This window comes from Panthera pardus, unplaced genomic scaffold (assembly GCF_024362965.1).
Source record: "Panthera pardus isolate Hobbes unplaced genomic scaffold, ASM2436296v1 HiC_scaffold_3, whole genome shotgun sequence".
Lineage (NCBI taxonomy): Eukaryota > Metazoa > Chordata > Mammalia > Carnivora > Felidae > Panthera > Panthera pardus.
The window spans coordinates 10,724,797-10,995,176 of NW_026526876.1; the positions used below are offsets into that span (position 1 = coordinate 10,724,797).

Sequence of the window (270,380 nt, forward strand, 5' to 3'; positions counted from 1 at the left end):
TTCCCTGGGTCTCGTTTAATCCATTCCACATTTTTGGGGGGCGTCAGATTGGAGAGGATGGAATTATGCACACCCGCTAAGGTTGCCCGGGCCTCCCTGCACTTCACTGCAGGGGAGGGGCGGTGAATACAGAATTCTTTACCATTTATTCAGCCTGGGCAGGTTCCATCTCTACCACCTACCTGCAGGGTAGTTGACTGACTTGGCCACCGCTGACCTCACGTTCATCAGGACGACTTGCACTATTTTGAGAATCATTAAAAAACCTTTTTAAAAAATGCTTATCTACTTTTAAGAGAGAGAGACAGAGCACGAGCAGGGGAGGGGCAGAGAGCGAGGGAGACCCAGAATCCGAAGCGGGCTCCGGGCTCCGAGCTGTCAGCCCAGAGCCCGAAGCGGGGCTCGAACTCACGAACCACAAGATCATGACCTGAGCCGAAGTGGGACGCTGAACCGACTGAGCTGCCCAGGGGCCCCCTGCCCGCCCAGTGCGGAATTTAACCGCTGATGAGTGGGGTCCGTTCTCATTCTCGTGTCTTTGTAGGGGATTTCCCTCCCTCTCCAGTGGCTTCCAGAACCTTCCCTGGTATTCTGAAATTTCACAATGGCACCCTTCGGGTCATTCTTCAGTGACTGACCTGAGCAATTAGTTGGTGATCTGAATTAGAGGCCTCAATGTTTTCATTCTAACATTCTTGCACCATTTCTTTGATAACTTTCTCCCTTTTAGTTCCCTGTTTTTCCTTCTAGAACTTCTCCCAGGGGGTTGTTCGCTCTCCACGTTGATCTCTCACGGCAAATAAGGAGGTTTTACAGGGCCGATGAAGGAAAAGCCCTCTCTCCTCTGAACTAAGTCTCAGTAGACAGATATACGGATATTGAGATATCGTCTTTTTTGCTGATAAGCAGTGAAAGGTGGGTTTCGCTTAAAATCTTAAATCAAAAGGACTTATTAAGATTTCATCCCAGAATTAGGCAGACCTATGTGCCTGGGAGCTGGGGGGCTGGGGTGGAGGCCCAGAGAGTTTCCCTAATGAGAAACGTACGTGGAAACACGAGGCCAGAGGGGGGAAAAGAGTCCCCCTAATTTAGCTATTTTCTTATTAAAACTTTTTTTCTTTTTATCTCTTTGTCCTTTTGCGCGTGCTCTCTCTTTCTCTCTCTCTCTCTCTGTCCCTCTCTTTCCTGGAAGCTTTCCTAAAATTTATCTTCCAAAGCTTCTCCTAAGTTTTTTGACTTCAACAATACTATGGTTATTACTTTTTTATTTTCGAAAGAGCTTTCTTGTTTTTTGAACAAGCGTCTAGAATACACCAGAAATCCTGGTTAATCCACAAAGTGGGTTCAGGAAACCCGATAGGAAAATAGACAAAGGATATGAAAAGAGCAGTTCTTGGGGTGCCTGGGTGGCTCAGTCGGTTAAGCGTCCGACTTCGGCTCAGGTCATGATCTCATGGTCCGTGAGTTCGAGCCCCGCGTCGGGCTCTGTGCTGACAGCTCAGAGCCCGGAGCCTGTTTCAGATTCTGTGTCTCCCTCTCTCTCTGACCCTCCCCCGTTCATGCTCTGTCTCTCTCTGTCTCAAAAATAAATAAACATTAAAAAAAAAAAATTTAAAAAAAAATAAAAAAAATAAAAAAGAAAAGAGCAGTTCTTACAAGGGGAAACTCAGATGATCACCACACAGATGAGGAAGTATCCAAGCCCACTCTTAACTGGAAATGTGAAATAAGAAACTGGGAAGAAGGTGTCAGATCTGCAGTAACTGGGAAGTTGAATAGTGTCAAAGGTTGAGAAGGATGAACCAGATAGGGGTTGGAGGGGTGGGGGTGGGGGGGACTGTCATGGGCCAGTGGGGGGGGGGGCGGTATCCTCGGGCATAGCCATTCTGGAAAACGTGTGCCCTGACGGGACTCAGGCAAATCAAGCCTGAGAATAGTCTGTGATCTCGTGATTTGACCGTATTATACAGGGAAGGTCTCGCCTAGATCTGCGCAGGGACATGGTGACCAGCAGAGAGAAGACAGAAAGATAATTCTGGGTTATTACTATTCTCATAGAAGGCTCAGGGATGGGAGAGACAGTAAGGGGGGGAGGGGGGAGGGGGAGGATCTCAGGCAAGCAGAAAAAAGAAAAGGGGGACAAAGACCACCAAAAAAAAAAAAAAAAAAAATTGTGGCTCCGATCTCATCCGCGCAAAAACGTGCGTGTGCCTGGAATGAAGCGCGTGAATATCCCGTGACCCAGCGATTTCATTCTTGGATATAGTTCCGAGAGAACTTCTCACGTACGTCCGCGTGGAAACGTGTTGGGAACATCAGCCGCGGTGTAGACGGTGGCAGTTGGGAGCTGGCGACAGCCTCGGGTTCCTCGCTAGGGGACTGGGTAAATAAACCGCGATCGACACACACCAGTGACTTCGTAGCAACAAGCCAGATGTGCTGATAGCAACGCGGACGGATCTTAAACATTTGTTGCTGGGCGAGGAAGGTCAGGAACAAAACATTTATGAAAGTCCCATTTACGCACCTGACGGACAAATAGACACGCACACATTTGACAAGGATGCATATTGAAGAGTAAATATTGTTGTGGTTACCCGTTGATACATAACATACATCCACCCCCAACTTCAGCGGTTGAAAACAAACGACCGTTTATTATGTCTCAAGACTCTCTGGGGCCAGAAATTAGGGCAGGCCCGGCCGGGGGGCCCATGTCGCATTGGCTAGGGTTACGCACTCGGGTGTATTCAGCTGTTGGGCTGGGCTGGGCTGGGCTGGAAGCTCCCGGAAGGCTTTGTTCACATGTCCTCAGGCCTCAGCATTTCCCCGTGTGGTCTCTCTCTCTCTCTCTCTGTCCCTCTCTCTCTCGATCTCTCAATGTCCGTATGGTGTCTTGCTTCCCCACCTCCAGCCCAAGCCTCTGTCTCTGTAGCAGGGTAGCTGGGCTCCCATAAAACATGGTGGCTGGCTTCCAAGACTGAGAGCTGAAGCCTGGGCCCAGAACTGGCAGATTGTCCCTTCTAGCGCTTTCCATCGGCCACGGCAAGTCACCCGGTGAGCCCAGCTCCGCAGGGAGGGGAAGCAGACTGTAGCTCTGGAAGGGTGTTGCGACTTGCGTGCCCATCAGAGAGTTGATGGCCGCCATCTTTGAAGGTTGTCCCATGCAGCAAAGACACCATTCTGGCTGCCCGTGGAGAGTAGGAGGATTGGCTTTGGGGGAACAGGGGAAGTAGGAGGGAAGATTGGGTGTCACCAACTCAGGAATACAGCTAACCTAAGTTTCTGTGCCTGAGGTACCCCCCCCAAAAAAAATTCCAAGCCAAAATCAACCAACTAAAAACAGGATTCCATAACCCAAATCAGAAAAACCCAAGAAAAAAGTGGTAAGACAATATAAAACCTTCAGAAATAATCCAAGTATATGTCAGCTATCGGTAAATTAAAACCTGATTTTCAAGATTAAAAAAAAGTTTTTTAATGTTTATTTTTGAGAGAGAGAGAGAGAGAGAGAGAGAGAGAGAGACAGAGCATGAACAGATGAACAGGGGAGGGGCAGAGAGAGGGAGACGCGGAATCCAAAGCAGGCTCCAGGCTCCGAGCTGTCAGCACAGAGCCCGCCGCGGGGCTCGAACTCACAAGCCGTGAGATCATGACCTCAGCAGAAGTCAGATGCGTAACTGACTGACCCACCCAGGCGCCCCTCAAGATTTTATTTTTAAGTAATCCCTACATCTAACGTGGCGCTCGGACTCACAACCCTGAGACCAAGAGTTGCACGCTCTACTGACTCAGCCAGCCAGGCGTCCCTAAAATGCTGATTTTGGAACAGGGAGAAAGAGAAGGACGCAGCGAATGTCTCTCGTGTCCCCTGTCCTATCTCGCCAGTGGGGGGGGGGGGGCTGTTGAACCCAGTTCCGTGGAGGTGGGTGGCCAGTGAGAATCCCCCCCATCCCCGGATGGCAGCTGGCCCACCTCGACAGGCAGTGGATAATCCACTTGGCAAAGTTCTTGCCCAAATCTTGGAACTGAAACCACCTCCTTGCCCAGACTGGGGCCTCCCAGCCCTGATTTCCAAGCCTGGGGGCGTGGCCCGTGAGCCGACCGGGAAAGTTCGCGTAGCTGGTCACGAAGTAGGATGCGGGGAGCGAGGTGAGCACTGTTGTAGGAAACCGTCGCGTCCACAACGCATGTACCAATTCATTCCTTCATCCGCTCGTTTCTTCAGCAAATACTCGTCAAGCACCTGCTATGCGGCAGGTGCTGGGGCATCAGAACAAAGTGAAGGCACAGTGTATGTGTGTGTGGGGGGGTGCGTGTGTCTGACTGAGGGATATGGTCACAAAACCAAAGCAGCCACCACTGCCTTGGGGACCTGGCAGGAAGGCAGGAGGTCAGAATGTGTGGCTGTCCCGTGCGTCTGCAAGTTCCCGCCGGAAAACACAGGCCCCTGATACCTTTTCAGCTCAAGGACTTAGCTGCATCAGAGAAACTCTGTCCTCGGCCAGCAGGCGTTTGGTGAGGGTCACAAAATCAGGGACGAAAGCTGTTTTCTTTCTCAAGCTATGGTGAGCTCCGGTGACTTTTCCCCTCTTATTTTTTTTCTTTTAAGTTTATTTATTTACCTTGAGAGACAGAGAGAGAGGAATAAACCGGTGAGCGGCAGAGAGAAGGAGAGACAGAACCCCAAGCCGTTTCCCCGCCATCAGCACAGAGCCCGAGGCGGGGCTCGAACGCACGAACTGTGAGATCATGACCTGAGCTGAGATCAAGACGCTTAACCGGCTGAGCCCCCGGGGAGCCCCTGACTTCTCCCCTCTTTTACGCTGGGCTGCTTCTCTCTGCCTGCCCAGGGAAGGTCCCTTCATCTTCCCGAGGCCCCATTCCCTCCCCTGGGAGGTGGGGGCCACAGAAGTGCCAGCCCTGGGGGGCCGCCTTGGGACCCATTCAGCACAGGAGGGCGAAGCTGGTCCTGAGGGGCTTTATTCCCAGGAGAGTGAGGTGAGTCAGCCCAGAGCTGGGGGGCCTGGTGCTGAGCCCGCACGTTGGGCAAGAACAGGGAACTGGCGCCTCTGATCCGGGCCCGGGCATATTTGGAGACACCAACAATTCTGGGAAATTCAGGGGCAGGGCGTGGAAGGGGGGAGGGGCAGAGGGGAAACAGTGAACTGAGCCCCAGCCCCCTCCTGGCCCGCACCCCTCCCGAACGGTGCAGCGAGGCGCGAGGTGACCGGCGTGCGGGGGTGAGGGGGACAGGCCAGGAGACCCCTTTCTCTGGGAAGAATAGAGACAGTCGTGTCCCCCGCCCCCACGACACTTTGCCTGAGTTCCAACCCTGTTTCCACTTCTGTTTACTGTCCAAAGTCCCAGGGACAAGAGAGGCCAGGTTAGAACCACTTGGACACTCAGACACACGGACTCGGGGCCCTCGCCTGGGCCAGCCCTCCTGGTACCACCTGGCCCACTTTTCCGGGGTCTAGCCCCTCCTCGCCCTGGGGCCGGGCTGCCCGAGGGACTCGGGCGTCAGCCCTCCATACCCCTGACAGGTAACCAAAGTCAGGGGCAGGTGGGACTGGGGATGTTTGGTATGGAGGAGACCCTAGCGCAGGGACCGTGGGGGCTGGTGGAAGAGGGGGGTTTGGTCCATGAAAGCAGGGAAGGAGGGTTCCTGGCCGGGTCCCGGCCCAAGCAGTGTCCTGAGAAGGGACGAGACCCAGCTGCATTTCAGCCCCAAACTCCCCTCCAACCTTAGACCGAACCCAGACGGTAGCCTCGATGTGCTCGGGTCCTCCGCCCACCCCCCCATCGGCCTCTGCCCGAATTCACATCTTAGCTCAAGCTTCAGCCCGAACTCAGCCCCAGTCCTCAGAGGAGCCTCAACCGCCCAGGCTCCAGCCCTGCACCCAGCATGGCCAAGGACTTTCAAAACATCCAGCAGCTGGACTCCGAGGGAAACGACCACCAGCCGGGTGGAGGGGAGGGGCCAGGCCGTCATGGGCACAACCCCAGGAGAGAAGACCCTTTCCACGCAGGTGAGCACCCAGCTTCCCGGGCTTTGCTCCCTTTCCCCCAGCTGCCGATTTCTCTGTCTCCCCGAGGCCTCTGTCCCTTTCACAGTGGTGGGACTTTTTAAGTATCTTCTTTGATGTGTACTTACATTTTTTATTATTAAAAAATTTTTAATATTTACTTATTTTTGAGAGAGAAAGAGACAGAGTACTTGTGGGGGAGGGGCAGAGAGAGAGGGAGACACAGAATCCGAAGCAGGCTCCAGGCTCCGAGCTGTCAGCACCGAGCCCGACGCTGGGCTCGAACTCACAAACTGTGAGATCATGACCTGAGCCGGAGTCAGATGCTTAACTGACTGAGCCCCCAGGTGCCCCTGTAGTTACATTTTTAAGAATCTAGAATATTTTTACAATATCTGTTTTAATGCCCTTGTCTGCTAATTCTAATGTCTGCATCCATTCTGGATTTTTTTTTAGGTTTATTTATTTACTTTGAGAGAGATAGAGAGACCACCTGAACGAGGGAGGGGCAGAGAGAGAGAGAGAGAGAGAGAGAGGGAGAGAGAGAATCCCAAGCAGGCTCCTAGCTGTCAGTGCAGAGCCCAATATGGGGCTTGAACCCATGAACCATGAGATCATGACCTGAACCAAAATCAAGAGTCATGTGTGAGTGACTGACTGAGCCACACAGGTGCCTCTGGCTTGGTGTTGATAGATTTATGAACCTCCTCAACATGAGTTGTGTTTTCCTGCCTCTTTGTCTGGTAATCTTTGAGTGCAGGCTAGACATTGTGAACTTTACTGTGTTGTGTGCTAGATATAGTTATATTCCTCTGAATATTCTTGAGCTTTGTTCTGGGGTGCAGTTAAGCAACTTGGAGTCGATCTGATCCTTTTGGGTTTTGCTTTTATGAATTTTTGAAAAGAAAATTTGTTACCTTATTTTTTTAAGTTTATTTAATTTTTTTCTTTAGTAATCTCTACACCCAACTCAGGGCTTGAACTCATGACTCAGACCAAGAGTCACGTGCTCTTCCAGCGGAGACAGCCAGGCGTCCCCACTTTTATGATTTGTCAGGCGGGTCTGGAGCCCTCCCAAGGTACCATTCCCAGTCCTGTATGAGTGCCACACAGGGTTCCTTTGCCCTTCCAGGTTGGTTTTATCTTGCCTGGCCTTGGGTAGTTTTCCTGACATGCACGTGTTGATCAGTGTGCAGCCCTCCGCAGACCAGAATTCTCTGGGCATCTCTCTCCTGTCTGAACTCTGCCCTTGTGGTCTCCCCAAACTCTCGCTTCCTCAGCTCGGAGAGTCCGCCGGGCCCTGCTGGGATTTCCCCTCCCTGCCCAAGGCCTGAAAACTGTCTCCTAGAAGCAGGCGGGTGACCACTGGGGCCCATATCATTTTTCCCGTCTCCCCGGACCCTTGCCCTTTGTTGCCTGAGGTTCAAGTGTCTTGAGAGAGGTGGCTGATTTATGTCTTGGTTGTTTCTGGCGGGGTGGGTGAATATAGCCTCTGTTTTTCCACGTCTGGCAGACCCTTGCTTTTTTTTTTTTTTTTTAATGTTTATTTATTTTTGAGAGAGAGAAACAGAGTGCAAGCAAGGGAGGGGCAGAGAGAGAGGGAGACGCATAATCCGAAGCAGGCTCCAGGCTCCGAGCCGTCAGCACAGATACAGACGCGGGGCTCGAACTCACGAACTGTGAGATCCCCACCCGAGCCGAAGTCGGATGCTTAACCGACTGAGCCACCCAGGCGCCCCTGGCAGACCTTCGCTTTTACCTTGAAACTTGCCTGGGCAGCACCTTTTATATTTGACCTCATTGTGTTCTCAGAACCATCCAGTCAGGTGGCTCGTCTTCTGACCTCCATGTTTCTTATGTGGTAAGAACCTTGAATCCGAGTCCTACCCTCTTAGCCAGCGGCTCAGGGCACGACAGCGTGCTGTTAGCTACGGGCACGGAGCTGTACGGCAGATGTCCGGATCTTACTCGTCTTGCATAAGCGCAACTTTGTACCCGTCGAACAGCGACTCCCCATTTCCTTGGACCCCGGCAACCGTCGTCTTAGACTTCTGTGAGTCTGGCGATTTGGGGTCCCTCACAGAAGCGGGCACGAGAACGTTGAGGCACCAAGACTTGTCCGTGTCGGCCGCGGGCGGTCTGATTTGAGCGGGGGTGTGGGGACGGGTTGCCGCCCTCGCCCAGGATTGGGGTCTATGGGTCCTAGGTCAGGCTGGGAAGCAGGACGGGGGCCTGAGCAGCGGACGGGGCTGGAGAGAGCGGCCGGACTCAGCCCCGGGAACCTACCTGGCTGGGGAAGACTGCGGGTCAGGGACAGCTTCTGGATGGAGAGACGCCCCGGGCATCAGGAGGGCGTGAGGGGGAGGGTGTCGGGCACAGGGGAGGCTGTGTTCACAGTGGAGTGTGGAGACGTGGCCTCCCTGGCTCAGGATGGAGTCCCGAGTGGGAAGGGGAGGAGGTGACAGTCATTGGAGTCAGGATCTCAGGATTTCTGGCTGGTCACTCACAGGGAGTGTCCACTTCGGGATGGTGGCAGGAGGGAGACTGGGGAGGAAGCCTCCGGGCCTCTGGCTGACCTCCCCCCCCCACCCCTCCAGGGTGCAGGGGTGTCAAGGTATCATGGCGATGGGGACAGAGGAAAGTGGGGTGTGAGGCAAAGAAGTGTTGTTGCAGGTGAAGGTGCCTGAGCGGGGCTTCGGCCTGGAGGACAGCGCTGTCCCAGGCCAGGGGACGCTGGGCGGGGCGAAGCCAGCTCAGTGCCTGTGAAGCTGGGGCGCGTTTGTGACAGAGTGTGCGAGAATGTGTGCTAATGAGAGTGTGTGCTCACCCTGGGCCTGCACGTCCCGCTGCGGGCGCCCGGCCGCGCGATCGGGTCCCAAAGCGAGGGTGGCGGGGGCCAGACGGGATCGGGCTGCGCTGGGGGCAACAGCGAATGGGCAGCAGTCAGGGTGCAACGAGTGCAAGGGTGAACTGAGAAATGTGTGTGCCCGTGTGTGGGGGTCCTAGTTTCTGTGAAGTGACTGAGGCTACGGGGGAGAGTTCACAGCGGAGGGAGGGACTGGGGTGGGGGGGGTCGAGTGCAGCAGGAAACGGACAAGGGGCTGGGAGGGCGCGGTCTGCGGTGGAATGACCTGGACTGAGGGGGGGCGGGGGCCCTTCTTCGGGTGCGGGACGTGTCCGAGCGGCCCAGGCGCGCGTTGCAAGAACACGGAGGCGGGCCTCCGGGTCCCCGGGTCCGAGAGCGGGGCTTTGCCCACGGATGACGTGAACACCGCGCGCCCCGTGCACCTGCGGCGGCACGTGTGCACGTGGGGTGAGCGTGCGGATGCGTGTGTGCAGGGCCTGAGCCCTGGGGTCAAAGCCCAGTGACTCCCTCCCCGGCTACCCCCACCCACTCTCCTCCCGGCCACCGGGGCTCCGCTCCCCCGGCGCCCCCACCGTGCGCTAGGCCTCCTGCGCCCCAGGCCCTTCCCTCTGACGCCCCTTCTCCGCCAGGGCCCCCTCCTCGCCCGCCGTGGCTGCTGCAGCGTCTATGCTCCAGGCTCCGCCTCAGTCTGCTCATCCTGGGCCTCAACGTCCTGCTGCTGGTGGCCGTCTGCGTCATCGGGTCCCAGAGTGAGGGTCGCGGGGGCCGGGCGGGGCCGGGGCGGGGAGGGGCTGTCCTTGGGGACACAGCCCGCTCCACTTTGCCCTGTCCCTTCTGTCCCCCGCCCCCGACAAGGAGCCCAGCTTCAAGAGGAGCTGCGGATCCTGAAAGAGAACTTCAGCCACTTCTCCTCCGGCGTCTTCACGGAGATGGGCGCTCTCAGCTCGCATGGTGAGGGGGCGCCTCCCCGGGGGGAGCAGGAGGGGGGCGTGTTTGGGGTGCTGGGGGTAGGGGGCCCCCAGGCTTCCAGGGACGGGATCCCTGGGCGGAGGGACCCGGAAGGATGATCAGGCAGGTGCAGAGGATGGGGGTTAGTGCCGGGTGGAGGGAACAGAAGCTGCGAGGCCAGCGGGTGAGGAAGACCCTGCGAGGCGGGGGCTAAGTGGTGAGGGGTCATGCCGGCAGGCCCTGCTAATGAAGTGGGGGGTCTGTTTTGGGAACGTGGGGACCCTGCTTAGGCTTAGAAAGCCTCTGTGGGGACGGGGTGGAGGCGGGGAGGCCAGGGGCCGGGACGCAGGGTGGAGGCGGGGCGGGGGAGGGGGGGGCGGGAATGCCTGAGCCGTCCTCCTTTTCAGGGGGCAATGCCAGTGACCTGCTGACCTCTCTGGAGGCCAAGCTGGAGAAACAGCAGAAGGACCTGGAAGCAGGTCAGAGACCCTCCCCGGGGGGGTGTGCGCGCGTGCGAGTGGGGCGTCGCGTGGGTGCGCGCGCAGCGTGTGTGCGTGAGCGCGCGGAGTCCCGCGTGGGGTCCCGGGGGGTTGGCGCCGGCACTGCCCGCCACGCGATGCCCACCGTGCCCGTCGCCCGGTGCCCTAGATCACGCCACCCTGCTCCTTCATCTGAAGCACTTCCCCGTGGATCTGCGCATCCTGACGTGTCAGATGGCCTTCTTCCGGAGCAACGGTAGGGCCCGGGCACGGGGTCCCCCGTCCCGGGGCGCCTGTGCCCTCCTGCCGGGGCTCATCTCCCCGCGCCCCCGGCCCCTCAGGCACAGAATGCTGCCCAGTCAACTGGCTGGAGTTCGAGGGCAGCTGCTACTGGTTCTCGCGCTCCGGGAAGACCTGGCCGGAGGCCGAGAAGCACTGCCGGCTGGAGAACGCGCACCTGGTGGTCGTCAACTCCAGGGAGGAGCAGGTGAGCGCGGCCCAGGGTATGCCCGGGGGGCTGGGCAGGCTGCTTTAGTATTATTTTCTAACCAAAGGAAGCGTCCAGAAGCAGAGGTGTGGCCGAGCGCCGGGAAGTTCATGGCGAAGTGGCCACTGATTCTAAGAGGTGGGACGTTAGCGCCAGGAGCTCGGGCACAGGTGCTCCGACGGCGCAGTGTGGACGCCGGGGCCCTTCTTGCTGGCCTTGGGGTGGGGTCGGTCATGGGCTGAAAGGGACAGAGTGGGCAGGGTTCCTGGGTCCCTCCAAAGCGCTTCAGGTCTCCCCTGCCCACCGCTGCCACCAGCCACAGCCGCGAACACGTGTTTCCAGGGGAGGACCAAGCCATTAGAAGGGGGGGGGGGGGGGGCGGCGGCGATTTTCTGAAAAGGGGGATGAGACTGGGATCGGTCATTGAGTCTTTGCTGCGTGCGAGGAGTTTTCATGCGTTCACCTGTAATCCTCACGACCCTGTGGGGCCGGCGCTCGGACCCCCCTTTGAGGGAGGGAGAGATGAGGGGACTAAGAAAAAGGGGGGGTCAAGTGATTTGCCCCTAATGCAGGACAGAGCCAGAATTCAGATTCGCTCACCTCCTTAGCCAGTGTTTTCAACTCGACATATTGCCAGAATATATTTACTGAATATGTATATTGAATATATATTTATCAATATATTGATAATATATATATAAATTTGATAATATAAATTATCGTATATATTTTTTATTATTAATATATTAATATATATTAATATAATGATAATATATAATAATATAATGATAATATATTAAATTTGATAATATAAATCTATATCAAATATATATATTTATATATGAACATATATAAAGATATCAATATGCCAATATATCAAACATATAGACATTGATCAACATAGCAAATATATATATTTATATACGAACATATATAAAGATATCAATATGCCAATATATCAAACGTATAGACATTGATCAATATATCAAATATATATATTTATATATCAACATATATAAAGATATCAATATATCAAACATATCGACATCGATCAATATGTCAGCTATGTATGTTTATATATCAACATATATAAAGATATCAATATATCAAACATATCGACATCGATCAATATGTCAGCTATGTATGTTTATATATCAACATATATAAAGATATCAACATATTATATCAATATGCCAATGTATCAAATTTATATATATTAATATATCAAATTTATCAGTGTATATATGTATTTATACGGTAGAATAATTACAAACATATTTCGCTTTGCCGATCAGGTTGAAACTGCCCATGTGCAAGCACTTTTGACTTGAAAAAAAAAAATGCCCGTTTCACGTGGGTCAGCCTGAGATCTCTGTGCTCTGTGCTCTGACCCACAGTAAGTTCGTGATGGCCCCAGCTTTGCGGTGGCCCTGGCTGACTGCCCTTGTGACGGCGTGACTGTCAGGGTCTGCTTTCAGGCCTGGCATGTGGATAAAAGTAGATGGTCCTTCCTTTCTTCTTCCTTGCATTTGCTTCACCTGCCTCTGTCCATGCTTTTGGAGTCTCTGTTTTAAATTGGTGATTCTCAGCCTCGGATGTATAATGCCAGACTTTACACGGGAGGAGTTTAAAAAATAGTGACCTTGGTCTCACACCCCAAAATTCTGTTAAAATTTCTTTTAATGTTTATTTATTTTTTTGACGGAGAGAGAGTCAGAGTGCGAGCAGGGGAGGGTCAGAGAGAGAGGGAGACACAGAATCCGAAGCAGGCTCCAGGCTCCGAGCTGTCAGCACAGAGCCTGACAAGGGGCTCGAACCCACAGACTGTGCGATCATGACCTGAGCCGAAGTTGGATACTTAGCCAACTGAGCCACCTGGGTTCCCCTGAGACTGAGATCCTGAATGGGTGTTGGGGTCCATGGGGGCAGCAGGGGCAGGGGCCAGAATCAGAATTCCCAGAGTCAGAGCTCACGGGTAGGAGACAAGGAAAGGGCTCGAGTCGGGGTAGCAACTGTGAGCTGGGAATGAAATGGGCGTCAGGTCAGGGGGCGGAGGTCCCACCCCCCCATCCCCCCCCCCCACCTCCCCACCCCTGGGCACTGGACTTCCTGAGCTCTGCAGCTACCTCAAGTTCATTAATCTCGTTTATGTGAAGTGTGAATCACCAGGACGCCCAATTTAGAGACTTTGTAAGGATCAGATAAGAGAATCTTCGTAAAGCACTTAGCACGACGTTTAGCCCAGCCAACGTCCACCAAATAATAACTCCAGTTACAGAAGGAAAGACAGGAATAGTTGTGCTGAGAGCTGGTGCTTCAGATCGAGCTGGAGGAGACTCAAGGAGTCACAGCTATGCCTGAATGGAGGTCCCAGGGACTAGAACCTTCCTCCCCGCTTGTGAGACGCCAGCCCGCTGCCCCAATCTAAGCGGCGACGCGGAGACTCCGAGCGCAGTGAAGCGAGTCTGTAATCAACGTTCCTACAAGAGCGGGCGTCTGCCGGACAGGCGCACTCCGAGCGGTTACAGCAGACGATTTATCTCCTAGCTGAAGTCCCTCCCCTGCTTCCTCATTGGCTGCGTGCTACAGAGGGTACAGCCTTACGCCGACGTGGTCCGGGCCCGCCCACGGGAGGCAAAACTAGTCTGATTAGAACAAGCGGACGTTCCCTGGGGCGACGCAGAGACGTCGGTTCGGTGGCGCGTGCTCATTGCAAAGCCTTTGAAAAAGAATCCCGCCAAACGGAGGCTGGCGGGAGGGTGGGAGAACTAGGATAGGAAGTGAGGTGTCTAAGGGTTTGGGACCCCACTGTGGGGGTGGGGAGGTCCGTGCAGATTTCCAATAGGCCGGACACTCCTGTTAACCAGATAGCCCAGCTTTTAGTTGGTGCTTCTGGAAATGAATCATCTCCCTTACTTGTCACACCACCTGTTTTCCAGAAGTTCATTTCACAGCACATAAACCCCTTTGATGCCTGGATAGGTCTCACGGACAGCGATGGCTCGTGGAAGTGGGTGGATGGCACAGACTATAATCATGGCTACAAGTAAGTGGCTCCCCCCTCGTCCTCCTTCGTCTGGCCTGGGGCCAGCCACTCCCACCCTTCCCTCGGGGACCAAAGTCCCCAGGCCTCCCGCTCCCAGGTTCCCAACCTCCAAGGCTGCAGCGTGTGCTCCCTGGCCCCCTCCTCTCCTCGGGATGTGCTTTTCCTGAGCTGGGGGCTGAGGGGGAGGCGGTGAGGGCTGCAGGGGTAGGTAAGGGTCAAAGCCTGAGCTCTAGCCTGCCTTCCTAGGAACTGGGCCGCCACTCAGCCAGACGACTGGCAGGGCCACGAGGTGGGAGGAGGCGAAGACTGCGCGGAAGTCCGCTCCAATGGCCGCTGGAATGACAATTTCTGCCAGCAGGTGCAGCGCTGGGTGTGCGAGATGAGGCAGAACATCACGGGTTAGAAGCCCCGCCCCCTGCCCCGCCCCCCAGCTCACCGGAGGATTTTGAAGAAAGGAAAAATAGAGGCCTGGGGAGGGGCGGAGCGGGTGGGGGGGGGGGGCATCACCGCCCTGGAGATGCTGAGGTCCCGCCTCCTACAGCAAGTCACCGTCACGATTATGATTCTCAGGCCGCTCAATAGGGGAAGAAGAAACGACTTGAAACTGTGTGGACTGGTCGTTGGGAGCTGGGAGAGGTGGGGAGCAAAGAAGGGGTGGGGGGTCCGGAAGAGACAGGTTCAGTCCGAGCCAGCTGCTCGTGGGGGCCCCATCCCAAGGGACATGGGTCAGGGAGGGGAGGGGGGCTTGGAGCAGAGCCGCTCAGCGGGACGCAGCCCCTGGAAACAGCGCCCTCCACCCCCCAAATCCTTGGCAGTAGGGGGGGGTCTCCTGCAGAAGAGGTTTTGGGGAACAGTCCCCCCCCCCCCCCCCCCGCCAGCCCGGGAGCTGTGGCCCAGCTGCCTGGGGGCCCGTGGAAAATACTCTCTAAGGGGAGGCAGGTCGGGAAGCCTCTGTGCCCTGTGTCCACTGCGACCGCTCCTCTCTGGACCGTAACAGATCTAGACATTTCCCCAGCGCAGGGTGTCACTGGCCGCTTCCACGGTGCCTGAACTTCACCCTTCCAAGATCATCCTGAAGGCGATATTAAGAGGGCCTTTAAACAATTGGCTGTTTTATTTTTACTAAAATAATATATGGTCTTAGTAAAAAGTGTTTCTCTCTCTCTTTCTGCCTCTCTCTCTCTCTCTCTCACACACACACACACAGGGAGGCCCCTCACTCCCCCGTCTTCTCCCAGAGTTAACCATCGTGCCCAGAGGATTAGTCAGGGCTCTCCAAAGAACCAGTCGGATGTGGATGTATGTGTGTGTATCACTTATTAAAGAGATTTGTTATAAGGATTTGGCTCGTGCGATTATGGAGGTTGACGAGTCTCGGGTCCTGCGGGTGTGCAGGCGAGCCGGACCCCCCGGAGAGCCAGTGGTGACAATTCCAGTGTGAATCCACAGCCCGGGCACCCAGGACAGCCCATGGTGGGGTTCCAGGTGAAGGCGGCGAGCTCACGACCCGGGAAGAGTGGATGTTCCCTTCCCGTGCCAGCTGATGGTGCAGGGAGAAGGGGGTCAGGCAGGGAGAAGGTTCTCTTCCTCCGGGGAGGGCCCACTGTTTATTCTAGCCGGGGGCTTAGCCCGACCTGCTCTACCAATTCCAGTGTTCACCCTATCCCCGAGCACAGACACACCCACGATGGTGTCTGACTGGCACCCTGGGGTCCGGTCAAGTGGACGCATAACATGACCCGAGCCAGGTTTCCCGTCAGGGGGTTTCCTGCATTCGTGCCTGGGTGCAACGTGGCATTTCGCTCTGGCTTCTTTTGATTTTGTGGCCGTGCACCCAGTCTCGCCTGCTCCCTGACAAGTTCTGCCTCGTGGAATCTGGCATCGAGAGTTCCCAAGCATGGATGTGCCCTGGGGGATCTGGCCATTCTCTGTGCTGGACCAGTGGCCATTTTTGTGTTCACCTATAATATTTATTTTTTAATGTTTTTATTTATTTTTGAGAGAGAGCGTGAGCAGGGGAGGGGCAGAGGATCTGAAGCGGGCTCTGTGCTGACAGCACGGAGCCCGACGCGGGGCTCGAACCCATGAACTGTGAGATGATGACCAGAGCTGAAGTCTGACGCTCAACTGACTGAGTCACCCAGGCGCCCCATATTTTCACCCGCAATATTTCAAGCAATTGCTGCTTCTGACCCCATGCTTTCTCCATTTCCTAATTTTCTTTTTAAAAAAAATTTTTAATGCTCATTTATTTTTGAGAGAGAGGCAGAACCTGAATGGGGTAGGGGCAGAGAGAGAGGGAGACAGAATCCAAAGCGGGCTCCAGGCTCTGAGCCGAGCTGTCAACACAGAGCCCGACTCGGGGCTCAAACTCTCGAACCACAAGATCGTGACCTGAGCTGAGATCTTCTGCTTTATGCTACGATGCTTTATGCTAAGTGAAATCAGTCAGAGAAAGACGAATATCATGGGACTTCACTGATATGTGGAATTTAAGATACAAGACGGATGAACATAAGGGAAGGGAAGCAAAAGTAGTATAAAAACAGGGAGGGGGACAAAACATAAGAGACTCTTAAATACGGAGAAAAAACTGAGGGTTGCTGGAGGGGCTGGGGGGGGGGTGGGCTAAATGGGGGAGGGGCATTAAGGAGGGCACCTGTTGGGACGGGCACTGGGTGTTATACGTAGGGGATGAGTCACAGGAATCTAGTCCTGAGATCATTATTGCGCTCTATGCTAACTTGGATGTAAATTAAAAAAAAACAAAACGGTCCGATGCTTAACCGACTGAGCCACCCAGGCGTCCGACCAATTTTCACTGAAATCCCAATTCAGGATCTGCATCAGTTACGCCTGCCTCCAACCTGGTACCTGCTGAGCCACGCCGCGTGATCTGGTTACGGTTCCTCTCTTGCACAACTGCTGTTTCTTCTGAAGTTAATAATTATTTCGCTTAAGAATTTTCTTCGCGTTCTTTGAACCTGTTACGAAATCATCCTTGACTGGAAAAAGCCCGGATATAATTTTCTGCACGTGGTGACAGGTCACATAACCAGTGTCTGGGTTTTCCTAGAGCCACGTGGGTGAAGCCAAGATTTATGGGGCCCGGAGCATACACAGTTTTGAGGAGCCTTCCTTAAAAAAATAACACTATGAGGGGCGCCTGGGTGGCCCGGTCGGTTAAGCATCTGACTCTTGAGATCGGCTCAGGCCGTGATCTCAAGGTTTGTGAGATCGAGCCCCAAATCGGGCTCTGTGCTGACAGCGTGGAGCCTGCTCGGGATTCTCTCTCCCTCCCTCTCTGCCCCTCCCCTGCTCACACACACTCTCTCATTCTCTTTCTATCAAAATAGATAAGTAAAACTTAAAAAAGAATAACATTATGAATATTTACTTAAGTTAGAACCCTCCTCCCCACAACTCTAAAAAGCTGAAAGCTGCCATAAACACCACAAAATCCTGAAAAAGGATATGATATTTGTAATAATATTCCCAACTTACCTCTAAAATTCATTTTCGTAGGGGCGCCTGGGTGGCTCTGTCGGTTAAGCGTCCGACTTCGGCTCAGGTCATGATCTCACGATGTGTGAGATCGAGCCCCGCTCTCTCTCAAAATAGATAAATAAGCTTTTACAAAAAAATAAAAATAAAAACTATTAAAAAAATAAAATTCATGTTCCCTACGCTTTTTTCCCCCCTGAGTACTCACTGTGTACTCGTACGCGTGGCAAAGACGTGGCAAGGTGTCTTTCCACAAGGAGAAGGGACAGGTTGTTGTGGTTTACTCTTTATCACCGATGTCAAGAGCTTCAGGGCGCATTTCGCCTCCCACCTCAGTGTCTCCCCCCGGTGCGTCTGCACAGCCCGTGGCTGAAGGACCCCTGAAAGCCACACGGATCCACGAAGTGACTGCAAACCACGTGGCCGTGGCCGTCCCGCTCAAGTCAAATGTATTTCCAGCCTAATTCTTTTTTTTCCAATGTTTATTTATTTATTTTGAGAGAGAGAAAGACAGAGAGAGAGAGAGAGAGAGAGAGAGAGAGAGCTGGCAGGGAAGGGGCAGTGAGAGAGAGAATCCCAGGCAGGTTCCACACTCACTGTGGAGTCTGATGTGTGGCTCGATCCCACCACCCTGGGATCGTGACCTGACCGGAAATCAAGAGTCGGATGCTTCGCCTGAACCACCCAGGCGTCCCCAGCCCCCTGGCACAGAGGACAGTGTGAAGGGGGGGAAGTGGCAGGGGAGAGAGACACTGGTCACCCTCACTGATTGTAGTGAGAATAACTTCTGTTTGCACAACTTACAAAAGTTTCCGATCCTGGGAAGACGTTGCCGGGGCCACTGGGGGCCCTCGTAAGGGGCCTGGTGGGGTCCTGGAGCTCAGGGCGCCGGAGGTTCCTTGTCAGTCCGCTCTGTGCCTCCCGGGGCCGCCTGCCCGCCCGCCAGGCTGGGGGCCTCGGTGTCACTGGATCTGGGGCAGTGCAGTCACCTTGGGACGTCCTGCTGTCCTGCTCATCCGGCGAGTTTTCTGGGCGAGAGAGAGAGAGAGAGAGAGAGAGAGAATCTTAAGCAAGCTCCATGCTAGCACAGAGCCTGACAAGGGGCTCGATCCCATGACCCTGGGATCATGACCCAGGCCGAAACCAAGAACTAAATGCTCAACCGACCGAGCCACCCAGGCGCTCCTGAGTCCACTGAGATTTCTTTAAAAAAAAAAAGTATCAACCTTGGCTCATCAGTTGCATCAAAGGTACCTTTGTATCAAAGGGAAGGTGAAAAAAAATGTAAGAGAAGAATAAAAAGAAAATTCCACTAAGCATAATTTTCTGTTCCCTTGTGTTGTTGGAAGGACTCACCGGAGGGGAGAGGAAATCTGAGTGGAGTGCACGGTTGTGAGCAGAACATTTGATAAAGTAAAACTGTCTTTCTGAGAGATGAACAAAACAGTGGGAGCCAATTGCTTCCTATAATAATAATAATAATAATAATAATAATACGTAAAAATGAAAGTAGCTTCCACTGTGCTTTTAGAAATAATTTTGTCACAGCAAGCTATCAAAGGAAGACCTTAATCCATGCCAAAAGGAGACATGCTTTTAAATACTTACTCTTGGATTTTATTTTTTAAAGTAATTTCTGTGCCCGACGTGGGGCTCAAACTCACGAACTGCGAGCTCATGACCCGAGCCGAAGTTGGACCCTGAACCGACTGAGCCCCCCAGGTGCCCCGTATATTACTGTGCTTTTACTTTGCATTTCGCTGATGGCCAATGGTACGTCGCACATCTCCTGTGCTTGTTTTCTATGTGTATGTCCTCTTCGGAGAAACGTCTGTGTGTTTTTTGCCCATTTTCTAATTGGTTTATTCTACTGTTGGATTTTGAGAATGCTTTAAAAAATTTTTTTTTTTTTTTTGCAGGGGGCGCCTGGGTAGCTCAGTCAGCTAAGTGCCCGACTCTGGATTTTGGTTTGGGTCACGATTTCGTGATTTGTGGGTTCGAGCCCCACGTGGGGCTCTGTGCTGATGGCAGGGAGCCTGCTTGGGATTCTTTCTCTCTCCATCTCTCTCTCTGACCCTCCCCTGCTCTCTCTCTCTCTCTCTCTCTCTTTCAAAATAAATAAACTTAAAAAAAATTTTTTTAATTAAAACAATTTACTGGCTCAGTCTGTCCAACTCTTGATTTCGGTACAGGTCATTATCTGAAAGTTGGTGGGACCAGGCACCCGTGTTGGGCTCCATGCTGACTGTGCAGAACCTGCCTGGCACTCTCTCCCCCTCTCTCTCTGCCCTTCCCCCACTTGCGTTTTCTCTCTCTCTCTCTCAAAATAAATCAACATTAAAGAAACGTTTTTTTGAGGGAGAGAGGATCCCAAGCTGGCTCCACACTCAGCATGAAGCTCGATGTGGGGCTCGAACTCACAACCAAGAAAGACATCATGACCTCAGCCAAAATCAAAGGGTTGGACCCTTAACCGACTGAGCCACCCAGATGCCCCAAGAATTCTTTTTTTGCACGTACAGTATACATATCCGTGTGTAATTATAGTTGAGTGAATTTACTTGAAGAACTTGGACAGTATTAGGGGGGATTGAATGATTTCTTTCAGCCCAGTCTGTCTGAGCACCTTCTGAGGGCAAAGCGATACATGAGCACGGAGGTGTGAAACATTAAAGCCTACGTTAGTCATCTCTCCCCCGAGTGGGGCTTGGAAGATTCTTCACATATTCTAGACACTCATCTTCTGTTTGGTGTGTGGTCTGCGAATATCTTCTCCAAGCCTGTAGTCTGTCTTTCTACCCTCTTAGCAAAAATCTGTTTACAAAAACTCTCATGTGATCAATCAAATCTTGGCAAAGCCCGATTCAGGAAGTGAGAAGAGTGACGGGGCCACATGAGAGAGATTAAACGACACTTTTCCTGTTTTTATAGAAGTTTGGCTGGATTCCCAAAGCCGAGAACGATTGTGGATAATGGCCGTGCCTTTAAAAACCAGGGGAGCTGGATGCACGTAGGCAGGATTTACCAAGAGGTGCCAAAATAGGCCACCACCATCCCTCCCTGCCTCTGTAAGAGGGGACGAGGGAGTTGAGGAGTTCATTTCAAGGGCATTCTTAGATGTGGCAGGAGATTCAAGTCTTTTTTTTTCCTCCATATGGAGGAAGGGGATGCTTCCCTGCAACCCACTGGCCAGATGCTGGAGTCCAAAGGGAGCCACAGTAGAGACGGGGGTGTCTGCGAAGGGGGGACGACAGGCATGTCACTACCGGGCCAGATGGTAGGTAAGCCGCAGACGCTGTGGGGACGGCCGTGGACTGCTATTTGACAGGGGCAAGAAGAACTTTAGGGGCGGCCGTGGATGTGTCTTCAGGATTTTTGAGGGCACTCGTGGAGACAGAGACTTGTCCTTGACAGGAGACGTCTGAAGGCAGAGAACCGGGGCTAAAGCTGCCCCGTGCATCAGTGGGTCCTGCCGCACTTGGTCATCTGTCAAGGTGAGAATGTCATGGAAAATGTGAGCCTGGTGGACCCCAGGGATGCCAGGCTTGAGCCATCCAGGAAGGACCCTGCCCAAGAGCACTTTGTGGCAGAGTGAGGCTGAAGGAGACCGTGTGTGTATGGCTGAAATCTAGGATAGTTGGCCATTGGGGCAAGAGCTGATGGTGGCTATTGGGCAAGAGCCAATGGTGGCCATTGGGGCAAGAGCTGATGGTGGTCATTGGGGCAAGAGCCGATGGTGGCCATTGGGGCAGGAGCTGATGGTGGCCATTGGGCAAGAGCCAATGGTAGCCACTGGGGCAAGAGCTGATGGTGGTCATTGGGGCAAGAGCCGATGGTGGCCATTGGGGCAGGAGCTGATGGTGGCCATTGGGCAAGAGCCAATGGTGGCCACTGGGGCAAGAGCTGATGGTGGCCATCAGAGGGTAGCCGGAGAATTTGTTGTCCTTGGGAGGGGCTCCTATGGTACAGAGGGTCCCATAAGAGTCTCAGAGGCACCACCAACAGATCCCATGGAAGGCCACTGTTGGAGGCCTGCTGTAAAGAGCGTCCTGACTGCCAGCCACAACGGCACCAGATCGCGGGCCTCTTCCTTGAATTCCTCCCTCCTTCGCCCAACCCTTGACGCTCAGTGAGGAGTAGAGGAAAGAAAGGGGAAGGAAGAACAGAACAGCCCATGACTCCTGTCCTAGATTCTCCGGTGGCAGGTCCTGTGATACGGATCTTTATGAAAGTGATTTATGAGAAAGTGTTCCCAGGAAAACAGATAGGGGGATGGGGGTGCAGGAGGAGGAGGGGGAGGAAGTTATGCAAGGGTGTGCCAGAGACTGAGATTCTTTGGAAAGTGACTCGTTAGGAAGTGTGACTAGGTGATCTTGAGCACAGTCCCAACAACCGGTCCTGTCCCGGCACAGCTTTCCCCAGTCAGGAACAAGGGACCCGGAGCCCTTCTACTCTTGCACCCAACGGCCATTGGGTCGGGTTCTGCCTGGGGTTGGCGAGAATGGGAATCCCAAGGTACATCCCACTGTGGGTTCCGAAACTGTGTTCGGGCAGCTTGAGGGCAGGCTTCTGACCAAGAGACACAGGTGCCGCCCGTGAAGAATGAGAGGGAAGGGATCCGGAAGGGATCCGAGCAAAGCCTCGGCAATGTCTGCTGAAGCCCCGTGCCTGCGAGTCCCGAGTCGGGCTGCATGAGGCTTCGCTCTGGTCTGGGCTGGGCTTTTGTGACCTGGAGTTAGACTGGTCTTAGAGCTGAATGTAAAGGAAGGATAAATCCAGGAGAGTCTATCTGATAACAACGAAATGAGGTCTTGGTGTTGATGCCCTTTTACAGGTTGAGGAGACTCCTTTCTATCTCATTTGCTGCTAGTTTTTTTGTTTGTTAAAAATTTTTTTTAATGCTTATTTATTTTTGAGAGAGAGAGAGAGAGACAGAACATGAGCAGGGGAAGGGGAGAGAGAGAGAGGGAGACACAGAATCCGAAACAGGCTCCAGGCTCCGAACTGTCGGCACAGAGCCCGACGCGGGGCTCGAACCCATGAACCTTGAGATCATGACCTGAGCCGAAGTCGGACGTTTAACCACTGAGCCACCCAGGCGCCCCTGATCTGTTGTATTTTCATTGCAGTTCAGTTTAAAATTGTTTCTAATTTTTCTTGAGACTCTCTCTTTGACCCATGGATTATTGAGAAATGTGTTGCATAATTTTGAGGGTTGGGAGATTTTTATAATTATCTTTTTTGGTTTTCCATCTAATTGTTTTCTGGCTTAATTCCATTATTATCGAGGACAGATGTAAAATTTCAATTTGCTTACATGTGTTATAAAGTTTGTTGTGCGACACGGTCTGTCTTGGGGGCAGTCCCACGTGCACTTGAACGATGCGTCTTCTGCCACTGTTGAGTGGAGCGGTCTATAAATGCCCATTAGGCCGATTACAGAAACACATATCGTGGTTTTGACCTGAATACCAACACTGTGTGTGTGTGTGGGGGGGGGGAAGGGTAGGATAAAATAATGTTAGCGTTCACATAGAAGAATAAAAGCCTAAGCCCTGAGTTCCTTCAGGATGGGTCTCATAAGGTTTTACTTATTTATTTATATTTATTTTATGTATTTGTTATTTATTTTTGAGAGAGAGAGAGTGTGGGAGGGCAGAGAGAGAGGGGGAAAGAGAGAGAGAGAGAGAGAGAGAGAATCCCAAGCAGGCTCCACACTGTCATCGCGGAGCCAGACATGGGGCTCGAACCCACGAACCGTGAGATCATGACCTGAGGGGAAACCAAGAGTCAGACACTTAACCGACTGAGCCTCCTGGGTGCCCCTGTGAGAAATATTTAGATAACGTGGGAAGTCGTAATTCATTGCCAATGTGGAAAATAGTAATTTTCTTGAAGTGTGCTTATTGTTCATCCCTGTAGATGCAATTTTAAATGAATTTGCTTAAAAACTTTCCTTGAAAAGGAGCACCTGGGTGGCCCAGTCGGTTGAGCGTCCGACTTCGGCTCAGGTTACCATCCCACAGTTTGTGGGTTCGAGCCCCGTGTCGGACTCTGTGCTGACAGCTCAGAGCCTGGAACCCGGTTCGGATTCTGTGTCTCCCTCTCTCTCTGCCACCCCCTGCTCATATTCTGTCTCTGTCTCTCTCTCAAAAATAAACATTAAAAAAAAAAACTTTAAGTAAATACAAGAGCTTCTGACAGTTTCTGAACCTCAGCAAGACAAAGCTTTGTTTCTCCCAAGCCAGTAGTCAGTTAAGCCATCGCTGAAACAACAGAGAAGGTATTTGTTTCTTGAACATCACATTGGCGAGAACTGACAGGTTTGTAGGTGAAGGTGTGGATAAATGAATATCCCTCTACACGGTAGGGAAAAGGTGGACTGATAACGACGTTTCTGCCCGTTTTACTTCTAGAAATCTAGCCAAGAGCAGTCTTCGCTTCTTAGCACCAACAGGCATTACGAGCCTGTTCACTTCAGCATCGTTAATCCAGTCGAAGGATCCGCAGCTCAAAAAGGCATCACCAGGGGAGTCATTTAACGGGCCGTTAAACAGAAGGACGTGGTGTGCGAAAACCCTCAAGACCCATTTTTCTTCTAAGTTCCAGTCTTGCTCTCTCTCTCTCTCCTCTCTTTTTTAAAAGTTTATGTCTTTTGATGGGGCGCCTGGGTGGCTCAGTCGGTTAAGCGTCCGACTTCGGCTCGGGTCACGATCTCGCGGTCCATGAGTTCGAGCCCCGCGTCGGGCTCTGGGCTGACGGCTCAGAGCCTGGAGCCTGCTTCCGATTCTGTGTCTCCCCCTCTCTCGGCCCCGCCCCCGTTCATGCTCTGTCTCTCTGGGTCTCAAAAATAAATAAACGTTAAAAGAAAATAAAAAAAATAAAGAAATCCTGGCCAGCTGAGGTGCTGGGAGAGGCAGCAGGGAGAAAGCGGTGGAAGACGGAAGCTATGATGGTCAAGAAGGCAGAAGCCTCCGAAGGCCTCAGAGGCAGAAGCATTTAGGAAAGAAAAGAGGGCAACTTGCGAAGAAGTCAGGAAGGGATCGGCCTTTGGGAGGACGGGCTCAGGGAACAGAACCTCGGGAGGGATTGGGAGGAAAGCTGCACCGTCACCAGTGTTAACAAGCTTCTAACCTGCTCATGATGACAACAAAGCACTGTTCCCACACGATGAACGCATTTGCAAAAGGTCATCACATATCTTTAGGCGTCGGCTTTGCAAAAGTCAGGGATAAAGCGGTTTTTCCTCAGGACTCAGCAATTTATGGGAAATGCTCTAAGTGTACTTTATTTTGGGGCCTGGAAGGAGAACTACTTTTGTGTGTGTGTGTGAAACCCACACGAAATTTATCAGCAGAATCCTGTTAACTCTACCTTCGCAGCCTGTCCAGGATCAGAACCCTTCTCACCGCCTCCCAGCACAACGCTCCGTTTCCGCTCTTGTCTCGTTTCGTGGGATTCACAACACAGGTGTCACACGTGCGAGTTAACATACAAGTCGGGTCATTCCCTCCTCTGCTCCGACCCCTCCAAAGTCTGCCCCTCCAACTTGGAATAAAAACACTTAACAATAGCCTAAGTGCCCTAATGAATTGGCGGCCTCCCTTCTCCCTCTGTGACTCATCTACTCCTCTTCTCTCTAGCTCATGTCTCCATAAAATGTCTGGCGAATGGAGAATCCTTGTACACCCTAGACATTCTTCCACACTTTGCACCTGCTGTGCCTTCCGTTTGGAGCCCTGTTCCTCCTGGGGCTCCTCATAACTTGCTCCCTCACCTCCTGGAGACCATTGATCATATATCACCTTCCCAGTAAGGCCTTTCTTGACACCCTACTCTTGATGGCCTTAATAAAAATTGACCCTATCTCGGGGCGCCTGGGTGGCTCGGTCGACTAAGTGTCTGACTTCGGCTCAGGTCACGATCTCACGGTCTGTGAGTTCAAGCCCGGAGTAGGGCTCTGTGCCGACAGCTCGGAGCCTGGAGCCTGCTTCGGATTCTGTGTCTCCCTCTCTCTCTGCCCCTCCCCCACTTGCTCGCGCTCTCTCTCAAAAATAAATAAACATTAAGCAAATAAAAGGAAGGAAAAGAAAAAGAAAAGACTGTGAGTGTGAATTCACACTGTGTGTGGCAATGAGATTTACAGGTGATGGGATTCAATCCAGTTCCCTCTCTTGAAGATGGCCAGGCCAGGGTGGTCTGGAATTCTGGCCCCTTGCACTCAGCACACCCATGAACTTGGGAAGCCCACGGCCCGGCTCGGAGCCTCAGTCCGCCATCCAAAGCTCCTCCCCAAGATTCTTGTGGGATCGGAACGGTTAATGTCTGGCATGCCTCCGGCACAATCCCCTGTTACAGATTCGATGCTCGGTAAAATTTCCCTTTCCTGCCTCCTTCCTCCCTTTGCAGCCAGGAAACCCCACTCTGCCGTGTCTTCTTCCCTCCCTGGGGGGGGGTGGGCGGGGCGCCCCAGGGGAAGCTCATGTGCCGGGACTTGGTGAGATTGAGCAAGACCAGAGATGCGCTCCTCTGGACCCAGCTGCGCACTGATGGAGACGGGTTCTGGGAACTTTAGATGAAGGAAGCGAAAGGGGGTGTGGGCGAGGAGAACCGACACACTGGCCTTTGGACCTTCTGGTCTGGCTCCCTTCTCCCGAATGGTAAAAATGAGGAAGTCAGGGGGGCTTAAGAGGAGGGGACAGGGAGTAGATACACCCCAGAAGAGGAGGAGAGCGGACCTGCCCCGTATCCAGCCCCTTCCTCGCGCAAGCCCTCCGATCCCTTCCCCACTCCAGTCGGGGAAACGGGAGATTCCAGCTTAGAGCCTCGTGGGCTTTGGCACACAGACACCGGCAGGACTCTGGTCGCGTAGGTGACCCCCACTCGGAATCTCCAGGATTTCGTGTTTTCCAACTCTGGGCATTGCTGCGCAAGGAGTTCCAGACGCAGGTAACCAGCCTGGCACTTAGGGGAGACCAAGAAATGGTAAGGGACAGCTTGGGGATTCAGTGGCCGAGGGGAGGTTTTACACTCTGTTCCCTTCGCTGGGTTGGGCTTGAAGTATGGGGGGGCCGAATCTCAGGCACAGACTCAGCCCCGTTCCAGCCCCGACCCCGGCCGCGGCCCTAACCGCGGTATTAACCCCAGCTTCCCCTTAAGCCCCAGCCCCAGCTTGGACCTCAGAAGCAACTGGAATCTTAACACCAGCCCCTTCCCAAAGTTGACCCCGACTCTGTTTCCAGCTTCAGCACCAGGCGTAGGCTCAGCCACATCCCCGACCCCAGCCGGCAGGACGTGCCCCTCGGTGCCAGCCCGGCGTCGGCCCCAGTCCCAGCCAGTACTGCATTTACCTCCTACTTTACCTCCTTCAATCCCCAGCTCAACGCCACCCCGCCCGACCCCCAGTCCCGACCCCACGTCCAACCTCGCCCACAAACCCAGAACCAGGCCCAAGCCTCTCTCCGACCCTGGGCGCGCCCTCAACCTGAGTTCACCTCTTCCTTGGACTCTGGGCCTGACCTGGGCTCCCACCGAGTCCCAGCCTCCCCGCTTCGCCCCAGCTCCTGCCTCAGCCTGGCCCCCCGGCCCTGCTTCCCTTTCAGCCCCAGTAGCCCCAGCGTTGGTCCAAGCATGTCTATGCAGTATGAAAAGTTCCAGCACTCGGAGACAGAGAAGCAAAGCCAGGGGTCTAGAAACGGTAAGAGGGATGGGGAAATGTTCCCTCCTTCAATACACTCTTCAGGGGTAGAGGGTTTCTGCTGTCATACGCTCACCCCTAACGTGTGTGGGCTGCAGGGGGGCCCCCATCCCGAGGGGGTCCGGCCCCAGCCTCTGGGGACCCCAGTGTGAAGACAGGGACAGAGAGGGCCACAGGGGGCCTGGGGTCCCTCTGCTCTGGAAGAGGCCGTGAGGGTTGGCATGGAGGGAAGAGTATTTGGGTTCAGAAGGAAACCCACCTGTGAGCCTGGCGGGTCTCCAGCTCTCTCTGGGTCCTTCTGCCCCTCCCCCAACTCTGATAGCGTCTTGCCCATCACCGTCCCCCTCCATCTGTGGGTCCTTGTGTCCGTGCGTCCCCACGGAGGCGCGAGGGTCCCAGGTGGCTGAGGGCTTGGGCTGGTCCCCGAGGGGTCAGAGGCCTGGGCGCACCCCGCCCCTCATGTCCTGCCTCAGCCTCCCAGCATTACCCGCGACAGCCCTCATCCCTGACTGGTCCCTGGGCCCTCTCCTCCTCCCTGTCCCGCCCTGACGCCCTCTCCCCTCGCAGGGCCGCCTCCGCCTCTCCACCACCTGCAGCGGCTCTGCTCTGGCCCCCGGCCCTTCCTGCTCTCCCTGGGCATCAGCCTCCTCCTGCTGGTTGGCATCTGTGTGATCGGATCCCAGAGTGAGGGGAGCGGAGTGGGCAGGGAGGAGAGAGCTCATGGGGGTGGGGTGGGGGTGGCGGCGGGTAGGGTGGCCGCTGGCTCTGTCACTTGGTGCGGTTGGCTGAGTAGCCCAGTGGCCTAACCCCTCCAGACCGGGACACCGGATACGGATAGGGCCCGTCCCTCTGGGTTGGGTCATGTGAGGAGACGGCGCGCGGTGAGCCCGCTGGCTGCCGGCTCACAGAGGGCCTGATAAATCCCAGCATGCTTTGTCCCCTCCCCATCAGATTCCAAGTGTCAGAGGGACCTGGTGACCCTGGGAGCCACTTTCAGCAACTTCACCTCAAGCACCGAGGCCGAGCTCCAGGCCCTGAACGCCCAGGGTGAGCCTGGGACCCGGAAGGGGCTCCGTGGGGGCGGGGGTGGGGGGTGGGGGAGGGGGTCCCGAGCACCGAGTCCCCCCCCCCCCACCACGTGTCCCCCAGGCGGCAGTTTGCAAGAAACGACAACGTCTCTGAAAGCTGAGGTGGAAAATCACAAGCGGGAGCTGCAAGCAGGTGAGAAGCCGCGGCCCCCCGGGGGGAGGGGTGGGGGTGGGGGGGGGCGGCCTCGGTGCTGACCCCCTGCCCTGCAGCCCGCAGCCTGAACGACAAGGTGTTCGCCCTGGAGAGCAAGCTGGAGAAGGACCAGCGGCAGCTGCAAGCAGGTGGGGGCCCTGTCCCCGTCACCGGGGCGTGGCGCGCACGCGGGACAGGGCGCAGAGGTCCCTAGGCTGGCCCGCGCGGGGACGCCTGGCTTCCGGGGGCTCGCTGAGCCCCCCCAGGCGCTGCCCCCGCTGCCCACCTGTGTGTGTGTCCCAGATCATTCCGATACCCTCGCTCGAGTCCAGCAGCTGGCCAAGGACCTGAGAACCCTGACCTGCCAGGTGGCCGCTCTCAAGAGCAACGGTGAGGGGCCTGGGGGTGCTGCGCCCCATTTCCTGCTCGTCCCCCCACCCCCACCCCTGGGTGGCATCTCAGACCCTCCCCGTCCCCCGCCCCTCAGGCTCTCAAAGTACCTGCTGCCCGGTCAACTGGCTGGAGTTCGAGGGCAGCTGCTACTGGTTCTCGCGCTCCGGGGAGACCTGGCCGGAGGCCGAGAAGCACTGCCGGCTGGAGAACGCGCACCTGGTGGTCGTCAACTCCAGGGAGGAGGAGGTGAGCGCCCCAGTGCCCGGGTCCCCTTGAGGGCAGCGGTTCTCCACCTCGGCCGGGCTGTCGGAATCCCCGAGGGGGCTTGGTTGAGCTCTGTCACCCGCCGAGCCACTCCCAGCAGTTTCACTGGCCGGGGGCATCGGGGTAACCGTCCCCAGTGTCCCCCAACGGGCTGAATGGACACGTCAAGTTCAGAACTGCGAGTCCAGGGAGCAGGCTGGGCTGGAGAGAAGTCACCCTTGCCCTTCTGTCGCCCCAGAACTTTGTGCAGGAACATATAGGCTCCTTACACGTCTGGATGGGCCTCAGTGATGCCGAAGGAGCCTGGAAATGGGTGGATGGGACGGACTATGCGACCAACTTCAAGTGAGTGCGGCCTGGCTTTCTGTGCCCCTCTGCCCCCTTCAGCCCCTGCCCCTCCGGGGTCTGACCCTCAGTCCCTTGTCCCCGAGCCCGGGTTCTGGGCCCTCTGGCCATTGTCCTCTCTCCGCAGGAACTGGAGGCCGGGCCAGCCGGACGACTGGCATGGGCACGGGCTGGGCGGGGGCGAGGACTGTGCCCACTTTCACCCCGACGGCTGGAACGATGATGTCTGCCAGAGACCCTACCGCTGGGTGTGCGAGGCCCGCCTGGGCGTGGCCGGCTAGCGCGGTGGCCGAGCGCTGCCCGCGGGCCACCCGGCCACCAAGCTGCAGGGAGTGGGAGGGGGCCTTCCCCTGAGACCCCCGATGGGACCCCGTGGGACAGGACTGAGCCCTGGGAGTTTGGGTCGCTGCCACCATTTTGAATGTTACCCTCCTTGGTGTTCAAAAGACCATCTAGACTTCCTTCAGGTGTTTGTGCGTTTGTTTTCATTTCAGCTTTACTGAGGTATAATCGACCCACCAAATTGCAAGGTGTTTGAGGTGTGCATCATTGCGATTTGATATTCGTATACACTGTGAAAGGGTCCCCCATGTGGTTAATCCCCTCGTGGATCCATCGCGCGCGCGCGCGCGTGTGCATGCGTGCGAGAACACGCGAATCCCACTCTCTCCGTAAATCCCAATTATACGATAGCGTTCACGACTAGCGACCGTGAGATCCTCAGACCTTAGTCATCCCGTAGCTACAACTTTGTACCCTTTACCCAACCTCTCCCTACCAACCACCCCACTCCCCAGCCCCACCAGCCTACTCTCTGTTTCTATGAATTTGACCTTCTCTTTTTGTTTTTTGATTCCACATATAAACGGTACCATGCGGTATCTGCCTTTTCTCTGGTTCATTTCACTTTGGCGGAACGCCCCCAAGGTCTATCCCTACTGTTGCAAACGGTAGACTTCCCTTCCTTCTCACGGCTGAACACGGTTCCGTTGTATTATCTACACCACATCTCTATCCGTTCATCCGTTGATGAACATGCAGGTTGTTTCCATATCTTGGTTATTGTGACGGATGCTGCAGTGAATATGGGGGTGCGGCTATCTCTTTCGTGCTCTGTTTTCATTTCCTTTGGGTATATGCCCAGAGGTGACACTGACGGATCACGTGGTCATTCTATTTTGAATTTTTTGGGCAACCGTCATCCTATTTTCCATCAGCCCGAAGTTTCCTTACGCCCCGAGCCTGCTTCCTTTATCTCCAGGTGCTAATATTTATGATCTGCTTTTTTTTCTCTATTGATTGGTTTCGCCTATCCTAGAATTTCACAGTATATTGTTTCGTGAAGCCATATGTATTTCATATTGCCTGATTTTCAGCAAACTTTATATTTTAATTGTTAAAACTTGTTTATTTTTGAGAGAGAGAGAGAGAGAGACAGAGCACCAGTGGGGGAGGGGGAGAGAGAGAGAGAGAGAGAGAGAGACATAGAATCCGAAACAGGCTCCAGGCTCTGAGCTGTCAGCACAGAGCCTGATGTGTGGCTTGAACCTGGGGACAGTGGGATCATGATCTGAGTCGAAGTTGGATGCTTAACCGACTGAGCCACCCAGGTGCCCCAATCTTTTTTTTTTCTCTTTTCGATGTTTATTTATTTCTGAGAGAGAGAGCGGGGAAGGGGCAGAGAGAGAGGGAGACACAGAATCCGAAGCAGGCTCCAGGCTCCGAGCAGTCAGCACAGAGCCCAAAGTGGGGCTTGAACTCACGGACTGTGAGATCATGACCTGAGCTGAAGTCGGACGCTCAACGGACTGAGCCACCCAGGTGCCCCTTCAACAATCTTAAAATAGCAAAATGGAGAAAGTTAGGTGAGGCCTTGGAGAGTCCTATGTTATCGTAAAACGACATTTCCTTTTTACATACAGTTGAGTTCTTTTCTCTTGCTTAAAAGCTGTATAAACCTAGGGTGATAAAAAAAAAAAAAAGGCAATTCTTTAATTTCTTTGAAGAGCCCAGAGTTGGGGAAATGTTGCTTAGATGCCCAGGTGTATTGGTTAGCTATTGCTGTGTAACATCCATCCCAATGCTCAGTAGCTTAAAACAATAAACATTTATTATAGCTCATGAGTCTAAAGGTCAGCTGGATGGTTTCTGGTCTGGCCAGAGTCGCCCACGCATTTGTGGTCAGCTGGCGGGTAGGCTGGGAGCTGGCTGGTCTAGGATAGCCTCACTCCCGTGTCTGACATTTGGTTGGCTCTGGGCTGGGACAGCGTGGACGTCTGGATCGTGTTAGGCTGGTCTGGGCTTCTTGGCACAGTGTTCGGGCTGGTTTCAAGGGAGTAAGCGGAAGAGTACAAGAAGTCTGGACTCTTAGTTCTGGAACCGAAGCATCACTTCTGTTTCAGGCTATTGGCCAAAGTAGATCACACAAGGCAGCCCACGTTCAAGGAGGTGGGAAATCGGGCTTTTGATTGAAGGAGCTGCAAATCCTATCATAGAGAGGACCGATACCGTGATGGGCGGAGATGGCTGTTTTTGCGATCCATCTAGCTCGCCATCTCAGCCACAAAGAGCCAACATCTCACTAAGGATTCCCACGAAAAGAGAGGGCAGGATCCATGGATTGCTAGATTCCCTCCACCGAGAAACCTGCCTGCATATAGGAGGATTTCCTTATTTTTTTTAATAGTTTTTCAATGTTTATTTACTTTATTTTATTTTTTTCAGAGGGAGAGAGACAGAGCATGAGCAGGGGAGGGGCAGAGAGAGAGGGAGACACAGAATCCGAAGCGGGCTCCGGGCTCCGAGCTGTCGGCACAGAGCCCGCCGCGGGGCTCGAACCCGCGAACTGTGAGGTCGTGACCTGAGCCGAAGTCGGACGCTTAACCGACTGAGCCACCCAGGTGTTCCAGGAGGATTTCAATTAGTATTAATTAAAGTCAAAGAGGGTGGCGTCAAAGGGAAGGTATGGGAAGGGCCAAGTTTAGCTCTGGGGAGGCAGCCCGCTTCCACTCCTCCCTGCCCGCATCACTTGGAAATCATCAGGCTGGAGCCGGAGGGGTCTTGGTAGGAAGTGCTCTGAGGACAGCAGGAAGTGATGGGGTCCAGAGGGCACTGCCCAGTGTGGAAGAGGTTACATAAGGAGCATCGGTACACAGCTGGTTCTGTGGGCACCAAATACTGCGACCCAGGGCGGCCAAACGCACAGAACATTAAAACGACACCAATAATATTGCAAATATATTGCAAAAAAAAAAAAAAGATGGCAAAGAAATATCGCAATAAAACTTCCAAGTATGTTTCACATATCATTTACACAACCTGACTTAATTAATTCTTGTTCTGCTGGATTTGGGGTCAACATTCAGGTTTCATGAAGTTCTCTGTGTCCGAACTAGAATAATCCGGGAAATCCCGACTCAGCCTGACGATAGAAATGAAGGGGTCGAAACATGTCTGCTCCGGAGCTCATCCTCATGAGTCTGTTCCTTGAAATAACTGCTCAAAAATACTTGGTACGATGCTTTTCGTGGGGCATACAAAATTTCTGTACACATTACGACATATAGATTGCTCTTAAATTTAACAGAAAGGAATTAATACCACGTGTTTGGTTTATTTCGTCATTTATATACTTAGTTTCAAACCTTCCCGGGCTTAGAGTATATTTCCCTGAAGGGGCGCCTGGCGGGGGGCAGTCGGTTGAGGCTCAGTCTTAATCTCAGCTCAGGTCACGATCTCACGGTTCGTGGGTTCAAGCCCCACATTGGGCTCTGAGCTGACAGTGCGGAGCCTGCTTGGAATTCTCTCCTTCTCTCTATGCCCCTCTCCTGCTTGAGTTCTATCTGTCTCAATATAAATAAACTTAAAAAAAAAAAAAAGGATAAATCAGCTCTACATGGAAAGATTGTCAGGGTATGTCATGAAATGGGAAAATTAAGGTACAGAATAATAGTGTATATGTATGCTACTCTGCATAAAAAAGAAATATGTTTGTAAATGCATAGAGTATCTCAGGAAGAATACACATGATGTGATGATTATTTGGCTTTCGGGGAAAATTGAGTGGCTAGGGGAGAAAAGGAAGGGAAAATTTTCACGGTGTGCTTTTTTCAACTTGGTGTCACGTGCAGATATTACTCATTTAAAACAAACAAAATGAGGGGCACCTGGGTGACTCAGCAGGTTGAGCGTCCGACTTCGGCTCAGGTCACAATCTCGCGGTCCGTGAGTTCGAGCCCCGCGTCAGGCTCTGGGCTGATGGCTCGGAGCCTGGAGCCTGTTTCCGATTCTGTGTCTCCCTCTCTCTCTGCCCCTCCCCCGTTCATGCTTTGTCTCTCTCTGTCTCAAAAATAAATAAACGTTAAAAAAAAAAAAATGAAAATGCAGAAGGTCCAGGTGGCAGTCCATTTATATAGCTGAATTTTATTGATCTTAAAAATAACTAGATAATTCGGGTCGCCTGACTCAGTCTTTTTTTTTTAATTAAAAAATGTTTTTTAATGTTTATTTATTTTTGAAAGAGAGACACAGAGTGTCAAGGGGAGGAGGGGCAGAGAGAGAGGGAGACACAGAATCCGAAGCAGGCTCCGGGCTCCGAGCTGTCAGCACAGAGCCCGATGTGGGGCTCGAACCCGCGAACCGTGAGATCACGACCTGAGCTGAGGTCGATGCTTAACTGATTGAGCCCCCCAGGTTCCCCTTTTTAAGTTTGTTTTTGAAAGACAGCACACACACGTGAGTGAGCGGGGTAGGGGCAGAGAGAGAGAGAGAGACAGGGGATCCGAAGCAGGCTCTGCCCTGACAGCAGAGAGCCTGATGCAGGGCTCGAGCTCACAAACAGTGAGATCATGACCTGAGCCCTTGAGCTCACGAACTGTGACATCATGACCTGAGCCGAAGTCAGACGCTTAACTGACTGAGCCACCCAGGCGCCCCAGAGCATGTGACTCTTGATCTGGGGGTTGTAAGTTTGAGCCCCATGTTGGATGTAGAGATTGCTTAAAAATAAAATCTTAAAAAAAAAAAAGAAACCTAGATAATTCCAATGTGACTTAAACCATTCTAGGTTGCAGGAAAAGATTGCTAGCTCGCTAGCTTAGTTTTCTTCTTTTTTTATTTTATTTTTTTTATTTTATTTTATTTTTTTTTTAAATTTTTTTTTCAACGTCTTTTATTTATTTTTGGGACAGAGAGAGACAGAGCATGAACGGGGGAGGGGCAGAGAGAGAGGGAGACACAGAATCGGAAACAGGCTCCAGGCTCCGAGCCATCAGCCCAGAGCCCGACGCGGGGCTCGAACTCACGGACCGCGAGATCGTGACCTGGCTGAAGTCGGACGCTTAACCGACTGCGCCACCCAGGCGCCCCTATTTTCTTCTTTTTTTAAAGTGGGTGTTACACCCAGTGTGGGGCTTGAACTCATGACCCTGAGGTCGAGCATCTCATGTTCTACCGTAAAGAGAGTAAACATGCAAAAGTTCTAGCTGAAATACCGGCCAGTAGAAACCACCAGTGCATCCAAAGAATACTGTGCAATAAATGGCAAAGTAGGATTTTTTCCAGATACACAAGGGTGGTTCAGCATCTAGATTCTAACATCTAACTTTCTAACTTTCCAGCTCAACACAACCATGGAGAAAGAGAAATCCATAGGACGCTGGCTTCCAGAAGATATTGCATAAAATCCACAAGCCATTCTTGAACTGTGAAAACTTGAGTCGAAACAGAAGAAAATCCAAAAGCCATCAGCAAACGATCTACTGATCAGCAGAGGGCTGAAACATTTCATTAAAAATCAGGTCTCGCCATCCCAGGGGAAGAGACTGTATCAGTGAAGGGGCAGGTGAGGGCTTCCTTCTCACGGCCTCACCTGTCAGTGGGACAGAATTTGAATTACTAACTACAAGTGAATGACAGCCCAGAGGGTGAAAACACAGATTTACGGAAGGATTTAGAACTGGGGGGGTTTCCAAGCAGCCCGCCCTGAAGAAGTGAGATTTAAGTGATATTTGAAGGATGAGCAGATTTTTTTTTAATGTTTATTTATTTTGAGAGAAGAGAGGGAGACAGAGAGAGAGAAAGCATGAGTGGGGGAGAGGAGCAGAGAGAGAAGAGACAGAATCCCAAGCAGGTTCCAAGCTGTCAGTCCAGAGCCCGACTCAGGGCTCGATCCCACAAACCATGAGATCATGACCTGAGCCGAGATCAAGAGTCTGAGGCTTAATGGACTGAGCCACCCAGGTGCCTCTTTTCAGTTAATGTCTTTCTGCACCGCTTGGATTTTCTAACTGCATAAAGCGTATTATTTTTTTTTATTAAAAAAGACCAACAAACATATGACATTGAAGAATACTAGTGAGGGGGCACCTGGGGGGCTCAGTCGGTTGAGGGCTCGACTCTTGATCTCAGCTCAGGTCACGATCTCACGGTTCTTGAGATTGAGCCCCGCTTTGGGCTCTGCCCTGACAGCATGGAGCCTGCTTGGGATTCTCTCTCTCTCTTCCTCTCCCTCTGCCCCTCCCCTGCTCACATGTGCATGCTCTCTCTCTCTCTCTCTCAAAAAGAAATAAACTTAAAAAAAAAAAAGGAAAAATACTAATTAGAAAATTTCACTAGCTCTCACAAGCCCTCCAAGTTTGGAATGAGCGAGTCAAGGTCATGCTGTAACTGTCGCCCCCCCCCCCCCGCCTCCCCGCGTCCCCCACAGCAAAGACAAAATCAAGTACAGCCTGATTGGGATGTGGCAGTGTTTCCAGAGTCACAAAGAGGAGGCTGTCCCAGCTCTGAAAAGTCAGAATCCTTGGAGGGGGCTTGGTTAGATGAGGGTGTACAATTGGTTGTAGGTTCTGAATATTAAGACTATCCATGTCCAGGGGCACCTGGCTGGCTCAGAAGAACGTGCCACTCTTGATCTTGGGGTTGTGAGTTCCAGTCCCACGTTGGGTGTAGAGATTACTTAAAAATAAAATCTTAATTTTTAAAAATTTTATTTTAGAAAGAGAGCAGGGGAGGGGGGCAGAGGGAGAGAGAGAGACTCCCAAGCAGGCTCTATGGTCAGCACAGAGCCCAACCTGGGGCTCAGTCCCACGACCCTGGGATCACGATCCGAGCCCCAAATCAAGAGTTGGACGCTGAACCGACTGAGCCACCCAGGCGCCCCCAAAATAAAACCCGACTCTTGATTTCAGCTCGGGTCATGATCTGGTGGTTCGTGGGTTCGAGCTCTGCATTGGGCTCCACGCTGAGAGTGCAGAGCCTGCTTGGGATTCTCTTTCTCTCTCTCTGTCTGTCTCTCTCAAAACAAACAAACACACTTAAATGATTTTTAAAAAGTCAATGTCCAGAAAGCAGGCAGGGACTAGGAGGAAGTACAAATACCCAATGGCATTGGAAATTTCCCATGCTGGCTCTCTAACTTTGCAAGCAAACCCTCTGTATTCAGAGTTACACAAGACCTTCTTCTGAAGAAGGACTTTGGTTCGAAAGAGAGAAAACTGCCCTCTGGTGATTATGTAAGCTTCTCTAAGTTGTTTCCGGAAACAAGGAGGCTCAGGTAAGGAGGTGATGCGCGACACCTGTTTCTTTGGACCCGTTTGAACCCCTATCAGAATCCTGTATTGGAAGGACTCTTTGGTTATAAGCTACAGAAAAATCTCCGGGTTTAGGTAATGCAAAAAGACCATTTGTTCTATAAGGGAATCTCACACAACCTGTTAAGGGCTGAATTGGGTGCTCCCAAAAAGAGATGTTGAAGTCCTAACACCGGGACCCGTGCCTGTGACCTCCTTTGGAAATAGAATGGCTGCGGATGTAAGCAGTTTAGATGAGGTCACAGTAGGGTACGGTGGGTCTTTAACCCAATATGCCCGCTGTCCACATCCGGAGAGGAGAGGCCCAGACACCCAGGGGAGAAAGCCACGTGGCCACCCAGGTGGCAGGTCAAGGACTGCCCACCAACCACTGGCAGCTGGGAATTGGGGAGGAAGGCTCCTCGCCTCCAGGCTTCAGAGGGAGCGCGCTGACACCTGGATTTCGGGCTTCGGCCTCCACAACCGTGAGACCATCCACTTCTGTCGTTCGGGGGGGGGGGGGGGGGGGTTCTGGGGTAAGCCAACAGGCCAGCCCAGGGCTGGGGAGGGGCTGAAGCCCTGGGACGGACTGGAAAGGGGAGCTGGAGCCCCGAGGGTCTCTTTCCCCTCCCTGCCATCCGCTTCACCCCTCTTTCTCCCTGCAGACCATCATTCTCTGGGGTCCCGGGCCGCTCTTTCCCCGCCCCGCTCGGGGTTGCAGGTCTGGGACAGCGGCCCGTCCAGGGTTAGCCCCGCCTCCGTCCTCTAGGAAGCGCTGGATTAGGATTGGCTGCAGCCCGTTAGGGCACGCCTACTCTCTATTGCCTCCGATTGGCTTTAGGGGTGGACATGTGACTCCGTCCTGGCCAATGAAACGTGAGGATCCGGAAACCGGCTGGGGCTCTGCGAAAGAGTTTGCCTTCCAGGAGGGGAGCTCCGCTGGTTTCCCGGCTGCTCGGGGTACTTCCTTGGGGGAGGACAGGATGTTTGCGGTAGTGACGGGTGGCTCACGACTGTGGAGGGAAAGCCAAGGGTCAGGCGTGTACTTAGCTGCTGTAGCAGGACGAGCCAGCTACCTGACCCCTCGGGGGAAGGCGGAGAGCTGGGTGTTGGGTGCGTCCAGTACCAGCTTCATGCCATGCGCGGAGCGAGGTGCCCTGCACAGCCGGCGTCTCATGTGGCGTGAAATACACGTTGCACCCAGAGTTGCCTCACCTGGAGCTTTGAGGAAAAGAAGGACAAGAGTCCGAACAGAATCTGGAGAGCAATGCACGCATCACTGGCTACGAAGGAAGACAAGTGCCTCTAAGCAGTGCCCTGAGCATGACTAGGATTTGAAATGCCAGCGTGAGTCATAACCGGTCAGGTTTTATAAATGGAAAAGCGATCCGGCTGCGTATCGTTCACAGGGTGCGTGATTGCTTCGCAGGGGTGGATGGACACCGTCTGTTGTCATTCGACGGAATGGTTTCAGAACGAGAGCGGAAAATCATTAGACAAACGAGGCTAAGCCGTGCCCCGCCCTCCTAACTCCATCCGTTTCCTACAGGTTGATTTGCACCGCCGGAGAATAGGGGACAAAATGCCAATCCACCCAGGCGTAGCCAATACTGCCTAAAATTAGCCACTTCAGAAGTTAATGCGTGAACTCTCTGGTTTCGTACCCTGACCACGCCCCTAGGAATGGAGTCCTTCTGTCCCAGAAAGTCATAGAAACAGAATGTGTACGAGCCGCCTGCCCTTGACGTCTGTAAGAAATCCTACACATGGCGGTTGCAAAAAAATTTTTAAAATAAAAAAGATCGTTCCCTCTGTCCGCAAAACGTTTGTCTAGCTGTGCTCTGCTGAAGCCCCTTGGGATTCTGTCCATCCAGCAGTGGGACAGGACGGGATGGGAAGTTACCTTGTTTCCATTACATCGGCCCCTTGCCGGGGGATAATCCTGAGATCTTTACCAGTTCCCTGACCACCAGTCACAGCCAGTCCCGAGATGCAGGCAGGTCTATTCTCAACTGTAGGGACTGGGGTTAACCCCTTCCAGCCTCTGCTGTCCTCATCCAACCACTGCTCTTCAGGTTTTTCTGGATTCTCAGGATGTCTCCTCTCTTAAACCGCAAGATCTTCTCTTCTTAAAGTCAAAGAAGGATTGGGTCACCTGCCTTCTGGCTCTTTCTGCTTGAGAATTACCCCCATTACCTTACCTGGCCCTGGAAACGGCTCGAATCAACATTGTCCTGTCCCAATTGTGCATGTTGTGAATCACAGTGAAGTAGGCAACGAATCAAACTCCTGATCTTCTGTTTGGGACCCGAGGACACTCAACGCCCCTAGTCTACTCCTTTTAGGGGAAGCCATCCACCATGGCCATCGCTACACCAACATGCTGAGACACTGTTGCCACATGGAACCCCACCAGCCCCAGCACCGTTGCAGTGGACCAGCTCAGGTCCCAACCTCACTACTGTGCCCAAAACGGTGGCAGCAGCTGTGGACCCTCTCTGCTGGAAATCGTTCTAATAGTTTTGATAGTTTTTTTTTTTTTCTTGTTCATATTTTTTAAAATATTTTTTTTTGTTTATTTGTTTTTGAGAGACAGAAAAAGACGGAGCACGCGCGGGGGAGGGGCAGAGAGAGAGGGAGACACGGAACCGAAGCAGGCTCCGGGCTCCGAGCTGTCCGCACAGAGCCCGAGGCGGAGCTCGCACTCACGAACCGAACGGTGAGATCATGACCTGAGCGGAAGTCGGACACTTAACCGATTGGGCCACCCAGGTGCCCCTTCTTATTCATATTTTAAAATTATCTTCTCTTTATTCAAACATATTAGATTTAGTTATTTTGTATTTTCCCAATAATTCTAACATGTAAATACACAGGTCTAATTCTGATGTTTGCTATTTCTGCTGACTCTTACTTCTGATGCCTCGTTATCTTTGTGTGTTATGATTTCTGGGCGTGTGTCACCATGCTGAAGCTGAGGATAAGAGAACTCACAAGGTTTTCAGGGTGGATTGAAATGATAAAGGGACTCGGCTCGGGCCTAAGGAATCTGGCGCTTGTCCTGAGGGCAGTGGAGAGCCTTTGAAGGCAGATAAGATTTGAATTTTGAAACAAATCACTCTGCGGGCTGTGAAGAGACTGGATTGCCCGGGCCAGCTGGAGGCAGGGAGACCAGTTAGGATGTGGGTGTGGTCATCTGCGCTGGGGGAAGGGAGCTATGCATTTACTTATTGCTGCTGTATTGATGTCCACTTCCTGCCGCACATTATGTGAGGTCCTTTACCCAGAGTCTAGGTGTTTCTTCCCGTTGTGTGTATGTGCGGTGGAGGACGGCGGAGCTTGTGGTAAAAATCAGAGGGGACAAGTCACATCAATAGTAACCAAGGAACCCCCCAGCAGAGGCTGGCCCTCTAGAATAATCTTGGGTTTTTCAACCTTCCCAAGTTGGCATTCATAAATGGCTCCAACGATACGCTTGGCTTCCTACACAGCGACAATTCTAACGTTTCCTTTCTTCCTACCTGACCCCGAATGGTGTGTAGGGACCCACCCTGTTCCATATGGCCGTGTGCTTCAGGTGAGGCTGGCTCCAGCCCAGCCCCAGAGGTAGTTAATCAGGGTGGTCCCATCCGCCTTGTCAGCGACTGGTTTAATCATGGGATACCAATCTGGCCACTTCTGGGGCCGTAAGAAAAGATTTCCTTCCTGCTAAGCGGGACACATCGGGAGAGATGTTACGCCTGGAAGCCATGCTGTAACGGTAAAAGGAAAAGGCTAAAACACGGAGGGCAACAGAATGAGAACACAGGGAGAACATGGTGCCCTGATGATGTCGTGCCGCTGATGCGCTAGCCCTGGGTATTCCTACCTCCAGTTTCATCGATACGCGAGATAATATACTTTCTTATTGTCTAAGCCAAGTTTTTGCTACTCGCAGCCAACGAGCACGCGTCTTATGCTTTCCCGAAGGGTCTGTGATCCTAAGCAACACAATCTTCCCTTCCTTCTGGGGCTCATATTACCAAGAACTGCCATCCGCTGGGATCTCCGGGTACGGCCACTTCTCATCACCATCCCCAATACCCGGTGACATCACGGGGAAGTTGGACCCGTAACTGGAGACAAAGACAAACGTGAAAGGGAGAGAGCCCCGACTGGGGCGGGGGTGTGGGATAACGGGTGGAGTGTATGGTGTAGGGCAGGGCGGCAGGGCCGAAGGCTGCTTGAGCCCCGGAGGTCGGTTGGTTGGCAACTTCGGGAGCTCCCCAGGTGAGATCTGAATCTGGCTCCTGGACACGGAGGACAGGGAGAGACCAAAGAAAGAGGTGGCCACCCCGGGTTGTTAGATGACAGTTTTTTTTTATGAGAATTTTTTTTTAACGTTTTTTTTTTTAATTTTTGAGACAGAGAGAGAGACAGAGCATGAACGGGGGAGGGTCAGAGAGAGGGAGACACAGAATCTGAAACAGGCTCCAGGCTCTGAGCTGTCAGCCCAGAGCTCGACGCGGGGCTCGAACTCACGGACCGCGAGATCGTGACCTGAGCCGAAGTCGGCCGCTTAACCGACTGAGCCACCCAGGTGCCCCGATGACAGTTTTAATAAGCAGGGAAAACTCCTATGCAAGGCTGGTCTTGGGCGGCAGCAAGATGAGTAGGTCTCAGCACTTGCCCGCCAGACTCTTAAACGTTTACACAGAAGCCTTAACAGGGTTCACTCATGTGTCCGGGCCAGATGGTCTCAACGACACATCGCTCTCTCAAGGCCGCATCCTTGAAAATGGCAGAATGTGTGCTCTAAGGACAGGAGAGTGGGTAAGGAGGCTCTGATTGCTGGGGTCAAGCTCCAGGGTCCCTTGCCCGTCGGGTCCTCTTGATGACCTTCTCCAGCAAGGTCAGTGCCAAAATGGATAATCACATTCGGGAGGACTTAGGAAGACAGCCTCCTCAATAAAGCCAAGCTAGAAACTCCATGGGTTAGTCCGAACAGGCAGAACACAAAAACTAAGCACTAACTCTCTGGGCCGAGTTTCCCCTTTTCCTTGGGGCCCCTCTCACTCGGCCTCCATCCTGAGGGCCCAGGTGCACATGGTTCCTCTCACGGCTGTGGCCTGAGGCCGCACACAACACTCTCCTTGGGTTCTCTAGCCCCGGTGAACTGGGATAGGATTTTCTTAAAGACCTAAGCAAACACTCGGGGATCCACAGCTTTCCCCCATGTGTTTGTTTAGACAAACAAACCCTTAAATGAGCTTCCTTCCTGCTAGGAATTGTTCCAAATGCTTTACAAATCCCCACAACAACCTGAGAAGTTGTGCCGATAATAACAAGGTATTGCCATCATCATGTTTTCTTCTCTGAAGTAGGTGCTATTTTACCATGGTGTGTTTTACGGACGAGGGAGCCGCTGCACAGATAGGTTACATAATTTGTCCCAGGGGCGCCTGGATGGCTCAGTCCTTGAAGCGTCCGACTTCAGCTCAGGTTACGATCTCACAGTTCGTGGGTTCGCGCCCCGCCTCGGGCTCTGTGCTGACAGCTCAGGGCCTGGAACCTGCTTCGGATGCTGTGTCTCCCTCTCTCTCTGTGCCTCCCCCCGCCTCAAGAATACATAAACATGAAAAACAATTCAAAATAATTTGTTCTAGGTGATTCAGCTGGTAAGTGGCAAAGCCAGAATTTAAACCTAGGCAGTCTGGTTACAGGGTCCCTGTTCCTCCCACCAGACCGTATTACCTTTCAATATCGAGTATATTAAAATACACTTACATTGCACACAAAACATAATATGTTTGCTGTTAAGGTGTTTGAAAGGGTTTTCTTTTTTAGAATTGCCTACAAGGAACGGATTGAATCCACGAACACTCAGGAAATTCTAGGAAGTGAGAAAAACTAATCTACAAATTGTGTGCCGATGTAATGAAACTTTAGGAATATGAAATTTAACCAAGATGTTGATTGGCTACCATTGTATTTTGCACACATTTCCTTAGACGTTTATTAATTTAGATTTTTGTAGTTTGTGGCTTTTAGAATATACTTTTTTTTCAGGTCTGTAACATATCTGTAAGCACTCGGAAAGCTTCTGGTCCTGAGCCCTGTGTACTCAGGGGATGAATCAGCTCTCCTCAAGGACAACAGGGAAATAAACCCACAAGCCACAAAGAACAACCCGGCTTTATGTACCATGGAGCTCAGGCTCCAGTCTTACCCCACACTGCTGCTCACTGTTCCCAGCAATCACTGGCTGCTGTCCCAAGACATCTGAGCCCTGGGCACCAACTTGTCACCTCCCGGATCTCTGGGTCCAGGACGGGTAAGCTCATAACCCGTCAGTCACATGCCTCTGCTAGGCAGCTGGTCGACCGGATGCCCAAGGCCTCGCCTCCACCTCTGTAGGCCCAGCCCGATGTGACTTCCTTTCAGGCCAGCCCCTGCCACCACCCTGTTCAAATAGACAGTAGACACTAGACTCACAAATGTGCTTTGGGTCGGTCCCACTGCGAGAAGTTCCTGGTTGTAAACCAAGAAAGAGAGACACGCCCGGACTTGAGACCGGGGGAAGAAAGTTGGGTAAAGGCCGCCTGCCTGAATGGAAGAGAGAGAAGGAAGGGACCCTTTGGGGGAAACACTGCTCAGGACTGAAAATGCTTTGCAAGTAGGGAGAGGCTGGAGAAGGCTTTGCAGAGGAAATGACCCTGAAGTGTGGGCCGGGACAAAGGAGATTTGGGCAGACAAGAGGGGCTCTGTGAGAGGCCGGGACCCCGAAGGGAAAGACCCACCCTGCACACAAGCCAGAGGTCCTGTGGCCTCAGGGTCACAGAGACTTCGGGACTTGCCCACCCACTGCTCCTGGTGTCTGTGCAGGGAGCTCTTCCTGGGGCGGAAGAAGACAGCCCCCCCTCCCGCTTACTTGATCCCCAAAGCTCTGCCTTACACACGTTTGGCTCTAGGATGTCCCAGTGACATCCCGGCAGGGGCGGGAAAACCTGTTCTCTCACTCCCTGTCTCCTCCCACCTTGGCTTTGGTCCTGGAAGACGGTGCTCCGCAGGGAAGCAGAATCCCAACCAAGGAGGGTCCCGGTAGCCCTAGGCAGATGTGAAGGGTTGTCGGGTTGTCAGCTTCGGGAGTCCCCTAAGGGGCGAGTCCTTTAAGTCCAATGCAAGGTCGCAGGCTGGGGCTGGGAAGGCAGACAGCAGCCCAGAGGATGCAGAGGTAGCTAAGAATTTGGGTTACTGCAGAGGGGAAATGACAGCCCTCACCTCTGGCCCTTTCTGGCGTGACTCCCCCTCTGGAATCAAGACAGGAGGCCTGCAGGGAGCTGGAGACCACACTGGACCGAGAGAAGATGAAAGGGTGGCTGCCTGTGGCCAGAAGAACGGGAGGAGACGGAACGAAGGGTCACCCACACTTGGTCTACGCTTTGCTGAGACATGATTGACGTGTGCCTCGTTATTTTTTCTAATTGTTTTTTAATGTTTTTATTTTTGACAGAGAGAGAGAGAGAGAGACAGAGTGCATGTGGGGGAGGGGCAGAGAGAGAGGGAGACACAGAATCGGAAGCGGGCTCCAGGCTCCGAGCTGTCCGCACAGAGCCAGATGCGGGGCTCGAACTCATGAGCTGTGAGATCATGACCTGAGCCGAAGTTGGACGCTCAACCAACTGAGCCACCCGGGGAACCCCGCCTCATTATTTTTGATGGAGACAAGAATCCACCTACCTAGGGACGCTGAGGGCACAGGTGCTCTTTCCCGGTGTCCCTTCCAGCTAGGACGAGAGCACGTGACTGGGGTTCAGGTGGTCAGGAGCACAGACCCTGGGCTTGGGTTTAGGCCCGGTGGTGGCAGAGAGCCAGAAGCAACGTCTAGTGGCCCGCGGTGACAGCAGTGGCCCTTGTAAGTCATCTAGGCCCTCGGCAGGCCATTTTCTGCCAAAGTTCTGTAGCCTTCTGGGTAATTCCGAGACTACCTGGTGTCCTGTAATCCGCCATTTCTCTCCTTCAGTAAGTCAGAGTTAGCACCCATGGCCTGTAATTAAGAGCTTTGACACAGACGTGAGCCAAAGTCCCAGAACCAGAAAATGCCAGGTAAGACACTTTTGGACATTTAGACACACAGACCAGGCTCAAAGCCTTCAGCGGAGTGCTCTGGCTCTCCCGATCCCTTCTCATTGGAAACTGGGCTTCCAGAAAGACCCAGGAGCCAGAGGCTGCCGGCCTTCCCCTTGGGAAGGGGTCTGGGGAGGCAGGGGTAGTGGCAGAGGGACAGGATGGGGCTGGGCTGCAAGAGGCACGGGTTGGTAGGGGAAGTCAGTGAGGAGGAAGGGAGGGTAGGATCCGGCCCGGCCCAGGCTCCAGCCTCAGCTCTGTCTTGCGGGTTCTGACTGTGACCCCGTCACCAGGCTCCTTCAGCCACAGACTCAGCAAATCCCTTACCCAGGCCCAGCCCCCCACAGGCAGTTCAGGGGACCCGGCCTCGTTCTCCGTTCACATGTGGTCACCCAAGGGGACTCGTTCCCTGCACACCACGAGCCCCACCGTCCTGGGTGGGCGCCTTTGCCCCCTGCTTTGTTACCTACCACCCCCCTCTTTTCAGAGCATCTCAGCCCATGTGCTGGCCTGGCCCTGACCCACAAATCCGGACCTTTGCGTCCCCATCCTCTTCCTGGGTCATGTATCCTTCCACTTTTCCAGGCCTTGGCTCTGGGCTTTGAGGTCTGTGCTGACTTCCCAAAGCCTGGTCTCTGGGTGCGCTGAAGGAGAAGATTTTGGGGGTGATGGGGTAAGAGGCAGCTCTGAAATTTATTTTTAATGTTTATTTATTTTTGAGAAAGAGAAGGAGAGAGAGAGAGTGAGCAGGGGAGGGGCAGAGAGAGACAGGGAGACACAGAATCCGAAACAGCTCCAGGCTCTGAGCTGTCCGCACAGAGCCCGACGCGGGGCTCGAACTCACGAGCCCCGAACTCACCCAGGCGCCCCAAGAGGCAGCTTTGTTAGGCACGCGGAAGCCCAAGGTCAGCTGGGCCAAACTCCAGAAAGCGTCAGACTTTGCCTACCTGGAGTACAGCCCTGTGTCCCTGCCTGCCCCCTTCCCTCCCACCGGCCTTCCGCAGAAGGATCCCACCCGGCAGGTGGCCCCAGGGGATGGCTGGGCCCAGCTCAGGACTTCCCTGGGGCTTCAGACCGCTGGGGCCCCGAGAACCTCCTGCAGGTGCTGCCTTGGGAAAGTCCCAGAGCTATTTTATAGTTACAGCCCCCCACGCTCCTGGATCCCAAATTACGAGCAGACTTTGACCCTCTCTTTTGATCTCCCTGGCTCAGCGCCTGTGTCTGGGGCTTTCTCCCTGTGGGCAGGCAGCGGCACCCAGGCCCATCACAGCCACCGCTTGGGATGCCGCCCCACCCCCATCCAGTCTGCTCAGCCCATGAATCCCCTGTTCCGTGTTTTCTCTGGATTAGTTGTCACCTTGCACCTTGGGGTCAAAGACCCGGAGATCAATAGTGCCGGGGCCTGCCTCCCAGGCAACGTGGGGGTGAGGGGCAGAAGACAAACAACGGTGAGTGTTGTTCCTGCAGGCCCAGAAGATTCCATGGGGGTTAAGTAGGCAGGGGAAGCAACCATTGCTGATTAGCGGTGGGTGGGGTCGGGGCCGACTTCCCCCAGGGGCTTGGCTGCACCCTCAGTGGAGACTTGGTGGAGAAAAACTTAAATGCTTTGCTTTGTCACTTAAAGCATTATTTTCCCGTGAAAATATGCGTCGAAGGTTATGAAGCAGAGGGGGCGCCCGGCTGGCTGAGTGGGTGCATCGTGAGTCTCTTGATCGCGGGGTTGTGAATTCGAGCCGCATGTTGGGTGTAGAGATGACCTAGAGAAAACTTGGGGGCACCTGGGTGGCTCAGTCTTTTCGGCGTCCGACTTCGGCTCAGGTCACGATCTCGCGGTTCGTGAGTTCGAGCCCCGCGTCGGGCTCTGTGTGACAGCTCGCAGCCTGGAGCCTGCTTCGGATTCTGGGTCTCCCTCTCTCTCTCCGCCCCTCCCCTGCTCACCCTCTGTTTCTCTCCGTCTCTCAGAAGATAAAATAAAATGTTTAAAAAAATCAAAAATAAAATAAAACTTAAAAGATTAGAATGAGGTAGGCTGCAGACCTTCACGTGAATTTTCAGCGTAAAACAAGATATTTCAGAGAAATTTCCCACCTCAAAAAAAGGTGTCTCGCCCCGGACTCTCCTGCCACCCCCCCCCCGCCCCCGACTGGGGTGTTCCGTCATCCTCTGTGTTCAGCTTCTGATGTTCGCGAATGCTACTACGTCAGTGGAAATTTTCAAGAGGCATCGGTCCCTGGGAAAACGTCTCAACCCTCCAGTCTGGTCTTCAAGACCTGGGATGACGGGAGCCTCTTCTACCCTGGCGGCTTTGTCCTGCGCTGTTCTGTATGCTCTCTCGTCTCCGCACAGTCGCTTGTCACGGCCCCCCAAACAATAAATAATATGCCAAGCTGGTGCCTGCATTTGTGATTTTCCACAAGCCGCTCCCTTTGCCTGGAGTGTCCCCGCCCACGGCAACCATCTGGCAAACTCCTACTCATCCTTCAAGACCCAGCTTCAAGGGCTCCTCTTCTGTGAAGCCTTCCCAGCAGACCTGAGCGAATGAATGAGTCAGCTCCTCCCGTGCACCGCTCGGTGGGGTCTGTGTCCCTCTCCCTGTGTCGGGCTCTCTGTATCTCACCTTTGCCCTAATTTGAGTGTGGGGGCTCGGAAGGGAGAGACGGCAACATTCGACCGAGCAGGGGCCCCGTGGGGTCCAGCCGGGGTCCCCCAGGGCAACCGAGACCAACATTCTCGAGGTCCTGTCCTCATAGGTGTAGACACACAGCGACTCATTTAATCCCCTACCAACGCTACCACGTAGCCACTATCATTACCCCCATTTTAGAGATGGGGAAACTGAGGCACAGGGAAGCTGCGTAACTTGCTCACCATCATACGGTTAATCAGCGGCTGAGCTGAGAAAGTCCAGCTTGGAGTCCGTTCTCCCGACCTCCGACGCTGTGTTGGCCCCATAAGCAGAAGCTGTAAAGTGATGGTCACTTTGGCTAAGAATATAGGGAGCGTGAGACAGAAAATGACCGTGCGCTTTCACCGCCCATCGGCCCAGTCCCAGGCCCTGGGATGCCCTCTAGGTTCACAGGTGGCCCGTAAAGGTGCTTAGGGTCACTTTGTACAACCGCCGGACCCAGGGGCGCCGGCCTCCTCTTTGAGCGCTGCGTGTTTACTCCACCACGGAGAGTGGACAGTGCGAGCTTTGTTTCAGAGGGGGTACAGCTTGCAGCAGAGTCCTCAGCAGCAGGCTTGGGAAGTGGGGGTCTGCCGGCTCCGCCTTTCAGGTGCCTCTCACAACAGCAGCCCTGGCTGGAGGGAAACCAGTGAGACCACTTTCCTAGGGTGCACGGGGAAAGACCACTTTCCTAGGGTGCATGGGGTAAGACCACTTTCCTGGGGTGCACGGGGTAAGACCACTTTCCTGGGGTCCACGGGGCAGGACCACTTTCCTGGGGTGCACGGGGTAAGACCACTTTCCTGGGGTCCACGGGGCAGGACCACTTTCCTAGGGTGCATGGGGAAAGACCACTTTCCTAGGGTGCACGGGGCAGGACCACTTTCCTAGGGTGCACGGGGCAGGACCACTTTCCTAGGGTGCGCAGGGAAAGACTACTTTCCTGGGGTGCACGGGGTAAGACCACTTTCCTAGGGTGCATGGGGCAGGACCACTTTCCTAGGGTGCACGGGGAAAGACCACTTTCCTAGGGTCCATGGGGCAGGACCACTTTCCTGGGGTGCACAGGGCAGGACCACTTTCCTGGGGTGCACGGGGCAGGACCACTTTCCTGGGGTGCACAGGGAAATTCCACTTTCCTAGGGTCCACGGGGCAGGACCACTTTCCTGGGGTCCACGGGGCAGGACCACTTTCCTAGGGTGCACAGGGAAAGACCACTTTCCTGGGGTGCACGGGGCAAGACCACTTTCCTAGGGTCCATGGGGCAGGACCACTTTCCTGGGGTGCACAGGGAAAGACCACTTTCCTGGGGTGCACGGGGCAGGACTGTAAACCTTCAGGGACTCCTGCTCCCCATCCAGGACATTTCAAGGAGTGGGCATCGCACCTGCAAAAATTCACAAGCGAGAAAAAGCCAGGCATGTCCTCGGAGCAGGTGAGGCACCGATGGCTGTAAGGGCACAGGAGAGAGGGGAGAGGGGGAGTCTACTTTCGACTGTTACAGGCCTAATCCCCAAAGTAGAGAAACGTGGTCGTTTTCCTCCAATTTGCAGATACTCTCTCAACAATTAGGGAACACTGCCCCCACGTGGCTCTCGGGTGACGCCTGCTCCAAACTGGAGATTGCCACATTTTCTATGATATTGCGCAATGATTAAACCAAAGAACACATCTCTTGATTCACTTTTTTTTTTTTTAACGTTTATTCACTTTTGAGAGACAGAGCATGAGCAGGGAAGGGGCAGAGACGGAGACACAGAATCCGAAGCAGGCTTCAGGCTCCGAGCTGTCAGCACAGTGCCCGACGCGGGGCTGCAACTCACGAACTGTTGAGATCATGACCTGAGCCGAAGTCTCCGCTTAGCTGACTGAGCCCCCCAGGCGCCCCACAGATCTCTTGATTCAAATACCTGAAGTAAAGCAATGGTAACCTTAATCCTGGTGTAAAAAGTATACTTTTAAATAAAGTTCCCCCATGAAATCAGTACCTGGGTCCAATTCTCAGATTTCTTACTTTGTTTTTAAAATTTGAGGGGCGTCTGGGTGGCTCAGTCGGTTGAGCATCCGACTTTGGCTCAGGTCATGATCTCGCGGTCCGCGAGTTCGAGCCCTGCGTGGGGGCTCTGTGCTGACGGCTCAGAGCCTGCAGCCTGTTTCAGATTCTGTGTCTCCTTCTCTCTGACCCTCCCCTATTCATGCTCTGTCTCTGTCTCAAAAATAAATAAACGTTAAAAAAAAAAATTTTTTTTAATTCGAATCTGAATCTTCCGGGAGTCTGATCCCAAGGATCCTTTCTCTTCCCAGTGACGCTTATCTTAGAATCACGAACTCCATGGCCCTGCAGAAGCTCTGCCATTTCCAGGCTAGTCAGCCATCATACTGTCCCCAGGCCCTTCCCTCCACTGTGGTATCCTATCACAATCCTAGGCCTGTTCTCCATTCACCGTCTGCAGTTGGACAGATCCAACCAAATTCAAGTATTTCCACCATCTTTTAGCTGGGTTGCTTTGATGCAACGCACCTAGCCTCTCCAAGTTTCAGTAGCTTCATCTGTAAATTGGGCACAACACCTTCACGGGTTTACTGGGAGCGTGTACAGGTGACATGGGTAAAGGGCATCTGGCTCATCACAGCGTCTCCTAGTAAAGGAATCTTCTTCCTCCCCCTGGGTCCTTGAGGGCCCGTTACTGCTGAGCAAGAAATGAGCACTCAGTGGAGGTCAGTGATTTGATATCCAAGAATTGCCTGGCCCTCCAGCAATGTTCCCTGAGAGCAAAAGTACTCAGCGCCCCTGGCCTTGGGGGTCACGCCTATTTCCACGTGTTGCCTACCGACCTTGGGTTTGCCCTGGATTGCAATCCACGGGTCTCCTCCAGGAGAAGCAGGTGGCAGGTGCGTGGACTTGAGCCGGGCGGGGCCGCGTTCATTCTTCCCGCCCCCCTCCCTGGTGAGGAGGTAGAGAAGTGTGTGTGTGTGTGTGTGTGTGTGTGTGTGTAGGCGTGTGTATATAATTCAATCCCCGTGGGACTCAGCGTCTGGCCTCACCAGCGGCTAGGCCATTGGCTGACAGTCAGCTCCCCCGCCCTCCTTACCCCCCCCCCCACCCCCCGCGTCCCAGGTGGCTCAGGCCCCGGTGGCCAGCTCTGTTTACCGAGAGAGCCGGTCCAGGTGGGGTTCCATCTCGGCGCTCGCTCCCCTCCGGGGCCCCGCCCGCCCAGGAAGCAGGCAGAAAACCTGGCCGGGGTGTCCTCGCCTTTCCCCTTCCCTCACCGCCCGGAGGGGCCGGGTAAGGGGGGAGGGGTGGGCGTGGGAGGGGGAGCCCCAGGCCTGGGGGATCCGGCTGTCACCCCGTCCCGGGAGCCCGCGCGGACCGGGGGTGGGGATGGGGGTGGGGGTTATCCCTAGGCCTGACTCCTGCTCCCTCCGCCCCGCCGTATCGTGCTCAGGGGGCCGTGCCCACCCTGGCCAGCAGCCAGAACCTGCATCTCGGGGATGCCCAGGTCTCCTAGAGGAGGCGCCGACGCTGTGTGTCCCCCCTTCCCCAGACGGCGATGACCTCCAAGCCTGCCGGACCCCCCGACGGGGGCTGGGGCTGGGTGGTGGCCGCCGCAGCCTTCGCGGTAAATGGGCTCTCCTACGGGCTGTTACGCTCTCTGGGCCTCGCCCTCCCTGACCTCGCGGAGCACTTTGACCGAAGCACTCAGGACACTGCGTGGGTCAGCGCCCTGGCCCTGGCGGTGCAGCAGGCAGCCAGTGAGGGGGACCCCCAGGTGGGAGGCGGGGACCGGGGTGGAGTGGCGGAGAGTGTGTGCGGTGGCGGAGGACCCACCTGCTCACCAGACAGCCCTTGAGAAAGGGCGACCGGTGGGGACCGGGGGGAATGAGTTCTAGAAAAGAGAGGGTCTCGTCTTGAGGTCAAGGACAGGAGCTATTAGGCGGGGTGGGGGTGGGGGGCGAGCAGAGAGACGCTTTAGGCCTGGCAAGCCGCCAAAGAGGAGTGCTGGATGGAGTTTGGGGGTCCAGAGGCGTGTCTTCCGTTGACTCCGCCCCCTTCCAGGCCCAGTGGGCAGCGCCCTGAGCACCCGCTGGGGGGCGCGCCCCGTGGTGATGGTTGGGGGCGTCCTCACCTCGCTGGGCTTCGTCTTCTCCGCTTTCGCCCGCAGTCTGCTGCACCTCTACCTTGGCCTGGGCGTCCTTGCTGGTGAGGGGAGAGGGACACCCGGGTCCTTAAGGGGTGATGGTGGAGGTGGGCGCTTCCTGGGGGCTGGAGGCCAAAGGGGCGGGGCCTCCTGCGAGGATCCGGGCTGGGATTGCTGGCGCAGAGCATCCCGGGTCCCTGTCGTCACCCCGTCCTGTCCGTTCGCAGGCTCCGGCTGGGCCCTGGTGTTCGCCCCTGCCCTGGGAACCCTGTCCCGTTACTTCTCCCGCCGTCGAGTCTTGGCCGTGGGGCTGGCGCTCACGGGCAACGGGGCCTCCTCGCTGCTCCTGGCGCCCACCCTGCAGCTCCTCCTTGACACCTTCGGCTGGCGGGGCGCCCTGCTCGTCCTCGGCGCCATCACCCTCCACCTCGCCCCCTGTGGCGCCCTGCTGCGACCCCTGGTGCTCCCTGGCGACCCCCCGGCGCCACCCCGCGGGCCCTTAGCTGCCCTCGGCCTGGGTCTCTTCGCGCGCCGGGCCTTCTCAGTTTTTGCTCTGGGCACAGCCCTGGTTGGGGGCGGCTACTTCGTCCCCTACGTGCACTTGGCCCCCCACGCTTTAGACCAGGGCCTGGGCGGGTATGGGGCAGCGCTGGTGGTGGCCGTGGCTGCGGTGGGGGACGCGGGCGCGCGGCTGATCAGCGGCTGGCTGGCGGACCAGGGCTGGGTGCCCCTCTCGCGGCTTCTGCTGGTGTTCGGGGCTCTGACCGGGCTGGGGGTGCTGGCCGTGGGACTGGCGCCCTTGGCGGGGAGCCAGGAGGGCTGCCGGGGGGCCCTGCTGGCCGCGGCTGGGGGCCTACGGGCTGAGCGCCGGAAGCTACGCCCCCCTGGTTTTCGGTGTGCTCCCGGGGCTAGTGGGCGTCGGAGGTGTCGTACAGGCCACAGGGCTGGTGATGATGCTGATGAGTCTGGGGGGGCTTCTGGGCCCTCCCCTGTCAGGTAAGGGCCCGAGCGAGCAGATCCGCTCCCAACCATCCTCTGTCCCCCGCTTACCGCCTCCCCCCACCCCTGGGTCCCAGGCCTCTAAATTCCTTTCCCCTTCCTTGCAGGCTTCCTAAGGGACGAGACCGGAGACTTCACCGCCTCCTTCCTCGCCTGCGGCTCTTTCATTCTTTCCGGCAGCTTCATCTACATGGGGCTGCCGGGGGCGCTGCCCTCCTGCCCACCGGCCTCCCCCTCCCCGCAGGCCACCCCTCCTCCCGAGAGGGGGGAGCTGCTCCCGGTTCTTCCGGTCGCCCTGCTCTCCTCCTCGGGAGGCCCTCCATCCACTCTGGACACTACGTGTTGACCATTTTGTTTGGGCCACTCCCCCAATAAAGAATTTCTATCCGGTTTCCTGCAAGCTCCAGCTGTTAGCCAATCTAGGGCGCTGCAAACATTCTGCTGAAGATATTTAAGAAGGCTGACTCAAACGGACGGGGTCCCACTGAACTCTGGGCTGTTTTTCCGTCCGTCCAGCTGGTCCACCTGTCTTTGCCCAAGCTGTTGCCATTTTGACAGGGAGTCTCTGAAAAGCTGTTCCTAAGCTTCCGTGCGTTCGGGGTGGGGAGCTCATGAGGGACCTATCAGCCCCCTCCAGCCCTCCCGGCTGAGTCTTTCCTGTATTTCTGGCTCCTTTGGCCTGTGGGAAATGCTAGACCCAGACCTTAGCTCTTTAAGCTTCTGCTGCCCCTCCCAGACTCCCCCCACCCTGTGTCCTCACTGCTGTCTTCGTTTCTGAGTCACGGGGGGGGGGACTGGGAAAGAGGTCAGTGGACAAGGCAGAGGAACCGTGGCCCAGAGAGCAGAGTCCAGGGTTCATATAGATACTTCCCCTCCCCGCTTCCTAGCCATGAACCCATTCAGCCAACCCAAGCACATGCGCCCCAGCTCTTTGTGAGGTTCTCGTTATTATCCAGTTTCCTTCTTTAGGTTTATCTCAGAAGGGCTTCCCTCTCTCCCAAACATCGGTCTTCAGAGAAGAAAGCTGCAAGGGCAGCAAAGTAGAAATCACATGTAAGGCACGCGAAGATCTTGGCTTTGGGTGTTCACGGCTGATTCACAGCGCAGGGGAGCAGACTGAGCTCCGGGATCCTCCAGGAAAGGTCGTGGGAGCCAGGAAGAGCCACGAGTCCTCGACGAGACAAGAAAGGTTGGCACAGGCAACACACTGCCCCGGGGGGAGGCGGGCCAAGAGGCCTTGTTCTTGGGCACTGCGGTTCTGTGGGCACCAGGATGGGACAGAAGGCCCTGAGAGCTTGCGCCCTCTGGCTTTCTGGGTCTGACAGTCCCTTTGCAGAGTTCAGTCCTCCTGCAGCCCTTCCTTGGTGAGAGAGACCTGGGTATCCACTGCATCCATCTTGGGGTCCTGGGGCTTGGAGGCAGAGGCCGAGAAGCAGAAGACGTGAGGCAGCGTGATGAGAATCCCACTCCCCACGAGAAGGAAGGCCCCGGCCACCACAAAAGAAGCTGTGTAGTTGCCTGTCGTATCTCGGAGGTAGCCTAGATCCAAGAGAGAAAAAGAACACACATGGGTGACCCGTTTCCCAAGACCGGTGGAGGGAAAAGAGAATCCTGAACGCATCATCTCGGAAGAATCAGGACTCACAAGGCAGGACCGGAGGAGCTCCAGAACTCTGGGACCCCGAGGTTTCTAAAGCTAACGTCCACCCCCTTCCTGCCTTTGGAAAGGGCCTCCAAACCAGCCAGCAGAGACCTGGGTGTCCACATCGAGCCAGGCACACCTATGCCTTTCTTTCAAGCAACAGCGGTCCTTCTTTTACACTTTGAGTTAATAGTTAGGAGAAATTTAAGGGTCTGAAGGTTTTGGCATCTGGGGCATGGAGAACTTTGACCCGACGGCTCAGACACCTGGGCTGGGGCCCAGTAGGCCAGGGGAACGGGCAGACGCTGGTGAGCTATGTCTGGCCAGGTCCAGCCAGGTCCTCTGAAAGCCCAAGCTGCAGACACCCTGCCAAGGGCTCCTCATAGCTCCCCTTAATCCTCCCACAGTCCCCGATTTCTTTGCGCCATGGACCCACTCCGGGGCTGCTCTGACGGACCCGTGCTCCGTGCCATCCCGGAGGGCAGTATTCACAGACACTGGAATTTAAATAGTCCCCTCCCCGAATCACAATACATGCAGCCCTGACCGCCCTGGAAGCCCAGTCCCCCTTACCTGACAGAGGAGCCCCCAGCAGCCCCCCGATGCTCTCTACCATCTGCACCAGTCCCAGGCCACAGTATATCCTTCCAGTGCCCACCAGTTCAGGCAACACGGAGAAGGCCACGGGGGTCAGGGCCCCTGATGTGAAGCCGTAGGCCACGGCCAGAACCATCAGGGCCGTGGGAGTCCGAGCCACGGGGAACAGGGCCAGTGACACCCCGGTCAGGGCGGTCCAAAGCATTAGGAGTCGAGCCACAGGTCCTGGGGCGGTGTCCCCTAGCCACCCAGAAGCCACACGTCCCACGAGGTCAGACACGGCCACCACCGAGAGGAGGAAGGCAGCAGACAGAGGTTCCCAGTCCAGGTCCTGGAGATGGGCCATCAAGTGCACATAGGGGATGAAGTAGCCAGTGTTGATCAGGGTGAGGGCCACAGTGTAACGAAGGAAGGGGCCATGGCGGAGGAGGGAAGAGAGCTGGGCCCCAGGGCCGCCCACAGCAGGGTCCTCCGTCAGGGAGAGTGGGCGGAGGAGTGCTCCGCAGGCCACCAGGTGGAGGGAGAGGGCAGACACCAGCAACAGTGCCCCCCGCCAGGCGTAGCGGCTGACCAGCCACTGGAAAAGTGGGGCAAAGGCAAAGGAGGAGAGACCCACGCCGGTCAGTGCCAGCCCCGTGGCCAGGGATCGCCTCCGAGAGAAGTAACGGGACAGGCAAGCCAGGGTCGGAGTGAAGGTCAAGGCCCAGCCAGAGCCTGTCAGAAAGGAACAAATAGGGGTTGGGGGACCCAGAAATCCCACCACTGCCCAGGATGTAGCACAGGCTTGGGTTACAGCCCCTAGCATCGATTTCCTGCATTTTGTTCAATCGCCCAGCCTTGGGCTCGCCGTCTGGCAGATGGGGTGATACACCTCAGGGGACTGCAGAGGCTTAGAAACACCGTTTGCCGGGTAGTAGCTCAGAACTTTGCAGTTGGGCTTGGGCTATATATCACTTCTGGCTACGGTGAGCTCCAGCTGCCAAGTTACATAAGCTTCGGAAGCCTTCCTTGGTCTGTATGCAAATTGGACAATGAGATCTATTTCACAGCCACAGAAGCTGGCACAAGTGTAGGGTGATTCTGACACTCCAGCCCCGGGCTTGCATTTGCTGGATCCGTCATCTTTGAATTTCTCAATATCCCCCACGCCGCGCTTTATCAAGTTAGTCATCCCTCTTCAACCCTCCCTTGCGGGCACAGGTGCTAGCAGAAACTTTCTCTGAGCCTCCCCGAGCCTCTGGGAAGGGGCACGAAGCAGGTGAAAGCCCGGAGGCCCTTTCCCTCCCCTGCCCTAGTCCTGGGCCTCACCTGACAGCAGCCCAATGCTCAGGTATAGGTGGGTCACGGAGGTAGCAAAGGAGGCGAGCAGCATCCCCGACGCAGCCAAGATGCCCCCAGCCATCACCACGGGCCTGGGCCCGTACTTCGTGCTCAGGGCGCTGCCCACGGGGCCTGAGAAAGAGGAAGAGGTTCTGCGAGATCTCCGGCGTCCTTCCCAGCCCCGCCCTGCCTCTCTGGCGCCCCCTTCACCCCCTGCCCCCCTCATCCCCCTATCCCTTCCGAGGGAGGGTCGCCTGCACGCCGGACCCGGGCGCGGCACTCACTCCCGAACTGCTGCACGGCGATCCCTATGGAGGCGATCCAGGAGACCCGCGCCGCCTGCTCTTGGAACGCCGCCACTAACTCCACGAAGAAGACGCCGAAAGAACGGAGCACCCCGAACACCAGCGCCGACTGGAAGAAGGCGGACAGCACCACCATCCACCCCCAGCCCCCGTCGGGGGGCTCGGCCCTGCGCGCCATCGGGGAGGGGACGCGGCCGCAGCCAGTGCGCGCCGCCCGGGCGGGAGCAGGGCGCGGGGACGCTCCACCTCGGCCCCGCGAGCCGCCCAGCCTGCGGAGGGCAGGCTGCTGAAGAGGAAGGCACCGACGAGGGCTTTTAAGCGGCTGGGAGGCTGCGTGAGGCGCCTGCGCCTCTCCCCTAGGGGGGCGACCTAGGTGGGGAGGGCGGGCGAGCGGCGCCCGGGGGCGTGGCTCCGCGGGCAGCGCGCGGCGGGTCGAGGCCGGGGCGGGACGGGCCCGCGCGGGGGCCCGACGTTCAGCGGAGGAGCCGCGAGGCGGCCCCGGGTGCGGGCCCAGCCCTGCGGCGCGCCAGCCCCCGTGTGGGTTATCGCTCTCGTCACTGGAAGTGTCAGCTACGCGGCCATCGCGGCCGGCACCCCCGGGCACGGCTCGCTGGTGGGGACGCGCGACTCCGGAGCACGGGGGGTGGGGCCAGGAGGGCGGGGCGGGGCTTAGAGCCGCGTCCCGGACCCGGACAGCGAGTGGGGCGCATGCGTAAAGAGGGGACCCGAGGCGGCCTACCGGGTGGGCCCCACGGGGACTCCGGGGTGTGCGGGGAGGCCGTTGCGTCCCCCGCCCACTTTTATCCGTGCGGATTTCCGCACCAAGACCCTCCCGTTGGCAGTTTCGTGCGGGAAGGTGGTGGGTGAACTGGTTCGGGAGAGGAAGACACCCACTTGCTCAACGAGGGGCCTAGCTGCAAGGCCAGGTCGCCCGGTGGGCGCAGGGGTTCTGAGATGAGAGTGTCAGACGAAGACACCTGCCCGAGCGCCCGAGGACGCTAGAAGCTACATGCCTGGATCCCGGAGGTCTCCAAGGCCCCGGAAGAGACCAGGGGAAGGACAGGCTGTTGGACTGCGGGCGTTCATTTCTGCAGTGGGAACTCAGTTCCTGTTGCTTCTGTTTTCACCAGCAGGAAACCCACAGGTCACAGAGACCAAAAATAACTGGGAAGAGGAAGGGCGGCTGTGAGCTCACCCGGGGCCCCACAAACATCACCTACACCCCTTCCTCGGTGGGGCTGGAACCTTTTCTTTCACCCTCTGGTAACAACTTCTACGCAGTATTTGATCTCCTGGTGGGGTTGACTAAAGAGCCAAGTTCTGACCACCGGAGCGGTCAGCCCCTCCTACCCATCCAGTACCCAGTGGGTCCACCTAAGACAGCACCGAGGGCTTGGCTTCCTGTTTCTTCATTATAATTCACGCTCCCCAAGACCCTGACCTGGCAACTTGGGTTCAAGGGCTCATACCCAGACAAATGGGGGTGGGGAGGGGGGAGGCTGCCTGGGTGGCTCAGTGGGTAGGGCATCCGGTTCTCGATCTCAGCTCAGATCTTGATCTCAGGGTCGTAAGTTCGAGGCCTGCATTGGGTTCCATGCTGGGTGTGCCGCCTACTTAAAAAAAAAAAAAAAAAAGAGCCTTGGGTGGCTCACTTGGTTAAGCGTGGGACTCGGTTTCAGCTCAGGTCATGATCTCACAGTTCGTGGGTTCGAGCCCCGCATCTGCTTGGGATTCTCTCCCCCCCCTCTCTCTCTCTCTCCCCCCTCCCCTGCTCTTTCTGTCTCTCTCAAAAGAAAGAAAAGCAAGCAAGCAAGCAGGAGCGCCTGGGTGGCTCAGTTGGTTGAGCTTTGGACTTGAGCTCAGGTCATGATCTCGCGGTTCACGAGTTTGAGCCCCACATTGGGCTCACTGCTGTCGGCCTGTTAGCACAGAGCCTGTTTAGGGATCCTCTGTCCCCCTCTCTCTGCCCCTTTCCACTTGCGCTTTCCCAAAACTACTTTTCTTAAGAAAAGCATTTTGAGCCTTATAATTTTGTGTGGTTAATAAAAATAATCATGCCCCCCCCCCCAAGATTTTGTTAAGTGGAATCAAAACTTCGGCTGGCGGGAAATAATGCCAAGACGTAGAAATTGATGTGGCTGTATAACATAGTGCAGGAACATAATCTTTAGGAGCAAATCAAGGCTCCAATCTTGGTTTCATCACATACTGCCTAAGCCACTGAGCCTCTCAGGTGGCTTTCCTAACTGTAAACTGGGGATAAGATTAGTACCTACTTTTTCGGGTTGTCAGGGGAATTGAATTAGAAAATCTATGTATGCACTAAAATAAAATGCTTAGTTTAGGACCTGACAGGTAGCAGGGGATAAGTAATATTAGCTGGTCTCATTTTCAACAGGACATAAGCTATAGTGAGAGGAGGAAGAGAGGTTTTAGTTTGGGTTGTTTCATTATTTTACTTAAAAAAAAAAATCTAATCTAGATCATGAGTTTTCAGATTGAGAAATACAACCACAAACTGTAAATATTGGAAGGAACGGCAGACCATGTTAATGGACTTCTTTCACAGATGAGGAATTTAAATCCAAAAGGGAGGTAACCTAACAGAATCAGTGACCCTCTGCCTACGGGCAGAGCGGAGCTGGGCACCCAGGCCACGCATAGGGTGGGGAAGAAGCACGAACTGGGCAGTGGATACATTCCAAGGCACCATCGCTGGGGGAGGGGTGGAGCTCTCACATGGGCTCCAACCACATACATGGCCTTGTCACTGCCACCTGCATCCTGTACGGTCCTCATGGGACCCAAGTCCTATCTATTTTCCTTGGTGGCGGTGGTGGTGGTAGGCAGGGGGTGTCCCAAGCATTAGGACCCCAGCACAGATGCATATTCCCCCCACACCCCCCCCCCCCCCCCCGCTCTCGGCATTATTCGTGGCTTCCAGGTTTCTCGAGGCTGCCCCCACACCTCGACCAGGAAGTGACTTCAGAACAGCAGGATGCAGGTGGCTCCGGAGAAACTTCATGAAGTCACTGGTTCTCACACAATGAGCCGGAAGGCAAGGGCAGGGAAAGGGAGAACAAGGGCCATTCTAAGGGTCTGATGTGATGGGGGCAGTGGAATGGTCACAAAATCCAAGATGGAGTCCAGCAGGGAAGAACCTTCTTTCCCTGGCTGCACCCTGCTCCCAGATCCTCCCAGGCAAGAACCTTAGACACAGCAGGCAGCACAGAGAGGCTTCTTTATTCCAACATTCTGATCTTGCAGGATCTAACATTTCCACCCCTGGGCGCTCTCCACCTGCCCATCCAGTTGGCTTAAAAAAAAAAAAAAATCATGTTCCTTCTCCTATCTCTCTTCTGCTCTCAACTCTGTGGCGGGGAGTAAGAGGGAAAGATCAAGAAAAGTTGCTTTCTCACCTGGCCTCAAGCAGAAGCGATTAGTACTGACCTATCTTGAGCCAGCTCCACGCCGCACCCTGCAATCGAAGAGCTCCCAAGGAGGGGAAGGACTGTAAATCAAGGCTCCAGGGTATCATCTCACATTCCAGACATCCCATCCAGTTAAGAGGCAACTCCATTCCCAATTTTCTACCTGCTTGGCCTGCACCGGAGACCGTGCCCCTCAACCAACCTACCAATCTCTCAGTCCTACCCGGATACTCCGTCAGCTGGAAGGTCCATCAGTCAATTAATCTTTTAAATCTCTAATCCCAACAGCAATCCCAATCATAATCCCAAACTCTAGCAAATCCAGAATGGAACTCAGCCCCATTTCTCTCCCTGTGGAAGGTCCTGCTGCCTTCGCTGGTTTCAGACAGGAACACAGTGGCAGGAAGGCCAGGTCACAGACCTGGCTTCTCTAAAGTAACAAAGCTACCAAGCACCTGTGACTCCTCAAGGCAAAGACGTTTCTGGAATCAGAACCCTTGCCACAAATGCCCAAAAGCTCACCGAAGGGAGAAGGGGTTTGTCTCAGGTAGACAGAATCCCCAGGGACATTCAAATCCAGACACATCTACAGTAAAGGACTGGTCGTGACTCAGCTGTTAGTCAAGATAAAGAGTTTCATAATTCCCCTGCAGCTCATGCCATTCTTAGAGGCTGGGCAGAACCCGAAAAGCTTGCATCATCTCTGATAAGGAATTTCAGATCTCTCCCTCATGGAGGGGTCAACTCAGTGCTAAGCACAAGCCCCCGTGGGAAGATTCTGGGCTCAAATACAGTCCAGTTCATGCCAGACAGACATAGTGCAGCCAAACCCAGGTGGCCAGACTCTTGGGAAGGTTAGGGCCATAAGAGAAAGCCTCTCCAATCATTCCCCCTAACTCCAACACTGACAAAGCTCCCACATCCACAGCCCCCAGGAAACACTTCCTACTTCCCCGTCAGGCTCACCATGAAGCTTCCTCGAAGTCTTGGAAACAGAGAAAAAAGTCTATAGCCAGCTCCAGCCCGCTAGAGAACCTACATTATCCAGAATACCGGAGAGGGTTCCTGACCCAATGCCACAAACTCACACGTGCCCAGTGCTGCCCTAGAAAATTAAGGTTCCAGACCTACAATCGGGAGAGACAGGACACACAGAAACCTTTCCTCCATTTTACACACACCAACAAGCAAACAGATTGAAGAAACGAGACGATTCCGCAGATAAAAGTTAATGACAATAATAATCATAAAACACTCAAGCCTAAGGACGCGGCCAAGTGCTAATCTCTGCCAGCAGAGCTGTGACCTCGCATACTGTGCTTCAGGTCACCTTGGATCACACTTGTGGAAGAGGGAGGTGGGAAATGCAATCGAATGGAGGCCCCGGTGCCACCCACGGGCCTCAATAAATTATATTTACAGACAAACCAAACGGAGAGGGGGCCGCGTGTGTGGAGGACTGTTCCCTCAGGGAATCCAGGCCTCCAGTCGCTCCCCTCCCTCAGCTCCCAGCTTGCTGTCTCCTCCAGGACAATTTCGATTGTGGGGAAGAGGTTTTGACCAGCAAAACAGGCAGATCAAGCCACGACCTGCCATCCCTGTTCCCCCCGCCCCCGCCCCCCCATGAGAATTTAAGGCGGTGGCTGTTTCTGATACCAGAGGGGCCTCGCACACCACCCCTCTCCTCATGCCCAAGGCCGACCGGGAGGCCGGGCCTGAGCGCAGCTTTCCCGGCTTCCAGGAGGCGAGTGGGATCCGGGCGGCGCTCAGCTAGGGCCCCCCCAGAATGTGGTAGTGCACTTTAGTGTTGGTGGCAGCCCCGTGCTTCTGGCGCAGATGCAGCCGAAGTTGACTCTTGTGCCGGAAATGCAGCCCGCAGGGGTCGCACTGTGGGGGGGGGGGGGGGGGGGACAGCCGGGTCAGCGCCCGCCCCCTTCCACCAGCACCTTTTAGGCGGGGCGCGCGGGGCAACTGTCCGGCTCCCCGCGGAAGACCAGCTCTTCGGTCCTCGCGTCTTCCCAGATCCTCCGCGGAGGCCGAGGAGGCGGGCCCCGCCCTCAGACCCCCCCCCCCCACCAAGCTCCTCTTGGGGGCGCGGGGTGGGGGACGGACGGCGCCCAGTCCGGGGGCCTGACTCGGGTGCCTGAGCCTCCCCGGCCCCGCCCCTTGATCTCTCAGGACTCCGCCCACTTCCAGGTGCTCCCCTCGGGGCCCCGCCCCTAGGTCAACGCGAGGCCCGGCTCAGGCTTCGGGCGAGGCCGGGGCGGGGCGGGGCGGGTACTCACGTGGTAAGGCTTCTCCCCGGTGTGGATGCGAACGTGGCTCTTGAGGGTCTGTAGGTGGCGGAAGCGAGTGCCGCAGGTGGGGCAGGGATAGGGCTTCTCCCCGGTGTGGATGAGCACGTGCGCGCGCAGGTGCGCTACCTGGGAGGGGAGGGCGACCTCAGACCGCGCCGGCCGGAGGGACCCTCCCCGCGGCCCCGCCCCGCGCTCCGGCCAGTTGGCCTCCGAGCTTGGCCTCGGAGCCGGCTGGGTACCTGCACGAAGCGCGAGCCGCACGTCTCACACTTGTACGGCTTCTCTCCGGAGTGGATGCGGCTGTGCGTTTTCAGGTTGGCCGGCCGGTTGAAGCGGGCCCCGCAGATGGAACAGTGGTAGGGCTTCTCCCCTGGAGGCAGGGAGGAAGGGAGGTCGGGGACTGGGCCCTAGGACACCTGCGGGCACGAAGCCCCGGGGAGGGCCCTCTCCTCCCCTACCTGTGTGCACCGTGCGGTGACTGGCCAGGTTGCCTTTGTAGCGGAAGGCGGACCGGCACATCTGACACTTGTAAGGTTTGTCCTCATCCCCAGGAGCCAAGGGGTCCAGCCCCGACGAGCACCCGGCCACAGCCTCGCAGTTCTGGCAGCTGAAAAATTCACTTCCTGGGAGGGGAGGTGGGTCATGACAACAATACCAATGAATGCTCAAACCACATCGGTAAAGTGGGTTTTCTCTTTCCCAATTTACTGTAAAGGCTTCTGGGGCTCGTCTGACTTACTCAAGGTCACATGGTTAATGAGAGGACAAGCCAAGATCTGACTTCATGTCTGTCTGACTCCAGAATACTCTGCTAACCTCTTCGGTAGAGGCGGTGGTACCGGGAGGCCTCAGTTACTGGCCCCTGTTGCTCCCCTCTTGCACCACGATGGTTGACAGCTTGCCAGAGAGGCAGGCCCTGCCGAGCTCTGGGCCCACCGTTCCTCCCCGAGGGGAACAGGCCAGAACTTCGCTGCTCACTGGAAGCTTTAAAGAGCACTGATACCTGGTGCCCTCTTCCAGACATTCTGATCTTCGGGGATGTGACCTGGGCGATGGGATTGTTCAAAGCTCCGCACGTGACTCTACGTTGCAGTAATTGGAAAGGGCCTTTCCTTTTGGCCCAGACTTGGCCTTGAGCAGACCCAGGAGAAAAGCCAAGAAGGAAGAAACCGAAAGGGCTCTTGTACCTGGTGGGGGACAAGCCGGCCCAGAGTGTGAGCCAGGGGTCTCTTGAGCCGGGGCTGTGAGGAGATGGCGGGTATGGACTGGAGCCCCACACTTGAACTGGCCCGTGACAGCAGTTGGAGACAGCCTAGGCAGATGGCAAGCCCAGAGAAAAGGGTTAGGAGAGCTTCTACTGAGGGGGGGGTTCTACCCCGGAGGACTTGGAGCCAAAGGTCTGCCCCCTGGAGGTGAGCCAATACTGACCAATGAGCCACGCCCTTTGTGCGGCCGAAGCCCCACCCCTCCCTCTCCACTCCTGACCACCCAGGCCCGCCCAGTGGCTCGGTCTCCTAGCTGAGGCTAGCCTCTACCAATTCTTGAGGTTCCAGTTTCTGTACCTGCTCTGGGGACCAGGAATGGGTCCTTCTTCACTGCCACTGCTGCTGGAAGCCTCATCTCCACTGGGGAGCCCGGCTTGGGGGCAAAGTTGACCGGAACTCCTCTCCCCCGCCAGGCTCCCCGCTTGGGAGGCCTGAGAGTTTAACACGATGAACTTGTATTTTTTCCAGTTGCAGGCCTTGGGGTCTGGGCTACCTTGACTGCAGCTGCGAGACTCCGTAGGTGGGTCCGGGTGTCCTTCGGAGCGCCTGGGACTGCCCGGGGGAGGGGCCATTGGCGGCGTGGGGGGTTCTGCCTCCAAAGGCCGCAGAGAGATGCCCAGAGGTTCATAGCTGGGAACAGTGCGATGGATCTCAGTGCCATTTCCAAATCTCGGCCTCTGCCCTTGACACCCGGGATGCCACCTCACCCCCACGGAGCTGGGGCTCCCTCACCTGGCCTGGATGAAGCGGTGGCATGCCTGGACCACATGTTCCATCTGCAAGTAGGTGGCGGCCGCAAGGACCGCGGGCGCAGTGGCGGGAGAGAGGCGGAGGCGTGAGGTGTACATGAAGTCCAGAAGGGGAGCGAAGCCTCCGGCTTCGGGGCCCCCGGGCAGGGAGAGCACGTCCACCCCCACTCCTGCGCGGCCTCGGAAAATTGAATAGAAGAAGCCGCTGGACAGAGGGCAGATAGGCTATGTTAGCGCCTGGGAGCCTCTGGGAGACACGCGCCACGTCCTCCCCACTGTCGCCCCAATCCCGGGGTGCTCAGCCTCCTGCTTCCGGAAGGCTAGGCTTCGGATCCCCTTCAGAAGGCCTCATGGCTCCGCCCCTTTCCCATTTGGCCCCACCCCATCCCCTGAGTCACCCGTCCAACCTGCAGGCGATAAGAACCGCCTTGTGGGCGCGGAGGGGTTGCCCGCCAACCAGCAGCGTGACGTCAGTGAGGATCCCGCGCAGGCGCAGCTCATTCAGGTTGCCGAGCACGTCGGAGGAGTGGCGCGTGAACTCGCGGACGTAGCCCAGCGCCCCCTCCGGGGTGGCGGTGGAGCCCATCGCGACGCAGGCCTGCGGGTGCAGAGCAAGGAGCTCAGGCACCCGGGCCGACCTCAGACGCCTGCCCTCCGCGCTTCGCCCCTTCTGCTGACGCGCAGCTAGAGCCGAGCCCCTAGGCCGGCTCGCGCAGCCTGGCTCGAGCCGTCTAGTTGTTTCTGGCCTCAGTTCACCGGCGCTCGCTGCAACCCCCCCCCGCCCCCCCCCCGAGACGCCACAGTGCCTGCAGCGAGCTGGAGGTTCCCGCGCCGTCGATGGCCCGCGTGGGGAATCCGGCCGCAGCGCCCTTGGTCCCCACTGCTCGTGCCCTTCCAGCACCCCGCTCCCCTCTGCTTCGCCGCGCGCCTGGCTCTCGGGTGTCCCACCTGCCTGGAGACCCTAGACGGCCCGCGGTCCACACCTCTCCAAATCCCAGTCGAAGCTCCCTTTCCGAAGCACTGAATTCCCACTACTATCTGGTCCCCGACCCCTAGCGCAGCCCGAGTAGTGGGCCTCAGTCTTCCTACCATCCAGAACCCTTCGCGGGGACCCCGGAGTCTGGGTCCCTCAGTCTGTCGTTCTTACCCCCGTCCTGCAGGGGCTGCGGCTTCTCTTCTCAGGGGGGCGGGGTCCCTCTCCCCTCCTGGACTCGGCTCCTTTATCTGGCCGGGATGGCGGGGGCGGGGGTGGAGGTGGGGTGAACGCCTGGGTCTGTATCCTTCCTTCCTCCCTTGCTCTCCAGATGGCGAGCCCGGGGCGGGGTCTCCGGCTTGAGGGCGGGACCTCAGAAACCCTGGGTGGTCGTAACGTCAGGGGTCTTGGGCCACTGAAAGTGGAACCGGGGATGGGACGGTGGAATTGGGGGAGGGGGTCGTGGAATCTCGAGATCGGAAACATGGGTGACCCGGGTCGTCGAGGGGCCTGGGGCAGCGAAAATTGGTGTGTTGGCTTTTGCAAGGGGGTGCCTGTTCCCGGAGAGTGAATACAGGGAAACTCCCCCCCTTCCAACGTAAGGTATCCAGGAGATAAAGGGGCGCCCGACAAGGCACCAGGTGTGGGGAGGCGATGGTGGACTCGCGTGGGGTCTCAAGACAGCGGGAGGGCGTCGTGTGAATGGCAGGCTCCTCTAGCGGTGCCTACAAGAAGGGGGGCTCTGATCGGGCGGGTTAGGGAGGGGACGGATATGATTTCTAGTTCGTTTCCTTCCATTGTCCTGCGACCGGACGGCTCCGCCAGCTGCTTCCCCTCGAGGAGGTGGGGAAAGCCCCGGGTGGGGGCCCAGAGACGCTCAGGAGACCTGGGCGTCCGGATTCTCGCTCCCAACTCTCTCCTGAATCCTTTTAGGGATCCAGAGAGACAGACTCCCGCCCAAAGCCCGCTCGCCCTCCCCCAATCCCAGCTCACTAGGGCCTCGGGCACCCGCCCGTCGGCTACGCTCGGAGGCTGGCGGGACGCCGGGGTCCAGCGCGGCAAGTAGGCAAAACCCGGCAATGTTTGACTCCTTCCACGAGGGGGCGGACGAGCACTAGCCTCGCCTCGCCGTCTCCACCCGGCTGGGGTCCACTCGGACCGGGGCGCAGGATCCACTCGGTCTGAGCGGCTGAAACCTTCGTTCTCCCCTTTGCGCTGGTTAATTTTGTCCCTCTGTCTCCTAGGAGGGGACTGGGGTTGGGCGGAGGGAGGGAGAGTTAGGTGACAGCGGGGACTTTCCTCCGAGGCCGGGGTTAGAAATCCGCGGGCTCTGGGTCTGAGCCCTGGGTGCTCAGGGTTTTCTTTTCTAATTAGCTAGACCCTATCAATCTGTCTGTAGGGGTGAATTTTTAGTGAACATTAATATGAAATTTGGGTGCGGTGGACGGAGAAAGGAAAGCAGGGAGGGAGGGTCTCAGGGTAGCAGGAGGGAGAGAGGGAAGGAGGGGCCGATAACCCTAAATTTAGGTCCCCGCATCTGGGAGATAGGCACGGGTCACACCCTCATATTTTGTTTGGGGAGACGTTGGGGGCGGCAGTGTTTATTCGGCGGGGGCGGGGGAGGCAGAGCTGAGGCTAGCTGCAAAGCAGGGCTTGCATTTGTGTTCAGGACAGTCTACAGGTGCCCAGGGACATCTACCCGTCATCCATGGAGCTGCCTATCCGGGCCTGGGGTCCTCCTCTTCAGATCTGAGGGTGTCTTTATTTGGGTGCAGGAAAGAGCAGCTGAGAAATGGAGAATCCAGGACCACTAGGGATGGGGTGGGGGTCGGTGTGGCCTTTGTCTGTGACGGTTACTTGGTCGCTGCTCCATTTGGAGTTGGGAGGTCGCCTGGGGGCTCCCTTGGGGATCAGGCTGGAGTCGATTTTGCGCTATCTGGTCAGTTGATGGAGAGTGCACGTTTATGACCGGGTATTGAGTTCATTTGACTGTTTTGGGCACTGGCGGCTGAATTCAGGCCCCGAGGGCCAATGGTAAGTTGGAGGGAGCTGAGTCTGAAGCTACATTCGTTTGGGGGGATTCTGACACCCATAATTTGGAGATTGTCAGCTTGGAATATGAGGACAAACCGCTAGATGGTCTTCAGGGGGTGGGTGAGGGTTTTGTTTTGGGGATTCATAGTCATCGGTGCATATGGACCATCTGATTTCCAGTAGAGCAGTCATGCTGACTTTGGGGTACAGTCTGTTTGGGGAAGCCGTATGCGTTTCGAGGCTCAGGTTAGATTTGGGGGGCGTGAAATTTAACTTTGAGGGTTTTTTATTAGCCTGAGGCAGGACATAATAGGGACCTGGGAGCAAGTTTGAAGGCCTTCTGCTACCAGGGGTCACTGAGGGGAAGCAAAGCTTTATATCTGAATGTTGTGGAAACTTACTTTGAGGGGAACAGTCCACTGTTTACATAGATAGCCATGAAAGTTTTTCCAGGGGGAGAAACAAGGTGAGGGCCCAGGGTGAGAGACTAAAGTTTTGGGGTGTCCTTATTTTGGGGTGTTTTTTTTTGCCACTCTTTGGGTGTGTTTGATGAAGTGGAGGGATGGGTCTCAAGGTGAGATTGATCTGAAGGTTCACTTAATTTGGAGCATGATGCTGATGTGGGATGTCCTTTGCCCAGAGCTCCCTCTCACCCTGGATTCTAGAAATCTCTTTTTCTGGTGGACCCCCAATTACGCCCAGGATGTGAAGGGAGAGATTTGGAAAGGTAGTGCGTAGGGTGTCTCCTCTTATTTCTATGTGGCCTGGATAGATCTGTGGGAGAAAAGGTGGTTTCAGACTCGGAACCCCAATTTCTTAAGGGAGCACACCTCACTTTCCGGGAAGGTGGGGGGACATGGGGTGTCCCGTGGTAAAGTGGACATCCCGGGCTTGGGCAGTGCTGTTGGAACTTTGGCAAGGAGAGGTGGTGGTGGGGGGGGGGGGGTACGAGGAGGTGATTCTTGTACCCAGAGTTTCCAGGATAAGAGCCCCAAACGGGAAGCAGACAGAGCACTGGGAATGTGGGTGAGGTGGGGAGGGGGGAGGGGTGCCCCACGGCAGCAGGGGCGAGGGGGTGACTCAGGCCAGCTCTGCACGCCTGGGTCCCTGCTCTCTTCGGCTCTCCTCCCCTCTCTCCCTCCCACCGCCCACCCCCCCAACCCAAGGAAAAAAACCTGCCTGTGCAACAGCAATGGCAGATTCCAATCCTCCAGACTTTCCTTAAACCACCGCGGAGACCAGCCAGGGGGGAGGGGAGGGGAGGATCGGGCTTTCCTGCTTCCCTGAGACTGGGGCTATGAGCTTGACCTCCTGGCCCCTAGCCCTTCGAGGAGTGCCCCCCGGTCTGGAAGCCAGGTTTCCTGGACCCTAGCCCCCGAGCGGGGGGGCCTGGAGAGCCGGGGAGGAGGAAGGAGGGAGTGACTTCCAAAATTGGCATCGGGACAGAGCAGGGCTGGCGGGAGGCAGGTGAAAGACGGAATTTTCCTGAAAAAACGGGGGTATCTGAGGACCCCAAATTTGGGGTGCTGGTCCAGGACCGTCCTGCCAACATCCTAGATTTTTTTGGGATTTTTTGGGGCCCCCGGGACCCCTCTAGATGGGGTGAGGAATGTAGTGTTGGGGGAATCTGACTGGGGCATTGCAGCTGCCTCTCCCGCCGAGTTGGAGACGGATGGGCTGGGACGGGTTTGGGGGGGTGTCCCCAATTCTGACTGGGAATGGAGGAACCCCCTTCTGAGCTCTCTTGTGGGGGTCCCCCCTCCCTAGGGCACTCCCCACTCCCTGAGCCAGCCGAGAGGAAGGAGGCCAGCGATGCGACTGGGGCGGCTCCTTTCTCCTGCGCCCCAAATGTGAGGGATGCACCCCAAATTTTGCTCCCTTCAAAATAGGGGACCAGGATCTCAGGGGAGAGTAGCTGAGGTAAGTGGGGAGGAAAGTGTCCCCTGTTTTCAGGAGAGACGTGGCGGTTGGGGGGGAGGTTTGGAGGTGCGTGTTGGGGTGGGGTTGGGCTTTGTCAGTCCTGGAAGTGGGGGGACGATTGGAGAGGCTTTCTCTTGTGCCCCTCGAGTGCAGTCCGCCAGGTGGAAACCAAAGGCTGAGTCCCGAAGGCCCCCCAACATCCCCGGCCGTTAGCATGGTGTTTGATTTCTGTTTCACCCCCACAAAGGCTCTGCCGAGAATTGGGAGCTGGGGACAGCTGCTCAGTTTGGGGGGCTATGGAGGGTGGGGTGAGGACCAGGAGGCCCTGGCGGGATTTGGTAGAGGACAGACAGGGGTCTCAAGGCAGGGGGTCTGGCACACCCCGGGGCCCAAGCAGACTGCTTACACCCACCATTTTAGATCTTTTTGATTGCTAAGAGTTTTGGGGGGTGTGTCGGCAGGGGGGTGGTGGTAAAGGGTGGAATGGGACGAAGGAAGACTTCAGGGTTTCAGAGGATGTTATTTTGATTTGTGGAAGGCCTCTGGGCCCCTAGATTGTGCTTCCTGTGGGGTGCTTCTAAAAATCAAGTCCTGGGCAGGAGGAAGAGGCTGAGGGGAGGCCTAGGGTGGGGGTGGGGACAGGCATGTGTGTCTCAGCTTAAACGTGGCTTTCTGGGGTGGGCCCGCCTTCCTGGGCCTGCTGGATGGGCTGATGGGGGTGGTCGCAGGGGGCAGGGCGGGGGTCCTGGGGGGCGGCGGGGAGCTGGAGCAGTGCTGGGGGTTGAGTACCTGGCCCCCAGGTCCAGGCAGCCCTCTTCCTGGGCCCTGCTGCTCCCCTTTTCCCCCTGGCCTCCATTTCCTGCCTTGGACCTCCATCTTGTGGCAGGCCCAGGGCCCAGGGCGACTTCCGGCCCCCCTCTCCCGACCATGTTCCGGCCCCACCACCTCTGGACTGCCAACTCCCAACCCTGCTGTCCTTGGCCTTCTGTCTCTCCTTGCTTTCTCTTGGGTTCTGACCCAGGGAGGGGAGGAACGGACACAGGAAGCCTCGGGGCCCTGCCCTCGCCGAGTCGGCAGGCAGTGTGTTGGCCCCCACGGTCATTCCCCGCTTCCTCTGCCCCTGACCCCACCCTAGGGATCCCCTGAGCAGAGCTCCTGCAGAGGGAAGATGGCTCCAGTCTTATCACCACTGCGAGCTCGCCCCATAGGCCCCCGTTTCTTATTTTCCCCAACCCCTCTTGGGGCCACGTTTGCCTTGTGAGCCTTGTCTATGTCCCTGCTCTGGGTGCCGGGGTCTTCACAGCCCCGTCCCATGCTCTCAACCCACCCCGGTCCTGCCCCCGCCCCAGCAGCACACTGTGGTTTGTACGGCACTGTGGCCACGTCCAAACCACACTGTGGTGTTAGAGCGAGGGTGGGGGAGGCACCGCTGAGGCTTGGCCCGGGGAGGCCACCCCGGAGAAGCGACACGGAAAACATCTGGGCCTTCTTGTGAGGTGTTGTGGGGGTGAGGATGAAAGCACCGGAAATACGCCCCTCTGAGATCCCCAGGGCAGCCTCAGGAATACTGACCGCCAGAGACCCTGGGAGCTCAGTTCTGCCTTCGGAGAGCAAAGTGGAGTCTTTGTTGCCCACGCCCAGCTCCCCTGGCTCTAGCAGCACAGAAATATTGGCACTGGGAAGAGAGCCTGCCAATATTGGCTGTGCTGCTCTAGGCAGGGTGGTGAGAACTTCCAGAAGGGGCTGAGCCCCGTGGGGGTGAGGGGAGAGGCACCCGCCCGCGGCGCTCCAGTGATGTTAGGCTGCAGGCACGGAGCTGAGAGGAGAATCTTTATTGTTTTCGGTATAAAAACGTCCGTCTGATGGAGGTCAAAGGGGCTGGGGGTAGACGCTCATACGGGAACAGCAGAGTGCGCAGCCCCAGCGGCCTCGTGGGCCGTGCTCTGCGGGCCCGCTCGGAGTCCCAGGCGATCCACAGGTCCAGGGTGAACAGTGAGAGGGGTCAGAGGTGGAAGGCTCAGCGAGAGAGCAGAGGAGGGTCAGCAGAGGTCACGAGAAGGCCAGAATCCAGGGTCAGGCTGTCTGGAACAGGAAGCAAGATGGCCCGAGATGGGGTGAGCCCCAAGTATGCCTCCAAGGCGACTCCTACCCCCCCACATCACCCGGCTCTTTGCTGAGCCCGTCCCCCGCAGCGTGGACTGGAGGACCTTCTCTTCCAGAACCTCTGTACGAGGGGGCAGGGGGCTCCTGTGGAGACCCTCCCCTACCATCCGAGTGAGCGCTTCCCCCCTGCCCCCAGCCCCGTCGCTGGTGTGGGAGGAGGACGCCTACCCTGGTCGAAGTTGAGTTTCTTGGCCGGAGGGGTTTCTCCTAGCCCTTCGATGTCCACCAGGTCACTATTGGCGTCCGAGTCGTTCAGAGCGCTGAGTGTCACATCTGGGGGGGGGGGTGGGGACATCAACTGGGTTCTAGGTTCTCTGACTGCCCCCCAGCTTCCCAGAGCCTCGAGCTCCCCCTCCCTCTGCCCTCTCAGCCACTCTCTGGGAACCCTGACGGGGAGAGGAAGGGACATTTGTCCTTCCCTGGCCCAAGCCCGATTCTCCCACTGAACCTTCAGCCCCAGAGCCCTCACCGGCCTTCTGTTTCTTTACGGGGGGGGCCCCGGCCTCAGGGACACTCGAGCTGCTTGGTGGAGGGGCGGCTGGAGGAGGCGACAAGACACCAGATGGCACCTTCTTGGGCCCTTTCTTGGGTGACTCGGCCGGAAGAGGGATGCCGGAGTCTTCGTACACCTTACGCTTCACGGTGGCCTTTATCTGGGCCCTGAAGAGAAGACAGAGCAGGTTAGGGAGGGAGTCCCGGGGAGACTGAAGGAAGAAGGGAGGGGAGGGAAGGGGTAATGGGCCATTCTGAAGGAACACTGGGAGCCCCTCCATAAGAATCTGGTTAGGGCCCTGGCCCTTTGGTAGGGTTCTCGTTTTCCTGAGGCTCTGCACGCGCTTAGGGCGGATGGAATCTGAAGAGTGGACTCCCTGAGCTGAGTGGCGGAAAGGCCCGCGTCCTAATTCTCTTCCGGGGTGTGGAAGGCTCCCAGGTGAACCTTGGTGGCTGACCGACAGGTAGAGGGGGACTTATTAGCGGATCCTGATCAACTCGTTCGGAATCACAATGTCCCCTCCAAGGAGCCGCGCAAACAACCAGAGAAGTTCCGGTTGTTGGGGATCTCAGGCGGCCCCCGCCCCGAGATTAAATTCTTGGGAGGTCCTGTTACCCCGGCGGTTCAGTTAACTTCTGACCAAACTCTTCGCGGAGGTGCTAACAGAGCCGGCAGCGAGGCAGGAGGGCTGTCGAGCTGGAAGGGAGTTCTCGGGAAGGTGGACCTCGGGCTGGCGCGGGTGCGGTGGAAGACAGTGCCCACCCGCCCCCCCCTCCTCTGCCGGCCACCCTCCCTCACACTGTCCGTTCCTTGATGACACAGCTGATGTGATTAAGATCGTCCCCAAACCGCTTCACAGCAGCCCTCAGCATCTCTATCTCCGTCTCCGTCCACTTGGCGCTGTCAGAGGGGAAAGGGGGAACAGCGAAAGTGGGAAGGGGGGTGCGCAGCCAGCCCCCAAGCCTCCCCCGCAGGCGCTGGGGCCCCTTCCGTGGATCCCTAAAGAGGGCTTTCTTAAAAAATAAACAAACAAAAGCTCTTAACGCCCCGTGGGAATCCTGAGGACCCCCAAGCCTCTCCCCCAGGCACGTGAAGCGGCGGCTGTGAGCAGCCGGCGCAGACCCATCCGACCCGCGGGGGTCTCACGGACAGAACCCCGCGCGCGGTGCGCAGGGGACCCCCCCGGCTCTGCGGCCGCCGGCTCGCGGCAGGGGTTCCGGGTCTGGAGCCTCCAGTCTGCGCTGCTACCTGTCATTCCCTCATCCGACAGTCTTTATTCACACCGGCGAGCTGCCACCTGTCCCGGCCCCACGGAGTCCGCGCGCCCCGCGCTCACGTACCCCGCGGGGGAAGAGTCGGCCACGGGATGCAGCTGCATCGTCAGCTCCCCGAGCTTCGTGAAGGCGGCGCCCGCCGCCGAGAAGATCTCCCCGACCTGGGGGCGGGGCAGCGTCACGGGGGGCCGGCGCACCCCCCCCGCCCCGCGCCCGCCCGCCCGCCCCGAGCCCCTGGCCCCACCCCGGCCCGGCTCCCGCCCGCCCCCCGCCTCGGGCGGAAGAGTCGGCACCAACGGGGGAGGGGGGGCCGCCCTCCCGTGGCCGCCAGGGAGCGCTGTCCGCGAGCGAGGGCGAACCTTCGTGGACGCTGACGTCATGGTCCCGCGCGCCTCCACACGGAGACGCCGCCGCCGCCGCCGCCGCCGCCGCCGCCTGGCCGGGACCACGGAGCCGGGCGACCGAGGCGCTCGGGCCCCCGCGCAGGAAGTCCCGCCCCCTCCGCCGCCGCCGATTGGCTCCCGCTCGGCCGCTCCCCCCCCCCCCCCCCTCGCCAGCAGCCGAGGCTCGGGCGGCCCCGGGCGAGCCGAGGGCCGACGGTGGAAGAAGACACCGCCTCACTTCCGGCCCGGCCTCACTCCACTTCCGTCGGTGCGTCGAGACTCCGGGTGTGGACACCGGCCTCCAGCCCCCGTGCCCGCCCCCCCCCTCACTCCGACCCAAGCACAGACACGAGGCTGAAGGGAGCGGTTTCGCTTTATTGTGGGGGGGGGGGGGTCAGGGAGGCCGCCTCCCTCCGCCGGGGAAGGAGCGATTCAATCTCGGCGCAGGGAAACCCGGTCCCGCAGGGGGCGCCGGAGTGGGGACGCGGGTGGGAGGGCTGGGAGAGTCTTTAAATAGAGGAGGGGGCCGCAGAGGGGAGGCGCGACGATGCTCTAGCGCACCATGTACTCCTTGCGCTTATTGAGTCGAACTTGGCAGAAGGAGAAGCCCCCGAGGAGGAGATAAAGGCCCGCGGCGATGAAACAGTTGTAGCTGACTCGCTCGTAAAGGTCATATATTTTCTGGGGGTCTTTCCTAGGGGGGAGGAGATTAGGTAGTGAAGTGTCAGAAACCGTCCAGTAGCCAACATTTACTGGGCACGGTGTGCCAGCCACCATTCTAGGCGCTTCTACACGTACTATTCGGGCTTCCTCCTAACCCTCCGGGGTGACCCCTATGATAGCATCCCCTTGGCAGAGGTGGATGGCGGCGCAGAGAAGTCAAGGAATATACCTAAGAAGCCACGCCTAAAGCGGTGGGCTTAGCATGGCCACTCAGGTCCGACTCCGCGACCGCTAGGGAGACTAGCCGTCTGCACTCAGCTCCCTCGCCTCGGGGCCCCAAGCACCCCGCCACCTGTAATCCCCCGCCTACCGTTCTACTGCGGTTCAGCCGCCTCCCACCCGCCCCCAGCCCCGCCGCTCCCACCTGACTTACTCAAAATCTTTCTCGGTGAAAGGGACGTCCTCTATTAGCACAGCGGAATGGACGTTGAAAAAGATTCCGAGCATTATCTGAAAAGAGGGAATGGTCTGGTGGGTGAACCCAGGCACCGAACCTGCTCGCTGTCTAAACTCCTCCCACTTCTAATGTTGCCACAACATCTGGATTTGGGCACTACCGGAACGAGCTGGGATTCGAGTAGTTGTTGCCGGATTCGGACTCCGTCACCCGGAATAGGGCGCTGAGTCGGTGACGGAGACGGCTCGGCTGGTGCAAGGGCAGGAATAGTGAGCAACCCAGATTATCCTCTTGTCCAGGGGCGTCATTATCACGGGACGGGGAGGAAACCGGCCCTTCTGAGTATTTCTTCCTGGAGGGGGGCGGGTAGTCGTGGGGAAACAAGGGCCCCGCTACCCATTTCGGGAACAAGCGCTCCCTTGCCCCACTGCCCTCTACTCAGCGCAGGCGTCTCTCAAGACCCCAGCTCGTCTTCCTCCTACCTTGAGGGGTCTCCAAATTTACCAGCCGCGGCTCCCGTTCCCAGCTTCGTCTCCCTCCCGCCCCTTTAAGTTCCCCATTTCTCAAGCTCCAGTGTCTCGTCCTCCAGCGGGTAATCAGCCTCCCCCTTCAGCCTGCCTGCTGCTTCCTACGGCCCGGACTCTCCCAGCCTTCCAGCCCTCCAACACTGGGGCGCGTCGGGCCCTCTCCGGCTCTCGCCGGCGGTCCCCTCACCAACATGATCACTCCCCAGGCGCTGAGGACGATGCCGCAGGCGGCCAGCTTGGGCCCACAGCACAGAAGCGACGCCATGGAGAAGGGGGTCGGGGGAACACCTAGTCGCGTGCCGAGCGGAAAGGCGGCGAGACGGAGGCCCGGATGCGCCCGGGGGAAGCGAACCGGACTTGGGGGCTCGCGCGGCGGAGGACGGGCCGCCGGGAGCGCAGCCGAGGGGGCGTGGCCTCCGGTCCCAACCATCGCGCCGGGGGACGCCGGGCGGACTTCTCTGGGCGCCTCCAGGCTCTCCCGGATCTCCGGCGGAGCGGGAGGCGTGTGAGGCCGAGACGGCCCCCCAGGAACCCCTCATGGTCCATGTAGCCGGGACGCGGGTTATTGTCGGAGCAACGCCTCCGCTTTCTTGGTCACCCCCCGGCCCAGGCTGGAATGGGAGGACCCAGCGCGCCACGTGACCGAATACTGCGCGTCACGTGACGAGGAAGCAGCGCAGCGGCGCCTGGGGAAGGAGTAGCTCTGGCGGAGCTTTCAGTAACCGTGGCGTCGGGCTCTGAGGCGCGGAGGATTGGAGCTGCTCGAATTTTCCCCCTCAGTTACGCTAGTTGCGGGTGGTGTCCCGTGATGGGGGGCATGGTAAGTGACACAGGGATTTACACCGAGAAAGACCGCCTCTATCACCTTTTTTCTCATCCCCGCCTTTAAAAATAGATATTCCGACACGATGAAAGGAGATAGGAGCCCCGTCCCGAGGCCAAGCGTGCAGTCGTGGCCAGGAGGCTTCAGAATTGCCAAGGGCTCTTCGCAACGGGAATCCTTAAGTCACGTTTTGTTACCAAACGCAGAATACTGAATAGTTCTGGATGCCCAAACCCAGGAGGAATGCGGGGCGTTAGGAAAAGTCTCGGGAAAACAGACTCCGTGAACATGCTGTGTGTGTAGGGGGAGTGGTCTTGCTCAATGCATTTGGAGAGAGGAGTAAGTACACCAAAGTGATGCCACTTTGCTTCCCTGCTGCGTGCGAACCACGGAAAGTGATCATAGGCCCCTTGAATAAGGTGTAGGGCACGAGACTTTAACAATGGGAATCGATCACCCACTCCGAGGAGAAAGCTCGTCTACTTCACTGGCGAGAGGCAGGTTTGTGAGAATTGTTTAGGGAGCTAGGGTGTTTGGAGAACACCATTTTCTACTGAGCCCGTTGTACCCATTCTAGTGAGGGCAGTGATCCACCGCATAATCGAGAGGGGCCATTTTGATCCCGAGACCCCAAGGGCTCTTAGCATCTGGAATCCTTAAGTCACGTTTCGTTACCAAACGCAAAGAAACACTGTGTCCCTGATTAGAACAACTTTGTGGTACTTTTTCCCCCCATTTATTTAATGCATATCATTCTCAAACAGGTTGTGAGAACGAACTTGAATCCTGGGAAACACAGACCCTGGGATACCAAAGGGGCTGGGAAAAGTGGCCTTGGGACATGAATTTCATGCCTCTCGTGCTTGAGACTGGCGGAGGTGGGGGGGGGGGGGGAAGCCATCAAGGCACGCGGGTGTTTATTTTGCCCAGGAGCATCATTGTTACTCAAGGGCCTTCCGGGTAGGTGTGCAAATAGGGGGAACAGGGTGGACGGGACGTTGCCAAAAAAACAGAGGCAGGAAGATTTAAGTTGGCCACTGCACAGGAAGTCTAGCTCCCGGGAAAGGAGAATTAGTTGAAGTAGTTGATTTATCCAAGAAACCTCTGCCCCACCTCCGAGAGGTTCTCTGGAACCGTTTTCGCAGAGTAGGGGCGGTGCCTCAGGCTAGCGCAGAGCAGCCCCAGGCAGGTCCCCCCACTGCGGGTTAAATCGAGCCCACAGTCTGTGCGGGTCCATCCAGCAAAACACCAGGTTTTCTTGCATTTCTAAATGGTTGACTAAGCCAAAAGAAGAAGACCGTTTTGTGACACTTTGAAGTTCATATTTCACGGCTCATAAGTACAGTTTTTTTTTTTTTTTTAATTTTTTTTTTTTCAACGTTTATTTATTTTTGGGACAGAGAGAGACAGAGCATGAACGGGGGAGGGGCAGAGAGAGAGGGAGACACAGAATCGGAAACAGGCTCCAGGCTCTGAGCCATCAGCCCAGAGCCTGACGCGGGGCTCGAACTCACGGACCGTGAGATCGTGACCTGGCTGAAGTCGGACGCTTAACCGACTGCGCCACCCAGGCGCCCCTCATAAGTACAGTTTTACAGGAGCCCAGTGACCCCTCATTTCAGTGACCTATCGTCTGTGGCTGCTTTTGTGCCGCTTCGGGACCGTTAAGTGGTTGTGACAGAGACCGCGTGGCCTGCAAAGCCTGAGACATTTATTGCTGGCCCTTTACAGAAAAGGTTTGCAGCCCCCCGGACTGGTGGGATACTGACGTGGGGGCTTTAGTTGCGGGGAGAGAGTAGAGCTTTAGCAGCAGAGACTGGACTCCTGGAAATTCAAGATGAAGCCTCAGCACTAGCGCGGATCTGAAGGCCTCCAGGCGGGGGCGCCCTAGAGCTCAGATGGTAACACTGTTCTCTATGCGGCTGGGCCTCAGGTAGTCGTAGGGCAGGTCCACTTGTGCATTCCGGGCTGTGATCTCTCTTTCTAAGTTTTCCAGATCTGTTTGGAATTGTCTTAGTACAGCCTGGGCCTTGGGGCTTGAGAAATACTTTTCTTTGTGGTGCCCCAGAGGTACCTGGGAAAGAACAAAGCGTCGATCAATTTCTAGTCCAAAGGCAGAAGCATGCAGACCCTCACTCTCATGTCTCCCTTCTGACTTTTCCCAGAGTCCTGTCTCACCATGTCTGGCTGGCGGCGACCCAGGTGCCACGTGATGGTCATTTGAAGACAGGCCTGTCGGATGTCAGGTAGTGAGCCCATCACTGTGGCCATTTTCACGTCTTCCTTGGTCGTGGGTGGGGGCATCCGCATGGTGCACGGGGCGTTAGGGACCCAGGCGTACCAGTCCAGCTGGGGGAAGAAACTGCAAGCCTAGGATCCTGGTACTTCTGCTTGGAACCCCCGTCTTTCCCTCGGGAATCCCAAGGTCCGACACTTGCCTTCGGGGACCCGGGCTGCCGGCTGTCATACCTGGCCCTGGTTGATGGCCCCGTGCTGGGCAGTGCAAGTGAAGACGCACATGGTAAGGAAATGACAGAGCTGACTCTGGGACTGGAAGGAGGCAGGGAAACCTGGGCAGAGAGGAAGGGGGTTTGGAGGCTACGGCCTGAGAGGAGAAACCTGAAGGCTGACGTCTTGGGATGTCTGCACCACTCGGGGTTGAACTGCACGGGTCCGCTTATGTGTGGGTTATTTACCGTACGGTATTACAAATGTATGCTCCTTACGGTTTTCTTGACGTTTTCTTCTCCCTAGCTCGTTTTACCGTCAGAATACAGCATACGATACATAGACTAACACACAAAATACATGCTAATTGACCGTTTATGTTACTGGTAAAGCTTCCGGTCAACGGTAGGCTCTTGGTAGTGAAGTTTTGGGGGGAGTCAGAACGTAGATGCAGATTTTTAACTGCTGGGTATGTGGGGGAGGGTCGGTGCCCTCACCCCTGCGTTATTTAAGGGTCACCTGTGTTTTGGCATTGATGGGTATTTGTTCCTTTATTCAAATATATTTGCATTAGATGTGAGTTTCAGTTCAAGTTCAAGCAATAATATTTGGGTGCCTTAGACCAATGACTTAATCTCTCTGAACCCCGGTTTCTTCACCTGTAAAGTGTGGATGCCACCTACCTTATAAAAGAGATAATGCATTGAAGCCACCTAATACATTATAAATTCTCAATAAATAATAATTATTATTACGGAAGGGTTGGGGGTGAACAGCTCTGACTGATGGAATATCTTCTGCCTCAAAAAGGGGTTAAGAATTTAGGGATGTTTCCTCCTACTCTGGAACAAGGGCATTATAAGTGTCTGAGTTACAAGGTGAGGATTACGAGAAGTCCCGTGTTCGTGGTGTCATGGCCGAGAGAGGGTTTCCACAAAGGTGGTCTCGGGCCACTGGTTTTACAGCGGAGGTGGGGACTCAGAGACCCAATTATCCTGTTAAGAGGAACATATATAATCACTCCCCTTCTGTAGATTAAAAAAAAATCAAAGACCAGAGAGATTAACCTGCTGGGCAGGATCCCATCTTTGGGAAAAGGCAGAGGCTGACCTTGAACTCCGGGTCCTGACTGCTTTTCTCAAGCTGTTTTTAATTTTGGCACATTTCCTCTAGAAAGGCTATCGGGAAAATTAGGCAACGAGCACCATGAGAACTGGGGTGGGGTGGGGGGGGAGAGGGGAAAAGAGAGAATGAGAGGCAGTTGGTGGAGATTAAAGCTGCCATATGAGTGTTTATTTTTATCTTCCAGATGTAGATGGTGGTTGGGAGGAGATGGCCAGGGAGAGGAAGAAGGGTCTTCTGGGACTGAGGTGGACCAGGGCAAGTTTGCCCCGGAAGGGGGAGTGCAGGCATTGGTTTATCGCCCACTGTACCCCCGGGGCCTGGCCAGAGCGGCTCCCCGGACGCAGGATGCCCGAAGGATGATTTCAAGCGGTCCCTGCTGGCCCGTGTGTGCTGGAGAGGGAGGATGGACCCGCGAAAAGCTGAGAAAAGCTGTGTCTTCCCCAGAGGTTAAAGAGCAGGTGGGGGTGCCAACGGCGGAGGCTAGATCTCGGCCGAGGGGAAGGGAGGCCAGATTGGCCTCGGAACTGGGACCCCGAGGGGCAGTGCATGGAGTTCAGGTCTGTGCCAAGGCGCGGACGGTGCTGAGGGTGCCCCAGATGTGACCGCGCACCGTGGGTGTGTGCAGTACGCCCAGAGCGTGTGCACAGAAGCAGGAGGAGAAGGCCGGGAAGCTGAGTGCCGGACCCCGGGCCTCGGTGGAAAACTCACCCTGTTTGTATCGCATGTAGGAAAATAACCACAAGGAGAGCACGGGAGCCCCAGCGGGACCCGGGCACGTCCCACCCTGGCTGTGGTCCTGGTCTTATCGGGCCCCCGTGCTGTGGCGGATTAGGGGCATCTGTGACTTGGGCTAGGGGATGGCAGTAAAGATTGATGGCCAGGGTCTCTGCGGAGGACAGTCCCTGGGTATCTGGAATTGTCTTCAGTAGGAGGAGGTGGGAACGGGATTCCGAAGCTTCATGCGTGGCTGGAGAGGGGGGTGTGGTGAGGGGTTGGGGCCTGAACCCAGAGGGGCAGGACCGAGATGGGGCTCCTGTCTCTGGGGAGGGTCCTACCTCGGTCCTGGGCCTGGCACAGCCCCACCTCGGTGATCTCCCGGCACCAGGCCTGCAGCTCAGGGTCCCCTCTCACGACGTCGTCCCTGTGGTAGAAAAGGCGGACGATGCCCTGCACGTACCTGCCCAGAGGAGAAGGGGCTGAGCTCCTTGAGGGGAGAAGGCGCCAGCCTCTGACCTCTACTCCCTTCCTGTGGCCTCTGCCCAGCTGATGCTCACTGTTTGTAGGGACAGGTCTTATCGGAGTTGTCTTGGGGGACGTTCCCTAGCTCTTTCCAAACGCTAGTTTAGAAAGGAAGGAAACGTGTGCCATTAGTTTTAAGAGTTCTGGACTCGTGGGGCACCTGGGTGCTCAGTCGGTTGAGCATCCGACTTCGGCCCGGGTCATGATCTCACGGTTCATGGGTTCGAGCCCCGCGTCGGGCTGTGTGCCGACAGCTCGGAGCCTGGAGCCTCCTTCAGATTCTGTGTCTCCCTCTCTCTCTGCCCCTCCCCCTCCCCCGCTCTTGCTCTGTCTCTGTCTCTCTCTCAAAAATACAAATAAACGTTAAAACAAATATCTAAACAAACAAACACGGGAAAAGAAAAAAAAGAATTCTGGACCCATGGCTGAAAAAGGCATTCTTCTGACAGAATCCCTGACTCCGCCAGACCCCGTGGTTTACCTGCCCACCCTTCCTGCACGTCCGCTGCCTCCCGACTCTTCCTGTCTCCCCAGGACTGAGTTCCTGCGCCTCCTGTCTGGACCTTCCAAAGTCGGACGCTTAACCGACTGAGCCCCCAGGCGCCCCTGGACCTTCTAGGTTTCATGTGGGAGGTTTGCCCCATGCTGACCTCAGGTCAGAGCCCCGCTGGCCCCCTCCCCGAAGCCCCTGCATTTCCCAGCCGCCACTCTCACCCACCGGGCAATGATCTCCCAGAGCCGTAGGGCGTCGTGGGCGTAGAGGGCACTTGGGATTCCCAGCAGGCCCCGCGCAGCCAGGTCGTCAGGAGGACAGAGGGAGCGGTAGGTCAGCTGGGCCATGGCCCGACGGAGCAAGTGCACGTGGCCCCCTCCGCCAGTGCTCACCGCCTGCGACAAGAGAGAAGAGAGGCCTTGAGGGAAAAGACCGAGCACGGTGTGCAGGGGCTCGGAGGTGGGGTTCCACATTTAAAGACACGAGCTTAGAGGGACAGGCGCGTGGGTTTAGGGCCAGGACACTCCCACCGTCTGGGATCCTGAAAGTAGCGGGAGGTCACGGAATGCTGGGTGATGAGCCCCACCCCGTGGCCCGTCACCTCCTTACCTTATCAAATATTCCTCCTTCCGAGATGAGCTGGGATCTGGCCCGGGTGTTGATTTCCAAGGTATAGCGGATGTGCGGGATCAGGAGCTGGGGTGGAGGGGGTTGGGGGGGGGGTTAGGGAGGCCACGCCGGGGTCTCTCCTCCTGGGGTGTGGCGCCAGGCCTGGTGGCCCTCTCCCCCTTGGACGCTTTCCTCCCTGGTGCTGCGGGGACAGGCCTGTCTGTGCGTCCCTGAGCACTTGCTCTCGTGCCCTCTGCTGCCCCGGGAGTCAGGCTGCGGCTGTTACCACTGCTCTTCATTACTCCCGCCTTGAGTGTATGTGTCCTTTTTATTTGCTTTTATATTTGTGTCGTGCACATACTCCTAGCTTAAATTAGCCTCTCTGCTCGTTTGCAGAGCCACGCCCCCATCTGGCGCTGCAGTCCAGGGGAGGCGCCTTTTGGGGGGGGGGGTTCCGTGAGTCGTGGGAGGGGCCATACTGAGCTGCCTGCTTACACTGGGGGGGGGGGGGGCGTCATCACATCTGCCCCAGCCCCAGGTTGGCGGTTAGGCCCCTCTAATCTCAATAGCTTTAAGAAACTGCTTTTTATTAGGCATGAAAAAGGCCGTCTGACCCCCACACGCGTTTCTTTGATCTCAGACTGTTTTGTGTTACTTCCGCCCAGGTCACGTGCAGGTTTCCTGAAGTGTGGGGTTCATCTGCGCTGTAGATGCTGCACGCGGGGAATGACCCCGGTGATCCCTGAGTGTCCTAGAAAGCCCCAAGTCCACAGGGGGAGAGAAGATCCCCGAGGGCCAACAACCCTCATAACAGCCACAATAATCACAAGAGCGAATGTGCTTTGTGGCTTTCAGCCTGTGGCACGCTGTGGCGTTACGTCCTCTTATCCCGTCACAAACCCACAGCGGAGCTCCCGTCATCCCCGCTTGGAGTCAAGGACTCTGAGCGCGCATCTGGGAGGTGCCAAGGTCAGGATTCCAGTCTGTCCCTGCATCCAGATCCAGAGGCTGCGGGAGGAACCTTTGTGACGTTAGCAGCTTCGCTCTCCCGTGGGGCTGACGTGCCTCGGGGCAGCGTAGTGATGAGCGGGGCGAGGCGGGGACAGGGCTGCGCTAGTGATTGGGGGGGGGGTCGCGAGCGTGAACAGAAGCCTAACCCATTCCAGAAGAGCGGAAGACGGCGACACGGGGGCATCACGAGATCGGCAAGATCTGAGACTCAATTGCGCACGCTGGTGTCCCTCTTGTCTGTGTTGTCCCGGACTCGCGGGGGCCGCGGCTGCGCCCGGCCAGGCTTGGGGGAGGGGTGGAAGCCCCCAGCTGAAACCCCACGGCGGGGACTCACGTGCCAACCTGCCGACCCTTCGGCGCCCCGTTTTTAAAACTGGACACCCCGTCTTTGCTTCCAGACCGGCTCTTCTCCTGACCTTGCCGTTGCTGACAACCAGCCTCGTTCGGAAGCTGGTATCAGCTTTGTCCCTCCCCGCCACGTCCCTGTACCTAAAGTGCCATCAAGACGTTGAGAACATTTTTAAGCGAGCACGAGGCTTACTTTGCTGCCTTCTGCCTAGCCATGGATCCTGAACTCGCTGTTTTATAGAATTTCACCACCTTCTAGGGCGTCCCCCCCACCTTGTGGGCTCCCAGGTGTCGTGGGAGCGTGGACCTCCAGCCCGTCTCCAGTCTCACACCCGGGATCACTGCAGCCGTTGGCCCCTCCCTCCACAAAGTCTCTGACTTCTTTTCGCTTTTCATTCACGCCCCCACCTTGCCAGCACGTGTCTCTGTGTGCCGGTCCCGGGCAGGTACAGGTAGCCTGCTGGGGCGTTCTCCCGGCCTTTGGATCTGTTCCGACTCAGCACGCTCTTCGGTGGCAGCAGAACATTCCCCGTGAGTTCCGTGGCGCTCGTAGGCTGTCTCTGGCGACGTCAAATTCCAGGCCCGGTTACTGTTCTCCCGGGTGGCTCTCTGGGGCGTCACTTGCCTTCCTGGCCGAACGGTGACTCTCCAAAGGCAGGGACGGGGCTGCTGTCTTACTAACAACATTCCAGCTGTACTCCAGGCTCATCGCTACATCGTCAGCGTCCTGGGAATTTCAGAGCGTTCCCGAGGAAACGTTAAGTGACTTGACGTCACGGACACACGGGTGTCAAGCTGTACGGTCTTGCTCCTCGTCTCCCCGCTTTCGTTCACAGACTGGCGTAAACGTTTTTGTGTTCCTGCGGCGCCGCTTGGCATTGGGCTCTCTCCTCTCTCTGGGGTTGTGAACTGGGGCTCGGGGGGGAGGGCACGTACCTTGAAGACGGGGTGCAGCCCTGGGAGGCACCTCATGGTGGCCACGGCGATGACCTCGGCCACCAGGTGAGTGCTGAGCAGATGGTACTGGAGCTGGTGCACTTGGAAATCGGAATTGCGGACCCAGATCTTGGCCAGGAGCCAGGCGAGCGGGGGATCCGAGGGCAGGAACAGCGGGGGCGCGGGGCAGCTGGGGCTGGGGGGCTGGATCTGCAAGAAGGAAAGCAGACACCTACTGACCCTCCGCCCGCTGTGTGGCATTCTGCTCGGCCCCGGGGGCGGCCACGGCCGAGTACGGAAGGCGTTGCTCCCTGCAGGTTAGGGTCTAGGAGGAAGACCGAGGCCCCCTCCTGCCCTGCCTCCCGCCGGCACTGCGCGCCGCTGCCCAGATGGTGGGGCGAGTGCAGGGGTGTTGGAAGCAGGGGGCCCAGCAAGCCTGGGCCCGAGCAAGGGCGGGCAATGGGAAGGAGAAGCTGGGTGTGTGAGACGGTGAGCAGCACTCGGTGACGGACCGGACCGTCGAGAACCGTGGGAGGAAGGGACTCGCGGGACGACGGGTGTTGAGTCAGGGGCCCCAGAGAGAGGAGAGGTCTCTCAGAGTGTGGCCCCCAAACCAGCAGCAGCTTTGGAACTTGTTAGAAGTGCAGATTCCCAGTTCCTACCCCCAGACCTACTGGACCCGAAAGTCTGGTGGGGGGAACCGGCCACCTGTGTTTGAACAGGCCCTCCCGTGACTGTGATGCCCACAAAAGTTTGAGAACCACCGGGTACAGGATGAGAATCCAGAAGGCCAGTATGGCTCTCGAACAGAACGGGAACTTCCAGTTGGGTGAGCCAGCAAGCCAAGAGTGACAGGCGGACCGGCCGCTCTGAGTGAGGTGGGGGTGAGGGACAAAGAAGCTGGGAGCAGAGGTCGGGCGGACAGAGCCGTGTGGGGAGGGGGTGCCCGGGGCGCCTCACCTGGATGACCACGGGCAGCAGCTTCCCCTCGGGCCGCATCTGGAGCATGACGAGGGGGGCGGCCAGGTACTGCTTCTCTCCTCGGATCACGTTGGCCGGGATTCCGTCCAGCAGGCTGAAGTCAGCCTCAAACAGGGAACCGCTCTGCGGGGAGGAGGAGGGACGCGCCCAAGGTTACGGTTGACGGCGCACCCCCGGGGGGCCCAGGCAGAGGCCAGGCGACGGCCCTGATCTAGTTTCTTGCCATCATCCTGTGTCGGCACCGGAGCCCCGCTGGCAGGCCCGGAGCGTCTGATCCCACCCCGTCAGGTTCGCTGAGCCAAGAAACGGAGCGTCATGCGGTTAGCGGATCTGGGCTCAGAGCCGGGCCCGCGTCCGGCCCGGTCTGCGTTACGGGTACCGGAAGCTGTCCTTTTGCCAGGCTGGCCGGTCCCCTTCGCCGTCACCCCTCGGTGCTCTGCTCCCTGTGTTTGGTCCCCACCAGCTCGGCAAACGCTCTTTCGCTTCCCGTCCAAATGTCTCCTTTTCGTCCGAGCGCCGCACAGAGGGCCCCCGGCCACGGCCGCCGCCGAATCCAGCCGGCACGTGCGCACACCCGCGCGGCCCTTCCAGACCCTGCTCTCCTCCAGGCAGCCTCCCCAGGTCTCGCCCGCTGGCGGCGCCCGTGTCGGGAGTATGACGTCAGCCAGGGAACGTCATCGTCCCTGCTAACGTCTCCGGCCCCGCCGGGGCCCTGGGAATTCGTCCCGTTTCCCCTCCGTGCCGGGAGCTCCTCGCGGCACCCGTCTCCACGCTTTGTCATCCTTAGGCTCTCTGCACGGGGCCCCGCAGCCCAGCACAGTGGGCGACCAGGCCTCCCTTCCCCTGACCCATCTTTGGTCCCTTGCCTTTACCACTTCCCCCGCCCACACGGCCACGGAGACCGAGTACCTGGAGTTCTCTCTCCAGCTGGGCCCCCAGCGCCTCGGTCCCCGAGGGCAGCACCAGCCGGGAGGGCAGGGAGGCGGAGCGTCTCAGCACCATGGGGTTGGCGCCGTTGAGGAACTGGTAGCCGAAAAGTTCATCGTCCCGCCAGCAGCGGTGAACCCTCTCTGTGGGGCCAGGGGGAGTGGAGGAGGGAGTATTTGTCACCTCCCGGATGTCCCTCCCCTCCAGGCCCTACCGGGGCAGTTCAGGCACGTGACCACCCTGTCTGCGGCCCCTGGCTCGTCACTCTGGAGGCCTCTGTGACCTGGTCGGCCGACAGGGTCTGAGGAGTCAAGGGGACTATGGGGTGTGAAGGGCGGGTCACCGAACGGGGCCATCGGGGACGTATCGAGACCTGGGGGAACCACTGACCAGCCAGGTCGCTCTTCTGGCCCCAGAAGATCTGGTCAAAATCCTCCAGGCGGCTCCAGGAGCTCAGGAGGGTGTAAACGCGCTTGAGGACCGTCTCCAGAGCCCTAGGACGGGTGTGGGGACGTGAGCCCAGCCCCTCGCGCGCTCCCGCCGTCGTCCGGTCTCCCCGCCCTGCTCCGCTCCGAGCCCCAGGCTTCCTCACCCTGCCTTCAGCGCCCACTCGAAGTCCAGCCTCTTTTCCTCATGGAACCTCGAGTTTGGAGGCAGATCGTCCTGGCGTTCTGCCGCTATCGTCCGGGGTAACCCTTCCTTCCAGGTGGCCCAGCTGGGAGACAGGAGGGGACTTCAGGGAGGGTGTCTCCGTCAGCGAGAGGGGCGGGGCCCAGGGAGGGGGGACAGGGCTCACCAGTACAGTCTTCGTCTCTCCTTCAGCTCTTTCTCCCGATGCTTCTGGAACACGTCCAAGGCATTGTCTCCTGCCAGGCGCGCTGGGGAGACACGAAGGTGATTGGCCACACGGTTTTGCGTGGCCCTGGGCTCTCCCCTGCTTGTCCTCGTCTTAGCCACGGTGGTCAGGGCCCGAGGGCCCCGTTCTGCTTTGTCGCTTCTGTCTCTCCCTGTGCCTCACGTGATCAGTCGCCCAGACGAGCGCTTCCCAGACCTGCCGACCTTGCACCCCCCGGGGGCCCTCACCTCTGCGCTCAGCCCTTGCCCTGAGACACAAACGTCATGGTTGTCCCCCATGTTTGTGAGCCTGTCTTTCCCTCCCTGACCCTATTTCATCAATACCGGGGGTTGGATTCATCACCTTAATTAAGCTGACAAAATCTGAATCACTCGTGTGACCGCACCTCTTTCTACCATGTATCAGCTTTGCTCAGTTTCACACGTCTGCACCCTCACCTGTCACACCTGCGGCTGTCTTCAGAAGCCGTCGAGGAGCTGCTGGGTTGGCCTTCTCTCCCTCACTTCACCTTTCTTAGCCTCAGAGGCACAGCCTGTGTGTTGACGGGTTCTAGCTCTTCTCCGTGCCCGCACTCACCTGTGTCGGATCCCCCTCTCAGGCGCCCATCCTTACTGTCCTTGTCCGTGTTGGTCTCAGGACTCGTCTGGAACAGTGACCAATCCGAACTGCCTCCTCCTCCTCCGGCCCGCTGTCGGGGTGCGCCCTGTCCCTCCCAGGGGTCTGCGTGCTTTCTCGGCCTGGTTCGTGGTCTTCCCCGAGCGGTCCCCTGCTGCGCGTGCTGTCCTGACTGTCGCTGCCCTCACTTGTCCAGCCACACAGAGACCTGCCTTCCACTCTGTTTTCCACCAGTGCTGCAGCCCCCAGGCCCCTTCCCCTCATTGGAAGAGGGCTCTCCAGATCCTTCTTCCCCTCCAGTCGCCTTACTCTGTGTCACTCGGGGACTGAGAACTTTTCCCTGATCCTTGTCTTCTCCCTACCTCCTCTGCTGAGCCCCCACTGTTTTCAAGCCCCTCCTGGGGACCCCCGAGGTCCCCAGTGTCCATACCGCTTCCCCGCCCCCACCCCCACCCCTCACCGGTGCCCTCGGGCAGGCTCAGCACGTCCTGGCCTTGCACCCAGCGGTAGCAGGGGAAGAAGGTGGCCTCCTCGCAGGCTCCGGGGCCGCGCACGGTGATGCAGTCGCAGAACCAAGCGTCGTCCACCAGCGAGTGGTGTTTGCGCAGCTTCACGAACTGCAGGGGCCCCAGGTCCTTGGGGACGTCGCGCTCGAACTCCTCCTCCTGCGGGGGCCACAGTCCGCGACACTTAGGAGCAGGGGCCCGGGAGAGGCCGTCTTTGTGGGGGTCGGGGGCGCCTTTGCGGAGCCCCCGCTGCCCAGGGCCTCCAGAGACGGCAGCCCTTGTTCCCCTCTCCGGACACCTGCGCGGCGCGGGCCCGGGAGGACGAGGGCGCGCGGGGCACGGCCCGCGGGGTCAGCGATCAGTGACTGAGCGTCGTCGCCCACGTGGGCCCAGCCCTGAGCTGTCACCGAGCCCGCCCTCGGGGCAGCCTCTGGCGGGACCTCCGATCCCGCATTGACACCGGCTCTGGGGTCACTTGGGGAAGCCCAGTGGGGAGGCTGCGAGGACCGGAGGGAGAAGGGACTTGAGCCCGGCCCGGGCTCCGGCTCCTGTCTCCGCCGGCGCGACCTCGCCGTCGCCTGCCGCCCGCGTCCCCGCCGCCCTCCCGCCGCGAGCCCAGGCCCGGCCAAGGTCGGGGTCCCCGCTCGGGGCGTCTGACCTGGCCCCGCGCCGGCCGCAGCCGCAGCTCCAGCCGCGCCTCCCCGCGCGCCCCGACCAGCCACAGCTGCACGCGGTTGTGCGACCCGGAGAAGAGCCAGGCGCCGGTGGCCACGCCGATGCGGTAGCGGCCCATGGCGGTCCCGCCGCAGCTCGGGCTCCGGGGCCTGAGCGTCGGGATCGCCCGGGGCCTCCGGCGGCTGTCGGGGCGCCTCCGGGCCGGTCGCGGGCCTTTAAAGAGGGGCCTGCGTCCCCGCCCCCTCGCAACTCTCGGGCGCTCCCCAGTCCCCGCCCCAGGCGAGCCCGAACCTGTGCGCGGAGGAGACGGCTGGGGGGTGGGGGGGGGCTCGGCTGGGGCGGGGCTGCGGGAAGATAAAGGGGGCCCGGTGGGCGGGGCCGAGAGTCTGGAGGCGCCCGCCGCGCCCGGCCTGGGGGGGAGGGGTGGGGAGCTGGGGGCCGCAGGGTCGGGGGCTTCAGGGATGAGGCTCCAGGCCTTCGGGAAAGCGGGGAGGGAGAGGGGGTGAGGGGGTCTCGGCCCCCCTGGGCTGGCACCTGGGGAAGGCTGGCTGGGGGGCCGCGCTGGCCTCCGGTAGAAGGACCCCGGCGGGCCCGCGGCGCCTGGTTTCTACCGCGTTGGAGCCCGGCCCTGCGAGAAATGACCAGGAGTTCGTTCCCTAGAACCTGGAAAAGTGACAGGTCAAAGACTGGCCCCCCTCCTTCCCGGGGCCGTTTTCACACGTCCTGGCTGCAGGACCCGGGGACACCAGAAACAGAGGCCTCACCGAGGCAGGGCGGCGCAAACTCCTGGCGTCCACCCTTCGGAGTGCGTGCGGATGTTAGGGACGCAGGTGTCAGGGTGCAGCGTGGAGTCGGGCGGGAACCCGGCATAGGCGGGCAGTTCCCGTGACCTTGGTCCTTTCCGGGTGAACGGAGTCCCTTAGCCTTCAGTATGTAACAGGTTAATTTTGTCGTCACTGACCCTGATGCCTTCTTCCCTTAACCAGAATTGTTCTCTTCTCAAACCTTATATGTAAGTGGCTTTTGTTAGGCATTAAGTTCCACTTTTGTCCTCTTCCCTGCTGTCCTTATCTTTCCTCCTCCCCCCAGCTATTTCCTGAGTGGCTCTCCTGGCTCTCGGGGCAGGAAACTAGGGAACTGCGGTGGGGCCGGTGCTGCTTAGGGACTCTGTAGACCCCAGGACTGGGGCTTTGTCATCCAGGAATCTGAAGACGCCTCCCGCAGGTCCCTGTCTAGACCTGGCTCCAGGTCACTCATAAGCGTTTGGCCCCCAGGGTGTATGTCTGGTGGCCTGGGCCAGAGCAAAGTAAGTCTGCTTTCTTGAGCCTGACCCTCAAAAATGATTTGGTCTGTTGGTTATTGGGGGTAAGAGGGCTTCTAGACCCGCAGAACAGCCTCCAAACCGCACGGAAGTGTCTGATCTGCACTGGGTGTCGTCCTCCCTCGTATTTTCGAGACTCCTCTCCACCTGTGTCCTCTGTGCTCAGCACCGTGCGTCTGCCATTCGCAGGCTCCCGGTTCCTCCAGTTTGGGGGACCGCCCCGCTCTGTAATACCCAAATAAAATGGCTCGCGTTCCCAGCCTGTGTAGTGGCTGGCTCTGACCTTTTCCACACACACCCCCTTCAAAGGTCGCTTTTGCCTATAAAAGAATTTGTCTCATACCTACTTCCCAAGTCAGTCCACACTTGAACCTGCTTCTCTGCCCCTTTGTGACGCCCCTTCTGCCCTGTCTGGTGCATTGCAAGGTCACGTGGCAGAGGGGGAAGTAAATATTTAAGAATAGGCCCACGTAGGGCGTATGTTACATGAGTTTATACGTTTAAAACACTTAGACGATGCCAGTGTGTTTTATCTGCTACCATTCTGTTATTTACAGACTGGAAACAATTCCCAGTTGAATGTTGTCCGCATCACTCCTGGACATTTCCTCTCCCCTTCCCTGCCCTGTTTTCCGTGTCCCTCCAAAGACCCCAGTTTCCCATGAGGGGTCTTACTCCTCTAGGCCCTTCCTCCCGCTTCCTTTCTTTTTCCTTTTTTTTTTTTTTTTTTTTTAATTTTTTTTTTTTTTTTCAACGTTTATTTATTTTTGGGACAGAGAGAGACAGAGCATGAACGGGGGAGGGGCAGAGAGAGAGGGAGACACAGAATCTGAAACAGGCTCCAGGCTCTGAGCCATCAGCCCAGAGCCTGATGCGGGGCTCGAACTCACGGACCGCGAGATCGTGACCTGGCTGAAGTCGGACGCTTAACCGACTGCGCCACCCAGGCGCCCCCTTTTTCCTTTTTTAAGCATGTGGGTTATGTTGGGGAAATATAGTTAAAAACCCAAATTCCCAGCCCAGGAGAACCCCTCCACAAAGATTGCAGAGAAAGAAACAGTTTTATTATTTAAAAAAGTCTTTTTGTTAAATGTTTATTTATTTCTGAGAGACACAGAGAGACAGAGCATGAGCAGGGGAGGGGCAGAGAGAGAGAGAGACAGAATCCAAAGCAGGCTCCAGGCTCCAGGCTGTCGGCACAGAGCCCGACGCGGGGCTCAAACTCACCGACCGCGAGATCATGACCCGAGCCGAAGTCGGACGCTCAACCGACTGAGCCCCCCAGGCGCCCCCAAACAGTTTTGTTATTGACTACGCTTTAAACCAGAACGTGACACGTCTCACAGGCAATCTGCTAAGAGACTCACGGACAGAAGGAAATGGTCCCTTTCATACAGCCACACACACACACGTATGGTCTCAAGTTAGGAGTGACCGGTCCTCAAGTAAAAGGCTTGGTGGTACCCTTTGTCCCGCCCCATTCATCCCAAGTCCACCTGGTAACTGGTGGCGGTCTGTGTTACTGCCAGGCCTCGTCGTGAGGAAAGCAGACTTCTTGTATCTTGATGACGGCAGCTGGTTCCGCAAGTTGGAGCACGGCCCCCCCCCCCCCCAGTCAGGCTTCCAGCCTCCCACGGAAGCTAGAAGAGAGGGGCTCCGTCTCCTTTGATGTTGACCTTTCAAAGGGGTGGATCCTGGGTCCTTGGGAAAGACATTCCTGGATCTAAAGCTGACCGGAGGCTTGTTTAGCTTCTAAGAGGATTTCCATGCATCTTACGGAGATGGAGAAGGAACTTAAAACGAAAGGTTTTCTGACAGAGATGCTCTCAGACCAGGGAACAGTGGAGAGGCCTCTTGTCTTCAACAGGGAGAACTAAGCGTCTTCGTTTTTTTTTTTTGTTTTTTTTTTGTTTTTTGTCCTTACGATGATCATTTCGTTCTTAGGCCTGTCGCGGGATTGAGTTTGCCGGGCCCTCTGCGGTAGGGAGGCCCTCACCTGCCACACGGGCCCGCCGAAGCCGAGCTCCCCCCTCTTCCAGACCCCCAGGCCCCGTTCCCCGGGCCCAGCAGCCGACTGCCACATTGCCACCACCTCCCTTCACAGGGCACGTGAACTCCTTGATCAAAGCCCTCTCACTCTCCCTGGGGGCCTGTGGGGGAGGAGGATGGCCCTTACGTGTTCGAGCTGGAAAGGCTCGTTAAAGTGTTTTTCTAGGGGCGCCCGGGTGGCTCTGTCGGTTAAGGTTAAGTGTCCGTCTGACTTCGGCTCAGGTCATGATCTCACGGTTCATGAGTTCGAGGCCCAAGTCCGGCTCTGCACTGACGGTGGGCAGCCTGCTTGGGATTCCCTCTCTCCCTCTCTCTCTACCCTTCCCCCCCCCCCAAAATAAATAAACTTTTAAAAAGTGAATTTAGGGGCGCCTGGGTGGCTCAGTCGGTTGAGTGGCCGACTTCGGCTCAGGTCACGATCTCGCGGTCCGTGAGTTCGAGCCCCGCGTCGGGCTCTGTGCTGACAGCTCGGAGCCTGGAGCCTGTTTCAGGTTCTGTGTCTCCCTCTCTCTGACCCTCCCCCGTTCATGCTCTGTCTCTCTCTGTCTCAAAAATAAATAAACGTTAAAAAAAATTTTTTTTTTTTAAAAAGTGAATTTAAAAAAATAGTGTTTTTCTAAACATAAACTTAAGAATAATTGCATCCCCTCCTATCTCCCGTGCTAATGTGGTTCCGACCACAGCCAGTCTAGAGGATGACCCCCTCACCCCGGCACTATGAGCGTTTGGGGCCCACTTTGGGCACGGGGCTGTATGAATTTGTCACTGTTCCTTGAGGACAACTTGGACGTACAAACATGGCATTATAAATTATGTCACTTTAAACCGTCTAAACACGGGACCTGACTTCAGGGTAGAGATGTTGTCATCTGTTTTTCCGATTGGTCACTTGAGGGCTTGCTCGGCCTGCCTGCAGGGGCCCAGCACTTCCCTCTGAGCGCTGTCACTCGATTCTGTCCTTGTTCAGTGGGGTGACCGGGGAAACACCGTCTCGCACGGTCTGAGGGTCAGTTTCTCGGGATACAGGGATCCCTGCCTCGACCACGACATACCCTTGGGCTTCCAGACTCTTAGTTCACACAGGCTCGGGCGGGGTCCCCACTTGTGACTCTGGTGTGAGGGGGCTGTACCAGGGCCACGTCCAGCTTTAGACTATTTTCTTTTTTCAAAGCACTTTTGTGATTTAAAAAAAAAAAAATTTAAGTTTATTTATTTATTTTGAGGGAGAGGGAGAGAGAGAGAATCCTAAGAAGGCTCTGAGCTGTCAGCACAGAGCCCGACATGGGGCTCGATCCCACGAAACATGAGATCATGACCTGAGCCGAAGTCAAGAGTCGGACGCTTCACCAACTGAGCCGCCCAGGCGCCCCCAGCTTTAGGCTCTTAAACCGTCAGGACTTGGCGTTGAGCCCGGTCGAATGAACAGCCACTTTCCTCACAGGGGGTTCCCTCTTGGGACCCCCAGTGTTCCTTCCTGTTGATGGATCTCTGTTAGAACCTTCTCAGTCTTTCACAGAGGGCTTGATTAATATTGAACAATGTAAACAAGAATTCAAATCCCAGTCCCTTTCCTTCCAGGTAGTGTCTTGGGCCCTTTAGGCAAATCTCCCCCCTTCCTCCTCATCCGCCGGTCTGCACACCACGGGAGTATTGGGGTGTGGCAGAGCCTTGGTGGGGCCTCCAAAGGGTGCCGGAGAGGGGACGCTCAAAGCTCAGAGAAGAGTCCTAGAAGGTTTGCTCCCGGGGAGCTGCGTCCATTCAGAGAGAAAAAGCTGCGGGTTATTTTGCCGCCTCTCTTCCCTCCGCTTCCCGCGCCCCCGTCTCTGGCAGACGTCCCCAAGCTGAGCCCAAAGAGTCTGTGCGAATTTCTGTGCGCTCAGAGCGCTCTTAAGTCACGATGCCCTTCAAGGAGCGGTTGGTTTTGGTCGTTGAAAAAACTCTTTGCAGGGGCGCCTGGGTGTCTCAGTCGGTTAAGCGTCCGACTTCGGCTCAGGTCACGATCTCGCGGTCCGTGAGTTCGAGCCCCGTGTCGGGCTCTGGGCTGATGGCTCGGAGCCTGGAGCCTGCTTCCGATTCTGTGTCTCCTTCTCTCTCTGCCCCTCCCCCGTTCATGCTCTGTCTCTCTCTGTCTCAAAAATAAATAAATGTTAAAAAAAAAAAAATTAAAAAAAGAAAGAAAAAACTCTTTGCCAAACTATATACTTCTCCCCACAGCTTGCTTTTCTCCCTTAAGAGACGTTGCTCGCGGAAACTTCTGGGGCTCACTGGTGATTCACCCGACGGGTTCCTTCGAACAGCTGTGTGGTGCTCCACTGTCATGGGCGTACGGCTGTTTCCGGTTTGGGGGCACACGACCGACGCTACGAAGGGTGGGTTTGTGCTTATGTCTTCATGCCCTCGGTGGTTCTATTTCTGTGGATCGGAGTCCAAGAGAAAGGTGCAAAGAATAAAAGACCACAAAACAAGAATAAGATAAAACAAACAGGATGAAAACAACAAAGCCGAGCGTCTACTTGCCTGGCGGTGGAATACACCAGGGGACACACGGGCTGAATCATCCACGGACGGGGATAATCAGGAATTTTTCAGGGCTGGGAAGGGGGCGTTCGTAACGCGTACGTGAATTCACAGTTGAAAGCTTGTCCCTGGAGAGGCTATTCCTGGCCATCAAAAATCTTCAGCTGGAGAGCAACAGTTTATTTCTGCCGTCGGCGGGGCAAGTGCTGGCCGGAGCCCTTTCCCGTGGGGACCCGGGGCTCTTTGTGATCTTACGGGGAGCCGGTGCCTCCGACAGGTGGAGGCAGGGTGTAGGTCAGAGCGCAGTGCGCCAGGAAGAAGGCCGCGAAGGCGACAGAGGGGGTCGTAGCTGGAGATGGGGGCCCCGGGGACGCAGTGGGAGGGAGGTGTGGAGGTGCAGGAAAATGGGATACAGGTGATGAGGGCAGACCCCGAGGGGGCAGGTGAAGTCCAGGAAGCGTATGGAACACCCGGCCATAGATCCCGCGCACCGACAGCGGGCAGGGCAACGTCTCAGGTACCACGGCGGTTTGTGGCCCTCCGGAGGGCCACACACAGGTCCACAGATACATTAAAGCGCTAAGATTTCAACCAGGAGGGGCAGAAAGCAATTGAGAAACCAGTGTCTTAAAGGTTTCGTAAGGGGGTGATAGGAAAGCGTGGCTCAGGGGTGTGATTTCCTTAGCAGTGCTCCCTGCTTGGCTGCTAGGCACCCACACGAAAATAGAAGGTTGGAATCCTCCGGAACGTTAACGGCCGGAACGGGAACCCCGAGGCTCTGTCAGAGGCTGATACGCCCCCCCCCCCCCTCGTTCTTATCTCCCCAGCGTTGCTGGCGGAGCAGGCGCGGACACCGGGCCTGTCGTCGCGTGTCGTCAGCTTGCGTGTCAAGCAGACACGGTGTCAGGAGGGGCCTCCCGGATCTACCCCCGTGAGGCTGGCGTCTCGGGACTGCTCGGATGACTCATGCCACAGCGGGCGCTTCTCAGCATTTCTGGAAGGAGGCTGAGAGGTGCACCCTGGGCGCTCTCCCCAGCCCCCACCGCCGCCCTCTGTTTCTTGGAGAGCCAGCCTCGGATCCCTGGCTTATCTTGGCAGGACTGCAGGGGAAGGCCGCCCCCGCGGCACCTTGAGCCTCCCACTCCATCCTGGAGAGGACACCCCAGGGGCCACACAAACTCCACACCTTCTCTGGGAGCCCTGCCTACGACCCTTCACCATCCCACCCGTTGACCTTCCTCTTCGGCCCGATGTTTGTCTTGTCACCCTACGTTAGTGACATTTCTTACTCACCCCGGCTTCCAGATGGCTTCTGCGTCTTGCCTGATGGTCTCTGTTCCGCCCTGTGCTGACTGTCGGGTGGTCCGTGAGACAGACTCGTACTGAAGGTTTGAAAGGGTGACAGCCAGGGCAGGGGCTGGGGGAGGGAAGTGAGGCACTCCCCTTGGGCATGACATTTCAGGGGGTCCCCCAAAACTCAGTAATCGAGATAGAAACTATTTTGGGCGCCTGGGTGGCTCAGTCGATCAAGCGTCCCACTCTTGATCTCGGCTCAGGTCATGATCTCCTGGTTTGTGGGTTCGAGCCCCACGTTGGGCTGTGCAGTGACAGAGTGGAGCCTGCTTGGGATTCTCTCTGCCCCTCCCCCACTTGTGCATGCACGCTCCCCCCCCCCCGTCTCAAAATAAGTAAATAAACTTAAACATGTTTTTAAAAAAGATGGAAAATATTTTGATGCAGTATTTTAAAAAAAAATGAATGCAAAGAAAAATCTAGGATGAACAAGATACCAAAACGTAAAATAAATCCAGGATCAGTTGTAAGACTTAACGTTAGCCATCTGTATTCTTAACATTTTTTGCAATTGCTCCTTCCACCAGAGATTTCTCTCTGGCCGACCTCGGGACCCCCAGACCCAACCCACAGGGGCCTTGCTGTAGAAAGTTCTTACTTTCTCTTATTTCTGTTTATTTGCAGACCCTCTCACCTCCTCTCTCCACCTCCACACTCCCCTCAGCAGTGACATACTTGAGGAAAGGCCGTATTTTTCCTTATTATGTAAACAACTTATTTGTCACAAGTATCGTCTCTTCAACCTCTGCTCTGCCTCCTGGCTTTCTGAAACCAAGATGGCTCTTCAAGGTGTTTTGTAAATAATAAGCCATCTGCTACTTTAGCCACAAGAATAAGTGATTTCCCAAGATTAAATTCTCAAGCATGTTGCCTTTCCCACAAATGTCTGTAAATTGAGGGAAACAAAGATTGACTCTCTTAAGATTCATACGTGGCCAAACCATCCCCAGAGAACAGTTGGCTACAATCAAGGGGTGTGTGTGTGTGTGTCTGTGTGTGTGTGTTTGATGAAAGTAAGAGAAAGCAAGATGGATGTACACAGTTAACCCTACAAGACTCTGACAAGTAGATATTATTACCCCTGTTTTATAAACTAAGGCTCAAAGAGGGGAAGGGCTGTCCCGAAAGTCACACAAGTCACAAGCAGGTGATCAATGTTGCAACAGTCTCCGTTGCCTTAACTGGGGCTGCCCTTAGGGCGTGCCGGGTCTCCCGCAAATAACTCTTTGCGGGCCTCCTGCCTGTATAAATGGCTTGATTGATGTGGAGAAAGGGAACCCTCCTGCACTGTCGACGGCAGTGCAGACTGGTGCAGCCACTGTGAAAAACGGTATGGAGGTTCCTCAAAAAGTTAACAATAGAACTACCCTACGACCCAGCAATTGCAGTGCGAGGTATTTTACCTGTGGGTACAAAGATGCTGAGTTGAGGGGTTATATGTGCTCTGATGTTTATAGCAGCATTATCAACAATAGCCAAATTATGGAAAGAGCCCAAATGTCCATGGACTGACGAATGGATAGAGAAGATGTACACACGCGCGCGCGCACACACACACACACACACACACACACACGCACGCACAGGAATATTACTCAGCCATAAAAAATGAACCTTGCCATTTGCAACACATGGATGGATCTAGAGTGTATCATGTTCAGCAAAATGAGTCAGTCAGAGAAAGACAAATACCAAATGATTTCACTCATTTGTGGAATTTAGAAAACAAAACAGATGCACACGGGGGAAAAATAGAGAGTCAAATCATAAAACAGACTCTTAACTATAGAGAACAAACGGAGGGTCGCTGGAGGGGTGGTGGGTGGGGGGATGGGCTAAATGGGGGATGGGCATTAAGGAGGGCGCTTGGGGTGAGCACTGGGTGTTGTATGTAAGTGACGAGTCACTAAATTCTACTCCTGAGACTAATACTACACCATGTGTTAACTAGAATTTAAATAGAAACTCAAAAAAAATTTTTAAAAAATGCATTATGGAATTCACGGGTGCATGGTGATTTATCAGTGGAGACACAGAGTACTGGTTAGTGAGGAGGTACTTACGTATTTATTTATCGTGCATCTACTGCACAAGGAGTGTGGCATGAACATTTGCTCCAGTGGCTTTCTGAGAAGGAGTGCTTAAGAGGTACATTTTTTCTGAGATCTTGCATATTTGAAAATGTCTTTATTCAACTCACGTTTGCTTGGTAATTTGCCTAGGCCTAGAATCCTGGATGGGAAATTAACCGCCCTCAGAATTTTGAAACTATTTTTGTGAGTGTAAGGATAGACTAATTTCCATAACAAAGAAACCTCCGAATACAGTGACTTAAACATCCAACGAATAGTCCGCATATCACTTCTTTTTCTCTACTCTGTTTGAGGTTTCCTCAACTTCATCTCTGCTTTTTTTCTATTAAATTAAAAATATTTCTGCCAGGGCACCGGGGTGGCTCAGTCGGGTGAGCCCCCAACTTCGACTCAGGTCATGATCTCACGGTTCGTGAGTTCGCGCCCTGCATTGGGCTCACTGCTCTCAGTGCGGAGCCCGCTTCGGATCCTCTGTCCACCCCCCCGCCCCCCCCACTCGTGCACGCACAGGCACGCTCTCTCTCAAAAATAAATAAAACATTTAAAAATAAATAAACACCTCATTTAAAAAACCACTTCTGCTATTGAAACTTTTCTGTCTTGTTCTTTGTTACTTTCAAAAAACAGTTGGCTCCACCAAAAGCAATAAGATAGTTAGGAATAATCCTAGCCAAAGAGGTGAAAGACCTATACTCTGCAAACTATAAACACTGATGAAAGAAATTGAAGGTGACACAAAGAAATGGGAAGACATCCCGTGCTCATGGATTGGAAGAATAAATAGTGTTGAAATGACTATATTACCCAAAGCAATCTATACATTTAATGCAATCCCTGTCAAAATACCAACAGAATTTTTCACGGAACTAGAACAAACAATCCTAAAATTTGTATGGAACCACAGAAGACCCCGAATGGCCCAAGCAACCTTGAAAAAGCAAAGCAAAGCTCGAGGCATCATAATTTCAGACTTTAAGATATGTTACAAAGCTGTAGTAATCAAAACAGTATGGTGCTGGCATAAAAATAGACACACAGATCAATGGAGCAGAATAAAAAGCTCAGAAATGAACCCACGGCTCTGTGGCCAATTAGTCTTTGACAAAGCAGGAAAGAATATCCAACGGGAAAAAGACTCTCTTCAACAAACAATGTTGGGAAAATTGGATAGCAACACGCAGAAGAATGAAACTGGACCGCTTCCTTACACCACACACAAAAATAAATTAAAAATGGATTAAAGACTTAAATGTGAGACCTGAAACCATAAAAATCCTAGAGGAGAACATAGGCAGTAACTTCTTTGATATTGGCTGTAGCAGCTTCTTTCTAGGTATGTCTCCTGAGGCAAGGGAAACAAAAGCAAAAATAAACTATTGGTACTGCGTCAAAATAAAAGGCTGCACGGCAAAGGAAACGACAAGACTAAAAGGCAACCAATGGAGCGGGAGAAGATATTCGCAAGTGGCATATCTGGTAAAGAAATCGATAAAGAACTTATAAAACAACACCAAAAGGTGGATAATCCAATTAAAAGATGGGCAGAAGACATGAATAGGCATTTTCCCAAAGACATGTAGATGGCCAACAGACACATGAAAAGATGCCCATCGTCACTCATCATCAAGGAAACGCAAGTCAAAACTATGATGAAATACCACCTCACATCTGTCAGAGTGGCTAATACCGACAACACAAGAAACAACAGGTGTTGGCAAGGGTGTGGAGAAAGGGGAACGCTTCTGCACTGTTGGGGGGAATGCAAGCTGGTGCAGCCACTCTGGAAAACAGTATGGAGGTTCCACAAAGAGTTAAAAATAGAACTACCTTAGGATTCAGTAATTGCACTACTAGGTATTTACCCAAAGAATACAAAGATACTAATTCCAAGGGATACATGCACACTGATGTTTATAGCAGCACTATCTACAATTGTCAAACTATGGAAACAGCTCAAATGCTCATCAACTGATAAATGGGTAAAGATGTGGTGTGTGTATGTGTGTGTATATATATACACACAGGCACGTGCATGCACACACACATATGCACACACACACACACACACACACACACGCACACACAGAGGAATGCTATTCAGCCAAAAAAAAGAGTGAAATCTTGCAACAGCATGGATGGAGCTGGAGAGTATTATGCTAAGTGAAAGAAGTCAGAGAGAGACAAATACCATGATTTCACCTAGATGCGGAATTTAAGAAACAAAGCAAATGAGCAAGGGGAAAAAAAGAGAGAGAAACCAAGAAACAGGCTCTTAACTATACAGAACAAACTGATGGTTACCAGAAAGGAGGTGGGTGGGGGGATGGGTGAAGTAGGTGATGGGGATTAAGGAGTGAGCTTGTCGTGATGAGCACCAGGTATTGTATGGAGTTTGCACCTGGAACTAATATTACACTGTATGTTAACTAACTGGAATTTAAATAAAAACTTAAAAAAACCGACCTTGCTCTTGTTTCAAGGATGCTAAATCTCTAATATTTCTGAACATGATAATTACGGTTGAAAAAAATTTCTACTCCTGCACTATTCCTGTTTTCTTTGAGTCCCTTTCTCTTTTTAAATGTCTGGTGATCCTTGGCCTTCTCTTCATATTTAAGACTGAGGCACTAAAAAAGGATAGCGCCTCTTGGTGGGGCTTTCAAAGGAATGAGCAGAGACCTGGCCATTGGTGTGGGACCTCCAGTATCAGTATCTTTAGGCATTTTCTAGTGGGATGCTTGGTCTCTCCAGAGACCCAACATTCCAATTTCCTGTTTGGGGCGTGTAAGCCTGGCCACTGGCATTCTTGGCAGCATTTGGAGAAAGAGGACTGGGGATGCACCATTTGGCATGTTGGCTTTCACTTAGATTTTCTGTTTTCACTAGGACACGTCCACCTGATGTCCCAGGTCCAGAGTTCCCTTGCTCAGTCAGAGGATACACTTTTAGTCTTCTCCTGGGGGAGAGGAGGGAGAATTGCCTGAATGGGTTGATAAAGGAATATGGGGGCCATTTGCTTCCTTCTCATTCCAAATTTCAACCAGTTCTACTGTGCTCAGTCTCACCTGCAGCCCTAACTGCAATCATCATCAGTATTCCAGTTCCTGACACTTTCTGGGGGATCTGTGTTGATTGGCCCACCCACACCCTGTGGGCATTTGACTTTTAACTTTCTCTGGTCTGCTACATTAATTACCACTTGTCCATGTGCTTTCGCCTTCCAAACTGTAGATGTCATCTCTTATCTACCCTTGCACCATCTCTCTTGGGAGAGGTCATTGAGAAGATGTGATCACAGTTCACGTGAGAGTTGGACTCAGGATATTGGGGGCTCCTTGCCCTTCCCTATGCTTGGAATGTATGCTCTCCCCACCACCCCTACAGTGGGAGCCACTTTCAAGGACACAGCCTTCAGAGAACAGTGTGTCGTTTAGACCATCTGGATGGTTCATGCGACTGAACCCATTTATGGCTTCTTTATACAGTTTTAAGATATGGCAGGCAGGTGTAATCTGCTTGTTCTGCAGCCACCCAAGACAAGCCTTGTAAGTTAGTTGATTATTAAAACTGCCGCCTACCAATCTAGAATGATCTGCCACTTACTTCGAGCTTTCCTTGCTCTCTGCATACAGGGCCAGATTGTGAACCAACAATCTCCAATTCCTTTTGTCATTATGCTTTTTTAAAAAGTCCCTTAACTGACATTTCAGTGGAGAAAGGAATGAGAGCAGAGGAAGAACTCCAGCCCTTCATCATTACTTAAAAGAAGATTTTTTCCTTAAATAGTGCCGCTCTTCCATTTTTGTCCCTCATCTTTCCTTCTTGAGCTTTTGGATGGATGTTAGAACTTCTGGATTTATTCTCCATGTCCCTCAACATTTCTTCCTCACTTTATAATAAAAATGATATTTCTGGGGCGCCTGGGTGGCTCAGTCGGTTAAGCGGCTGACTTCGGCTCAGGTCACGATCTCGCGGTGCGTGAGTTCGAGCCCCGCGTCGGGCTCTGTGCTGACAGCTCAGAGCCTGGAGCCTGTTTCGGATTCTGTGTCTCCCTCTCTCTGACCCTCCCCCGTTCATGCTCTGTCTCTCTCTGTCTCAAAAATAAATAAACATTAAAAAAAAATTGAAAATGATATTTCTGTGTTTTGTACTTTGAGAGAATTCCTTGGCTGAGTCTTCCAACTCACCAATTCGCTCTTTAGCTGTGTCTGTTCTGCCACTGAGTTGTAATCTCAACAACAGCACTTGTCTTATTCCCTACTTCTCTAATTGCTTCACTTAGAAACTCCCAGTTCCTGTTTCATGATTACCTACCCTTATCTCTCCGAAGATATTATTTATCCCTATTTGAAGTCCTATTCTAACACCTTATTAATGCCATTGCCTTGGGTTTAAGTTCTCCCAGTGTTTGAACGTGTGCCTCTCTTATGAGGTGAGAAACTTCTCAACTGCCTGCTAATTCTTTCTTTGTGTGTTCCTCTTCATAGCTGATATTATCTATTAGATTGTTGCCGTCTTAGTTTTCACAGCCCAGCTGGGAAGAGGGGCTGGTGTCACTGTCAGGGTTGTACTCTGTATTTGTTTCCACTGAAAGTTGGAAGTGGACGGGTGTGCTTCTGGTGAGGCACAGAGTGTGATTGCTCCATATTCCGTAAGGATGGCTTCCACGTGGCTCCCACACCTCAGGGCACTGTTCTTGTTTCCTCCTGGGAGAAAGGAGTATATTCCTCTCTCTGTATTCCTGCTGATGTTCCAGGCTGGTATTCCCTTTCAGCCTAGTAGGACTTCTGTCTTTTAGCAAGTTCTCCCTCTCTTTCCCATGAACCATTCACTTTCTGATCTTGGAGCATCGGTCATATATTTCCTACCATGTTTATGGTTAGAATTTGGTGTGGAAAGTAGACTCCAGTTTCTATCTGTCTGCCATCTTGTAATCAGCTTTGGGTATTTATTCCTTACCAAATCTCCTTGTATTGGGGACTGGAAAGATATTTTGAAACAGTCTTGTGATTCTGAAACTATGACTCGAAGAAGCAAAAGTAGTTTAACCAATACATCCTGCTTCACCAGTTTGTTGCAAAATTGGGTTACATTCCTTTAAATATTTAGATTAAACGATTCTTTACCCCACCCTGGCCTGTTAGGATGTGTTGTTTTTCCTTCTCTAGGGTGATGTTAGTTAACAGTTCTGTACTACTTCCTTTGGGCCAGACATTCATCTAAGTGCTTTTTACATGTATGAACTCATTGTGATCCCAGACTCCTCGAGGAAGCTTATTAAGTTTAATGTGTCAGTACTTGTTACTCTTTTCTCGAGAACAAATCTGAAAACGTCAGTCTGTAAGAGATGCCTGTGTGGTGTCTTTCGTTTTTTGTTTTTTCTTTTGTTTTGTTTTCTGACTGTGGTTGCTTCGACTGGAATATGGATTGCTGGTGGGTCCCAGGGTGTTTAATGATTATGCTCCGTATCTACTGGTAACCGATCTATTGAACACCAGTCAATGATAGTGTCCTGTCTCCCGGGACAGCGATTGGCCGAGAGGTGGACACGTGGCCCAGGATGGGCTAATCGGCACCAATGAGGCTTCCTTCTGAGGCTTCGATGGAACTAGAAAGCATAGAGTCTTTGTGTTTCCACGGTGGCCGCCAAGCGTGTAGGCCATGGGCGTGTTGACTTCAGCGCCCTCCACTTGGAGAAAGTCTGCCTGTCAGAGAATAAGGCCGACATAGAGGAAAGCAAAGCCGGGTCACGGACAAGAGAGACTGAATCCTGATGAGATCGTTTGAACGCTTTGATCCCGCCACATCAGAGGTCAGACTACTTCTGGCTGTTTAAATTATAAGAACCAATAAATGTCTGTTCTTGTTTAAAAGCCGCTTTGAATTGACTTTCTGTTACATGTGAACAAAGGATCCTGGGTAACGCAAGTGGCAGGCACTGAGTGGCACGGTCTCTAGGCTGGGGCGCGGGGGCCCCTGTGGTCCGGGCCCAAGAAATAGCACCTTGAAACGGTGACCCAGCGTTCTCCCCGGACAGCCCAGGACCTGTCTGAGTGTGGATGTGGAGTGAATTTCTTCCTGCCTTCCTGGGGTCCTTTTCCAGATGGCTCTCTTCTCATAATTGCTGGGTACTGCTCTCAGGGGCAGGAACGTGGCATCCCCTGGCTTTTTTTTCACATTTCTAGAACCTCTCTAGGTGAGTCAGGTAATTTCAAGGGCACTTGCGTTTGGGTCTGGGAAAACTGTTTGCCCAGCGATCGACCTTACATTTTCACGTTGACTCACTACTTAATGTTTCCTCCCCCCGCCGCCCCCCCTCCCCATATGTAGTCTGAAGTAGAGATCGTCTTTTTTTTTCTGAAGAATTGTTTTCTGGGGAGTTGACTTTTGTCCTGGTGCCTGCCCTCAAGCTTCAGAGGGGTGGAAAGACAGTTCTGTCCATCAGCTCTCCTAGAAGACGTACTTTAAAGTAGGTCACCTTGATCTGACCTCTCCGGTTCTGTTCGTATTTGTTCACAGACAATAACATCACCAGACAGCACCCGTCTACTGACCAACTGGTTTATGTTAATTTTATAGTAACATTTGATAGCTTTTCCATTGTGTCTGGCATCCGGAAGCGTTTTTGTGAGCACTGGCAGTAACTAACCAATATTTTTTTTTGGGGGGGGTGTTGTTTTGGGTACAGTTTTCCAAACCCCCCTCCCACAAATCCACTCTAACGCATTCATCTGCGAGCAGTGGGGTGTATGCCTAGCATCAAAAAATGGCGGGTGGAGCCACTGACCTTCCTTAAGGTTTCACTGATGTGTGTTCCAGAAACGTCACAACTCCTGCTCAGGTCACAGTGTGTCCCCAACGTTAAAAAAAAAAAAAATTCAGTGATTAATCTACAAAGGAAGAGTTTTTGTTTTTATTCTCATAGACTTTTCATTTGAAAATAGTTTCCGGTTTACAGAAAAATTACAAAGACCGCGCAGAGACCCTGTCAGCAGTAGTTTGAAACTTGTTTGAAGATCCAAAGGTCGGGAGTTTCCTCCGGAGGTATTCGGTGGTGACCCTGTACGTTTGTATACTGGCCAAGTAGAGTATTTCGAGCAATAGCAGGATCTCAGTCTCTTAGAATCTGAGTGGATTATATCAAGAAACCTTCATATTGAAGAATCGTTTTGCCCTCATATTTGCAATGTGGTCACCTTCTGGTTGCCGGTGGGATGCACTTGTACGTGGTCTGTGAAGTTGTCGATCGACACCTGTAGACCTTTAAGCTTCTACGTGTCAGGCTTTGAGGATAGCAGGAGGGTATGCAGTTCATGGGCATTACTTTGGGGGGTACCTGCAGACAAAGTATGTTAGCAAGGCTTCTGTGTACACGCGGGGGTATTACAGTTGGATTGGACTTTCTCAGCCATTTTATGGATGGCCGGGTATGCCATATTCTATAACAAAAAGGTACAATTAAATATCTTTTTTCTTTTTCATGAAATTAGGTGACTTGCTGATTTTTTTGTTTTATTGTGAAGTTATTTTATTTTATTTTATTTTATTTTTTAATGTTTATTTTTGAGAGAGAGACAGACAGAGACAGAGACAGAGTGTGAGTGGGGGAGGGGTAGAGAGAGAGAGACACACAGAATCCGAAGCAGGCTCCAGGCTCCGAGCTGTCAGCACAGAGCCTGACTCGGGGCTTGAGCCAACGAACCGTGAGAGCATGACCTGAGCCAAAGTTGGATGCTTAGCCGACAGAGTCACCCAGGCGCCCCTGAAAAAAGTTTTTTTTAATATTTATTTATTTTTGAGAGACAGAGAGGACGCAAGCAGAGGAGAGGCAGAGAGAGAGAGAGAGAGAGAGAGAGAGAGAGACACATAGAATCGGAAGCAGGCTCCGGGCTCCGAACTGTCAGCACAGAGCCCGACGCGGGGCTTGAACCCACGAACCGTGAGATCATGACCGAGCCGAAGTCGGATGCTGAACCACTGAGCCACCCAGGTGCCCCTATTGTAAAGTAATTTTAAATCAGCTTTGGTGAGGTATAGTCTGTGTACGATAAAATGCATTTATGGTACGTGCCCATGAGTTTTGACAGATTTATACACCTTTATATCTACGGCCACGTAAATATATGGAATATTTTCATTACCCCAAAATGTTTCTTTGTGCTTCATGCCAGTCACCCTCCCTGACCCTAGGCAACAACTGATTTGCTTCCTGTCACCATAGATTAGATTCGTGTTATACAGGGTTATGCGTAAGTGGAATCAGATATCATATACTCTTGTATTCACCCAGCGTAATGTCTGAGTGATTTGTCCACTGTATTCTGGGTATCAGTTCATTCCTTTAAAAAGACTTTTTATTTAGAAATATTCATGGATTCACAAGAAACCGCAAAGGTAGGACAAAGAGGTCCCATGTACACATTACACACTAAGGTTAACTGTGGGACAGTTTCAAAATCGACCCTGGCACGATGGGTGTTTGTAGTTCTGTGCCACCCTGCCACACATGGAGATTTCTGCGGCCACCAATGCAGGTAAGCTACAGGGCTCTTCCGTGGCCCCAAAGCTCTCCCTGCTTTCACCCTCTCCCTCCCCCCTCACCATCCCTAACCCCTGGCAACTGCTAATCTGTTCACCATCTCTATAACTGTGTCATTTCTAGAATGTTCTGTAAATGGAATCATACAGGGGCACCTGGGTGGCTCAGTCGGTTAAGCATCCGACTTCGGCTCAGGTCACGATCTCACAGTTGGTGGGTTCCAGACTCAGGTCATGATCTCATAGTTCGTGAGTTCAAGCCCCGCGTTGGGCCCTGTGCGGACAGCTCAGAGCCTGGAGCCTGCTTCAGATTCTGTGTCTCCGTCTCTCTCCGTCCCTCCCACGCTTGCATTCTCTCTCTCTCAAAAATAAATAGATAAACGTTTAAAACATTTAAATGGAATCATACAATATATGACCTTTTGAGATCGGCTGTTTTTCACTCAACGTAATGCTGTTGTGGCATGGGTTTTAATCCACGCTGCCAATCCAGTTGGCCCCTTCTGACTTGGGGAGTGGGGTGGGGAGTGGCACCCTACGATCACCAGGTGCAGATGGAGGTCTAGGATCCCCACGTGGTCTCCCCTGACATCTTGGAAGGGTGGCCTCATCAACACCAAGTGGCGATAAAAGTCCCAGCTCTCTGCCCATTTTTTTCTGATGGCACACCAGCAGGGGGACATTAGAGGAACCTTGTTATAGCAGAGAAGAGCAGCGGTCCAGGCTGTCCATTCAGCATTTGCTGATGCAGGTGTGGATGGGGTTCTGGTTCTTTCCATGGTGTTTGGCGGGCAGAGAGCAATTGTGTCTAAAGGTCTTTCAAACTAGCAAGACTTTTTCTTCTCCTTCTCCTTCTCCTTCTCCTCCTTCTCCTTCTCCTTCTCCTTCTCCTTCTCCTTCTCCTTCTCCTTCTCCTTCTCCTTCTCCTTCTCCTTCTCCTCCTTCCCCTTCCCCTTCCCCTCCCCCTCCCCCCCTTCTCCTTCTTCTTCCTTTGACCAGAGAAATTTCTTGGGATGTTTGTTTGTTTGTTTGTACCTGTTGGTGTTCCCAGGTTGGCATCCCCTCCGGCATCTGACCCAGATACGTGAGGCAAAACCCCCCGGAACTCACCACCCTGTCATTTCTGAGGTCCCAAGGTCCCTAGCCAGTCTGTCTTCTCACCTGTACCTTTTACAGTCTTCTTATGTTTGTCTTCTGTGTAACGTTCTCAGTGTTTAGCTGTACTTAGTGGGACGTACAGGGAGAAGTGTAATCTATTCATTTTCAGTTCATCGCTTGATTTTTTGCTGAGTAATGTTCCATTGTATAGAAATACCCACGATCTGTTTATCTAATAACCTGTTGATGCAACTCAGATTGTTTCTAGTTCTCGGTTTTATGGATAATGCTGCTTTGAACGTGATTTACTGCTTCTGTTAACATACATCGCCAGGTCTTTGTGTGGACATATGTTTTCATTTCTCGGGATAAACACCTCAGGGCAGAATTGCTGAGTCATACGGTAATTGTATGTTTAACTTTACAAGAAACCGTCCAACTGTTTTCCAAAGCGGTTGTGCCATTTTACTTTCCCACCCGCCAGCCTCTAGTTGGTATTGACAGTCTTTTAAATTTTAGGCATTCTGGTTTTAATTTGCATTCCCCTGGTGACTGACGGTGATGAAAATCTTCTCGTGCGCTCATTTGCCGTTCGCAGATCTTCTTTGGGAATATGTCCGTTAAAATCTTCGGCCCATTTTGTTTTATTGAGTTGTTTGTCTCCTTATTATGGAGTTGTAAAAGTTCTTTATGTTCTGGATGCAATTCTTTTATTAGATATATGCCTTACAAATATTTGCTCCCAGCCTGTGGCTTGGCTTTTCATGGTCTTAACAGGGTCTTTTGAAGAGGGCAAGTTTCTAATTTTGATGAAGTCTGGTTTAGCAATTTTTTTTTTTTTCCTTTGGTAGCTGATACTCTTTTGTCCTATGAAAACTTCACCCAAACCAAAGTTTAAAAAAATGTCTTGTGTTTTTGTATAAAAGTATTATAGTTTCAGGGGCGCCTGGGTGGCTCAGTCAGTTAAGTGTCTGACCAGCTTTGGCTCAGGTCGTGATCTCGCGGTCCATGGGTTCGAGCCCCGGGTCGGGCTCTGTGCTGCCAGCTCAGGGCCTGGAGCCCGCTTCGGATTCTGTGTCTCCCTCTCTCTCTGCCCCTTCCCCCGCTCATGCTCACTCTCTCTCTCTCAAAAATAAACATTAAAAAAAAAAAAAGAGCAGTCTCAGGACAGTTAAAAATAAAGAGCGTGGACTGTTGGGCCAGACCAGCATTTGCCCCAGCGTTACTAGACGTGGGACTTTAGGAAACGTATATCATCTCCTTTGTGCTTTACTTTCTTCCCTTGTAAAATTGTAAAAATAACAGCGCCTCCACTATGATTGGGGGTGGGGATTAAAAGTCAGTATATGTGAAATGAGTGAATAGTGGTCGTAGGTGGTGAAGTGCCTGATGCTCCTATCGTTGTTACGGCCCGTCGTCTACCAGGAGCAGCTGTGTGGTGACCACGAAAATAAAATGCGGAAGAATTCTGACTGAGGTCTAGAGGCACAGAGACAGAGGGGTCAGGGAAGTCTCCAGAGGGGAGTTTATATTTGGGTTGACTCTTGAAGAATGAACATAGCTCGCCGGCTGTGTAAGGAGAAAGGAGCATCCTTGGCAGGGGGAAGTCCGAGTACAAAGGCAGAGAACTGATGACCCGATGTGCTTGTGATACACAGAAAATGGTCTGTGGGGCCGGAGTGTAGAATCCATGGGGGAAGACGGTCGGAGGGTGCCACGGGGGTGCCGTTGGAAGGGAAGGCAGGGGCCACGTTACCATGAACTCCTCCGTGTAGTGAAAGCCATACAAGAAAAGGCACGACCCGTGTTGAACCTGCTCATTGAACTTTGGGAGGGGATGATACCGACGAAGACGGTGAGGGTTTTCTTTTTTCTTCTATCTGAACGTGACTTTAGACTTGGGTTGACCCACAAGCAGTGGGAGAGCGTATATATCAGAGGAGCCAAGAGTAGAAGTGTCAGGAAAGGTATGCGTGGTGGCACCGTGGGGGACAGGCAGTGGCAAGAGTGACCGTGTCTGCTGGGCCGTTTCTCCGTTCCCCTAATGTTGACTGAGTGTCCCCTCTGTGGATTCCCAGATCTCGAGGGCACGGAGCAAACAGAGAGACAAAACCCCTCTCTTAACTCTGTCATCCACTGTCCATCGACTATATCACAGGTATTTTTTGAGTATTTTGAGGCACATCCCAGACACCATATCATTTCCCCTGTAAATATTTTCCTGTGTCTCTCTTACTGATGAGGATTTTAGAAAACAGCTGCCATGTTATTCTCACACCATTGTTTCTCACGTCGTGCTAGGAGATCGCGTCGTACTCTCTCACAGTCAGGGCGCACCCGCATTTCTCCCAGTGTTTCAAAAATGTCTTTTTAAAGGTTGGTTTCTTTGAATCCAGGTCCAGGCAAGGGCCGCCATAGTATTTGGTTGACCTGTCTCTCCTACTCACCTCTAGCTGGTCTCCATAGACCCTTGTAACCTCTCATGTCCCTGGAAATTTTTGTATTTTTAAATTATCGTATGGTAAAACTCACTTTTTGGTGTGCAATTCTATTTTTTTAGATCATTTTTTAAACTATTTATTTATTTATTTATTTAGAGTGCGAGCAGGGGAAGGGCAGAGAGTAAGGGAGAGAGAGGATCCCAAGCAGGCTCGAACCCATGACCCTGGGATCATGACCTGAGCCGAAATCAAGAGTCAGACGCTCAACCGACTGAGCCACCCAGGCGCCCCTACGATTCTATGTTAACCTTCGTGTAGATTCATGTAACTCATACCTCAATCGGGACACAGAGCAATTTATTCACCCCACCCCCACCCCACCGAAAACTCTGCAGCACTGTCCCTCTTAAGTCACACCTTCTGTGCCAGTGTATTTGTTGGAAAATTGAGTCACTTGCTCTGTAGACTATGTCACCTGCTGGGTTTGACCGACAGCGTTCTCGCAATGTGGCTTAGCACGTTTCTGTCTTTCCCCTGCTTTCTGTAAGCTGGTAGGAGATCTAGAGGTTTGATTAGATTTGGGTCCAGTTTTGTTTTCTTCTCTTTTGATAAGAATACTTACAGACAGGGCTGTGGGTTTCCTATCGCATCACATCAGAAGGAACGTAGTATTTGGTTGAATCACTTCTGGCGGTGCTGAAATTCATCACTGGGTTCATGTCTCAGCTGGATCCCTTCATCGGAGAGCGCCCCGTCGGCCCCTCACCTGGTGACTTTCCGAGCTGTTCGTGGCCACCAGCTCGAGCTATAACTTCATTAGGGATTACAAAGTGGTGATTTTCTAGTTCTGTCGTTTGTTTTGCACGTATCGATTTTATTCTATTCTGATATACATTTAACAGAAGGGAAGGATCAACCAGGAAGAGACTGTGCAGTCATTTCTTTAAGGAGGTGGTGGCCCCGTGTCACCTGGGTGGCTCAGTCGGTTGAACGTCCGACTTCGGCTCAGGTCATGATCTCGCGGTGAGTTCGAGCCCCGCGTCGGGCTCTGTGCTGACGGCTCGGAGCCTGGAGCCTGCTTCCGATTCTGTGTCTCCTTCTCTCTCTGCCCCTCCCCTGCTCATGCTCTGTCTCTCTCACTCTCAAAAATGAATAAATGTTAAAAAAAAATTTTAACAAAAAAGGAGGTGGTGGCCCCGTGTAGCTAAGCGTTGGTGGTATTGAATCATCTGTAGAGACCTGGGGTGCGTCTCCAGACGGAGGCTCCAGCCTCTCCTTCCCTTCCCAGCTGCACTCTGCTTGAGAAGCAGAAATGAGCCTGTGCCATGCTGTTCATGGGGTGCGGAGGAAGCACGGTGGAAGCTTCTTGGGCCACTTCGAGCGATGCTGTCTGGGGATTGGGGGCACGCAGAGGGGTGCCTGCCCGAGCCTTGCTCTTTTCTCTGTCATTCTCTGGCTCATCTGCTTCTGGGAGAGGGACGGGGGGAGACGTGGAAGAAACTGTATAAAGACACAGACCACTCCCTGCATTTTCCCCTTTGCCATGTTTCTGAGTCTAAGTCAGGCCTCAGTTGGGGGGGGGGAAGGGAAAGAGCTTTGAATTGGATGAAAAAAAAATGGGCATTTGATCACAGATTACACTTGACCTTTAAAAAAATTTTTTTTTACGTTCACTTATTTTAGAGAGAGAGAGACAGAGAGACAGAGAACAAGCAGGGGAGGGGCAGAGAGAGAGAGGGAGACACAGACTCCGAAGCAGGCTCCAGGCTCTGAGCCGTCAGCACAGAGCCTGATGTGGGGCTCAAACTCACGAACCATGAGATCGTGACCTGAGCTGAAGTCAGATGATAAACCGACCAAGTCACCCAGGCGCCCTTAGACTGGACCTTTTAATATCTAAAATTATCATTGTTCTGACAGCCGAAGTGACACAGGAAGCTATAAGATCTTAGAGGCTAATTCTGCAGATCTCTTCAGTTTGTGCAAATTCACTGAGCGTATACACATATGTGCACTTTTCTGTATGCATCTTCAATTTCAGTAAAAATTTATAAGAAAGCTGCAGATTGTAATATAATTCAGACATACAGAAGGGAGATCTTGCACAGGTTTGAGGACAGTGGAGAATTAAAAATAGAGATTTTAAGGGGCTCCTGGGTGGCTCAGTCGGTTAAGCATTGACTTCAGCTCAAGTCATGATCTCACAGTTCGTGGGTTCGAGCCCCACGTCGGGCTCTGTGCTGAAAGCTCGGAGCCTAGAGCCTGCTTCGGATTCTGTGTCTCCCTCTCTCTCTGCTCCTCCCCTGCTCTCTCTCTCTCTCAAAAATAAAGATCCAAAAATTTTTTTAAAAAATAGAGATTTTAGGATTGTGTGCTACTGAGTCCTGCCCACTTATGCCAGCGACAGGCTATTTATTATCTGACCCTCTGTTGTGTCCACAGTCCGATGTAGCCAGGGGAACACAGTATGTGTGCCTTGCTGGGAAATTCCATCATGAAATCAATGAAAGGTTTCAACCTGGGGAGTGCCATTTCGGAACATTCCCTACGGTGGCCGGGCCAGCGGATTGGAGGAGGCCACTGGAGTTTGGCCGGAGTTTCGCACGGTCAAGAGGCTGCGACACAAGTTCCGGTCGGGGAAGAGCAGTGCACAGGCTGGGGGTGGGGGGAGGGTAGGTCACACGTACACCTGCAGCCCAGCCTCTCCCCCGAGGACGCCCGCACGCAACTGCCTGCTGTCTATCCACTCCAGTATTAAGCACCTCGCCCTCACCACGTCCAACCCGGGCTCATGATATTCCAGCGTCCTACTCCGTGGATCCCGCCCATCGGACATTCGGATGTGCGAGCCAGAATCCGGGAGTTACTCTTGCCTCGTGCCTTCGCGAAGCCCTGCTAATCTTATCTGTTAAAGGTCTCCTGAGTCCTTCGTCTTCTCTGCACCCCCACAGTCCTCACCCAGTTGGAGCTGCCTCGGGGCCGGCTGCAGGCGCCCGATTGGACCCCCTTCGCCCACCGCAACCTGCATGCAGTCCATTTACCACTCTAAGTTTCTTTAATGTTCGTTTTTATTTTCGAGAGAGGAGACAGAGTGCGAGTGAGGGAGGGGCAGAGAGAGACAGGGAGGCACAGAATCCGAAGCGGGCTCCAGGCTCCGAGTTGTCCGCACAGAGCCCGACGCGGGGCTCGAACCGGCGAGCCGTGAGATCATGACCCGAGCCGAGGTCAGATGTGTAACCGGCTGAGCGACCCAGGCGCCCCTCATCTCCAAAGCCTTTCGATCTGAACCATCCAGGATGCTTGGGGCTGGATCCGTTCTCAAGAAGGGATTCCCAGGTGGCGGCTCCCAGGCCTTCATCCTGCTAGATGGGTGCCCGCTGCCCACACAGATGGTGTTGGAAGGCGTGGGGAAAGACGGGCCTCGGCAAGGACGGCTGTGCCAGGAGAAGACGACCCCAGACAGAATCCTGGGGGCGCTGGCTGCGCCCGGTTGCCAGACAGAGAGATAGGATGCTTGTCGCGCCCAGAGCGTGACCCGGCGTCATCCACCCCGGGGGGAGTGTCCAAATCAAGAAGTCTGCCCATTCCCCCACTTTTTTTACTTTTCCTTCTCTAAGTTTGATTTTTGTGGGGCTTGGGGGCGGAGTCACCCAAAGGAATCATCTGTCGCCTTGACCTCCTCGCCGGGTTTCTGGACATCTCCCTGCCTCTTCATCCACACAGGTGGGCCAGGAGAGGAGCCAGGTTCACGCCCCGTCCCGGCTGCAGTTGACTGGTCCAGAGACAAGCACCTGGCTGACGGTTGGCCAGTCGTTTCCAGGAATTGGGAAGGAAGGCTGAGACGCCGGCTCAGGCTGAGGACGTGAAGGGGACTTCCTGTGTCCCAGGCCCAGCCTCTTCCGAGCCTGCCCTTGGGCTCCGTGAGAAACGCCAGGGCCCTGGCAGTGAGCTTTCCCTTAAAATGTAAGGTGCCTTCCGTGGGCTTCTGTTACCGGGACTCAGAACAGTCCCACCTCATGACTTTCCGAGAACACGGTTTCCTTCCTCATGAGCCCTGAAGACTGCTTGACATTAGTCATAAAAGTCTTTCTTCCCTCCTGGAGATTAAAATGGAGAGATGACTGACTGTACATAGAAAACCAGAAACCACCGCGTCCTGCCCTCGTTGCAGAAAAGAAACGCCACCGCGGAGGACCTTCTCTGTTGGCAGGATTCCTACTGGAACTCTCTTTGACTATAAATCCCATGTGGCTAAGCTTCTACTTTATCGCTGCTTTTTAAGAATAAGAGGGAGTTGCCCTTGAACCTGCCCCGCGGTGTCTCCAGTGAGAGAACAGTTACAGTTCGCACCTGGAGTGGAGTCCGGTGGCCATCACCGCTGTCTCTCATTCCTCCTGAGCCAAAGGACAATCTTCAAGAAAGGGGAACGTACAGGATACCTGAAGGTTGAGAAACAAGAGAGTTATCTTGGTTGGGGAAGGTCAAAACTCACGCGGAGAGTGGCTGTCTCGTTTGAATATCTCTCAGCTCTGATTTGGCTCGATGATATAGGGAAGAATGTTAGAGAAAGGAGCCTTGACTGGCGACTGTCCCTTTTTGTCCCCAAGCAGGTACAACTCAGGAAGAGAGGTTTCCTTGGTTTGGGCAAAGTCCTAAAAGAAGCTGGGGTTCGGGTTGGTTGTGGGACTACCTCTTGGGGGCCGAGAAGACAGTGTCAGAAGGATGGGGGCGGGGTGCTGGGACAGTCTGTCCCCACCCCCGCTTTGTTGTTCCCTTGGGAGACGGCTGAGTTCCCCTCCACGGCAGCCCACGGTTGCCTGGAGTTAAGCTGGGGTAAGCCTGACTGCATTTTCACTGCTCTGTTTCTTGATGTCTCGTCCGTCCGTTGCATCAGAGCTTAGGGGCTTGAAGATTGTGCCCTCGGGTGGTTTCAGAACGCGTCCGCAAATCCTTTGACCCTCCCTCCATTGAAAGGCTGGGCTCGCGTCTCCCCCTCACCTGAAGCCGGGTGGGTTTGTGACGCCGCGTGTGAGCAGTAGAGCGGGATGGAAACGATGTGCGAGTTCGGGGGCCAGGTCGGAGAAGATGCCGCGGCTTCCCCCTTTGCCGAACACTCGTTTCTGGAGCCCTGAGCTGCAGGGTAAGAGGTCTGAGGCCAGGCCGTAGGGAGAGGCCGCGCGGAGGTGCCGCGGTCAATAACTCCAGCAAAGGTCCCGGCAGACGGCTGTCGCCGAATGCCAGCCGTGGGAGCGAAGGCACCGTCGTGTGAGTCCAGCCTCTAACGGTTGGGTCTTCCAGCTGCGGAGCCTTCCCGCCTGAGGTCCCAGAGGTCACGGAGCGGAGACGGGCCTTTTGTGCCGTGTCCCCACCTGAATTCCAGACCCACAGAGTCTGTGAGCAAAATCAAATGTACGTTCGAAGGCTTTACGTTTTGAGTTAACTTGGTGTGCAGCGAACCCGAAGTAATCAGAACACGGCCCCGGACCGAGCCTCCCCGCCCCTGTCCGTCACGGCTGCAGGCTCGGAGGGCAGTGGCCGAGCACCCGTGGTCTCCGCAGGCAGACTGGCTCCCAAGGAGAAAATGAACGGAGAGGTCGCGTCGAGCATCCTCATTTTATTCTTCCCATAATCACCAGCGAGATACGGCATCCCGTCGCCCCTGAGACCCGGAACCTTACAGGAATTAAGCTCCCTTCTCATCGAGGAACGTCAGAAGAGGGACCCAAGTATTCACCTCTGTCGAGAAGCGTATCTTAAAGGGCTTATTCTGCGTCCCCCGCCTCCCCCAATTATTTCAGTGCACTCTTCTTTTTTGATGTGTTATACTGTAGTAACTTAAATTATAGTGAAGTTAAAAGGACAAGTTGCTATAAAAATTTTAGTAAATGTCTGTTATTTAATAATGTATGCGGTATATAATAAAAATGTTACGATTAAAGAATAAAAATTCTTCCATTTGTTTTTGTTGTTTTGTTCTCTTTCATTTTAGTGGTTCTTTCGAATGTTTTGTGTTCCTTGGCCTTACGAAGCCGACTGGAAACTCTGAATACGTAGGCGAGGTTTCCAGCCGTGTGGGCCTCTCACAGGGAAACTGGAAGGCGAAAGGGCTCTGTCTTTGGGTGTACCTCCAAGTGTTAATTAGAACAAGGAGGCCTTTGCTCTGGAATAGTTTAATTCTGCAGATGAGAAGCGCCCTATCTCCTGCTTCGGAAGCGTGAACTACTTGCAAATAGCAGATTGGGGAAGGACTGGGGTCCCCATCATTCAGCGTTAAGTGTCATTGGATCTCCTGGTTCTCAGGCTGTTGGAGGGGAAAATTTTTCCCATACCCTTCGAAGGTTCTTCCAGCTGGTCTAAGAATTACATTGACATAAGACAGATGAACAGGAGACAATCAAATTTAATTTCCTACGTATGGGAACCCCACACGTACAAGAGGTTCAAAGATGTGTAAAATGGGGTACATATGCCAAGATAAGATATCTTCTCTGCCATTGGATGGGCCATTCAGATAAAATTTATCTCTGGCGATAACTCTTATTCTGGGAAAGACCCCCAGTTGAGATTCTTCTAGGTAGTTAAGGGAGGTGCTAAAGCTTCTCTTGAGCCCACAGGGTCTCCATCGGCTTCAGCTCAAAATAGTCCACATGCCAAAGGGGCACCTTTTGGGGGGAACTTGTCCTGAACCCCTTCGAGTCCCACAAGTCACCCCACTCCCTCTACCCTACCTGGTCACCCCAAGCCCAGAGTATCTCACTTCTTCAAAAAGTAAGCCTCTCATCTTGAAGTGGGAAAGGATGCTAGCCTGTGTATGTGGGATAGGAAGGCACTTGGTGGTCTGATCCCTTAGCACCACACTTACAAGCACCCCCCTCATGTCAGCCTCGTGTCTCACCACAGCTTTTGTGATCTCTTGGCTCTCCAAGGGCTGAGCCTTTCCAGATTCCGTGGAGCTTAATTGGCTCCCTTCCCAATGGGTAGCTCTCTTTTGGTTTAGGAAGATGAAATTGGCCATCTAGTCACGGAACTCAGACTCAGAACGGTCCATCTTCAAACCTCTACGTTTCTTAGTTTATTTTACGAGGTTAGAGTAACGCCTGGTAAACCTGAGAAAACAGGATTACCAGAAGAACCAGCTTCAGAATACAGATGCGGGATTCCTAAATAAAGTGTTAACAGAATCCAGCACTGAAAAAATCTATGCATGGTAGATGACTCAGTAAAGAAATGCAAAGTAAAATGAGACACACTTTTGTGTGTATGTGATGAAGTTGGCAAAGATTTTAAGGACGATATTAGCCATTGCAAGCAGTGGTAGAGGAAATAGGCACTCTCCTACGTTTCTGACATGGGACTCAATTGGCATCACCTTTCACTTTCACTGTGTGTGGCAAAAGTCTTACTATCTCACACAAGACATTAAGAAATCTGGCTATGAAGATACTCATTTCATTCTTGTTTATAGTATTGAAACATTGATAACAGTTTATCTGCCCACTAATACGGGCTTGATAGGAGAAATTAGAATCTCAGACATATAATTATGCTGAAGAATAATAGGAAAATATGATAATGATATGTTAAATGAAATCATAGGTTTAAAACAGTATGTTCCCAATTTTTTTTTTTTTTTTTTTTTTTTTTTGTATTACAAGGGATTCTTTCTGTTGCAAAAACTCAACTCAAAGTGGCTTAAGAGAAAGAAGGGGAATGTATTGATTCATAATCCTAGAAAGTCAGGGAGCATGACAATACCTTCAGGTAAGCCGGACCCATGTGCTCATGGGGCATCGCCAGGCATGTGCGTCCGTCTCCTAGTTCAGCTTTATTTTATGTTGGTTTTACTTTCAGATCCGCTTTCCACAAGTGTGGTCAAACAAGGTGTGTTAGAGTCCTCCAGGGAAATAGAGGCAGGGAGACTCGGGAGAGCGAGCCCAGGGGTGTAGTTGAAAGGCCTCAGAGCCAGAGAGCCGAGGGTGTAGGTTCCGGGCTGGGTCTGAAGGGCTGAGACCCAGGAGTGCTGAGGTCAGAAGATGAATGTGCCAGGCTGAGTAGTCGGGCAGAGTGAATTCAACCTTTCTCCACTTGTTTTGTCCTACTCAGGCCCTGGGCAGATTGGGCGAGGTCCATCCGCACTGGGGAGGACCATCTGCTTTGCTCAATCCGCCCATTCAAATGCTGATCTCTTCTGGAAACACCCTCGCAGACACACCCAGAAATTATGTTTAACCAGCACATCTTGTGGCCCAGTCAAGTTGACATGTAAAATTAACCATCACAGAGGGCCTACCAGCAGCTCCGGGATCATGTTTGACTAACCGAATAACCTAGGGGGGAAAGAAAGGAGAGTCTTTCCTTCCAAGTCATTCCAGCCCAAATCCCAGTGCTGGGTCTCTTTGGCAAGGCCTGGGCCACGTAGCCTTCTCTTCAGCTGAGAGATGGTGTGGGGCGCACCTGAACTATGTAATAATGATAGCAGTTAAAATTTATCGAGTACTAATTACATGTCGCCTGAGGAGTCGGAGTTCGAGTTCTATGGTAGATGTGTCACCCTGGGCAGTTTTGTCCCCCCACATCTGAAAAAGACTCACAGCCCGTGTCCTTGATTTGATTTCAGTCACTCCTCTTGACAACCCTACTGAAATGGAGTCTATTCTCATTTTACAGATGAAGAAACTAAGGTTCAGGCAGGGTAACTATATTATACAAAACGAAAGAATTCGCAAGTGGTGTACCCACTCATGTGGATTGAGACTGTGGGATTAGGCGGTTCCCCCCAAGAAGCATCAGATGCTCCTTCTGACATTGGAGACAGAGCCCAAAACAAAAACAAACGAAAACAAAACAAAAGAACCCCACAGAATACAGGCCTATGAAAACTCTATAAAACCATCACTAATACACTCATAAAGGCAAAAGAATATGTTGCACTGTTGTTATAAGAAGAGGGATGATGTAATCATACCTTCAAGAGGATTAAAAAAGAGCCCTTAAAGGTTAAAGCAGGAGCACAGACCGAAAAAGGTACTATAAGGGTTGGAAGATCAGTTTGAGGAAACGCCTGAAGAAGACAAAGGGATGGAAAATAGGAGAGAAAAGATAAGCCTGGGAGGTTCAATATCTGAATAATCGAGTTCTAGAAAGAGAGAACAGAGAACATTTAGGGGAGGCAGCCATCAGTAAAACAATAAAGAAGCATTTACCGGAACTGAAGGACTTGAGGTTCCGGATTGAAAGGGTCTTTCAAATGCCCATAAAAAAGGACGAGAAGAGACCCACCAAGACACATCATCATGAAATTTTGAAACACTGGACAAAGAGATCTTAAAATCAGAGAGAGAGGAGGGAGAGAAACATAAAAATCATATATAAAGGATGAGCAATCAGATTTGGCTTTAAGAGAAGCCAAGAAAGAGGAAGGCATGGGACTGCTCACATAGGAATCTGACCCAGGGGAGAGGTGGAGGGGATCCTCAGGGTGAGGGTGATGGGAGAGTCCAGGGGACAGCCATGCACTAGATGCAGAAGGAAACGGTTCCAATTGAAGCACCGTGACTGCAAAGACCTAGCCAGGGCTGCCGCCATTATTACCCTGTTACCTTCACGCTAACCTTAAACCAAGGGTGAAATGCCCAGAGAGTCCAGCCCGAGGTTTTCTCCGTGCTCACCTGATTTTGACCACATGCTGGTGACGTTCCTACTCATTCCCGCATGCCCCGCTGCCTGACGCGCTGCATGTATCATCTAGAAATGCTGGAGGGGAAGTCATGGCGACCAGAAAAGACAGAACGGCCTCTCCCTCTGGCCAAATACCTAAAACCTGGTCCATGCCATGGTGCTGCCACACGTCTCAGCTGTGCTGAGCCTGATGCCCAAGGTTACTCATCCCTTACTCGGTGATTTTCCCATCAAAGGCTTTTGTAAATGCTCAGGGAAGCTGAAGTCAGGCAACGGCCTGGAGACTGTTCAGTTTAGCTTCTCCCCCCAGCCTTCCTCCAGCAGTGGTGGTTTTAGCCTCTCCTTACAGTCCCAGATTGAAGCTCGCTGCTCCGATTTTCAAAACTTAGCAATATTTAGGGATGCGTGTGTAGGTGGAAAGCTAAAGAGGGCAAATGGGAATGGTCAACACGAAAGCCATCACAGTGGTTACTGCTGGGGGTAGAGAAGAGACTACTATTTGAGGAGGAGTAAACAGAGCTCTGGAAGGACTGGCCCTTCTTTGTATCTCCAACTGGCCCGAGGACTGTCTACCCTATTATTATATTTAAATGGCACAAGTGATTTTACTTCCTCTTTATTTGCATGGCGCATGTCACAACAAACCATTTAAAAATCAGGTGCGGGGGCGCCTGGGTGGCGCAGTCGGTTAAGCGTCCGACTTCAGCCAGGTCACGATCTCACGGTCCGTGAGTTCGAGCCCCGCATCAGGCTCTGGGCTGATGGCTCAGAGCCTGGAGCCTGTTTCCGATTCTGTGTCTCCCTCTCTCTCTGTCCCTCCCCCGTTCATGCTCTGTCTCTCTCTGTCCCAAAAATAAATAAACGTTGAAAAAAAAAAATAAAAAAAATAAAAATCAGGTGCGGTTACTCAATAAAAGGGGAAAGGAACGTGGAAAGCAGAAATAAGAGATATTCATCCAGAATCGTTGGAAAATGAAAGGACGGGGAAAAACATTTGCATCTGGCCTCTTTGTTGCAAGGAACAGACTTGTTCAATTCAACTCAAGAAAGGAAAGGGGTTGTTTTGAGCCAACATGTGGAGTGGACTGGAACGATAAAACTCAGGCAGGTTTTGACTCTCCCTAGAGGCATCCCTGGGTCTCTGTCTGCTGCGTTTCCTATTGGCCATATAGTAAACCTCCCCCAAATTCATTGGTTTAAAACGACAATCACCATTTATTTATTGGCTCATGATGCTGTAATTGGGGAAGGGATTGGCAGGAATGGCTCATCTCTGCTCCATGAAGTGTTGATGGGCCAGCGTGACTGGGGCTGGAGGAGTGGATAGCTTCACTCACGTGTCTGGCTCCTCAGCTAAGGTGCCCAGAAGAGCTAGGGGTTGGCCAGGTCAATCTTTGCAGCCAGGCTCCTTTACATGGTGGCTCAGGGCTCCAAGAGAGGCAGATCAGGAGCTGTCAGGCCCCTTAAGCACTAGGTCTAGAACTGGCACCATGTCACCGCCACTGCATTTTGTTCTAAGCAAGTCCATTTGGTGAGGAGGAGAAACAGATTTCACCTCTTGATGGGAGAAGCGGCATGTTCTCCCATAGATGGGAAGAGTACTTGGCAGCTGTTTTTGCAAACAATTTGCCGTATCTTTTTCCCCTACCCCAGAATTTTGGATCGCGTATAATTTTTATTTGCTATTGCCTTAACTTCACTCATGATTTCCTGTCACCTCCAACTTTCCTGCTAACTAGCAAATACTTTTTGTGTTTTGGGGCTCAAATGCCTAAGAACTGCTTGGTTCGGTTCATCTTTTTGTTCCGTGTGAGTGGTCAAACGTCAGAGGCCAGCCTATTTTTGTCCTCAAGTTTTAGTTTGAAAAACATTAAGTCTTCAGAATAGTGGCAAGAATAATACACTGAATGGCTATACACCCTGCACCTGGATTCACCGATCTTAACATTTGCCACATTTGCTTGGTCATACTTTGTCTTTCTATGAGTATGTGTATGGAGTTGGTTGGAGACATCATGACATTTTACCCTGGAATATTTTAGCATATATCTCCTAAGAACAAGGCGTTCTCTTACATAACCACAGTCAAATGATCACACTCATGAGATTTAACAGTTACATACAATTGTAACCTAACGTGCTACCCACATTCATATTTCCGTGGTTGCCCCAGTAATGTCTTTTATGTATGATTTTTTAATCCCTTATTGAAACTATGATGACACGTAGAAATTATGTCTCCACACGTGTCTCCTCGATGTACTTTAATTTAGACAAGTTTCCTGGCTGTCTTTCATCTTTTATGACGTTGACTTTTTTGGAAAGCCTAGGCCAGTTGTTTGCACAGCGTCTTTCGACTTTGGATTTGCATAATTATTTCCTCATGGCTAGATCCAGCTTAACTCTCTGTGGTAGGAACAGGTGATGTGTGGCCAGCCAGTTGACTGGCTACTTTTGACAGTTGCTGGATCATCGTCTATCTGTGCTCACTCCCACTGTCCCTTTCCCCACTCCCCTCCCCCGTCCTATCCCAGGTTCCTTAGTCCTGAGACCTGTGGGTGAGTTTGGCCAAGAGGAGGCAATGGCGGATGACTGGAGAGTAGGAGAAAGGGAAAGACTGGAATCTTTCTCCTATTTCTGTGTTCCTGTGAGGTCTTTGTGTCTACTCCTGTGAGTCTCCTGCTCCCTCCAAACAGACCCTCCCGCGCGCTTCAGGCTCCCCGGACATCCTCCTCCTTGGTTCTGGCTCCTGGCTGGCCCCAACTTCTGTGCTCCGATAAAACCCCCCTCTCATGCTGCCCCTTCAGCCCTGGGGAGGCAGTGTCTTCCGGCTGCTTCTAACCTCACCATCCTGTGGTTGGCCGCTCAGCTTTTCCACTTCCTGCATAACCAATTTTCTTTATTTGGAGCGAAGGGCCCAGGGTGGTGTCTGTTTTCCTGACTAAACCCTGACTAATGCCGATAGGGTGCTCATCCTTGGTCTGATCTGAGTGACGTGTGGAATGGGGTTGCATGGAATCAGCTACGGCAGCATTAGCAGTAGGGGCCCCAAGAGGGGAGATTCCTTTAGAAGGAGGAGTGAGCACAGTAGCCCCCTTCCTGTGTAGGCAAAGGTAACATCTCTGGGTGGTAGAATTTTGGATGAATTTTATAGTATTTCTTCTTCTTTTTGTGTTTACCCCAAATAACCTACATTTTCTACGATGGAAATGGATTGTTTGGGCATGGAGAAAAAAATTGCCAGCATGCCACATTTGGGAAACAAGTGAACGAGAACGGTCAACACGTTGTGCGTAACAAGATCCGTCAGAAAATACGGAAGCCGCTAACCCCCAAGAAATTACTTGGTCCCTGAATCTTTTTCTCCAGTTTTACTGAGGTATAATTAACAAATAAAATTATGATATATTTAAATTTCTTAAAATTTTATTTGAGGGAGAGAGGGAGAGAGAGAGAGAGAGAGAGAGAGAGAGAGAGAGAGAGACAGTGCGACTGGGGGAGGGGCAGAGAGAGAGAGGGAGAGAGGATCCCAAGCAGGCTCCATGCCGCCAGCACAGAGCCTGATGTGGGGCTTGAACTCATGAAACCATGAGATCGTGACTTGAGGCAAAACCCAGAGTCGACCCTTAACTGGGCGAGCCCCCCAGGAGCCGCATAATTGTGATATATTTAAAGCACCCGTGATGATTTTATATACACACACTGTGAAAGATTTTCTGCAATTGGGTTGAAGAACACATCCATCACCTCACATACTTACCTTTATTTATTTATTCGCTCTTAGTACACTTAAGTTCTACTCTCTTAGCAGATTTCAGTGACACAATTCAATATCGTCAACTCTAGTCACCACGTTCTCTGTCAGGCCTTCAGCCCTTACTCATGTCATAACCAGAAGCATGTACCCTTTACCGACGTGTCCCCTCTTGTCCCAACCCCCAGCCACTGGCATCCACCATTCTCCTCTGTTTCTGTGAATTTGACTTTAAAAAAAATATTTTTTAGGGGCGCCTGGGTGGCTCAGTCGGTTAAGCGTCCGACTTCGGCTCAGGTCAAGATCTCGTGGTCTGTGAGTTTGAGCCTCGAGTCCGGCTCTGCCCTGACAGCAAGGAGCCTGCTTCGGATTCTCTCTCTCCCTCTGCCTCTTCCCTGCTCGCAGGTGTTCTCTCTCTCTCTCTCTCTCTCTCTCTCAAAAATAAATAAACATTTAAAAAAATTTAGGGGCCCCTGGGTGGCTCAGTCGGTTAAGCGTCTGGCTTCGGCTCAGGTCATGATCTCCTGGTTCCTGGGTTCGAGCTCTGTGCTGACAGCTCGGAGCCTGGAGCCTGCTTCGGATTCTGCGTCTCCCTCTCTCTCTGCCCCTCCCCCGCTCGTGCTCTGTCTCTCTCTCTCTCAAAAATAAATAAACATAAATAAAAAAAAAATAAGAGAGTCAGTATAAGATCTAGAAGAGTAACAAGAAATTTCTCTTGTGAGATTTACACAAAATGCTTATACTCTTCTGTTTATGAGATGTAGTTCATAATACACTTTAAGAATTTTACAAAGCTGGTGCTGGAATCCTAAAAGGGGCAAATGGCTCAATTGTGGAGGGAGATTTCCCACACCCCCCCTCCCCTGGGCCCACAAAGGAACAAGTCTGTAGCGACAAGGAGAAAACCTCGCTGGCTCATATGGGTGTATTTACGTTTAACAGGTGACTTGTGCGATCGTTTGTAAGTATTGGAGGCGTGTTTCCATGTTTTACTCCTTAATCAAATAACCTGAGGGGTTTTGGAAGATGTATTAGCTGAGAGGTGGAAGGATTCATGGGGATAATAAAATAGCTAAGTTGCGGGTTCGACACATGAGAAAATGAGTAGAAAGTCACGAGAAACGGCAGTGGAAAGATTAAATAGGACCCAAGGCTAAAATAAGACAAAATTGCACGGAGCACCTGGGTGGCTCAGTCGGTTAAGCGTCCGACTTCGGCTCAGGTCACGATCTTGCAGTCCGTGAGTTCGAGCCCCACGTCGGGCTCTGTGCTGACAGCTCGGAGCCTGGAGCCTGCTTCCGATTCTGTGTCTCCCTCTCTCTCTCTGCTCCTCCCCCGCTCACATTCTCTCTCTCTCAAAAATAAACATTAAAAAAATTTTTTTAATAAAAAAATAAAACTGCATGAATGAAGACAGGAGCCATTGGAAATAAAATGAACTATTGGAAATGAGAAGAGCAAAAAATAAGTAAATAAAATTACAGGGTTCGTCGGGTAGGGCCGGGCTGGACCAGTCAACAAGCAGTTCTCACAGGAGAGCCTGGCAGAGAAAATTCGCTTGGCAAGTAAGAAGCCAAGACAAGCCTGCTTCTGCCTTTCATCTAATCCAGTGCAGTCTGGTGCAAAGGGTCTGGAAGAATCAAGACACTTTCCTAGATGCTTGACTGTTGCAATGACCGTCCACGGGTCATTGCAACAGGCTTTTGACTTCAACCTGCTGCTACCCGCCGAGGCCTGTGTTTAGCCGTGGTCTATTCACTGCTCTCTCCAGAGTGTATTCACTGGACGCCCAAGGTGCTGTGTGTAGGAAGGATAAGATCGGTAATAATGTTGCCTGAAGGGAAGCATACGGGTCAGCGAGTGAAACAAGTTGACATTTTACCACGAATCACTTAGGATGACCTGTCGGTAGCGCCTATCTAACGTTGTTACACGTTTATGAACGTAGAGGGAAGTATCCCGTCAGAGTTACGCCTGATTGTCTTTCCCGCCCACACCGAGCAAAGAATGTGTGTCGAAGAAGATCCTGGCCCCTGGGGGTTTCCTTCTCCGCGGACAGACGGGGGCAACGTGCTCCGGGCTGCGCAGTCCGTAGGCTGGAAGGTTCGGAAGGTGCTGGTGTGGTTCCTGGCCGAGATCTCTTGGTTCGTTCATTGTTCTGTTGCCTTTACCGTCTCCCAACTTTGATCCCGAGTGAATGTCTCACTAGGGCCACATCTGCTTTTTGAAAGAGGTTTCATGGAAGTTGCCCCGCTCTCGTGACATCCTCCTGACGCATCAGGAAAATTTGAGCAAACTGGTCCGGAAGGAGAGGCAGAGTCCAGGACCGGAGTGCTGGGCCTGTCCGACGAGCGTCCCCAGCTAGTGCCAAAGCCCGCGAATTACATTCCGGCTCACTCTTGGTATAGCACGTTCTACGGGTGTGAGCAAATGACCTGTGTCCACCATCATGGTGGCATACAGAGTATTTTCACTGCCCTGGGAGTCGTCTGCGTGCTACTTGTTCATCCCTGCGCCCCCCAGCCCCGGGCACCCACTGATGTTTTCATTTCTCCAGAGCGTCGCCTTCCCCAGAATGTCGTATGGGTGGCGTCCTTCGGTGTGTAGCCTGCAGACTGGCTCCTTTCTCTTAGTGACACGCGGGTGAGGTTCTTCATGTCTTTTCGTGCCTTCACAGCTCATGCAGGTTTAGCACTGAACAACATCCCCTTGTCTGGTTGTGCCACTTTGTTTATCCACACTGCCGGTATGGCCTTGATGTCTGGGGTCAGGAATGTCCCCTCCACCTTCTATCCTGTCTCTCCCACATCCTGCGTCTCTAGACCTGGAGAAAGTTTCACAAGGAGAAGTGAGACATAGACTTTTCAGGACAGCGCTTGCTGGGGAGGGAACCAGTGAGCTGGCACGTTCGGGGAGACCTGATCTGCCGTCAGGGACTTTGAAAGAAGGGTAAAGAGGGATCCTGGCCTAAGGCACGGTGTTCCTCTCCACACGCAGGTGCACGGAGATCCAGGAATCTACCCCCCGCCCCCCCCCCCCCCCCAATGAGCTGATGATCTGATGGGCCTTGGTCTCACTGCTGCCTCCTCACGGTCTCATTTTGGGATTCCCGGGGCTCAAGGCGACCAGCCTGGGACTCACTTATGCAGGTGCACAGGCCTTGGGAAGTGGGAGGGTGGGAAAGGGATCCACCCGGATGGGCATCCAGCCCTTAGGGGACCTACACGGCCCTGGGCCATTGTATTCACACCTGCTGTGCTGCTTCGCAAGCCTTTGAACACAGCAGCCATAGAAGTTTGCAAGGAAAACCAAATCAAGTTAAAGCCTTCGTTTCTGCTGGCAAGCAGGCAGGGGCCAAGCCGTGTTGTCCAGCTCTTAGGAAGGAGGGCGTGACCTGTCCTAGAGCAAAGTCAAAGTGGCTGGGGTGAAGAATACCCAGAGGCAGAGAGAATTCAGCACAAAGGGAAGGAGCCATACCAACAGGGGTGGTGACAAAGCTTCAATCATGGCGGAGGGGGGTGTGGGGGGGGGGTGGCTGGCAGGACGGGAAAGGGCAGACACTCCTAGGAGTGTTTGGGTGGCTATGTCAGCAAAGTTGGAAGTGTGGGGCCGAGAGCAGGTGGGACGGGCAGGAGGGAGCCAACTTGCACTTTCTCTTGTCTTTCCATTTCTCTTCCCTTTTCCCCCGGGCCAGATAAGTCTCCGTCATCCCTTTCCATTTAATATTGCATCGTAAGCTTTTTCCGCATCGCCAAGAGTTTTCTTGATAAACTTTGCAGTGCGGAATCTATTTTGATTGCAGAGAATTTGCAGAGGCAGTCGAGAGAGTTTGCGCACGTCCCCCACCCGATGTGTTCCCAACATTGTATCTTCTTACATCGCTGTGTCCGCGTGTCAGAACTGAGAAATGGCCATTGGTACGATTAGCCAAGCTCCAGAATTTGTGCGGATTTTTACCAGTTTTTCCCATTTATATATCCTTTGTAAATTCACGATCCAGCCCGGGACAACCACATCGAATGTTCTTGTTATGACTCCTTAGTCCCTGTGACAGCTTCTTAGCGGTTCCTTATTTGTCGTGACCTTGAGGGTTTGAGGGAGCCCTGGTTTGAAGTATTTGTAGGATGTCTCTTAAAGTGGGTTTGTCTGATATGTCCTCGTGATTAGAATGGGGTTATATGTTTTTGGAAAGACCACCACAGAGGTGACGTACCCTTCTCATCCCATCATATCAGAGTGATATTACTGGTGATGTGCCCTTGGTCACTCAGGTAAGGCAGCCCTAGCCAGGTTTCTCCACTGGAAGGTTACTGTTTCCCCTTTCCTGACTCTGTTCTGCGGACATGAGTCACTAGGTGCAGCCCATACTCAAAAAGAGGTGAAGGAAATATGCTCCTTTTCGTGGAGAGGGTAGTCTCTTCATAAATTATTTGGCGTCCTGTAAGCAACACTTGTTTCTTCTCAGCTATGTCTTTACGGAATCCCTTACTTATATCCGGAAGTATTCTTATCTTACACTTCGGGTTACAATCTAACCCTTCATCGTTTACTTTGTTGCCGAAATTGTCGTGGCTCTGGCCATTGGTGGCCTCTTCAAGGTTGGCTCCCGTGTTCCCCAGGACACGCCCCAGCCTTGTACTTACTTTTAGTTTTTAAGCACTTCTTTTCTTCTCCCACTGTGAGATGCTCCGGGCCCATCTTGCATTTCCTGTGCCCCAGCCCCAGAGTCTTGGATGGGAGGATGTTATCGGGAAGCGTGTTTCCATACCTGTTGTTCTCATTTGTCTGTTCCATTCAGTAGAGGATAACGATTGGTCCAACCATTACGAATTTTACATTTAGGAGGAATTCTTTTTCGTGGTTAAAAAAAAAAAAAAATCATTTTGCAAATAAAGTAAATTTTTTCTGGGAAGTAACTTTCCAGGAGAAGAATTGGGGGGGGGGGGGGAAGGTCGTGTATATTTGTTGTTTCTAGGTACTGACAGACACACTGCTCCCATATTATGGTACCGATGCATGCCATCTCCAAGGATTTAGAAAGGTTCTAGTTCCCCTTCAATGTTTAGAATGAGTAGCAGGGTGTGGAATGAAAACTCTTCTTCCCGTCACTGTTGTTTTAATCCCCCCCCACACACACCCCTTCCTGGAGACCATGATATTCGTTTCTTGTATATTCTTTTAGAATTTCTTTATGCACAAACAAGCGAAATGCATGCATGTGAGAGAGACCAAACTAAGCATATCTTAAAAGAAATTCTTTAATGTGTATTTTTGAGAGAGGCAGAGTATGGGCGGGGCAGGGGCAGATAGAGAGGGAGACGCAGACTCTGAAGCAGCGTCCAGGCTCTGAGGATACAGACATGTTGCCCCGTAGAGGGGACTAGTCTAGTGGGGGACACAAAAACCAAAAAGTACACGCGGCGGTGTGTGTATGAAGAAACAGCTCTGCTTACGGCACCGAGGGGCATAGAGCAGGGGGGACAGAAAGGCTCCTGGGTCCGGATATCGGAGCAGGCACCTGGTAGGTTGGCGGGGACGGAGGAGAGCCAGGGAGAGGGCGGGCGTCGCGGGCAAAGAGGCAGCAAGGGTTGCCGTGAGCTGGTGAAACTTCACGGGAATTCGTGAGCCTGGGCCGGGAGGGGACGAGGGGTGTGGTTGCAAAGAAAACGGGAGGCCCCCGAGGAGACCCCGGAGTGCTGGCGAGCTCGAGAAGGAAGGGCAGCAGAGATACGGGCGGGGGAGTGTGACAGAGATGCTGAGGAAGTGGAACCAGCACGACTTTCTGACTCAGCTGGTGGTCCTAGGGGGAGAGAGGAGAGCACGACGAGGGGGAGGCAGAGGAGAAGGAGAGAGAGGGGGGCGGACTGCTCCAGTACGACCCCCCGGCTCTCAGCTGGGACACCTGGGTATATGACGGCATCAGCTCCTGAATGCGGGACGCTTAGGAGAGAGGAAAGGTCGGGAAACGTGATACGCTTGGTCCTCGACCATCCCCGCTTCGTGAAGCGCCTCCGGGAACTGGAGAAGGGCCCCCCGCGGCCCCCTGCTTTGCACTGTCCCCTGTGCACAGTTAATTACTGTCTGTTGAGTGACTTTCTGAATGCACGAATGAATGTTTGGTAACGGGAACGCAGCGGTGAGCATCCCCCGAACCCCTCCCCGGGAGCTTGTTGTCCGAGGGGGCGAACCATGCAGAGACAGCCAGTGAAACCGCATATTACATGATGTTGGAAGTGAGGGCAGTTAGGACCCGGGGGAAGGAGACAGTCCTCTGGTGAGTTCTAAGGGACATATACAAGATGGAGAAAGGAAAAGACATTTCAGTAAGAAAGGAGGCTTTTTTGAGAGAGAGAGAGAGTGCATGAAATGCCAGGAGCACCAAAAGATATACATAGGTTGTCCAGTGTAATTAATTTATTCACTTAAAGGGTTTGATTGACTGTTGATTGGAAGGAAACAATCATAATAACCATTTTTTCCATATTTTAACAGACTTGGGACTTAAAACTTCCGACTTAGCAAAAAGTTGTTTTCTGATTCGCTGAGAGAATTTATATCTATTTTGAATGCTTTTAGTTTTATAGGAAAATTTACAGTTCAGTTTTCGATGAAAAATGTCAGTGTAGGGGCGCCCGGGTGGCTCAGGAGGTTAAGCGTCCAACTCTTGCTTTCAGCTCAGGTCGTGATCTCAGGGCCGTGAGATAGAGCCCTGTGTAGGGCTCTGCTGTCACAGCACGCAGCCTGCTTGGGATTCTCTCTCTGTCTCTCTCTCTCTCTCTCTCTCTCTCTCTCTGCTCTTCCCCTGCTGGCACACATGTTTCCGCATGCACGCACATGATCTCTCTCAAAATAAATAAATAAAACTTTTTAAAGAGTCAATGTAAATACACGAACAAAGAGAAATGCAACTGATGGTTTCTAATTCAGGAAAAAAGGGCGGGGAGGGTACTCTAAAAACATGGCAAATTAAGCAGAAAACAATAAGAAGCAATTAAAAGGTGGCAAAGCGTTACTCATTAGAAGATGGAGAAATGAGTCTAAATGTATCAATTTTTCCAATACATCCAAAATTACCTGCAAAAAGTTAGAGATGTCCTATTGGATTATAAAAATAAAATCTATGTATATGCTATTTAGAAGAGACTTCTAGAACGACACTACACTGCAGTGCTGGAAAAAAAAAAAAAAAGGATGGCGAAAGGTATGTCCTGTAAAAACTAACCAAAAAGCGTGTGGTATAACGATTTTAACATTTTATTTTTATTTTTTTATTTTTTGAGAGACAGCGCGAGCAGGGGAGGGGCAGAGAGAGAGAGGGAGACACAGAATCGGAAGCAGGCTCCGGGCTCTGAGCTGTCAGCACAGAGCCCGATACGGAGCTCCAACTCGTGAACCACAAAATCACGACCTGAGCCGAAGCCAGATGCTCAACCGACTGAGCCATCCAGGTGCCCCCGTTATAACAATTTTAATATCATGCAAAGTAGAAGGCAAGATAGCACTCATAAGGATAAAAAAAAAAGACACCGTGTCATGCCCGGAAGACCCATCACCAAAATAATATAACAATTATAAACTTGTATAGGCTCAACAGTCAAAATATACAAGGCAAAAACTAACAAAACTGGAAGGATCAATGGGTAAATCCTTAATCTCTGTGGGAGAATTTAGGCATGCCTCTTTGAGAATCCGGTAGGTGAAAGCAGACTTAAAAATCAAAAAAGCAACCTTATCTTAACCATAGCTAGCCTCCCAAGGTCCTGGAGACCTTGCTTTTTAAATATGCACAATTCTTCGGACTTACGCTATCCCTGACCCGGACTAACTAACAACTATATAATCGGCTACTCGTCACAGTCCTGGGGCAGCTCTTTCTGCTTCCAGGTCCTGTCCCTGAGCTTTAATAAAAACACCTTTTTGCTCACACGCACACACACACGCGCGCACACACACACACATACATGCATACATAATGCATAAATACATACATAAAATAAAAAATAAAAATAAAAATCAGTCACATAGGAGCTGATACTTCTTTAACATGGAAAAAATATATATACAAAGCCAACATCTTTCTTACCGGGGGAAAAATAGAGGCATTCCCACTAGTTAGAGAGAAGGCAAAATGGTTCATTATCTTCATTATAATTTAACAGTGTGTTGGAGATATTAGCCAGCATGGCAGGTGGAGAGGGGTGACAGAAATTTAAAGATAGGAAGAAGTAAATTTATCTTTATTTGCAGATTATATCATACATATCTGGGGGAAAAAACTAAATGGAAAACAAAACATGAAACAGAAATTTAGCAAAGTAGCCAAATATGATATTAAACACAGAAATCAGAAGCCTTCATATAGAAAACAACACCTAGTAGGAAAAAAAAAAACAAAACAATGAGAGACCACACTTACAATACCAATAAAGAAAGAAAAATTACTAGGGATAAACTGAACGAGAAATTTACAAAACCAACGTGAGAAAATTACAAAAGACTTTCCAAAGACAAAAGTCAGGCTTGACCAAGTGGAAAGACAGGTCACGTTTATGAACAGAAAGATTCCACGCCATGTTAATTCTCCTTAAGTTAATTTTAAAAGGTAATGCAGTCGTAATATATGTACAGCTAATTTTGTTCTACACCTAAAAGACTGGTCATAACCTTGTTTTTGGAAGAACTAAGTAGCAAAAATACCCAGAAAATCTCTGAGAAAGGAGTGCAGTGGACCATAGTCATAGCCCAAATACTAAATACGTTGTAAAGTCTCCATCGTCAAGATTGTGTTGGCGCACGAGTAAATAAATCAATGAGACATTGTACAAATATAGAAATAGATATAAAAGCATAAGACAGATTATATATATATACAGATTATATATATATACAGATTATATATATATATATATACAGATTTTATATATATCTACAGATTATATATATATGTATGTATATATATATATATATATACACATATATATATATATATATATCATCTACCCTTGTTGTGGAAAAGGACTTTTAAATAAGTGATGTTTGAGACATTTGGATAACCATATGGAAAAAAGGCAAAATTAGAACCATTCTTCAAACCATAAAGTAGGGAAATTTCGAAATGAGTCAAGTAACTACATGTGAAAAAAAAAAAGAACAACCCAGTAACCAACACCCTCCGCCCCCATAAGTGGTAATAGAAAGTGTGGGTGAATTCTTTCACAACCTGGCAGTGGGAACACTTTTGTAACCACGAATAAAACTCAGCAGCTGTAAAAAAAGAAGATGAACTTGACTTTGTAAATACAAAACAAAATAAGCAAACGAAGCTGTTACACAGCAAAACCCCACAAATGAAGTAAAAAGACAAGTGGTAAACCGGGAAATAATTAACAACTTTTGCCACAACAGGCTATTATCTTTAATATATACTGAGCTTTTAAATTTGAGAAGAAAAATACCAGTAACCCCGTAGGAAAAAAAAATGAGTGAAAGATATACACAGAGAGTTTATAGAAAAAGAAATTTAAATGGCCTTTGGATATAGGAAAAGGTTTTCAGTCTTGCTCATAATAAGGGAAATGCGAATCAGAATTACACCAAGGTATCATTTCTCTCCTCTCAGATTTGCAAAGATCCAAAAGCTTGGCAACACTCTGTTGGCCCTCATGCATGTTGGTGTGTAGGCAAAATGGGAATGTGGCAATATGTAGCAAAATCATCCTTGAATTTGCCTTTTGAAACCAAATCCCACTTGTAGGTATCCCCAAAGTACTGGACAAAAATGAGAAATGACGTACGCATAAAACTATCAATTGTAGCACTCCGTGTAATCACAGAGGACTCAGAGGAAACCCAAATATCTTCAGCAGGGGACTGGTTATAGATATGAAAATGTCAAAAGTAAAAATACAGAAAAATACAATATTAATAGCAGTAAAAAGGCTGACCTAATCTGAAGATCCACCAGGAAGATGTAGTAATTCTAGGGGCACCTGGGTGGCTCAGTCGGTTAAGCTATTAACTTTAATACAACTTGGGCTCAGGTCACAACCTCAGTTTGTGGGTTTGAGCCCCGCATCAGGCTCTGTGCTGATGGCTCAGAGCCTGGAGTCTGCCTTGTATTCTGTGTCTCCCTCTCTCTCTCTCTGTCCCTCCCCCCATTCCCACTCTGTCTCTTGCTCTCTCTCAAAAGTAAATAAATATTTAAAAGTGTTTTAAAAAGAAGATATAGTCATTCTAAATTTGTTTTGTACAAACTAACAACATAGTCTGAGAATAGGTAATGCAAAAATTGGCATAAGTATAATGAAAAAGAGACACGTCCTCTGTTTTACAAAGAAATTACATCACACCGATCTCAGTAACTGATTTTCATGACAGAAAATCCATGAGGTTATAGAAAATCTGAATGATGTAATTAACCAATTTGACCTAAAACACATTATATCCAAGTGCACATAGAACATTTCCCATAATTGATCAAATAAGGGCATAAAGTAAACCGCGGTAAACTTCAAGGATTTTAAACGACGCTGAGTAACTTTTCTGACCACAATTGTCTTGTTTGAAATAAAATAATATAATTAGAAAATCTCCAATACATGGAAATGAAGCATTATACCAAAAAAAAAATCATCAAAAAACCATGGGTCTATAAAGAAATGAAGTGAAAATTAGAAAAGCATTTTAACTAAATGTAAATGAAAATATGTATCAAAACCTGCAATTAGAACCACGTTTAAAGGAAGACTTAGAACATTAAATGAAAATAGAAAAAAAAAGCCCAGGCTCATAGCAGTCTTTTGAGCATCACCTCGTGAAGTTAGAAAAATAATAGCAAGTAAACTGAACGAAAGTAGAAATGAGCAAATAGTAATGAGAAGAAATTAATAAAATAGAAACAAACTCAAAACAGGGAATATTTAAAAAGCAAGAGTTTGTTATTTTAAAATACTGGTAAAATGTATAACACCCAGGCAAAACTTACACAGTAATGAAAATAAATATATTATTGCTAAATGCAACATAGGTGAATCTCACCAATGTTGAGCCAAAACAAAAGCAAAAAAACCAAAACAAAACAAAAAAACAGCCAGACCAAAAGAACACATACTGTGTGCTTCTAATAATACAAGACTATATATAGTATTAAAAGCAAAACTAACAGTTACCTTTGGAGACGCGATTGGAGAAGATGCCAAGAGGGGACTTTTGGGATGCTGGAAGTTTCTGTTTCTTGAAAAAAGACTAGTCCCGTGGGTGTGTTCGCCCTGTGATAAGTCACTGACCTGTGCACTTATGATCTGTGTGCTTTTCTGCACGTTACACAGCAGTAAGATTTTGCCGATAAGAGACACGAGTTATCAGAAGAGAGTTGCTTGACAAAATCAACGCCCCCCAAAGGAAATGAGAACAAACCTCTTTCTCCCATACTCTTTCTAGCTGCCTGGGATGTGGACAAGATGCCTGGAGATTCAGAAACCATTTGTGATCATAAAGACAAAAGCCACAAAGGACATCAGCCTTGGACAGCCGAACACCTACACCTTCTATGAGAAAAATAAGCCACTTGTCTACTGGAGCCATTCTTACTTGAAGCTGACTGCCACTTCAGCTATGTTTTAAGGATTCAAAACACTTTTTTAAGTAGGCTCCACGCATAGAGCCTGGCTGCGGGCTTTGAACTCACGACCCTGAGATCAAGATCTGAGCTGAGATCAAGAGTCCAATGCTCAACCCACTGAGCCACCCAGGCACCCTTCAAATTTTTTTTTTTTTTTTTTTGAGTCGAAAAAGAAGTACACAATTTCAACATAGAGCAGGAGGGAGCAAATACCAAAAATTAATCCCGTCGGAAACACAGAAACAAGAATACATAGAAAACATTTTAAAATAAAACCAGTGAGACCAGCAAATCTCAAACAAAGCTTTGCTTATTTATTTTAGACAAAAACGAGAGAGCAAAACTAAACCGTATTGAGGAACAAAAGAAGCACTACTCATACAGCATAGGTTTAAAAAAATAAATTGTAAGAATTGTGCGGCAAGGACAGAAAAGAGGGCTTGTCCTCGGAGTCCCTAACTTACAGCACCCACTGTTTGAACCTCATCCGTACCTGACAGTACTCGACTTAAGGAATTGGGATTATTGCTTTTATGCCAGCAAACCCAAAGAGTGGAAAAGGAGGCCCACCCGATCTGCAGGTGACGCAGGGGGACCACACATTTCGATTGTGGGTTTGTTGCCCATGGTTTAAACGGAGAGCCACCTGGGGGCCAGCGACGGAACAACAGGGGCTGCTGCCGGCCGTCGTCGGGGGATCTGGGGAGACCCAGTGGTGTGGCCTCCAGCCTAGAGCTTTTAGCCAAAAGAGAACCCTCGGTCCTCCCTCCTCCTGTTCCGTGGCCACCGCGTCTCCCAGCTGCAGTGGAAGGGGTACCCAGGGAACGCCCACCCTGGAGTGGTGAAGGGCACCCACGGAGTAAGAGGGAAGAACTAAGAGTCAGCGCAAAGAAATCCGCCCAGGATTCCTGCAGGTGTTTTGAGCCTGGTGTCAAGGGGGAGAGAGATTGTTGATGGGAAGTTAGGGGGGGTGTGGTCCACGTGGGGTCACCATTAACAGGTATGCAAGGCAACGGCCAGTTCCCCTGGGCAGATCGAGTAACCTCAAAGTGTGCTGTCAGGGAGGTTAGGGTGCTTGCGGGGAAGGGGAGAGTAGAGAGAGAGCGTTGAAGGAAAGGGGAGGCACAGGGAAACCCCCCCGTGTCCCTTGTCCCGTAAGCTTATCCTCTCCTTCCCAAGCCCCTCTCCTCTGTCTGGAGTCTCTCACTGCAGGTGTGCCCTAGGAGTGCCGGGCCCACCCACTCTCAGCCTCCAGAGCCCTTTTTGGACCTCAGTGACCCCTTTTCCAAACGTCTGCTTAATTTCTTCCTGTCCGCGTCCCACTGTTACCCCACCTTCAACATGCCCACACTCACAACCACAGACTCACCTTTCGATCTCCCACATTCCCTCCTCCTCTCCTGAAACGTCACCGGCCTTCAAGTTCTTCCAGTCTTTGCCTCACAAAGCCTCTCCAGAAGAACTTCTCAGTGACCAGTGCACACATTCTCAGGGCCTGTCTCTTATTACCCATCCAAGAGGGCGAGTTCTGAGCTCAAACTCCACCTCCTGCTTGGTGAGACAGTGACTGGGAGCTAAAAGGTTGGCGGAACATGTTGGTTTCGATCGGTCATACGTGCCTGTTTCTGCCTTATTAACTGTACTATGTCAACCTTATTTAAAAGCTGCAGACATTTGTGGAGAGCTGTGGGGCATCGATAAATGAAATGTTTAAGATGTTTTAGGGATTCAGACTTTATCTTTCCTGTTCTTTGCCATCCCACAGCCCTTTCCCCAGGCCAGGCTTTCATTTCCTCACATTGAGATGACAGCAGTAATTTCCAGATAGGTCCTTTGATCTCTACACTTTAAGATTTATCTTTTTTATACACTGTTTTGCCTATGTCCTTATTAAAGCTTTCATTTTTCTTTTCAATTGCCCCTTGATCTTATTATATTTGGTTATATGTTATGCTTTTCTTAAAATTTTTTTTTAACGTTTATTTATTTTTGAGACAGAGAGAGACACAGCATGAACAGGGGAGGGGCAGAGAGAGAGGGAGACACAGAATCGGAAGCAAGCTCCAGGCTCTGAGCCATCAGCCCAGAGCCCGACGCGGGGCTCGAACTCGCGGACTGCAAGATCGTGACCTGGGCTGAAACCGACTGAGCCACCCAGGCACCCCTGTTATGCTTTTCTTAAACTTTTAAACCATACAGGCCTGGTGGAGACAGAGCAGAGTCTACAATATACTGTTTTGGTCATATGATTGGAGGTGGGTGGGGGCTTTCGCACGGTGCAGTTTCCAGAAGCCTAGCTGCAATCAGAGAACCACTCAGGGATCCAGCCTGCTGACCCATGCATTCTGTCCTCCTATTCTGTGTTCTGAGAAACTCCCCTTCCCCCCGCACACACACATATTCCCCTGCACACACACACATCTTCTGGCCCAGGTGGGCAGAAGCACACTGAACCAACACATATGAAGATCCACGTGGAGGAAAAATGGCTGAGCTGAGATACTCTAAGGAGACGGGGACACTGGGTAAAATCAGAAGACTCGGAGGCTGAGAGACCAGAGCTCAGACAGCAAAAGGGGTGCAAAGGCCAGAACTGTGGGTGTACAGAGAAGGAATAGTGTCCAGGGGGTCCTGGCCTTTGGATCATGTGGCTCTCTCAATAGTGGCTAATTTGAAAGTTTGTTGACATGGAATAGGACTTGGAACTATGAAGAACTAGGGAGCTAGGGAACATATTAGAACTATGTAGGAAAGGGTGAGGGAGATAATCCACCATATGTAAAAGCACTATAAAGGGTTCAAGAGAGGGGCGCCTGGGTGGCTCAGTTGGTTAAGCATCCGACTTCGGCTCAGGTCCTGATCTCACGGTTTGTGAGTTCGAGCCCCGCATCGGGCTCTGTGCTGATGGCTCAGAGCCTGGAGCCTGCTTAGGATTCTGTGTCTCCTTCTCTCTCTGCCCCTCCCCCAACTTGTGTGCTCTGTCTCTCAAAAATAAATGTAAAAAAATTTTTTTTAATAAAATAAAGGGTTCAAGAGACATGTAGTACAGGTAAAATGAAAAGAAAATCATATCTGTCTGCATACATAATAAACCACTCAGAACCAAAGAAAAGAGGAAATGTTAAAAAATGCCAGAGAAAGACACATCGATTTCAGAGGCACGAGACTGAGAGCAAACTTCTCGCTAGAAACGATGGAAAGCAAAAGACAAGGTCTACAACAGAATAATTTCTTACCTAGAATTCTGTACTCGGTGAGAATACTCCACAAAATGAAGGAAGAATAAAGGCAAAAGTAAGAGAATTTATAAAGGGAAGTCCTTAGCAGGAACCAAATGTCTCATGAAGGAAACAAAATTACAAAAGGAAAATGATCTTAGAAGAAAACACAGAAATACAGGAAGGAAAATGTAAACACTAGCTATGTGGGCAAATATAAATGAATACAGACAATATCAAGAAATGATATGATAATTATAGGATTTAAAATATATTTAGAATTACAATGCTTGAAAATAATGCGAGAGGAGGGAGCAATTAAAGTGTTCTAAGATATTAGTATTATTAAGTGAAGGGTCTAAGTACTAATTTGTCTTAGACTACAGTAAATCAGAGACGAATGTTGTAATCCATAATGTAACTATCAAAAATTGCAACAGAGAGAGAAGGACAGTGAGAGAGAGGAAGAGAAAGAGATAGAGAGGCTAAAAGGAAAGTGAAATAAAAATACTTGATTCAGGGGGCACCTGGGTGGCTCAGTCAGTTGGGTGGCCGACTTCAGCTCAGGTCATGATCTCGCAGTCCGTGGGTTCAAGCCCTGCATCGGGCTCTGTGCCAACAGCTTGGAGCCTAGAGCCTGCTTTGGATTCTGTGTACCCGCCTCTCTCTGCCCCTACCCCATTCGTGCTCTGTCTCTCAAAAATAAATACATGTTTAAAAAAAAACTTGATTCAAAATGAAGGCAGAAGAGAATTACCACATCTTGATAAAGAGCATCTACAAAAAAGCCCGGTTGACGTCATAGTTAGTGGATAAAGACTGAATGCTCTTCCCTTTAGATTAGGTCCAATGTATCGACTATACTAGCTCTTATCCAACATAGAACTGAAAGTTCTAACCATTGCAGTAAGGCAAGAAAAATAAATAAAAGACATACATAATGGAAATGAAGAAATAAACTATCTCACAGATGACATGATTATTTCTGTAGAAAATCCTAAGGAATCTACAAAAAAAAAAAAAACAACTCCTGAAATTAATAAGTGTGTTCACCATAGCCATGACACAATATCAACACACAAAAATTGACCAATATTGATATAACAATAAATATGTGGAAACCAAAATTAAAAACAATACCATTTATAATCACTCAAAATAAAATGTTTAAGGATACAATCAGCAAAATATGTACAGATTATGGATGCTCAAAATTACAAAATTCCAATGAAAGAAGTCAAAGAAGATGCAAATTATAGAGACATATATGGATGATGTTCATGGATTGGAAGACTCAATATCGTAAAAACGTTTCAGTTTCCCCCAGTAGGCTTAATAAAATTTTTATCAAAATCCCAGTAAGGCGTTTTGTAAATGTAGACAAGCTTAATGTGAAATTTATAGAGAAAAGCACAGGCCCAAGTATATCTAAACTAATCTTGACATGGAAGAATACTAGGAGGAATAATTCTATATCAAGCCTTACTCTATAGCTACAGTAATCAAAACAGTGTGGTATTGGTGGAGGGATAGATAATACTACCATTAAAAATAGTGAGATGTCGTCACCATCTTCATGGCAGTAAATTTAATAAATTATATGAAATATACAACTTCTTTGAAAGACAGAACTTACCAAAATTGACACAAGAAGAAATAGAAAATTGAAAAGCCCTATATATATTTTATTTTTAAAAATTATGGTAAATTATACATAAAACTCCTAGAAGATAACATAAGAAACAAGGTAGATGACTTGGGTTTGGCGGTGACTTTTTAGATGCAGCACCAAAGGCACGATCCATGAAAGAAATAATTGATAGTCCAGACTTCATTACAATAAAAACCTTCTGTTATGCAAAAGACACTGTCAACAGAATTAGAAGACAAGCCACAGACTCAGAGAAAATATTTGCAAAGCCATATCTAATAAATGACTGTTATCCAAAATATACAAAAACCCTTAAAACTCAACAATAAGACCAACAGCCTAATTAAAAACCTGGCAAAAGATTTGAACACGTACCTCACCAAAGAAGATATGCAGGTGGCAGATAGTATATGAAAAGGTGTTCAAAATATCATGTCATTAGGAAATTGCAAACTAAAACAATATACCACTGCAAACCTGTTAGAATGGCCAAAATCCAAAATACGGACACCACCAAATGCTGGCAGGGCTGCGAAGCAACAGTAACTCCCATTTATTGCTGGTAGGAATGCAAAATGGTGTGGCCACTTTGGAATGTAGTTTGGCAGATTGTTACAAAATTAAGCATATCCTTACCATATGATGTAGCAATTACAATTCTTGTGTGTGTGTGTGTGTGTGTGTGTGTGTGTGTGTGTGTGTGTGTGTGTTTAACTCAAATGAATTATAAATTTATGTCAGCACGAAAACCTGCACGTGGATGTTTACAGCAGCTTTATTCATATTTGCTGAAACTTGGAAACAACCAAATGTCCTTTAGTGGATGAATGGATGAATAAAAAGCAGTTTACATGCAGGCAGTGGAATCTTCTTTGGGGATCTTCTTTGGGGAAATATCTGTTCCAGTCCTTTGCCAGTTTTTTAGTTGAGTTGTATTGTTGTTTGGGGGTTGTATGAATTCTTTATATATTCTGAATATTAATTTCTTACCATATATATGATTTTCAAATATTTACTCCGATTACACGGGGTGTCTTTTCACTCTTGATAGTGGCCTTTGATGCCCCAAAGTTTTTTATTTTGATGTAATTTATTTTACCTAATTTTTCTTTTGTTCCCTACACATTTAATATCATATTTTTAATGTTTACTTATTTATTTTGAGAAAGAGAGTGAGAGAACAGGGGAGGGGCAGAGAGAGGGGGGAGAGAAAGAGAGAGAGAGAGACAGAGAGAGAGAGAGAGAGAGAGAGAGAGAATCCCAAGCAGGCTACACACTCAGCACAGATCCCAACATGGGGCCTGATCTCACGGTTGTAAGCCAAAATCAAGATTGAGCCACCCAGGCGCCCCTAATGTCATATTTAAAAAAAGAAGCCGAATCTAAGGTCATGAAGATTTTCCTTTAGGTTTTATTCTAAGGATTTTTATAGTTTTAGATATTAAATTTAAGTCTCTGAGCCACTTAATTTTTGTATATGTGTAATGTAAGGTTCCAACTTCATTCTTTTGCATGTGGATATCCAGTTTTCCTGGACAGCACCATTTGTTGAAAAGACTTTCCTCTCCCCCCACTTAATGGCCTTGGCACCCTTACTGAAAATCAGTTGACTCTATGTGAACATTTATTTCGGGGCTCTCTATTGCATTACATTTGTCTGTGTGTCTGTCTTCATGCCAATAACACAGTGCTTTGATTACTGTAGGTTTATAGTAAGTTTTTAAGGAAGTATTCGAATTTGTTGTTTTTCAAGACTCTTTTCCTATTCTGGATCCCTTGAAATTCCCATATGAATTTTAGGATGGGTTTTTCCATTTCTTGAAGAAAATGTCATTGGGATTTTGATAGGGGTTGCATTGAACCTGTAGACTGGTTTAGGCAGTTTTTTCTTCTTAAAAATATTAAGCTTTCTTATATATAGTATCATGTCATCTGAAAATAGTGAAACTTGTCCTTCCTTGCCGATTTGGATGTCTTTTATTTCTTTTTCTTGTCTGATGGCTGTGGCTAGGACTTCTAGTACTGTGTTAAATAGCAGTGGTGAGAGTGGACATCCTTGTCTTGTTCCTGATCTTAGGGAGAAAGCTCTCAGTTTTTATATTAGCTGTGGGTTTTCCACAAATGGCCTTTATTATGTTCAGGTATGTTCACTCTAAAACTACTTTGTTGAGGGTTTTTATCATGAATGGATGCTGTACTTTGCCAAATGCTTTTTCTGCATCTGTTGAGATCATCTTATGGTTCTTATCCTTTATTTTATTAATGTGGTGTATCACATTACATCAATTGATTTGTGAATTTTGAATCACCCTGGCAACCCGGGGATAAATCCCACTTGATCGTGGTGAATGATTTTTTTTTAATGCATTGTTGGATTCAGTCTGTTAGTATTTATTTTATTGAGAACTTTTGCATCCATGTTCATCTGGGACATTGGCCTGTAATTCTCTTTTTCGGTAGCTCTATCCCAGCCAAACCCACCAACCTTTAAAACTCCAGTCTCCAAGCCCTGCTGGTTATAAGAACTCACAAAATTCAACCCCTCTCACCTTCCAAGCTGATGGCTTTGGGAAAACGTTCTCCTTGTGGCTTCCCCTGTGTGCTCCTCTCTCTCTCACCCTTCTCTGCAACCACGGCTTCCACCCCCACAACAGCACTCACAATCCCTTTCTGCCCCCAAATACATCTCCAACCTTCTGACTTCTTCAATGTGGCCTCTTCTCTCCTTTTAGTTGTAGAGTTTGTTCTGTCAGTCTTCAGGATGATTTCTGGGGTGTTTTCAGGGCTCTAAATACTCTTTAAATATATATTCAATCGGTCCTTCTGGTTTTCTCTCTACCTTCACATTCAATTACTACCAGTATTCAGAAATACTACCAATTTATAAATGTTTGGGGCTCTTATCCAGGATAAGTAGGCTGCTTCTCAGTTTTTCTTATCATGTGTTGAGGAAACTCCATTCTCTGATCTAGGATTAGGGTTTGGGTTAGGTTCAGGGAACATTCCTGGTGTTTTGCAGTTCAGAGAACTCTCCAGAGGATTAGGGTTACTGATAGGGTTTCATTTGAGATTAGGGTTAAGGATTAGGGGTCATCATTAATGTCAGAGTTAGAGTCAAGTTATGTGCCTGGTATTTGGCAGTTCAGAGACCCCTCCAGGGAATCAAACCCCAGACTTCTGCCGGTGTGGGAATAGACACGGCAGCCACCTACCCAGCCGAGTCAAGGAGGGGATTTGGGGCTTTCATGACTATGCCAACACATCCTTTTTCTCTCTTTCTTTTTTCATTCGTCCGTTTAGTTTTAAAGCCAGTATAGTTAGCATGCAGTGTTGTATTAGCTTCAAGCGTACAATACGGGGACCCAACAGGTGCATACATCACCCAGTGCTCATCACGAGATGAGTACTTTTAATCCCCTTCACCTATTTCAGCCCCCCCGCCCACCTCCCCTCTGTTAGCCGTAGGTTTGTTCTCTGTAGTTAAGAGTCTGGTGGGGCACCTGGGGGCTCGGTCGGTTGAGCGTCCAACTTCAGCTCAGGTCATGATCTCGTGGTTCGGGACTCGAAGCCCCACGTCGGGCTCTCTGCTGTCAGCACGGAGCCTGCTTCGGATTCTCTGTCCCCTTCTCTTTGCCTCTTGCCTGCTTGTGCTCTTTCAAAAACAAGTAACGTGTTTTTTTTTAAAGAGTGGGGGTTTTTTTTTTTTTTTTTGGATTGTCTTTTTTTCCCTTTGTTTTGTTTCTTCGATTCCATATATGAGTGAAATCTTATGGTGCTTGCCTTTCTCTGACTGGCTTATTTCACTTAGAATTATACTCTCTAGATCCATCCATGTTGTTGCAAATGGCAAGATTTCATTCTTTTTATGGCTAAATAATATTCGTGTGTGTGTGTGTGTGTGTGTGTGTGTGTGTACATACCACGTCTTCTTTATTCATTTATTGACAGATGCTTGGGCTGCTTCCGTAATTTGGCTATTGTAAATAATGCTGCAATAAACATAGGAGTGTATCTGTCTTTGTGAATTAGTGTTTTTGTATTTTTTGGGTAAATACCTGGAGGTGGAATTGCTGGGTCGTAGGGTAGTTCTATTTTTAATTGTCTGAGGAACCTCCATACCTGCTTCCCACAGTCGCTGCACTTGCTTGCATTCCCACCAACTGAGCACATCCTCGCCAATGCTTGTTTCTTGTGTTTTTTTTTAACTTTTTAATGTTTATGTATTTTTGAAAGAGAGACAGAGCACGAGTGGGGGAGGGGCAGAGAGAGGAGACACACAAGCCGAAACGGGCTCCAGGCTCTGAGCTGTCAGCACAGAGCCCGATGTGGGGCTCAAACTCACGAACTGTGAGATCGTGACCTGGGCTGAAGTCAGATGCTTAACCAACTGAGCCACCCAGGCACCCTTGTATTTTTTATTTTAGCCATTCTGACAAGGGTGAGATGATATCATTATGGTTTTGATTCTGACAAGGGTGAGATGATATCATTATGGTTTTGATTCTGACAAGGGTGAGATGATATCATTATGGTTTTGATTTGTATTTTCCTGATGATGAGTGATGTTGAGCGTCTTTTCATGTGTCTGTTGACCATCTGTGTGTCTTTGGAGAAATGTCTGTTCATGTCTTCTGCCCTTTTTTTATTATTTAAAAAATTGTTTCCTCATGGTAAGGAACCATAAGAGGAAACAATCTTTTTATGTCTATCTTCAAACCCAGTTTCAGAAACACTACCAATTCTTAAATGTTTGGGGTCTTCTCCTGGATAATTAGGCTGCTTCTCATCTGCTCTTATCATGCGTTCAGGAAGTCACCTTCTTCAGATCTATGGTTAGGGTTACGGTTAAGGTTAGTGTATGTGCCTGGTGTTTTGCAGTGTAGAGACCTCCTCATAGGATCAGTGTTGGTTTTAGTGTTAGGGATAGGCTTAGGGTTAAACTTAGGTATTAGGGGTTAGGATTTAGGGTCAGGCTTAGTGTTGGAGTTAGGTTCGGGATAAGTGTCAGGGTATGTACCTAGTATTTTGCAGTTTAAAGTCCTCTCCAGATAATAAAACCCCTGACTTCTCTTGGGGTTAGGGTTAGGGTTAGGATTATGGTTAGAGGTCAGCGATTTGTGGTTAGGGTTAGGATTAGTGTGGTTAGGGTGAGGGAATGTGTCTGGTATATTGCAGTTCAGAGACCTCTCCGATGAATAAAACCCAAGACTTCAGCTAAGGTTAGGGGTTGGAGTTAGGGTGAGGTCTAGGGTTATGGTTAGGGTAAGGATTATCTATGAAGCTAAATTCACAAGAAGTGAGATTGCTGAAGGTTACATGCCATCCGCATGAATGTTTCCCAATGGAAATATTTTGCACCACCTCTGATGTCATTTTCAAATTAACGAAAATTGTTAGAAATTCTCATATAATCTTTAGATGTAACTGCTAATCGATAGGAAGTCTACAGGACAAAGAAATAGGTTCAGCACCACCACAGGGTGATAACCAGCGTCCATCCTGGGAGACGACCTGCTTTCGTCAACAAATAAATTGCAAAAACTAAAGAAGTAAAGGAAGAGGAGACATACAGACCCAAAGAGGCTTAACCACTTTCAAGATATGGGTGATGAATATTTAGATATTGAGGTTGGAGTTTGGCGGGACTGTTGCTTTTCACTATAAATATTTTGTATTGAATTTGAGAACATAGAATCTGTGATAAGAGACAAAACATACACAGAAAAGTCCCTGCAACTAGACAGAAAGAAGGAAAGAAAGAAAGAAAGAAAGAGGAAGGAAGGAAGGAAAGAAAAAAGAAAGAAAAAGAAGGAAAGAAAAGAAAAAAGAATAGAAAGGGAAGAAAGGAAGGAAGGAAGGATGGATGCCAGACAAGATGAAGGGACGGCACAGTGGGGGTGAGAACATGTGGGAGAACATTCTGGGAGGACAGGGAGACTAGTCCTCTCTGACAGGAGGCAGGAGGCAGCGAAGGAGGAAAATAGAAGATGTCGTGCAGGGTTATTGAGATTCACCTGTCACGGTTCCTCCGTTCACCCCGCCCCTCTTCCTGGCCCCTGATGCTAGATGCGCTCTGCCCTCGGGGACCCGGCCATCATGCCCCAGAGCCGAGCCAGAAGGGCAGCATCGCGCTTTCTCACATGTCCCTCCTTCCTGGACAAGGACGGTGAAAGGACAGATGAGAACGGAGCCCAGTTGAGGCCGAGCAGGGGCACAGGCTGCCCGGTGCGGGTCTCTGCCTGTAGCTCCGAGCTCTAGCTGCATTCTTTTCATCAGACCTCGTTCTAGGATCTTCCGCCCACTGAGTTCTCAACCTTATTCATTATTTGTCTGCTGGTTCTGGTCCCCGCTCTGTCCCAATGACCCAAACTTCGAAGTCACCCCTCCCAGAATAGTGTCACTCAGTCACACAACAGAGATCCCCCATCAGTTGGCGTGATGGAGGGGAGATCGTCATCCCTCAACACAACCGAGACTGTCACACCTGCTGCAGGACATTCATATTGTTAAACGTTTTGTGACTTCCTGACACCAGGAATTTCACTCTGTTGCCTTTATTCCCATTAACCGCCATCCTCACACACACACACACACACACACACACACACACGAGCCATGTTGCTTCAGCCTCTCTCTCTCTCTCTTCTCTGTCCCCTCTCACGATGCTCCCTCGTTCTCCATTCACTTGGGTTGTTACCGGAAACTAAGCATTCTTCCTTATTTTATGCGGGATACTGTTCTTCTGACCATTTGTGTTTGAACGGCACAAAGCAAGGGCAGAGACCTTGAGTGACCGTTGACGGGTCAGTTCTTTGCCATAATCTCTTTGCCAGCGGTTGGCGGTGGGTAGAGATTGCGTCTCTGGTGACAGGATTCAAGCCCCACCAATGCTCTCCAAGAAGAAGTGTCTGTGCTCCGTTTTCCGGTGGCAGTAAAACAGCATCATCCTCTTTGTCCTTGTGGGTGTTGGGTTTCTGTCCTCAGGACTCCAGGAAACGTCCCCTACAGCTTCTCTATGACCTGTTGATCCTTAAATCCCAAGGGATTTTCCGAGCGCTCGATCGTGGTTGTCAAACCCTGTGATGCTTTGACCTTTTCTGTTTTGCCTGGGCTGCCCGGAGAGGCCCCTGTTGAAGGTCGTTGACCTCAGGCCATTCTCCATTGTCCGTTTGGAGCCCCCGGGGTTCAGGGAGCAGAGGAGGTAGGTACTTGTCTGCACACCTCCGTCTGCTTCTCCGAGCCCCTCCAAAATCTGGCCTGTTTTGAGTTCCTATCCTATGATCAACCAATTCCTAGAAGAGTAATCTGAGAATATCCAACGCATATCCCTGCACCACCCAACTTGGAGTCATAAAATAAGCTGGTCGGAGGCCGGCATGTGCCACAAGGTCTTGGGTTTCAATGGGTTTCCCCACTACTTATGTTTTTCAAGTAAATACCCCCAAAAAATCATCCTTTAAAGTTAGTCAACATAAGCTCGATTCACAGTTCTAAATTCTGAGTGTTCTATAAAGGAAAATGTACTCGTGATCTGTTGTAATTATACTGAATCATGCTTCATAGAATTTTATTTCTGAGCTATTGTGGATATAATAGGTTTAAATGGCTATATAATAGCTAATAAGTAATTTCCTTTTTTAAAGTTTTTTTAATGTTTATTTTTGAGAGAGAGAGAGAGAGATAGAGCATGAGCAGGGGAGGGGCAGAGAGAGAGAGGGAGACACAGAATTGGAAGCAGGCTCCAGGCTCTGAGCTGTCAGCACAGAGCCCGACGCGGGGCTTGAACTCGTCAACTGCGAGATCATGACCCGAGCCAAAGTCGGACGCTCAACCAATTGAGCCACCCAGGCGCCCCGAAAATTCATTTATTTTTGAAAGAGATAGAGCACCAGCGGGGGGAGAGGCAGAGAGGAGGAGACACAGAATCCGAAGCAGGCTCCAGGCTCTGAGCCATCAGCATAGGGCCCGACATGGGGCTCGAACTCACAGACCGTGAGATCATGACCTGAGCAGAAGTCAGACGCTTAGCCGACTGAGCCACCCAGGCGCCCCAATAATTTTCTTTTTTATTGTTTTTCCCCACTTCATCATTTTAATGTGTTGTATTCTTGTGTCTAACTTATTACTGTTTAAGTTTCTTTTACAAAGTAATGAATGTTTTGTTTTGTTTCTAATTGTGGTAAAATGTGACAGAAAAGTTACCACTTAGCCCTGTTTTAGTGTATGATTCGGTGGTATTAAGTATTTTCATTCTGGCGCCCCCGTCTGTGCACGTTTTTCATCTTCTACAACTGAAACTTTGCACCCGTTAAACGAAACTCTCCCCCCACCCCCCGGACCCTGGCGACCACCACTCTTTCCGCCTCCAGGATTTTGACCACTCTTGGTACCTCATATAAACGGAAACATACAGCATTTGTTCTTTGTGACGGGCTCACTTCACTTAGCATGCCTTGTCCTCAAGGCTCATCTACGTTGTGTCATTTGTCAGCATTCCCTTCCTTTTTAAGGCTGACTGGTACTCCGTTGTGTGTACAGATCTCATTCGGCGTATCTGTTCATCTCCCAGCGGACGCTCGGATTGCCCTCACCTTTGGCTGTTGGAGAGGAGTCTGCTCTGAATATGAGTGTGCACGTAACCGTGTGAGTCCCTTTCAAGTCTTTGGGGTCATATGCCCGGAAGAGGGATCGCCGGATCCGGTGGGAATTCAGCCTACTTTGAATTTTTTTGAGGAACCGCCGTACTGTCTTCCATAGCGGCTACACCCTTTGACATTCCCACCAGCGGAGCACAAGGCTTTCAGGGTCTCCACATCCTTGCCAGCACTTTTCATTTTCTCGTATTAACAGTAGCCATCTCAACGGGTGTGAGATGGTATCTCACCTGATTTTGATTCGCTTCTCCCTAATGATCTGTGATGTCGAGTGTTGCCATCTGTACGTCTTTCTGGAAGAAACGAATGTCTGCTGAGGCCCTTCATTCATTTTAAAGTCAGGCTGTTTGCTTTGGTTGTTGGGGAGTTTTAGGAGCTCTTCGTATAATCCAGATATTAACCCCTTATTAGAGGTACAGTTTGTGAATATTCTGTCCCGTTCTGTGGGCCGCCTTTCCACTCTCTTCATGGTGCCGTTTGATGCAGACGTTTTAAATCTTGATGTAGGTCTGATTTGCCCATTGTTTTCTTTTGTATCCTGTGCTTTTGGTCTCACATCCAAGAAATCATTGCCAAGTCAAGCGACATGCATTTACTCCCTATATTTTCTTGTAAAAGTTGGATAGTTTTAGCTCTTACATTTTGGTATTGACCCGTTCTGAGTTAATTTTTATACGTGGTGTAAAGCGGGGTGCCCGGGAGGCTTGGTCGGTTGGGCGACCAACTTCAGCTCAGGTCACGATCTCATGGTCTGTGGGTTTGAGCCCCGCGTCGGGCTCTGTGCTGACAGCTCGGAGCCTGGAGCCTGCTTCGGATTCTGTGTCTCCCTCTCTCTCTGCCCCTCCCCTGCTGGTGCTCTTTCTCTCTAAGTAGACATTAAAAAAAAAAAAAAAAAAAAAAAGCATGGGACTCTTGATCTCAGCTCAGGTCTTGATCTCAGGGTCATGAGTTCAAGTCCCGCCTTGGGCTCCACACCGGGCCCAGTTCCTCCTGGAACTGCTCCAGCACCGCCTGGGGCTCCAGGCCTGAGAAATACTTCTCCTCACGATGCCCTAAGGCCACCTGAGAGGAGGGGAGAGAGGTGAATCGGCCCGGGGCCCCTCGGGCAACAAGGGCACCGCCCCTCCAAGTCGGTCCTCCCCGGGACCCAGGCATCTGCCTCCAACCGTGACGGGCTGGCATCCGCCGCGGAACTCTGTGAAGGTGCTCTGCTTACGGGCCCACTGGGCGTGGAGCAAGGAGACCACTGTGTCCTTCTCTGTCCCGTCCTTGGAGACGGGCGGGGGCCTCCGCGTGGTGCGCGGGCCATTAGGGACCCAGCAATACCCGTCCGGCTGCGAGCACGGGAGCCACTCGGGAACCCAGGCTGGCGAGCCACGCGTTCGCTTCCCCGCCTTCTACGGCCCAGGAGCCCCTGGGGTCTGACCACAGCGGGTTACCTGGCCCAGGTGGGCAGAAGCATGCTGACCGGTGCACGTGAAGATACACACGGTGACAAAGTGGCAGAGCTGAGCCCCGGAGTCTAAGGAGACGGGGAACACGGTGACACGAAAGACAAGTGAGGCTTCGAGCGCGGGACACGAGAGACCTCGGTGAAAGGTACCTGGAGACACAGAGAAGAGCCGTCTGTGCTCATGGCCCCTGGAGTCCACGGCTCCCGCATGGCGTGTACTCAGATGTTTATGCCCCCGAGAGGAACGTGTCTGGTTCCAGAAGCAGCCCCGAGTGCGTGAGGGCAGGGAAGGCTGTACGGGAGGGCGAGGCAGAAGGGGCGGGAGCGTCGGGAGGGATCGCTGGGATTTCTGGAAGCTCCCGAGGGGCTCCCTGGGATCCTCAGGGAAGCCGGGGGTGGGGAGGGTGGGCTATGACGTTGTGAGAGGGCGCGGCTTCCTGACACGAAGGTCGGCAGGGAGGGTCTGTGCTCACCCCCCATCCGGGGCTCCCTGTAGCCCGGTCTCCGTGATCTCTCCGCACCAGGCCCGCACCTTTGGGTCCCCCTCACCGGCTGACGAGTCCCCACAGCCCGAGGGCGTCCGGCCACAGAGAGAAGAGGCCGCCGTCAGCCAGGCCAGGCCGTCAGGAGGGCCGAGGGAGCGGAGCGGTGGGTCAGGCAAGCCGTGGGCCTCAGGAGAATGTCGTCCACGTGGCCCCACTCCCGGTGCTCACCGCCCGAGGACCCCCCCGGACACACCAGGGTGAGCCGCGTCAGAGGGCAGGGAGGTCGGGGTCAGATTCCGGGTCGGTGGGCCTGCTCAGGCCCCTCGAAGGAGAAGACCGACTCAGGTGCGAGGCCGACCAGGGAGAGGCCTTCGTGGAGGACAGGGTCAGCCAGCGACCCTTGGGACTTCCCTCTTTGCCCGTGGCTCCCCATCCCAGACCAGAAATCCCCCATGTGGAGACAAGACTCTCCCGGGCCAGGAAGTTGATGTCCGTGGTGTGGCGCGAGGGGATCAGGAGCTGATTGGGGAAGAAAGAAGCGGGGCCGTTAGCCGGGACCCCAGGACCCTCCGCGGGGAGAGGAAATTCAAGGGCCGTGGATAGAGAAGAAGGGACAGGACGGGCCTCCCTGAAAATCACAGACTCCCCTGGGATTGGGTCCAGTCGGGCTAAGATCGGGGAAAAGCGAGGTGCGGGGCCGTCTTCCCGAGGCCTCCCGAGGTCAGGGGTTTTAGAAGTTCACCCGTGTGCACGGTCTCATGCAATTTTTAAGAATTCCGGGAACGCTCGTCTCACGCCACGAAAGTTCACGTTTCCCACGCACAGAACTATACCTCTTGCCTCTGTCTCTGCTCCAGGAAAGTATCTCTGCTCCCGCCAGAAGCCAATCTCTCCTTCTCTACGGCCTTCCCTGGGATGTCACTCCTGCAGTCTGTCCCTCTCCCTCTCTCTTCTTCACCCTCCCCTGCCCTTCTCCTCCCTCCTCCTCCCCTTCCCTCTCTCTGTCTCCCTTTCCTTCCCCAGTCCTTTCCCCTCCCTTCCCCCCACCCCCGTCCCCTTCCCCGCTTTCCCCCCCTCCTTCCCTTCCCTCCCCTTCCTTCTTCTCTCCTTCCCCTCCCTCCTTTCCCCCTCCCTCCCCTTCTTTCCCCTCCCCCATCTCCCTCTCTCCCCAATCCCTCCCCTCCCCTCTCCTCCCTCTCCGTCTCTGCCTCCCTCCCTTTCCCCATCCTCTGTCTACCTCCTCTCCCTTCTGCCTCTCTCTCTCTCTCACACACACACACACACACTCTTAATCCTGGACACCCTGAGAGAAAGCCCTGACCTCCCCCTCTCCCCCCCCCCCCACTTTCCAGCAGCTTCCGATTCTCACTTCCCTCCCACAGCGAGTGGTCTTACAAGACTCAGCCTGTACCGCCTGCCCTTCCCCTGGGACGTGGCGCATCGGCCGTGGCCTCCGTGCTGACCGCCCGCAGGCGGCGCCTCCGTCCTTTCGTTGGCTTCGCAGCAGCAGCATGGAACACGGGTGACCACGCCTCCCTCTTGAAACGCTCTCTCCTCTTGGCTGCCGTGACATCGTGCCTTCGCTCTCCCTCCCGCCCCAGTGGGCGTCCCTTCCTTGCTCCTTTTCTTACCTCACTCCTTCCTCTCGATTTACAAGGGCCGAAGCTTGATTCTTCCGTGCGCCGAGCAGCACGGCTTCCCGTCATCTGTTCTCACCTCCCTTTCCTCCCGCCTGGCACTGCGGTCACCCACACCCTACCCCTCGGTCGCCCCTAATGTCAGCCGTGGGTGACGTATCCCACCGCCCCCCGCAGACGTCTCTCACTGGAACGCCCAGCCCTCGTCCTCCCCTGGCAACCTCCTCGCTCCAAATTTCCCCAACGCCTTTGTGAAACGCTTTCCCCAGCCCCGGGCGTGGTGGTTCTGTAACGCGCGTGCGCGTGCGCGTAAGCTAAGATCACTACTGACCTCACCTACCACGAGCTCAGACTCCACAGAGATGCTTCCTGAGTGCCGTACTCAGGAGAGATGCCGAAACGGCTTGCAGGTAGGGTGCGGGCCGGGCAGGGTCCTCACGGTGGCCACAGAGGTCACCTCGGCCATCACGGGTCCCCGCAGCAGGTGTGACTGTAGCTGGGACAGCTGGAAATGGGAGCCGCGGACCCAGGTCTTGGCCAGCAGCCAGGCCACGCGGGGACCGGAGGGCAGGAACAGTGGGGGCGGGGGCATCTGTGGCGCGGTGGCTGAAGCCAGAGCAGGAGAGAGAGTGGGGGCTGGGGGCCTGTGCGTCGGAGCCCCTCGAGGAGATCCGTGTCTGTGAAAGACTCGCTGGGCGACGGCAGGCAAGAGTCTCGGTGGGACTGGAGCGTCAGCATGACCAGAGGGGCCGCCACACCCTGCTGTCTTAAGACGACGTTCGGCTTGACCCCATCCGGCAGGGAGAAGTCGGCTTCAGACAGAGATCCAGCCTGCGGGGTGGGGAGCAGGGACAGGTCAAGGGCTTGGGGTCGGTTCCGGACCGCCTTTATTTCATTGGCAACGTTTCCTTCCTCTCCCCTCCGACACCCCTCCCTTTCCCCACAGCCAAAGCCCCCCGGACGCAAGGTTTCCACGCCCAGTGTTTCCCCCCCCCCATCAGAGTTGGAGCCCCCTGAAGTGAACATCCTGGTTTTCCGCCACACCGTCTGCCCCCACAACCAAAGTCCTCCCTATCACCAACCCCCTCCAGGTTTTAGCCAAACTTAGCACAAAATAGTTCCTTTATGGGGCGCCGGGGGCTCAGTCGGTTAAGCGTCTGACTTCGGCTCAGGTCATGATCTCAAGGTTCGTGGGTTCGAGCCCCACGTCGGGCTCTGTGCTGACGGCTCAGAGCCTGGAGTCTGCTTCGGATTCTGTGTCTCCGTCTCTCTCTGCTTACCCCCCACCCACACTGTGTCTCTGTCTCTGTCTCAAAAATAAACATTAAAAGAATTCTTAAAAAATAGTTCCTTTTTCCTCCCCTCCAAAAAGCTCCACAGCTCCAGCTCTCTCCAGGGCTTTGTTCGGTCTCCCTTTCCCTCCGGCTTTTCCTGAAGCCGGAGACGCATCTAACGAAGGAAGAAGACGGGAAAGAAAAGAAAGGGATGCCAGGGGCGGACGTTAGCTCCCCGCTTCTTGACCAGGGGGACTTTCGTCCCCCTCCCGCCCCAGAGGATGTTCGGCAGTGTCTGGAGTCATTTGGGGTCGTCGAGCCGGGGCTGCAGTGAGTGCCCGGACCCTGCAACGAACAGGACACCCCGCGGCCTCGGAGAAACCCTGAGTGCAGATGGAGGAGGGCATACAGAGGCTGGTGGGTGAACCGAGGGACGGGCGGCGGCTCGGGGCTGTGGGTGAGCACAGGGAGGGCACCGGGACTCGGCCTCCGGCTGGGGGTTCGGCTCTTCCCACCCCGGAGGCCTCAGCAGCCGCGCCGGGAGGCTGGTGCCGCCTCAGGAGCGTGGGGTTTACGCCCTTGAGGAGCCGGTACCCAAAGAAGGCGTCCTCCTTCCCTGAACTTCGAACCGGCTCTAAAGACACCCCTCCGGAAGCCTGCGGGGAGCCCCGAGCTCCTGATCCGCTAGCGTACCCCCTCCCTCCGGCCTCCCCGTCTTCTTTCAGAGCCCTGGGTTGGAAAGGTGCGCACAGGTCTGGGGACTTTGCGGCAACTGACCAGCCAGGGGAGTCCCTGCGCGCGGGGATACTCTTTTGAAGGCTTCCGCTATTTTAACTGGCTGTGTGAGGTCCAGGGAACCCTTGAGGCCAAGCCCTCCGGCCTGCGGAAAGAATGGCGGTGCCGGGAGACCAGGAAGGGCCCCCGCTTTGCGTCCCGGGGAGCAGGTGCCCACCCTCCCCCGGGCGCGGGCGCTGGCGCTTTCGCCGGGGAGACCCTGAAGTCGAAATCCTTATCCTCCAGGAATCTCTCGTTCCTGGGGAGGTCACACTGCGTCCTCCCGGCCACCGGCAGGATTGAGCCGTCTTTCCGGGAGCCCCACCTGGAGGAAGGACACGGAATCGGGGATCAGGGGGGGCTGGGGGTTCCTGGGGCTCGGGTAGGGGGTGGGGGCTCACCGGTACACCTTCTTTCTCTCCCGGAGTTCCTGCTCCCGCTGCGCCTTAAGGAAGTCCTGGTGGTCGTCGCTCAGGGTCCGGGCTGGGGGACGGGCACGAGCACAGGCCTCCCTGGACCCGGTCCGCGCCGGCCCCCGCCCTTCCGCCTGTCCCCTCTCGGCGTCACGGCGACCCCACCCCCACCCCCGCTTCCTCCAGCCCCGCGCGCCGCCCCCCACACCCTCACCGGTGCCCTCGGGCAGGCAGACGGCCTGGTCGCCCCGCACCCGGCGGCAGCAGGGGAAGCGGCTCGCCCTGGGTCCCCGGGCCGCGCGGAGATCCGTTCGCAGAACCAGGCGTCATCCAGCAGGATTTTGCGCAGCTTCGCCAGCAGGAGGCGCCCCAGGTGCACGGGGACGCTAACCTCGAACTCCCGTCTGCGGCCGGACCGGGAGCGGGCTCGGACCCCGGCTTGCAGGTCTTGCCGCCGGGGAGACGGCCCACCTTCCCTCCGAGCCGACCCGGACAGACCGCATAGGGCTGCAGGGCACCGGGCTCCGGACGCCCGCCCGGCCCCCCCGCCGTGTCCCCCCCCCCCCCACCGCCCGGCCCCTTTCCGGGGACCCCCCCACAGCCCGGCCCCCTCCCCGGGACCCCCCCACTGCCCGGCCTCCTCCCCCGGACCCCCAGTGCCCCGCGGGCTGCGCACCGACCTCACTGCGCACGGGCCCCAGCTTCTTGCCCAGGTCGGCCTCCCCGTGTTCGCCCACGAGCCACAGCTGCACCAGGTTTCTGGAACCCGCCAGGAGCGAGTCCCTGGTGACCACGCGGATAGCGTACTTGCCCGTCGCGCCCGGACCTGGAGGGCACCTGGGGGGAGGGAGACCCGCGATTAAATAGATCCGAGGTCCAGCCGCTCCCCGCCCCCAGAAAGCCACACCCAGACCTGTGTCCCTGCGAGGTGGCGGGGGAGGGGGGTGGTCTGGTTCCCAGGGTCTCCGGTTCCCAGGGTCTCCACCTCCCACCCACCAGCTCCTCTCCGCTGACACAGGTGCGTCCCCCTACCGTCCCCGGAGAAGGTGCGCCCTGGTCCACCTGCAAACGTTCCGATGCCAGTTCCACGCCCTCCCGGGGGCTGAAGGCGCTGAGCACGGGCCACCCGGATATAGCGAATAAGTAAGACGACAACAGACAGTGGGGCGAGGGAGGCTCGACGTGCGGGGCTGTTTTCAGGGGAACGTGAGTAAACCATCTTGACAAGGATCCCGAGTGACAGTGCAGGACGAGTACACGGTGCCGGGCAGGCGGAGGCCGTGGCTCGGTTGTCCAGGCTCCCGGGCAAGAGGAGGAGTCGGGAACTCCCCTTCAAGTCCCGTCCTGAAGCCTCCGTGGGGCTTTCCCCGCACGGGCTCTTCGGGGCCAGCACCGTATTGCGGGTGCCATCGGCCCGCTCCCATCCCAGCAGCGTCGGCTGCCCCTCCGCCTCCCCACGTGTGGGTCTCGGGGGCCTCCTCAGAGAAGCCGCGGTCGCAGGTCCACATCCCTCCCAGCTCCCTTCTTGGGAGGCTCACTTCCGCCCACCCCTCCAGCGCCCCGGCTCACCACAGGCTTCCCTCCCCCTTTCCCGGACCTTCCGCTCTGCCGTGACCCAGAGGCCTCGAGTCCACGGGCTTCTGCTTAAACGCCGCCTCTGTTTCTGCATGTTGAATTCGTCGGGTCGGCCAACATCAGAAGGGGATCAAGAGGGAATCAAAGAGTATTGACACAAACCTGAAACACGTCGATCTAAAGCGAAACCGTAAATGAACAGCCACCCACGAGTGTTTTCGTGTATCGGGCGGGAGTTTTCGGAGCGTGGGTCCTGAAGAAGACCTTCCCCGGGTCTTTCTTGCGTAAACCACAGCCAGATGAGTCGACATCTGTTTAAAAGGGAGCTCGAAACGAAAGGTGTTTGTAGGGAAAAGACGAAATGCGGTGACCCTCCAGATCTTTACGGGGTTCCTCACACCTGCAGCTGTCTTGCCTCCTTCTAATCACTCAATTCACAGTGATTTTTATTTTTATTTAATTTTTTTGAGAGGGAGAGAGAGAGCACACACGGGGCAGAAGGGCAGAGAGAGAGACTCAAGCAGGCAAGTCGCCCTCCCTTGACCCCCCTCCCACGACCTGAGCCGGGATAAGAGACGCTTCACCGACTGAGCCACCCAGGCACCGCTTGACGGTGATTTTTAAATGATCCTTGTTCACAGAGGCGTAAGTCAGTCGAGCTGGGTTTTCATAAAAGCAATACGTTTTGTTTGCTCATTTCACGAGTCTGTGAATCGCTAGTGACGGTAACAAGCAGGTGACAGAAACGCTCACACGATTCTTGACAAACAGAAGGCTCCCCGGCGGGTGCCACCGAGCCAGGCATGCGGGAACGAGGCTTCTGGCACAGTGTGGCCCCGTCGGTCCTGCCCCCGACGCTCAGCGTCGGTCACCTGATGAGCCGGTTCGGCGTAGACGATTTGGAAGCTTCCTTGCAAAATCCACTCGTTTTCTGAGGCTACCTCGTCCGCTGCAGCCACCCCTCCCGACACTCAAGAATCGGGGACCGCGAGCCATCCCGACACTCGCCACCGCACAGCACGCCCCGGGGGTCTCTCTTCTGCAGCTCACGGCCAGTAAGCCCTCTTTTCTTCACCCCCCCCCCCCCCCCGCAAACCGGAAGCACTCTCCTCTCCTCCTCATCGACTCCAACCCGACAAACCCCACCTCCACTCCGTAACCTACGGTCCCCTCCAGAGCCTCAACCTCCATTTCGGGAAGAAGCTTCTTGCTCTCTGGCAACGTGTTCCCTCCGCCAACTCGGCTTCCAGATCCCTACGGGGCACATCTCAGTTGCCCCCCCGCCCCCACCCGAGCACAATTTACACACCATGTATAATCACTCAAAACTCGCCTGCGGTGTCACTCTTCCTGCCTTTGGACTGTGGGTTCTCATCCATCCTCCGACGGGGGCCGGGACGGAATGAGGAAATTCCGGTGAAGTCGCTCGTCAGAGGCTCCTGTGCCACCCGCTACCTGTTGCTCGTGCGGGTAGGATGGTCTGCAGGCCCAGCGCTTGGCTCTTGGGGCAGTGCTCAGCTGCCGGCTGGTGCTGTCGAAAGAACTCCTAGGACAGCAGCCAGGTTTCCTCAGTGCAATATCCCGACGCCGTTTTCAGCTAGACGTGCCATCGTTTGGCCTGGAAGAGAAACCCGGAGTCCCCGGGCTTCTGCCCTTCATGTGGGGCCACGGGACTCTGATGCCCTCCGCCGTACCCTTTCAGGACGGATGAGTTGGCAACGGCCCCATCTTCCCCCAGGTTCAAATATATTAAGATTCTTTCAGGCCTTCGGGGAACTCTTTACTAGATCCGAAAGGCTCCAGTAAGATTCCTCCAATCCCAAGGCCTCCAGACCAATAGCAAACACGGGTTTCTCTCTTAAAATATGCCTCCAGGGGCGCCTGGGTGGCTCAGTCGGTTGAGCATCTGACTTCGGTTCAGGTCACGATCTCACGGTGTGTGGATTCGAGCCCCGCGTCGGGTTCTGTGCTGACAGCTCGGAGCCTGGAGCTGCTTCAGATTCTGTTGTCTCCCTCTCTCTCTCTCTCTGCCCCTCCCCTGCTCGTGCGCTCTCTCTCTCTCTCTCTCTCTCAAAAATAAACATTAAAAAAATTTTTTTTAAATATGCCTCCAAATTCAGAAGACAAATCGCTCCCTGTTCTTCCCCAAAATGGAGAAGGACAACTTAAAATGGCAACACCCTGGGCCCCTGGGCAGTCAGAATCTTACGCGAACTTTTATTTCGCTCTCCTCCACGCCAGTGATGGCACCAGGAGATTCTCATTCTGCTGGTCTCCCTCGCGTCAGCCAAGCACCCAACAGAAGACAGAGGACACATTTAAATTCGGGTAAGTGGAGGACAGCTTATTAACAAAGGGACAGCTGGCGAAGGAAGGGTAGGGTGTGACACAACCACAGAGGAACAGTGCAGGATCCTGAGCCCATCGGCCCTGTAAGCTGTCACCACCCATAAGCCCGAGGAAAAGGGGACTAAAGCCCAGAAAGAGAAAGCTTTCTAGGGAAGGCTTCCTTGAAAGGAGCGGTATCCTTTTTTCAGGTCACACAGCCTAAAAGGAACTTTTAGGGGAGGGACCCAGGGGAATAAACATACCCACCTCACTCTCATCCATCCCCGTGACCTCCCGCTGGGGCGCTGCCTCGGACAAACCCCCTAGAGACCAGGGGGCATGCGAGCCCGTTGACATAACCCACAAGACCATCCTCCCAGGAAGACAGAACACAAAATGAGGGGCGCCCGGGGGCTCAGTCGGTTGAGTCTAAGACTCTTGATTTCGGCTCAGATCACGATCCCAGGGTCGTGAGATTGAGCCCCAAGTGGGGCCCTGCGCTGACAGCATGGAGCCTGCTTGGGATTCTCTCTCTCCCTCTCTGCCCCTTTCCTTTTTTTTTTTGTGCATGCTCCCTCTCTCAAAAACAAAAACAAAAAACAAATCGAACAAAACCACTACAAAGTGGGTCTAAAGGCACAAGAGGAATTTATCCAGAACATTCCCTTTATAGCAGACACCTTTACAAGAGCTTCTCTCGCACCCGACTCTCACCCTGGCCTTAGAGACAACACCACCCTGCCTCTCTCTCATGTTGGTGAGAAGAAAGGAAATAGTTCCCTCCAAAACGCCAAACTCCACGGAATACTAGTGACTTGTTCTATCAGTCGTCTTTTTATATTGACCAGAATGGGGTGGTTGATAATAGAGCCATTTGAAATTTTTTTTTAATTTCATTTGAGAGAGAGAGCACAAGTGGGGGGGGGGGGCGGGGGGGGGGAGAGAGAGAGAGAGTGAGTGAGAGATTCTTAAGCAGGCTCAACGCTCAGTGTGGAGCCCAACGTGGGGCTCGATCTCACAACCCTGGGATCATGACCTGAGCTGAAATCAAGAGTCCGACACTCAACTGACTGAGCCAGCCACCCACCCCATAATGGAACCATTTTTGAACTGACGTCTTTAGTAAGCTCTGCGTGCGGTGGGAAAATCGAGGTGGAGTGGGGGGCTAGCGAGGGTCCGGCAACAAAGCGCTTGGTTAAGCACTCACTGGTTGTCTTGCGGGGCTCGGACCACCTGACCACGAAGGCCGCGGCTCTGGGAGACGAAACAGCCGCCTTAGAGAAGAGCAGTCTGGTCCGAGCTCCCCTCCCCCAACGGAAAAGCACCGTACTTACGTGACCCACGACGGTGCGCTTCTCGACGACAGTCAGTGAGGTGGGACCGCTGGCGCCAAAGCGAGAAACTGACCGTGAGTCTGAACGAACGGTGGCATCCAAATCACCTCAGCACCCACTTTCTGACAGCAAGGTCCGTACCCGACTGTGAAAGCAGAGAGCCCGGCAACCAAGAAGGATATCTGGGTGGAAGAAGGGAGCTTAGGGCGCCGTCTCCCCAGACATTACCGCCCCACCAACCCCGTCTCCGTTTGCGTCCCTAGCGGTGACCAAAGGCATCAGGGTATTTCCCTGCCACGTCATTTCCACGCCGCGCGATTTCCACCACCGGACGGGAATCCGGCACGTGAGCCTATGACGGTGACGTTTCGGGACCGGACCCCCGTGCTGTTTTGTACCTCCCATCGATGGCCCAAGGCCAAGGCGATAAAGCCAAGAGGTCAGCAGAGACGCGTGGAGGTGCCGGGCTCGATGCTAAGACACTTCAACTCCACTTGGCCAGTAAGTCTCTGACGATGGCCCGTGTGCCAAATAGCACACTAAATTTCTGTGTGGATTTCTCTGTGAGTTTCTTTCTCAGGGAGAGGAATCGTGGGGAAGATCGTTAAACACATATATAAAGATATACGGATAGATAGAGATCTACTCTACAGATACAGATTTATAGATACGTACATCTATCTGTGGAAAGAATACAGAATTTTTTTCTCTACGGCACAGGAGCACGGGTATGCCTGCCAAGAGACCACCATGGTACTACGCCTTCAGCAAATATCCCCTTTGGGGGAAAACCTACAGCTACCCGTTACCTCCAGTTAGAAAACATGAACCAAAAACCTAACATTAAACTTGTCAGGGGGACTTTGGGAATCTCCACCCTCACCGCCGCAGCATCTTTGGGCAATGGGAAAGTCCTCCACGTTAAACAGGGTTATAAATCGTGTCCTGACGAGGCCATCTGCTTCGAGTGACATCTAAAGATTTGAGACCATCTCAAGGGAAGAACCTCAGGGTGCGAGATGAGGGGGGAAGCCGGAGTGGTGGTTAAGGGCACAAGCTTCTGAGCCAGACACGCTCGAGTCCAATTCCGGCCCCGCCTCTAACTTGTGACCGTGCGACCCGTGACACGTTACCGAGCTTCTCAGAGTCTCTGCGTCCTCAGCTACGAAATAAAAACAATCACACCGACGTCATAAAGCTGCTTGGACACTGAAAGGGTTGCTGTGGAAACTGCTCTTAACACAATATGTAATGTTTAAGATGCGTTCAACGAAGGGGCACCTGGGGGGCTCAGCTGGCTAAGCGTCCAACTCTTGGTTTCAGCCCTGGTCGCGATCTCACCGTTGTGAGATCGAGCCCCACGTCGGGCTCTGCACTGAGTACGGAGTCTGGTTGGGATTCTCTCTCCCTGTCTCTCTGCCCCTCCCCTGCGTGTGCTCGCTCGCTCTCTCTCTCTCTCTCTCTCAAAATAAATATTTTTTTTAAAAAAGAAGCATTCGGCAAATGGTAAAGGTCATTATCACACACAAGGAAACCCCACGATCTAAAGAGGAAGCAGGGCTTGGGACTGAAGCCAAAGGAGACCAATACCGGGCACACGTGGACCCGTCTGAAGTCATCACTTGGAATGGCTGTCGTGTCGTGGCTTTGTGAAGGGGCAGGTCCGAAATGAAACTATATTGAAGGCAGGGATGTTCTGCACTATTTAGGTGAGTTTTAGGGTCCTATTGTCAGGGCTTTCCTACCTTTATCAATTAGTACAGTTTCTCAAATTTCTCAAAATTTACAAAATTCACAAAGATGTGCAGTTAAACCCAAATACGCTGGGACCTATCACAGAGCTGGAGAGATCATAGGAAAGACTTCAGATCCTATTTCCACAGCCTTCCATCTAAAAGTGACTTGTCTGACAGTGCGGAGCCTGCTCGGGATTCTCTCTCTCTCTCTCTCTCTCTCTCTCTCTCTCGCCCCCTCCCTCCCTGTCTGCCCTTCCTCCCCCACCCCCCCAAAAAAATAAATAAATAAAACTAAAAAGGGCAGCACACCGCATAATTCCAACTATATGACACTCTGGGAGAAGCAAAGTCGCAGAGACAGAAGATGGGCGGTTGCCAAAGAGGCTGTGGGGGAGGCAGGCAGGACGAATAGGGAGAGTTTAGGTCAGCGAGACCAATCGGTAGGATACCGTCACGAGGAATACACGTCATCACACCCTTGTCAAAACCTTATAACTGTAACACCAAGAGTCAACTTTAACGTAAGCTGTGGACTTTCGTCAATTCTCATATCAGTTACGATAGTGGCTTTAGTTTAGTTACTGTATCAGGATCAGGTCAATGATTGTAACAAATGTACAATATCACTGCAAGGTACACTATGTATTATTATTAATAACGTGTAACATTGATAGGAAAACTACACACAAGATGGGGGAGCAGAGATGTGTTGGGAACTCTCTGTACTGTCTACTCAATTATCTTCTGTAAATCTAAGACTGCTCTAAAAACTAAAGCCGATTGATTTTTTTAAAACCTAACGGGAGGGGCGCCTGAGTGGCTCGGTCGGTTGAGCGTCCAACTTCGGCTCAGGTCATGATCTCACGGTTCACGAGTTTGAGCCCCGCGTCGGGCTCTGTGCTGACAGCTCGGAGTCTGGAACCTGCTTCGGATTCTGCGTTTCCCTCGCTCTCTGCCCCTCCCCTGCTCACACTCTGTCTCTCTTTGTCTCTCAGACATTAAAAAACAAAAACAAAAACAAAACCTTAACGGGGAGAAAGAGGTGTAGGAGTCCAAGACGTGTGGGCCATAAATAAATAAAGGCCAGATTCCCTCGAGTTTCAACCCCTCATGCCACCCTGCCTTCAGTCCTCCCCGAGACCCGTTACGTCACTGTTACTGACTCCTGCTCCCGCCTCATAGAGGGATTCCCAACCCCTGTCTGCCTTCCCCCGGGAGAATCAATGATGCGTCCGGACGGTACGCACCAGGGGTTTACAGCCCATCTCCCCCACCCCACGCCCGACCTTAACGCAGAGGGCTAGAGGTCAGAAAAAATCAAAGAGAATTTCTAGCATTGGGGAACACCCCGTCAGCCAACCTGAAGGAGAGGTACTTCCTGCTCCAAGGGTTTCGTTTGGTTGGTTCGTTGGTTGGTTGGTTTTTTGCTCCAAGGTTTGACCACATCAGCACCCCTGGTTCTTTCTAGCCTAAACACTTCTCGTACCAGAGAAAATTTCTTTCTGTCTGACATTTGAGACACTTGCAGATCTTGTGGTCAAAGTGGTCTCCCCATGCAATACTCTTGAATAACTTCCACTTCCTTAAGTCTGGATTTGTTTTCATTTGACAACGACATTGGCAAAGGGGTCCTTTTCCTAAACTGTATTAGATACTAAGTAACTTCACTCTGAAGGTCCATGTGGCTTAACTATGGCCCATCCTCTTTTAATCTTCATGTCTGGAAGTACAAGTTACATATATAAAAGTGGATTGTTACCAGGGTACAACCTGATGGCTTTCTCAGGCTGGACGCACTCATATGTAATCGGCACCCAGATAAAAGGGAAAAACAATCACCGTGGAAAATGACCAGTCCCCCAGAAGTCTCTCTCGTGACCCCTCCCGGTCAGTACCCTCCCCCAAAGGGTAACCACTGTTCCGACCTGTGGCACCACGGATTCGTTTTGCCTGTTTCCGTACTTTGTATAAAGTTGCAGCATCCGTACTCTCTCCCGTCCGATTTCTTTTGTTCAACAATGTGTTTGTGAAATTCGTTCCCGTGGTTGCTCATTAGTTGTTCTTTCATTCTCGTGACTGCGTGGCATTCTTTTGTGCAAATTTGCCATCACTAATCCCATTCTTTAAAAAAAACTTTTTTAATGTTTATTAAAACAGAGAGAGAGAGAGAGACAGAGCGTGAGTGGGGGAGGGGCAGAGAGAGAGGGAGACACAGAATCCGAAGCGGCTCCGGGCGGTCGGCACAGAGCCCGACGCGGGGCTGGAACTCGTGAACCGCGAGATCATGACCTGAGCCGAAGTCGGACGCTCAACCGACTGAGCCACCCAGGCGCCCCACCAGCACGCAGTGGGGAAGCAAAACGTGCGTGTGCGGGGACAAAATCAACTGGACGGAAGACTCTCAGCGTAACAGACTTCGAGCGTTTGTGAAGACTGAAGATTCACATTGCAGACGCTACAAAGTGCAGCAAGGGGGGGACAGCAATAAACACCAGGCCGAGGACCGTCCCCGGGAAGCTCTCAGAGGCCCAAGCCTGGGAGGTACCGTTTACCCCGTAACGCGTGTGCGTGGCACGCGGCTGGGCCGAAGATCTGTACACGTACAGGCATCCGGGTACAGGTGTGCGTCCCTCGAGCGCACCGCCCACCTGTCGAGGCTTTCTTCTCCGGAGAAGCCGAAACCAAGGGGAGATGAACCCGGAGCAGTAGATGCAGAGACGATCTGGGGTGGGGCGTAAGGCTTACGAGGGGGTGTGATGTGAATGACCCCGGAGAACATCTCTCCAAATGTGGACATTCAGTGGGGCGCGCGGGTGGCTCAAGCGTTGAGCGTCCGACTCTGGATTTCGGCTCAGGTCATGATCCCGGGGTCGTGGGATCGAGCCCTGCTTACCAGCCTCTCTCTCTCTCTTCCTCTGTCCCTCCCCTGCTCACGCGCACACTCTCCCTCTCTCTGAAATAAAAAAAACAAAACCAAGAAACCAAATCCTGACATTCAGAAACTCCCCGTAAACAGAGCCAGACCACTCGGAGAGAAAGCCACGGGCCCTTCCCGCGCACATAAAGCTTCCTGCTGCCTTTTTATTTTTGATGTAGCCAGATGGTTCCTTCATCTCACAAGCAGTTTTTCTCACTTTTCCGCAAATATTGTTTTAGTGCCATTTGTTGTCTTTTCCTTGGGTGCGGAACGCAGACGACCCCCACACCCGCGTGTCCGGCGTGGCTCTTTCCCCGAGCTCCGGACGCCCGCCCGCGTCTCCGCCCAGGACCCCGTAACTCGCCAAACTGATTTTCGAGACCTTAGCGGTATCTCCCCCTCGGCCCCCTGGTCCCCCTCTCGGCAGTCACTGCCGTCATCCCTACTGACGTCTGGGACTCTGCCGTTTCCCCCAGACGTTCGTTCTAGGAGTTTCCGGTCGACCGGCACGTCTCCAACTCTCCTTCTTCTCCCGCCACCCGTCACCAAGCCACTTGACTCAGCCCCCACCGTGTTTCTCACACCCGTCCCCCCTCACCTCTCCCTCAGTAGCATCTCCCATCTGGAGGGCTGACGTACCGTCATAATTGGCCTTTCCCGTTCCACTACCTTTCCCCAGTCGCCAGACTTCTGCCAAGTTAAACTTCCGAACCGATCTGATGACGCTTCCATTCCTCAGAAATCAACACTGGCTCCCTGCCACAGCGACCTTCCAAATAATGCCCAGATTAAGCTTCCCATACCTCAGGGGTTTTTCACTACAAAAAGTAACACACAGAGTTTCTGGCAAGGTGGTGGCAAGAGGTTTTGGATCTTCCTGAATAGTCACATAAAAACAGAACAGAGAAAATTCTCACACAAAAAGCAGACAGCCACCTAAAACCAGACCAACCAACAAATCGAAACTATAATAAGATTATCAGCTCACACCTGTGAGGCAGCTATTGTCAAAAAGACAAGAAAATAGTAACTGTTGGTGAGAAAGGGGCACCTGGGTGGTTCAGTCCGTTAAGCACCCGACTTTGACTCGGGTCATGATCTCACAGTTCGTGAGCTTGAGCCCCGCGTCAGGCTCTGCGCTGACGGCATGGAGTCTGCTTGGGATTCTCTCTCCTCCTCCTCCTCTTCCTCCTCCCCCGCTTGTGCTCTCTCTCAAATAACTAAACTTAAAAAAAAATAAAATAAAATACAAGAATTCAGAAAATAAACGCACAACGCTGGTGTTGTCATCCTGCCCCGGACTGTAGTCACAAGGTGAGAATCCCCAGCCCAGCCATAACCCCGCCCTGAGCTCCTCCAGGGGCTGCAGGGAGGAGGTGTTCCAAAGTTCCCTGAGGCCCCAGCAGCAGCTCGCCCCTTTCTCCGAATTTCTGCGCCCAAGGCAGGTCCCCTGTCCAGTACTGCCCGGCGGCCAGCAGGTGGCGCCCAAAGCCCAGTATGGGCCGCGGGGCGCAGGGGGCCGCGCAGGTACCCGCCGGAGGCAGAGAGCAAGGACCCAGAAAGGGGTGCTTTCCGCGGCCGCGCCTTCCGTCGCCCTCTCCTGCATCGCTATGTCAGGAGGAGTCGGGGTGCGGGAGGAGGGTCGAGTGGGGTCGGGAGGAGTCGGGTGCGGGGGGAGGGCTGTCGGGTCGGGAGGAGTCGGGTGCGGGGGGAGGGCTGTCGGGTGGGGTCGGGAGGAGTCGGGTGGGGTCGGGAGGAGTCGGGTGGGGTCGGGTGGGGTCGGGAGGAGTCGGGTGCGGGGGGGAGGGCTGACCCGTACAGCTTCCTCCGCTCCTCCAGCTCGTGTTCCCGGCGCTGCCTGAACAGGCCCTGAGGGTCGTCCAGCACCGCGCGGCCTACGCGTGGGGAGGAGGGGTGGGCAGTGAGGCTCCTCCGGAGAGCCTCTCCCCTGCCCGCCAAGGACGCCTCCCCTGCCGGCCCTGCCCGCTGGCCCTGACCCTTCTGCATCTTGCCCTCCCCCAGCCTCCGGCCGGCAGGTGTATCTCCAGCAACCCGCCTCTTCCAGAACCGCCCCGAACCCCGATTTCCAGGTTCCAGCCCGCGCGCCCTGCCTCCCTTCCTCCGCTCCCCCGACCGGGCCTCCTCACGCCCCCGGCCCCGCGCTCACCGGTGCCCTCGGGCAGTCTCAGGATGCCAGCGCCCTCCACCCAGCGGCAGCACGGGAACCTGAACTCGTCCCCGCTGGCGCCGGGGCCCTGCACGTCCGCCTGAAGCTCCACTTCCTGCGGGCGACAGGGGCTCGGCCACCGCGGGGCTCCCCAGAAGCAGCCCCGGGACTGAGCCCTGCCCGCGCCGGACGCCCTTCCGAGGGCCTCTGGGAAAGGCGCGCGAAAGGAGCCGCACAGCCAGGGGGCGCGCACGGAGCAGGTAGCCCCACGACCCCACGCGGGTCGGGGGGAGGCGGAGGAGGCGAGACCGGGAGGTGCACCCCTTCCTCACTTCTTCCTCCCCGTGGTCACCGCGCCACGCGCCGCGCCCCGAGGGAGCGCCCCCGGGCGCGGGGACCGCGGAGCAGAACGGCAGGGGCGCCCTCGCCAGCGCCCCCAGGATGCAGCGGGCAGTCCCCGGCCCTGGCAGGCCTTCCGCACGACGTGCCGACTAGAGACCCCTCCAGGGGGCGGCGCTGGGCCGGGCCGCGCGGGAGAGGGAGAGGCGGGGAGGCGTGCCGCGCAGAGGGGTACCGGGAGACGGGGCCGAGCCGAGCCGCGTCGTGGAGCTGGGGCTCAGGGCAGGGCTGTGGGGAGAGGGGCGCGACCACACCGTGCAGCCTCGAGGGTAAGCCACGGGCGTTGGGCTGGTCCCGAGGACACACGGAAGCCACTCCCGTGTTCTGCGCGGGGGCACCTTTGAAGGTGGGAACGTTTGGAGAACCGCTCCGGTGGTGGAAGGGCGGCCGGGGCGGGGCGGTGGAGGGCGCGCAGGCGACTCGGGTTCAAGGCGGCCCCGGTGGGCGAGGGCGGGGCTCGGGGCCTAGAGGTCCGGGAGACAGAACTGACCGCGCGCACTCTGGGTTAGAGGCGGAGGAAGGGAAGCGGAGGAAGGGAAGCGGGGGAGGGGGGGGGAGCGCCGCGGGGAGGGCTGGGAAGAGGGGCAGGCGGTGAGGCCTGGCGGGTCGGAGCCGGGGCGAGTAGCAGGTGGATGCGGCGAGAGCAGGGAAGAGGCTGGGAAACGCGGGCTTCGCATCTCGGGCTTCCTCCCCGGCGCCCGCATCCCCGCCGGGTACCCGGGGAGGGCCCGCAGGTCCCCCACCTAGCGACGCCGCAGAAGGCTTGAAACGGCAGCTTTTAAGAACAGGGGACACGGGAGGACGGACGGCCTATTCGAGGAAAGGCCGAGCTCTGCGCCACGACGGGCGGGCGCGCACTGGTCACCTCCAAGGAGGCCGCGGGGGAGCGCGCCGTGCGCCCCGTCCGTCCGGGCCCTTGTGTCACCTGTCCCCGCCGGGTCCTGTTCCCGCGCCGTCTTGAGCGCCGCCTCCCTGTGCTGGCCCACCAGCCACAGCTGCCCTTGGTTGCTGGAGCCCGCGCACAGCGAGGAGCCGGCGGACACCCATCCTGCCGGAAGACAAGTCGCGGTCTCAGGGGGAAGAGCGGACTCTCTGAAGAGCAGAGCCCGGACCCCTCCCCCTCGGAAGCCCAGCGGGGCCCCGGGTGTGGGGGCACCCGAGTCTCCACCAGAGTCTCCACCAGCCGGGAGCCCAAGAAGGCGGGCCTGGCGGGAGTGGGGGTGGGGGGCCAGGGAGGCACACAGCGACCCGGTTGGGGGAGGAGGAGGGAAGGGGGCCTCCCAGTGTGGGGCTGGGAAGGCCCCCCCATCTAATTTCTTTTAATTTTTTTGACGCTTATTTATTTTTGAGAGAGAGCGCGAGCTGGAGACGTGCAGAGAGAGGGAGAGACGCAGAATCCGAAGCGGGCTCCAGGCTCCGAGCCGTCAGCACGGAGCCCGACACAGGGCTTGAACCCACAAACCAGGTGATCATGACCTGAGCCGAAGTCGGAGGCTCAACCGACTGAGCCACCCAGGGGCCCCAAGGCCTCCCCATCCGAACACACACACACACACACACACTCACACACACTGGCCTCACGAGGTGGCTCTTCTCTGGGAGGGCCATGCTTAAGGTTGCAGGGGAGGAGGGCGGTGGGGGGGGCTGGTCCACAGGAGCTCCTCAGTGAGGTACAGCGTGGCCTCGGAACTAACTTGGTCAACTTCCAACACTTACAGGCCTTCCTTGTGCCAAGCTCGGGGGCTCATCGCTACCCGCCTGTTGCCTGCGGGATAAAAATCCAAGCTTCTTGGCCTTCGACGCTCTTTCCACTTGGCCCGCCCCTCTCCCACCTTATTCCACGACACCCCATCCTCACCTCCCGTCTCCCCACGTGGGCCGGACCCCTGTGTTTCCCAGAACCCACTCTGCAGTTTGCTTGTGGTCCCTGTTTCTGGGACGTTCTGTTCAGCCTTCTAATCCCTGGTCAGATTCCGGTTTTTCGGAGTCCTCCCCGGTGATCCCGCCGCCCCCCGCCAGCCCTCATCGGCTTCGCTCTCTACCGCTTTTGCCCTGTGCATACTTCATTACCGCACACTTAATGCCACAGTAGTTTGCGCGAACGGCCGGATCCCCAACCACGGTGAGCCAGCTTCCCTCGGCAGGGACCACATTCCCAGCAGGACGTCCTCATTTTGGTTTCTTCTGGATACAGCACGGTATCAGGCTTGCGGGTGCTGAGAGGTGTTTGCTAGAACACACTGGGCACAAAGGCCCATTAAAAGTAAGTCCTTCCCTCGGGAGAGACACAGGCAAACGAGCAACTCCCAGGCAACATAAATAATAAAGGAATGGCCAGATCGACTCCAGTAGCCGTGACGCCGAGTCCCATAAGCCTGACAAAGCAAGTGAAGTCAACAGAAACAGGGACAGCGTCGTTTCTGGTTTGCTTTTCTCGTGGGCGGAAACTTCCCATGACGCAAAGCGGGAACGGCAGAAAGAAAGTGGCATTCGCTAGGGTCTCCCGCTCAGCCCCACGCCACCCGGTGTCTCCACCTCCTGTGGTCGCCGTACGTCTTCCCTACGCACGTTCACGAGTGGAGACACGCCGATCGCCCTCGTCCTCCTCCTGCACGTGGTAGCATATTCTACACACTGTTCCGCAGCTTGGTTTTTCCACATTGCAGATTAAATCAGGAGATCATTGTGTATCAACTTAAAGAGCTTCCTTGTGCCTTAAGGGTGTCACTGTTTGGGGGCGCCCGGGGGGCTCAGTAGGTTGAGCGTCCGACTTCGGCTCAGGTCATGATCTCAGGTTCGTGACTTCGAGCCCCACATCCGGCTCTGTGCTGACAGTGTGGAGCCTGCTTGAGATTCTGTGTCTCCCGTCTCCCTGCCCCTCTCCTGCTCTCTCTCTCTCAAAAATAAATATTTTAATTGAAATAAATATTTCTTAAAAAGGGTGCCACTGTTTCGACGTAGCAAAACATAGCCTACCAGCTTTGTCTAAGTGGACATTTAGGATGCTGGCAATCTTGTGTAAATATAAAAAAGAAGTGTTTTGCTACAAGAAATCGCCGGGCACATACATGGTTTCTCAAATGTAAGTATACACGTAGCACGATATCCTAAAAATGGAATTTCTGGGCCACGAGCATGTGGACATTTGGCACGTGCAAAGCTGCCCCCCACAGATGCTGTGGCAATTTCCGCTTCCATCAGTGAGGCCAGTGATGCGTGAGGATGCCCCCTTTCCCTCAGTCTCGCCAACACCGTGCTGATGAGCGCCCTCGCCGCAGCCAGTCTGACAGCCGAGAAACGGCACACTCGTGTCATTTTAATTTCCGTTTCTCTTACGCTGAGTAAAGTTGGGCATCTTTCCGTATCGTAGAAGCCACTGGTATTTCCTTTTCTGTGGACCGGCCGCTCCGTTTTTCTCTGGGATTTTGGTCTTTTTCTTACTGATTGGTAAGAACTATGGCCGTGCGAAGGAAATGATTTTTCCAGCTCTGTCACAACGAAAAGAGTCCCGACAGCAACAACGGTCTTTTCTACCTACACCAGCTCCTTGGAAACCGGACTGTGGTCTACGATATTATTCTCCACTAAAACGCGGGCTCCTTGGAGGGCAGCTGACTCCATACCTTCGAGCAGGCAAACCTCAGGATATGCCTGGAACATACTATTGTCGCTAAAAAAGAAAAAAAAAAGTAAGGGCGTTCTCAAGAAAGTCACAGGCAGTACTGAAAGGGCATGTTTCCAATTAGAGGGGCTCCCACTGGCTATGTCGTGACATTTCAAGGAGCAAAACCTAAATAATGGGACTGATTGAAATAAGAAGTGAATTATTTCACTTACATATAGAATGTTTTCTCTTGCCAGTAACCAAAAAAAAAAATCTATTCAAAATGGCTCAGACAGTAGGGAAAAACTATGATCTCAGAAGATAAGACGCCCATAGGGTAGGTTGAGTCTAGGGCTGTCCAGGTCAGCGTCACCGAGGAGCTGGGGTTGTGTTTTCCTATCCGTCCATCCTTCGTGAATGAGCTCGTCCAGTGACTTACCTCCTTGGCAAGATGGCGCTCCTCCTCCAATGAGCCCGGGCAGACCCAACACCACACAGTGGCGGAAAGAAAGACCATCTCCTCTTGGGCCTTTTGAAGAGCAGGGGAGGCCGGAGTGCCCCCTGCCAGCAGCACGTTCAAGGTAGCTCCGAGGTCTGTGGGGCCGGCCGGCCTGAGTCGGCTCACCTTCAAGGTCTATGCCTCCCCTGAAGAGGGCCCACCTCACCAAACCTCCGTGGAAGTTCACGGGCTTTCGCTCTACTCCGTCCCCGGGGGTCAATCTAAACGTGCGGAGGAGCTGAGGGCCCGCCCTGAAGGAAGCGTCTCACACCTCCAACGTTACCGTGAGCCACAGACCAGCTGGGGTCCGGAAATACACTCACACACGAAGCCCGAGATGCAGGGTCCGGCTCGATGGGGGCCAGACAGCCGCGGGTATCTCCAAGGTGTGCCTCCCGGATCTTTTCCGAGACTTGGCGTTGTTGGCTTTGCCGGCATTGTGGGATTTCTTTCGGCTAAAGGTTCAAAGCTAAAGAAGCTGGGGTGTCCTCTGGGTTCGCGAGATGAACCGCCTCTCTTGATTCCCCACAGCAAGCCACTGTATCTGTCCAGATCGGTGGAGAGAAATTACATGACGGGGCTTTACGAGGATACACGGTCCTAGAAGATTTCTGGAAGGAGAACTTCCAAAAGCCGGGAAATGTGAAGCATTCACCTGGAAATAACTAGAGTGTTCCACGTTCTGCCCATTTTAATCAGTTATAGGTAAACGTGGGGGAAGTCCCTGCAGAAAACCAGTATGTCTCATTTTCTGGGACATCACCCCTTCCGTGGGCTCCTCTTTCCGTTAAGGGCTCTCCTTGCCCCTAAAATGTTGGTGTTATGGGGGTTCCGCTGCCCTCACTGCCCCACCCCTGGGAGCCGCGTCCCCCCCCCCCCCAGGACGCTCTGAGCTCCGGACCCCACACACCCAGCCGCTCGCTCTCCTAGAGGCGCTGCTCACTCAGTGTTCCGATTATCGCCGGGTCGTGGACTCCTTTAGAGCAAGACTGAGCGATGTATCATTTCCCCAACGCCTGCCACCCAAGCCACTCCTCTGCTGGCTACAGCCCCAGCCACGCGGGGGATGCTCGATGGCTTCCCGCTCTCTGCTCGCCCAAAGCCCATCTCTAGAGAACAGTCAGCAGCAAGGACACGACGGGGCTAACGGCCTGGGCCAGGCGGCCAGCTGCTCCCAGGTGAGGCCCGGCCAGCCTTTGGCAAGGGTCCCGGCGAGGAAGCATTCGTGACGGCGGGTCAAAGGGCACTCGTGGACGCCGGGCCGCCTGCCTTCCCGTTCCGCCGGCGGCCGGGACGCAAAGCCACGCTCCGGCACCCCCGCCCCCGCCGACCGCTGCCCGTTTCCCGTTTGCTCCCTCGGGCGCAGCTCTCCTCCGCAGGCCGACGGAAAACACAACTAGTCCTGTCTCCCCGCGAGGTTAAACTTAAAAGGGATCCCCGACGGGGCACCTGGGTGGCTCAGTCAGTTAAGCGTCCGACTTCGGTTCAGGTCACGATCTCACAGTTTGTGAGTTCGAGCCCCGCATCGGGCTCTGTGTCAACAGCTAGGAGCCTGAAGCCTGCTTCCGATTCTGTGTCTCATTCTCTGCCCCTCCCCCACTTGTGCTCTGTCTCTGTCTCTCAAAAATAAATTAAAAAAAAAATTTAAGAAGAAAGGGATCCCCGCCACCTGCAGAACAGCGCCCAAACTCGGGAGCACAGCCTTCCGGTGTGCCCGTGGCCCCTGCACCTTGCCCTGGAGGAGAAGGGCTCTCCCGCGTGCCCCAACCACCCGATTCCCCCCTTCCGCTAAGCCGCAGCCTCCTCCCTGTCACACAGGAGCCCGAAGGCAACCCGCGCAGACGCACGGTAGACTTCCAAGTCAGTGTCCCGTGAAAACGTAACACAGGTCCACATCCCAGTTGCTTACAGGGGTTTTGAGTAAGGTCCAGGGCACACCCCAAACACTCTTCTCCAGAATAACCCTGATCTCTTAACCCTTTGGGCAGGATTATTAACTGCTGGGAGACCTCAATCAGCTATCCTAGTATCTGGCCAACCTTCCCCACCTTGGCCACACGCATGCTGTGGGGCTGCTGAAGGGCTGGCTGAGACCCGTGCCCTCGCATCGCCACAACTGTCAACCCCAGAGGGGCTAGTCTGCCGGGCCCTGTCCTCCACTGTGAACCCTTTCCGGCTCCTACTGATGACCTGTTCCAAGGTCAAACCAAAACACGCTGACAACCTACTCTTTGGACCAGATACTGGAACATAACATAAAGCCCCAATGGGGAAGTGTATACGGGCAGATGAGTGGAATAAATACAAGGTCAAGAAACAGACCCAGATACGGTAGAAATGCAGAACAGGGCAAAGGGGGGAGGGGCTTCAAAGCAGCAAGAGACAGACTGTCTGATTAAAGACATTTGGATGACAGATGGCCAACCGACACGTGAGAAAATGCTCCACCTCACTCATCATCAGGGAAATACGAATCAACACCACAAGGAGATACCACCTCACACCTGTCAGAATGGCTCACGTGAACAACTCAGGCAACAACAGGTGTCGGCAAGAATGCGGAGCAAGGGGATCTCTTTTGCATTGTTCGTGGGAATGCAAGCTAATGCAGCCACTCTGGAAAACAGCATGGAGGTTCCTCAAAAAGCTAAAAACAGAACTACCCTACGGCCCAGCAACTGCACTACCAGGCATTTATCCACGGGATCCAGGTGTGCTGTTTCGAAGGGACACATGCACCCCGTGTTTATAGCAGCACTATCGACAATAGCCAAAGTATGCAAAGAGCCCAAATGTCCATCGATGGATGAATGGATAAAGAAGAGGTGGCATATATATACAATGGAGTATTAGTCACCAATCAAAAAGAAGGAAATCTTGCCATTTGCAACTACATGGATGGAACTGGAGGGTATTATGCTAAGTGAAATTAGAGAAAGACAAAAATCATATGACTTCACTCATATGAGGGCTTCAAGAGACAGAACAGATGAACATAAGGGAAGGGAAACAAAAATAACATAAAAACAGGGAGGGGGACAAAGCATAAGAGACTCACAAATATGGAGAACAAACTGAGGGTTACTGGAGGGGTTGTGGAAGGGGGGATGGGCTAAATGGGGGAGGGGTATTAAGGAATCTACTCCTGAAATCATTGTTGCACTATATGCTAACTAATTTGGATGTAAATTTTTAAAAATTAAAAATAAAAGACTTTTGGGTAAAACAGTAAAGTCAGATCTGTATCTCAAGCCTTATATTGGGATAAATTCCAAACGGATGAAAGACTTACATATAAAAACCAAAACTGTCAAAGGATCCGTAGCATGAGATCGCAGCAGCATAAAAATGCTGAAAACATAGTAAGTCTCCTAAAAATCTCAGAAAGGTGATAGCGTTTTTTTCTTAAAAACTTTTTAATGCTTTATTTTTGAGAGAGAGAGAGAGAGAGCACACGAGCGCACGTGGAAGCAGGGAAGGGGCCAAGAGAGGGAGACACAGAATCCGAAGCAGGCTCCAGGCTCTGAGCTGTCAGCACGGAGCCCGACGCGGGGCTGGAACCCACAAACCGGGAGATCATGACCCAAGCTGAATTTGGCACTTAACCGACTGAGCCACCCAGCTGCCCCAAGGTGATGGCCTTTTAAAAATAGGGCTTCAAAGTGGCTCCTGGGTGACTCAGTCGGTTGAGCGACCCACTTCGGCTCTGCTCATGATCTCGTGGTTCATGAGTTTGAGCCCCGAAGAGGGCTTGGGATTCTCTCTCTGCCCCCCTCACTCTCTCTCTCAAAAATAAACGCCATCAGGGGCACCTGGTGGCTCAGTCGGTTAAGTGTCCGCCTTCGGCTCAGGTCATGATCTCGCAGTTCGTGAGTTCGAGCCCTGCGTTGGACTCTGTGCTGACAGCTCAGAGCCTGGAACCTGCTTCAGATTCTGTGTCTCCCTCTTTCTCAGCCCCACCCCTGCTTACGCTCTCTGTGTCTCAATAATAAAAATTTAAAAAAAAATTTTTTTAAGTAAATAAACACAATCAAACAATCAATTAATAATAAAAATAGGACTGAAGACCCGAGAGCTAAAAGACTTACTGATAAACACACTTCCTAAAAACGTCCAGCAGGTCGGAAACTACCACGCGCAGATGAGAGCCAAAGCGTCAGGAAGGTTGGTGCAAGGCTTGGACACGAAGGGCAAACTTTCCCGCCACATAAAGATAGCCACGAAACCACAAGCAAGTAAAAGCAGCACTTTCGCAGGCACGGCACACGCCCATTCTGCAGAACAGGAAGTTCAAAGGCCCTGAACACCGAAAAGAACGCGAGGCCGGGACGTTTCCCGTCTAACACGCCGGCGCAGAGAAGAGCGCAGGTGGGCAAGGTCCGGGCCCCAAACCCGGACAGCATCCGAGAGGGCTCCGCGACTCTCTTTCCAGCACCTGGTCCTACGGGCAAATAACTGCGGGCACGACACGTGCACGTCATCTGCTTGCTCCGCGGCAGAAGCCAGGGGCCGGTCGCACACATGCTGGCAAACGCACCCCGGGCAGCTGGAAAAGAGAACGAGGAGACTCTGCACGGACAGAGAAGGAACCATCCGCACGTTGTCAACTCCTCCCTCAGACGTTACCTAGAAATCAACCACTCGCGCACCGACTCGGCCTCCTGGCCGGCGCCCCTGCTCCCAGCCGGACCCTCACCTGCATCCACTTCCCCAGAGCGGTCAAATCCTATTAGGTCGCCTGCCCGAACCCTCCAAGCGGCCTCCTCTCATCGCCGCCCGCTCCTGCCCCCACCCTCCACGCCTCACCCCGCCCTCTCGGCCCCTCCGGCGCCCCTGGGTTCCTTCAACACCCCGAGAACACCCTTACCTGCTGTGCCCTCTGCCCTCGGTCCGGAGCACCTCCCCACCCCGGACAGAGCCCTGCCGCCCGCCCGCTCCTTCGGGTCCGTAATGACCATGGCCTTCTCAGCGAGACCCTCCCGGTCTGTCCTGCTTCCCACTGCGCACGCCCGCATGCAGTCGCAGTAATGGGGGGATGCGCTCTATAAATCCCCCGTTTAACGTCTGCAAATTCCCGTCCAAGGTTAACAACACACGCCGCACCCCTTCCCCTGTCCTCCGCTGCACTCGGCCCCACCTGACACACGCTCATTTACAGTCCGCCCCCCCACACGCACCTGGAACGTAAACGGCCGAGAGCAGGGCAGCGATTCTTAGACGTTTTGTTCACGTCTGTGCCCCCGGCTGGCGACGGCGCCCAGCGCTGTGCCAACATCAAATCCTGGTCTCAACGCCGTGCCCTAGTCACGCAGAGGCAACCACGAAGGGACACGGGGGAGGCCGCCCCGTCGCTCCCCCACGCTCCGCACTCCTTCCAGAACCTCCTGCCGTCTAGAACCACGTCCGAAGTACACGGCAACGAGAACGCAGTGCCTACCACGTGACTGGCACTCCGCGTGTGACGAGGAAGCCCACGGCTCGGCCAACCGCACTTAGGCTAAGTGAGATCGCGCCCCGCTCGGGGGCAGATTAAAGGGAAGCTTGGGCACGTGCGCTTGTGCGCGGCAGGAGTGCGTACACGACCACGGTGGGGACGCGCACCAGCAGCCGCGGCAGGAGCGCGCACGCAGTCACGGTGGGGGTGGGACGGCGCACCCGGGCGCGGTAGGAGCGCGCACGCGCACACGGTTGCGGCAGGAGCGTGCGCGCGGTCATGGTGGGAACGCGCGCGCAGGGCCGCGGCGGGAGGGCACGGGTCAGGCTGCCCTCTGCCTAATTGAAGGGCAGGCAGGGACGAGAAAGCTTTTGAACAAACCCGAACCCGCCGAGTTCTGAACCACATGAACGTATTTTCTACTCAGCACACAATTTAAATCATAAAACTTCTGTGCCAGCCTCTTCCTCGGAGTCAGTGACAACTTTACTTATCTACAGTTTCCAGAATTCAGGGTCTTTCTATTTGTTAAAAATCACCACTGCAGGATTCCTGCACCTTCGTCCTTCCAGTGGTCCGTAAGCCTCAAGCGGCCTTCACCTAAAAACCTCGTGAACTTGAAACAACAAATAAAAAACAAAAAGCACAACTGCAGAACACGTCTCAAGAATGAGGAAATCTGAATATCACAGTCTATATACATTGTTATTTAATTGCTGTTACTTTTCTTGGGTTTGATAGTGGTATTGTGATTACACAGAGAAATCTCAGGAGAGAGAACGTTGAAGAATTTAGAGGTGAAGGGCCAGGTCTGTGTGTATGTGTACACATATATATACACGCATATATAGACACACAACGGGATACTACTCAGCGATGAAAAAGAATGAAATCTTGCCAACTGTAGCAATATGCATGGAACTAGAGTGTATTATGCTAAGCGAAATAAGTCAAAGACATACGATCTCACTCGTGCAATTTGAGAAAGCCCCCTCACACGTGCACCCGACAAGGCCCCATGTGTTTCAGGGGACCAGACACGGGCCGGGACACATCCACGTCTCAAGATGGGGGAGGAAACCCCTGAGGAGGGTGGACACAGCCACCGGAGACCCGCAACAAGGTTCGAACCGCCTAGAAGCCACGGACCAGACCCCTCCGTACCCTTCCCGCTTCTCCAAGTCCTACCACATCCCTCAGCCTTTCAGACCAAGGGGGCAGGTGTGCAGGCGAGCGCGTCTACAAATTCGCTCATGAGGACGAGGACACGTAGGACGGCCACACGCGGACAAGCAAGGCCGGGTCCTCTCACCCCTCCCGGTCTCACCCACACGGGCAGCCCGGCTCCGGGCGCAGCAGCGGCAAGAGTGCGGGGCAGATCACAGAAAACCCCGGCCCGGCCCCGTTGAGCAAGAGGACAGTCCATCGCCCTCTCGGTCAGCGGCTCCTCTTCTGGACAGCGGAGACCACAGGACGGCTGCGCAGACGCGTGGGGAGCGCTACGGGCACCCCTGCGGAGCCCAGTGGACGGCAGGGCTTCTGGACGGGGACACGGTGGTGTAAAAGGCAAGAGAAGCAGCAGTCGATAGCCGAAGACACAACTTTATTGGAAACAGGAGTGGGGGGCGCAGGGGAAGACTAGGACTCAGGCTCGGGGGCCGCTGGGGGCTTCTCGTCATCAGGGGGACAATCGATGAAGTCAGCCAGCATGGCAGCCGTGTCATCCTGCTCCTTTCGGGGCAAAGACACGCGATTAGAAGCGGTCACACGGGGAAGAGCGGGGCGGCCGAGGTTGCCAGGGCACCCGCAGCCCCCCGCCCGCCCGCCCGCCTCACCTTCTCCTGCAGGGCCGCCGTCTCTGCCTCTGCCGCCGCCTCCATTTCTTCGGCCGCAGGCGTCTCCGGTGGGGGTGGCACCTTGTCACCCCCGTTCTCAGTCCCCTCTTCCAGCAGGGGCGGGGGAGCCGAGGGCTCCTCCTCCACCAGCTCCTGGGGCGGCGGCCCGGCCGGGGGGCTCCCCGCTTCCCTCTGCCCCTCGCCCTGGGAGGGGAGCACCTCGGGGGCCAGCGTGGGGGCGGCCTCGGCCCCCGGCTCGTCCTCGGGCCCGGGCTCCTCCACCTCCAGCAGCAGCCCGGGCTCCACTCCGGGCTCGGGCGGGGCCTCAGGGGGCTGGGCAGGGGGCAGGGCAGGGGCCGGGCTGGGGGGCGGAGGGCCCCCTTCTTCGGCCGGGCCGCCTGCTGGGCCAAACTCCACCTCTTCCAGCTCCTCCAGCTCGTCCTCCTCGTCCTCGTCCTCGTCCTCCTCTTCTTCCTCCAGCTCACCTTCCTCCTCCTCAAACTCCTCTTCAAACTCCTCTTCCTCCTCTTCTTCCTCCTCAAAATACTCCTCTTCCTCCTCCTCTTCCTCCTCGAAATCCTCCTCCTCCTCCTCTTCTTCCTCCTCCTCTTCTTCCTCCTCCTCCTCCTCCTCCTCCTCCTCATCGCTGCTGTTGATGTTAATAACTGTCAAGTCTTCTTCCAGCGCGGGGGGTCCTCCGCCACCAGGCGGCCCTTCGGGGACCAGCTGGGGTGGCGGCAGCGCCACGGGGCCCGGCACGGGGGGGTGGCGGTGGGGGTGGGAGAGGCCCCGGGGCCGCGGGAAGCTCTTCAGGCTCCTCCTTGGCCGGCGCGGGAGGGGAGGCTGTCGGTGGCCCGGCCGGAGCTGCAGGGGGGGGCGTGGTCCCTGTGGGGGGCGGGGGCGGCAGGGGCGGCAGCCCCTCGGGCACGATCACCACGCTGTCGTCGGAGTCGCTCTCCAAGGAGATCTCCACGTCGGAGGCCTCCTCCTTATCATAGTGAACAAAGGCTGGCCTTGGCACTCGGCCCCCGAAAGTTTCATCTGGGGGCACGGCCGGTGGAGGGGTGCCACTAGGGGCAAGGACGGGGTCATCGTTTGAGCCTGCCCGGTGGTTCTCAGGGCCAGGCAGGAGCCGGGGGGGTACAGACACCAGGCCGGGGACAGACAGGCCTAAGTGGTTGGCTGTGGCTGGAGGCCCGGGGCGTGTGGGGGGCATGGGGCCCGCCGGGGGCATGGGGCCCACGGAGGGCATGGGGCCCACGGAGGGCATGGGACCCACGGACGGCATGGGGCCCGGGGGGTGGAAGGGTGGGGCCCTGAATGGAGACGGGGCCTCGGGAGGGGGAGCCGGGGCAGGCGCGGGACAGGCAGGGCCCATGGACTGCAGGGGGGGAACGCGGGGGGTGGGTCAGAGCGGCACAGGTCACCAGTGCTTCTGAGCAGAAGGACGAGACCTGAGGAAAGACGAAGGCAGGCGTGGCATCAGGGACAGGACAAGGGTTCACGGCCCCAGAGAGGGCGGGCCCGTGGCGTCAGGAACAGGACACTCCCGACAGCTCAGGGGTGGGCTCAGGTGGGCAGTTACCTCCAGGCTGTCCTCTCTCTGGCCCAGGGAGAAGGCTTGCAGGGCACAGGCGAGGGGAGGCGGGCAGCGGGGAGACGGCGCCAGCAGCAGGGCCAGCAGCAGGCGGTACAGCTCCCGGCGGCAGCGGGAGCTGGTATATGGGGAGCTGCCCAGGACCTCGCCCTGCTGGACCCCCATGACCAGGGGGAGCACCAGGTCGTGCAGTCTCTGAAAAGGACACGGAGCGCACCTCGAGACGTCGCCAAGCCCACCCGAGCCTTGTCCGGGTCTGCACACCCCACCTCGGGGGGCAGCCCCCGCACACGGCAGCGCCCGTCTCCACTGACCCTGTGAGTCTCCTCCTTGATGAGAGGCCCGCACATGAGGACGGTCCGGCTGAGGCCTGGGGGAGGAGAGGGCGTCTCAGGCGGGCCAGTGGGGCTTCCGCAGCCCGAGCCAGGCGGTGGCCCCGGCCCTGCCTGCCTCGGTCGAGTCGCTGGGCTTCTCGACAGCACACCGGGGGTCACAGGAGCGCCTCCGGCGCCCAGGGCCGCAGACAGCACGGGCAGGTGGGGAGGCGCGCTGCGCACGCACGCGCGGACGCACTCGCAGACGCGGGGAGAGAGACCTTCCTCTCCACGTGGCGGGTGGCGGGCCGGGCGACACACAAGACCCAGAGGAAAGTCACCCTCGCGCCACACGGTACCGACTATGCTCCTGCTTCCTGATCGGTGACAACGAAAGCAGAAAGCCCCGCTGAGCAGCCTGCTGGGGGGGGGGGGGTGGCGAGTGGGGGGGATGCAAGCTCCGAGGGCCAGGGACCCCCCAACCCTGTGCTGCGGCAGCATGGGGTAGGTAGCAGAGACCCTGCGGGAGCAGGAAGAGCCCGGAGCCCCATGTGACACAGGAGCCCAGGCGTCCGTAGCCCCGGGCCGGCCCTGGGCCTTACGGGCACCGCTTCAACAACGGCCCCAGGCTGCCGGGCACGGCCTCACCCACCTCTCAGCGCGGCCGCGCACACGTCGCTGTTGGCGTTGCTGTCCCCCTTCCGGTGCCCGGGCGGGGCCGTGGCCTCCCCCACATCCAGCTTCAGCTTCTTGGGGGCGCTGGGCTTCCCGGACTGCAGTCCCCCATCAGGGCTCCCCCGGGGGCTGCGCAGCTGGCGGAGGAGGGAAGCGGGAGTCACACACGTGGGCAGACACAGAGATTAGGGAGCAGGGGCACGGGGGACGGTCCCCGGCCAGGAGCACGGGCCTCGCTCACCTTGAGAGCGTCGGCGGGCGGGGAGATGTCACTGAGCAGGTGGGAGAGCAGGGCCTCCCCCGAGGCGCCCCCCTGCAGCACTCCCGCCGAGGCCCCGCACACCTGCACCCACAGATCTAACACGGCATACACCTTGGTCCGCACGGCACTGAAGGGCGAGCGGAGAGAAGCCCGTCAGGGGGCCGCCGGCCAGGTCCCCTCGGGGCTCCCGGCCCACCCTCCCCTCTCTACCCCTCCTTCGCCGGTCACCTGTAAGGCCTCTCCTGGCCCGGAGGGAGGGCATCCCTGCCGAGGTTCCAGGCATTGAGGACCTGGGGAAGCAGGCGGCTGATCAGGGCCCCGAAGCGCAGGAGGCGGCTTCCACACCTGGGGGCGAAGACAGAACAGGGACCCCGTTCTGGCCCCGCCCCTTCACGACACCCCGCCCCTTCACGACTCGCCGCCCCGTCCCACTCACGCGAGGATGAGCGTGGAGAGCAGGTCCAGGGCGTCCAGGTGGATGGAAGGCAGGAGCAGAAGACGCAGGGGACCGTCCCCGAGCAAGCTCTGCAGGACACAAGGCAGAGGGAAGGCGCGTGCGCGAGGGGAGGGGGACCGCACGCGTGTGCACACAGGGAGGAGCCCGCCCCGCGCCACAAACCCGTCCCCGGAGACAGACCCCGGAGAGAGGAGGGGAGGCACGGCTGACCCCGGGTTCGCCCTCCCCTAGGGAAGCACGTGCCAGAAGCATTCCTAGAAATGTGAGCGAACCCACTGGGATGTGCACGTGTGTCGCGAGAAGCCCGGGGAGCAGTGGCGTCTGCACAAGAGGAAGGCGCTGGCCGGCGCAGCCTCAGGGAGGCCCCGGTTTGGGGGCTTCGCCTCCCGCATGGCCCTCCCAGTCGCCCCAGTCCCGAGGAAGGGCCGCGGACAGAGCACGAGGTCCACTCACGATGTTCTTGGCACTGATGCTGAGGGTCCGGCAGATGATGTCTAGGATCTCCTGCACGGGGACGGACACGGGAGCCCCAAACTCAGAGCTGACGGGAACGAGAGCAGGGACACCCTCAGCACGGGCTCCCCGACGGGACCCCCTCCCTGGTCCTCTGCCTCCTCCCCGGGGAGGACGACCCCCCCCCCACCCTCACTCACACACCTGAGCAGGAGCCCCAGGCAGCGTGCCAGGCCCGAAAACCTGTGCCGAAGCCGGAGGAGGGTGTGGGCGTCACCGTCTTCCGAGGGCGCGAGCAGCACATCCAGCCCGGGGCCCTCACACTGCACGGGGGCTGTGCGGAAACATCGGCACTTCGCACCCCGACGTCCTTCTTCCGTCCCCGTCCCTCTCTCTCACGGGAGGTGACCCACGTGCTGAGCCGCACCACCCCACACCGCCAGGCGCCCCTCCCGGGCCCCTCCTGCGGCAGCCCCTACCCGTGTCCGCTCCCTCGTACAGGGCCCCCAGCAGGCCATGCAGGGAGGCCAGCAGGCTGTGCAGTTCCTGTTCCCAGCTCTCCGTGTGCTTCAGGCCCTGGGAAAAGCCGGCCCCCAGCGAGGGCAGCCTGGCGTAGCACTCACAGGCCAACTGCGGAAGAAACGCCAGAAAGCAGTCAGACGGGAATGCGGCCCAGCGCCAGGGCCACCCCCCGACCCCAATGGGCCAAGAAAGAGAGCTCGGAGGGGAACAGGAAGGGATGGTGGGGCGGAACGCAGATGGGGTGGGGAGGTGACGTCACAGTCCAATGGCAGTGACAGCAAGAAAAGCCAAGGAAGAGAGAAGAAAGCTCCAGCTCAGGCCCCCAGAGTCTCCACCCCCCTCCTTTCCCTTTACCTGCTGGAGCTGAGGGCTCAAAGCATCCACGCGAGACAAGAAGAATGAGGCCAGCTTGCCCTGGGTCAGGGGACAGAGAGGAAGAGGCTGGTGAGCCAGCGCCCAGGCCCTTCCGTCCCGCAGACCCAGGACGCGAGGCAGGCTAACGGGCTCCGTGCCTGGAGCGCACCCGCTCCGGGGTCCAAAGACATCCCGAACACAGCCCTCACCCTCAGCCTGCCTCCCGTTTGGCCCCACAGACACTGGGCTCCCTCCCATTGATTTCTGCAAAATGAGGGTCCTCTCCCTCAGGCCAAAAGGACGCGGTCCTGAAAAAGCGGCAACCACCACACTCCCACCCCTGCAGCTGAGACACGACGACAGGTGCACGCAGGGAAGTGTGGCCCCAAGCCGAGGTGCAGAGGTGCGGAGGTGCGGAGGTGCGAGGGCAGGGCAGGGTCAGGCAAGAGGAGAAGGCAGTGTGGCAGGGCCAGGTCCCCGCCCACACGAGGCCTCACTGGGGGGCCACAAACTCTCTGGGGCCAGAATCGGGGCCTGGGAACACGGCAGGGAAAGATATATCTTTATCATTTTCAACCCGTAAGTGAAACGCAGGGTTTCTTTCCGTTATAAAAGGAGACAAAAAGCCACCGTGCCGTCGGCAGTGCCCCTGACGGTCACCGGCAGAAACCGCTTGTTTTCACAGCACGTTGTATTTACAGGCGTCCTGAAACATCGCTCCGCTGATCTGAAACATCGGCAGCTATTAGGTCCTGTTATCTGATGCGTTAACGACGAACTACACGCTGCTCCATCACAACTTTTTAAAACTCCCATTCTGATCAGAATCGGTTTCCCTTGCAATTCCACGTATTTTATGGCTGTGAAAACACTGGCACAAACGAGGGCAAGAACACACTGACGTGAGGGCACAGAGAGAGGGGACGGACCCCACCTGCAGGGGCAGAGTCAGGAGGACACAAGGCATCAGCAGGGGCAGGGGCGGGCTGGCCAGGCTGAGGGAGGGGATCCACCTGGGGACGCACGTCAGGAGCAGACGCGGCCTCCACCCCAGGCCGGAGGGTCCTGTGGGGGCGGGGCCCCACGCACACAAGGGTGAACTTGCGGGAGAAAAGAGCGGCTGTGGCGCCAGGCCCTCGGCAGGGCCTCGCGGATGGAAGCGGAGCACGTGGTTCGGAAACCAAGCAGACGGCTCCCTCCCACCTGCCCCGTGGCGAGCGCGGTTCTCGCTGACCGGTCCCACCGGGACGGGGACAGCGCTCTCACGGCTGGTGTGGCGTGGGAGGGTTCGGAACACTTCACGGAAGACGGGAACCGCCCGCGGGGGTCTGGACTCCCCGGCCCCCAAGGAGGACATTTCCTGGAGAGCGGCCAAAGGCCCAGGTGCGGTGGCGCCCTGCCCTTCTGGTCACCTTCCCCGAGATGCTGGTGCAAAAGAGCTGGGCCGAGGCCAACGCAAGTCTGCGTAAGCGATCGCGACAGAGCACAGCTGAGGGACGCGGCTCTGAGCAGGAGGCTGCCCCAGATGACCCAGCAGGCCAACTACACGATGTCTCACTCGGGAGAGCGCACGCGCGCACCCACGCAAAGGGCGGGAGCCTCTCCGGGGCTTACTGTTCCGGCTCATCCCGAGGAACTACTCGCCCGTTCGGCGGGGGGGGGGGGGGAGGAGAGCCTCCGGGGGGCTGACCTCACAGACTCGGGAGGCTAGAGGCACGTCATCTGGGAGGGGTCATCCCGGACTCGGACGCCGCCACTGCCCTGGGGCGAGCCAGGGGACAGACGGACACTCCAAACAGCACTTATCAGTTTCCCAAGTACAAGCCGCCCTGGAGCCTCTCACAGATTCTTGTCTGAAATGTGGCGTCCACGGGGGGACGGTCTCCAGATGACATTGTGTTCTCAGTGAGCCGGAGGCAGGGACACAGGGCCTGGAACATCTGGAAGTCCTGCTGTGACCTTTGGAAAGACACTCAAAACGCAGGCCAGAACGTGTCCCCAAGGCTGTGGATTAGCGTGGATGACTGTCCTCTCACAGAGAGATCAGAGGCACCCACGCAGGGTCCCCTGGCGTCCAGCCCCCCGACTGCGGGAGTCCAGCAGGCGGCGACACCCCAGCTCCCGCCTCGGGGCACAGGTGAGGGCGGGGGCGGGAGGACGCGGGCCCTCAGGAGCCGCACCAAAACGGACACCCGCCCTGACCGGTGGGGGCTCGGGGACAAACACACGGCCTGCGTGGTTCCAGACGCTGATCTACAGAGCGCTCCAGAAGGAAGGCAGTTTTTACTGAACTCAGCACAACTCAGGCTGAACTTTATAAAAACAACCCAACTCGACTAGAAAAATCTAGCAGTTGCTCCAAAGGCCTTCTTGACAAAATCTTGCCCTGACTGCCCAGAGATCCCGTCACCTGCCATCAGGGTAGCCTGTGAAAACCCAGACTGATGAGGACCTGACCCCGTGTCACTGAGAAACAGCTTGAGGAACCGGTGCTACCCTAACCCTAACCCTAACCTAGCCTCGGCGGACACGCTCCTGGCCCATGGCACGTCCACCCCCAGGGCTCCGCGTGGCCCTCCCTCCCCCAGCCGAGACAGCCGACCGGAGCCAGCAACCCCGTGGATGCCTATCCCCGTGGAAGCCTATCGGCTCATCCAGGCTACATTCTTAAGAGCTTCTGGGGTCTCTCCCGCAGGAAAAGCACCGGCTCGAAGGGCCGACCGACGTGGCACCCGCCCTGGCTTCAGAGCTACGAGGCTTACAGACCTGACGGGTAGGTCGGGGAAACCGCTCCGGGCCCGCGTCCTCGTCTGTCTCACTCACCGACACCAACCCCCCCGGGACCACCGCCGTGACAGGGTGTCCCGTGGCCGCACTCGGCGGGTGCCGCCATCAGTTGTCTCGCTTTCCTTTACTTTCTCGACTTTCTCGCAGAACCAGGGGATCTTACTTTCAACGTAAGATCCCCTAACGGCAAACTCCCCTAACTGGTAACGATGGCGGCCGACAGGCAACCACACCACTGAGCGCACGAGGAGCCACCAATCTGCCACGCATTCCAGTTCCCTACAGCTCTGTGCGTCCCTCTGAGTGGCGGGACGCCCGACGGTCTGCCGAGCAGCGCGGAGTATGACGAAGGAAGAAAAACCACAACGAACGGGCCACCCGTTTGTTCCCGGGTACGAGGCTGGCGTCCGAGGACACGAGCCGGTTACGCGGCCCTCTTTAACGTACTGCTCTGACACAACGTGTTGTTACTGTGCCTCCTGGACAGTAAAACTGCAGTTCTCTCCCTGACCTCTCCCCTCCCCTGACCCACTGATACCCTGCCCACGTGACCTAGTAAGGCTTCGTCGAACAGCCGCCTTGCACGGGTCATGACAGCTTGGGGGAAAGGGTGGGGAAGGGACAGAGAGCTCAGTCAGGAATACAAGTTGATACGGGGAAGCGAGAAGTCAGGAAGGCTTCCTGGAGGAGATTACGCAAGCTTCAGGAACAGAGTACGGCGGGAGGGTAGGAAGGCGGGGAGGGCAGGGTAAAGGCACAGAGGAGGAGGGCAGAAGGGCCGAGTCAGGGTTAACAGCCTAGACTCCGGCCATAGACACGGGTTCCGAGCTTCCTCGACCTCAGGGAAGTTACTTCGTTCCTTCAGCCGTGAGGACGTGATGAGAGAGCATTTAAGCACTAGGAGGCGGCACGGTCACAGCTGCTCAGAACACTCCGCGACGCGACCCGACGCGACCCGACGGTCTGCGGTGAGACAGCCACCGCGCTGCGCACGATCACTTACCTTGAGAGACCCACAAGCCCGAGGAAAGTAGGTCATGCAAGCCTTCATCCCCTCCATCGCGGAGAGCTCACACTGTGGGCAGAACAGAAAGTGAGGCCGGGCCGGAGAGCCCGACGCGCCCACCCACACCCCATCTGCACGCCCCCGCTCCCCCCGCTCCGCCCCCCAATGCCCGCTGCCCTCCCGCTACCCCCCGCTCTAGCTCCACGGAGGGGAAGCGCTGTGAGGGCTCTCACCTCTGGCCTGAGGCCCAGCAGGGAGGTGAGGAGGCCGGGCAGGTGGTTCGTGGAGATGTCCCGGAAGAGCGTGGGCAGCTGGGCCGCGTACCGGAGTAGGTCCCTCAGGACGGCCACGGCCAGCTCCATCGTCGGGGGCGGGTCCTGGGACTGAAAGCAGCGACACCCGTGCTCCCAACCTCACCTCTGCGGTCGCGGAGAGGAGGCGGCGCAACACGGGGCTTCTGGGAAACACCACGGGGCAGGTCACCACCGGCAGCAAACCCACCAGGGAAAGGCGCACTGGCGACACGGGGCAGCCCAAGGCAGCGCCTTGGTCCACAGAAAGGACGCGTGTCTACATGTCAGCATCACGGGCGTCTGGGGGCCCCGAAATCTGGGAACGCGCCTTCCAGAGCCCACTGACGGAAGTCTCAGATCCTCCCGTGCTGCGCGTCCCTGCTAGGAACGGAGAGGAGCGCTTCGCACCGAAGCTTCAGCCATAACAACACCGCCCCGTGTCGCCACGCTGGCTCCTGCCCGGCTCAGACCCACCCTGGACTCACGGAGGAAAACACCGTCTGGATCTAGAAGGGCTTCCCAGAAGAAGCAGGAAGCACCTCTCTCCCGCCAGACCAGAGGCCCCTGGCAACCGAAGCAGTAAGAACGCTTAGTGGGAAAGTGATGGCGGGGGGCCTCCTCCGGTTACCCCACCGCACCCTCCCCTCGACTGGAACCTTCTCCACCACTGCCACCGTCACAGAGGACACAGAAGCCCAGCCACGGGGATGCCCCCGGCTTCCCGCCGCCGCGACTCCCGTGCGAGGACCAGTCCCCTCTTCTCAGAACCTGACACCATCACCCGGCTCCAGGCCTGATCTCCGGCCAGTCCCCCCGAAGGACTCCCACGGACACTTAGCGGCACGCGGGTGCCCCCACCGGAAAACCCTTCTCCGAGCCCCTCCTGGCTCTGCCCAATTCCTCTCCATCTTGAAAGGATCGTCCGGCTTCCCGACTGCATTCCATCTCCCACTCGCTTCCCCACCCCCGGGTCAACCCGGCCTCAGAGTCCCCCGCTCGGCCAGAAGCACTTCCCGGGCCTCATAACCCAAGCTGCCAGATTGGAAACCAGTACTCGTCCTCGCCTCCCTCCACCTCGGAGGGGCGTAAACACCTTCCCCATTTCCACACCACCCACAGTCCGGGTGTCCCCGCGAGCTCAGCCTCCCCCACCTGACCGCTACGTGTGGCGCGCCCCCGAATCCCGTGCGGGTCGGCACTCCAGGGCACTCGCACCCGCCCCCCCACCCAGCTTCAGCAGCCACCCACTGCTGAAGGGGGCTCTTCCCCTTCGTAAGACGCACCGACGAAAGCCCGCACCTGCTGAACCCCCGGGGTCACGCTCTGAGATCAGGGGTACGCTTGCCAAGAGGGCTTCTGACCAAGAGGACGGCCAAGGCCACGAGCCCGGTGCTTCCACCCGTCCCCTACAAGCCTGGCTGCCCCCGTCTCCCCCCCCCCGCCCCCGTGCCCTGAAATCCGGGAGTCGTCCCGGACACGTCCTCCCCTGAAGGGTTCTGCCATCGGGACCTGTCCACTGTGCCTCCGACCCTCTCTTGCACTCAATCTACTTCTCATCGTGTCTACGGCCTCTTGTCCAGTCCCAGCTACCCTGACGTCTCCCTTCTGCGTGGTCTCCCTGCCTCCGACCCGGCCCCCTCCTAGTCCCTTCTCCACACGGCAGCCCAAGCAACCCTTCCAAATGCAAATCCGATCACGTCACTGCCACCACCGCCTCCTTCTCCTCACCCCTACGCAAAACCTTCCATGAACTCCCACCGTTGCGAGAATAAACACCCAACGCCTTCACACGCCTATGAGGCCATACATGGTTTGGGTCCGCCCGCCCGCCTGCCTGCCTGCCTCCCCAGTCGTGCCTCGCCAACCCCACCCAGCCACAGCAGCTTGCTCAGCATCCTTCAGAGGGGCCAAACTTCTCTTTTCTCCCTTTCCTAGTCCAATCCGCTCCGACAAACCCTCCCCGAACTACTGGCCCTGATCGCAAAGGTGCCCACGTCACCCCAGCCCGGGCCACGCTCTCGTCACGCCTTCTCAAGAGAACCGTGCCCTTCACTTCCGAGAGCACCCGCCGTCGTGCGTCATCTCACGCGCGTCGTATGGTTCTTGATTTTTGTTTCAAGTAGGCTCCACGCCCAACGCGGGGCCTGAACTCACAACCCCGAGGTTGAGAGTCATACGCTCTACCGACTGAGCCGGCCGGGAGCCCCGACTTACAATCGTTCGAGCAAAGTCTCTTGGGTCACGAGACTCTACGGTCTGTGGGTGCCCGGTGCCTGTTTTTGCAAGGCCCACAAGCTAAAAACGACTTTTGCGTTTTTAAATGGGTAGGAAACAAACAAACGAAAAAAGGAACAAAACGTAACAACACCCATGTGTGGTCTGCACAGCCTAAAACACTTACCATCTGTATCACAGAACGTACAGAATTTTCCAACCGCCACACGGTACACCTGAAACTGCTACGACCCTGTAGGTCAACCGCACTTCGATAATACAGTTTGGGGGAAAAAAAAAAAAGGTTGCCCGGGGGAGCCTCTGGGTGGCTCAATCAGAGAAGCATCCGGCTCCCGGTTTCAGCTCATGTCTCGGTCTCGGGGTCGTGAGTTCACGTTCCACGCTGGGCTCCACTGCGGGCGTGAAGCTTACTTAAAAAATAAAATAAGACGGAGCACCTGGGTGGCTCGGTTGGTTAAGTGTCCCAACTCTTGATCTCCGCTCAGGTTACGATCTCACGGTTCGTGAGACTGAGTCCCACGTTGGGCTCTGTGCTGACAGAGCAGAGCCTGCTTGAGAGCCTTTCTTTCCCTCTCTCTCTGCTCCTCACCTGCTTGCACTCTCTCTCACTTGCAAGATAAATTTTAAAAATAATAAAAATAAGTTTTTATTGAAATATATATTTTAATAAAATACTATTTAAAAAGGTGGCCCAAGATAGGATAAAAAACTGCCCTTCGGTTATTTTGTTGAGGGAGAAATCAAAGGAGTTACGTTGAAATGACGCACTCAAAATAACTCTTAACGATAAACAGCACGATCTAGAGAGCTTCTGAAGAAACAGAAATACAATTACGTTAAGGCCTTTGGTATCTACTCCGTATAAGTGTTTGAGAAAGTTTTCAGTAGTTTAAAAATTCAGAAGCTAATTAAAACTAGCTGAGATCTGGGGTGCCTGGGTGGCTCAGTCGTTCAGCGTCCGACTCTTGATTTCGGCTCAGGTGATGATCTCACAGTTCGTGGGTTCGAGCCCCCACATCAGGCTCTATGGTTAAAGTGTAGAGCCTGCTTAGGATTCTCTCTCCCTCTGTCTCTGCCCCTCCCAGCTTGCGTGCATGAGCGCACTCTCTCTCTCTCTCTCAAAAAATAAAAAACAAAAAAAATTTTAACTCGCTGACATTTGAAAGCTTTCACGTGAATTTACGACAGGATCCACAAACTACGGTACGTTTCAAGAGCAAGATGGATATAAGTATGCTTTGGTTTCAGGGGAAAATTAGAATGACCCCAACTGAGTCTATTTAAGAAGAACATCCTTCACTCAGATACACGGATTTCTTTTTTTTTTTTTTTTTTTAATTTTTTTAATGTTTATTCATTTTTGACAGAGAGAGAGACAGAGCATGAGCAGGGGAGGGGCAGAGAGAGAGGGAGACACAGAATCGAAAGCAGGCTCCAGGCTCTGAGCTGCCAGCACAGAGCCTGACGCGGGGCTCGAACTCACAGACCGCGAGATCATGACCTGAGCCAAAGTCGGACGCTCAACCGACTGAGCCACCCAGGTGCCCCGAGATACACGGATTTCTATGAAGGGGTAATCTGTTTAAGGCCACCACAGAGATAAGATTCATCAATCTGCTCCAAATACATCCTCTAAAAATATGAGTACCAAGTCATTAGAATGAACTCTTAGGGGATGGTTTATATGCTGTCTTTTCCAAATAAAAGTTGCTGTTTTTCTTCATTTCCTCCATCTGTAAACATTCACTCCACAGAAAGCTCCCTGACCCCTGGATTCCAGGGACCATGAAGGCAGGGTTCAAGCCCGCCTTACCACTGTCCCCCAGAGCTCGGCACTCGGCCGCAAGTGCTCGGAACATGCTCACTGAAGAACCAGGTGGGGAGGCCATCAGAGGACGTAAGAGTAGAAAAAAAATTAAAATGTTAAGAGAGGAAGAAAGGAGCAGCAAAAAATAAGAATGCTAACAAATAAAAACAAAAATAAAATACCGGGGAAAAGGAACTTTCGAGATGTCACGTGTTAGAAAGGCTAGCGAGGAAGTGCAAAGGGTCAAGGGTCGCAGGGTGCGAAAGGTCAAATGAATTAAAACAACCCCGTGGATAAAAATATCCAACGCTCTCCCGCAACGTTCCCACGTGCAGCCGTGCTCCCCGTTCGCGGGGAACCGCCAGTCCTCTCTGTCCTCACGAGCCCGAGCCCAGGCCCAGCGCCCACAGCGCACCGGGAGCACCGGGATGGAGCCGGGGCGGGGGGCGGGGCGGGGGGGGCAGCCTCACCTGTAGGACCTGCTGGATGCTGCGAAGCCAGGACACACAGTGCTGCTGGAACAGCTCCGTGGGGCTCTCCCCCACCAGCAGGGACAGCAGACACAGCCCTTCGAACCTTGCAGGAGACGAGGGCGTCAGGACAAGCCCGGCCGCGGAGGAAGCTTGTCCTATGCTAACCGGGCAGAGCCAGGCGCTGCCACAGACCCCCGGGCGCTCTAACTCCTGCAGCGCCGGGAGGGCTCCCGGCGAGGGGTGCGCAGTGGGGACGTGGGGGCCCGGGTGGTCCCACGGGGGGGGGGGGGCTGAGGAAACTCGGGAGCTGGAAGGGGGAGGGGGGGCACTCAACTCAAGGGAGCCCGTGGAAAGAACGAAGCCCTCCCCGCGCTGGGAACGGAGAAGTCTCCGGAATCCGCGGGGGTGGTGACAATAGAGGACAGAAGGACAGTCGCACGGCCCACTTCCTAAGGAAACCTCCCCCTAGAGGAAGAACGGGGCGCACACTTACCGAGTTTTCACGGAACCGAGACGGGCATTGCTGAGACCCACCAGCGCCCCGACAGCCGAAAGGTTCTGGGGGAGAGAAAGCAGGGAAGCGCGTTGGGATCAGGATTCTCCCAACCCCTCTCGGCCCCACGGACCCTTTCCTGACGTCACACCTCCTCTGAGCCGGGACCGCCGTCCCTCAAGGAGTTCAGCCTCTGCCCGCTTTCCAGCAGCCGAGTCCCGTCCCGGCTCCCCGCCCGACAACGGGAGCGCCACACGGGGGCAGCCCAACTCATCCAGGGACCGGACTGCCAAGACGCGGCTCCCTCAGCCCGGTCACCCTGAAGGGCACCCGGCACGGAGGAGACCCCACAAATGCTTGCTGATCGGACGCGGGCTTACCTGGGACCCCTTCTTCCTTCACCCCCAACCCCTTCTGCTCCCGGCTTCCGGAGAGCCACTAAGGCCAACGCAGACCGAGTCGGCCAGAGTCTCCCATCCACGTACTCTGGGGGCCCTGAGAGAGGGGTGTCCCCCAGCCCTCCCACGAGTCATTTCCCGACCCCTGGAAGGCCAGACTCCCCTCACAGCCCCCGGACCCACGACCGCGCTCGCCACTCCTTCTGCCAACAACACCTGCTCCGCACGGAGGCGGACGGAGGAACAGAGCTGGACAAGTTAGGGGCCCCGCTCTCGCGAAGGGAAACGTTTACTCGCTTATCCCGCAAACATTCACCCCACATCCGCTTCACGGGGGACGCTGTGTTCGGTGCTGCGGAGCCGACGTTCTAGGTGCAGGCGACAGAAGAGACACGGACACCCAGACGAGAAACCAGGCGGGATGGCGCGAAGCACCAGGGGGACCAAAAGAGCGGACTCGGGAAGGAAAGCGGCGGCCGGGGAGGGAAGGGAGACGGCGTTCCGTGCGGAGGGGGCACCGAAGCCCTCGCTGAACCCCCATCTGGGCCCAGCGAAAGCAAGACACGGTCGCGCCCGCACGCGCTGCTGGGGAGAACGTCAACCGTCGGGCGGTTCCTCGCGAGGTCGTGCGGGCTCGCACGACCCAGCAGGTCCCCTCCTCGGCTCCTGCCCCAGCGACCTGAAAACGTGCGCACCCGCACCTGCGCGTGAGGGTTCACAGCATCCTCCCCGAGAGCCGCAAGGTGGAAACCACCCCCCGCCCGCCAACTGCTGTACGGGAAACACAGTGTGGCGTGTCCACACGGCGGAGGGTCATAAAGGGAAGTTCTGAGACACGGGTGAACCTCTAAAAACGTGACGCTAAGTGAAAGAAGGCACATGTTGTAGAACTCGTTTACGCGAAATGGTCCAAGCAGGCAAACAAAGAGACAAAACGTAGAGAGCGGCCGCCTCGGGCTGAGGGCCAGAGAGGGGCTGCGGGGAAACGGGCGGTAACTGCCAGCGGGTACGGGGCTTCCTTCTGGAGTGTTCTCAAATTGGTTAGAGCGGGGACGCCCGGGCCCGGCTCGGTCGGTGGAGCGTGCAACTCTTGATCTCAGGGTTGTGAGTTCGAGCCCCACGGTGGGTACAGAGGTTACTTAAAAATACAGCCTTTAATGATAACAATATCAATCAATAAAATTGATCGCGGTGACAGGTGCGCCCTGTTCTTCTTGGTAAAGGACAGCAAGGAGGTGAACTGTCTCAAGGAGAGTGCGAGGCCAGAGTCATAGAAGACGCAGGTCCCTGGGGCCGGGCCAGCGCCTGGCGCCATGCAGGCACCTGGTGACTCTTACTCTGAAGAAGATAAAGACTGTGGCGGGGGGGACTGGGCAGAGGAGTGATATCGTCTGACTTTTGTTTTGTTTTGTTTTGTTTTAAGTTTATTTTGAGAGGGAGAGCAAGTAGGATAAAGACAGAGAGAGAGGCTGGGGCACCTGAGTGGCTCAGTCGGTTGAGCGTCCAACTTCAGCTCAGGTCACGATCTCACAGTTTGTGGGTTCAAGCCCCGCGTCGGGCTCTGTGCTGACAGCTCAGAGCTTGGAACCTGCTTCGGATTCTGTGTCTCCCTCTCTCTCTGCCCCTCCCCTGCTCACGCTCTCTCTCCTTCAAAAATAAATAAATGTTAAAAAAAAAAAAAAAAAGAGAGAGAGAGAGGGAGAGAAAGAGTCCCAAGCAGGCTCCACACTGTCCGGTCAGAGCCCGATGCGGGGCTCCAACCCACGAACCGTGACATCGTGACCTGAGCTGAAATCAAGAGCCGGATGCTTACCTGACTGAGCCACCAAGGCACCCCTTGTCTGACTTATTTTTGAAAACGCAGCCCCAGGGCCGAACTGCCTCGCTGGGTGGCAGACGCAGACAGGAGGAGGCCGAGACGTGGTGCTGCTTAACCAGCTCAGTACAGAGTCGAATTCCAGATGTACTCTGAAGGCAGAGCCCAAGGGTGTGCTGGCAAACGACAGGGGCGCGAGACAGGGAGACGCAGAGACAACGGAGGTTTGCTAGCAGGGGCCCCGCGGGAGGGGCGGGCTGGGTCACATGTGTGGAACCTGGCTTCCTACTTAACAGCAGAATGGATGTGCCACACAGGCACCGGGCGGGTGGGTCGGGAGGGAGAAGGCTGGGTCGGAGCACGGATCCGGGAAGCTGTCGGCCACGAGACTGGGTCAGCTCTCCAGGGACAGCGCCCACGCAGAGGAAATCGGCCCGGGTTCTCGGACCGTCAATCATCCAGAGGTGGGAAGCGAGGAGGACCCGGTAAAGGCTGGAAAGGAGTGAGCAGAACGGGTAAAAAGAAATCAGGATGCTGTGCCGGAAGCAGAAGAAAGTCTCAAGAAGGAAGGAGGGGCCAACTGTATGAAATGCCTTGAAAAGGACCGGCGGGGGGGGGGGCAACAATGACCTTTGAACTTCACACCCTGAAGAGCACGGGTGGTCTTCAAGAACCGCCACGGGCCCCTGCAGAGGGGTGATTCGGTGAAGGGGTGAGGCCGAAAGCCCCAGGAGAACGAGTTCGGGAGGTGACCACCGGAGCCAGGACTCAAATGAGAAGACGCTTACACGGACACTGAATCGCGGGGCAGAAGGCTGACAAGACACAGACGTGCATGTGATCTCCGCACGGCACACGTACCAGTTACAGACAAGCCACACTTCACAGTGAGGAAACCGGGCAGGTACCGTCCTGATCCAGTGACCGAAGTCACCACCACCGGTGGAGCGGCAGAGAGACACCATGTGCCCCCGATGTGACACGCCAAAAATGACACACGGCCGCATCATTCCTGCCGAATCCCGTTACCGAGGGGCGTCCTCAAACAGAACTGCCCTGCGGCTCTCCAAAACCGTTGTGATCGTAAGACGAAGAAACTGCTTCAGTTTATTTTTTTTCTAATGTTTTTATTTATTTTTGAGACAGAGCATGAGCAGGGGAGGGGCAGAGAGAGAGGGAGACACAGAATCTGAAGCAGGCTCCAGGCTCTGAGTGGTCAGCAGAGCCCGACACGGGGCTCGAACTCACAGAGTGTGAGATCATGACCTGAGCTGAAGTTGGACGCTTAACCAACTGAGCCACCCAGGCGCCCCAAGACTGCTTCAGTTTAAAGAAGACTAAAGAGGGGACACCTGGCTGGCTCAGTCAAAAGAGCGTGCGACTCCTGACCTCGGGGTTGTGAGCTCAAGCCCCACGATGGGGATAGAGTACTTTATTTTAATGTTTTTACTTATTTTTGAGACAGAGAGAGACAGAGCATGAGCAGGGGAAGGAGAGAGACAGAGAGAGAGAGAGAGAGAGAATGAATCCGAAGCAGGCTCCAGGCTCTGAGCTGTCAGCCCAGAGCCTGACACGGGGCTCAAACTCACAGACCGCGAGATCATGACCTGAGCCGAAGTCAGAAGCTTAACTTATTGAGCCACCCAGGCGCCCCTGGGGTTAGAGTACTTTAAACAATCTCAGGGCGCCTGGGTACCTCGGGAGGTTAAGCGTCCAACTCTGGATTTCAGCTCAGGTCATGATCTCATGGTTCATGAGTTCAAGCACCACATTGGGCTCCAAGCTAGCAGTGGAGAGCCTGCTTGGGATTATCTCTCTCTCTCTCTCCAGTCCTCCCTCTTGCTATCTCTCTCAATAATAAACACATTAAAAAAAAAAAAAAAAAAGGGGCGCCTGGGTGGCGCAGTCGGTTAAGCGTCCGACTTCAGCCAGGTCACGATCTCGCGGTCCGTGAGTTCGAGCCCCGCGTCAGGCTCTGGGCTGATGGCTCGGAGCCTGGAGCCTGTTTCCGATTCTGTGTCTCCCTCTCTCTCTGCCCCTCCCCCGTTCGTGCTCTGTCTCTCTCTGTCCCAAAAATGAATTAGAAACGTTGAAAAAAGGAAAAAAAAAAAAATTAAAAAAAAAAAAAAAAAAAAAAAGACTGATTGTTACTTTAAAAATTTTTTTTAAAAAGAGACCTAATCCTAAGGGCCTGAATGGTCATGGAAAGTTTAAAAAAAAAAAGGGGGCGGGGGGAGTGCCTGGGTAGCTCAGTCGGTTAAGTGTCCGATTTTGGCTCAGGTCACGATCTCACGGTTTGCGAGTTTGAGCCCCGTGTCGGCCTCTGTGCTGACAGCTTGGAGCCTGGAGCCTGCTTCAGATTCTGTCTCCCTTCTCTCTCTGTCCCTCCCCCATTTGTGCTCTGTCTCTCTCTCTCTCTCAAAAATAAACATTTTTTTAAAAGTTTCTTTAATAAAAAATTAAAAAAAATAAAACGTTGACATTTGGGGCATCTGGGGGAAAGATACACAAGAAGTCTATTATCCTTTCAAATTGAGCATAAACTTTAAATTATCTCAAAACGTGGGGCGCCTGGGTGGCTCAGTCGGTTAAGCGTCCGGCTTAAGCTCAGGTCATGATCTCATGGTTGGTGGGTTCGAGCCCCATGTCGGGCTCTGTGCTGACAGCTCAGAGCCTGGAGCCTGCTTCAGACTCTGTCTCCCTCTCTTTCTACCCCTCCTCTACTCAACGCTCTCTTTCTCTCTCAAAAATAAATAAACATTAAAAAAAAAAACAAATTTTTTTTAATTATCTCAAAACATTATTAAACAAAAGAAAAACGGGTGAAGAGTCGGAGGCGGGAAGTACGAACAATTCTTTTGAGGAGCGTTGCCATGAAGACGAGAGGAGAAATGGGGCACGAGGTGGGGACGGCTAAAGGCCGCCTGGAGCTGCGTGCGGAGGCAAGGCCCCGACAGAGAAGAAGATCGGACGAAGGAGCGGGCACGGGCTAGCCCTAGTGCACAAGCAGTCGCCGGGGCCAGCTCGTCCCTCGCCCCAGGAGGGAAGGCAGAGAGCCAGCTACGGTTACCCTGGCAGATGTGGTGGCGGGAGCCTACGGGACTGCCCGCCGACTGCCTACCGGCTCGGAGAAGTGGGAAGCAGGTGATCAGCTAAGACTGAGGGTGCAGAGAAGTAATCGGAGGTTGTCCAGGAGAGCGGAAACGTAGCAGGACTGCTGGGCAACACTAAGGGTCCGCTTGCCGTGATGACAGCCAGGAGTCTTAACTGAGACCAGTCAGCAAGGTTACGTGTTCCTCTCCAGCTATCCCGAGCTGCGCGGGCGTAGGCACAGAACAGAGTTGAACTGGACACAGACGTGGTATTGCCGGGCAAGCACGGTGTAGGGAGAGGGGCAAGAAAGTGATTATAATGGAATTTAAACCGGGTACGAAGAGAAGGGAGAATGTGACCGATAACAAACAGGTTAATTTCTTTCAAGGAGTGAGAAGTGCTAGGAAAAATGAAACGGGACAAGGTGACAGAGAACGTGCGGGACGGGAAGGACTGGCACAGGGTGGTCAGGAAAGACTCCCGCGAAACAGGGGCAGAGAAGCTGAGCCCTAAGGGAGAAGTTCACCTTCCCGGGAGTTTCACATCAAGAGGTTAGCGTGGGCGGCCACAGTCCAGACACACGGAGAGCTGTACGAGATGAGGCCGAGAGGCAAGCAGAGGTCACACAGGGTGGGGCCTCACGCAAAGGTAAATGTATGGTTTGGAGCGAGCATGCTGTCACCTTGTTGATGACGTTTTTAAGCAGACGGCGCGACTGGCTGCGGAACGCAACAGGGCAAAGCCCTGGGGTACAAGGCAGAATAAGACCCCTGTCCTTCTAAGAACACGCGGCCATAGGGGAAATGAGATCGGAAATGAGATCTCGGATTTGCTTCAAGATGCCCGGTGCGGGGGAGGGAGAAGAGCTGGGAGGGTGGCCATTAAACAATGTTGGTAAACGTTCATTGTTAAATTGGGGTGATGGGGACAGCATAGGATGGGATACTTCAAAATACTATTTCCTCTACTTTTGTGTAATCTGAAGTAAGTTCCCTACATCTTTTTCAATTACGTGTTAAAAAAAAAAATCAAAGCCTAGCCGTGTAGATGGGAGGGAAGGAGATTGTATACACGCGAAACGAATAAATAGATCACTTCAATATGGTCTAAGAATGGACAGTGAATCATAGGGTGGTTTGGAAAGGTTTCCCAAAGGCAGTGACAAATAAACAGAGAACTGAAACGATTTTTGTGGGGAGCGGGGAAGCAGGACAGGGAGGGATCCCGAGCAGAGACCTACAAGTACGAAGGCCAAGGGCCGAGAAAGTCCAGCTACTGAAGGATTTAAAATGTTTTTTAACATTTATTCATTCATAAGAGACGGACAGCACGAGCAGGGGAGGGGCAGACAGAGAGGGGGAGACACAGAATCGGAAGCAGGCTCCAGGCTCCAAGCTGTCAGCACAGAGCCCAATGCGGGGCTCGAACTCATGAACTGTGAGATCATGACCTGAGCGGAAGTCGGACGTTCAACTGACTGAGCCACCCAGGCGCCCCTGAAAGATTTTAAAAGACGGCAAACGGGATCAGAATTTTACTTTGGAAAGCTCACTCCGGGGGTGCCTGGATGGCTCAGAAGGTTAAGCGTCTGACTTCAGCTCAGGTCATGATCTCACAGTTCGTGGGTTCGAGTCCCCCCCCCCCCATCAGGCTCTGCACTGGCAGCGCGGCTTGGGATTCTCCCTCTCTTTCTCTCTCTCTCTGCCCCTCTCTGCCTCGTGTGCACACACACACACTTTCTCTCGATAAATAAATTTAAAAAAAAAAAATTAGCTTAAAAAAAAAGAAAAAGAAAGAAAAGCTCACTGCAGCTGCTGTGTGAGAAATGGATGAGATACAACAGAACGAGGCAAGGAGACGAGGCAAGGAGACAAGTCAGGGGACTGTGGCTGGAATCGGTGCCAGAAACTGTGAACCAATCCAGCTTCACTGTGGGGCTACCGGGTTACCTGCGGGAAAGCAGAGTCATTGAGTGGGTCAACACAGACGGTCCAATCAGGGGATCTATCCGTCTTTCCAATAAGCTCCGGCCCATTTACTTTCCCTCAGTTCTCATCTCGACTGGGCTAGAAAGCCTCTGAGGGAAAAGATCATGCCTGTTTATCTGCCTAGGGTAGAGAAACAATAGCTAGCCCATAACAGATACTTGATAAAGGTCTGTTGAATACAAGTGTACGAGGAAGCTAAGAAAACCCGTGTACGGAGGGTCCAATATGAGACACACAAGCAGGAAAAAAGTGAAGGCAGAATATGCCACCCCCCCCAAAAAAAAGGCAACACAAGCAATATTAAAAGGGGTCTAGTTTTCCGCATCACTTTCAGCTTTGCTCAAAATTCTACTACACTTAGACACTTCGCAGAAAATAAGAAAGACGGTAAGTTCATGGGCTTAATGGGCACTTGAGGGAGGAGTGAAAACTTGAAAAGACAATGAAAGAAACCACGCATGTCTAGGCAGAATACATAATATTTCAGAAATGCCTAAAACCACACGAATTAGACGAGGAGGACTTAGAAGAGAAAACGCATCATCGGCTCCTGCTTCCAAAAGTGGGCTGAGATAGCAGAGGCCCAGTTCTGTCACAGTCAATAGCGAGGAGTAATGTTAAAATCAATGATGAGACTGTCCCTGATAAAAGTGGGGCGAAGACTGTAGAACCATCCAGCGGGTTGTGACCACCCTCTTCCTGGAAGGAAGCACAGGGCTGGGAAGGTCCCAGTAACGAAGACCAGTCAAGGAAGACCATCTCGAAGGATGGGTAAAATCTGGGGGGGCGGGTTAGGAGAGGATGGAGAGGAGATGTTAAAGGAGCGCCCGACGTTAGAAGATGTCATGTTGGACACGTTATGCATTCTTAGTCAGTGCCTTCACCTGGGCAAGAGGATGGGAGTTCAGGCGAGGATGGGGGCAAAGGGAAGGATACGGAAAGGAGTGGGCAGGTCTGGAAGCTAGTTAAATAATTAAAATCAACAGGACTGCATATGAGGCATGTGAGCAAGAGTTCAGGATGACATCTGGGTTTCTAGTTTGCAGAACTGCATGGATGTTAGATTCTTCCCTTAGTATAACCCAAAGGACCCTTCTAGGCGGGTCTAGAAAGCTCTGCATGACCTGCCCACCGCCTACTCACCTCACCAGCCTCATCGTGTGCACTCTCTTCCCCCACCACCTCTGAGGCCGAGACACAACGCCCTTCTTTTCAGTTCCTTCCTACCACATGAGCCTTCCACTGCCTGAACCGCTTCTCCCATTTTCTTTCCCTACCCAACCCTTACTCATCCGGGGGGTGGGGAGGGGTCTCAGCTTAGGGCCTCGGGAAAATCTCTGTAGTTCTCCAGGTTAGCTTAGGGGTCCCTACCATACAATTCTCACAGCGTTTGAAAACATTTTGCTCGTCGCCACTGCCATCTGTAAAAAGGCGCACCCTGAGCTCACCCCTTCGTAAGAGCTCAGTATCTGTCGACTACATTCACTCACGCCGTCGAAACAATCCCCAAAACCAGATACGCCGGGGCCTGGACTCGAACCCGCTCTTGTTCGAACCCGCTCGAACCACCAAGAGCCTAGCGGTGGAGAAAAACGAGGCCCTTCCTGTTGCCTGAGTTACTACCGACGGCTTTCCCAGGGCGTGAATGTGGCCCAGAGCGACACGGGCTCCGCTCTCCGCCCCAGGCCCCCTGCCCGCCACCTCCCCGGCGCGGCGCGGGGCCCCGCGACCCCGGACCCCGGGAGCTGCGCCCGCTTTCCTCCAGGGCCGCGGGCCACACTCACCTGGGCCCCGCCCACCGTCCCATGCAGCCGCAGGAGGCACATGAGCCCGGGCAAGTGCGCGGCCGAGCGGACCGGGGGATGTACCGGAGCCACGGCGCTCCCCGCGCGCGGCTGCAGCAACCCGGACACGCTCTCCAGCAGCAGCAGGCGCAGACGCGGGCCGGAGCCCACCGCCGAGAGCCCCCCGGTCCCGCCGGGAACCCCGGCCGCGGAGCCCGCCGAGGGCCCGCTGAGAACGGCTGCCGCCATCTTCACCCGGGCTCCGTGGTGGCGTGGCGCGATGACGCAAACGCACCGCGACGGGCGCCGGGTGGGGAGGGGGCGTGAGGAGGGGGCCGCGGCCCCGCGCACTGGGCGGGCGGAGGTTGGGCTCGCGGCGCGGGCTGCGAGGGAGCATGCGCGGGCAGCGGAGCGCCGCGCTCGCGGGGCGGACCACGTGGTCGGGACAAAAGGCGCCGGCGTCCCGGGCCTCCGCGGGCTGTGCCCGGGGCTCGCGGCGCCTCCGCTCTCGGCGCGGCCGGCGTCCTGGGACCCGGCCTCTCGCCTGGAGTCTGGGACGGCCGTTGGCGCCCTGCAAACGCGAATGTAAGCAGCACGCGGCCTGAAGGACGAGCCGCCTCCGGTCTTCCCAGCTCCGTGCCCCAGGGGAGTGTGTGTGCTCTCCTGACCTTAGTCGGTGCACAGACACGTGAACGCAAAGTTTGTTTCACAACAGCAGGGTCTGCGCTCGTCTCGTCTCACTAGGTGCGCGTCGTGGCGCCTTTACGCCGCTTTTTAAGCTGCGGGGTGCGATGAAATGGGTGCACCGTGGTCTAGTTCTGTGGCCCGATATGGTATTTCCAGCTGCTCCGGCTTTTCACTAATACACTTCCCTGAACACTCATACTTCCCTCTTTGTGCACAAGGATAATTAATAATTTGAACTGGCAAAAAAAAAAAAAATCCTAGTCTAAGGGCCTTTATTCCTCTCTGCTTGCTCCTCTGTCTAATCCTTCGTCAAGTCCAAAATACGTTAGCCCAGTACAACTACTTTTTTTTTATTTCTCCATCTCCGGTGCCACTGTGGTCCCAGTCACCATTCTCTCTCATCTGGCCTCTTACAATGGCCTCCTCATTGCTTCCCTCTTGGCCTTGTGTACTCCCTTTGCAAAGCAACCAAAGGGGTCTTTTCACATGTCAAGTCAGTTCTTGTCACTCCCGGCTTGAAGTCCTGCAGTGGCTCCCAAATCTGATGTGAATGAAACGCCATCTCTTCACCTGGGCCACTGGAATCCGTGTGATCTGACCCATACCTACCTACTTCTCTGTCCTCAAAGTATACCACCAGTATCCCCAGTTTCCCTGGTTTTTTCTGATCCTTGAGCCAAACTAGCCTTCTTTCTATCCCCCAGCTAGCCCTCTGCCACCTCAGGACCTTTGCCCATGTTGCTGTTTCTGCCTAGAGAAATTTTTCTTTCATTCCCTGTGACTGATATCATCTTCCCATCCTCAAAGAGGGCTTCTTTTTAAGCAGTTCCTTTAAAGTAGTCCCTTATTATTTATAGCCCTGGGGTTTGATGTCTTATGAAGCTCTCCAACCCCCATCATCCTTTACCATGTCACCCTGCTTATCTTTTCTTAATAACTAACTCCTAACACTATCCAACATGTATTTCTTTTCTTATTGACAATCTCTTCTAGCTAAAAGACAAATCTCAGGAGAGGAGTCTTCTCCCCATCACCTGGAGCAGTGCCTGGCACATAAAAGGTGCTCGATATCTGTTGAGTGTAAATGAGAGTTGGATAAAAGAGAAAACCTACTTTTAATTTTGACGGGAACCGGCCAAATGCCCGCTAGAAAGGTTGCATTGACTTAACACCCTACCGACCACGTAAAATAGTGCCTTGTACATAATCCTAATTAATACCAGGTTTATTCGTTTGTAGGACCTCTTCGTAGATGTGGAGACTTATTCTTGATTGTGACATGTGTTGCAAGGTTGCAAGAGGCTTCTTCCAATTTGTCATTTTATTTATTTTACCCTCTTAGTCTCTTAGAAGTAAGGTGTTAACGGTACAGACCACAGGCCTGGGCTAGACTGCTGGGTTCAGTCACCAGCTTTGCCTCTTGCTAGTTGTGTGAGCCTGCAAGTTCCTTAACTGAGCCTCCATTTCTTCATTTCTTAATGTTTATTTTTTAGGGCAAGTGAGTGGGGGAGGGGCAGAGAGAGAGAATCCCAAGCTGGCCACACACTGTCATCGGGGAGCCCAACCCCGGGCTGGAACTCACGAACCATGAGATCATGACCTGAGCCAAAATCAGGAGTCAGACCCTTAACCAACTGAGTCACCCAGGCGCCCCCTCCCCCTGGATAATTATAAGGATAATTATAAACCCTTAATGCATTGGGCTGCATTAAATGAACTGATATTTGTAAACGGCTTGGAACAATGTTTGGCATGTGGTTAAGTATTATAAAGTGCTAGCTGTTATTATTTACAGCCCTGGGGTCTGATGTCTTATGGGGCTTTTCCCAACCTCCGAGATTATAAAAATATTTTCCTATACTTTCTCCTTATACTTTTATAGTTCTATTCCATGCATTTAGATCTTTAACCCAACTGGAATTTATTTTGTGTAAGGTGTGAGATGGAGACAGAACTTTTTTCTCCCAAATGAATAGCCAACTGTCTCAACCCAATTTAGTGAATATGCCATTCTTTCCCGAATTGACTTGAAATGCTGCCCTGTGTGTCTGTATCTGGACGTTCTATTCTGTTTCATTGCTCTGCTTAGTATTACTGCACCGATAACACAATTTTAATTATTGTGACATAATAAATTACTTTAGCGGTAAGACAAATGCCTGCTCTATTCTTATTTTTTCAGAATTATCCTGGCTACACTTGCAAGTTGATTCTTCTGACTGTTTAGAATCAAGTTCCCCCCAAAAAGTCCCATTGTTATTTATTTAATTTTTTTTATTTTTAGTTAATTTTATTTAATTTTATTTATTTTTTAAATTTACATCCAAATTAGTCAGCATATAGTGCAACAATGATTTCAAGAGTAGATTCCCTAATGCCCCTCCCCCATTTAGCCCATTCCCCCTCCCACACTCTCCAGTAACCCTCTGTTTGTTCTCCATATTTATGAGTCTCTTATGTTTTGTTCCCCTCCCTGTTTTTATATTATTTTTGTATCCCTTCCCTTATGTTCATCTGTTTTGTCTCTTAAAGTCCTCACATGAGTGCAGTCATATGATTTTTGTCTTTCTGACTAATTTCACTTAGCATAATACTCTCCAGTTCCAGCCACGTAGTTGCAAATGGCAAGATTTCATTCTTTTTGATTGCTGAGTAATATTCCATAGATATACACACATATATATACACCACCTCTTCTTTATCAATTCATCCATCGATGGACATTTGGGCTCTTTCCATACTTTGGCTATTGTCGATAGGGCTGCTAGAAACATGGGGGTGCATGTGTCCCTTCGAAACAGCACACCTGGATCCCGTGGATAAATGCCTAGTAGTGCAGTTGCTGGGTCGTAGGGTAGTTCTGCTTTTAGTTTTTTGAGGAATCTCCATACTGTTTTCCAGAGTGGCTGCACCAGCTTGCATTCCCATTATTTATTTATTTTTAAAGTCTAATCAGGTGCAGTAGTGAGAAAGGGTTGGGGGGAGGGAGTCAAATGAGGAGTTCGATCAGACTGGGAACAATCGCTTGAGATAAGTCACGACCTTGGGACCAGCCTCCCACTGCTATTTTCATATGGTGTTAAATCTAAGGACAACTTGTAAAGAAATGACATCTTTATACTGATGGTTTTTCCCATCATTATAAAGTAAAATGGTGTATCTCTTTCATTCTTTCTAGTCTTCTTTAGTATCTTTCTGAAATTTTCTTTATATTAGTATCTTTTTTTTTTAATTTTTTTTAACGTTTATTTATTTTTGAGACAGAGAGAGACAGAGCATGAACGGGGGAGGGGCAGAGAGAGAGGGAGACACAGAATCGGAAGCAGGCTCCAGGCTCTGAGCCATCAGCCCAGAGCCCGATGCGGGGCTCGAACTCACGGACCGTGAGATCGTGACCTGAGCTGAAGTCGGCCGCTTAACCGACTGAGCCACCCAGGCACCCCTATATTAGTATCTTTTAATGCAGTCACGTTCATGCCATAAGACCACTACCCTTCAGTTCCAAAATCACTTTAGAGAGGTAGCAATATAGGTCTCATTACCTTCTGGTCATGACCCTTTGACAAAAGTGATTCGTGAGTCTAAATTTTTTTTAATTTTTTTAAATTTTTTTTAAATTTTTGAGACAGAGACAGAGCACGAGCAGGGGAGGAGCAGAGAGAGAGGGAGACACAGAATCCGAAGAAGGCTCCAGGCTCTGAGCTGTCCGCACAGAGCCCGGTGCGGGACTCAAACTCACGGAGTGTGAGATCATGACCTGAGCCGAAGGCACCCTGTGATTTCTGAGTCTAAAAGAAGTGTCTGATCTACAGCTTGAAAGGTGTGAAAAGCGAGCTTAGAAGGTGGTGATGGAACTGAGAGCCTGTGTTTGAACCTTAGAGGTGATCTCGGAAACTGTGGTGTTGTGCATATTACTTTTTGTCACATCGAAAACGGAGGGGGGAGTGTGAAGTTAGTTCACCTGGCTGGGAAGGACAGGGGGAGAATGGGAAAAGAGATGGAAGGAAGAAGGAGAAATACACGAGCCCCTGAAGTCCAGAAATGTCAGGAATCTACCATCCCCCCCCTCCCCCCTCCCCCCCCCCCTCCCCCCCCCCCCCCCCCCCCCCCGTCTCTAGAAATGACTCTCGGCCCAGCCCCTCCTCCCTTTCACTCCATCATTCATCATCTCTTGACTAGTTTTAGTCTAGACAACCCTGCCCCGCTCTCTCCATCCTCCACCCTGCCCGGAATTATCCTCCTAAAGGAGAAGTCTCATCATGCCAGTCTTTCGCTTGAAAAAAACCACCACTGGATCCATGTGTCCTCCCCCACCCCGCCTCCTCCGGGGAGGACCTCAGTCTCGTTCCTTCACCGGCTCTGCAGACTCCTTCACACTCTGTTCCAGTCGCTCTCCTCCTATCGACCCCCACAAACACTTCAGAACAGGACGTGCCTTGCCTTTCTCTGGGGGAGCACCCTTTCTGCCCACCCGTCAGAAAGATTGTCCTCAAATGTCTCCTCCTTCGGACAGCGTACAGTCCCCTCCGTCCCTGCCCCAGTCAAGCGCTGGCAGGCGCTGTGTCTTCTGAGTCATACCTCTTTTCTCGTATTCTTGGGATCATGATGCCTGTTTATGGGTCTCCCGAACTGTACTAGGGAAGCGGGGGCCATGTTAACTCGTGTCTGTGTCCCCATCGCCCAGCACGGTGACTAGCACATTACAGGCACGGATGGACGCACGGATGCTCGCTGCAAAGACTGCCGATGGAAAGGCCTGGGTGGTCAGAGAAATTAGGCAAAGGAACCCCGCGAAGACCAAAGACGGACACCCGAGGGCGCTGACACACCACGACCGAGAGGCGGGAGGGCGGGCCAAGGCTGCGAGCACGCGCGAGCGGCGCGCGCTGAAGCGAGCATCACGCAACTGGAACCGCTCACCCACGTGTGCGTCCCCGAGCCCTCCTTCCCAGACTGTGCCGGCGCCCGCTCCTCCGCCCCCGCCGCCTCCCTTGCCTCCGCCGCCGCCGAGAAAGCAAACAAAGGGGAGGGGACCCCCGCCGCGTCCTGGACGCGGGGAGCCAATCAGCGGGCTCTAAGCTCCCGGCAGGCGGGCGCCGTCGTTCCAGGGGGCCCAATCGTTCCCAAGCGGGTGCGGAGGGGCGGAGAGATGGGCGGGCAGAGCGGGGAGCAGGGACCGCGCGCGCGGGAGGGACCCCCGCCCCTTCCTACCGCTCGGGACGGCGGGAGGGGCTGCGGAGGGGCGGGCGCGGGGGCGGAGCCAATCAGCGCGCGGGTCTGAGCGGAGTGGGCGGGCGGCGGCGCGGCGCGCGCGAGCCGGGCTGACGCATCTGGCCGCGGTTCCCCGGACCCGGAGGGGGGCCGGAGGGGCGGCGGGGGGAGGAGAAAGAGGCGCGCGTGCGCAGTGGCGCGGGGAGGAGCAGGGACCTGGCAGCAGGGCTGCGAGGCTGCGAGCCGCGGACCGGGCAGGCGGCGGGCGCGCGCACCATGGGGGAGAAACCGGGCACCAGGTAAGGGAGGTGGGGCCACGCGGCGGGACGTGGGCGGCGGCTCGGAGCTGGTGCCGGGACGGTCCCCAGACAAGGACACCCGGGAGAGAATCCGGGGGCCGGACGCCTGGGTCCCTAGGGGGCAGCCATCCGGGGCCGCACGCCCAGGTCCTCGAGGATAACGAGGGGGACGCATGCCGGGCCCCTGTGCAGAAAGCGAGGGCTGAAGGGGACCAGGAAACCGGCGCCTGGGTTCTCGCAGGGATGTGGGGGCCGAGCGACTGGGCTCTCCGGTGCGGGCTGCGATGCAGGGGCGGAGGAAGGAGGAGCAGGTGGCCAGCCCCGAGGGGTCGGGTATGGGAAGGCTGGATGCCGGGAGGGGATCCCCCCTCCCCAGACTCGTCCCGAGCTGCTGGAAAGCCTCCTGTCCAATGCCCCACGGGCAGTCGGGCTGTCCCAAGGGCCAGGTGGCTCTGCTTCCAAACTTCTGCCTTACCCCAGGTTGCCAGGAGCAACAGCTTCATCTTGGGGGAGCGGAGTGCATGACGACCCTCCCCGCTTCTGGGCCTCACTCCTCTTCCCGGAGGTGAGGGAAGCCAGTATCTGCCCTGGGCACGCCATCCACTCCCCGGATGTTTTCTGTGCAATCGAGGCTCCTTCCTTCCACTGATACCCCGAGTTCTCTTTTTTGGTCTCTAGCAAAATCCACTTCCTGTTGTGGCCCAGCACCCCCAAGGGGGCAGTGGGTGAATGCCTGAGTCCCTGGGGAGCAGGAGGAAAAGAGGAAAAGATTGGGGCTGTGTGCCTCTGTCCAGAAGGGATCGGGAACAGGGCCCTGGTACCGGGCTGTCACTTGTTCCGCCAAAGATGATCATAGGAGCCCCGCCGCTCCCCAGCCACAGAGTAGGAGAACCCAGGCTTCTGAGCAGCAAGTCGAGCAGTAGTGGAGAGAGATGACCAGAGGGAGGCCTGATGTCCCGGATCAGGGCTCAAACACCCCCCGGAGAAAGGGGAAGTCACTGACTTGAGGGAGGCCCCCAATTTCCGTTATGTGGTTCAGGGAGGGGAATGGATGGACCAGAGGGGGGACTGCTGACTTGGCACAATTCCCGCCACCCCCATCCAGTTCTGGGCCACAGGAAATGGAGAGAACATCTGCTTCTGTGGGCCCCCTCCGGTCACCCCCATGATCTGCCTCCTTGGCCAGCCTCGGTGTGCACGTGCTGTGCCTCCCTAGCCTGGGCTCCAAAGGGCAGGTGCCCAGCAGCCGCTCCGGGGCAATTACCTCAAACCACAGCCCGGTGGCTTTCCTCCTAATAGGGAGAAACACCGGGACAAGGAGGAAAACTAGAAGCAAAGGGGAGGGAGAGCTGGATGCCACGGCAGTCAGCCCCCAGGTTGGGTCAAGAGGTGGTGCTTTATTCTAGCTGCCGCCGTATCAGCGCTTACTCTCCCTAATTGCATGGGGATACCCAGGGACTTCCATACCCTTTGCCTTATGGCCTTTGGATATCTTGACCTTCTGGGAAGAAGGGGGAAGTGAAGTTGTAAGAGCAAAACTAGGTGGGGAGAAGGCAGGGTTGGAGGAAGGATGGGCAGGTTGGCAGGATATCCGAGGACCCTTCCAGGGATCGCGGCTGAGCGGATTGGGATAAGTGATGTCAGGCCCGCAAGTGGCCAGAGCACAGGGGTCTCTGGACACCTACCTACCCTCTCAGCAACGGGTAGAGTCCGGGCTTCGAGCGTTTCAGCTCTGGAAGCGAGAATCCCCCTCAACTCAAGGAACTTAAGCCCAACTGCAGAGACAGGAGAGTGTAACGGCTTACTGACAAAGAGCATGGGCTCAGAGCCAGATTGCCTCTGATTCATCTGAATCCCACCATTTACTTGCTCTGGGGCCTTAGGCAAAATCCTTCCCCTCTCCTGTGCCCCCGTTTTCCTCACCTGTGAAATAGAACTATTAGGCCCTCCCTCGTTGGGTTGCTAAGACTATTAAATGAGATAACACACGCCCCCGCTAAATGTCAGCCCGCACCATCATCTTCATGGTCCGGCGGGCATTGTGCTGGGGATGCCCGACTGGATGAGGTCTGTGACGTCCACGGTCTACCTAGTGACACACGGTCCACAGCTAACTGCCCGGACACGCTATCACAAGTTTTACCACCAGTGAAACATCAAGTGTGACGGGAACCCCCTGAAAAAAGGGGGGTAACGGGAGTCCGGGCTGGCTCTGCCTTCTGGAGGAGGTGATATCTGGGCTCGGCCTTCAAAGACAAGTGAGCTTTGAGGCTGCTGAGATCAGGGATGGGGAACCTTTGGAGGTTAACGGAGTAGGGCCGGGCTTAAGTAGTGCCTCCAGGTAGAAACCATTTCAGGAGCGAAAGCCAGGGCCACTGCCCTCCAGGTACTCTGGCTGTCTTCGGAGCCCAGAGAAGACAGGTGGAGGGTTCGGTCTTAGACCGACACAACTACCGCCTGCCTATTCGGGTCCCTCCGGGGGATGTCCTCTGGGAAGAGCCTGGGTGGTTTCTGGGCAACCAGTGACTACTGACTGCCACAGGAGGGGACCTAGAGTGAGAGTGCACGGAGGAGGGGGGCCCGGGAACATTAAGGACCTATGGCCGCCCTTCTGGTGAGAAGTGGGAGGGGTAGGGCTGGCAAAGCCCGGAAGCCTCCGGGCTGAATCCTGGGGGCGGGCGAACCCTGCTTCTCAGGCCGGCTCGGGAGGTCCCTGCCGAGTCTGACGGAGGCAGTGGGGCTTCCCTTTCTGTTTTGTTAGGGTCTTCAAGAAGTCGAGCCCTAACTGCAAGGTGAGTCGGTTTGCCATGCTGCTTCTCCTCCCAGCCCTCTGTGGGCCCGAGCAAGGCCCGGCCCGCGCCTAGATGATCCCCAACCTCTAGCCCCCACTTCCTGTGACAGCTGAGAGCCCACTTCCTTCCCTCCTGAAGCCCCTTGCCGCCGCAAAGGCTGCTCGCCCCTGCACTCAGCCATGGGCTGGGTGGGGACCGGCCTGAGGCCAGATGAAGGGGGAGGAGCCCCAAGCCCCAGCTGTGACCCTCTTAGGAGCCGAGCTCAGGGTGCCTGGGGTGGGAACAGTTAGCACCCCCCAGGCTATGACCTGTGTATCCCAGAGGAGTGACACCACAGCCTGCTTTCTAACTGGCTGCCTGGGGCAAGTCCTCCCCAAGCCCCACCACCCCACCCCACATACACACACACACACACACACACACACACACACACACACGCATGCACACGCACACGCACACGCGCACACACACACACACACACTTGCTTGACTTGTGGGGCAGAGGTGTGACAAAAGCCTCAAGGTTGGGTAGTCTGGGAAACCCCACTGTTGTCCCCTGCTCTGAAGGAAACCCGGGGGGACACCCCAGCCTGGGGAGGCCACGGGCAGGACGGCCCCTCCAGGGTTCTGCTGCCCTGCACCCACCTGCCCTGTCTTCCCTGTGTCCCTTCTGCATCCTCAGCTCACCGTGTACTTGGGCAAGCGGGACTTTGTAGACCACCTGGACAGAGTGGACCCTGTAGGTAAGTGTGCCCGCGTCCCCCAAGAGGGGAAGAAGTCCCCGGGGCCGAGGGATGGAGGAGAGGCCCTGACAGGAAATGAGCTCATGCGGCGGCGTCCCTTTCCCAGATGGCGTGGTGCTCGTGGACCCTGATTACTTGAAGGACCGCAAAGGTACCGGCCAAGGGGAGGTCGGGGTGGCAGAGGAGGACGGGGCCCCAGAAAGAGGCCGGAGAAGGCAGTGGGAGTGGGATTCGGGCAGGTTTCGCGCTGCCCAGGAAGGAGCCGCTGCGGCTAGGTGCTGGGGGGCTGGGGAAGGGGGGGGGTCCTGACCGCCCCGCCCGGCCCTCCCTCGCCAGTGTTCGTGACCCTCACCTGCGCCTTCCGCTATGGCCGCGAGGACCTGGACGTGCTGGGCCTGTCCTTCCGCAAAGACCTGTTCGTCGCCACCTACCAGGCCTTCCCCCCCATGCCCAACCCGCCCCGGCCCCCCACCCGCCTTCAGGACCGGCTGCTGAGGAAGCTGGGCCAGCACGCCCACCCCTTTTTTTTCACAGTGAGGACGCCCCTCACCCTCTGCAGGGCAAGGGGTCTGGGACTGAGGTGGGGGGAGGGGGTGGCCAGGCGCCTGTCAGGTGCAGATCTGGAAGAAGGGTGGGAGGGGGAGCAGACCCACCTCCCTCACTCTGCCTGCCTTCAGGAAGCCCTTGTCTCTGTCTCCTCCCAGGGGCCCCTTCCTTCTTACCTTCTCACCCCCCGGCCTCCTCCAGCCTCTGAGCTGAGACTGGGAGAGAGATTTGTGGGCTCTCTGGGAGAACTGAAGCCTCCCTTTTCCTCTGCCGCAGATCCCCCAGAACCTGCCCTGCTCCGTCACGCTGCAGCCGGGCCCAGAGGACACGGGGAAGGTGCGGCAGGAAGGGCTCTGAGGGCTCCCGGGGCAGACCAGGGCCCAGTAGGAGCCCGGGGCACACCCGAGAGGGGGGCTGTCAGGGAGGAGCGGGGTGGGAACCGTCCCCAGTGGAAATACGGTGTGTGGGGGAGGGTCACCGCTCACGTGTGACTCGGGAGCCGCACGCCCACGGGGAGTACGGGGGCTCACTCGGCCAGGTACTGGGCCTTTAGCAGAGGCGGGGGGACGGAGCCCCAGGCCCCACACTCCTCAGACTGTGATGAGGCAAGAGTCCTGATGAAGACGAGGGAAGGAAGGGCGTGGTGGCAGAGGGGACCTTGTGTAAGACGTGACCTTTTCTCCTCCTCCTGAGGCCTGTGGAGTAGACTTTGAGATTCGAGCCTTCTGTGCCAAATCGCTAGAAGAGAAAAGCCACAAAAGGTGAGGGAACCGAGCCCCTGTATGGTTTGATCGGGTCCTCCCCTCTCCCAGGAGCCCCAGGCCCGTGGGAGGGGCGGGCGGGGGGGGGGCGCGGTCTGGGTGTCTGAGGCCCGGCCCCTCCCACCCCTCCTCCCCACCCCCAGGAACTCTGTGCGGCTGGTGATCCGAAAGGTGCAATTTGCCCCAGAGAAACCCGGCCCCCAGCCCTCAGCAGAAACCACACGCCACTTCCTCATGTCTGACCGGTCCCTGCACCTCGAGGCTTCCCTGGACAAGGAGGTGGGGTGCAGGAGGGTGACGCAGGTGCTACAGTGCAGAGGGATCCCCGGGGGAGGGCTGGAGCCGCTTGTCCGGGCAGCACGTCCACCGGGCTTCGGCCTGGGTTTAGAGGAAGAGGGAGCCACGTGTCTGCGTGGGGGGAGGGGGGCACGCTAACAACAGGGACCCGCAAAAATCGACCGCATCCCCTCAAAAGCTGTACTACCACGGGGAGCCCCTGAACGTCAACGTCCACGTCACCAACAACTCCACCAAGACCGTCAAGAAGATCAAAGTCTCTGGTAGGAGGTGGGGGATTGAAGGGGGTCTTGGGGGAGCGATTTTCAGCCCCAGGACATACCCTGACGTGAGAGGCCCAGCCGGGGGGCGGCGGGGGGCCGGCCGGTGGTCCGAGTGCGGCGGGCGGCAGTCTGCGCCCCCTGCTCAGCCGCTGACCCCCCACACCCCACAGTGAGACAGTATGCCGACATCTGCCTCTTCAGCACCGCCCAGTACAAGTGTCCTGTGGCTCAGATCGAACAAGAGTGAGTATCAGAATGGCCTCGGGCCCCGCCTCAGAGCAGAACAGCAGGCCCCGGAGGGTGTGAGGTGGGGATGGCATTGTCCCCAACTGTCTCCACCTACGGGGGCCTTCCCTCCGCAGGCTGGTGGCTCTGAGCCGTTCGTTTCCTTGGGCGGGTCGAGCTGTGCCCAAAGGGAGAAGGGCTGGCGTGGGGTCGAAGCCCCCGGGGGTGGGAGCGACCTCGTCACCTGGCCCGGCCCCTCCTGGAGCCTCGTCCTCTCGCCCCCGCTCCCCAGTGACCAGGTGTCGCCCAGCTCCACGTTCTGCAAGGTATACACCATCACCCCGCTGCTCAGCGACAACCGGGAGAAGCGGGGTCTTGCCCTGGACGGGAAGCTCAAACACGAGGACACCAACCTGGCTTCCAGCACCATGTGAGGGGGGCGGGGTGGGGGCAGGGGGTTGTCCTGCAGACCAGGAGCCACCGGCGCGGTCAGTGCCGGCTGCGCCTCGGGCTCTGTCCTGGGAGCCAGGGCTGTGTCCGGGCACAGGACAGACCGGAGATGCTAGGCAGGGCGGGTGGGCAGATCGGAGACCGGCGTTGAGAAAAAGCAAGGCAGAGAAGACAGACATAAGGCAGGGGTGTGGGCAGGGGGGGTGTTAACTTTAAGCAGGGTGGCTGGGGAAGCCATAACCCTGATGTGAATTCGGTAAGGACCCAGAGGCATAGGAGACGTGCCTACGCAAGGAAGGGGTGTTCCGGGCAGAGGGAGCGGCAGGCCCACTCCAAGGTGGCCCGGGCCCGGTCTGTGGGAGGAAGCGAGAGGGAGGGGCTGTGGCGCCTCTGGGCGGGGGCAGCCCCCAACGGCCACAGCTTCGCAGAGTCAGGGCTGGGTCCGTCCCCCCCCCCCCCCCCCCCCCCGCCCCGGCGCCCGTGTGCGAGGGCACACTGCATGAGCACACACAGCGGGCCGGAGGCCAGCGTGGTGACAGCGAACCACAGGACAGGGGTCGGGGTGGGGTCAGGGTAACAGAACTAGACAGCGCGGACTGTCAGGTCACAAGGACTTCAGCTTTTACTGCGAACGATGAGAAGCCACCAGAGGGTTCTGTGCAGAGGGGTGCCCGGCCGTGAGGACAGCACAGCCCTGGCGGCCAGCGCCCGGACACTGATGGGAGCCCGCGGGGGAGACCTCGGGGCGCAGGGGTGCGGGGGGCCGTGGTCTAGCTCCTCCCCCTGATTGCAGCGTGAAGGAGGGCGCCAACAAGGAGGTGCTGGGAATCCTGGTGTCCTACAGGGTCAAGGTGAAGCTGGTGGTGGCTCGTGGCGGGTGAGTGCGGCGGGGCGGGGCAGCGCGGGGCCGTGCAGGGGGCCCTGCTGGCCCCTCATGCTGTGTCTCCCCCCCCCCCCCCCCCGCCACAACCCAGGGATGTCTCTGTGGAGCTGCCTTTTGTCCTCATGCACCCCAAGCCCCACGATCACATCACCCTCCCCAGGCCCCAGACAGGTGAGTATGCCACCCACCCCGAGCCCCCAAAGGGACGGCCTGAAGCCAGGCCGGTGGAGAAAAGCTGGCCCTTCCAGCACCCACCCACCCGCCCCCTCTCCTCGCCTCAGCTGCTCCTGAGACAGACGCCCCCGTGGACACCAACCTCATTGAATTTGACACCAAGTAAGAGACCCTCCCCTGCCTTCCTAGTCTGAGCCCTTTGGACAGGGACTCCGGGACTCCCAGACCTGCCCTCTCCCCACGGTCCCCTGTGGGGGCGGGCCAGGGCTGGAACATCACCTCCCCAGGGCCTAGCCTTCCGTGGGAGGCTGCCTGCCACCGTCCCTTCTTTGTCCCTTCTCGCCCACACGCCCAGTTCTGTTGCTGCTGGAGCCCCCCTGTCTCTGGGAGGGCGGCGGGGGCACCGAGAAGAGGGTCTCGAGCCCTCACCTCACCCCTGCTTCCCACCGTCAAGCTACGCCACAGACGACGACATCGTGTTCGAGGACTTCGCCCGCCTGCGGCTGAAGGGGATGAAGGACGAGGATTACGAGGACCAGTTCTGCTAGAGGGGGTGGAGGGGGCGGGGCCGGAGGGGGAGGGTCCCAGCCCGGCCGCCCTCCCTGCGCTCAGCACCGAGTCCTTGGCGGACCCCTCCGTCCTCCCTCGCCTGTGGCTCCCGGACACGCACTGGACCCTTCTCTTGTTGACCGTGGGCATTACTTGTTTGACCCCAGCTGTGCCTCCACAGCCCCCCCAGTGGGTGGCTCAAACCTGCATCTTCTGGAGGGGGTCCTGGAAAGGGGAATGACAGTAGGGAGAAGGGGAGAGAGCTCCCACATCCGACATCCTCCCTCCCCCCCCCCCCCCACACACACACACTCTGCCTCCTTCTCCTTCACGAGGAGACCCTGGGGTGGGGGGCAAGGCCACTTCTTTGTTTCTGAGCATAAAGAAGAAAATAAACGTTTTAATAGGCGCGAGTGTATGTGCTTTCTGTGCAGCTGGTGAGGACACACAGGTGCTCGTCTGTGACTTGTGCTCGTAGCCGAGCACCCAGCCAGCCTCTCCTGTGTCCCGGCACAGTGCCAGGCACAAGGCTTGTCAATAAACGTCCCATCGAATGGGCTGTGACTGTGTTCCAAGGGCAACACAGAAACTGACTCGGTCAGTCCAGACTCACAGGTACCGTTTGGTAAAGCCACGAAATACACTTAGTCATTTGTAGGGGAAATAGAAACTCACTTCCTGGGACGCCTGGGTGGCTCAGTCGGTCGAGCGTGACTCTTGATTTCAGCTCAGGTCATGATCACAGGGTCGTGGGGTCGAGCCCCATGTTGGGCTTGGAGCCTGCTTAAGATTCTCTCCCTCTGCCCCTCTTCCCTGCTCACTTGCTCTCTCTAAAATGAAGTAAAACTTGGGGCGCCTGGGTGGCTCAGTCAGTTTAGCGTCCGACTTCAGCTCAGGTCGGGATCTCACAGCTCATGGGTTCGAGCCCTGCATTGGGCTCTGTGCTGACAGCTCAGAGCCTGGAGCCTGCTTTGGATTCTGGGTCTCCCTCTCTGCCCTTCCCCCACTCATGCGCTCTCTCTCTGTCTCTCTCTCTCTCTCAAAAAAAGATTAAAAAAATTTTAGTGAAATAAAATTAAAAAAAAAAAAAAAAAAAAACCTCACTTCCCTGTAGACCAGCCACCCTTGGGAGTTGGGCGGACAGACGCTTCCCTATCGCCGCTGACACGTGACCGTGCAGTGACCTGCTGTGACAGTGTGTCCATCTCCACTGCTGTGTGACTGCTCACCCACTCCGTTCCTGGGGCTTGGTGGCAGCCCCCCCGCCCCGGCCTCACCGGACATCCCGCGGGGCCTGCCTGGCCACCCTCATTCTAACCCAGAAGCCAAGGTTTGGGCGGCCGGCGGGGGTCACCGCTGTGGGCAGGTCCCAGAGGCAGCCCCCTGGAGCTCATCAGGCACTCCCTGAGGCTTGGCCACTGTCCCAGGCTGGGCGGCGGGGACTGAGCGCCACCCCACTGGCGTGCCTCACCTCCGTCACCCACTCTGTCGCCCACCCGTCCTCCCCTTTTTCTCTTAAGGCCCAATCATCCGTGATTGAACGAGATCTTGGCGTTAAGTCCCTATTAGGTGCCGGGCCTAGGAGAGGGGCGTGGCAGGGACCAAAGCAAACACGAAACCACTCCCTAGTTATTTGATGACAGCATGTGTGCTACAAAGGAGCAGCACAGGAGCCACGAGAACGCGCGACAGGGAGTTCTGACCCAGGCTGGGGTCTGGAGAAGATTCCCCGGAGGAAGTGACCTTTGAGCAGGGAACCCGCGGGAGAAGAGGGGCCGGAGCATCCAGGGCACGGAGTGAGAGCGCGGGGACAGGGCGCGTTCCAGGCACTAAAAGAGGCCAGAGGGACTGAGGGACAGAGATGGCCAAGGGCAGAGTAGTTCCAGATGGGGCTGGGGGGCCAGCGGGGCAGCTCACACAGGCCTCTAGCCTACGGCTCACCGCCTCACGTCAGACCACCGTTTACCCACAGGTCTGAGTCCTGTCAAAACGCCAGTGACCTCGTGCGCCCCTCTGCAGAGGCCGCCGCCCCGCCCACCCTGGCCTTTTGTCACAGAGGAGGAACGCTGGCATCCCTCTGGTTCCCGGGAGCTCGCTCGCTCGTTGGCCCACGGACCTCTCGACCTTCTCAGGGGGATCGGGCCCTCTGGGAGGCACAATGAAAACGTGCCCCAGGCTCTCCCTTCCCAGACTCTGGTTCGGCAGGTCCCAGGAGGAACCCACCAGTGTGGATTTGGGGAACTGACACACGATTTGAGAAACAGTGTCTTTTTTTTTTTTAAGCTTTTTATGTTTTTTAATGTTTTTAAAAAGGAAAAAGGGGCACATGATTTAAACAAACAAACATCGGAACCGTATGCGACGCTAAACAGTGAAGAGAAGGCTCCCTCCCGTCCTGATCCCCAGCCAACCCCTTCCTCGTTCCCAGAGGAATCACTATGGCCCATTCCTTGGTTATTCTTCCGAAGATGCTGTTCAGACTCAGTCACACCTGTCTGAGTGGAATACATATTTTGCACTGTTTTGAACGGACAGCGGCATACCGTGAGCCCTTTTCTACACCTGCCTTTTTCCCTGGTGGTGAGGCGGGGAGAGCATTCCTTTCTGCAGCGATACATATAGATCTTCCTCATTCTTTTTTTTTTTTTTAAATGTTTATTTATTTTCAAGACACAGAGGGAGACAGAGCATGAGTGGGGGAGGGGCAGAGAGAGAGGGAGACACAGAATCCGAAGCAGGCTCCAGGCTCCGAGCTGTCAGCACAGAGCCCGACGGGGGGGTTCGAACCCACAGAGTGCGAGATCATGACCCGAGCCGAAGTCAGACACTCAACCGACTGAGCCACCCAGGCGGCCCAGGACAACTTCTTAAAAGCAGACTTGCTGGGTCAAAGAAGGTGAGCATCTTTTGGATTCTACCAACCAAGCAGGTGAGAGACATGGTATCATCTGAGTTTTAATTTGCATTTGTTTGATGATGAGTGAGGATAAAACCCAATTTATTGGGGCACTTCATTTTTAATGTACCCTCAGGGCTCTTCTATACTAAAAAAATAGAGCCTTGGTCATATATCTTGTAAATATTTTTCCCGATTTGTCATTATCGTTTGAATTTGTTTCTAGGGTTTGTTTGTTGTTGTTTTTTGTTTTTTTTTTTTTTGGCGGGGGGGATTTTTTTTTTTTTTTTACTAAGGTAAAATTCATATAACATAAAATTAACCATTGTAAAGTATACAGTTCGGTGGCATTTAGTGCACTCACAATGTTGTGGAGTCATTCAAAGTATTTTGTTTCTGATATTTTATTTTTATTTGAGTGAGAGAGAGAGAGAGAGAGCGAGCAAGCAGGGGAGAGGGGCAGAGGCAGAGAGAATCCACACTCAGCGCGGAGCCCGACACGGGGCTCAATCCCAGGCCCCTGGGATCGTGACCTGAGCCCAGATCAAGAGCCGGATGCTCAACCAACTGAGCCACCCAGGTACCCCTGCTTCTGACATTTTTAATAATTCACTTCTTAATGGCTTCTTGGGTTTTTTTGTCGCAAAGCTCTTGGCCCTTCTGCTCCCTTGCAACTGGAGCTTTTCTTTCCAGATTGAACTTGGAGCCCACGATACCAACCGGATCTCATCAGCACCCTCAACCTCTTTCAAACACCTGCTCTCAACACCCGCCCCCACCCAGCCCCCGGCTCTGTCCACCCACCACCCTGAGCGCCCCGCTCCAACACAGGGCCAGGGAGCGCTGCCAGAGAAAAATCACACAACCACACGCATTCATTCATTCACTCATTCATTCAACAAACGCTTTTTAACACATGCTACGTACCAACACTGCGGGGCACTGGGTACACATTTGGGGCCACTGCCAGTTTATGGTCTCTAACCTCGGCCGGGCCCTCAATTCCTGATGACCTTTCATCCCTCTCTGTGTTCCTGGTCACCTCCCTCTCGGGCTCGAGTCCCACTCACTACATTCCAAACCTTCCTCACGCTCATAGCGAACAACCTTCGGTTGTTCACAGAGATGAGGCTAACGGGAACGAATGATTTCAATTTCCCGCCTCCTCCCCACGAACACGGACATCGATCCCGATTCTCTGTACAGCCGAGGTCAAGCTGCCTTCTCCCGTCCAAAGCTCACCCCTCCCCCTGTGCTCAGATCTCTCCCCTCCCAAGGCCTCTGAGACCCTGATTCATCAAACCACGCCCCCCCCCCAACTTCAACCGCTGCCCCTCTCTACTGGTTCTTCCTCCAAGGTCCGTAAACCCTCGCAAGTCGCTTCTATTCAAGGGAGGAAGGACACCGGAGAAAAGACACTCTTCCACACGAAGCAAATCCCTAGTCATTTCCTCCTTACCATCTCACTTTTACTGCGCTGTTATGTGCCAAGTTATATGTGCACACAGCTTAGGAAGTCGGGTGCAACAAGGCCTATACCCCTTCCCTCTCCGGCTCCTTTCTCCTCACGGGCAACCGCTTGCACCCCCTTCGGATGTTTCTTTCGGTATTCACCTCCAGATCTCCAAACAATGTGCTTCCGTTGCTACTTCTTGATTTGTAAGCATCCCCTACCGGCGTCCCAGCACACGCGGTGAAGACTGAGCTCCCGTCTGCCCCTCCCCCCTGCCAGGGAACCCTCGCCATCCTGCCCGGGCATCCCATACTCGGGGGGGGTTGGGTCAATACTCAATATTTCCATTGTTATGCTCACACATCCGTCATCTACAGTTGTCATGCGCGGGATATCGATGATCTCTCTCTTCTTGTTTCCCCTGAATAACTATCATTTCAAGCATCTGCTTTTTCTCTGAATTCATCACTAAGGCTGCCCTGTACTCTCCCCCCAAAAGTCCATATATCCTCTCAGGACGTGCAAAACAAAACAGACGCTTGTCTCTTCCCCCTCCATGAAGACAGCCTTCCAGAAGCCTCCTTCACCTGCTCCGGGCTGAGCGGGCCATTCTCCATGCCCGTCACCCCGGACTTCCCCTCAGCTGGTGTTCCTGTTTGCGCCTCTCCAGTGTTGAAGGCCTTCCCCACGACCTGGATCCCATGTCTTCCTCTTCCACGTCTTCTTCTAAATACCTCCTGAGAAAGGGAACTGGGTAGAGAACTTTGAGACCTTAAGGTCTTTATTCCATCTTCGTTCTGGCTGTTGTGAGGCCCACGACTCCCCTAACATGTTCGAGAACGGTAGCTGGCCACCTGGGGAAGGACTGGATTTCCTAGCATCCAGGAGCCGGGTGAGGCCGTCTGACTGTCTTCTTCAGTGGAATGTGAGTAGAAACGATCCGGGCTACTTCCTAGTCAGACCTCGGAGCCAGGTGCACCCCCCTCCCCACTTCTTCTTGCCCCTCACTGCCGGCTACGACCCAGGGACATCAGCAGCCCAGTTGTGACAGGGCAGATGGCGATGCCCCAGAGCAGCAGGGCTCCTCGGACATCACTGTGCACACACATCCCCTGAGCACCTTCAAACACAGATACTGATTCTGAAGTTCTGTGGTTGGGGAGGGGCGGGGGGAGGGTGCCCGGGCGGCTCAGTCAGTTGAGTGTCCAACTCTTGGTTTTGACTCAAGTCATGATTTCACGGTTTGTGGGTTCGAGCCCCGCCTCGGGCTCTGTGCTGGTGATGCAGAGCCTGCTTGGGATTCTCTCTCTCTCCCTGTCTCCCTCTCAAAATAAGTAAATAAACTTACCAAAAAAAAAAAAAAAAAATGGGGGGGGGGGCGCCTGGGTGGCTCAGTCGGTTGAGCATCTCACTTTGGCTCAGGTGATGATCTCACGGTCCATGAGTTCAAGCCCCACATCAGGCTCTGTGCTGACAGCTCGGACCCTGGAGCCTGCTTCGGATTCTGTGCTCCCTCTCTCTCTGCCCCTCCCCTGCTCGCACTGTCTCTCAAAACAAAACAAAACAAAACTCTGTGGTTGGGCCTGAGATCTGCATTCCTAACAACACCATCAGCACTGCTGGCCCGCAGACCACACTGTGGGATACACAGTGGCAGAGTTGCAGGGCTGGCCTTGATCTTCGGATGATCCGTGGAATGTGCTGAACTACCCACGCCTGGACCGTTCTCTGGGGAAAAAGGAAGTTCTGTTTTGTTGTGTCATTGCATTCTTAGCCTCTATCCTAGCGCAGCTGGAGGACAGAATCCCAGATCGGAACAGCTCAGTACATAAACCTTCACTTATTTTCACTTTCTTTGTTTTGTTTTATTTTTTTTTAAGTTTTTTTTTTTACACTTGTCCATTTAAGTAATCTCTACACCCAACATGGGGCTCAAACTCTCTACCCAGAGATCAAGAGTCGTGCACTCTTCCAAATGAGCCAGGCAGGCGCCCCTGATCTTGTTTTTCAATACAACTGTGCCCTGGGCGCCTTCCAGAACCAAAGACCCTCTGTTTCCATCTTCAACAAAGAAACCTCCAGTAACGGGATGGGGCTGAGTAGCTGCAGAGATGTATGCAGTAAGGAAACGACGGGGCACGAGGTGGGGGTGGGGGTCCTAACTACCTCAAATAACCCGCTTCACTTTAGTATCACCTCTACCCCAGTTGTGCATGATGATACCATTAATTTAAGAGTGAATCAAGTTGCAGGGCGCCTGGGTGGCTCAGTCGGTAAAGCGTCTGACTTCTGCTCAGGTCATGATCTCGCGGTTCGTGAGTTCCAGCCCCGTGTCAGGCCCTGTGCTGACAGCTCAGAGCCCACTTTGGATCCTCTGTCCCCCCACACCCCCCTCTCTGCCCCTCCCCTGCTCATGCTCGCTCTCTCTCTCTCTCCCTCTCAAAAAAATAAACATCGGGGTGCCTGGATGGCTCGGTCGGTTAAGCGTCCGACTTCTGCTCAAGTCATGATCTCAAGGTTCCTGTGCGTGGGGTTCTGCGCTGACATCTCAGAGCCTGGAGCCTGCTTCAGATTCTCTCTCTCTCTCTCTCTCTCTCTCTCTCTCTCTCTCTCTCTGCCCCTCCCCAACTCGCACTCTGTCTCTCTCTCAAAAACAAACAAACATTAAAAAATTTACTAAAAAGAGTGAATCAAGTTGCTTTAGGGTTTTCTTTACTGCCGGCTTAATTACCACTTCACTACTAAATCGGTTACCACTGATCCTCTGTTTTCCAGCTTCTATCTAAAGTTTTGCAATTAGTTCCCCTCTCTCTTTGACCCCTTAATACGATCCTCCTTGTTATTTCCTTAGGATTTTAAAAAGGGGTGGAGTTGAATGCCGGATCCCCGAGTTGATCTGAAAGTCTCCATTTGCTAACCCCGTGTGAACTAGCTTCATTCTCAACCTTCCATAGGCCGTCGAGGTGGATCTTTCCAAAAAAGGTAAACCTGGTCATAATCCACTTCTCGGAGATCCTTTAAGGGCTCTCAAGTGCTTTCAGAACAAAGTCCAAATTACTCAGCCTGCAAGCCGCCTTCTCCTGATCCGGCTCGCACTTCAGTCTGGCCGCTGCCACACTCCACTCACTGGGGCCGGGCCGAACGCCTTGCTGTACTCGGGCTGGGCCGGGCAGGCCCCTTCTCAGCACCATGCACCTGCCGCGCTGATCCCCTTTTCCATCCAACCTCCCGGTCACCGGGTTAATTAACCCCTAAGACCCGATTCTGGCAAGGCTGCGTCCCCAAATCCTCGCTCTGTGCTCCCGAAGGTGCACCCTGAGCGTGCCTCTCGGCAAACATCGACCTCACTGTCACGTGGGGCTCCATCCCCTTCACCTCCGGACCCCCAGACCCCACCGCGTAATAGGGAAGCGGAAAGGGGGAAAGGCTGAGATTGCCAAGCCTGTGCTTCGGTGGGGCTGCAGCCCAGGAGGAAGCGCTAGGACGAACAACGCAACACTCACCAAGTCAGGCTCTGCCCCGGCCTCGCCGGACGCCGACGGAGCCCACGGCCGTCCAGTCCGGAGGGACACCCCAGAGCTGCCGCCATCGCCACCCGGCACCAGCAGACGCGCGATAAATTCTCATAGAAGAAATCAAATAGATACCCCAGGGCAGTGTCGCGAAAGCGGACAGGGCTGAATGACCTCAGTCCGAGAAATGAAATGTTTCACCACCGCCTCTTACCACAGGTGGTCGCGAGGTGGCGGCGGCGGCGCAGACCGGGGCGTGCGCACGGCGCCCTGGGAGTTGTAGTTCACCGGGTGACTACCCCCGCCCCAGCAAGGCGAGGCTGCGCTGAGCATCCTGGGAATTGTAGTCTCAGCTAGAGAGCGACCTGCGCAGGCGCAAGCTGACAGCCACTTCCGGGCTCGAGCGTCGAGTTTCGCCGAAGAAGAAAACCCCGCGGAGGAGTCCCGGAGTGACCATGGCGACCTACAGCCTGGCGAACGAGAGGCTGCGGGCCCTGGAAGACATCGAGCGGGAAATCGGCGCCATCCTCCAGAATGCAGGTTCGGGACGCGACGGCGGTACTTGCGCCGCCCGCCGCCAGGCAGTGGGGACGGGAGGGAGCCCGAGTGCTCGCGCTGCGGGGCGGGTCCCGGGGCGGGTCCCGGGGCGGGGCAGCACCCGGCCAGCCCCGCCCTCTCTCCGCCCCGCAGGTACCGTGATCCTGGAATTGTCCAAGGAGAAAAGCAACGAGCGGCTCTTGGACCGGCAGGCGGCGGCCTTCACGGCGTCGGTGCAACACGTGGAAGCGGAGCTGTCGGCTCAGATCCGCTACCTCACCCAGGTGTGTGTGCTGGGAGGTCCTGCGCGCCCGCCTGGCCCTCCGCCTAAGCGTTAGCCTTCGGGGATCGTTGACCTTTGGAGCCAGACGGGACTTGGCCGTCCACACTGGCACCACCCACGACCCAGCCGGATGACCCTTGGCAGAACCTCCCCTCTCCAGGGCTGGCTTCTCCTTCTAAAAAGAAAGTCCTGAAGGCAGGCCCGCCTGCCTCACTGCTCTGCATCACATGAGCTACTGGGACAGGGAATTCCCAAGGACTTGTAAACAATGCCAAACCCACAGGACTTTGCACTTAGAAACTTGACCTGACCTCGTGGGTTTGAAGTGGTTACGTGGAGAAAAGGGACAGGGTCGAGAGGGTTCTGAAGTCATTACAACAGCAACAACCATTTGCTAAGATTTTGCAGCATGCCAGACGCTGCATTGTCTATTCCTACAACAGCTCTAGGAAGTAGTTGTTGTTACCCACATTTTACAGATGAGGTTAAAAGAAGTTAAGTGATTTACCCGAGGTCACCCAGCCACCGCCCATGTGCCATAATGGATTCACACTCAAGGAAGAAAATGATACAGGAGACCGGATGCTTGGGTGGGGAGATGGGGAAGGGAAGGGGTGCTTCACCGATCAATGTGAATGTCCCCTAGGTGGCCACGGGGCAGCCCCATGAGGGTTCCAGCTACTCTTCGAGGAAGGACTGTCAGATGGCCCTGAAGCGAGTGGACTACGCTCGCCTCAAGCTCAGTGATGTGGCCCGAACCTGTGAGCAGATGCTGGAAAACTAGGCCAAGCAGGTGGAGTGAGAGCTCGGAGGAGGACCCGGGACAGGGCCTGTCTGCACCCGGGACAGAACCCAGACACCTGTGCAATGGGTAGTGTGGGCCGCCACATACACGCCCTGCTGGCCAGAGGATATGGGGACAAAGGGACTGAAAGTGGGGGGATGGAGAAACTTGGCAGACCAAGCCTGCCACAACCCTGCCCTGGTTCCTGCTCCTGCCCTCCATGAAAGTGCTGGCGAGCTCAGACAGACGGAGATTCAGACACCAAACCCACTTCCTCCAACACCGTGTGACCCTGTCGCAGGCCTCTGCAGACGGGACCAATGAAGACACGTTCTTCATTGAAAGAAGCAAAAACAAGAACTAGGGGTTTTAATAATAAAAACAGTATCAAGAAAAGCAAGGAGCCCAGACTCTCACTGGAACATACGTGGGTGATACAGGGATTGGGGGAAATGAAACCAAACTGCGTGGGCCCCCCCCCCCCCCCGCCGGGGAGCAGGGGTGGGAAAGCCCAGGCCCGCACTGTGGGAGAGGAAGCAGGAGGGAGGAACAGCTGGTGTGTGAAGAGAGACGGTGGCAAGTGGGGAGACCCTCAGCGGAGAAGTTGAAGCCAAGAACTGCGGTGAGGGAGCAAGGGGTTGGAGGCCATGTTTGCAGAAGGAAGAGTCAGTAATTATAAAAATAATCTTTAGTAATTAAAAACATACATGAAGACTTTATCCAAGAGATCACATTAGAAGATGGATTTTACAGGATTGTGTAGAAAAAAATAGGAAGGGTCCACAAGAGGGCAGTGCTTGGTTACTTGCACACGAACCAGAAAACAGCTAGAGTGCCTACCAGGCGCCAGAGATCATTCTAATGTATCAATTCAATGCACAGGGGGCTGAATAAATCACAATGGCTGCCCTCGGAGATTTCCATTCTTAGCTCAAGCGTTGGAGTCTGATGCCAAAGGTGTGTAATGGAGCTGTAGATCTGGAAAAGATAAGGAGATTTCGAGATGAGCTCTGAGATCAAGAGAAGTGTAGGGGAATAGCTTGACCTGGGGAGTTAGAGCCCAAAACATTAGCCATACGACCTAGTAACACAACAGGTGCTCAGTAAAGACCTGTGAATTAAATGAATGGCTCCCACGTTCTGCTGTCTTCCTGATCTTGCTCCAAACCCGGCCTGTTTTTTGTCTTAATTTTTTTTTTAATGTTTTTATTTATTTTTGAAGGAGAAAGAGACAGCACGAGTGAGAGAGGAGCAGAGAGAGAGGGAGACACAGAATCCAAAGCAAGCTGTCTGCACAGAGCCCGACGCGGGCTCGAACTCACAGACTGCGAGATCATGACCTGAGCCGAAGTCGGATGCCTGACCGGCTGAGCCACCCAGGCGCCCCAACCCTGCCTCATCTCCCTCTCTAGTCTATAGTCTTTAGCTGACTCTTCTCTCATTGCCTATGATCCACAGTGTAGACAGCCTTCAGAACTGACTGCCTGGGGCAGGTTTCCAGCCAACTAGGAGCTACCAGGGGCAGGATCCCTGCCCAGGAGGCTCTGGGTCCCCAGGAGAGGGGCCTAGAGGCCCAGCTTACCTGGAGGGTGCTGCCGGCACTGCTCCCTCCTCCTCTGGCACAGGATGTACAAGAGGACAACGGTGAGAGCGAGGGTGATGGCCAGGAGGGATACCACAGGGATCGTAGCTGATGTCCCAGATGTAGGTCCCACATTGTCTTCCAACTGCTTCTGCTTCTCCCCAGCCTCAGGCCCAGCCCCGAACCCGTGGCCCACAGTGGGTGTAGCAGTTTCGTTGATGTGGGCGAGCTTTGCATCCGAGGACGGCGCTCCTGCTGGAAGCGTGGGTGCCTGGGTGGACCACACGGCAGGTGGCAGGTGCGTCTGGGCAGGGGAGCCCAGGTCTAAAGGGGCCGTTTCTGTGGGCTCAGGAACCTGGCTGCTGGGGGGAGGTGAGTGCTGCCGGGAGGCCGCGCTCCCAGCGTCCACATGTCCACACTCTGGAGAGGCAAGAAGGAAGGGATCAGGGCTCTGAGATGAGGGACAAGGTGACGACGCAGAGGGAAGCGTGGTTGATCAAGGAGAACATCAAGGTAACAGCAGAAGGCCAGAAGAGGAAGGCAGAGGCAGAAGGGAAAGTGGGGGGCAAGGAAGTAAGCCGACCTCAACAGGGAACCACTGGAACAGGCATGCGCTCTGCACTGGGAGGTAGAGCGACCCCAGGGGTGGGGGTGGGGGGACCCTGGCTCTGCTACAAAGCAGTTGTGTGACCTGTCCCTCGCCTCTCAGCCTCTCTGGGACTCCTTTCTTTCAGTCGTAAAGCAGGGATAACGTTAGTACCGACAGCCGCAGTAGCTAGGAGGCTTAAACGCAATAATGTAGGTCTCTGGAGCCTAACGTACATGCTGAAGTGATGTGACGTCGTGCCTGCAGCAGACTTGGAAATGCATCGGAAAGTAAGGTGGGCCGATGGTGGACAGAAGGACGGACAGACGGATGGACACACACTAAGGCAAATATGGCTTCCATGTTGGAAACCTGATATTGTAAAATATAAGCTATATTTATGCGTACAAACTACACAAAATGCATAAAATATAAATATACAAAAGCCACACACCGTAGAACCCAGGCCATGGGTATCTGGATGCTCGCCATACAGTTCTTTCAACTTTTGTGTATATCTTTAAATTTCCTTAATAAAGTCACAGTGAATGATATTGGGGGAACTGGGACGGAAGGGGCTCTGGCCGGCACCAGAAACCATAGAAAAGTGAGGTGTCACAGGAGAGGAGCCAGGTAAAGAAGACTGTTAAGGGGGAGGACGCAGCCCTGGAAACAGATCTCAGGGAGGAGGGGGGAAAGCTCGTACCTCTGAGATCAAAGCAGTTCATCAGTTCTTGAACCCATTGGTCTCTGCTGCCCCCACACACACTCCGGGCAGGTAGCTGGAACCTGCCGAGGAAAGGCGGGGTCTCACAAGCTGCACCCCTTCTCCCAACCCTTTCCTCATTCCAAAGATGTGAGGTCATCGCCAACAGCAAGTGAGGCCTTTTTCCCAGAACACGAAATTCCCACGTATATAAGACAGGGAAACACAAAGCTGTGGACAATGTGGAACAAACACAACCCAGAGAGGGGGCTCCCAGGGGTTCCAGTTTGGCCAGAAGGGGTCCTCGCGCCCCCCGGAGGCGCTGCGCTCCCCAGCGGTCAGTGAGATTACCGGATGTAGGAGTTACAGCGATGATAGACTTTCAGGTGCTTTCGGAGATGTGCCAGTAACTGACGCTTTGGAGGGGAGCCGGAAGAAATTGCTGTCCCGCAGTAACAGCTGCCAGTGACGCTGCCCTCGTTGCCATCGCCTGAGCGGGACAGGACAGAGGTAGTCTGCACAGGTTCCGGCCGGCGGGGCTCCCCCGGCTGCCACCGAAGCTCCAACCCACTGCTCCGTTGCAGCCTCTTCGCTAGATCCCGGGATCTGACCACCGGGCACAACCCAGCCATCACACCGCCAAACGCGTCCCTGATCGTCCCCCAGCCCAGGTGTCCCCCAGCCTGTCCCCAACCTCAGGCAGCTGGCCCCCTCACTGCCCCGACGGCCTGGGGACCCGGGCTCGGCACTTACTTACCCACCACAACCCTGCGGTCCTCGGCGCCCCCCTCCCCTCCCGTCCCGTTCCCGGACTCGGGGGTCTGGGCGCCACCCCGCTCCGGACGAACCTGGCCGAGGCAGCAGCTCCAGCAGGAGGAGGAGAGCGAGGGACCGGAGTCCCCAGGGCCGCCTCATGTCGGGGACCCGGCGGCACCGGAGCGCGGCGTCCAGAGAGTTCCTCCCGGTCCCGTGGGCGCGAGTCCGGGTCGGGGGGCTGCGCGAGCTGGCGGCGCCCTCCTGCCGCGCACGCACCGTCCGAACCGACAGCGCGGTCGGTACTGCGGGGACCGCGCGGACCGCGCCTCCCGCCGCGGGGAAAACCCCGGAGGCGGGGCCCCGCGCCCCCGCGCCCCCGCGCCCCCGCGCCCCCGCGCCCGCCGGGAACGCGCGCCGAAAGCAAAGGAAAAGCCGGCTGCGCGGGGGGGCGGGAGGCCCGACGGGCTGACTCCGGCTGCCGTCCGCCCGCCCAGGTCAGGCCTCGAACGCCAGGACTCCGACCCGCTTTCGCTTCCCGGCGCGCCCGGGTCACATGCCGGTGATGCCGGCCGGGGAAGTCCGGGCGGGGGCCGCACACCGGCCGGGCCCCCTCGGCGCGCGCTCCCGACGCGCGGGGCGTGGCCACCGAGGGCGGGCTCGGGCGGCCCTGACGTCACACCCGCGCCCCCCACCCCACCCCCCAGCCAGCCCCGAGGTATTTACCTTCGAAAAGTGGTGGCGGCTGCAGGTACCGGAGGAGCGGAGCGGCCGGGAGGGGCTGGGTCCCCTGGGGCTCCCCGCCGAACCGATCCAAGCCGGAGGGATGCCCCGGCTCAGACGGATCCCAGAGTCTTGCCTCCTGCCCAAACCCTTCCCCTCGGGTTAGCCCTCCAAACCTACTCACCGCTCGAACCCCGGTCCTGAGGGTTTGAACCCCCAATACCCCAATACCGCCTCTCTCGTGACTACTCATCTTAAAGCCTCCTCGCCCCCTTCCAAGTCTGTTCCCCATTCCCACCCTGAGCCCCGAAAACTAGCCTCTGCTCCTAACATCCCTCCAATCCAGAGGTTCCCCTCGTAGGTGACCCTCAGACCCACCTCCTCCCCCTCTTGTGACCCGGCCCCAAACTCCCCTCACCGTACATCCGTTCCTCTGCTCAGTCTGGGCCCAGGCCCCTGTGGCCCTGAAGACATGGAGTTTGTATCTGGATACCGGGATGAATTCCTTGATTTCGCTGCCCTCCTGTTTGGCTGGTTCCGAAAGTTCGCGACCGAGCGCAGGGCTGTGGGGGCCAGCCTTGAGGGCCACTGGCGCCAGCTGGAGACGCAGATCAGAAGGCTGCCCCAGGACCCCGCCCTTTGGGTGCTGCATGTTCTGCCCAACCGTAATGTGGGCATCAGCCTGGGGCAAGGAGCAGAGCCAGGCCCTGGATCGGGCCTGGGGGCTGCCCAGTTCCTGGGAGATGAGCCCCCACTCCACCTGCGAGACCTAAGCCCCTATGTCAGTTTTGTCAGCCTGGAGGAAGGGGAGGAAGCAGAGGAGGAGGAGGAGGAGGAAGAGAATGGAGAGGAGGAGGGTGCAGGCTTGGAGAAGGTAGATCCAGACAAAAATGGGGCCCCTGCCCCTACCAGCAGGGACTCCCCCCAGGAAGCAAACCCTCCAGGGAGGCCAGAGGAGCCTGAGCAAGAGGCAGGAGGTGGAGGAGGTGGCCAGGATTGCTGCCGAGAAGACAAGGCAGAGGACGAAGCAGTCCCTGAGAGGAGGAAGGGGCGGAGAAGTGGTAAGACCCCAGGGTGGGGGCCTGGCCCTGCCCTGACCCCTCTCTGCACGCCCCCCCCCCCCCCCCACTTTGGAAGACCTCCTATACCTCTCAGAGCCTGGCCAGGAGTCACTGACGGTGGCCTGCAGGCTGATGTCGCCCGAAAAGGTGTTTTCATTGACCCACAATGTTTTTTGGTTTTTGGTTTGTTTGTTGTTTTTTTTTAAATTTGAGTCAACATTTATACATCGAAATTAAAAGCCAAACAAACTCAAGAAACACTTAAAGTTGCAACAGCAGGCCTGCATTTCTGCCTGTGCGGCAGTTGGCCCCTGCAGATGAGTCACGTCCTCTCTCCCTGGTCCCTCCTGTTCATTTTGTTGACTTGCCCAGCCCCCCTAGGCCTGATGTTCACACCCCTGACTTTCCCCTTCTTCCCCAGAGGCTGCCCCCCTGCACCTTTCCTGCCTCTTACTGGTAACAGACGAACACGGCACCATCTTGGGCATTGACCTACTAATGGATGGAGCCCAGGGCAGTGCAGGCAAGGGCTCAGGGCCAGAGAACCTGGCCCCTCGGGCCTATGCTCTCCTCTGCCACAGCATGGCCTGCCCCATGGGCTCCGGAGACCCTCGAAAGCCCCGACAGCTGACTGTGGGAGATGCCCAGCTGCATCGGTACAGAAATCCAGTATCTGAGACCGAGGGGTGGAGGGAGCTAGGGGTCTGGACTCCTGAGCAACCCCGAGGCTGACTCCGTCTCCACCCCCACTCAGAGAGCTGGAGAGTCTGGTCCCGAGGCTGGGAGTGAAGTTAGCCAAGACGCCGATGCGGACATGGGGTCCCCGGCCAGGCTTCACGTTTGCCTCCCTTCGGGCTCGAACCTGCCATGTTTGTCACAGACATAGCTTTGAAGTGAAGCTGACACCTTGGTGAGCAGCCAGAAAGATGGGGTGACAGGGAGGAAGACCCCAACAGTCAGGCAAACAAGACAAAGCTGGCCGCTGGGGTGCCCGGGAGACAGAATGGGGGACAGGGAAGTAAAAGGAGGGAAAGAGCAGCTGTTGACAGCAGAATATACAGGAAAACAGACCAGGTGATATATGGGCAGCTGCAGGACGGACAGACAGCAGGCCGAGGGCCTCCAGAGATTAACGCCGGGTGTCCCCACCCCCCGTGCCCCCAGCCCCCAGTGTAGTGCGGTCTTGTACTGCGGAGAGTCTTGTCTCCGGGCCGACTGGCGGCGATGTCCGGATGACGTGAGCCACCGGCTTTGGTGCCCGAGGCTCGCGGCCTTCATGGAACGTGCCGGAGAACTGGCAACTCTGCCTTTTACCTACGCCACAGGTACCACGAGGAGATCAAGATGGGGTGGGAGGAACTGGGGCCGGGTGCCCGGCTACGGGGTCCTGGGGCTGACGGGTTAGTAGTGCTGGGGGCTGGATCCCAGAAACAAGGGCTGGGGACTAGACCCCTGGAGCTGAACACGGGGTCTGGGGCTGAGGAGTGTGTGCCCGGGTCCCTGAGAGAGCTCAGGGGATCCGGGCAGCCCAGCTCCACCCCTAACTGGTGACTTTACTTTTTAGACCCTCTGTTTCCCCATCTGCAATATAAGTATATTAACAAATGCTCAAGCCCGGAAAATTGTTCTAAGGATTCTGTGGTGTTCACACCTGCTATGCTGTAGACACTCAGAACCAGATTCAGACCCAGGGTCCTTGGGAGAAACGGAGCAGAGCTGTAGTCTGGGGTCCTGGCCACCAGGCCCTCAACCCTTCCCCTCCTCCTTCTGCAGAGGTGACCAGTGAAACCTTCAACAAGGAGGCCTTCCTGGCCTCACGGGGCCTCACTCGTGGCTACTGGACCCAGCTCAGCATGCTGATTCCAGGCCCTGGCACGCCCAGGCACCCCCGGGGCAGCACGCCATCCCTCAGCCTTCTTCTCAGTGGTTTGTGGGGTTCTCTTCAGGCACGGGCCCCTCAGCCTAGAGGGAAGGACGGGAGAGAAACAAGTTGTCCGGATCCCAGATAACGCCTCTGCATAAGCACCAGACTCCACCATCACCCCCAGGGCTATCGTAGACCTATCTGCAGTCCTCGGGGAAGTCACCCCTGCCCACCCCTTCCAGGAGCCTCGCCCACAGGCCACTGTCCACGGCTCTTGCTTGCAGCTCCGGGGAATACAACTCCTTTGGAAGGAAGAGGGGGAAGGGCTCGACGGGGGTCTCTCTGACACCAGGATCATCTTCCTTCCTTCCTTCCTCTCAGGAGATCCCTACCAGCTTCTCCAGGGGGATGGGCCTGCCCTGATGCCTCCTGTGCCCCCAGATCCGCCCAGGAGCCTCTTTGGTGAGCTGGGGGGGGCCTTAAGGGAGCCACAGATAGAGACAGAGACTGGAGGACGCAGTCTGGGTGGCGGAGAAAAAGGGGGCTGTTAGACTGGAGGGGCTGGGGTCCAGGCCTGGACCAGGTCCCTCAGTAACCCACTCTCCCCAGGCTCGTGGCAGGATTACTACACGTGGAGGGGCCTCGGCTTGGACTCGCCCATGGCCGTGCTTCTCACCTACCCGCTGACTGTGTACTATGTCATCACCCACCTGGTGCCCCAGTCCTGTAAGGAGAGCCGAGCAGGGGGACAGAAGTGCAGGGGGCAGGGGGGCAGGGGGCTGGAGGGGGACGAGGGGAAGGGAGACCATCTTCTTAAGTGGCCAGCTTCTCCCCCAGTCCCTGAGCTCAACATCCAGAACAAGCAGTCACTGAAAATCCATGTGGTGGAGGCCGGGAAGGAGTTTGACCTGGTCATGGTGTTTTGGGTAAGTCCCTCCGGGACAGAAGGTTGGGTACGTGGAGGTGCGCGCAAGGTGAGCCCCTGATCTGTCTTCTCTGTCCTTCAGGAGCTCTTGGTCTTGCTCCCCCACGTGGCCCTAGAGCTGCAGTTTGTGGGCGACGGCCTGCCCCCCGAGAGTGACCAGCAGCATTTTACCCTGCAGAGGGTGAGGGCTGGTGGGCGGGTGGGGGTGGGGCCTGCTCTCCCCTGTCTTGCCTAAGGCAGCTTCCCAGTGCCCTAACGTCTAGCCCTTTCTCCACTCCGCTCCTGGCTCCCCAGGATGGCCCAGAAGTGTCTGTCCGTCCTGGTTCCGGGGTATCGGGGCGGCTCAGCTCCGGGACCAAGGAGAAGGGGGGCCGCAGAGACCTGCAGATCAAGGTGTCTGCACGACCCTACCACCTGCTCCAGGGGCCCAAACCTGACGTGGTTATCGGTAAGAGCCTGGGGTAGGCGTGTGGGGAGGCGGGAGAAGGCCACGGGCGACACCATCTGCCCGCTCTCCCTCTATCTGCAGGGTTTAACTCCGGCTTCGGTCTCAAGGACACCTGGCTGAGCTCGCTGCCCCGGCTCCAGGTGGGGGATGGGGCAAAAGGGACCTGCTCTCTCCTCCTGCCCCGACCCCTCCTCCTTTTCCGAAAGCCTCTTCTTCCCACCATCCGCTCCGGACACGGGGCGCGCCCAGGGTCCTTCTGGCCCTGTCTGTCCGTCTGTCTGTCTGTGTGTCTGCCTGACTCGTGACTCTCCCCCTCCCTGTCTGCCGCTGGCGCCGGGGGAGGGATTGGGGTGCGGCGCCGCTGGGAGAGTCTGAGGCCCGCGCCCCGCCCCCACCCCTAGTCCCTCCGAGTGCCGGCCTTCTTCACCGAGAGCAGCGAGTACGGCTGTGTGATGGACGACCAGACCATGGCGGTGGCCACGGGAGGGGGCACCAGCCCCCCGAGGCCCAATCCCTTCCGCTCCCCTTTTCGCCTGCGAGCGGCCGACAACTGCATGCCCTGGTAACTGCCCGCGACCCCCGCGGGGTCCGCCGCCCTCCTCCCGGGACCCCCTGCTCGGCCCCCGGCCCCAGGCCCCCGGCCCCCGGCCCCGCACCCGCGGGCTTCCGCCGCTTGCACCTGCCGCCCCGCCCCGGGGGCGTGTTCCGTTATGGCCGCCCCGCCCCCCGCCCGGGCCGCCCCGCCCCTCCCTGACGGCGCCACGCCCCCTCAGGTACTGCAACGCCTTCATCTTCCACCTGGTCTACAAGCCCCCGCAGGGGGGCGGGGCCCGCCCGGCGCCGGGTCCCGCGCCCCAGGCCCCGCCCCCCGCTGCGCCCCCCGCCCCCGCCCGCAGACGCGGAGGGGAGAAGAAACCTGGGCGGGGGGCCCGCCGGCGCAGGTGAGGGCCCAGGTGTGGCCGCCCGGCCCCCCCCCGCCCAACACGCCCCCGAAAGCAGATCGGAGCCGCGCACGGCCGGGGGGAGGCGTTTGGCGGGTCGCGCGGAGGTAAATAAAAGGGCTCGTTTGACACCACTGAGTCACGCGCCTTCCGGTTATACGCCCTGGACGGGGTCCTTAAACGCGCAGGAGAGGAAAGGATTTCGGGATGACTCATTTTCCTCCAGCTTCTTTCCGCTCCGCCATGGCTGTCGCCTCCCTTCCCCGTGGCTGCGACCCTCCTTGGCAATCCCAAACTCCTGGTGTGTGTGTGGGGGGGGGGGCGTAAGTCATTTCCAGGCCCCTGTAACCCTCGGGGACCTGCCCCAACGCAAGACCCGAGAAGGGGAAAGTGGCTTCTCACTAGCAGGCAGGGCAAAAGCATACAGGCTCCGAGGGGCGCACAGACCCCGTGGTTTAGAGGCAGCGAAGGGCCCCAGGCCACCCAACCCTGGGCCCTCCTCGTCCGGTCTCCACCTTCTCTCGTTCAGCATATCCACTGAAGGGCCAACTTCTGAGTCAGCCTGCCAAAGGCATTCAAGTTCACCTGTTCGTTCGCCAGGCAGAGAATTCCCTCTAGGCATTAGTCCCCTGCTTCAATCCCCTTTCCTCCATTCTTAAAATCCCCGTGAGTGTGGGCTGGGCTTAGTGCCTCTGTGGCTAAGTACAGAAAGGGAAAAGTAACAGAAGCTTGGCACACACCACTTGCCCCCAGTGAGTAAGTCATGTTGACGTCATGTGCTCCCCGACTTGTTGCAATGAGGCCCCATCACCTTAGTGTTCTTCCTAAGAATCCCTGAGCTCTGTCTCATCCTGAGAAAACATCGGACGAATCCTGTGGGACAGTCTACAGAACGCATGACCACTCCTGCCAAAGTGTGAAAGTCACCAGAGACGAGGAAAGACCAAGAAACTGACAGACTGGAAGAGACAGAGGAGACATGATGTCTAAAGATGACGTATCCCGGGTCAGATCCTGGGGCAAAGAAAGGACTTTGGTGGAAAAAACTGGGGAACCCAAATAAAATCTATATTTAGCTAACGGTATGGTGTCTGTGCTAATGTCTCAGTTTCCATAAACACACTGTGGTGGTTTAAGACATAACGTTAAAGGAAAATGGGTGAAGGGGTACAGGAACATTCTGTCTTTGTAGCTCACCTATAAATCTAAAAATTATTTCATTTTTTATAATGTTTTATTTATGTATTTTGAGAGAGAGAGAGAGACACAAGGGAGGGGCAGCAGGGAGAGAGAGAGGGAGACAGAACTCCAAGTAGGCTCCAGGGAGCTGGTTCACTGGCTGCATAAGGAAATGCAAATTAATAAGAAAAAGAAAGTGAAATACACAATCCCCTGGTTTGCATCTATAATAGCTAAAATGAAATTTTAAAAAGAGTTCTGAAAAAAAATTTTAACACTTATTTCTTTTCAAGAGACAGAGAGTGAGCAGGGGAGGGTCAGAGAGAGAGGGGGAGACACAGAATCCGAGACAGGCTCCAGGCTCTGAGCTGTCAGAACAGAGCTCAACACGGGGCTTGAACTCACTAACCCTGAGATCATGACCTGAACCGAAGTCCGACCCTTAACCGACTGAGCCACCCAGGCGCCCCCTATCTTTGGTTTTAAATGCTGCAGGGTAGGAGAGCATGTTTGGGGCAATGTGGGACCCACAGCTCCCTATGGAACAACCACAGGTGTCCTTACACAATCCAGACAGGCAGGAAGTCATTCCCCGGGGAATAATCTGGAAGCCAGCCATCAGCCGCCAAGAGTCACCGCATTAGCATACAATCAGGTACCGTTCAAAAGGCCGTATTATGAGTAACATAAGACCCTCCTCTCTCCCCTATTACTTGGGAAATTCCAAGATTTTAACAAGCACTGTGCCACGAACTGGGACACAGACAAAAAATATATTATCATACCACAATATCACACCCCCAGCTTTTTCCCAGAGTGTTTGAAGGCACAGCCCAGATATCAGTCATCTTACTCATATGCATCCATAACTAACTCATAAGGGCTTTGAAAAAACTGTAACCACGGGGCCATTATCACACCGAAAAAGTTAGCATTTATTCTTTAATATCTTGTAATACCCAATTCACGTTCAAATTTCTTCGATTATCTCAAAGATGGCTTTTACAGCTGGTTTGTTGCAAGCAAGAAACAAACAAGGTCCAGGGCGCCTGGGGGGCTCAGTGGGTTAAGCCACCGTCTTCCGCTCAGGTCATGACCTCATGGTCTGTGAGTTCAAGCCCCGGCGTCGGGCTCTGTGCTGACAGCTCCGAGCCTGGAGCCTGCTTCGGATTCTGTGTCTCCTTCTCTCTCTCCTCCCCCACCCTTAAAAATAAATACACATTAAAAAAAGAAAGAAAGAAAGAAACAAGGTCCACACGTGGCTTTGGCCGCTGTGTCCCTTTGGTCTCTTTTACTCTGTAAGGGGATTCCCTGTCTTTTTTCTTTCTTTTTTGTTTTCATGCCTCCGTGAGAAACTGAATCATTTGTCCTGTAGAAAGTTTCTCATCCTGGATCTGGCTGACCGCTGACTCAGGATTTTTTTTTTTTTTTTTTTTTTTAATTTGTCTGTCTTCCTTAGTGCCTGTAAGCGGGTAGATAGATCCAACTGGGAAAGGCCCTTCTCGAGTGGCCTCTGCCAACCTCCAGGCAGGGTTCATGCCACCTTCCGCCCCCTCTCCACCCTCCAGCCAGCAGCCTCCAAATGAAGACATTGTGGAACTTCCCCCGTGTGCTTGCTCAACGGATTCCTTCTCAGCCTAAACATCACTTCCTTAGGAAAGTACAACTTCCTTGACTCCCAGATAAGGGTAGACCCGCCCACCCCACCCCCCCTGCTGAGCCCTCAGCACCCTAAAACTCTAAAAGGGAAGCCTAGATCCCTGGTGAATTGAGGGGGAATGGAGCTTTTTACCACTCCCTTGGCCAGAAAATAACCTTTCCCTAAATTCCTGCTGTCTACCGCATAAAAGTATGAAAGGATATGGTTATCTCCGGCTGGTAGGATTACTAAGGATTTGCGGGCTCATTTGACTTAGCCGTGTGGCTCATTTTTCTTCCATAAGCATACGGTCCCTGTAGCACAAAAATGTTTAATTTACGAGTTGCTGTCTTTAATGATTCACTTCCTCAGTACTGATTGAATGCACACGAGGCTTCGTGCTGTACTTTAGAGAGGCGACGGGGAGAACAGACACGCTTTCTGGCTCCGTGAAGCTTTCAGTCCACGGCAGGGGCCAGCAGGCTGTGGCCTCCGGCCAAATCTGGCCCTTTCGTACGACCCGCAGGCTACGAAGCCAAAAGAAGAACGTTTTGTGATGTGAAAATTGTATGAACTTCAAATTGCAGTGTCCCTAAATCTATGATGAAATAGACCCACAACTATTTATGTGTTGTCTGTGGCTACTTGAATGATACAAACAGACTTGTGCTTGTGACAAACCATGTGGCCCCACAAAGCCTCAAATATTTGCCAACAGGCTCTTCATAGGAAAAGCACACCGACCCCTGGTTAGGGCAGGATTTCCAAAAAGCAGGGGCGCCTGGCTGGCTCAGTCAGAAGAGCATCCAACTTTGATCTCCGGGTTGTGAGTTCGAGCTCCCCATGTTTGACGTAGAGATTACTTAAACACACTTAAAAAGGAAGATTTTCAAAATGCAGATTTATGAGAGTTTATCAAGTCAATTCAGTGGGCCTCAAACAGTGTCCTATTTTTAAAAATTGTTTAATGTTTGTCTTTGAGAGAGAGAGAGAGGGCAAGTAGGGGACAGGCAGAGAGAGAAGGAGACACAGAATCCAAAGCAGGCTCCAGGCTCTGAGCTGTCAGCACAGTACCGGTGTAGGGCTCGAACCCACGAACCACGAGACCATGAGCTGAGCCGAAGCCAGATGCTTAACCGACTGAGCCCCCCAGGCACCCCACACCATATATCTTTATATGTGTGTTGCATCATGATATGAAATTTACTCCTCACTGTAGACCGTGGTCAAAACATCTGAAAGCCACTGGCTCAGAAGGAGACCTGGAAGACACAGAGAAGTAACCAGAAAGTTATGGTACAGTGTGATTGCTGTGAGGGTGAAAAAGCTACAGACTTAGAGACAGAAGAGGCACTTAAGACAGCCTTGGGGTATCAGCGAGGGCTTCTTGGAAGAAATGACATCTAAGCAGTGACCTGAAGGACAACTAGGAGTTAGCCAGGGAAAGAAGAGAAAAGATGGTCACGGCATGTGCAAAGGTCCTGGGGCAAAAGTAAGTAAGGCCTTTGGGAGAAAGTACAAGGGGTTCGGAGTTTAGAATGAGGTGAGGCTTCTTTAAACTACTTCTTTCCTTACTCCCCATCACATTACTCTTCCATTTTCATGGAGCAATTATCAGTTACTTGATTATCTCATTTATTTATTTACGTTTATTACACCTCCTCCAACGCATTTGAAAAAGTAAATTCCATGTCAGGGGACACCTGCCTTGTTTATAACCACGGCTTTTGCTTATAACAGCCACTCAGCTCTTACTACAGGAGTTTCAGGAACATATCCCTGCTAGATTGGAGGGACGAACGGACCCTGGGAGGGTTAAGACTTGAGGAGACCCACCCACTGGGAGGCTTTGGTAAAAACGCGGGCAAGAGATTATGGTGCCTTCGATGTTGGGGACAAGCAGATGGACGTTAGGGCTAATGAGGAGCCGGGTAGGATCAGCGAACAGATACTGGGGCCAAGAAATGAAGGGTGCTGGTGGCTCCCAGCTGGGGCAGCGAGACAGACACAAGAGCCACCTGCTCGTGGCAGCACAGCCATGGACGTGAGGAGTGGAGTTAAGTAGGTAGAAGGGGGTCGGAGAGAAAGGCGAGGAGTTCAGGAGGCTCTGTGAAACGTGAGCCCTCTGTGGGCCTCCTCGTGACTCCGGAGGCAGCTGACAGGGTGACGGGGGCGGGGGTCACACAGCCAGGGGTGGGGGACAGCGTCCGGAGAGAGCGAGGTGCCTTCTCAGCAGAATCCTGGTGCAGGACAGGACAAGGAGGAAGAGGGGCCGGCAGGGGCATGACAAGTCCTGAGGGCGGCAGAAAACCGGGAGAGGCCATAAACAGAGAGAGGGTGGTCAGCTGCCTCAGATGCTGACACAGGGTGTGTCAGGGAAGATAAGGTGATTAAGTGTCCCCTGGACGCCGGACCGGACACGGGAGCATTCGATAGAGTGGCGGGTGCAGACTGGAAGGGGCAGGGAAGGGGGGGTGCGAATTAGAGGCAACCCTAAGAAGAAAATTCAAAGGACCCTTAATCCCAGCACCCGGGGACAGCCACTGTCACCGTGTCGGTGTGTTCACAGCCTCTGCACATCCTTTTTTTTTTTTTTTTTTTTTAAGTTTATTTATTTATTTTGAGAGAGAGAGAGAATCCCAAGCAGGCTCCACACTGTCAGCGCAGAGCCCGATGCGGGTCCTGAGCTCACGAACCGCGAGACCGTGACCTGGGCCAACGTCGAGGCAGCTGTTTAACCGACCGCGCCACCCAGGCGACCCCCTCCGTGCATCTTTTTACAAAACTTTAATAACCCAGGTGGACACAGTGTCAACCAGCCTGCTTTTTTTCATATAACATGTGACCCAACGGATGTCCGCGTCCTCATGCATTCTCTCTTCATCGATGGCTCACGCTGATCTACTTTATGAACGCGACATACCCAGGCCCACATTGGGGACAGTTGGGACATTCCTGATTTTTCTCTGTGACAAATGAAATAGGAAGTAGAGAGTGTCCCGGGACACAAAATAGCCTGAGCCTGGCTGGTGGGTGGGGGATGGCTTTGCGCGGAGTCTCTGGCCGAGGACCGAGGAAGGGAAGTCCGTATCAGGGGGGAAGGAAGGCAACAGGGATCTGTGTAGGGCGCGAGTCCCAACCCAGCCTGCTGGACTCCGGAAACAAGAGCTACCAGCACAAACAGGACAGCGCCTGATCTCAGGACACAAAGTCACCCACAGAGGGAGCTCCTCCCCCTTCTCAGGGGACACGGTGTGGCTCTGAGGGGGGAGGACATTGAAAACCCCAAAGAACCCAGAAGAATGGCGCTGGCGGCCGGACGACCGGAGGGTTTGGGAGCTGTCACTTTGCACTGGGAACATCGCCCAGGAGGGACAGGAGGCACCACGATGCGGGTACCCGCCTGCTCGGGAGGTCATGGCTTTAGTCTCCCAAGTGTTTGGAGAGTCTCCTGCTGTCTTTCTCTCATTGATTTCCAGTTTGCGTACCTTGTGGTCAGAGAGCACACCCTGTGTGATTCCAGAGCCTGGTCTCGGGGCCCGGGAGAGGGTCCGTCTTGTATATGTCCCGTGGGCGCTTGACAAAAACGTGAAGCTTGCTGTTGTTGGGTGAAAGGTGTCAGCTGTCAGCCGACGGTGTGGTTGGCTTCTCTAGCCTTGCTGACTTTCTTCTGCCTGGTCGCTCAGTCAGTGGCTGGAGGTAGGTCATGGGTCCCGGGCTTAGACAAACCCGGTCTGAACCCAGGCAGATTCAGACCCGGAACCCTGGAGAATCTCGTCTGAGAGCCACGCTCTGTTGGCCTGGCACGGAAAACACAAAGAGGCAATACGCACGCAGGGCTTAGTCGAGTCGGACTGTGTTCTAAGCGCTTTATTTACATATGTGAGTAAATAAGTTTCATCCTCATAACAAACCTGGAGGTCAGGTGTTCTTAGTATCCCCCATTTTATTTATTTAAAAAAAAATTTTTTTAACGTTTTATTTATTTTTGAGACAGGGAGAGACAGAGCATGAACAGGGGAGGGGCAGAGAGAGGGAGACACAGAATCGGAAACAGGCTCCAGGCTCTGAGCTGTCAGCACAGAGCCCGACGCGGGGCTCGAACTCACGGACGGCGAGATCATGACCTGAGCCGAAGTCGGCCACCCAACCAACTGAACCACCCAGGCGCCCCTACCCCATTTTACAGATGAGAAGACTGAGGCACGGGGAGGTTAAGTCAGGTCACCAAGGTCAGTAGGGAAGCCTGGAAACAATATGTGCTTGTAACCTCTTGGGAAACTGCTTCTTGGAAAACAACACAACTTCCCGGAACAGATAACTTTTCCGGAGGGCTTACTTTTGAAAGGCTTTTATTTCCCTTTCGTGATTGGCCATGAACAGAATCACAAACATGTCTGCCGAGTTTTCTGTGAAATTCACGGAGAGATTTAAGCGGTGGGGGGGGGGGGGGGCGGGAAGCTCCTGGAAATGGATCAGCGAGCTTCTAGAAAGATCACTAAACTCCACCTGATGCCGCCGGCCTCACCACTGTTTGTTTGTTTGTTTTTAATGTTTATTTATTTTTGAAAGACAGAGTGTGAGCAGGGGAGGGACAGAGAGAGAGGGGGACACAGAATTCGAAGCAGGCTCCAGGCTCTGAGCTGTCAGCACAGAGCCTGACACGGGGCTTGAACTCATGAACTGTGAGATCATGACCTGGGCGGAAGTCGGACCCTTAACCGACTGAGCCACCCAGGCGCCCCGGGCAAGTCCTGACTTCATGTGCCTCAGGTATAAAATGCAAACTCGTCTTTGAAGACTTCTTACTATGGAGAAAAGAAGTAAATATCTCGTTAATAACATTTTATATTGATTACATGGTTAAATAACAACAGTTTAGATATATTAGGTTAGTTAAAATATCGCCTTATTGGCGCCTGGGTGGCTCAGTCGGTTAAGCGTCTGACTTCAGCTCAGGTCATGATCTCACAGCCCGTTAAGTTCAAGCCCCGCGTCGGGCTCTGTGCTGACAGCTCAGAGCCTGGAGCCTGCTTCGGATTCTGTGTCTCCCTCTCTCTCTGACCCTCCCCCAATCGCGCTCTGTCTCTCAAAAATAATAAATAAATGTTAAAATAAAAAAGGGGGGCACCTGAGTGGCTCAGTTGGTTGAGAGTCCAACTTCGGCTCAGGTCGTGATTGTGCAGTTCGTGAGTTCGAGCCCCATGTTAGGCCCTGTGCCGACAGCTCAGAGCCCGGAGCCTGCTTCGGATTCTGTGTGTGTCTCTCTCTGTGTCTCTCCCCCACTCATGCTCTGTCTCTCTGTCTCTCTCTCTCTCAAAAATGAATAAACATTCAAAAATAATAAAAACATAAAATAAAAATTAAAAACCTTCTGGGGTGCCAGGTTGGCTCAGTCAGTTGAACGTCTGACTCGGTTTTGGCTCAGGCCGTTATCTCACGGTTTGTGAGTTCGACCCCCGAGTCAGGCTCTGTGCTGACAGCACAGAGCCTGCTTGAGATTCTCTCTCTCTCTCTCTCTCTCTCTCTCTCTGCCCCTCCCTGCTTGCGTTTGCTCCCTCTCTCTCAAAATAAATAAATAAACATGAATGAAAATAAAATACCTTCTTAAAAAAAAAAAAAAAGACAAGCCTCAGGGGTCAGAGGCCTGAGTTAGCATCCCGGCTCCCACTTACTGGCTTCACGATCTTGGACAAGTTACCCTCTCTGCATCTGTTTGCCCACCTGCAGAAAGGGGACAGCAATAAGACTGTCATGAGCACGAGGCAGATCACTAAACCTAGATGCTTACGAGGTCTTTGGCACAGAGGCTTCCACAGATGCTGCACATTGTCATTACTAGCCCAGCAAAGTGGCAGAGAGGACAAGCCCAGGACGGAATCCACAACTGAGACGAACCCTCCACTTTCCCAGAGACGCCGTCTAACCCTGTTGGCCACCCGCCACCCCCCGAAGTCCGCGTTTGCCAGGGCTTATCCCCGAGTGACGCCCTCCTACCTCCCCCCATCGTGCCTCAAACCATCAGACTGTTTCTCAGCTGCCCTCTTGCTCTCATGGCAACTTGGCTCTGCTCCGAACTGAGTCCTCGAAGGGACGGTGGTCTCTCCCACATGGCTCGCATCCTGAGGTGAGGCACGTGTCTTTCGGCCTCCCTGCTGCTGCTTCCACTCTGAGGTCTCTCGCCACCCCCCCCCCCCCCACCGCCACCTTACTTGCAAAACCCCAAGCGCGACTGGACCAAGCCCCACCGACGGGGACACTGTGCCCGAGCTCCCCAGCACGGCTGGGGGCGGCTGGTCTCGCCGTGAGTCCCCAGCGGTGAAGCACCCAGAGGCTCTCAGCCCTGCCCTCCTGGGTTCTCTGGACGGACGACTGCGCGCCGCCTCGCTCCCCAGAGGGCAGCACTTTGTCGCCACCCTCGGCCAGCCACCCCGGTTCTTCCCTTTCCAGAGAGGCCACTGCTCATCTTTCCCCTGGGACTTCTCACCATGACCGCTCCCTGCAAATTCCTCTCTGTTTGTTTCTTGGTCTTTCGTGTTGAATTTGCCCCTTGGGTGCCTTGGTCACCTCTGTCCCCCCCCCCCCGCCGTTCCCGTCCCCACCACTCCGATGGAGGCGCCCTGGTTGAAATGCGGGGGGGGGCGCATTTCACGAAGCTGCCCGCCCTCCTTGGAACTCGGCCTTGGCCTCCAGGACTCACACTGCCCTGGTCTTCCCCAGGCCTCGCCAGGCGACCCTCTCCTGGCCCCTCCACCTCTGGCCCGCCTCCTATTCTCTCGCCTCTTTTCTCGGCCACCCTCCCTCTCCCAGCCCTGCCCCACTCCTGCCTCCCCCCCCCGCCCCCCCCCCCCCGCCTTCTCACGTTGGTAATGGCAGCCCCATCCCATCACCAACTCCAGATCTCGGGGTCAGCTCCCTCTTCACCTCATCTGCTCTCCCCTGGCTCGCCAAGCTCGGACCACTCCGCCCCTGTGCTGCGCCTGCCACGGCCCACGCTCGTCCCCAGGGCCTTTGCACATGCTGTTGGCGGCACCCCACACTCTCCCTGCCAAACCTCCCTTCTTTCCTGGTCGCCCCTGCCTCAGAAAGCCCTTCCTGGGCCCCCGGAATGAGAGCAGTCCTCAACAGCTGTGACTTCAGCGCCTAAACTCCTATTTTTCTGCACGATTCATTGCTACCGAAGGCTGTGCATTCATTGGCTTACGTGCTTACTGTTTGCCCCTCCCAACTGAACCCCCAGCATGTTCAGCAGTGCCTGGTATCAGGGCGCCCGCGTGGCTCAGTCGGTTAAGCGTCCGACTTCCCTCAAGTCATGATCTCACAGTTTGTGAGTTCGAGCCCCGCGTCGGGCTCTGTGCCCACAGCTCAGAGCCTGGAACCTGCTTCGGATTCTGTGTCTCCCTCGCTCTCTGCCCCTCCCCTGCTTGCATTCTGTTTCTCTCTGTCTCAAAAATAAACAAACATTAAAAACATTTTTGTTTTTTACATCTCGGCACTTCCCCTCTGCCTACGTCATCAGGCCTGTGGATGACGCACCAGACCAATCACAAGCACAGGAGTTAGAGTCTGACAGGCCCGCGTTCAAGTCCCGGCTTGAGTGGTCCCAGCTGTGTGGTCTTAGGCAAGTTACTCAGCTTCTCTGAGCCACGTAGACTCATTCTGCAAACATGTGCCGAGTGCCTACTTTACAACGGGGTCACCTTGCTACGCCTGTCCTAAGGATTATATAAGATAACGTAGGCCATGTCTCTAGAACCAAGCCCGGCTAATTATGATTAAGTACTCAATCATCTGGTGCTGTTTATCCTTCACGTTTCGTCATGATACGGTCTCAGAGTCTATTTATAATCATGCGTGTTTACAATCTGGATTTTCTCATTGGTCAAAAACTATTTAGGGCCAGGGCACCCGGCTGACTCAGTCTCTGGAGTGTTGAGACTCTTGATCTCGGGGTTGTGGGTTCTAGCACCACGTTGGGTGTAGAGATTGCTAAAAAAAAAAATAAATAAATAAATACACTTTAAAAAATTTTATTTAGGACTGCCTCGGGGTCCTAAAGGGGTTGGGTTTTGTTACAAACGCTTGGAAGTTTCCAGTTTATTGCACTGGGGGGTCAGAGAATGTGGCCAGGTCAGTTTCAGGTTTGAGGAACCTGGAATTTCTTTCAGGGTCTAATGTTGATTTGTGAATGTTTCATTGGCAGTGAAAAGGTGTGTTCTCCATTTATAAGATACAAAGGTCAACAAGGATTTGAACACAAGCCCCAGGATGGATAATTTATGACTGACCACTGCTGTATTCCTGGCATCCAGCAACAGGCCTGATGTACATCATCCAGGTTCAATAAATATTTGTTGAATGAGTGGCTAATTAATCAAGCAACCTTATTATCACTTAGATTCTCAATACCTTTGTACCTTTGCATATTTTTTTCCTTCTCCATCTGGCAAAGCCTGGTGAGTTATGTCACATCTTCCCATCCCAACCCATTACATATTTTTAAAAAGATTGTATTTTATTTATTTTCTAATAATTTTTTTTTTAGAGACAGAGCGAGTGCATGTGAGTGGGGGAAAGGCACAGAGAGAGAGAGAGAGAGAGAGAGAGAATCCCAAGTAGGCTCTGCATCATCAGTCCAGAGTCAGAAGCGGAGCTCGAACCCAGGAACAGTGAGAACATGACCTGAGCTGAAATCAACAGATGCTTCACCGACTGAGCCACCCAGGCGCCCCTAAAAAAGCATTTTTAACTTGCATTTCTTGGTGCAAAGTCGAGAGCAAAATAACATGGCAATTAATCAAGAAATTAAACTGGGGCGCCTGGGTGGCTCGGTCGGTTAAGCGTCCGACTTCGGCTCAGGTCATGATCTCACGGTCCGTGCGTTCGAGCCCCGCGTCGGGCTCTGTGCTGACAGCTCAGAGCCTGGAGCCCGTTTCCGATTCTGTGTCTCCCTCTCTCTCTCTGACCCTCCCCCATTCATGCTCTGTCTCTCTGTCTCAAAAATAAATAAACGTTAAAAAAAAAAAAAAAAGAAATTAAACACATCGCCTTCCTGCCCTCCCCAGATAATAGTGACAGAATTACAGACACAATCTGGCCCCGTGGTTCCAGTCTGTTCCAATCTGTCCCCAAGGTTGGAAGGGAGGTTTCCGCACCTGTTAGTGCCCCACTGTGGCTCCTGTAAAGTCCTATGTTGAAGTCCTAGGCTCCAGGACTTCAACATGTGGCTGTATCCAGAAGTAGGGTCTTTAAATAAGTTAAAGTGAGGTCACCACAGTGGGGCCTTACCCAAAATGACCGATGTCCTTATAAAAAGAGGAAATTGGGGCACAGACACGTACAGAGGGAAGATCACGCGAAGTCACAGGGAGAAGGAAGCCAGAGAAAGTGCACTCAGAAGCAGCCAGGCCAGGGGCGCCTGGGTGGCTTGGTTGGGCGTCCGACTTCAGCTCAGGTCGTGATCTCAAGGTTCATGAGTTTCAGCCCCGCGTTGGGCTCTGTGCTGACAGCTCGGAGCCTACAGCCTGCTTTGGATTCTGTGTCGCCCTCTCTCTCTGCCCCTCCCCTGCTTACGCTCTTTCTGTCTTTCAAAAATTAATAAATTTGTAAAAAAGAAAAAAGAAAAAGAAGCAGCCACCAGCCCCGCCAACCTCCTGATGCTGGCCTTCGGGCTTCCAGAACTGTGAGAGTAGATTTCTGCTGTTTAAGCCCCCAAGTCCGTGGTCCTTTGTTCCTCAGCCCCAGCAGATGAATACATCACCCGGAAAGGCCAGCCAGAGGGGAACCTATGGAGGGGACAGAGCATCATGTGGTCCCAGCCAGGCTGCCCCCTGCTGGGGGCTCTTCCTTGCTGCTCAGCGGTCCCTAATTAGGATGTGACCCACACCTCTCAGTAGCACTGAGCAGAGAGTGACCCTGAAATAAATGTACGGTTGACTCTTGAACAACGTGGGTTCGAACTGCGTGGGTCCGCATATACACGGGTTTTTGCAATAAATACAGTACGGTGCTGTCAATGTATTTTCTCTTCCTTATGACTTTCTTACTAACGCTCTTTTTTAGAGAGAGAAAGAGAGCACGCGTGCGCTTGCGCGAGTGGAGGAGGGGCAGAGAGACAGAGACCACCCACCCCCGCCCCCCGCAAGCCGGCTCCGCATCATCAGCACAGCCCCACGCGGGGCTCCAACCCACGACCAGGAGATCACGACCTGAGCCGAAATCGGGAGTCGGGCGCTCGACCCACTGAGCCACCCGGGCGCCCCTTCTGTTGTTTTATTGCAAGAATACAGTTTATAATATACAAAAGATGTATTCGTCGACTGCTCGTGTTCTCGGAAAGGCTTCTGGTCTATGGTAGTACATCATTCTCAAGTGGGCGGGGTGGGGGGTGGGGGAGATCAGAAGTTACACGTGGGTTTCGACTCCCCACCCCCACACCCTTGAAGGGCCAACGGCTCGCGACTTTATAAGGGGTTAAGCAGCCTTTACTGCAACGCTTAGGCGCGTCCTCTCCTGGGGGGTAACGGGGAAGAGGTTAAGGAGTCTTCCTTCCCACCTTCCGCCTCCACGGCCTTGACTCCCCCACCGCAGGAAACGAAACGCCTGTCCATTCGGTTACTGGGACCCCAAACCGAGGAACCACCTGCGATCTTTTTTTTTTTTTTTTAATTTTTATTTATTTTTCAGAGAGAGAGTGAGAGAGATTGCGAGCACCAGCAGGGAAGGGGCAGAGAGGGAGGGAGACACAGAACCCGAAGCAGGCTCCAGGCTCCGAGCTGTCAGCACACAGCCCGACACGGGGCTCGATCCCACGGACCGCGAGATCATGACCTGAGCCGAAGTCCAACACTCAACCGCCTGAGCCGCCAGGCGCCCCTGTGGTATATCTTTTCATACGCTATTTGCCACTTGTACATCCTCTTTGCTGAGGTGTCTATTTGGGTCTTTTGTCCAATTTTTTAAACCCCTTGTTCTTTTTATTTATTTTTTATTATTATTGTTGAGTTTTAAGGGATCTTTGTATATTTTGGGGAACAGTCCTTTATCAGATGTGTCTTTTCCAAGTATTTTCTCCGAGTCTGTGGCTTACCTTCCTTCTCCCTCCCTTGACAGTGTCTCTTCCAGAGCAGAAGTCGTTAATATTGATGAAGTCCAGCTTATCAATGATCCTTTTATGAATCATGCTTGAAAGTTAGTTCTACCTTTGAACGTTTGCATCACCTGAACCAACAAATTCCCCTTTTGTTCCAGCAGAGGTGGGTTTTCTGTTATTTCATGTACATTTCTTTAAAAGGGACTCTGGGCACAGCAGGCGATAAGCAGTTGACATCCTGACTACTGTTTAATGTAATTTTTGGAATTTATATATATTTTTTCGCTTTAAAAGGATTTCCTTTCTGAAACTTACATTCAGTTTCATAACTACATTGACGAAAATTATTTACAGTCACGTCAAGACTTCCCCATTTTGGAGTTTTTCTTTGACTACATCTCTTGGTGACTTAAAATGCTTTCTTTAAAAAAAAAAAAAAAAAGGAGAAGAAAGAGACACAGTGGAATTTCAAACCCAAGCCTTCTCAGAAATGCAATTCTACTGCCCTTCACACACAGAAAGTACCTTGGATATTTATACAATTAAGTCATAGTTTTGTGTGTTTTTTGTTTGTTTTTTTTGTTGTTGTTTGTTTGGGTTTTTTTGTTTTTGCTCTCAGAACTGTAGATGTTGTTCCTCTGTCTTCCAGTATTTAGTACCGCAGAGAAATCTCTAGCCAGACCACTTTTGTTTCTTTCTAGGTGACCTTTAATTCTGCCTACACGTACCCTTCAATGACATGGCTCTTCGGGATGAATCTAGTTTTTTTTTTTTTTTTAATGTAATGTTTATTTTATTTTTAAGAGAGAGAGAGATGGGGGCGCCTGAGTGGTTCAGTTGGTTAAGTGTCCGACGTCAGCTCAGGTCACGATCTCATGATCTCATGGTTCGTGGGTTCGAGTCCCACGTCAGGCTCTGTGCTGACAGCTCGGAGCCTGGAACCTGCTTCAGATTCTGTGTCTCCTTCTCTCTCTGCCCCTCCCCTGCTCATTCTCTGTCTCTCTCTCAAAAATAAAATAAAAATATTAAAAAAATTTTAAAAGAGAGAGAGCGCGCGCCATTGGGGGAGAGGCAGAGAGACAGAATCCCAAGTGCTGTCAGCACTGATCCTGACGTGGGGCTCAAACCCACGAACCGTGAGATCATGACCTGAGTCGGGTGCTTAAGGGACTGAGCCACCCAGGCGCCCCTTCAGTTTGCTTTTCACATTTTCCCCAGGACGCCATGTGCCTTTCCAGAAGCTGACCCAACCGGATCTGCGCCCAAGGCAGCCTCCTCCCGGCACAGGCCGTGAACGGTGGGTCACGGCCACCAGCTCCACAGGGTCTCCGGGAACACTTTGCTCACCCGGCATCTCCGTCCCATCAGCGTCCCTTCTGCTGCTTTAACTGCTGCTCTCTCTCCGAGTAGAGTGTTTTCTGGAGCGTGTCCCCCGCACGCCTCATCCACATGGGCCCAGTTACCGTCCAGCTCTCCAGCGGGGCTGGGCTTGGATTCTCTGGGCGCATTTGGCGGTTCTGGGCCATTCTCCCTTTTCTCCCCCAAATACATGGGGGCGCCCTCTCATCGCGGCCCTTTCTTTCTCGATACTATGCTCCCGCTTCCCAGAGAGTCCTGGCGAAAACCTTCCTGAAAATCCCATCCAAACCCTAAAGTAAATATTTCTCCAGCGTTCTCCTTTTAGTCTCCAGGATGATGACCCCTTCGCTTGGTTTGCAGAACTTTTTTCAGAATCCCTTTGGCTTTTTTTTTTTTTTAATAAATTTTTTTTTTCAACGTCTTTTATTTATTTTTGGGACAGAGAGAGACAGAGCATGAACGGGGGAGGGGCAGAGAGAGAGGGAGACACAGAATCGGAAACAGGCTCCAGGCTCCGAGCCGTCAGCCCAGAGCCTGACGCGGGGCTCGAACTCACGGACCGCGAGATCGTGACCTGAGCTGAAGTCGGACGCTTAACCGACTGAGCCAGCCAGGCGCCCCATCCCTATGATATTTTTGCCACTATTTTAGACACAGAGAATTGTATAAACGTAACATCAGGAATACCTGTAGACCACCCCTCATGGGCTTCTTTCTCTCTTTACTCACCTAAAAAGCAGACACACCTGTCAGACTCAGTGCTGATGAACCCGTAGACAGATACGTAGATTGCTCTGGATCCCACTCTGCCTGTGGGGGCAGGGCTGAGTCCCTCTCGGGGCGGGCAGTGGGAAGGCCTTCGACTGGGGGACACGATATTGCTCTGACAATGAACGTCACTTCTGGCCATAAGCTATAAAGCCCAGCACGGAAACCAGCTGTACCGAACCCGTCAAAGGAGGCTGCAGGGATGCAGGGATGGGTGGTTCGGTGGGTTAAGCGTCCAACTTTTGCTCAGGTCACGATCTCCTGGTTCATCAGTTCAAGCCCCACATCCGGCTCTCTGCTGTCAGCTCAGAGCCTGCTTTGGATCCTCTGTCCTCCTCTCTCTGCCCCTACACTGCTCATGCCCTCTCTCTCTCTCAAAAATAATACACTTTTTTTTTTTTAAGAATACTTTTGGGGCACCTGGGTGGCTCAGTCGGTTAAGCGTCCAACTTCACCTCAGGTCATGATCTCACAGTTCATGGGTTCAAGCCCTGCGTGGGGCTCAGTGCTGACAGCTCAAAGCCTGGAGCCTGCTTCAGATTCTGTCTCTCTCTCTCTCTCTCTCTCTCTGCCCCTCCCCCGCTCATGCTGTCTCTCTCTCTCTCAAAAATAAACATTAAAAAAATTTTTAAATACAAAAATCATAAAAGAATACTTCTGCAATGCTTACAAGCAACTATTACCAGGATTTCAAATATGCCTTCTGGAACACAGGAGAATGCAAAAAAAAAAAAAAAAATTAATGAAAAGAGACAGAAAAATTAATGAAGAGACACATTAGAAATAACGTGGAAATGTTTTTAAAGCATTCAAAACCAAATACGAGTTGTCACGTGTCCGTGAGTCCGAGGCGGGGCTTTGGGGGAAGTTCAAAGTATTTTCTTGTTCTAGGTACCCTCTGATTCAAGAGGCAAATTCTTCATAGGTTTTTCTCCATCCGGTTGTCTTATAAATAGGAGGAGTCCCTCCCAGAGTCTGGCATCCATCTGAGCAGTGAGCTTTCTGCACTGTCCACGCCTCTCTAGTGGCTTCAGTGGGCTGCTTGGAACAGCCGCACGAGAGGCCACTGGCTGGACACGGCCGTGTGGCCGTGTGCGTGATGTTCTCAGGTGTCCCTCTGATGTCCTGTCGCCCCGCCTCCACACTCCACATCCTACCTGGGCCTACGCTTTCCTTTCTGCTCCCCACGATGCCCACAGCTGGGTCTCACGCCCCAGGCATGAGCCCCCAGGGTCTCCAGCCCGGGGCCCTGCCCACAGCAGGGGCCTCATGAATGCATCTCCGTATGGAAAAAGATTCTCCACGGTGCAGTTGACAGAAACGCCTCTCAAACTGGCTCGCCAACACCTTGAAGGACCGATCAGGCTTCAGGCATGGCTTGATCTGCAAGCTCAGACAATGCCATCAGGACTGTTTGTCTCCAGCTCTCGCAACTTCCCCTCGACCGACTCCGCTCCCCAGCAGGCAGGCCTTCCCTTGTGTCGGCCACCACCAGCAACTTCAGCATCCCTGACAGAAACAGGACTTCGAGGACCCCAGGCCGACGACCCAAAGCAGAAACGAACTCTCACGGGACCAGCTTGGATCCTGTGGCCATCACTGAATCAAACACTGAGGCTGGAGGCATAGAATGTTCTAATCAATCGGTCCCACCCTGAGAGACAGGCGGTGGCCTCACCGGGAGGAGGAGGGCTTGATAACCACACAGTGTCAGGAGATGTGGAGGGGACACCGAGGGTCCCCCGCCATCCTCTTAGTTTCTTTCCAGGAGGGCCCCTCCCCGGGGACCACGGGAAAGGACAGGGCCACCGCACATCTGCTTAGCGCATCCCTGCTTACAAAACACTTCTCACGCTGTCCCGTTGAATCCCCACGACCGACCACGAGTGACGGGGGGCATCACTACACCCCTTATGCCTGGGAGGCATCCCAGAATCAGGGCATTGGGGCCTGGGCTGTCACACGCGGCAGCAGGCGGGGAGCCGACGGGGGAGGGGGGGATGCAGAGAGGTGTGCACCCAAAGGAGGAAGCACACGCTGACCTCAGGCCACTTCCTGTGTCAGGCTCCCCAACCTCCCACCGCCTCCCCCCTACCCCACGGCAGCAGCCCCTCGGCCTCTGCCCGCTCTCTGCCGGCTCCCCTGCCGCTCTCCCTTATCTCTCTCCCTGCCAGTGCCTGCCACACCCCTGCCCCAACCTTTGAACCTTGCTCCTGAATTATTTTCCTCTGCCGGGAGTCCCTGCGGCTCACTTTCACTCACCCGCTCTCCTCGAAAGCGCCCCACCATGTGCACTGGGAAGTGTGCCCGCTGCGTGGGCCTCACCCTCATCCCCCTGTCCCTGCTCTGCATCCTGGCCAACGCCCTCCTGCTGGTGCCGGGCGGCAAGACCACCTGGACGGACGGCCACCTCAGCCTGCAAGTGTGGCTCATGGCCGGCTTCATCGGCGGGGGCCTGATGGTGAGAGGCCGGCCCGGGGGCCACTCTGCGGGGCTCGGATCGTTGGGGGGGGGGGGACAGCTGCCCGGGGAGGGGTGGCCGTGGCGTGGTGGGGCCCTGGAGCCTCCCCTCTGCCCCCTGAAACGGAGCACCCGCGAGTCCTGGAGGAGCCCCGGGGTCCTGAGCTGAAGGTCCAAGGGAAAAGAGGAGGAAGGAGGGAGGGAGGGAGGACGTGCTCCTTGCGCCCCCCCGACCCCCCTCCCCCGTCCCTGCTGGTGCAGCAGATGCTGAGGACGCCTCCCTACAAGGGCCCGGTGCCGGGTCAAAGTGGGTTATCTGGGCAGGATGACAAGGGACACGGAGGGTGGGTGCGGGGACACTGGGGCCGGGAGCACAGTGGCCGGGGGGTCATCCCACCTGTGGCCCAGTCCGTGCTCCCGGATGCCCACCCTGCACCCCACAAACTCAGAACCCAGGCCAGTGTGGTGGAGAAGGCACCCCGTGTCTGTCAGAAGTGAGGGGCGGGGGGGGGGGCTCCAGACCCCATCCTCTGAGCCCTCCCTGTTCTGGAAGGTCAGGGTAGTTTAACAACCTCACGGGCCCGAAGACCAGAGGTCTCCCCAGCACAGCCCCCCACGTCTCTGATGGACGAAACTCCCAGGGACGGGGCTCACCTTTGCCTGTTTCTCTGGCCACAGTGACACTCCTCCCTCGCCCGGTGTCACACCCACCCTCCCCTCCCCACAATCCAACCAGCCTGCTTTGGGGGAGCCCCCTCCCCCCACCGAGGATGCCCCCCTACCCACGCTCACTCCCAGCTGCGTTCTTCCCACCTCCAGGCCCTGGGCCATTCCTAAGCGACACTACACTACGGGGACACAGGCCAAGTCCCTGCTCTCCCTGAAGCTGGGCCCGTGGTGGGGGACACACACTATCGAGGAAGGGAGAAGGAAGCCCGGTGAGAGCAAGGACGGCCTGTTTTGCTGGCTGCCGTGTGGCACCTGTTGTGTGCCGAGTGCCTAGTCCGGGGCCTTGGACTCGAGTGCCTAGTCCGGGGCCTTGGACTCGACAGGGGCTTGATTAATAGTCTGTGAACAAAGCAAACAAATGAGCAGGAGGATTTCAGATCGGAGGTCTCACCGAGGAAAGAAAGCAGGACGCTGTCCTGAAGGGCTCCTTCCGAGGGCAGGCGGAATGCCACTGTTCACAGCGTCTTCTTTTTTCATTTTAATCATCACCTACTATCTCCTTTAAATTTCATCTGTAGGCAAGAGCACACTTTTATCTTCTTTTACTGTTTATGTATTTTCGAGAGAAAAAGAGAGAGCAGGGGACGGTCAGAGAGAGGGGGAGAGAGAGAATCCCAAGCAGGTTCCACCCCGTTAGCACAGAACCCGATGTGGGGCTCGAACTCACAACCCCGAGATCAAGAGTCGCAAGCCGTACCGAATGAGTCAGCCGGGCGCCTGTTTATAGCATTTTCGAGGAAGGCCTCGATGAGACGCCATCTGAGCTGCGACCCACAAGACAAAAGTGAGGAGTCTGCCCTGCAGACAGGGGACTGGGAAGTACGCAGCCTCAAGCTTGCACCTCTGACTGCGTGAGAGGCCAGTGCACCCGAGGTTTAATGAGATGCGATCCGGCGTGGGCACCGGCCAGAGCACGTCCACCCTTGTGAGGAACGTGAATTTTTATTACGAAGTCAACAGGAAACCAGTAAAGGACGTTTTACCTTGTTTTGAGCCTTCGAAAAATTTTTTGAATTTTTTTTTAAGTCCTACAGCTAAATGGCCAGATCCTTAGTAGGCAGCTCAATGCGTTTTTACAAAGCGAACCCGCCCATGTACCCAGCACTCCGACCAAGACACAGGTCATTACCAGAATCCCAGACGTGCCTCCCTCACCAGGCGCTACCCCCCACCGACAAGAGTCCCCACTACGCTGACTTCTGACCCGCAGGCTGGTTTGGCCCATTCAGCACTTTGCACAAACGGAATCATACGGTGTAGTAATTTTGTGTCTGGCTTCTGCAGCTCAATATATGTCTGTGAGGCTCCTCCTATCATTATAGAGAGTTCTAGTCTGTTATTTCTCGTGCATTCCAGTGTGTGAATATACCACAATTCATTTAAACATCCTACCGTTGATGGATGTTTGGACAGGCTCCCAATTTGGGTTTATTACAAATAACGCTGCTATAAATGTTCCCGTAAATGTCGTTAGGTGAACGTATGTTTGCACTGCTGCTGGATGGATATTTAAGGGTGGAATTGCTGATCTTTTTCTTTTTAAACGTTTATTTACTTTTAAGAGAGAGAGAGTGCACAAGTGGGGGAAGGGGCAGGGGTGGGGACAGAGGATCTGAAGCGGGCTCTGTGTTGACAGCAGAGGCCGATGTGGGGCTTGACTCACAAACCGTGAGATCATGACCTGAGCTGAAGTCAGACACTTCACTGACGGAGCACCCCGAAACTGCTGATTCTTGAGTTTTGCAAGTATTCAGTGCAAATAGATCTTGCCAAAGCGTTTTCGGAAATTCGTATACCAATTTTATTCCCATCAGCAAAATATGAGAGTATTAGTAGCTCCATACCCTGCTGGATTTGAGAAGATCCCACTGGCAGGGCGCCTGGGTGGCTCGGTTGGTTAACTGTCCAGCATCGGCTCAGGTCATGACCTCGCAGTTCATGAGTTCGAGCCCTGTGTCGTGCTTTGTGCTGACAGCTCAGAGCCTGGAGCCTGCTTCCGATTCTGTGTCTCCCTCTTTCTCTGCCCTTCTGCCACTCACGCTCAGTCTCTCTCTCCAAAAAAAAAAAAAAAAAAAGATACCACTGGCTCCCGTGTGGAATAGGGAGTCAGTAGGTGAAGCAGAACCAGACTGAGGTCACTGAAGTTGTCCAGGAGAGTGGATAGTGGCTGAGAACGGGCCGGTGGCCAAGTAAGCAGATTCGAGCTATAATCCCGGCGTTTCCTTCTATGCTTACAAAGACGCTTCTCTTGGCAGAGTAGACGTAGGCACAGAGTTAAGACAGAGGAGCTTAGACGAGAAAAAGAAACAAACACTGACTAAAAAAGTAAAAATCTCCAGCAGGTAGGTCATTCGAAATTGGTAAACCCCAGAGGCAATTCTAGGTGTCTTCGGATCTACGAGCTTCCCAGCAAGTGTCCTACCCAGAGAGGCTAAGCCAAGAGGCCAGCGCTGGCCCTAGACTTGCCAAGAGCCTAGGAAGGGGAGAGAGGAAGCATCTGGCAGGAAGCCCATCCAATTCCGCGGGTGTTTCTATGAGGTCCCTATGGATGAGACAACAGAACTTGAACTCTCAGCCCCTCCCCGAGAGAGGAACACAACGCTGGTTCACGCAAGGCACAGATCCAGACAGCTGTGAAATTCCAGAGATGGGCGCCGGGCAAAGAACTCGGCCTGGTGCAACAAGATAAGGCTAGAGCCAAAGTGAGAAGCCTCGAATGCCTTCTAGAGCTCAGCCTTGATGGGCTGCTCTCTGAGGAGACCCTGAGGGATCTGAGCCAAGACCCGTGGAGAGGCGTTTACGCTGGGGGTAGCAACATTACGGCGGAGTGCGCGGCAACGCGGAGGCACAATAGGTAGGGAAACCTGGCAGAGGGGCTGAGACCATCATCCTCGAGGGAGGGGGCTGGGGACTGACCCTGCAGACCAAGGAACAGACAGATTCAAGAACCATTAAAGGACAAGGCGAGAAGACTCGAGGTCTGGCTGGGTGTGGAGGATTCAAGTTGATCAGCCTGGGTGACCTACAGAATATTTCCACCGATGGAAATGAACAAAAAGTCACAGGGAGGCGAACTGGGGTAACCTGGGGGGGAAATCGTGAGGTCAGTAGGAGGCTGGCTGGGGTGAGCTGAAACCTAGACACTGACATGAACGTATCCTTGAGCAGTTACATTTGAAGCTGGAGGTGGGTACTGTTCCAGGCTACAGGTGACACCCTGAGAGGGGACGGGCTCTGTGACGAAGGCCACAGGGAGACAGGAAGACAGAAAAGGCCAGGGCGGTATGTTGGGGAGCCCTACACTTCCTATCAGAGCATTCGCTAACGCTCTCCTCCACCTTCCCCGTAATCCCAGCTCGCCAGACCCTCCAACACCACGATTCCTTCCTGCTGCTCAGGGGACTTCTGGTCATTGTGACCGTTTACTCTGAGCCAGTCTTGACATCAGGCGGACCTGTTATTTCATTAATAAATCCTGACGGGGTGCCTGGGTGGCTCAGCCAGTTAAGCGGCAGACTTTGGCTCAGGTCATGATCTCGCCGTCCGTGAGTTCGAGCCCCACGTCGGGCTCTGCGCTGACAGCTCAGAGCTTGGAGCCTGCTTCCGATTCCGTGTCTCTCTCTCTGCCCCCTCCCTGCTCGCGCTCTCTCTTTCAAAAACAAACATTAAAAACATTTTTAAATATTTTTTTATTATGAAATTTATTGTCACGTTGGTTTCCATACAACAGTGTGCTCATTCCAACAGGTGCCCTCCTCAATACCCATCACCCACCCACCCCTCCCTCCCACCCAAAAACTTTTTTTTTTTTTTTTTAATAAAGCCTGATAGGGGCGCCTGGGTGGCGCAGTCGGTTAAGCGTCCGACTTCAGCCAGGTCACGATCTCGCGGTCCGTGAGTTCGAGCCCCGCGTCAGGCTCTGGGCTGATGGCTCGGAGCCTGGAGCCTGTTTCCGATTCTGTGTCTCCCTCTCTCTCTGCCCCTCCCCCGTTCATGCTCTGTCTCTCTCTGTCTCAAAAATAAATAAAAAACGTTGAAAAAAAAATTAAAAATAAAATAAAATAAAGCCTGACAACAGCCCTGTGAGGTGGGTCTGGAAGACCGAGAGATGAATCAGTTCACGGAGGGTGTTGGCATGAACCCCAAGCCCCCTGACTCCGGTTCAGGAGGGCCCCTGCTGTGTGTCAAGATTTGCAGAGGACATCATGATATGGGGCCTTACCTCGTGGAGGCCATGTGAACACAGATAAGTAGACACATAAATAATGATAAATTGAGGTAGAGCCCCAATGCACTGCCAGGGCAGTAGAGAGAAGGTCTTCCCACAGTCCGAAGGGCTGAGGGCATCCTAAGCCCCCCCAGGAGGAGGTGAGCGCCGAGGCAGGAAGGTGCTGAGAACGGGCGGGGGCTGGCTGCCACACTGTCCTTCCTCCACAGGTGCTGTGTCCCGGCATCGCCGCCGTCCGCGCAGGGGGCAAGGGCTGCTGCGGCGCGGGCTGCTGTGGAAATCGTTGCAGGGTAAGATCCCAATCAGGGCGGGATTCGGGGTTGGGTCTCTGCACAGGTCTTGGGGACCTGAGGCCACGGTCCCCCCGGCCACAGGAGCTCCCCTGCGGAGTCCCGGGCGCCACCGCGCCCCTCCGTCGCCCCGCCAGCTTCGGCCTCGGTGGGCCTGCGGTGGGGACCGCGAGCCCCGGGGACGTCGGCGGCCGCCGGCGGCCGCGGGCCCGCGGGGTCGGCTAAGGCCCGGCCCCGGGCCTCGCCGGGAGACGGATTCTCCACGAGCCTCGAGCCGGGCGAGGGAAGGTGCGCGCACCGGCGGGGCGGGCGCGGCCCCGCTCACCGCGCCGCGCACCCCGCATCCAGATGCTGCGCTCCGTCTTCTCCTCGGCCTTCGGGACGCTGGGCGCCATCTACTGCCTCTCGGTGTCGGGAGTCGGGCTCCGAACTGGACCCAAATGCTTAATAAACGGCCAGTGGGACTATCACTTCAAAGACGTCCCGTAAGGCTTCGCGCGCCCCCGCCGCCCCTCGCCGCCTGCCTTTGCCACCCGCATCGGGAACCCCGGCGGGGACCGAGGAGCCTGCCGCCCCCCACCCCCGCTGGGCGCCTGCGCGGGGCCGGGGCTGGGGGAGGGCCCTCCACGCGCCCTCGCTCTCTCACGTGACCCCGCCCCGCCCGCAGAGGCTCCTACTTGCGCAACCGCACGCTGTGGGACGCGTGCGAGGAACCGCCCCGCGTGGTGTACTGGAACGTGACGCTCTTCTCGCTGCTGGTGTTCGTGTCGTGCCTGGAGCTGGTGCTGTGCGGGGTGCAGCTGGTGAACGCCAGCCTCGGCGTCTTCTGCGGCGACTGCAGGAAGAAGGAGGTGGGGCGGCGCGGGGGGGAGCCGGGGCGAGGACCTCCTGGCTCCCTGGCCGCGTCCTCACCCCGTCTTTCCCGCAGGGCGCCGCTTGCTGAGGCCCCACCCGCCGCCCTGCTCGCTCTCGGACGCCGCCGGCCCTCCCCGCCCTGGAATAAACCTCTGAGCTCTCGTGCGCATGCGCGTCTCAGGTTGCTCCCAACGCGCTGGGGGGGGGGGGCGGGGGGGGGGGGACGTCCCAAGGCCTCCAGACACGCCTGGCCTCGGGGCGCTTCTCTGTGGGCCCCCGCACGTTTTCTTAACACGTAGTTACTGAGCCGTTGGCGTGCCCCCGAATACGGTGGTAAGCAAGACAGGCACGTTCTAGGCGCTCAAAGAATTTCACGTTCCAGGGGAGTGAGATGGGCACGTTTTTTCAAAGGCAATAGATGACTTTCCTTTTTAAAAAAACACGCCGGTAATGGGCTAGGTAGTGGCTGAGGGAGGGACGTTTTGAAATAAGATGAAGTCCGAGAAAGTGAAATTTTGAAGCGGAAATTTGGTGAACGGTCTAACCGTCCGGATAGCCAGGGGGTTCCGGCAAGAGAGAAGCAAGCGTGACGGTCCTAACTTGGAAATCCCTACATCAAAAGCCACTCTTTGACTTTTGTAGGGAAAAGGAGAATGTGGAAAAGACAAGCTAGAGTAAGCCCTAGAAAATGAAAACTCAAGGTGTCCTAGCGTTTGGTAGAACCCAATTTGGCGGAAGTTTCTCAATCTGAGGTCACTGGTGCTTCCGGAAGGAAACAGTCTGGGCTCTTAACCAGGGCGATGTGTCTGCAGACGCCCTCAGAAAGACGGACTTCCTTAATTGCACGCAAAATTGTGTTTAAGGGCATTTTCCTGGGTTGTGTGGGTCCGTGACTTTCAGCGGCCTGCCTGGACTCCCCAGACCGAACCCGAATTTGGGCCTGGCCCAGTGGTGGGCTGGGAGGAAGACTAGGACGCCGTTTCCTCCACCCCCGAAACAAAGGAGACCAAAGCCAAGACGGAGAAGCTTTAATAGCGAGAGGTGGGACTGGCTTCGGGGCGGGCGACCCGGTCAACTCCGGCAGCAGAAAAAGCGCACGTCGTTCAGGGCGGTGTCGTCTCGGAGGCCCCGCGGCCGCTCGACCTTGGTCTGCAAACCGCACACGCCTTTGGGGCAGGCCTTACTCCACTCTCCAAAGTCGCCCCAGGCCAGGCCGGGCCCCTCCAGCTCCGTGCCGTCGGAGCAGCGGAAGCGCAAGTTGTTGGCCGCCGTGTTGTCCCCGGGGGCCATGGGTGCCTCCACGCGAAGCGAGAAAGCCACGAGGAAGCCACCGCCGGGACACCACTGTGGCTCGCTCCACGCGCCCCACCTACGAGGGCGGGGGAGAAGCGATGCTTCCGCGGTTGCCCCGCCCCGCCCCCTTCCCAGCCCCGGGGACGGGGGTCTTGCCGCCAGTTGCTACGCGCCCCGGGGTGCGTTGGGTGTGGTCACCTGACCAGGGAGGTCTTCCACCCAGTCCCCAGGTCGACACTGCCCCACAGCCCCAGGGGGACATTCTAGCCCGGAGGGTGTGTGTGTGTGTGTAACGCAGGGGAAGGGCGTATGCAAATTCTCGGGGGCCCTTGGCCCGCGTCCCGCACCTGCCGGACTGGGACTCCACCACCTGCGTGTTGAGCTCCGCGTTCCCGCGTGAGCAGTGCAGTCGGATCCCGTTCAAAGCAGTGTCGTCGCCAGGAATGCCTTGGGGGGGCTCCACCTGGGTGGGGAGGAGAAGAAGGGTAAGGACCTGTGAAAACACTGCCATCCTCTGTTCCCCAGCAGCGGGTGGGGAGGTGAGGGGATGTGCATCTTCCCCCTCCTCAGAGATCTCAGCCTGAATCCCCACCTTGAGCGAGAACCCGCTGGCGAAGAATCCATCGGGACACATCTCAGGCCAGGCCCAGTCGCCCCAGGGTCCCCCGTTGGCCACCTCGATGACCGACGTGTAGCCGCTCAGGTGGTCGGCTGTTGCATGTCCGTAGCAGGTGGCCCACAGCAGCAGCAGCAGCTTGGCTGAGGCACCCTTGTCCATCCTGCAGCCTCTGAGAGCCGGGCTGGGCCCCTTCTTGTAGATTTATATTACCTCTGCCCCTGTGAAGTCTCCGGTTACGGAAGGGCCTCCCGGATTAAGTGACACCCGAAACTAATCTGCTCCCAGAACCCTGCAGACTCCATTCTCTGCTCTGGGAGACGGAGGCTCCCCTCTCTGGAGGAGGAGGAGGAGGAGGAGGGGCAGAGAGAGCTGACCAGCTGAGTTAACCACCACCTACAGAGCCGAATTGTGGTCAGCGTTTTGCAGGCGTGTGTTAATCCTTACAACCCTTTTAAGGAGGTGGGAATGACCCTTCCTATTCACAGATGAGCAAAATGGGGTTTGGAAATGACAAGCAACTTGCCTAAGGTCACAGTCAGCAAGCTGGGGAACATTCCAACACTGGGAAGCGGGGAGCCCATGTCTAGGGATGGAAGCAATGACTCTGAAATGCTGGGTGGGGGTTCTCCTGACCTCCAGGATTTGGGGGAGCATTCGAGGGGGAGAGAGAGGGCAAGAATCCATGAACTGTGGTAGCTAGAAAGGATCTTGTTAGTGATTGGGGCCCAGACTCCCAGAGAATCTGGGGTCCCCCTTCCCCCGAGAAGAAAATACACAGACAGGAACAATTCCAAGAACTTTTACGGACAGGGGATTGACAGCCCCTAAGAACAGGGGGGGCTGTTTCTTCCCTTGCTTCCTGTGTCCTTTCCCTGAATGTTGTCTCCGCCGTGACCACTAGGCGGACTCCTAACTTGGGGGGAAAAATGGCTCTGATTTGTCATGAGGTCACCACCCAATGTGCCTGTCCTTCACGCTTTCCTGTGCTTATTCAATATATATTTATATACCAATAATGTGGTTTTGGCCCAGGCAATATTCTCAGTGCTGTAAATAGATCAGCAGCCAAGAAAATCAAGGAAACAGATGATAAATTTTCCAATGGATCTTGAGCTCTGTGAAGGCACTTTTGTCTTTTTGAGGCCTACTACAGGGCCTGGATGTGGAAACAGTTCACAAGGTTTGTTTTGAAGAATAAGGGGCAGGGGGTGGGTGTGGTGTGATGTGGTGCGTGCTTGGCTGCTCAGTCTGTAGAGTGCGACTCTTGATCTTGGGGGTCATGAGTTCAAGTCCCATGTTGGGCATAGAGATTACTTTTTAAAAACACACACACACACACACACACACGAATAACCAGCGAAACCAGAACCAACCTGGAGTTAAAAGAAAATAATAAGCCACAAAAATGCAACCGGATAAAGCCTAAAGTATAAAGCACCCAGAAGACAGGTCCTCTGGAGACAGGATAGAGAATTTAGAAGTGGGTGCTTCCGGGATCCCAGGTGCCCTACGTTTGAACTTCATAGGTTATGATTTATGAAGCAATTGTGGTAAGTTTTTCCACTTACAGTGTTTGCACGTACATTATCATTTAATCCTCGGATTCGAATGTGCAGTGGTGGGGATTCGGGCCAGTGCTGATGTAGGGCCCACATCATTGCTCAGTGGGGGGGTCGTTCCCAGCCCAGCCTCTCTTACTACAACCTGGCCTACACGGAAGGCAAACGCAGAGACTTGTTGCTAGGGAATCCCCCAAATCCTAGTCATCGGCTTTGCACCGCAGAGATGCTGTCCTCTGGAGCAAAGGGCACAGGGGAAGGGGACTTAGTAGGTTAATTATTAACCCTTAGCACCTCAGGGCACCTCGGACTTCTCTGGCCTCCAGGAGGCAGAGGGACAGGTACTGGTTTGGGGCTAGCGCGAGGGGGCGGTGGTCCCCGCCCCAGCAATGGGGGTCGCGCTGCTAACACAGGGTGTCTCGGCGCTGCTTTCGCCACGCGATTCCTCTTGCTGTCCTCTCGCTGCTGACCTGCTTTATCTCTGTGCTCGGAGCTTTCGTGAGTGGTCCCTTCCCTCATCTGCCCTGGGAGGCACCAGGTACCCAAGCGCTGGGGACCTAAGGCCCCCTCCTCGAGCCTTCACCGCTCGGCCTCGCCCCTCTCCAGGCGTCGTCTCAGGGTGCAGGTCCTGGGCACAGTCCTGCAATCCCGAAGGACCGCCGCCTGTCCAGGTATGCTCGGGACAGGGCTGAGACTGAGAACTCCGGGCGGGACCCTGATGGCGGGAAGCGGGACCAGGCTGGGGGTCTGGGGAAGGACGGGTCCTGCTCCTCGTCTCCCCTCTCGCGTCAGCAGCCGAGCGCGGCTGGAGAGATCCCAGCCAGACCTTAGGAGTAACTTCTGCAGGGCCCGACTGGGCTGCTTGGCCAAGGAGGCCCAGCTGGCTAGGGGTTCTGCTCCCGCCCCCTTCCGCCCGTGTCTATCCCCAGGTCCGGCGGCAATCGGGCCCCCTGGAGGCCCCCAAGTGGAAAGAGCCTCCGTGTGAGGGCCCCCAGGGGGTGCTGGGCCGCGTGATGGAGCCGTTTCGCGCCAGTCTGAACCCGAAGGCGACGTGGCATTGTCGCAGTACCTGGCCGGATGGAGGGCGCTGGTCAGGTAAGCGGCCTCCCGCCCCGCCCCCCGGGGCCCGCCCCCCAGCGGCTCCACCGCCCCTTCTCCAGCCCGCGCTCTCCCCCTCCCCGCCACAGGTTCCTAACTCCCCTCGGTTCCATCTTCGCCTTCGCCACGGACGAGGCCTCCGCCAAGGTGACAGCCCTAGAGGCTCGGGTGCACGGCCCGGAGGCGGCGCACTACTCGTCGCTGGCGGCCATGGCGGCGTGGGAGCGGCGGGCGGGACTGCTGGAGCGGCCCGGGGTCGCCCCCCGAGACCCGGCCAGGTCCTCGGGCTCACGGACCCTGCTCTTGCTGCACCGAGCGCTGCGCTGGTCCCAGCTCTGCCTCCCACCGGGTGGCGGCCGCGACGCCCGAGGCCCGGACGCCGGCGTGCAGTGCGGCGACGCGTACCGCACGGGCCCTGGCCCCGCACCACCCCTGGCTCGTGCGCCAGGCCGCCCCGCCTCGCCCTTCCTCGCCTTCCCGGGTCGCGGCCGCTGGCTCCGGCTGGCGTGCCGGGGGCCGGGGAGGCGGAGGCGCGGGCCGCGCTGGCGCGGGCGGCGGCCACCCTGGAGGCCGTCTACAACCGCACCCAGGGCCTGCTGGCCGAGCGCGGGCTGCTCGGGCTGGCCTGACGCCCGCCGCGGTCGGGACCCGCCACGTGGGGAGGGCGCCCCCGCGTTCGGCCCGCCGCCCACCCGGGCCCGGCCAGGGGCGGGGCCGCCGCGGCCACGCCCACGTATGACGCCGCGTCTGGAAGGCCCGCCCCCCGGCGGGGTGGGTGGGTGCCGAGCCCCTCCGTCCTCTCCGCGGTCGCGGGACGCGGCGGGGAGGAGCTGTAGGGAATAAAAGCATTCTTTGGTAGCCGTGGATGTGGGGCGTCTTGTGTGGTGACGGCAGGCGCTTAAGGGAAGTCGAAAACAATGGATGTGGGAAGATGTGTCATCCCTGTTCCCGGCAGCCGGAGACTCACGCTCCCCCGGGGCCCCGTCTCAACCGCTCCCAAGGCCGCAGTCGCCAACGGCGTGCCAAGCCTCCGGCCCAGACCTGTGCGCCGAGCTCCGGCCCCCCGCGCAGCCAGCTCCTTCCTGGAACGCGCCCGCAGACCCCGCAGATGCAACACGTCCAACACGGATCCGGGCGCCTCCTCCCGGACGGCGCCTCTCCCCGCGTTCCCCGTCGCTGGGAATTAAACGGCACCCTCCCCTGTCACCACCGAGAGCCTAAAACCTGTGCGTCAGGCCTCACAGCCGAGCGGAGCGCTCAGCTGAATAACGTAGGGTTTAAAAGGACTCCTCGGTCACTCCCGCAACAATAGTGAGCGTGGCGGATTTCATACACTGGGAAGTCTCCAGTCGTGAGCCCGGCCCACTTTCCCCGCCGCACCCCAGAATCGTCTGTACACACCGACATCTCTACGAGAAATAACAAATCTAACGTGTCCAAAACGGAGCTTCTACTCCCCTTCCCTCCCCCAAATAGTCCCTTCACCGTCTTTCCTTGCTCAGTGAATGACCATTCCATTCTTCCAGGTCCTGAAACCAAAAACTTGCAGTCGCCCTGACTCTCCTGTTTCCCTTTCATCATACCCGCATCTAATCTGTCAGATTCTGGCCATTCCACACTCACGCTTGTCAAGTCCAACTTTCTGTCTAGGACCCGGGTTATCCTAAGAGCCTCCTAGTTGTCTCTGTCCCACATTCGGCGTCCCTATTGCGTGTTTTCTCTTTTTTTCCTTTTTTAATTTTTTAATGTTTATTTTTGAGAGAGAGAGGGGGACAGAGGATCCAAAGCAAGCTCTGGGCTGATAGCAGGTTGCCCCATGTGGGGCTCGAACTCACAAACCATAAGATCTGACCTGAGCCAAAGTTGGATGCTTAACGGACTGAGCCTTCCAGCACCCCCCCCTTCATTGTGTGTTTTCAATAGAGCAACCAAAGTGATCCCTTAAATATAGATCCCATTCTCATGTCACTTCCCCACTCAAAACCTTCCAATGGGTTCCTATTCCACTCAGATGAAAAAATAAATTTTAATTTGAGCAGGATATTTTCTGAATCCTATTTTCAGGTGAGAATGATGAAGAGCTTTGTAAAGGCCCTACGTGATCTGACTGTGTGCTAGCTAAATTGACCTCTTCCATTTTCACTGAGTATTTCGGGCATGATCCTGCCCCGAGATCTTTGTACTTATTCTCTCTGTCCAGAATGCTTTCGCCCCAAATAGAGAAGTGACTTCCCTCCTTACTTTCTTCTGGACTTTACTCAAATGTCTCTTCAACACACACACACACACACACACACACTTCCTGTTTCCCTTCCCTGCTTTTTTTTTTTCTTAATATGATTCACTATCTAATATGCTGTGTACTGTACTCATTTGTTTTGTTTTGTCTCTATCGAGAAAAGTAAGTTGCATGGGGCAAGGAATTTCTGTCCGTTTCATTCCCTGGTGTACCTCCAGTGCCTTAAACAGTGCCTATCACCTAGTAGACACTGAATAGCTTTTTGTTAAATGAACGTATCAGCACTAGAAACGGTTCAGATGGCTAGAGCCCAGAGTCAAAAATAAAAGAGAGGTTGCCCACTAGTGTAAATGTATTTAATACTACTGAGTCAGACGAGAATGGTTCAAATGTTAACTTTTATGTCATGTTACTTATATTTTACTACAATAAAAATTAAGGGGCACCCAGGTGGCTCAATCGGTTGAGCATGCACCTTTGGCTCAGGCCATGATCTCGCGGTCCGTGAGTTCAAGCCCCGCGTTGGGCTCTGTGCTGACAGCTTGGAGCCTGCTTCGGATCCTGTGTCTCCCCCTCTCTCTGCCCCTCCACCGCTCATGCTATGTCTCTGTCTCTCTGTCAAAAATAAATAAACATTAAAAAAAATTAAAAAGTAAAGAGGAGATGGGATTTTGGAAAGGTGTTCAGGAGCAAGTTCAAGAAGGTCCTTACAAGCTATCTTCTAGAGATAGGACTTTATCTCCAGAGTTCGTTTTAAGCAGGGGATTACTTAGATCAGTCTTTCAATTCAGAAACCAGCCCCGGCTGTGGTATGTAGAAGAGTATGAGAGATTCACGGGAAGACCCCTCCACACGATAACAGCAGAATACACATTCTTCTCAAGTGCACGTATCATATCCTCCAAGAGAGACCACACGTGAGGTCACAAAAAAGTCTCAGTAAATTTAAAAAGATTGAAGTCATGGAATATCCTCTAACTAAAATGAAATGAAGCTAGACATCGATACCAACAAGGAATTTGAGAAATTCACAAATAATGTGGAAATGAAACAACACACTTCTAAACGACCAACGGATCAAAGGAGAAATCACAGGGCAGACATTTTGAGATGAGTGAAAATGAAAAGAAAACATACCAGAACTTAAGGACGCAGCATAAGCAGTTCTCAATGGGAAATGTGCTGTAAATGTCTGTGTTAAAAATGAGGAAAGATCACAAATCGTTAGTTGAATCTTCCTCCTTAAGACACTATAAAAAGAGCAAGCTAAAACTTAAAAAAAAGGCCGAAGGAAAGAAATAATAAAGATCAGAGTGGAACTAGAAGACGAACAATACAGAGAAACAATTAAACCAGAAGTCGGTTCTTTCAAAAGATCAACAGGGTTGGCAACCGATAGCTGGACCAAGACAGAAAGAAGACTCCCATTACGAAAATCAAGAATGATAGAGGGGTCATTTCTACCAAACTTATGGAAATAAAAAAGAGCATAAGGGAATACTATCAACAATTGTAGGCCAACGTAGATGACATAGATGAAATGGAAGATTCCTAGGAAGACACAAACTACCAAAACTGACTCAAGAATAAACGGAAAATATGAGTACACCTATAATAAATAAAGAGATCAAATTAGTAATTTAAAAAAGTTCCCACAAAGCCCAGGACCAGATGTTTTCACTGATGCATTCTACCAAACATTTAAAGAAAATTATGGGGTGCCTGGGTGGCTCAGTTAAGTGGCCAACTTTAGCTCAGGTCATGATCTCGCAGTTTGTGAGTTCGAACCCCGCATCGGGCTCTGTGCTGACAGCTGGGAGCCTGGAGCCTGCTTGGGATTCTGTGTCTCCCTCTCTCTCTGCCCCTCCCCCACTCATACTCTGTCTCTGTCTCTCAAAAAATGAATAAACATTAAAAAAATAAAAATTAATGTCCATCCTTCAGAAACTCTTAAAAAATAGAAAAGGAGGGAACACTTCCCTAGATGAGGCTAGGATTACCCTGATACCAAAGATACTACAAGAAAAAACAAGAAACTACAGAACAATACATTATATGAATACATGTAAAAAAGATCTGTAAGAAAATACTAGCAAAACACATACAAAACAGATTGTATACCATGGTCATTTGATTTTTTTTAAAATTTTTTTTAACTTTTTATTTATTTATTTTTGAGACAGAGAGAGACAGAGCATGAATGGGGGAGGGGCAGAGAGAGAGGGAGACACAGAATCGGAAGCAGGCTCCAGGCTCTGAGCCATGATCCCAGAGCCCGACACGGGGCTCGAACTCACGGACCGCGAGATCATGACCTGAGCCGAAGTCGGCTGCTTAACCGACTGAGCCACCCAGGCGCCCCTTGATTTTTTTTTAATGTTTATATTTACTTTTGAGACAGAGAGAGACAGAGCGTGAGTGGGGGAGGGGCAGAGAGAGGGAGACACAGAATCGGAAGCAGGATCCAGGCTCTGAATTGTCAGCACAGAATATCGTGTGGGCTTGAACTCGTCAGCTGCGATATCATGACCTGAGCCTGAGTCGGAATCTCAACCGATTGAGCCACCCAGGCACCCCTATGGTCATTTGATTTTTGATAAAGCTGCCAAGACCACTCAAAGGGAAAAGAATAGTCTTTTCAACAAACAGTGCTTGAACAACTGGATATCCACTTGCAAAAGAATGAATTTGGGGGGGCGCCTGGGTGGCTCAGTCGGTTAAGCTTCTGACTTCGGCTCAGGTCATGGTCTCACGGTTCATGAGTTCGAGCCCCACGTCAGGCTCTGTGCTGATGGCTCAGAGCCTGGAGCCTGCTTCTGATTCTGTGTCTCCCTCTCTCTCTGCCCTTCCCCCTGCTCACACTCTGTCCAAACATTAAAAAAAAATTTTTTTAAAGAATGAATTTGGGCCCCTACTTCCCTCACATTATATACAAAGATGAACTCAAAATGGATCATAGACCTACAGATGTAAGAACTGAAACTACAAAACTCTTAGTAGAAAACATAGATGGAAATCCCTGTTGCCTCAGATTAGGCAAAGGTCTCATGGATATAACGACAAAAGCACAGGTAACCAAAGGAAAAGTAGAGAAACTAGACTTGATCAAAATTTGAAATGTTTGTGTTTCAAAGAACACCAACGAAGGAAGTGAAAAGACAACCTATAGTATAGGAGAAAATACTTGCAAACCATATATAAAGGCATATCATATACTATGATAAAGGCATAGTATCTAGAATATAAAAAAAGAACCCCTACAATTTAACAATAAAAAGAAACCCAGGGATGCCTGGGTAGCTCAGTCTGTTGAGCCTCCAACTCTTGATATTGTCTCAGGTCATGATCCCCAGGTCGTGGGATTGAGCCCTGCGTTGGGCTCAGCGCTGAGCCTGGAGTCCGCTTAAGATTCTCTCTCTCTCTCTCTCTCTCTCTCTCTCTCTCTCTCTCTCTCTCTCTCATAATCATAATCATAAAAGGTAACACAATTTGGGGATACCTGGCTGGCTCAGGCGCTGGAGCATGCAGCGCTTGATCTCTGGGTTCTGCGAGCCCCAGTTGGGTGTACAGATTACTTAAGAAAATAAAAATAAAACGGGCTAAGGATTTCAATAGACATTTCTCCAAAGAATATATACAAATGGTCAGTTAGCACATGAAAATATGCTCAACATCGCCAATCATTAAGGAAATGGGGGGGGGGGAGCACAGAAGGTGCCACTTCACGCCCACTCGGAAGACTAAAATTAAAAGTGCACGGAGGCAGTGAGGATGTGGGGAAGTTGGAATGTCACGATGCACACAGGGCTGCCGGGCATGTCAAACGGGGCAGCTGCTGTGCAAACTGTCAGTTCTTCGAAATGCTAAGTATCGTCTCTGCATCAGCCAGCAATGCCACTCCTGGTATATACTCCGACGTCCATACCTAACAGAAATGAAAACAGCGCTGTCACTCTAACTGAGACACGCTCGCGTCTGTCTCCAAGACTCTGAACTGCGACGCCCATCGCAGTAAGTCGGTCCCGGGCAGAAGCGGAGGTCTCGCACTCCGGCCGGGGCGCTTTCCGCCCGGTCGGCTTGCCACGCTGCCATCAAGCGCTCACTGTCGCAAAAGATCCGTCCCTGCGCGACTCTTTCCCCTTCCGCCGTCAACCGTGACTTCGCTGCGCCCGCAGACGGCTTTACAGCACGACTGGAGAGAGAGTGACAGAGCGCTTTACGACAGTCGCTTTGTGGCAGTGGCTGAGGAGGAAGATGGCGGCCGCCTTAGTATCCGCTGGAGGAGCGGGGTCTGTCCCAGCCTGGGGTCCCGAGGCTATTGCCCCCGACTGGGAAAGCCGGGAAGTCTCCACCGGGGTGAGGAGGCCCCCGGGGTTCGGGAGATGCGCACGAGGCTTGATGCGATGGAACGATGAGGGCTGAGGGGGCTCGGCGAACTGGCGGCGGGGGCGGGAGGTGGTGCGCTCTGTTCCAGCAGGAAAGAGGTATCCTGAAGATGCTGGAGAGCGGTGGGAGGTGGAGGGGAGGCTGAAGAGTGGAACG

The 270,380-nt window shown here is 54.5% G+C and overlaps 18 protein-coding genes and 6 long non-coding RNA genes across 43 annotated transcripts in view; 13 read left to right on the forward strand and 11 right to left on the reverse strand.

Moving 5' to 3' along the window:
• Positions 1 to 5,430: 5,430 nt before the first annotated feature.
• LOC109245983 (asialoglycoprotein receptor 2) lies at positions 5,431 to 15,196 on the forward strand. 2 transcript variants are annotated; one of them, XM_019413659.2, is made up of 9 exons: positions 5,431 to 5,546; positions 5,834 to 6,032; positions 9,525 to 9,644; positions 9,751 to 9,846; positions 10,251 to 10,322; positions 10,492 to 10,578; positions 10,664 to 10,809; positions 13,749 to 13,855; positions 14,102 to 15,196. In XM_019413659.2, the coding sequence occupies exons 2-9, from the start codon at positions 5,909 to 5,911 to the stop codon at positions 14,256 to 14,258; spliced, it is 909 nt and encodes a 302-aa protein (XP_019269204.1). In that variant the 5' UTR covers positions 5,431 to 5,546; positions 5,834 to 5,908; the 3' UTR covers positions 14,259 to 15,196. The 2 variants fall into 2 exon arrangements, with proteins under 2 accessions (XP_019269204.1, XP_019269207.2); XM_019413662.2 differs by lacking the exons at positions 5,431 to 5,546; positions 5,834 to 6,032 and adding an exon at positions 7,914 to 8,082.
• Positions 15,197 to 19,502: 4,306 nt separating this feature from the next.
• On the forward strand, positions 19,503 to 23,987 carry LOC109245986 (uncharacterized). Its single transcript, XR_002071172.2, has 3 exons — positions 19,503 to 20,427; positions 20,520 to 20,636; positions 23,776 to 23,987. It is a non-coding gene; the product is annotated as an uncharacterized LOC109245986 (long non-coding RNA).
• Positions 23,988 to 25,876: 1,889 nt separating this feature from the next.
• Positions 25,877 to 29,745, forward strand: LOC109245987 (C-type lectin domain family 10 member A-like). Of its 3 annotated transcripts, none has more exons than XM_053892855.1 (11): positions 25,877 to 26,019; positions 26,206 to 26,308; positions 26,962 to 27,056; positions 27,624 to 27,740; positions 28,008 to 28,103; positions 28,206 to 28,277; positions 28,355 to 28,426; positions 28,581 to 28,667; positions 28,765 to 28,916; positions 29,173 to 29,279; positions 29,407 to 29,745. In XM_053892855.1, the coding sequence occupies exons 3-11, from the start codon at positions 26,990 to 26,992 to the stop codon at positions 29,558 to 29,560; spliced, it is 924 nt and encodes a 307-aa protein (XP_053748830.1). In that variant the 5' UTR covers positions 25,877 to 26,019; positions 26,206 to 26,308; positions 26,962 to 26,989; the 3' UTR covers positions 29,561 to 29,745. The 3 variants fall into 3 exon arrangements, with proteins under 3 accessions (XP_053748830.1, XP_053748831.1, XP_053748832.1); XM_053892856.1 differs by lacking the exon at positions 25,877 to 26,019 and adding an exon at positions 26,602 to 26,696 and having other exon boundaries at positions 26,060 to 26,308; XM_053892857.1 differs by lacking the exon at positions 25,877 to 26,019 and adding an exon at positions 26,608 to 26,696 and having other exon boundaries at positions 26,060 to 26,308.
• Positions 29,746 to 51,152: 21,407 nt separating this feature from the next.
• SLC16A11 (solute carrier family 16 member 11) lies at positions 51,153 to 53,157 on the forward strand. Its single transcript, XM_019413665.2, is given in 5 exon segments — positions 51,153 to 51,372; positions 51,677 to 51,820; positions 51,986 to 52,605; positions 52,607 to 52,754; positions 52,865 to 53,157. Coding segments are annotated over 5 exon segments (1,353 nt in total). The 5' UTR covers positions 51,153 to 51,170; the 3' UTR covers positions 53,104 to 53,157.
• A 528-nt stretch (positions 53,158 to 53,685) lies between these two features.
• SLC16A13 (solute carrier family 16 member 13) lies at positions 53,686 to 57,214 on the reverse strand. The gene is made up of 4 exons (XM_019413667.2): positions 56,601 to 57,214; positions 56,305 to 56,448; positions 54,973 to 55,710; positions 53,686 to 54,296 (listed from the first exon to the last, which is right to left on the reverse strand). The coding sequence occupies exons 1-4, from the start codon at positions 56,797 to 56,799 to the stop codon at positions 54,097 to 54,099; spliced, it is 1,281 nt and encodes a 426-aa protein (XP_019269212.1). The 5' UTR covers positions 56,800 to 57,214; the 3' UTR covers positions 53,686 to 54,096.
• Positions 57,215 to 59,148: 1,934 nt separating this feature from the next.
• On the reverse strand, positions 59,149 to 65,621 carry BCL6B (BCL6B transcription repressor). Of its 3 annotated transcripts, none has more exons than XM_019413668.2 (9): positions 65,511 to 65,621; positions 64,771 to 64,961; positions 64,347 to 64,568; positions 63,912 to 64,244; positions 63,537 to 63,661; positions 62,808 to 62,972; positions 62,589 to 62,719; positions 62,338 to 62,475; positions 59,149 to 61,939 (listed from the first exon to the last, which is right to left on the reverse strand). In XM_019413668.2, the coding sequence occupies exons 2-9, from the start codon at positions 64,947 to 64,949 to the stop codon at positions 61,823 to 61,825; spliced, it is 1,410 nt and encodes a 469-aa protein (XP_019269213.2). In that variant the 5' UTR covers positions 64,950 to 64,961; positions 65,511 to 65,621; the 3' UTR covers positions 59,149 to 61,822. The 3 variants fall into 3 exon arrangements, with proteins under 3 accessions (XP_019269213.2, XP_019269215.2, XP_019269216.2); XM_019413670.2 differs by having other exon boundaries at positions 65,453 to 65,531; XM_019413671.2 differs by lacking the exon at positions 65,511 to 65,621 and adding an exon at positions 65,312 to 65,334.
• A 5,486-nt stretch (positions 65,622 to 71,107) lies between these two features.
• CUNH17orf49 (chromosome unknown C17orf49 homolog) lies at positions 71,108 to 73,720 on the reverse strand. 3 transcript variants are annotated; one of them, XM_053892976.1, is made up of 6 exons: positions 73,580 to 73,720; positions 73,287 to 73,381; positions 72,745 to 72,846; positions 71,923 to 72,113; positions 71,622 to 71,726; positions 71,108 to 71,368 (listed from the first exon to the last, which is right to left on the reverse strand). In XM_053892976.1, exons 1-6 carry the CDS (start codon positions 73,598 to 73,600, stop codon positions 71,364 to 71,366), a joined length of 519 nt encoding a protein of 172 aa, XP_053748951.1. In that variant the 5' UTR covers positions 73,601 to 73,720; the 3' UTR covers positions 71,108 to 71,363. The 3 variants fall into 3 exon arrangements, with proteins under 3 accessions (XP_053748951.1, XP_053748950.1, XP_053748952.1); XM_053892975.1 differs by having other exon boundaries at positions 71,108 to 71,372; XM_053892977.1 differs by lacking the exon at positions 72,745 to 72,846 and having other exon boundaries at positions 71,108 to 71,372.
• Positions 73,721 to 73,958: 238 nt separating this feature from the next.
• Positions 73,959 to 75,648, reverse strand: RNASEK (ribonuclease K). Its single transcript, XM_019413685.2, has 3 exons — positions 75,438 to 75,648; positions 74,700 to 74,776; positions 73,959 to 74,297 (listed from the first exon to the last, which is right to left on the reverse strand). The coding sequence occupies exons 1-3, from the start codon at positions 75,513 to 75,515 to the stop codon at positions 74,156 to 74,158; spliced, it is 297 nt and encodes a 98-aa protein (XP_019269230.2). The 5' UTR covers positions 75,516 to 75,648; the 3' UTR covers positions 73,959 to 74,155.
• Positions 75,649 to 75,659: 11 nt separating this feature from the next.
• Positions 75,660 to 154,012, forward strand: LOC109245996 (uncharacterized). Its single transcript, XR_002071174.2, has 4 exons — positions 75,660 to 76,070; positions 78,239 to 78,319; positions 135,124 to 135,885; positions 152,148 to 154,012. It is a non-coding gene; the product is annotated as an uncharacterized LOC109245996 (long non-coding RNA).
• On the reverse strand, positions 77,765 to 89,088 carry LOC109245992 (polyunsaturated fatty acid lipoxygenase ALOX12). Of its 9 annotated transcripts, none has more exons than XM_019413674.2 (14): positions 88,826 to 89,071; positions 88,122 to 88,326; positions 86,987 to 87,068; positions 86,783 to 86,905; positions 86,581 to 86,684; positions 86,173 to 86,333; positions 85,243 to 85,386; positions 84,283 to 84,492; positions 81,988 to 82,074; positions 81,604 to 81,773; positions 80,702 to 80,787; positions 78,543 to 78,643; positions 78,252 to 78,422; positions 77,765 to 78,147 (listed from the first exon to the last, which is right to left on the reverse strand). In XM_019413674.2, the coding sequence occupies exons 1-14, from the start codon at positions 88,958 to 88,960 to the stop codon at positions 77,968 to 77,970; spliced, it is 1,959 nt and encodes a 652-aa protein (XP_019269219.1). In that variant the 5' UTR covers positions 88,961 to 89,071; the 3' UTR covers positions 77,765 to 77,967. The 9 variants fall into 9 exon arrangements, 8 of the variants coding, with proteins under 8 accessions (XP_019269219.1, XP_019269218.1, XP_053748948.1 ...); XM_019413673.2 differs by having other exon boundaries at positions 80,702 to 80,823; positions 88,826 to 89,069; XM_053892972.1 differs by lacking the exon at positions 77,765 to 78,147 and having other exon boundaries at positions 78,313 to 78,422; positions 78,512 to 78,643; positions 80,702 to 80,823; positions 88,826 to 89,081.
• On the reverse strand, positions 149,723 to 151,279 carry LOC109245998 (uncharacterized). The gene is made up of 2 exons (XR_002071177.2): positions 150,754 to 151,279; positions 149,723 to 150,572 (listed from the first exon to the last, which is right to left on the reverse strand). It is a non-coding gene; the product is annotated as an uncharacterized LOC109245998 (long non-coding RNA).
• A 1,952-nt stretch (positions 154,013 to 155,964) lies between the features above and the next one.
• On the forward strand, positions 155,965 to 161,555 carry LOC109245997 (uncharacterized). Of its 2 annotated transcripts, XR_008418712.1 has the most exons (5): positions 155,965 to 156,069; positions 158,680 to 158,766; positions 160,012 to 160,233; positions 160,364 to 160,601; positions 160,821 to 161,555. It is a non-coding gene; the product is annotated as an uncharacterized LOC109245997 (long non-coding RNA). The 2 variants fall into 2 exon arrangements; XR_008418711.1 differs by lacking the exon at positions 155,965 to 156,069 and having other exon boundaries at positions 158,457 to 158,766.
• Positions 161,556 to 170,454: 8,899 nt separating this feature from the next.
• LOC109246095 (MICOS complex subunit MIC26-like) lies at positions 170,455 to 172,091 on the forward strand. The gene is given in 3 exon segments (XM_053893049.1): positions 170,455 to 170,519; positions 171,462 to 171,910; positions 171,913 to 172,091. Coding segments are annotated over 3 exon segments (693 nt in total).
• A 6,347-nt stretch (positions 172,092 to 178,438) lies between these two features.
• Positions 178,439 to 201,790, reverse strand: PELP1 (proline, glutamate and leucine rich protein 1). The gene is given in 19 exon segments (XM_019413687.2): positions 178,439 to 178,587; positions 178,692 to 179,457; positions 179,459 to 180,093; positions 180,095 to 180,145; positions 180,277 to 180,483; positions 180,603 to 180,658; positions 181,255 to 181,414; positions 181,519 to 181,666; positions 181,768 to 181,884; positions 181,976 to 182,064; positions 182,450 to 182,537; positions 182,654 to 182,783; positions 182,929 to 183,079; positions 183,326 to 183,385; positions 187,116 to 187,187; positions 187,352 to 187,501; positions 191,924 to 192,029; positions 192,420 to 192,484; positions 201,499 to 201,790. Coding segments are annotated over 19 exon segments (3,393 nt in total). The 5' UTR covers positions 201,748 to 201,790; the 3' UTR covers positions 178,439 to 178,494.
• A 5,781-nt stretch (positions 201,791 to 207,571) lies between these two features.
• ARRB2 (arrestin beta 2) lies at positions 207,572 to 215,786 on the forward strand. 3 transcript variants are annotated; one of them, XM_053893336.1, is made up of 15 exons: positions 207,572 to 207,695; positions 210,457 to 210,487; positions 211,169 to 211,229; positions 211,336 to 211,380; positions 211,566 to 211,762; positions 212,052 to 212,111; positions 212,469 to 212,536; positions 212,680 to 212,815; positions 213,012 to 213,096; positions 213,267 to 213,339; positions 213,614 to 213,751; positions 214,565 to 214,648; positions 214,746 to 214,825; positions 214,936 to 214,990; positions 215,283 to 215,786. In XM_053893336.1, exons 1-15 carry the CDS (start codon positions 207,673 to 207,675, stop codon positions 215,374 to 215,376), a joined length of 1,230 nt encoding a protein of 409 aa, XP_053749311.1. In that variant the 5' UTR covers positions 207,572 to 207,672; the 3' UTR covers positions 215,377 to 215,786. The 3 variants fall into 3 exon arrangements, with proteins under 3 accessions (XP_053749311.1, XP_053749309.1, XP_053749310.1); XM_053893334.1 differs by lacking the exon at positions 207,572 to 207,695 and adding an exon at positions 207,707 to 208,260; XM_053893335.1 differs by lacking the exon at positions 207,572 to 207,695 and adding an exon at positions 207,708 to 208,260 and having other exon boundaries at positions 214,565 to 214,622; positions 215,283 to 215,352.
• A 7,807-nt stretch (positions 215,787 to 223,593) lies between these two features.
• MED11 (mediator complex subunit 11) lies at positions 223,594 to 225,238 on the forward strand. The gene is made up of 3 exons (XM_019413690.2): positions 223,594 to 223,778; positions 223,929 to 224,059; positions 224,705 to 225,238. Exons 1-3 carry the CDS (start codon positions 223,694 to 223,696, stop codon positions 224,840 to 224,842), a joined length of 354 nt encoding a protein of 117 aa, XP_019269235.1. The 5' UTR covers positions 223,594 to 223,693; the 3' UTR covers positions 224,843 to 225,238.
• Positions 225,239 to 225,515: 277 nt separating this feature from the next.
• Positions 225,516 to 228,783, reverse strand: CXCL16 (C-X-C motif chemokine ligand 16). Its single transcript, XM_019413689.2, has 5 exons — positions 228,565 to 228,783; positions 228,068 to 228,206; positions 227,717 to 227,799; positions 226,425 to 226,844; positions 225,516 to 225,820 (listed from the first exon to the last, which is right to left on the reverse strand). The coding sequence occupies exons 1-5, from the start codon at positions 228,629 to 228,631 to the stop codon at positions 225,774 to 225,776; spliced, it is 756 nt and encodes a 251-aa protein (XP_019269234.1). The 5' UTR covers positions 228,632 to 228,783; the 3' UTR covers positions 225,516 to 225,773.
• A 161-nt stretch (positions 228,784 to 228,944) lies between these two features.
• ZMYND15 (zinc finger MYND-type containing 15) lies at positions 228,945 to 235,516 on the forward strand. Its single transcript, XM_053893333.1, has 13 exons — positions 228,945 to 230,253; positions 230,675 to 230,909; positions 231,008 to 231,163; positions 231,418 to 231,578; positions 232,027 to 232,179; positions 232,499 to 232,579; positions 232,727 to 232,843; positions 232,955 to 233,043; positions 233,125 to 233,223; positions 233,337 to 233,490; positions 233,572 to 233,630; positions 233,892 to 234,052; positions 234,264 to 235,516. Exons 1-13 carry the CDS (start codon positions 229,665 to 229,667, stop codon positions 234,433 to 234,435), a joined length of 2,226 nt encoding a protein of 741 aa, XP_053749308.1. The 5' UTR covers positions 228,945 to 229,664; the 3' UTR covers positions 234,436 to 235,516.
• Positions 235,517 to 252,549: 17,033 nt separating this feature from the next.
• TM4SF5 (transmembrane 4 L six family member 5) lies at positions 252,550 to 259,192 on the forward strand. 2 transcript variants are annotated; one of them, XM_019413695.2, is made up of 5 exons: positions 252,550 to 252,929; positions 258,095 to 258,175; positions 258,524 to 258,660; positions 258,843 to 259,026; positions 259,104 to 259,192. In XM_019413695.2, exons 1-5 carry the CDS (start codon positions 252,756 to 252,758, stop codon positions 259,116 to 259,118), a joined length of 591 nt encoding a protein of 196 aa, XP_019269240.1. In that variant the 5' UTR covers positions 252,550 to 252,755; the 3' UTR covers positions 259,119 to 259,192. The 2 variants fall into 2 exon arrangements, with proteins under 2 accessions (XP_019269240.1, XP_019269241.1); XM_019413696.2 differs by having other exon boundaries at positions 258,843 to 258,957.
• On the reverse strand, positions 257,717 to 258,968 carry LOC109246007 (uncharacterized). The gene is made up of 2 exons (XR_002071179.2): positions 258,853 to 258,968; positions 257,717 to 258,156 (listed from the first exon to the last, which is right to left on the reverse strand). It is a non-coding gene; the product is annotated as an uncharacterized LOC109246007 (long non-coding RNA).
• An 849-nt stretch (positions 259,193 to 260,041) lies between the features above and the next one.
• Positions 260,042 to 261,294, reverse strand: VMO1 (vitelline membrane outer layer 1 homolog). Its single transcript, XM_019413697.2, has 3 exons — positions 260,916 to 261,294; positions 260,671 to 260,786; positions 260,042 to 260,399 (listed from the first exon to the last, which is right to left on the reverse strand). Exons 1-3 carry the CDS (start codon positions 261,099 to 261,101, stop codon positions 260,102 to 260,104), a joined length of 600 nt encoding a protein of 199 aa, XP_019269242.1. The 5' UTR covers positions 261,102 to 261,294; the 3' UTR covers positions 260,042 to 260,101.
• A 707-nt stretch (positions 261,295 to 262,001) lies between these two features.
• GLTPD2 (glycolipid transfer protein domain containing 2) lies at positions 262,002 to 264,465 on the forward strand. Its single transcript, XM_019413691.2, is given in 9 exon segments — positions 262,002 to 262,914; positions 262,916 to 262,969; positions 262,972 to 263,172; positions 263,431 to 263,542; positions 263,545 to 263,596; positions 263,689 to 264,010; positions 264,012 to 264,053; positions 264,056 to 264,107; positions 264,110 to 264,465. Coding segments are annotated over 9 exon segments (978 nt in total). The 5' UTR covers positions 262,002 to 262,890; the 3' UTR covers positions 264,229 to 264,465.
• A 1,752-nt stretch (positions 264,466 to 266,217) lies between these two features.
• LOC128774207 (uncharacterized) lies at positions 266,218 to 269,932 on the reverse strand. Its single transcript, XR_008418681.1, has 2 exons — positions 269,764 to 269,932; positions 266,218 to 266,453 (listed from the first exon to the last, which is right to left on the reverse strand). It is a non-coding gene; the product is annotated as an uncharacterized LOC128774207 (long non-coding RNA).
• A 121-nt stretch (positions 269,933 to 270,053) lies between these two features.
• Positions 270,054 to 270,380, forward strand: part of PSMB6 (proteasome 20S subunit beta 6) — a 2,035-nt gene continuing 1,708 nt past the window's right edge. Inside the window, exon 1 of the mRNA XM_019413699.2 lies at positions 270,054 to 270,194. Coding sequence (XP_019269244.1) covers positions 270,093 to 270,194 — 102 coding nt within the window. The 5' untranslated portion in view covers positions 270,054 to 270,092. The remainder of the gene's footprint in view (positions 270,195 to 270,380) is intronic.

What these genes read in the sequence shown, in the direction of transcription:
- VMO1 (XM_019413697.2), bottom strand. Translation starts at nt 261,101, where the DNA reads ATGGACAAGGGTGCCTCAGCCAAGCTGCTGCTGCTGCTGTGGGCCACC. An exon ending in CCAGCGGGTTCTCGCTCAAG is followed by an intron (nt 260,787 to 260,915) that starts GTGGGGATTCAG and finishes CTCCCCACCCAG; the next exon opens with GTGGAGCCCCCCCAAGGCAT. An exon ending in GTGGAGTCCCAGTCCGGCAG is followed by an intron (nt 260,400 to 260,670) that starts GTGCGGGACGCG and finishes CCGCCCTCGTAG; the next exon opens with GTGGGGCGCGTGGAGCGAGC.
- ZMYND15 (XM_053893333.1), top strand. Translation starts at nt 229,665, where the DNA reads ATGGAGTTTGTATCTGGATACCGGGATGAATTCCTTGATTTCGCTGCC. An exon ending in ACCTGGTCATGGTGTTTTGG is followed by an intron (nt 233,044 to 233,124) that starts GTAAGTCCCTCC and finishes TCTGTCCTTCAG; the next exon opens with GAGCTCTTGGTCTTGCTCCC. An exon ending in GCCGACAACTGCATGCCCTG is followed by an intron (nt 234,053 to 234,263) that starts GTAACTGCCCGC and finishes ACGCCCCCTCAG; the next exon opens with GTACTGCAACGCCTTCATCT.
- MED11 (XM_019413690.2), top strand. Translation starts at nt 223,694, where the DNA reads ATGGCGACCTACAGCCTGGCGAACGAGAGGCTGCGGGCCCTGGAAGAC. An exon ending in CGCCATCCTCCAGAATGCAG is followed by an intron (nt 223,779 to 223,928) that starts GTTCGGGACGCG and finishes TCCGCCCCGCAG; the next exon opens with GTACCGTGATCCTGGAATTG. An exon ending in AGATCCGCTACCTCACCCAG is followed by an intron (nt 224,060 to 224,704) that starts GTGTGTGTGCTG and finishes AATGTCCCCTAG; the next exon opens with GTGGCCACGGGGCAGCCCCA.
- RNASEK (XM_019413685.2), bottom strand. Translation starts at nt 75,515, where the DNA reads ATGGCGTCGCTTCTGTGCTGTGGGCCCAAGCTGGCCGCCTGCGGCATC. An exon ending in CCTGGGGAGTGATCATGTTG is followed by an intron (nt 74,777 to 75,437) that starts GTGAGGGGACCG and finishes CCCTCTTTTCAG; the next exon opens with ATAATGCTCGGAATCTTTTT. An exon ending in TTCACCGAGAAAGATTTTGA is followed by an intron (nt 74,298 to 74,699) that starts GTAAGTCAGGTG and finishes CCTCCCCCCTAG; the next exon opens with GAAAGACCCCCAGAAAATAT.
- SLC16A13 (XM_019413667.2), bottom strand. Translation starts at nt 56,799, where the DNA reads ATGGCGCGCAGGGCCGAGCCCCCCGACGGGGGCTGGGGGTGGATGGTG. An exon ending in CGCCGTGCAGCAGTTCGGGA is followed by an intron (nt 56,449 to 56,600) that starts GTGAGTGCCGCG and finishes CCTCTTTCTCAG; the next exon opens with GCCCCGTGGGCAGCGCCCTG. An exon ending in GCTGGGGGCTCCTCTGTCAG is followed by an intron (nt 54,297 to 54,972) that starts GTAAGGGGGACT and finishes TCTTGGATCTAG; the next exon opens with GCTACCTCCGAGATACGACA.
- TM4SF5 (XM_019413695.2), top strand. Translation starts at nt 252,756, where the DNA reads ATGTGCACTGGGAAGTGTGCCCGCTGCGTGGGCCTCACCCTCATCCCC. An exon ending in TCATCGGCGGGGGCCTGATG is followed by an intron (nt 252,930 to 258,094) that starts GTGAGAGGCCGG and finishes CTTCCTCCACAG; the next exon opens with GTGCTGTGTCCCGGCATCGC. An exon ending in GCTGTGGAAATCGTTGCAGG is followed by an intron (nt 258,176 to 258,523) that starts GTAAGATCCCAA and finishes CCCCGCATCCAG; the next exon opens with ATGCTGCGCTCCGTCTTCTC.
- CXCL16 (XM_019413689.2), bottom strand. Translation starts at nt 228,631, where the DNA reads ATGAGGCGGCCCTGGGGACTCCGGTCCCTCGCTCTCCTCCTCCTGCTG. An exon ending in GGAGCTGCTGCCTCGGCCAG is followed by an intron (nt 228,207 to 228,564) that starts GTTCGTCCGGAG and finishes TGTCCCGCTCAG; the next exon opens with GCGATGGCAACGAGGGCAGC. An exon ending in GTGCCGGCAGCACCCTCCAG is followed by an intron (nt 225,821 to 226,424) that starts GTAAGCTGGGCC and finishes TATCTTTTCCAG; the next exon opens with ATCTACAGCTCCATTACACA.
- CUNH17orf49 (XM_053892975.1), bottom strand. Translation starts at nt 73,600, where the DNA reads ATGACGTCAGCGTCCACGAAG. An exon ending in TGACGTCAGCGTCCACGAAG is followed by an intron (nt 73,382 to 73,579) that starts GTTCGCCCTCGC and finishes CCCCGCCCCCAG; the next exon opens with GTCGGGGAGATCTTCTCGGC. An exon ending in GTCATCAAGGAACGGACAGT is followed by an intron (nt 72,114 to 72,744) that starts GTGAGGGAGGGT and finishes TCTTCTCTTCAG; the next exon opens with GGCCCAGATAAAGGCCACCG.
- ARRB2 (XM_053893334.1), top strand. Translation starts at nt 207,980, where the DNA reads ATGCAGGGGCGGAGGAAGGAGGAGCAGGTGGCCAGCCCCGAGGGGTCG. An exon ending in AACCTGGCTTCCAGCACCAT is followed by an intron (nt 213,752 to 214,564) that starts GTGAGGGGGGCG and finishes CCCTGATTGCAG; the next exon opens with CGTGAAGGAGGGCGCCAACA. An exon ending in CCTCCCCAGGCCCCAGACAG is followed by an intron (nt 214,826 to 214,935) that starts GTGAGTATGCCA and finishes TCCTCGCCTCAG; the next exon opens with CTGCTCCTGAGACAGACGCC.
- LOC109245992 (XM_019413673.2), bottom strand. Translation starts at nt 88,960, where the DNA reads ATGGGCCGCTACCGCATCGGCGTGGCCACCGGCGCCTGGCTCTTCTCC. An exon ending in GAGAGACGAAGACTGTACTG is followed by an intron (nt 86,906 to 86,986) that starts GTGAGCCCTGTC and finishes CCTGTCTCCCAG; the next exon opens with CTGGGCCACCTGGAAGGAAG. An exon ending in GAGTGGGCGCTGAAGGCAGG is followed by an intron (nt 86,685 to 86,782) that starts GTGAGGAAGCCT and finishes CACCCGTCCTAG; the next exon opens with GGCTCTGGAGACGGTCCTCA.
- LOC109245987 (XM_053892855.1), top strand. Translation starts at nt 26,990, where the DNA reads ATGTCTATGCAGTATGAAAAGTTCCAGCACTCGGAGACAGAGAAGCAA. An exon ending in CTGTGTGATCGGATCCCAGA is followed by an intron (nt 27,741 to 28,007) that starts GTGAGGGGAGCG and finishes CCTCCCCATCAG; the next exon opens with ATTCCAAGTGTCAGAGGGAC. An exon ending in TCAACTCCAGGGAGGAGGAG is followed by an intron (nt 28,917 to 29,172) that starts GTGAGCGCCCCA and finishes CTGTCGCCCCAG; the next exon opens with AACTTTGTGCAGGAACATAT.
- BCL6B (XM_019413670.2), bottom strand. An exon ending in ATTCCTGGTCCCCAGAGCAG is followed by an intron (nt 63,662 to 63,911) that starts GTACAGAAACTG and finishes CCATCTGCCTAG; the next exon opens with GCTGTCTCCAACTGCTGTCA. An exon ending in GCGGCTCGCGCTTCGTGCAG is followed by an intron (nt 62,476 to 62,588) that starts GTACCCAGCCGG and finishes CTCCCCTCCCAG; the next exon opens with GTAGCGCACCTGCGCGCGCA.
- LOC109245983 (XM_019413659.2), top strand. Translation starts at nt 5,909, where the DNA reads ATGGCCAAGGACTTTCAAAACATCCAGCAGCTGGACTCCGAGGGAAAC. An exon ending in GGCCTTCTTCCGGAGCAACG is followed by an intron (nt 10,579 to 10,663) that starts GTAGGGCCCGGG and finishes CCGGCCCCTCAG; the next exon opens with GCACAGAATGCTGCCCAGTC. An exon ending in GACTATAATCATGGCTACAA is followed by an intron (nt 13,856 to 14,101) that starts GTAAGTGGCTCC and finishes CTGCCTTCCTAG; the next exon opens with GAACTGGGCCGCCACTCAGC.